The 288,358-nt window shown below is 36.0% G+C and overlaps 6 protein-coding genes across 7 annotated transcripts in view; 2 read left to right on the forward strand and 4 right to left on the reverse strand.

Moving 5' to 3' along the window:
• Positions 1-7,710: 7,710 nt before the first annotated feature.
• On the forward strand, positions 7,711-223,948 carry LOC123557416 (leucine-rich repeat-containing G-protein coupled receptor 5A-like). Of its 2 annotated transcripts, none has more exons than XM_045348862.2 (2): positions 7,711-7,848; positions 214,770-223,948. In XM_045348862.2, the coding sequence occupies exon 2, from the start codon at positions 214,795-214,797 to the stop codon at positions 216,397-216,399; it is 1,605 nt and encodes a 534-aa protein (XP_045204797.2). In that variant the 5' UTR covers positions 7,711-7,848; positions 214,770-214,794; the 3' UTR covers positions 216,400-223,948. The 2 variants fall into 2 exon arrangements, with proteins under 2 accessions (XP_045204797.2, XP_045204796.2); XM_045348861.2 differs by lacking the exon at positions 7,711-7,848 and adding an exon at positions 146,879-147,035.
• LOC128557347 (histidine-rich glycoprotein-like) lies at positions 55,469-56,446 on the forward strand. The gene has a single exon (XM_053544646.1). The coding sequence runs from the start codon at positions 55,469-55,471 to the stop codon at positions 56,444-56,446; it is 978 nt and encodes a 325-aa protein (XP_053400621.1).
• On the reverse strand, positions 144,942-182,668 carry LOC128557348 (nuclear pore complex protein DDB_G0274915-like). The gene is made up of 3 exons (XM_053544647.1): positions 182,623-182,668; positions 169,242-169,397; positions 144,942-146,698 (listed from the first exon to the last, which is right to left on the reverse strand). Exons 1-3 carry the CDS (start codon positions 182,666-182,668, stop codon positions 144,942-144,944), a joined length of 1,959 nt encoding a protein of 652 aa, XP_053400622.1.
• A 22,093-nt stretch (positions 223,949-246,041) lies between the features above and the next one.
• On the reverse strand, positions 246,042-263,630 carry LOC123557417 (N-terminal Xaa-Pro-Lys N-methyltransferase 1-like). Its single transcript, XM_045348863.2, has 2 exons — positions 263,258-263,630; positions 246,042-249,304 (listed from the first exon to the last, which is right to left on the reverse strand). The coding sequence occupies exons 1-2, from the start codon at positions 263,435-263,437 to the stop codon at positions 248,792-248,794; spliced, it is 693 nt and encodes a 230-aa protein (XP_045204798.1). The 5' UTR covers positions 263,438-263,630; the 3' UTR covers positions 246,042-248,791.
• Positions 263,631-281,742: 18,112 nt separating this feature from the next.
• LOC123559082 (variant-silencing SET domain-containing protein-like) overlaps positions 281,743-288,358 on the reverse strand; it is a 7,296-nt gene continuing 680 nt past the window's right edge. The window contains exon 2 of the mRNA XM_053544886.1: positions 281,743-283,046. Coding sequence (XP_053400861.1) covers positions 282,140-283,045 — 906 coding nt within the window. The 5' untranslated portion in view covers position 283,046 and the 3' untranslated portion in view covers positions 281,743-282,139. The remainder of the gene's footprint in view (positions 283,047-288,358) is intronic.
• LOC128557349 (uncharacterized) lies at positions 283,124-283,780 on the reverse strand. Its single transcript, XM_053544648.1, has one exon. The coding sequence runs from the start codon at positions 283,778-283,780 to the stop codon at positions 283,124-283,126; it is 657 nt and encodes a 218-aa protein (XP_053400623.1).

Genomic DNA, 288,358 nt, shown 5'->3' on the forward strand with positions numbered 1-288,358 from the left:
GCCATTTTATAATATCAAGGAACATTCCTAATAATTGCTTCAAATGTCCACGAATTTAAAGACCCACCACGACCTAGTGACCTATTTTTTTGACCCACAAAAACTTCATGAAATCATTCTTATAATACAGGTAATATACAGCTATACTACAAGTTTTCAGGTGGACAATTTAGGCCCTTCCTGAATAAATGTGTTTTCACAACTTCATCGGCAAACGTATTCAGTCAATTTCTGTTTAACATAGTTTTAAGAACATAGATGAATAACTATCTTACACTGTAGAAACAAAATGTGATTGAAATTTAACTGAATACACTGATTTCTGTACATATTGCTACATTAATTCAATAAAATGTTAAGACATAAAACACATTGTCTTGGCCTAATATATGTCACTGTCAATTTGTAACTAAATACTCAATTTTTTCGTGCAAATCGTGTCTAATTACCATCATGGAAATACAAAAGTATACAGTTATTTTGTGGCGCGTCTTTTAACCGTCTTAGAAAATACATGTATTACTTACCAGTCAGCACAAGTTTCACGTGCACCGCGCCTCATTTAAAAACGATTTCTCGGAAAAATAAAGCAATGCTTACATGAGCAATTAAACAGTTATTTATCGGTTTTTGGAAGCATGCATATGAACTCATATTAAAATATAGTAATGACAGCGATTATAAATAAAAATCCGAAATTCAATTTATTACAAATTTGCAAGAATATTTCCAATGAAAACCGTTAACTTTCGCGTTAGTTACTACTGTACATGGAAATATTGCTTAATTTCAATAAAAATGGCTAAATATCGAAGAATAGCTAGAGTTATTGCACTCACCCACACGTCTGCTTCGGTGCCTGCGTCGGCGTCGGCGTCCTGGTTTGGTTATGTTTTTGTACTTATTAAGGTATCCGATCCTTATTAAGGTATCTATAGTTTTATATAACAGTGCTATTAAAATATATCAAATATTGATGCCTGGTAAGCTCATACAATTTTGGTATGTTTTGAAAGTGTATTGTCTACTGAAAAAGAAAATATAAATTACATGACAAAAATATGTTACAGAATGTTTATTTTTTTACTTTATAATCTTCAATGATACCTCAACAGAAATCCGGTTATTACAGTGTAAGAATTATAATTTCGCAGTCAAAAAACATGATTTTAATGATTCTTGCATATTATTTATGGTCATCTTATTTACTAATTCTTGTTCAGCAGACACAACTCTTTCAATTGATACCAAACAAGCATGGGGTCACCAGGCATCGAAATGGTTCCTATTTGTGGATCCGATACCTTAAGCTGGTTTCTCAGTAACCACTAACGGGTATTGATTGAAACTTCACACACGTATTTACTACGATGATCTTTCTCGGCATGGCATTTTTTGTATGTGATTTGTTGTACCTTTTGTACTCGCGTATGTCTATGTTTTAGTTATTTTAAGTTTTTGAATAGTATCTAGCGTTGCTGTCCTCCGACAGCTTTTGATATTCATAAACGTTTGTAGCGTTTAAACAAGTCGTGACCCTGTCAGTAAGGGTGTAAATAAATTAAAATACCCAAGATTAGTCTTGCGTGACTTAGGATGAGGTCATGATACAAAATCCTCCCGTGGTTTATGTAAAACTATCTGATATGATCAAAGCTGTACATTACGAAATATACACGAGCTGTATTATACAAAGTCATAAATGTGAAATGACACATCAAGTAACAGTTTTCGCCTATTTTATATTTTGTTCAGTTAAGGATCTGATGTGTATGGATGGCTTGAAGTGTCACCGAGTTATGAATGCTACTCTATCATATAGATGCTACTCTAACATATATAGATGCTACTCTATCATGTATAGATGCTACTCTATCATACAGATGCTACTCTATCATATAGATACTACTCTATCATATATAGATGCTACTCTATCATATACAGATGCTACTCTATCATATATAGTTGCTACTCTATCATATAGATACTACTCTATCATATATAGATGCTACTCTATCATATATAGTTGCTACTCTATCATATAGATACTACTCTATCATATATAGATGCTACTCTATCATATATAGATGCTACTCTATCATACAGATGCTACTCTATCATATAGATACTACTCTATCATATATAGATGCTACTCTATCATATACAGATGCTACTCTATCATACAGATGCTACTCTATCATATAGTTGCTACTCTATCATATAGATGCTACTCTATCATATATAGATGCTACTCTATCATATATAGATGCTACTCTATCATATATAGATGCTACTCTATCATACAGATGCTACTCTATCATACAGATGCTACTCTATCATATATAGATACTACTCTATCATATACAGATGCTACTCTATCATATAGATACTACTCTATCATATAGATGCCACTCTACTCTATCATATAGATGCTACTCTATCATATATAGATGCTACTCTATCATACAGATGCTACTCTATCATACAGATGCTACTCTATCATATATAGATACTACTCTATCATATATAGATACTACTCTATCATATATAGATGCTACTCTATCATATATAGATGCTACTCTATCATACAGATGCTACTCTATCATACAGATACTACTCTATCATATATAGATACTACTCTATCATATATAGATGCTACTCTATCATATATAGATGCTACTCTATCATATATAGATGCTACTCTATCATACAGATGCTACTCTATCATACAGATGCTACTCTATCATATAGATACTACTCTATCATATATAGATGCTACTCTATCATATACAGATGCTACTCTATCATATAGATACTACTCTATCATATAGATGCCACTCTACTCTATCATATAGATGCTACTCTATCATATAAATGTTACTCTGTAATATATAAATGCTACTCTATCATATAGATGCTACTCTATCAAATAGATGCTACTCTATCATATAGATGCTACTCAACTCTATCAAATAGATGCTACTCTATCATATAGATGCTACTCAACTCTATCATATAGATGCTACTCTACTCTATCATATAGTTGCTACTCTATCATATAGATGCTACTCTATCATATATAGGTACTACTCTATCATATATAGATGCTACTCTATCATATATAGATGCTACTCTATCATACAGATGCTACTCTATCATACAGATGCTACTCTATCATATAGATACTACTCTATCATATATAGATACTACTCTATCATATATAGATGCTACTCAATCATATATAGATGCTACTCTATCATACAGATGCTACTCTATCATATAGATACTACTCTATCATATATAGATGCTACTCTATCATATACAGATGCTACTCTATCATATAGATACTACTCTATCATATAGATGCCACTCTACTCTATCATATAGATGCTACTCTATCATATAAATGTTACTCTGTAATATATAAATGCTACTCTATCATATAGATGCTACTCTATCAAATAGATGCTACTCTATCATATAGATGCTACTCAACTCTATCATATAGATGCTACTCTACTCTATCATATAGTTGCTACTCTATCATATAGATGCTACTCTACTCTATCATATAAATGCTACTCTACTCTATCAAATAGATGCTACTCTATCATATAGATGCTACTCAACTCTATCATATAGATGCTACTCTACTCTATCATATAGTTGCTACTCTGTCATATAGATGCTACTCTACTCTATCATATAAATGCTACTCTACTCTATCAAATAGATGCTACTCTATCATATAGATGCTACTCAACTCTATCATATAGATGCTACTCTACTCTATCATATAGTTGCTACTCTATCATATAGATGCTACTCTACTCTATCATTTAGATGCTACTCTACTCTATCAAATAGATGCTACTCTATCATATAGATGCTACTCTACTCTATCATATAGATGCTACTCTACTCTATCATATAGTTGCTACTCTATCATATAGATGCTACTCTACTCTATCATATAGATGCTACTCTACTCTATCATATAGTTGCTACTCTATCATATAGATGCTACTCTACTCAATCATATAGATGCTACTCTACTCTATCATATAGATGCTTCTCTATCATATATAGATACTACTCTACTCTATCTTATAGATGTTACTCTATCATATAGATGCTACTCTACTCATTAATATAGATGTTACTCTATCATATAGTTGCTACTCTATCATATAGATGCTACTCTATCGTATATAGGTGCTACTTTACTCTATCATATAGATGCTACTCTACTCTATCAAATAGATGCTACTCTATCATATAGATGCTACTCTACTCTATCATATAGTTGCAACTCTATCATATATAGATGCTACTCTACTCTATCAAATAGATGCTACTCTATCATATAGATGCTACTCTACTCTATCATATAGTTGCAACTCTATCATATATAGATGCTACTCTACTCTATCAAATAGATGCTACTCTATCATATAGATGCTACTCTATCGTATATAGGTGCTACTTTACTCTATCATATAGATGCTACTCTACTCTATCAAATAGATGCTACTCTATCATATAGATGCTACTCTACTCTATCATATAGTTGCAACTCTATCATATATAGATGCTACTCTACTCTATCAAATAGATGCTACTCTATCATATAGTTGCTACTCTATCATATAGATGCTACTCTATCGTATATAGGTGCTACTTTACTCTATCATATAGATGCTACTCTATCATATAGTTGCTATAGATGCTACTCTACTCATTAATATAGATGTTACTCTATCATATAGTTGCTACTCTACCATATAGATGCTACTCTATCAATAGATGCTACTCTATCATATATAATGTTCTCTACCTTATTGATGCTATCTATCATATAGATGCTACTCTATCATATAGTGCTACTCAGTCATATATTTGCTACTCTATCATATAGATGCTACTCTACTATCAAGATGCTACTCTATCATATAGATGCAACTCTGCTCATATATAGATGCTACTCTATCATAATGATGCTATCTATCATATAGATGCTACTCTATCACATAGTTGCTACTCTATCATATAGATGCAACTCTATCATATATAGATGCTACTCTACTCTATCAAATAGATGCTACTCTATCATATAGATGCTACTCAACTCTATCATATAGATGCTACTCTACTCTATCATATAGTTGCTACTCTATCATATAGATGCTACTCTACTCTATCATATAGATGCTACTCTACTCTATCATATAGATGCTTCTCTATCATATATAGATACTACTCTACTCAATCTTATAGATGTTACTCTATCATATAGATGCTACTCTACTCTATCAAATAGATGCTACTCTATCATATAGTTGCTACTCTATCATATAGATGCTACTCTATCGTATATAGGTGCTACTTTACTCTATCATATAGATGCTACTCTATCATATAGTTGCTATAGATGCTACTCTACTCTGTCATATAGATGCTACTCTATCATATAGTTGCTACTCTACCATATAGATGCTACTCTATCATATAGATGCTACTCTATCATATATAAATGCTTCTCTACTCTTTCATGTTGATGCTACTCTATCATATAGATGCTACTCTATCATATAGATGCTACTCTGTCATATAGTTGCTACTCTATCATATAGATGCTACTCTACTCTATCATATAGATGCTACTGTATCATATAGATGATACTCTATCATATAGATGCTACTCTACTCTATCATATAGATGCCACTCTATCATATAGATGCTACTCTACTCTGTCATATAGATGCTACTCTATCATATATAAATGCTACTCTGCTCTTTCATATAGATGCTACTCTATCATATAGATGCTACTCTGTCATATAGTTGCTACTCTATCATATAGATGCTACTCTATCATATAGATGCTACTCTACTCTGTCATATGGATGCTACTCTATCATATAGATGCTACTCTACTCTATCATATAGATGCTACTCTATCATGTAGATGCTACTCTACTCTATCATATAGATGCTACTCTATCATATAGATGCTACTCTATCATATAGATGCTACTCTACTCTATCATATAGATGCTTCTCTATCATATAGATGCTACTCTGCTCTTTCATATAGATGCTACTCTATCATATAGATGCTACTCTGTCATATAGTTGCTACTCTATCAAATAGATGCTACTCTATCATATAGATGCTACTCTACACTATCATATAGATGCTACTCTATCATGTAGATGCTACTCTACTCTATCATATAGATGCTACTCTATCAGGTAGATGCTACTCTACTCTATCAAATAGATGCTACTCTATCAGATAGATGCTACTCTACTCTATCATATAGATGCTTCTCTACTCTATCATATAGATTCTACTCTACTCTATCATATAGATGCTACTCTACTCTATCATATAGTGTTACTCTACTCTATCATATATCATATAGATGCTACTCTACTCTATCATATAGATGCTACTCTATCATATAGATGCTACTCTATCATATACATACTACTTTACTCTCTCATATAGATGCTACTCTACTCTATCATATATCATATAGATGCTACTCTACTCTATCATATATCATATAGATGCTACTCTACTCTATCATATAGATGCTACTCTATCATATAGATTCTACTCTACTCTATCATATAGATGCTACTCTACTCTATCATATAGTGTTACTCTACTCTATCATATATCATATAGATGCTACTCTACTCTATCATATAGATGCTACTCTATCATATAGATGCTACTCTATCATATACATACTACTTTACTCTCTCATATAGATGCTACTCTACTCTATCATATATCATATAGATGCTACTCTACTCTATCATATATCATATAGATGCTACTCTACTCTATCATATAGATGCTACTCTATCATATAGATTCTACTCTACTCTATCATATAGATGCTACTCTACTCTATCATATAGTGTTACTCTACTCTATCATATATCATATAGATGCTACTCTACTCTATCATATAGATGCTACTCTATCATATAGATGCTACTCTATCATATACATACTACTTTACTCTCTCATATAGATGCTACTCTACTCTATCATATATCATATAGATCATGTGCTATTCTATCATATAGACTTAGAGGCTACTCTATCATATCGATGCTAATCTATCATATAGATGCTACTCTACTCTATCATATAGATGCTACTCTATCATATAGAGACTACTCTATCATATAGATGTTACTCTATCATATAGATGGTACTTTACTCTATCATATAGATGCTACTCTACTCTATCATATAGATGCTACTCTATCATATAGATGCTACTCTATCTTGATATTACGTCTTATTTTCGTATTACATGCATTGTAAGGTATTTTGACTATATGAAATTAATACAAACAGTAAGATCTTCAAGTGCTTGGTTACATACTGGACAATATATTGCACGCAAGCAACTGTCTTGTTAGAGCAATTATATATGTGCTTGTTAACTATCAGGCCATCTCTCTAAGTACACAGGCTACATATTAAATGACAAAATTGATAATCGCTTTGCACATCTAAATACGTTTCGTAGTCTCAATTTTCGAAGATCCCGACTCCGATAAGTCGTCGTACAAATAAAGCGGGTAATGAATACAGCGCCTTTTAGCGCCTTCGATGAATGTATTGGAATAACAGATTGGTATGTTATTGTGACTTCACCAAAACAAGGTAGTTTTGTTTTGACTGGAGTTATGCAATTAGTCATATCCAAAGCGAAATTTGATGGATGAAAAAACGATGATTTATCTGTTACAACCGTAGCAAATTATTCAGTTTGTTGTGTATGTATGTTAAACTGAAAATGGAATAATACCGCACTGTGAGTAGAATAACATTTTTCATGTTGCCAGAAGTATAAGTATTATTTAAATTGTGACCTCCGCTAAAACATATAAAAGTAAAAATGTATGGAAACACCACTTATCGCATAGTGCGGCAATTTTCCTTTGATCTTTGCAGCATGTTATACATAGTAACACACATTATTACTACAAAACTGTGCTGATATCTTACAAAACTGTTGCGATATATATCAACACGGAAATCTCTATGGAGTTTCATAAGAAAAAAAGTGTTCCGATATATATCAGCACAGTAAAACTGTTCCGATATATATCGGAACACTTTTTCTCTATTGAGGTCCTATCAAGGGAGTATAATTTTTTCCTTTCAAAGAAAAGATGATTTTAGCTCCAATTTACAGTTCACAGAGAAAGAATTGTCACAAACACCTACATTTATAAAGTAAAAGAATAAATAAACTAGAATCTAAAAACTTGATAGTTATTGCCAAATCAGAAATACATGAAATAGTAATGAAATTCTGAGATTTCTCAAATGTTTATTTTTCTTTGTTTTTTTACAACAAAACAACAAGCTTTACATAGTTCTGGCCAATGAATATGCAAAGATTTAAACCAATGCGAAATTTGTTGGGGACTTAATGGGAAACAATTTTCTAAAACAGAAGTTTTAGTGTTTCAGTCAGTCGAGGCGCAGAAAGGGAATCAAAATAGTAAAAATAATATAAACAAATTTAAATGAAAATGTATAATAAATTTTAATGATAAACTATGCGATAAAACAGTTATAATATGTAGTGCTCGGTATTACAGGATATATCAGAGCTAGGGGTACATTCGTTATTTTTCTCTTACATATCTGTCTCGGCCTACGGCCTCGACGATATGTGCAGAGAAAATACCTCGATGTACCCCTAGCTCTGATATATCCTGGTAACACACTCTCACACATACTATAACTATTACATGTTGCATAATTGTAAGTTGTCAGCTTTATACATGCAAGACTATAGTCTTCAACTTCGGTTATACATTGTGGCCATAATATATAGATATAAGTTATTTTTTTGATATGGCAATTTGCGTAATTGTAATTTACACAATCAACACAATGTCTAATTTGTCATTTTTACATTTTTAATATTCATTTTAGATAATGCATGTTTTTTTTGGCTTGAGAGTGCATTTGTTATCATTTTAAAGTAATACTCATATTTCTTAGAATGGCTGATGTGTAATAATACAGGTTTTCTCTATAATATGACGACACACAGTTATCAACGAAAGACATAACGTTTTACTATATCTTTACTGAAACATTTAACTTGCGTTTTATTTTAATGCTAAGTGTTTAAATTATCTCCCTTTATGTATAAGTAAGTTAGAAGTTTCAGCTGATTTAAAATGAACATTTTATGTGTCCAATGTACTTAGTTTATTTATTAGTTGGAACATCATTAGGTTATGTTTTCGATTTTAACGAATGCCAGAAATGTAGGATTCCTCTCAAATCATTGTAATATTTTGCTGGATTTCGTTGTTTTTCATGGTTACTTATTTCTCAAGTATGTAACTATGTTAATATCATATATACTTATTGCCGTTCAATAGTATAGATTTATGTATTTTACCACCTGCAGTGATGATACTAGTGTCCCCATCCAATAAAAAGCGTGTCCTGGTACAACCTTTCAACTTAGTTTTATTTCTTATGTCAACAAAAGGTTATAGTGGCTATGGTTTTGAGCAATATGTTTATTATGCGAATACGTTAAATATGATATGAATGATGTTGTCTTCTTCAGCTAAGATTGACACTATATTAACTTAACTGTAGTAAAATCTTGAAGTGTATTCAGTACAGGAAAGCAATTAAATCAAACGAGGACTATATATCATAGTAATATACCCGGCTTGCATGCACCTAGTGCTACCTAGTGCTACCTAGTGCTATTCGTTTTGCACTTTAATTTGTTTGAAAATCCACGAATTCTTAAACTTCTTATTATAATAAGAAGAAAAGATACCACTGTAAGGTTTGTAGCCGAACAACTACTTTGTCTTTTTAAACAGACAGACATTAAGTGCTCTCGCTGTAGATGAAGTATAAAATTGTCATACGGACAAGCTTTGAAACCTTATAATAGCATGTCCACCTTGACCTATGTAACCAAGGCTGAGCGATGAACCTTGTCTCACACCATGTGTGTTTGTTTTATTGCGCTGTAACATGTGATTTTGACAGGCAGTTAGTGACCGTTTGACACTGGATTAAAATTGTAATGAAACACACGAATGCAATTGTAGCTAAATGTTGTCTGAAACAATCCCTAGCCGATGCGTATATACCGAAGGAATTAAGAGAGGACACTATATCTGAAGACATTTGTCCTTCACCTTAGATTAATGAAAAACGTTGCGGAGTACAATTCAATACTGATACAGAATCAAGGAGAACTAATTACGACATATAGAAAACAGTGTTAAAACGAGCAAAATTGCTGATGAACTAATGCTACCATTTTGTGTTAATAACCAATTTATGTTATATCCTGATCTGTTCAGATCGTTCAGCACATTTTGTGTTAGTTGTACTGTTTATATTTTTTTTTCAGCTTAAACATTTCGGCTTGGATGCTTCCAGCACTCCCACTTTATAGCGTTGGGTACTGTTTAATCACCTCTTGGATATGGTGCCTGCTTTTTAGTTTTGTCTTTTGGCAATTTCTGTGATATGAAGGCGCCATAACCCCAGATTCCCTCTCTAAACTCTATTTTGTTTAGCTTGACCCTTGTTTTCTCGTTTAGTATTCCCCTCCGAAGACGGGGTGATATTGTTTTGGCGTTGTCCGTCTGGCTGTTCGTCCGTCCGTTCGTCCGTCCATCCGAAATTAAAAATGCTTATAATTCAAGAAGTATTTTAGCTGGAATCACCAAACCTCACATAAGTGTTAATTAGCATATGGCCTTTGCTCGCATATAGTTTTATTCCATTTGACCCAGAAAACAGATTTTCCACTTGATTTGGTAAAAAAAAAGAAATGTAAATGCTTATACTGGTAATTGAAAAAGAAATTTAGCTAGGATCACCAAACCGCTCATACCATTAATAAGCACATGACCTTTGCTCACATATAGTATTATCAGCTGTGACTCAGCAAAAGCAGAATTATCCCTCTTGATTTTGTAAAATATAAGGATTTGTTTTATTGTTTTAAAGTAACCTTTTGATGGATGTTCATGACACTTTACGCATATGTAGATGCAACACACACTTTTGCTAGGATCACTTCTGTAACCAGTGTTATTGCCCTTTAATTGTTTTACAATCCATAACTTCAAACATAACAAACGGTAATCCAGTGATAGATCTTCATAAAATTTAACACAAATGTAGATCACTATAAAGCTGTGATGCGTGCACATATTTCATCAGGATTTCTCACTGAATTCACTGGATTTGCATGTTTTAATTGGGGAGTATACAACATACATCAAGACCCCTGGCTTAAAGGTCAAGGTCATATTTAAGTTAGAGATCACAGATTTAAGGTCATATCTGTAAATGAAAAAAAAGCCATTAAAGTCAGCAAAACCGTCTAAAACTCACAAGCGACTTTAACTAATGCATACTATAAGCAAGACAAGTAATTTAAACCTAAGATTTTAGAGATAAAATGTAATCTGTAAATATAATTATGTAAATATACAACTTTCTTAGACATTTTATGCCATACAGCGGTATTGTCTGGAAACGTGTCATTAAAATAGTTTAAGTATAAAAATATGAAAACACACCGCTCCCTTCATGAAAATGTACCCGCCTTTCAAAAAGTCAAAATTGAGAGAAAACATTTCCGCAATTTTCCCAAGAACTAGAAAGTTTAAAGTGGCCTAAAAGCCAGGATTTAGTTAAGGTCCAAAAGCTTTAATACCGTGCAAATGTTGTGGCAAATGTACAATGGACAACGCAACATGACATATCCCGACATAAGACATCTACGGCTTTGCATAGGAAACGATGGACCTGCCTGATAAACATTATCTACAGTAGCAGTAGATGTAATTCTGAGTGCACATCGTGGAAATATCTTGAAAACAATCAATGTGTATTTTGTTAAATTGGTTATGTAGTGGAAAATTTGTACCGGTGCATGCATAAGTCGTAATTACAAAACCATATGCTAAACATTAGAACAAACGTGTAATTTAAGTTCAATGTCTGCTAACAAAAACATAATTGATAATTGTATTCAGTTTTGCAGCTTAGAACCGCTGACACTAAATGATACTGCAGATACTTAACAATGAGGATACTTGAATACGTGTGAAAAGCGCAAACACATTTCAAGAGGACATCTGCGTTTCATCCTGCCCTACGGTTAAACCGGTTGGGGATGGGGAGTGGGGCTATACGTTTGCATCCCATACCTGCTCCATCAGTGCGTCCATCCGTCCGGTGGCACTCAGCAAAATCTGAATCTGGGGATGGTGATCGCCTTCTATTTGGTGAATCCGGGATGGGATGCTCCTTGCCCTGTCCTATCAGCCCAATCAGAATATCCTCGGCTTTGTCTTCCTTTGGCTCCACCGTTTCCACTACTTCCCTACTTGCACCCCTCCCCACCCCCAACACACACACACAACCCTCAATTAAATCGGCTCATCTTCCTTGCCATCTGTTGTACTGAGCTCTAAGACCTCAGGACTATAGAAATCGGCAGCCTTTGCATACCCAGTAATTTCAGTCTATTCTGGCAGACCCTTAGCAACTTCACCCCCTACCGCCTCGGAGCTACCCAAGTCACTTGCGCTCATAGTCATCGGTAACATGTCCCCTCGGTCCTGCCTTCCCTCTCCGGGACTGCTCTCTCCCTGTCTACTCCTGTTTATACAGTGTGGTACAGACAGCTCCTTACTAAGCACCCACATATCCTCTTCGTCCGCCACGTACGGGTTCGCACTTCTACTTAAACATTTCACCCCGTCCCTCAGTGAGCCTCCTCGCTGTCTGTACCAGCTGTATAACGTGAGGTGTTTTTCATACTGCGTCCTAGTTGTGTACATGAACAAACATACCGTGTATCCAAACGGAACCCGGTCTGACGATACATGGTGCTTATAAACGTGGCTTTCTACCCTGAATATCTCGGCGATGAACTCCGTCTTTTCCTGGTTCTTACAGTGAACATATCTATAAGCCCCACTACGTCTGGTTGCGACATTCCTCACTTCATCGGAAGACAATTACAAAGAAGCGATTAAAGTAATAAGGTGATGCAACTGTAACTTTGATAATGTGGTCACAGAGAGCCATCAACCAACCCCTTGACGCGTGAGAGATGATAACAAAGTACCGAACTCTTACGAAATACACGGATATGTAAAGTGCACATACAGGCTGTTGTGGTGTTCCATAGTCAAAGACTAAAATGTTATAATTCTTTCGGAGAAACGGTTAACATTGAATCTAATTCATTCCTCTGCTTTTGTATGCTGTGCGCCAGAAATACAACAAATATAAAACATGTACAAGTAAACATTGTTACAATTAACATCATTTATTCAACAAATATCATAATATAACAAGAAATATCTTTAAAAATGATGGTCGGCGAATTGTAACAAGGAAAGAAGTTTATGAATTTTTCATCTAAAATTCATCTTTCATCTAACATTTTTCAAATTGCAAAACTAAACACCGCACTTTAACAATTTAAATGGTTCTCTTTTAATTTTTCGCAAAGGTTTCGTAGGGTTGCAATTTTGTTTCGTTTATCCTTAGACGAATCATTACAGCAGTAGTTTGATGAAGATTCATGAAGCGGTTCATGAGAAGAGGTCCTTAAACGTGTTTATATTTTTAGCTAAATTGGTCCCTATCCCCATTTGTAACAAAATAGCAGGAGACCTTACGATATTGATACACATCGAGTTTGATAAAAATTACATTTTAGTGGTTAATGCGAAGAAAGGCATATCTACTTTTAGCTATAGTGGTCCCTAATAGGGCCTATATAAATAAATTTGGAAGAGGACCTTATAATGATGCTCCAGACCAAGTATGACAAAGATCCACCAAGCTGTTCATGAGACGCTGTATAAAGGCATTTCTAGTTTTAGCTCTAGCAGCCACTAAAAGGGGTCAAATGTCCCAGCTGAACAAAGTTGGCTGCGGGCCTAATAAAGATGCTACAAATCAAGTTTGATTAGAATACATGAGAAAATTATTTATTTCTAAAATAGGCCAACTGATCCCGCTTTAACAAATGCATATTCGCTATTCATGAATCTTTGGACAATGACGTCACACCTATAAAAAAGTGAAGGTCAAGCAAAACATACAATTGTAATTATTTCAATATTTCTGTTTCATAAGCAAAGTTTAACCGTAGTCATGTCACATAGATAAACTGTATGCAGCGTACCTTCATTTCAGTGTAATGAGATTCAGTCATTATATAGCATATACATAATAAAACAGATTTCAACTGAGTTCAATATTTGCATACCATACTAAAGAAAAATATTCTTATATAATAATAAATCAGTTAAATAATTTATAACAAATATATCAAAGCAAACAAGTACTCATTTTAATATGCAATCTGAATAAGTCACAAAGCAAGAAACCTTTCCATATACAGACGACAATTGTAACAAGGAAAGTCTTTTAAAAAGCACTTCTCTACATAAAAGACTCTTATCACACCCTTATTCATGTGATACGCAGACCGTATTCAGCTCTTTCTTTAATTTGATATATGTTGGTATTTGAACAGGTTTTTATCATATTTATTAAACTTACTTATCATTTTGAGATATATCAATATTCTTGCTAAATATACTGAGCCAAAGTTAGCTTTAAAACTGTGAACAGCGTCGTTTAGGATAAACGCTTTGTCTACATTTCACTCAGCGTAGCACAATCAACAGAGTGAAAGAAATTGACACTCTCGTCCAATCAGGCAGAGTGTTGCATAAATCTTCCATTTTGATAAATTATCTATAATGCGTTATGAAGTAGTTTGATTTGCAAACTGAAGTCACGTGGCATAGGTAACGAATTCGTTCTTAGACGGCGTTCGCCGAAAAAAACCTTAATTTGGCAAAACATTAATTTTAAGGCATGACTTACACATGCTGTCTTTTCGCACTTTTGTCCACACCGGAGAGTTGCTTCCCTCATAAGGTTTAAGCTTGTCATGAATCACGACTTTGTCCACACCGGAGAGTTGCTTCCCTCATAAGGTTTAAGCTTGTCATGAATCACGACTTTGTCCACACCGGAGAGTTGCTTCCCTCATAAGGTTTAAGCTTGTCACGAATCACGACTTTTGTCCACATCGGAGAGTTGCTTCCCTCATAAGGTTTAAGCTTGTCATGAATCACGACTTTGTCCACACCGGAGAGTTGCTTCCCTCATAAGGTTTAAGTTTGTCATGAATCACGACTTTTGTCCACACCGGAGAGTTGCTTCCCTCATAAGGTTTAAGCTTGTCATGAATCACGACTTTTGTCCACACCGGAGAGTTGCTTCCCTCATAAGGTTTAAGCTTGTCATGAATCACGACTTTTGTCCACACCGGAGAGTTGCTTCCCTCATAAGGTTTAAGCTTGTCATGAATCACGACTTTGTCCACGACTTGTCTAAGTGGATCACCAGAAATGGTCCTTTGTAGTTTCTTTGGAGCTTTGGTGCTATTGTTTCCGCACTGCAGACAAGCACCAGACAAAGTAACCGACTTGGTACTTGTTAAATGCCAACTTTATATCTTCCTCTTTTCTTACATAACTGCTGAATGCCAGTTTCGACGGTAGTCTTATCTCACATCCTAGCGTCAAAAATTTGGGCAACATCTTTCTTGTTTCCTTAGGTATAGCGTGATATGCACCGGCGATGTACCCAAGGTATAAATCCCATTCTCTGATCGAAGATGTATGCCATAACCATTTTGATTAATACGCGCTTGAATCTCTCTATCTTGATGTTGGATTTCGGGTTTCTTGCGCTAGTTCTAGTCTTACGCACTTCAAGCGTTCGCCATATTTCCTTGAAAACATTACGTTCATAGTTGCGACCTTGATCGCTATATATTGACAAAAGCCTTTTCCAGCTTGGTACACATTTCGTCACAATGTATCTTGCACATCTATATCTGCTGTCTGGTATCGCAATGACTTCCATGTATCTGGAGAACAAAATCTGTCAAAACTAGTATGTAGCGATTTCCTATAGGCAAAACCCGCAAATTGTCTACCTGGAAAGATGATCAGAACGTTTGTATTTAGAATAAACTTGAAACCGAGTCATCTAGGTTAAGAATTTTGTAATTAGGTCAAACCATAAAAAAACCTGTTTAACATTCCAAACGCAAAAATTCTACGTGATCTTCATGAAACTCATAACTGGGTTATTTGAGGTAAAAAAGTAGGCCGCTTGTGTCAAATAAACCTTGTTAGGTAATACTCCAGAGCACAGCAGAGGCCACTTTTTCTATCCGGTCTTTTAAGAAACTGTCAGAATGGTTGTCTCTGAAAGCTAAGTTTGAAGAAGTAAAAAGTAAGGCAGGTGAGCGATACAGTACCTTCATTGCTATCTTGTTTATAAAACCATGAACTTACTGTTTATTGTATGATTATACGTTTTGTATATATTATCTGTACCAGAACTGGTGGCCGTATAGAAATAAAATGTTTGAGCTTCAGTTTTATGTAGACGGCTTTAAGTACCTTATTTCATATTATCCATTTGCCAGCCCATTTGCCCGGTTATCTTCCCGTCCGTCTGAACCACAAGATCGTTCACACTAGAAATTTTGAAGTATAAAACATTTTTTCTCTTCATTTTTTCATGAGGCCTGGTTTACAGGCGACAGACAATTTGGAAAACGTGCAGACATATTGATTTTGATGCAGTGTTTTCAAAAGAGTCCTCTTGTAAATTTTAGCACATTCTAAAACGATACTGTGGGTGATATAGCAACAGATTGTGCGGCAATAGCCTTGTTTTTTTCCGGCGCAGTGAGAATGCTATCTCTGTGTAATTTATCTACTTTATTGCTTTATATTGAATAATCTAAAACATTTTCCCATTTGTGTTAAGTTTGTTTGTTGATTGTTCTTATTATATCTACTGTTTGTTTGTTAAATATTATACAGTCAATAAACATGTATTTTCACAGTGACCACGTAATCTATCCTCGATCAGTCGTATGGACTCTCAGACTGCCATAGTATAAAATTGAAAATCTAAAAGGAATAACGGCGTTCATGAGAGCATTCAGTGGAACTCGAAATTACTGATTTGATAATTTATTACTCTCTCAGTGACAGTGCAGTTGTGTTAGAGTAGACTAATACATTCTTACATTATTTCCACACAGAGTCTATGTAACTTCACACAATGTCAAACAGCAACAGCTGCACTTGGTGCTACTAGGAAAATTTCTTATTCCGACTGAACGCCTCCACAGACGTGGAACTTTAGGCGCACGGCACTAAATATCTCGCAGATGTTGAAACGATACAACACTGTTATACAGACGTTATATCATCTGTAATAGAGTGCAAATGAATTGCTTCTGCTGCGAATACAAACATTCTCTTTTCCAGTGTAGATTTATTATACCAATGTAAAAAATAACTTTAGTTGAAAACTTCAATTTGAAATCACCAGGCTGTTTTGTATAATAATGACTTCATTTTGAATTGGTTATTGTGTTTATTACAATTTCAACATGAGCAAATAATATAAAATATAAATAAATTTAGCTAAATACTGTTCTACAATCTTGAATCTTCTCTTTTGCTATCTTTTTAGAGTAATTATTTTATTATGACAAAGTTTTATCAATGTAAGTTTGAAAAACCCTTTTCAGAAATTAACTGATTAAAACCTGGTAATGATCAAATCTGTATCTCTGTTGTTGTCGAATTTCATTCCAAGTCTGTCAATTAGGATGAAAGGGCAGGTTCTAATCTCTGACCTGACCTGGTCCGCTGAACACAATTTTCGGCCGGGCCATGTCAGGCCAAGAGAGGCGACAGTTTTTATTGTTTAAATGTTTTGAAGAAATTTACATCAGCGACTACATGAGTGTGACATTTGGACCCGCTTTATTTTCACATTCAGTAAAATCAAAAATGTCTGTCAGAGACTAAATTTTCACTTCTGGGAGTAAGTCTGATCCTAAATATATATACCAATGTTGATCCCAGCAGCAGAGGGGTGTGGGAACGCTAAATGATACAACTTCGCTAAATGATACAATTGGCGTTAAATGATACAAAACTGACGCTAAATGATACAATCTACGCTAAATGATACAACATCGAGGCTCGCTAAAAGTTACAAAACTAACGCTAAATGATACAACACATTTAGGCTCCCTAAAGTTACAAAAGTAACGTTAAATGATACAACACATTTAGGCTCCCTAAAAGTTACAAAAGTAACGTGAAATGATACAACACATTTAGGCTCCCTAAAAGTTACAAAACTAACGTTAAATGATACAACACAATTAGGCTCCCTAAAAGTTACAAAACTAACGCTAAATGATACAACACATTTAGGCTCCCTAAAAGTTACAAAACGTAGACGCTAAAATATACAAATTTCATATAGGGGTATATAGAAAGTTTTACATTTGTTGACTATTTCGCGACAATAATTTTTCATTTTATGCACGACCTCGTCACACGAACATTTAAATATAGTTTTGTATGTTTCCTGTTAAATAAACATATATACATGATCACAAATGTATTTTCCTGGAGTGTACGCCAGTTACAACTGTACACTCACAGTATTCATAAAAGGAGTTAAATAAACTAATAGAAATTGAAAGGAAGTTAATAATATATGAATATAATCTAGTTATTCAGGTCAGATACAGTAAAGACTGTCAACAGTGACCAGCCTTTAAGGTCATTGTAGACAGGAAGTCTCTATACACAATCTGACTAGTTTAAGGCAAATAAGACATGTTCTAGTTAGCATTTTATTAAGGAGCTTTAAACACTCTGATAAAACATGGAATATTTTAAATGACCTTTCAGTCTGCTCTCGATAAGATCAAGACTCCATGATTTGTATTGGAGAAGTTTTCTGCCTTTGAGAGGAGGGGTCAAAAAGTCGTTATAAAGGTTCGAAGTCCTGGTTTGGGGCTCAGAAATCATGGTCGCTGTATGCATCAGACAGGGAGTCGCTAGAAACAAGCCAATTTTAATGTGAAATGGATTGGGAGGAAATAAAAAGGTCGTTGTAGACAGAAGGTCGCTGAAAGCACCCCTAAGGCAGTCTTTACTGTATATCATATTTCGTCTTTCATCTCCGTTAGTTGTCTGTCTTGCACTGGCAGTACATAACGAAGCATTGTTGAAAACGGGAATTAAATATTTTCAACTGACTGCCTATCATAACTTAGTACTGTTGAAAACGTGGATATAATACAGTCCCTGAGGGGGTGTCTGTGTGTACGAGAGGTCCAGAGAAAATTTCTCCAGAAATGATTAGAGAAACATCTGAGGTACAAGAAAATGGAGGGTGATGGTGTCGCATCATGGTGCGGTTCGAGAAAATCCAAGATGGCCGCCAAAATAATAAAATTACCCTTCTTTAATTAATGGGCCTGTTCTTAGTGCATTTTATAACTAACTTTAGCTTTTATTAGTGCTATTTATTGAAAACACAGGTTCCCATATAAATTTGCCTTTTTCGTTTAAGAAAAATGTAATAATTAAAAACAAAATGATAATTTTGGGCTGAAAAAATGGCTAAAAATGCGTTTTTTTTACCAAAATGCTTTTTTTCGTTTGTTGTAGATTTTCAGTTTATTGATAAAACTTCCATAAATGTCTTTCACTCTATTTAAAAACTCATATAGAAACAAAAATAAGCACATTTACAATTTCTGGACGGATATTTATATCAAAAACTGCTCTGAAAGTGGGTGGGGTAAATCAACCCCTGAAAAATCGGCATATTTGGAATTCACACTAATCGAATGATTTTCATTCAGTTTTCATTTTTATGTGCCTAATATCAATATTTTGATAATGATCAAATAAATATATTCAGAAGTTGTCTTTTTTTATGTTACAAATACTAAACTATGGAGTGGGTGGGGTAAATTCGGATAATGTGACGCTGTCCCGTTAGAGGGATGGCAACATCAGATCATAAAATTAGCCATACCGATAAGACGAACGAATAAAGCTTGATAAAGTATTCAAACAGTGGGCTAGCGTCATTTTAGATTTACAAAATCCAAGTCTGTTTTCAAGCCAGCTGTTCTTATCAGAGGTGTGTATCTAGTGTGTATCATACACGTTTTACCTGTATGCAGCAGCAGCGGCAGCGAGTCTGATAAATGATACTGCGCATTCTTCGGGTTGATAGTTAATTAGAAGTTAGATATTTAGTTACTGTCAGAAATATATCTGGAAGTTCCAAAACTAGCATGCAGAGTATTTTGCAGCGTATATGTAATATTAATAATAAATAAGTCAGAAAAGGTAGTGGCTCCGTGAATTTGATCACAGTATAGGATCTCTGTAAAATCATACAATTGTTTAGTTCTCAGGTAATCGCAAACCTCTGGAAATTACAAACCTCTGGAAATTACAAACCTTCAGAAATCACACACCTGTTGAAGTCACATACACCTTGAAATCACACACATCTCAAAATTACATACCCTTTGAAATCACACACCTCTTGAAATCACATGCCTCTGGAAATCACACACCTCTGGAAATCACATATCTGTCAAAATCACAAAGCCCTTGAAATCAAACACCTCTGGAAATCACATACCGCTGGAATTCACATACCTCTTGAAATCACATACCTCTGGAAATTAGATACCTTAGGAAATAACACACCTCTGGAAATCGCAAACCTCTTGAAATCACATACCTCTTCAAATCACACACCTCTGGAAATTACATACCTCGGGAAATCACACACCTCTAGAAATGAAACACCTCTTGAAATCACACACCTCTGGAAATAACACACCCTCTTGAAATCACAAACCTAAGAAATAATACACCTCTAAAAATTAAATACATCTGGAAATCACACACCTCTGAAAACCACAATCCTCTGACACTCATATTCCTCTAGAAATCACATATCTCAGGAAATGAGATACCTTTTGAAATCACACACTCTGAAAATCACATTACCCCTGGATATAACACATCTCTTGAAACTTTATACATCTGGAAATAATACACCTCTTCAAATCACACACATCTGGAAATTACATGCCTTTGGAAATCACACGCCTCTGGAAATTACATATCTCTGGAAATCACATACGTCTTAAAATCACACACCTCTGGAAATCACATACCTTTGGAAATCATACACATCTGGAAATCACACACCTCTTTACATCACAGACATATGAAAATCACATACCTCTGGAAATCACAAACCTCTGGAATTCACACACCTGTATAAATCACATACCTCTAGAAATTTTATACATCTGGAAACCAAACATCTCTAGAAATCACATACCTCTGGATATTACTCACATCTGGAAATCACACCTCTTGAAATCACACACCTCTGGAAATAACACCTCAAGAAATTACACACTTCTGGAAATCAAAATTTACTTCTTGAAATCACATATCACTGGAAATCGCACACCTCTGGAAATCGCATACCTCAAATTACATACCCCTTGAAATCACACACCTCTGGAAATCACACACCTCTGGAAATCACATACCTCTGGAAATCACACACTCCCGGAAATCACACACCTCTTGAAATCACATACTTCTTGAAATCACATACATCTGGAAATCACATACCTCAGAAATATTACACCTCTAAAAATTAAATACATCTGGAAATCACACACCTCTGGAAATCACATATCTCAGGAAATCAGATACCTTTTGAAATCACACACTCTTGAAATCACATTCTTATTGAAATCACACACCTCTGGAAATTTTATACATCTGGAAATCACACACCTCTGGATATAACACACCTCTTGAAACTGTATACACCTGGAAATCACACACCTCTGAAAATCACATACCTCTGGAAATCATACACCTCTGGAAATTACATACCTCTTCAAATCACACACATCTGGAAATCACATAACATTGAAAATTATACGCCTCTGGAAATTACATACATCTGGAAATCATATACGTCTTGAAATCACATAGCTCTGGAAATCATACACCTCTGGAAATTACATACCTCTTCAAATCACACACATCTGGAAATCACTTAACATTGGAAATTACACGCCTCTGAAAATTACATACATCTGGAAATCACATACGTCTTGAAATCACACACCTCTGGAAATCACATACCTTTGGAAATCGAATACCTCTGGAAATCACAAACCTCTGGAATTCATACACCTATTTAAATCACACACGTCTGGCAATCACATACCTCTGGATATAACACATCTCTTGAAGCTCTACACATCTGGAAATTACACACCTCTGGAAATCACATACCTCTTGAAATCATACACCTCTGGAAATCAAAATTAACTTCTTGAAATCACATACCACTGGAAATCATACACCTCTGAAAATCACAAACCTCTTGAAATGATAGAACTCTTGAAATCACATACATATTTAAATCACACACCTTTGGAAATCTCACACCTCTGGAAATTTGACACCTTTGGAAATCACACATTTCTGGAAATTGAATATGTCTGACGCACCAGTTTTTCTTCCTTCAAAGTAAATGGCATAAAACGTTGATATTGAAGTTTTTCCGATAATACTTCTTCAGTTTCTAAGAAAATGCAAAATTTGATATCTTGTTTGAAAGATATGTAACATGGATATATACATGTACGTCATTATATTTTCCCCATTAAATTTATAAAGATGTGAACATAGATTGGTGAATGTTTGTAAATTAATGAGTCGTCAAGACAGCTTTCTTTGTAAAGATGATGGAATCTTTATATTGAAACAAATATATAAATGTTCATGACAAATTGTAACATCCACATCACATTTGACATGTATCTGTGTGCACCTACTGCAAAATAATACAAAGTTTTCTGAGACATAGTTATCATACTGTAGATGATGTCATTATGCTTTACTTAGATATTGGCTAAATCAAATTCCGATTTTTTCCGTCCTTTTACATATTGGCTATGATTGTGGCCGAGTGGAGAGAGCTATTGCATAACACTGCATCACAGTTCCAAGGGCCATTGGCTACACCATGACCTCTTTTGTCCTCCGCTTTAAGTCGAACAGTTTCAAGGGCTATTGGGTACCCTATGACTTATTTTGACCTCCGTTTTTAGTCATACTGTTCCAAGGGCTATTGGGGCTATTGGTTTCACATGACCTATTTTGTCTTCCGCTTTAAGTCATACACTTCCAAGGACTACTGACTACCCTACGACCTCTTTTGTTCTCCACTTTAAGTCATAGGGTGTCAAGAATTATTTGTTACCCATGACCTCTTTTGTTATCCGCTTTCAGTCATACAGTTCCAAGGGCTATTTGCTTCACATGTGACCTCTTTTGTCTTCCGCTTTTAGTCATACAGTTCCATGGGCTATTGACTTCCCTATGATCTCTTTTGTCCCACGCTTTTAGTCACACATTTCCAAGGGTTATTTGTTACCCCATGATCTTTTTTGTCATCCGCCTTCATTCATACAGTTCCAAGGGATTTATGCTTCCAAAAGACCTGTCTTTTGTCATCCTCTTTCACTCATAAAGTTCATAGTGCTATTGGCTACCCTATGGCCTTTTTTGTCCCCCGCTTTTTGTCATACAGTTCAAAGGATTATTGGCTACCCCGTGAATTATGTTGTCCTCCGCTTTTAGTCATACAATTCCAAGGGTTGTTGACTACCCCATGACCTCTTTTGTCTTCCGCTTCCCAAGGGCTGTTGACTACTCCATGACCTCTTTTGTCTTCCGTTTCCCAAGGGCTGTTGACTACCCAATGACCTCTTTTGTCTTCCGCTTCCCAAGGGCTGTTGACTACCCCATGACCTCTTTTGTCTTCCGCTTCCCAAGAGCTGTTGACTACCCCATGACCTCTTTTGTCTTCCGTTTCCCAAGGGTTGTTGACTACCCCATGACCTCTTTTGTCTTCCGCTTCCCAAGGGTTGTTGACTACCCAATGACCTCTTTTGTCTTCCGCTTCCCAAGGGCTGTTGACTACCCCATGACCTCTTTTGTCTTCCGCTTCCCATGGGCTGTTGACTACCCCATGACCTTTTTTGTCTTCCGCTTCCCAAGGGCTGTTGACTACTCCATGACCACTTTTGTCTTCCGTTTCCCAAGGGCTGTTGACTACCCAATGACCTCTTTTGTCTTCCGCTTCCCAAGGGCTGTTGACTACCCCATGACCTCTTTTGTCTTCCGCTTCCCAAGGGCTGTTGACTACCCCATGACCTCTTTTGTCTTCCGTTTCCCAAGGGCTGTTGACTACCACATGGCCTCTTTTGTCTTCCGCTTCCCAAGGGCTGTTGACTACCCCATGACCTCTTTTGTCTTCCGTTTCCCAAGTGTTATTGACTACCCAATGACCTCTTTTGTCTTCCGCTTCCCAAAGGCTGTTGACTACCCCATGACCTCTTTTGTCTTCCGTTTTCCAAGGCCTGTTGACTACCCCATGACCTCTTTTGTCTTCCGCTTCCCAAGGACTGTTGACTACCCCATGACCTCTTTTGTCTTCGATTTTATTCATACAGTTCGTCCCTTGTCCATTAGTTATATTAAACCAAATATTGTACGAGTTTAATACATTTATACAATATATCTATGAAATAGATGCATTTGAAGAATAAGGGTACTATAAGAAAGGGCACCACCTTTACGCAAATCTACATGTGAAGGTTATCAAAAGCTAACTTAAAATAAATCCCTGCCTAATTTAGCTGAATTTCTTAATACAATTCTTAGCAACATTCTGAAATAAATAGTTTATTTTGAAAAAAACATACTTATGACATTATCTCGTGATGGTAATGATTTGTTTGTTAGTTTATCTTAATGGATAAAGTTTTAAGAGCATGAGGCACTTATCAGATAATAAATGTCTGCTGGAGAAGAAGCAGTGAATAGTGGTAACCAGTTTGTGAGAGATTTCTTTTGAACACATGCTATTGGTTCTTGTCCAATATCATGAGCTTAGGCGTCAAGTTGGTCTGCAGTTTGCAAAGTTTGTAGTTCACAATTTAAATTGCAAAGTGCAAAATATTTATCATTGACTGAAATGTTCTGTTTTGAAAGCTTAAGATACCCAAATCAGTACCATGTTTTTTGAGAATCTGCATCGCGGATCAATACCATATATCTTGAACAGCAAAATAAAAATTCATTTTGCAGTTCGAACATTACGGTGGGATGTTTAGGATATATTAATTTCATTTTTTTAAGATTAAATTATCTCGTCTCGTGAGCAAACATCTTACTTCGAGCGCACGATATATTATCTCGTGCGAACGTCATCTCATCCTGTGTGCTTGACATCTTATCTCGAGCTCACGACATCTTATCTCGAGCGCACGACATCTTATCTCTTTTTATTAGAGTTATGAGATTATGTGTCGTGCACACGAGATAAGATGTCGTGTGCACGTGATAAGATGTCGTGCGCTTGAGATACTATGTCGTGTGCTCGAGATGATATGTCGAGACCATGAGATAAGATGTCATGCGCACGAGATGATTTAATCTTATAAGAAATAAATGTATTTCCTAAACATACCACTATAGAACAGTAGAACGGTGCGAAAAACAAAAGACAGAATATTTTGCAGTTTGAAATTCAAATTACAATGGGCAAGTGAGATTGAAATGCTTTTCTTTTTGAGAAGCTGCATCTCGGTTCAGTACATATCTTGAACCACAAAATAATGTCGTTATTCTTATTGTATGTTCTATATTCTTATGGTAAAAGTCATCATTGTTGTTCAATATCTGACGATTCTATTTACAAAACGTGTCATTCTTATTCTATGTTATGTGATTGTATTTGTAAAGCGTCGCTGTGCTATTTATATCGCGGGAAATCGCACATACAATAAGAATATCAAGCTTACAAAAACAATAATGAATATACAACAACAATAACGTTTTTACAATAAGAATATCGAACATACAATAAGAATAACGACATATACAATAACAATGGAAACACTTAGAATACGAATGACAAGACATTGAATAACAATATCAAAGATACAATAACAATAACGAAATATAGAATAACAATAATGACTTTTACCATAAGAATATCGAACATACAATAAGAATAACGACATATACAATAACAATGGTAAGACTTAGAATATGAATGACACGACGTTGAATAACAATATCAAAGATACAATAACAATAACGAAACATAGAATAACAATAATGACTTTTACCATAAGAATATCGAACATACCATAAGAATAACGACATATACAATAACAATAGCAAATTTTAGAATATGAATGACACGACATTGAATGACAATAACAAACATGCAATAATAATAACATACATATATAATTTAGCAACGTTTGACATGCCATACGAACCCACTAATACTATTAGGATTTCTACGGGACTAATACACATTCAGTAAAAATTGTTATATAAGTAATATTTTTATGAGTCAATGTTTTAAAAACACCCTAACTCTGGCTGAAAACTATTACACGTACCATTTGGGTATATGGAGAGTCATACAGGAAAATAAAAATGTATTTGTCAATTCGCAGAACTTTGAAGAAAAAAAACCATTAATATACAACTGATGTGAAGATGTGTTTGACATTCCAGATAATGAAATAGACTACTGTTAAATTGATGTAAAGGGTAACTGGAAGCATTAATAGCAACAATACAAGTTACTTTTATTGATTGAAAATTAAGAATATATTTATCGATTATCGATCTGCAGTTACAGAAGTATCACTCATGGAAGCATCGATACAAAAAGAACGCGATGTAGTACAACACGTGCTGAGGAGCAAATACTGACATTGAAACGTGCAAGAAGCCTCATTTTCTAGGGTGCTTTCCAGGCCCGTATCCAGAAATGTTTGATTGGCAGCGCCAGCTAATCATCGGAAAGGTGCATAGAGTGGGGTATGTATGGGAAGGGATACCTCCAACTCCCTCCTGATTTTTTTTTTGAAATAAGGAATGAAGTGGTGGCTTCTTGTGCATACTTGGATCTAAATTTTGAGTGCAACTTTGATGAGTATACTTCACCTCTCAGCCCACGGGGGAGGGGGTGGACACGAGCCCTCTGGACCCGGCCCTGGATCCGAGTCTGTTTTCAATAATTGCCTTTTTGTCTTTAGAATGTTATTTTATGGTAGTAACTGACTTTATCACTTGCCTCTCCATATGCATCTGTCACGTTCATTAACCTTATGAAAGTGTTATCCTAGTGTTATTAGAAGGGATTAATTCTTCCACATTGAACGTACACATGCATTGAATGCACACTACAAACCTAGGTTAAACCGATTCCTAACAACAAACTCAATGCGTGTGTATCTACCGTGGTATGTTTAGGACGTGCATTTATTTTGTTTAAGATTAAATTATCTCGTGCGCACGACATCTTATCTCGTGCTCTCGACATCTTATCTTGTCCGCACGACATCTTCTCTCGAGCGCATATCTATCTCGTGCGCACAACATCTTTTCTCGTGCTCTCGACATCTTATCTCGTGCTGACGACATCTTATCTCGAAAGCACGACATCTTATCTCGAGCGCACCACATCTTATATCGTGCACACCACATGTTTTTCGAGCGCACGACATCTTATCTCGAACATACGGCATCTTATCTCCTGCGCACGACATTTTAGCATTTGGAAATTGGCTTGGCACACCGGCCTCTCAAGCCTAGTTGTGTATATATTGTTGAAATGTTATGAGTCAGTATAGAACACACTAAATGCGTGCGTACTTAACGTGGTATGTTTAGGACATGCATTTATTTTGTTTAAGATTAAATTATCTCGTGCGCACGATATCTTTTCTCGTGCATTCGACATCTTATCTTGATCGCACGACATCTTATCTTGAGCGCACGACATCTACCTCGTGCGCACAACATTTTTTCTCGTGCTCTCGACATCTTATTTCGTGCACGGGTGTTACTGGCGAGCACTCCGGAAAAATACAATTGGGATCATGTATATCTTTATTTAATGGGAAACATACAAAACCATATTTAAATTTTCGTGTTGCAAGTCGTGCATAAAATGAGGTAATAATTTCTTGAAATCGTCATCAAATGTAGAAATTCTCCATATACTTCTATAGAAAATTTGTATCTTTTAGCGTCAACGATTTGTGTCTTTTAGCGAGCCCAGAAATGTTGTATCATATAGCGTTAGTTTTGTATCTTTTAGCGAGCCTCAATTTTGTATCATTTTGCGTTGGTTGTATCATTTAGTGTCAGTTGTGTGTGTGTGTGTGTATGTGTGTGTGTGTGTGTGTGTGTGCGTGCGTGCGTGCGTGCGTACGTGTGTGTGTTCGTGCTCGAGTTTAACGTCTTTTTCAACAATTTTCCAGTCATATAAACGACGGTGTCTACTTGTAGCAGTGAACACAATGCCCAACTTTATAGTGCTGCCTCACTGGAATATCAAGCCGTAGACACGTGACATGATACCCCACCCAGTCATATTATACTGACACCGGGCTGACCAGTCCTAGCACTATCCTCTTAATGCTGAGCGCCAAGCGAGGAAGCTACTAGTATCATTTTTTAACGTCTTTGGTATGACGCGGCCAGGGATCGAACCCACGATCTCCCGCACTCGAAGCGGGCGCTCTACCACTAGGCTACCGAGGTGGTTCACAGAAATATGACTCACACAGTCGTGAAGAATTTATTTATATGTATATGTATTAAGTGTGGAAACAAGTTAGAGTAGTTATATTACTAGGGCAATAGTGCAAACAGTTTCTCTAGATGGCGTTGATCTGCAACGAATTGAGATTTTAGAATAAAGACTTAAATTATATGGTTACATGCATGCTGGCATATATTACTCGTACATACTTGGTGATGATAGAATCCTTATTATCGGCGTGATTGGAACTGCCTTTCAAATCAGCTTAGACATAACAAAGTGCCAAACTCTTCAAACAAATCATTTTTCTGCAGACAATATATTGTTTATACGAGGAAAAATTTGGATGATACAAAAGTGTTACGGAAGGAATTGGGCTTTCGGTCTACAATTGACGACCGAGTGATAATGATACTCGTAAGATTGTGGTTGAGTAAAAGTCTTAACTGTATGCAACGCCATGACTATCTTAAGATGTCTGTTGTATTCATTATATACTGTTGTGCCATATTATATCAAGTTCTTATATTACGTATATTTGGTACATTTTATTGTATTATATGGAAGGCGTATTATATTAAAGTACAGGACCTGGTACATTTTTTAAAAAAAAATATGCGGTAACATTATATTATCATTTATTACATTGTGTGGTAACCTTATTCTTCCCTTGCCATTAAAATGGGGTTGGTGGGGTCGCTAATAGATACAGCTTTGCTAAGTGATATAAAACTGACTAAATGATACAATCTACGCTAAATGATATAAAATCGAGGCTCCCTAAAAATTACAAAACTAACGCTAAATGATATAAAATCGAGGCTCCCTAAAAGTTACAAAACTAACGCTAAATGATACAACATTTTTAGGCCCGCGAAAAGTTAAAAAACGTTGACGCTAAAAGATACAAGTTTTATATTGGGGTATATGGAGAATTATTACATTTGTTGCCTATTTCGCAAAATTATTATGTCATTTTATGCACGACTTGTCACACGAAAATTTAAATATAGCTTTGTATGTTTCCAGTTAAATTTACAATCTTATTTTCCTGGAGTGTAAGCCAGCATATATAAATAAAAAGTGGCATTTATTCAGTCTTTGTACAATCTTTACGCCGTAATAGATACTATTTAGTGGTAAAAGCTGGAATTAATGGTTTATTGGTGTTGTTTCAAACACATCTCTACCGAAGAAACATATGCAAAATAAAAACACTTAAAAATAAAATAATATGAAATTCATATTTTTTATTATATTTTATGTCGTTGATCTAAAATGTGAATTTGACAATTCAAACTTATTTTTAATTTTGCAAAATTTACATTTTTGTTTTACATGGTTTTAATAATTCAGCTGCGAAATTATAGTTGCACGAAGTGTCCGCATGGTTTTATCTACTGTACTTACAAAGTTTATGGAGAATACCGTTATTAGGTTTGCCTTGTCATATATTGTATAGATGGATTTACACATCGCGAGATCCTTAGCAACGGAAGTAAATTTTCGCGCATGCTCACTCTACGTAGGGCAAAAAGACATGACCTCACAATATAAACTTTGTTAATGTTATATCACATTTCAATCTATTCGATTAATAACGAGTCTGTATCATAGTAAATTACCACCGCAGGACAGAGGAAAATATATGTAGATCTTTGTAAACCCACAAAGTTCTGCCTTGCTCAAAATGAGACACTTCAACTTATGCGCATTATAAGTAGTCAAGTCAAAACTGATGATTAGGGATTCATAATGAACAGGCAATAAACTATTTGCAGCAATTTTTATCTTTCATCTCGGCAAATTTAGGTTAAAGAAATAAAAAATTGATACTCCATGAATTTTCCATGAATTTAAAAAGCTTATTTTTGATTTTCTAACATGATCTGACAGAACTTACCACCTGTCTCAATTAGCTATCATTAAAAGTCAAAATTATGAATTAAAAGTTTAATTAAGATAAGTTGAAGTATGGATTTTTAAAAATTTAAAAACTGAAGATTTTCGATGGATTTATTCCAACTGATGTACCCTTTCCCGTCCCCCGTCCCCCACACGCACATCTATAAAGTCCCCCACAGTCTTAATTTAACAATATCAAAGTGGCGGGGATGGTGATCGCAGCGGTTAAATTTTTAACAGAGAGGGGGCGGGTAGCAGGGAGGGGAGTTCTACATTTACATTCTTTATCTGTTGTTAGACGATGATCCTTTTTTTTTGCGGAATTCAAGTTCATTATAAGTATTCTATTAATTGAAGGTAAATGACTTCTGCGCACTGTACATTTTCGATTATATTAAGAATATGAAAATGATCCAGCACATAAACATTAGAGATACACATAAGTTATATATATTATAGATTTTCCTTCAGTTTATAAATTCCAATTGTAATTTAAGTCCTTGATTTGATCATTTAGATTTTTATATCTAAATGAACATCGTTTCAGGAGGAAATGTCCATCAAAGTTCCAAAGTATATTTTAATAGATTTTAAAATTTTAGATATCGTGTGATATGTTTTATTATGTCCCCACTTTGGGGGGGGGGGGGGGGGGGGGGGGGGGGGGGGGGCATATAAATTTGCTCTTGTCCGTCCGTCCGTCCGTCCTTCCGTCCGTCCGTCCGTCTGTCCGTGCCCGCGAAATGATGGTTAAGTGACTTCATAACGGTACATTCTCTTTGATGTCATTCATTCCGTTCTGTTTATGTGAAAAAAAAATTGGTCATTTTAATGTTGTGTTGCGCATAGCTCCAAAAATATTTGATCTAGAGTCGCCAAAGTTTACAGGAATGTTGGTCAGCATGTGCAGTTGTGCACCTGGGGTTTCGCGTCCGGATTCATTCAGTCTTGTAGGAGTTATAGCCCCTGACTTAGTTAAAAGGTCATTTTAGTGTTGTGTCGTGCGTAGCTCCAAAAGTATTTGACCTAGAGTCACCAAAGTTTACAGGAATGTTGGTCAGCATGTGCAGTTGTGCACCTGGGGTTTCGCGTCCGGATTCATTCTGTCGTGTAGGAGTTATGGCCCCAGACTTAGTTAAAAATTGGTCATTTTAATGTTGTGTTGCGCGTAGCTCCAAAAGTATTTGACCTAGAGTCACCAAAGTTTACAGCAATGTTGGTCAGCACGTGCAGTTGTGCACCTGGGGTTTCGTGTCCGGATTCATTCAGTAATGTAGGAGTTATGGCCCCTGACCTGGGAAAATATTGTCATTTAAATGTCATGTAGTCGGGGCATCTGTGTCCCATGGACACATTTCTAGTTATTAACAAAACAGCTCCGCCACGTGATATATTAATCCGAGCGCGTACTTATTATGGCATTGATGACCGAAGGGTATTAAAGTATGTCACATCAAAGACATCTTATATGCTTCAGTAGCTTTTATAACCCGCCTAATTAGGTGACATCCTCAAAATAATGTTATGGTCTTGATCCAAGGTGACCTATGTTTTATCATGTTAGTTGCATAATAGTTACGTAATAATTTCCGGTTTATTACTTAAAACAGCAACTTCAGTGACAAAGAACCGCGTCCCCTAAGAATTCATAATAGATGTTATTCAAGTCGGAGAAAAATATATACAATAGCTATTTGAAGTTTGAAGAAAAAACTCCTTTTACAGATAAAGTATCATATTTATAAATGTAAGGAACAAGTTTTATATTTGTATTGTGTGTGGAAATAGACTGGGGAATGCTTGTTCTTTTCTGACGAAAATAAGAATAAAGCCGGTTTATGACCTTTTATATTTGACCCTGCTCAATTCAGAGAGCACCCAAACCATGGTTCAATGAAAATTTGCAACGTCTAAAAACAAAAGTTAGAAAGTCTGAGCGTACATGGAGGCGTTACGGTAAAACAGAACAGTTTGAATCGTATGAAGCAGTAAGAAACGAATACAATTTTGAAATCAAACGTCAAAAGAGAAACACACTCAGTGAAAAAATAGAGAACGCTAAAGGTGATTCCAATACTCTGTATGGATTAGTATCTGAACTAACTGGTACAAAATCTGAAAACCCACTGCCTCAAGGAGGGTCTAATAACTCATTGGCCGAAAAATTGACTTTTTCATGGCAAAAATCTCAAAAATACGTCAATTCCTAAGTGAATACCAAAACTTTGAACCTCAAGTAAGACTGAGATGTACAAAACTTAGACAGATTTACTGAATTGACTCAAGATGAAGTGAAAAAACTCATCAGTGAATTGAATACTACGTATTCAGAGCTAGATATTTTGACACCACGTATGAACTTCTCCCTAGTATATCTAAACTGGTAAATCTCTCATTACAACAATGTGTTTTTCTGTTAAATACAAACAAGCAGTTGTTAGACCTTTTCTAAATCAAAGCCTTGAAATGTCTGATGGTTGCGGGTTTTTGGTAGATTTATTTCTGTTTAATGCCAGTCTATGAATAAACATGAATTAGAAACAAATACATATTTAATGTGCCTCATATCTAAGTTGAACTTTGCCTGACCCAGCTTGTGATGTAACCATGGGCTGGAATACCTTATCATTGATAGATCTTATATAATCTAAATGGTCAGTGGAGTGGATACAGGTTGAATAAGAACTGCTTGTTCATTGATAATTCATCCGCATTGTTCATGAATGGGACTATTTTGTGTAGCATATGAACATCCTTTGGATGTGATTTGGAATCAAATAAAGATGCTATGATTGTCAGAAATACTCTTTAACTTTGGTAGCGGGATAAACCCGCAACAAAAAACAGGTCTTGAACTAGAGCTTTCCAACTATCGTCCTGTGAGTAATTTATCATTTCTGTCAAAGCTTATTGAGAAAGCTGTTCTTTACAGATTAAACAAACATGTAAATCAAAACAGTATTTTACCTAAGAGCCAGTCTACATAAAGGAAATATCACTCCTGTGACGCTGCTTCGGTTGGTTAATGTTTCAAGTGGTATGGAGAAATAGGAAGTCACGGCTCTTATTGCAATTGAATTAAGTGTGGCATTTGAAACTGTCGACCACGACATTCTGCTAGATGTCCTGAAAGCACAGTATGGTGTCTGTGAAACAGATCTTCAATGGGTAGACTCCTACTTAAGGCCTCGTACCTGTAAGGTTAATATCAACAATGCATATTCATCAGACCACCATCTTGAATGCAGTGTGCCTGAAGGCAGTTGCCCATACTGAGAAATTTTCCTCACTTATCAGGGGAAGGAAGTGTGCAAATACTACGATTAAGTCAATTTCGCTGTTAGCGTTTTCTCCCCTTGTGAGCAAAAAGCGATAGCGCTTGATAACTCTTATCTCAAACAGTGATCAAGTAACAAGACATCATCTCTTACATGCTTGATTGTCTATATACATTCAATTAATATAAATGAGTAGCATTCTTTATTCGGAATGTGAATGTTGTGACTGATGTTTTTCTTTAAACAAAATATTTTAGCAATTTTCTGTGCTTTGCACGAAACCATGAATACTTTTTCGAACCTAATACGAAAGTGTTTCATTAGAAATTTATTCGTTTTATAGATTAATAGATTTCTGATCTGAAATTTTAATCCAACAAAGTATTTAAACTGTACGAGAGGAAAACATTTCAATACAAGATAGTGGTATGTTTTGTGATAGTATTAATTATCAGATCAGAAATCAGATTTACTTGAATAATTGATGTATTCTTCAGACTGAATGACAAGCGGATAGTTTTATCAAGTTTACCAAATTTATTCAATAATTTCATTGCACATCTTTTAATAATATCATGTATTGGTATTCAAACAAATCAAAGTATACATGTATATGATGTATGGAAGAATGGCTATACGCTGTTTTAAATGTACGCAGCTATGATAAAACATAGAGTTCTCATGAAATTTGATAATACTGATTTAGGCACATTATATACAATATCTTCACATCTGTTTATAATATATCATCTCCAATACCATTCCCCTTATTTTTAGAGTCCTTATCTTTGCATCATCTTAACACACACTTATCAATAAGCATCAGTAGCTTTGCGGGGTAACTTCTGTAGTGATTCCTAGTGATTTCAGTAAAATCTGGGTTATCGTGTGATTCTGCCAAATATATATAGAGAGTATATTGAATTTGAGAGACTTTTTTCAAACGAATTTAGAAGCAACCAAATATCGGCTTAATTTGAAGAAAAATATACCATCGTAAAGGTATTGAATTGTTTTTTAAGGAAATATCAGGGATGGTATAATAGAATAAATAGAAATGTGTAATTTATGACATTTTCTATGGTAAATGTACCATTTTCCTATATCCTTAGGACGGCCAGCACATATTTATGCAATCTCGCCAGGCATATGAATGTTTTTGACAACACAGAAAATGACGTCACTCGACCTTCAGCTATTTCCGGAAGTAAATAAAATGAAAGTAGAGATGCTAAACTTGAAAACGAAAGCCGCATTTTGATTCGTAGATAGTCAGGGGTCACCCCGTCTAAATGTATGCGCGTGGACTTCTTTTTTTTTGCTATTGGGGAGCCAATTTTCAGCACTTTATTACGAATTGAAATTACCTGGGCTTTAGTACAGAATGTCAGCTTTTAATCTATGAAAAAATATTTGAGCTCTGGATAAACAGAAATCCCACAGGGGTCCGTAACGGACCAAGGGTACATTGATAATTTTGGAACTTCATCAAATCGCTCAAAATGTCAAATTTGATGTTGTCTGAGAGTGTCAGTATATGCCTCAGATGTAAGATATAACCGTATTTGAGAGCTGCAGACCTAGACATTTCAGAAATATTTTCAAAATAAGTTTCGTGTAATAAATGTTGTTGTTTCTACGGAAGCGTGAAAGGGCCATCAGACGCTAATACGTTTTAGTACGTTAAGGCTGCGGAAAGGATATAAATCAATGTAAGTTTAGGAATGGGATTTATCAGTTGCGCTGTCTGGTGGCTTATCAGAATATGTGCCGTAGATGTACTGATAAGATCGCCAAAGAGGAGAATTGTTCAACATGTTGGTCCGTGGCTATATCTCACCTACGCTGGAACCCTTTTTGATGTCATTCCCAAATCAATATCAGTCTACGGTTTTGCCGATGATCATATATAGCAAATAAAAGCTTTCGTCCCACATCTGCTTCCGTAGAATATCACAAGCGGTCAGAGACCTCGAACGATGCGCAGTTATAATTAATGACTGGATGAATAGAAACAAACTGAAAATGAACACTTCAAAAACTGAATTTATTATGTTTGGTAGCAGACCTCAATTGAACAAATGTTCTACAAATTCGATTAACATTGCTGGTGATGATATCAAACGTGAAAGTAAAATTAGATATCTGGGTGAATTTCTTAACGAAACCTTGAACTTCAGATGTCGAACAGCCATGTTGAATAAACTCTAATCAATAAGACGTTAATAGGAAGTCGCAGTTCTCGCCGTACTGGATTGTTCTTTAGTGTGTGTATAACTTCATCATTATAAATAGCTACTCCAAACCTTGCACAAATAATTAAGAACTAAACTTTTATCACTTCGACAGAATAGTGTCCCTTTTTCAGCGTTGAATTTCGATGATAATATATTTTTAAAGTGTTATGTTTTGCTTAAATCCAGGTTAACTTTATATGCAGTTTCCCTGTATCTCCATCGTAAGGCAAAGGAATTGGTTCAAACTTCTTATAAGTGTCCCCAAACCAAATCTGCATCATATCCGCTAGTACCTGTAACTTTTTATCCTTTTTCACAGATCTATGTCCCTTTTCAATTTAAAAATGTTGGTGTAGTGACCTTTGCTGCAAGTGGATGTTGTCAAACGTCACACAAGTGTTTCCCAGTCCGAACATTTGCCACACCATAAGTCCCGTCTTTACTTTGACAGACTTATGCCCCTTAAAAATGATTTAAAAAAGGTTAAAAGGCTGATACAAATGGCAGTTTCATCAAACTTTCGAGATTTATCTTCGACACTTGCAACAGTTTTCAAAACTCTTTTTATGTCATTCTGATAAAGTTATGCTCCTTTGAGCTTGGAATATTCAAACTGAAACACTATTTCAGATACTATTATCGCAAATTGATTAGAATTGTATATACATACTACTACAGTTTGTTTGAATTGAACACTACCAAGAGCTCTTTCGGCTGAATAAAAATTCACTGGCAACATCTTAAAATGAAAATTGTGCGACGCAGACATCATTGTCATGCAATGGAAAAGTAGCACGATGAAATTAGAGATATTTTCATTATGTTGTTAACACGTGATATCAATCAAAGTTTTCTTCAACTAGTGTTAATAGCTCTCTGTATAGCATCATGTACATTTTTAGAAAGTTGAACACTAGGTTTGAGCAGTCTTACTAGACATTCAAAGTCTCCACTTTATATCTTCCTATGGGAGCAAAATCATGTCCATCAAATACTTAGGGAACGAAGTACAGTTTATCATGCCATTACTATAACAACTGCCTGATAAAGCCTGTCTGAGAAAAGCAGGCTTTCTCAGGTCAGTGATTTGAGAACACTTTGCACTATTTAAACCTATGATTAAATCCAAGGACATCAGATTGTGTCCATTTACATTACTTTTACTTTACTTTCTTTTTGCATTTAAAAATTATTACGCCCTAATACGACACTGAATAGGTCTTTAAAATCCCAAAATACAAAAAAGCGGAAAAAACAAATGCTGACCTTGTGTTTTGTAACCGACATCTCTGTTCTGCTGAACACAAAAGAATAATTTCAATTTGTTGCCAAGTGAAATTTTATCCGAAGTTCAGTTGCTAGACGGATACCCATTCTCACCAAGCAAACGTTTGAAGTGAATTAAATACACCCGCTATAACGCCGCTTGGCAGAAAAATAGGCAGTACCGTTTCATCTACCGTTGATTTTATTCCATAACAGTCCACTCCAGATGCAATATTTCATATGTATGTGCAGTGAGCTAAAATCCTGAACAATACTTTCACGGTGAGGATGCGTACACCGGATATTGCCATTTAGTGATAAGGTATTTTCCGAAAACGTGATTATTTTTCGTCAACAAGGTAAGTAAAACTCTGATTTACTATTGTATTATACTACTACAGAAGAAAAGAGCATTACTTTTCATAACTAGATACTGTGTATATGCTCTTACAAGCGTAAAATGAATCAATCTTAAGTAGAAATGCTAAAATTTGTGATAAAATGACAAGTTTATCATTTGATAAATGCATGCCGTAAACACATTTGTCCCGATACCATAACCTATTTGCATTATGGGGAAAATCTGAATCGTACGATTTATTTAGTTACATACAAAGAAATAATGTGCAAAATTTCAGCTTTGTACATGTTCAAATTACGGAGAAATCGGTGATAAATGATCGTCGATGATGTACTGTGTATTGAGTTTTCAAAGTAATATTTGTACTGTGTACTGCGGTTTGGTGTACTGAGTATTGATATTGAAAAACGTGCATATTTTCAGCATTTATGGTCATGAGATAGACAAAGCATGTAATTCCATTGGCTCAAAAGATGATATTTCTTTTTCTGTTTGCAGATGGCATTAGACTTCACAGCGAAAATAACAAGCACCAGTTTGAACACTGATATTACAACTTACAATTACAGCGGCATGCCAATAGTCACTCCGAGAAACTGTCTAAAGACTAGCTATTGCCGATAAAAGGCCCAGCCACAAGTTCAGCCGTGAAGTTTTATAATAATGTAACACAGGATATGATGACGATAAGAGTTGAAAAGGTCTCGCCTTATAAGAAGAGCAAACATGAAAATATGTTATCCTTTTGCCGTCATACTACAAAGAGACATAAGCCTTGGTCAATAGACGACCTTTTCCGATTATGGTGTCAATAGTTCAAAGGTCAAGGTCGTAGGGGCTTTGAACTTTTAAAGTGGTTTCTTCTCAATAACCTTAGACTCATTTGACGTAGAACCCTCGAACTAGTTTCACTTGAAATTTTCTTAAAATAATATAGTCAGAGCTATTTTTTTTGCTTTAAATGCATTGTTCTGAAAGGTAATTAGCTCACCACTTGCTTCATACGAAACAAAATGGATGCCATATGCAATGAGCAATTTGTTTTAGAAGTAGGAGGAAACAGTGCCATGTGTTATTCTTGCACACTTCATTTGCGAGATATATGTCATTTCTATGCAAACAGTTCGTTACCATTGTTATGTGATCAACTTCCCTGTTAACCAAAATAGTATATTTGTTGTCAAGGTCAAATTTGAACTATAACAAACGATCGGGAACTGACTTGAAGATCTTTTTTTTTTCATGTATTCATACTGTTGAATGTAAAATGTGTATGATCTTTGGTTTAAACATATTTATTCCCAACAATATACATAACTATATTTATATACTAACATTACAAGTACATTTGGTGGAAAGGATTAGAAAGTGTGTTTAGGTTTCAAGTTTGTTTAATAAATATTTCAATGTACTTGACTATTTGTTCTTTATCAAAGTAAATCATGGCTTTTACAATATTGCTGGTCAAATTATGTTTGGTAAAATAAATCTGTCATAACAGAACATATTTCAGTATCAATGCCCAGTCTTATGTGGAAGTAATGTACACTCATCACATTTATGCAGTTACCAGCTACTTCTTTTAATGTCAATAAGTATTTGTCTGTTTGCTTTTCTCTTTCCTCTTAATTTAGCGTCAGAAATGCGGTCTCCGTTATGCAAGCAGTTGTATAATTGTAAAATCATTGGAAGAGTTATAAGCCTGCTCTTCAAAACAACTTGCAGTCTTCACTATACCTCATATTAACCAATTTGTTGATGAAAACATTTTGCGACGTCAAAAAATATAGGAAACTATAAAATCAGTTAAAGAAAACGTTTCTTGGCAAACAAACTGATTAAAGGCTATTTATTCATTCATCTATTTTGTCACATTCTTTCATAGACTGTGTAACAATACTGTCCGAAAACCTTTTCTGTCCATGGAATTGCACTCTGTGTAACATTGAAAGTTCCATGTACACCGCCGTGTGTGTGTCTCTAGTTTATAGTTTTGTACTGGTAGCATTGTGTAAATATTGAGCTAGATGGCGTGGTAGGTAGCATACATTTCCACTACAGTCAGTGAACAGGCTCCTCACTATTTGCCCAAACCAAAGGTTTCTTTCTGTTGCACATTGGTCCCTTTTGTAATCGGGTTCCTTTTTAAAACATGTATGTTAATATTTTCTGACTCAACAGTATTTTTCTGCTTGTTTTCTCTGCATATGTCTGGTGCTATCTTGTAATTTACTTTTTTGCTGTTTTGGTCGTTAGCATACGAAAATATTCTCGTCATTTGGGTGGTGTTCAACAAAATGACATACAATGTCCTTAAATTCGTTCGTCGAGCCAGTCATAAACACACATACACAAGTTGAATCTGCAACGAAAAAAAAATCACAATATAGTATTTATTAGTAGGACCGGGCTTTCTGCAATATATTGAAAGTAAGACTAAGTGGCATACCAATGCAAAATTTTAAAAGATACCTTTAGCTGTTTTTGAGATGATTCGTTTAATATCAACTTAAACAATGCTCAATGGAAGAATAGAATATATATATACATTTACAACTGGTAAGCATAACAAAAAACATTGCCCACTGTTGCACTATGGTGTAGACTGTGAGTTACGTTTAGAGCTTATTACATGAATTACAACAGAGTAAACGCTATAAATATCAATGTAAAACATCACGTATCTTCAGGGCTAAAGAAATTACTGTTTTGTACTTTGAAAAGGAAATGATAATGTACATTTTGTAAGATTCATTCTATAAAACTCAGCGATATTGTAAACAATACACAGTACAGTAAAATGTGATACAGGTCAATACACGGTACATATATTTGCAATACACAGTACACCAACGACGCTCATTTATCATCGATTTCTCTGTCATTTGAACATTTACAAAGCTGAAATTTTGCACATGTTTTCTTTGTATGTAACTAAATAAATCGTACGATTCAGAATTTTTATCACAAGACAATAAGTGACGATATCGGGAGAAAAATGTCCCCGACCTGCATTTATCAGATGATAATGTTGCCATTTTATCACGAATTTTAGCGTTCCTTCATAAGATTGGCTCATTTTACGCTTGTGAGAGCATATACACAGTATCTAATTATTAAAAGTAATGCTCTTTTCTTCCATAACAGTATAATACAATAGTAAATAGGTGTTTTACTTACCTTGTTGACGAAAAATAAACACGTTTTCGAAAAATACCTTATCACTATATGGCAATATTCGGTGTACGCATCCTCACCGTGACTTTGCATGAGTCATTTTCCGTTTCTATGAGCGTTTCCATTATAAAAACTTTCTTGTGGTAATTGCAAATATGGTAGCTATACACTATGGAGGCAGTAAACAGTTTTCTGAGCTTCTCGGCCTAGAGTCGCCTACCTAACTTTCAAAACCTCACACAAAAGTCTGTAACCACACACCTGAAATAAAGATATTGCAACATTAACATCACTGTATGTCTGTCGTTACAAACCATCTGCAATACATCTCTAATATCTAGTTTTCTGTTTACAAGACCTGAATTTTGTGCTCTCCCGGTCGCGGAAACTGATGACGAAAAAGGCTAAATTTGCCAATTTTTCAATCGCTGCAGAAAATTCCCTGCAAGGGATAAAGTTGTTAATAAATTTATGGCATGATAAATAGAATAACAGGTTACTGTCTTTTGAGAAAGGGATTTCTCAGACTCGGCTAGATATGGTCCGGAAGGAGCTCGGCAAGCTGTTTCAGAATTATTTTGTGTGCGCAAGGGACGTAGATTCCAGTTAACAGCTATTCTGTCGGGCGTTGTGAAACAAAACTTTAAACATTCCACATGTGAAGGATTCGTCATTCATCACATTCGTTACCGCCTTCAGATCTTAAAAATACAAATCCAGTATTGTATTCCTTGACGTCTTAAACTTCCCCACCAAGCCTTTGTTCTCTGATAAGAAGCAATTCTTCCATAAATATAAGTTTTGAGACCAGACATACTATCGGTATTGTAGTGTCTGAAGAAGGACTGGAGAACTGGTAAGGTTGAATTATTGGTTCCCTTGTCACAGCGGAAGATTCTAGGGACAATTCAAAGCATCTTCCATGCTTCGAAATAATACATAGCAAGGGAAGGGCCGTTGTTACTCTGCGAAATTTCTAACCTAATTATTTTCCACCACACCAAGAATACAAAATCCGTAAGGTTTAAGTTTATCATATCCATTATCATCCGCAATAAGGCATACAGACACTAAATAGAAAAATGGCGCGAAAAAAATGGTAGTTACATAATGGCGGATACAAATAGTTCTCAGTTTTTTTGCTCTGTATAGCTATTTTCCTTATTTTCTTTGCATTTTTTTTGCTAAAATCACATGGCAGATCTATGCTTGACATGTAGGTAGCATTTTCATAATGAAATAACAACATGACAAAACTTTTCATGGAAACTTAGATCATACACCACCAGTATAATTTGGGGTCTCATTTTTTAGCTGATTTTGCAGTTTGTGTGTTTGACTGAAATTATTTTTCTTGCATCAAACATGACCCCCACTTTTCTTTTGATTTTTAGTTAGCACTGACAATATTCTTCAAGAAAATGTAGGTTACAGACATTTAAAATGGGTCCTGATGTGTGCTGCGGTCATTGGAAATAGGTCAATTTTATATAGAATAAAGAACAACAACTATTTAGTGTGTTATAACCTAAAAGTATTATTCTATCAATTATATTCTGATGCAACTGTTTCTGGTATACAATGTTCTGGATGGCACAACTGCTGCCACCTGAGACACACATAAAATCATTACCATTGCTTCCATGTTGATTAGCAGGCACTGGAAATGAAACATAGTAATGAATAAAATTGAAAATGGAGTTTTAGCTCACCTGAACAAATCTAACGTGCAGCTTTTAGTATGGTCTTTTGTCTGTCGTCCGTCCGTTCGTCCACAATCGATGTCATCACTCTACTTTAAAACAAATGACTAAACGTATAATTGTAGACCACTATTATTCTGTAACAAAGATTCAGATGAACACATTCTTTCGTTGTATTATCCAATTTGCAATCCAGTCTTTACACCATACTCGTATAATTATTTATACCTGCAATAATGAAATGAATTTATATAAGCTTTCTTCGAAAGACTGTTTTCAAATCCTTTGTAATAATTGTCTATTATAATGATTGTGTTTAATGTAATTACATGAATACAAAATAAATACTGTTTAAACCAGTCTGCTGCCCTAATGCGGGAGGGCAAGAGCATGTGAAAGGCTTTTTAACATCATGAAGATGTTTAAACTAATATACTCAAATCATACGTAATTTCCTCTTGAAAGTTTCGCAGATCATTTGTGTTCCACCCGCCATTTTTGTTAGCTACTCACGTTGCCCACTTCACCTCTACCCTACGTGTAACAGCTAAGATGTAATAGGTAATTAATAATGCATCATACATAATACATCATACATAAGAGGTAAAGCATAAAAATTAAGACAAAATATCCCTAATAGACTTCCGTAGAAAACTACTGGTAAAACAGGTGTTGTTTCTGAACGTAATAAATGTATACCAATGCAAGTTGTACTCGATGATGGCAGTATATCTGGCAGTATATCTAGTGAGGATAAAACTGTTCTAAACAGATGAAAAGAAGATTCATCATGGCGTTCCATACAATTAATAGAAGTTTTTATATCTTGAACTCGTCAGTTGTAGTCTAATAGCCAAAATTCATACTTTAACACTTTTGTATCATCCAAAATTCCTCGCAGACCTCGTATAAAGAATATGTTTAATTATCTGCGGAAAGATGATTTGTTTGAAGAATTTGGCACTTTGTTATGTCTAATCTGATAGGAAAGGCAGTTTCAATCACGTCGATAATAAGGATTCTATCATCACCAAGTCTGTACGAGTAATGTACGCTTGTAACTATATAATTTAAGTCTTTATTCTGAATTCTCAATTCGTTGCAGATCAACGCCATCTAGAGAAACTGCTCTAGTAATACTACTACTCTAACTTGTTCCACACTTAATATATAAAACATATAAATAACTTCCCCACGATCACATTTCTGGGAAAGCTTATTTCCCCCGAAGTATTCAAGTATTTCCCCGAAGTATTCAGGTATTTCATTCGTCTTTAAATACACAGTTATTCGAGTGGAAGAAAATCATATACGTAAAGTATTTGCTTAAACAAACTTCTTAATTCCAGTAAATGTACTTTGAAACTATCTTGCACATTCTAACACAGCCCGATTTATTTCCCTATTAAACAAACAAGATTGGAACTGTGTGTTATTATGCAACACACAAGCACGCACACACGCACGCACGCACGCACGCACGCACGCACGCACGCACACACACACACACACACACACACACACACACACAGAGAGAGTTTGTACGTCACAATTATGATATCATAGCCGGTGCGCTGGAAAAGCAAACCACTCAAAACTATGGAACAATATTAAGGTAAAAATTGTATGTTGCTTTCGTACTCATGTAAGCCACTATTTTACACAATGGCATCAACATTTTGACATTCGAAAATGCATCTTGCATTCTTATATGCTCATATCTCTATATCATACTAGTCATGATAGTTACATATATGACCCTCTGCATAAGTCTGCAATATTTATCTTGTTTTTGGACATGCTGCAGTGTGACATGCTACATTAGATGCATTGGTAGGTGGTAAACTTACATCGTGCATTATGCATGCATTTGTGTTGTATATTTGCAGACGATAAGAAATAAATTGGTTCCTGGAATGTGTGGATGAAACATTTTAACTTTGGCGAATGCGCTAACGTATTGCGATTTTTTCTATCTTTAATGAAATTAGACATTTATAAGTTGTGTTATTGCTTCTCGTTTCTGTTATACACATTTCTCGTGAAAAGATGCTCATTCGAACAAATGAACAGTTGACCACTATATACCCCTAAGTTTGCACTTCACATGTCGCTAAGCCGAATACAACATAGCATAACGCAGCATGCAATGTAGCATGTCATGTTATTGCACCAGAGGGCGCTTCGTGCTCGGGAGCTTCCGCTAAACCACGGAAAAATACGACACTGCGTATCGTGGCTACGTGTCCGGTAATCGGACCTTAAACCTGTTTGATTTGTCGAGGCGTCCATTAATCAAGTTTGAAAAGTCCGGTGTATCATGAAGCCTGTACACATGTTATTTTATTGCATAAAATAAAGATTCTTGTATTTTATAAGTCTTATACCGTTCTCTAAAAGTAGCATTAAAAGCTATAAGATCCATCAACTTTTTTTTCATCCTTGAAAGCCGCCCTTTAAATTGTTAATCATGTTATATATCTGTATTTCGCGCTCCATAAATAGCTTTACATCATGATCATGGTGTAGTGGATGCAGCGTCCGCCTTGTAAACTATATATCGCGAGTTCGAACCGAGCTGCCGACACAATATTTGTTTTTGTTTTTTTTTGTTCCCGGTTTCTTTTTAGTTCTAAAACATGATAAACATGATGGAAATTGAACATAAAGATTAAACATCTGGTAATGAACTATTGAAGGTTTGTCGGCGTTTATCACATCTAAAAAGAGCAAAGATTTAGTTATTGGTTCACATTACAGGTATACGTAAACATTAACTTAGTTTTGTAAATCATTAATATATATTAAATAGGAAACCGTCATTAAAATATACATGTATAGTCTATTGTCTCGAAAATTGAAAGATCTTGATGATAAATGGGTTATATATGGAATGGAAATGCTTGTGTATACATACATTTCTCTCTATACATAAATCAATGGTCTCATACCATTGTAAGTTCGAGACCCGCTCGGATCGTCATATGAGGTAGCCGTCCAGATAACTTACGACTGGTAAGCGACCGCCCGTGCTCGAGATATTGCCTGGCGGGGCACGCAGTGCGGTATTCCCCACCACTAGAAAGAAGTTGTCATATGCCATTAAAATAAAAGTTTAGTGATTTTACGGGGAGTAATAATTTTTAAACTATTCAAGCTAGGGTCTTGAACTCTGTAAATTTCTCTTTTTCGTGGTCAGACTTTCCCTTATTACATGTACTTCTTTAAATTCCCTATATTTGTTGCAAATTAATCGTTCGGACAAAACAGCTAACTATGAAGTTTCTAAAACTATTTAAGACGAATTTATGGTTTCTGAGGTAACATTATCTGACGGACTGGATTTCGATATCTTCCCGCTTTTCATTGAAGCAGTCTGAAAGACAGTTATATCTCCCGCCGGTGCTATGGGTAGTGAAAAGGTTGATAGTATTGAATATCAAGTATATTTTATAGTGACCTTGACCTTGAACATGAATGGCTGACCCATGGGTTTTGCGAACCATCTCAATAAGGTGAACACTTGGCCTAAATTGCAAAATAAAATCCTTCAAGTGGCTTAGCAGAAAAGGAAGGGACAGGAAATTGAAGGCTAAAACATTTTAGTTGTGACCTTGACCTTGAGCTGGCATTGGTGAATTTTGAATTCTGCATATCGTATTGATAAGGTGAATATTACAGCCAAGTCATATTAAAATCCTTCAAGGGGTTAAGGCTCAAAACTTGACCTTGGGTTGTGATCTTGATCTTGAGCTGACATTGCTGACTCTGAGTTCTGCACATCGTCTTGATAAGGTGATCAATTGATCTAAGTTTCATAAAAACCCTTCAAGGGGTTTAAGTAATAATTGACGGACACGATTGTTACGGACGGACTGATGAACGGAGACCATTCCTATAACCCGAGGCCCCCAAACCCCACACATATTTGTGATAAATCAACTAGTATCAGAGAGCAACAGCATGGTATATAATAGAACAGCATATACCCACATCTACTGTAAGAAACCGTTCATAATCAATGTATGTGTGGTTTTAGCTAAAATGACAACCCTTAATTGACAGAGGCCTAACACTTATGACAAGCCTTAATTGATAAGTCCTAACACTTAACTGACAAGCCTTAATTGATAAATCTTAACACTTCACTGACAAGCCTTAATTGATAAGTCCTAATACTTAACCAACAAGCCTTATTGATAAGTCTAAACACTTAACTGACAAGCCTTAATTGATAAGTCCTAACACTTAACCGACAAGCCTTAATTGATAAATCTTACCCCTTACTGAAAGCCCTTTTAATATGATAAGTTAGATCTTCATTTATTTTTTTCAGTTTACACAGTTAAACATGAGCTTATTTTTGATGCATTATCAACCCTTACCATGCTAAATTTCTGTTATGAACTTGTCCATCTTTCAGTTTGGACAGTACCATTAACTGTTTAAAAGGGGTGCTTACCAAAATGATATTGGCTGAATAGCGAACAGTGTAGATCATGATCAGACTTCACGGATGTGCAGGCTGATCATGATATACACTGGTCGCAAATGCACAATCAACCGTGTCCAGCATGGTAAGGGTTAATAATCTATTGATGTATGTATGCAAGTAGTATATAAAAGACTCAAGTACAATGTATTCCGTGTTCTATGCAATTATTTTCATGATTTTGTCAGGGCATGTCCAAATGTTCTGAATAAAAGGTGTATACATGTATGTTTCGTTGTTATGCTTGCATATTTACGTTGTCCAATAAATATCCATCATTTCTTTCTCACTGAGCAATGAGTGTTCATATCAAAGTATTCTAATCAAACGTTAGTATAATAAAGTAAGAGAAAAGCTTTATTTCACGTCGCATATGGTCAGGAGTGCATGGTATTTGCAATATAGTTTTTGCTTCACATGCTATTCATTGTCGTTGACCAGGCAACGCCACATTGCTGGATACATCCAAGACACCGGCCACGTGTTTGCATTTCACTGTTCGCAAAGCCAATAACCTCGTCAACCGGTGTATACATACAGCGTCGTCGATATAAACCGTTCTTCCTCAGTATTCTTTTCAGTTGTATTACACAGAGACAAATTTCATGTCGCACAAGCAGCATGCAAACAATTTCTTTCCTTCCCCGAAATACACCAGCATTAGTTGTAGTCTCTCAAGTCTTGTTTCAGATACAGACAGATCTGTAGGAACCACCGCATTTGTAATAGAGACATGCACATTCGCTATAGTAAAAAAAGGTCCGCATAGTAGACAACTGATATGTTGTCGTTGTCGTTTTCTCCCTGTGTCTGAAAATTACAAAATAAGAGTTCAAATTACGAATTTGTTTTAGTTTAATTCTGGCAAGATTCGATGCTTATTGATTCACTTTCCAGACCACTTCATGGTACAAAAATGTAACTGGTGTCCTAACGATGATGGCGTTGTTCGCAGCTACAGCGGGACTTGAAACATATAATGCTTATAGGCCTATTTCTATACGGGCATTTCTTAAGTTAACATCCAGGTGGTATCAAAGACGTTTAGAGTGTTTGAAATGGAAATGCCAAGGCACAAGTAGAAGAAAGGATGAGGGAGGAACAGACGGACGGACAGGCAAAATGAATAAATAAACTCTGTCTGATACAGGGTAAAATGATAAATGGTGTCTTACATTTTCTGTTGGCATCCATCTTGGTTGATATTTACTCCTGGCGCAAAATTTCGAAATAAGTACTGTAGTTCTGATAAGTTTTAAAAAGTGTTAAGAAATAAGTACTAAATAATAACTATACTAAATATTAACTCATAATGTCCCGCCAGCGCTTCCTTTTGACTGGTTTAAACCTATAGCAGTACATAAAAATTTCAACAAATGCCAAAATAATTTATCAATAATAAATATGTTAGTAATGATAGTTGCAGTGTATGGACGATTAAGGGACCATAATGGCTTGTTTATAAGGTAGCTGCGGCCGCACTTTTTGTTATGAACATAATATATATTTGTTTCTTGTTTAATTCCAATTTCGATACTTGTTTTCTCATACATTTGTCATAGGTTTGAATATTTGATAAAAAGAGTAGAAATTGAAGCTACTCGCCCACAGTTTGGATGAAAGTTTTCAACATATTCATTGCCATCAAGTTTGGCACAGAATGTATATATGACACTGAAAAATGATGAAGTGGGGGAACATTAAAGTTGGATATTGGTAAAAATGCAAGAAGAATGTACATTTTCTGCATTATTTCAAAAGCGTTGCAACGGTTTACTACCTTCTGCACATTTTTGTTATTTATAAGAATGCCTTGCAAAAGTCTTCTGTCACTAGTCACTTTCAGAGTGCTTTACTTTTAATGTATATTTAGTATTTAAGATTATGTATCTTGCTTTATTACTCAAATATAATAGTTAAACATGACTTTCTGTGTCATGCCGCCAATAACAGGGACCACAATGGAAATAAGAAGAATCATTTCATCTTTTTTGTGTTATCCCTGGTATTGGTGAGCATTACATGGCTTTGCTGAGTAATATGATATAACTGTCTAATGATTTGTTGGTTTGTCACTATTTAATATTTATTATGCATTGATTTGTCATTTGTTTTATCGCTATATTGCCATGTCATGTACACTTGTGCCAGATAAAACTTACTTACTTACTTACTAATGGAATTTTGAGAGAAATTATTTTTCGCCTAAAATGTGTGTCCCTTTAACCATTGGTTTATATTATATTTGATTCTTTTAATCACAACCAATAAGCGTTGTGATAGCTGCTTATTGTTGATTATACGAAAAATCAATTTGTCTTTTTGAAATCATTACACCGTGATATCCTTTCCGCGCCTGTAACGTAATAAAACGTGTTGGCGTCTGATGGCCCTTTCACGCTTCCGTAGAATCAACATTTATCACACGAAATTCATTTTGAAACTATATCTGAAATGTCTAGGTCTGCAGCTCTCAAATACGGAAATAGCTAACATTCGAGGCATATACTGACACTTTTAGAGAACATCAAATAGGACTTGTTGAACGATTTGCGGACCCCTGTGGGATTTGTGTTTATTCCGAGTTAAAATAGAAAAAAAAAAAGAAGTCCACGTGCATACATTTAGACGGGATGACCACTGCGCGTGACCCCTGACTATAGACCAATGCAAATGTGACTTTCGTTTTCAAGTTCAGCCTGTTTACTTTCATTTTCTTTACTTCCGGTTAAAGCTGATAGACGTCTGACATCACTTTCTGTGTTGTCAAAAACGTACGTATGCCTGGCGGGATTGTATAAAGATGTGCCCGTCGTCCTACGGATATAGCTCCCTTGAAAGCTAAATTCGGAGCACGTTTTCGTATATAGCTCCTTCATATAGAGGAGCTGTATAGGAACGCAAGATGTGCGAATCCGAATATGACTCCCTATACATTAAGATGCTATAACATTTATGTAAAAGTAATACAACACGTGAGTATGTGTCAGTGTATACTATTTGGAATATAATATTACCCAACGGGGGAAGCATCCGTGCGTACGAAAGAGCAAGAGAGGTACGCACGTCTCGAAAATGGGTACCCACAACACTTTACAGAAATGATAAATGACAAGTGAAGTTAGGCACCTGGGTATTGCTTTTTGTATCTGGACTAGCAGTCACGGTCATTTATTTAGTCCAAATACACACTTGTTCATACTGTGACACATCTTCTGACTTATGTGAAAGAGTCATCAAATCTGATACAAACGTTAATTTGGTGTAAGTGACGATTTTTGTACCGGACAGGTAACTGTAGAATTTTAGCCCTTGACGAAATAAAATAATTGTCACAAAGTCGTAAAACTGTACAGAAGTATGGAATGGCAAAGTGTGAATAAGCTATGACCCTTACATTAAATTTTAGATACCATTGGTGAAATATTGTGACACAAACTGGTCGTTAAAACTATACAGTCACCAGATTTATTTAACATAAATTGCATCTAGTCCCAAAGGAAAATGAATATCAATGTTTTTGTTCTGTGAAAATGTGACAGTCCGTATCATATCGACAGAAATTTGGTTTTGTATGTTCGGAAGCCCCTACAGAAACAACCAGACTGTGTGTTTGCACAGGAATAACGCGGTTACTTTCTTTGAAAGAACACGCGATATTGCATTCACGATGACGCGACATTTCAATGATAACTTAAATTGTCTAAATTGTCATTCTCTGTGAAAAATATGTCTTACAGACAATGTCGTGACACAATGAGCGTGACACCCAGGTTACACATTCAAATGCGTGTAGCCGAGCTCTGCTTTCTATCTCGGCATGCATTTGTTACTATGAAAGATTAAATGTCGAATTACAGCTCTGTATTCTTTTTGTTTTGCTAAATATATTTCGACTGCCGATGGCCGGGCGTAGCATTGCAGCTTATGGAACAGACTTTTAAAAAAACTTTTTGTTTTGTTTTCGGTTTCCTTTTAGTTTTAAAGCATGATTTCTGTTGGTTTGCTGAAAAAAATGTATTTATTTTATTCAGTTATAAAGAAAAAGATCTAAAAGATAAAACATCTGATAATGACCAAGTGAACTTTTGATTTTTACTTAAATGGGTTCTACGTAGCTTAAACATACTTCCTACTACAATTTGAACTTTTGATTTTTACTTAAATGGGTTCTACGTAGCTTAAACATACTTCCTACTACAATTTTATCAAAAGGATAATGGTATTCTTGACAGATGTTTTAGACGAAAAATGTTGTTAAAAAAAAGCACCAACAGATTTGTATGGTGACCAGTAGCGTCCATTTAAAAGCCGCGAGAAATTTTACCGTCAGTTTATAAAATGTCGCGTGCAACTTATGTCGAAATTGAGGTAGCCGATTGCGGCCATTTAAATCCGCGATATTTTTGTTTTGATGCGTACCTTATAAAAAGTCGAGTTTAAACATATAAGCCTAGAGTTTTTATGCCGAGAAACGTCTTTAAAAAAAAGTCGCGGATTTCTTACCCGCGACTTTTTATAGCGTGATTCCACCGGAAGTAAAATGGGCTTTAGTAGCAGTAGCAGTACCAAACTTAGAAAAAAAGAAACTTGCAGTAGCAGTAGCAGCAGTAACAGTAGCAAAAAAGTGAAATCGGCAGTAGCAGTAACAGCAGAAGCAGCAATAGCTGTAGCAGAGGTAGCAGTAGTAGAAGAAGGAGTAGCATCAACAACAGCAGCAGTAGCAGAATTAGCACAGTAGCGGTAGCAGAAGGAACAAAAGCAGCAGTAGCATCAGTAGCAGTAGCAGCTGTAGCAGTAGCAATTGCAAAAGTAGCAGCAGCAGTAAAAGCAGAAGCAGTAGCAACAATATCAGCAGCTGCAGAAGCAGTAACAGTAGCAGCGGCAGCAGCAGCAGTTGCAGCAGCAGAAGTAGCATTATCAGCAGTAGAGCATTAGCAGCAGCAGCAGTTATAGTAATAGCAGTAGTAGCAGAAGTAATAACACACGTTTTTGCTACTACTACTGTTGCTTTTGCTATTGCCTGTTTCACAAACAGCTGCTCCTGCTGCTACTGCTACTACAATGTTCACGATTTCTTTCTACTACTGCTAGTGTTACTGCCGATTCACGTTTTTGCTACTGCTGCTACATGTACTTCTACTGCTGCTACAGTTACTGCTACTGCTACTGTAGCTACTGCTATTGCTGTTTTTGCTACTCCTTGCTACTGCTGCTTCTGAAACTGCTGCTACTGCCGCTGCTGCTACTGCCTGCTACTGCTGTTGCTGTTACTCCTGCTACTGCTACTGGTGCTACTGCAGCTACAGTAAATGCTACAGCAGCTACAGCTACTGCTGCAACTGCCTTCTTCACGTTTTTGCTACTGCTGCTACAGCTTCTGCTACTGTTGCTACTGCTACTGGTACCGCTGCCACTGCTACTGATACAACAGCTTCTGCAACTGCTGCTATTACCTTTACTGCTTCTGCTGATACCGCTACTACTACTGCTGCTGCTACTGCTGGTACTGCTGTACTGCTTCTGCTACTACTACTACTGCTACTACAGCTCCTGCAACTTTTACTGCTAATGCAACAGCTGGTACTGCTGTTGCTTCTGCCAATTTCACGCTTTTGCTACTGCTGCTACTGTTACTTCTGCTACTGCTACTGCTGCTAATGCTGCTGCTGCTGATGCTACTTCTGCTACTGCTACTGCTACTACTGCTACTAGTGCTACTGCTACTGCTGCTACATCTACTGATACTACTGCTACTGCTACTTCTACTGCTGCTACTGCTTATGTCATGTTTTAGCTAGTGCTACTACTGCTACTGCTACTGCTGCAACTGCTACTACTGCTGCTGACAATTTCGCGTTTTTGCTACTGCTTCTGCTACTGCTGCTACTTCTTCTGCCGATTTCACAGTTGTGCTACTGCTACTGCTACTACTGCTGCTGCTAGTTTTACGTTTTTGCTGCTACTACTACTGCCAACTTCATATTAATTTTGAAAAGAACAGGTGTATTCAAATCACTCCGTCTGCATAAAGTATCGCGGCTAAAATACTCGCTATTTTTCGCCGCGACATTTTATGAGACCGTTATAGAAGAAACAAAAAGTCGCGGCTTAATTTTTACCCTCGACATTTTGTAGAATTTCTACTAAAATTGCAAAAGATGTCGCGGATTTATTTCTGTTCCTCGACTTTTTATAGAGTCAAACAATGGACGGTACCGGCTACCGGAGTCAAATTTTTCCTTGCTTTTTTCAACAACTATTATAAAATGTCGCGGTTTATTTGTTTCTCGCGGCATTTTGTACGATTTTGACAGAAAATCTCGCGGATTTGTACATGTAAGTTGCCCGCGATATTTTATACACAGACGATAAAATTTGTCGCGGGTTTAAAATAGCCGAAACCGGCCTACATAGGTTTGTGAGTTTAGCTCACATTATAAGGTATATATACGTAAACATGTAAATATATTGTATATTCTTCGATTTGATGATTTTCGAAACTGATGTATCTTGATGATTAATGGGCTATATAATATTGTATTATGTAATTTAGCGGACTGAAATTTACTCGTTTAATTCGAATGTTTGTGTCTACATACATTTCTCTCTATACATGAAAATCTTCGCCTGTCTGTGTAGATATGTCTCATTTTAAATGGTGGATGTTCATGCATACTTAAAAGAACTTACAACTCGTGCACATACTGAAAGAGATTGTAAGTAATTCTTACAATACGTAGGTTCCTGGCAAACTGGACAGAAAATGGGCCATATATGTGTCTGTGTGTCCGGGACATTTCTCAGCAACCACTGGCTGGAATTCAGCGAATCTTCATAGGATGCTTCACTTCCAAGAGGAAATGCGCATTTTTTCTTCGTGTTCTGGTCAGATGATTTTTTTTCAATGAGTTATTGCCCTTTGATTATTCAACATTAGTAAACTATAGCGCCTTCTATGTCCAGAGATTTCCTCACCAACCCCAGGCTGATAATTAGCGAAACTTCATGAGAAGTTTCACTCAACAAATGCTTACTGGAGTTCCAAGAAATTTCTTTGGAAGCTTCACTACTAAAACGAGGTATGTGCTTAGTCGGTGAATCCTCTTTTGTACTTTTAATATGCAATAATCAAACTTTGGGGAACATCCATCGGTTATACCGTTTTATCATGTTTTTCCTCTGCTAATGCAAAACAACGCTAAATATTCCAGGATCATCATGCAATTCCTAAATGAGATCGCGACATTCTCTCTTTGTTGATCACAATACCAGTTTCATTCTTCGCCGTCTACTTCGGCGTCCCTTTATAGATAATATCCAAGCAGTGAAAACTCTAGCCGATTCCGAAACGAAAACAAAAACTGGTTCGGTGTATTTGTGAAATGACCTTAAATAATGGTTGCATCAATCAATGAAATTAAATCTTAACAAACAATGATACCAGGGGGCGCTTTTATCTTCGTGTTCGGAAGCTTCCGCTAAACCACGGAAAAAATACGACACTGCGCATTTTGGCTATGTGTCCGGTGACCGGACCTAACCTGTAATTTTTGTAGGCGTCCGGTAATCAAATTCGAAAAGACATGTGTATCATGAAACATGTACGCATGCTATTTATCGCATTAAGTCAGTTGAGATACCATTCGTCTCTAAAAGTAGCATTAAAAAGCTATAGCATTCATCGACTTTTTGACAGGCAGCTACGTTTATTATCCATTGAAAATCCCTTTTAATTGTTAATTGTTATATAAGAGTATCGAATTTTAAAAGTTTCGGGGAGACAATTAATTCAATTCCTGAGTTCATTTTGACATAATTTTGTTGTGTAGGCTATTTAAAGGGCGCTATAAATATCTGCTGACTACACAGTATTAAAGTTAGTGTTTCGAAAAAAGAATGCTTATTTCACTTGAATTCAGATAAGATAAGAATATATGTTGTTTGTCCGGTTGCCGGACGTGTAGCCTTAACACTTTGAGAATGTATCTATATATGTTGTCACAACGCATCATAACCCACAGCTAAATCTATATGCAATTATCAAAAATACTTGCATTTAAACATTTAAGGGCGATGCAGGTTTTCCTTTAATATGTTTAGTGAAAACTGAGAATATTCCTGTCAGAAATTGCTTCTGTTGTTTTCAAAATATTTTCACAGAAATATTCTTTTGATGACCCTCTACCAATTTTTTTTTTAGATCATTCCACTATTTTTAAAATATGGGTGCTAGAAGGCGGTGCATATTTTCCGTATGTGAGTAAAGAGAAAACATTGAGATTATCAAAGAACATCATAAAAACATGACAGCCAGAAGGCGCTGTCACTTTTGTCTATATGTATACAATGGAATCTTTAAAAAACTTCTTGCTCTTATGCACGTTTTCACGTAAAGATAGAGAGCATACACATAGAGAGCATACACACAGAGAGCATACACATAGAGAGCACACACATAGAGAGCATACACACAGAGAGCATACACATAGAGAGCATACACACAGAGAGCATACATATAGAGAGCACACACATAGAGAGCATACACATAGAGAGCACACACATAGACAGCATACAGATAGAGAGCATACACACAGAGTCCACACACAGAGAGAGCATACACACAAAGAGCATACACATAGAGAGCATACACACAGAGAGCACACACATAGAGAGCATACACACAGAGAGCATACACATAGAGAGCATACAGATAGAGAGCATTTAAAAGAGAGCATATACACAGAGAGCATACACATAGAGAGCATACACACAGAGAGCACACACATAGAGAGCATACACACAGAGAGCATACACACAGAGAGCACACACACACAGAGCAATCACACAGAGAGCATACACATAGAGAGCACACACATTGAGAGCATACAGATAGACAGCATACACATAGAGAGCATACACACAGAGAGCACACACATAGAGAACATACACATAGAGAGCATACACATAGAGAGCACACACGTAGAGAACATACACACAGAGAGCATACACATAGAGAGCACACACGTAGAGAGCATACACACAGAGAGCATATACATAGAGAGCATACACATAGAGAGCACACACATAGAAAGCATACACACACAGAGCATACACACAGAGAGCACACACATAGAGAGCATACACATAGAGAGCATACACAAAGAGAGCACACACATAGAGAGCACACACATAGAGAGCATACACATAGAGAGCACACATATAGAAAGCATACACACAGAGAGCACACACATAGAGAGCATACACATAGAGAGCATACACATATCTCCCCTGACGTCAAACGTGATAAAATATTACTACCGATAACTATATTTTGACGACCTAGCATGCTTCATGAGCTTTTTACTTTTGATGTGTTTGCGTGTGGTAGGAAGATAATTTATTGGCATTTTATAACTACAAATCTATATCTTAATCGCACATGAATACACTTTAAGAGCATTTTAGATTGCAGTTTAATCACGCAAGTATAGATTTTGTTAGGGTTTAATATTGAGATTTTATTTCATTAAATGGTTAAAGATGAAATGGTTTGATTTCATTTCAAAAATAATATGTGTTTCATATAATTATAGCGTAATCAAAATGATTTGGTCGAAAATAAAACTTTATTCACACACCAAATTTTACATTCTTGCATAGAGGACTAGAGTTTCCGATGCTTTCAACAGTGCTGGGGAACCTCATCTTAGATTCAGGGGTGTTTTCTCGGGCAGTAAATGACGATTAATGAATTATATTGTTCTCTATCCCATTCGCGCAGTAATTGTTCGATTTACAAGATAATCATAAAAAATGGGTTTGCAACATAACGTTAAGAGAAAGAATCCGAACTTTTAAAACTGCACAATTATAGCGCCACTCAGATATATGTTTGTGGTCTTACATTGCAAACCATTGGCGTTGAAACACAGTCATCCTCTGTCAGCCCCTGGAAGCGTTAAAAGAAAAAACGCCCGCTGTAATCACCTAAAAGCGTTGAAACACAGCCGCCTTCTGCAAATCCCTGGAAGCGAGAACACACAACCCTCCTCTGCAAAATCCTGGAAGCGTTACTGCAAACACCTAGAAGTGTTGAACAACAGCCGCCTTCTGCTAACCCCTCGCTGAACACACAGCCGTCCTTTGCAAAACCCTGTAGGGGTTGAAACACAGACGCCCGCTACAAACCCCTGGAGCCGTTGAAACTCTGTCGTCCGCTGCATACCCTTAGAAACGTTGAAACACAGCCAGCCGTAGCAAATCCCAGGAAGCAGTTTTAACCGCCTCTGTGACCTAGTGGTAGGGGGCCTGCTTCGAGTGCGAGAGGTCGTTGGTTCGCTCCCTGACCGCGTCATACCAAAGACGTGAAAAATAGTACCAGTAGCTTCCTCACTTAGCGCTTTGTACTAGGACTGGACAGCCCAGTGTCACTATATTGTGTGTGGCGGGATGTTTCATGCCGTATGTCTACGGCGTGATATTTCAGTTGGGCAGCACTATAAAGTTGGACATTGCGCTCACTGCTACAAATAGACACCGTCGTTTATCTGAATGAAAAATTGTTGAAACAGACGCTTAACCTAAATACACACGCACTTATGCATCAACACTGGAAGCATTGAAATACAGCCGCCCACTGAGAACCCATTGAAGCATTGAGCACACAGCCGCTCTCAGCAATCCCCCTGGATAGCCACCCTCAGCGTACCCCTGGAAGCGTTGAAAACACAACCACGTTCTGTCGATTTTCTGCATTTTCATACGCCCGTTTTGAAAAAAAAAAACTGGACGTAATATGGAATGTTGTTGTCATTCGGTATATCGCATGTTACAATAGAGGGATCGATCCTGATTTTCGTCGCTTCGCGCAGGATCGATTCCCTATCAATTTAAAGGTAGATTTTGGAATCAAAGCGTTGAAAGCACAGAAAGGTTGAAACCTTTCGATATGCTGTTAACAAATTATAATCTGAAGAAATACATGTTGTTCTGGTAAGAAGCGTGTATGTAGCCTTCACTTTCACAGGAGCTGGTATTAAAGGCATGTAGGTAGTTATTCGCCCGATATGCCACCGTGGTCTACTCGAATGTAGTCCATATTAATTAATATATAGTGCACTTTTCCCGACTAGTAAAGGCTATTTTTATGTCAAATATCAGCTTTATTGATGCTTGATTGTAAAGAAGAATGTCTGCTGATGTTTTTAAGCTACGTTATATGCTTCAAAAAAGTTAGTCGAAGCTGTTTGGTAAAATGAAAGTAAAAGTATGTATTTCCTGATGTCTACCTATACAGTATTAGCGTGCATCAGTCACGTGACCATGGCTTCACTCCCATAAGTAGTCATGTGCATCTCCTCAGATCTTTTTCTACACAAAGAGCTAGGTTTAACATGTAATAAAGTAGTAAAATATATCTCCGATATCAATCTAGAACCTGAGCAGACGATTTAATGAGAAAAATAGAGGATAAGTCAAGGTCTGTGCACCCTGAACAATGAGAACAATGGAGGGTAGGTCAACGCAGCCTAAACAAAGGCACTGTTGACGGACTCGCTTGGGTATGACTTAATCAGTAGCAGACGATGTTTTCCAAACCATATTTATTCAACAGTAATTACGAAATAATTGTGTACATAAATGCGCTCCCGGTGTTCCCAAACTGCGCTTATCATTTAAGAAAAATAAAACAAACAAAAGGGTCATTGTGGTCCTACTGCTCACCAGGGTATCAGACGGTATTCTCCAAGTGATCAGATCTCCAACAGTTCAACTCCAAATTATCAAGGGTAAATTAGAAGGATATGAAAATAATATCGTAGAATCAGACGACTACAGGCAATGCACATCGTACAGTACCAAAATGCACTTACTGCAGCCACAACACCCAGAAAAGTTCAACTCCAAGAATTCAACACCTCAAAAGTTCAACTCCAAGATCATTCTCCAAGTAATCAGATCTCCAAGACTATAAATTTGCTCAACTCACAAGACTTCCAATGTTTGCCAGGTTTCAAGTTTTTTTTTTACAATTGCTAAATTGTGAGGCTTAATAGGTAAATTAAACGAGGATTATCAATTGTTCTAGCAGGGTTGGCATATAAGTGAGGACTGTTCTAAAAAGGTTCAGAATTCAAAAGCTATTATACATGTATACCATCTAGGATGTACCTCTGCTTGTCGGTCTTTGGATTACAGTATGTTATAGCGTTTCGAAAACTAACGAACAAATCTACAGTTGGCAGCGGGTTACATCAACAACAAATAATATATATTGTTGACGTAATCAATACAACTTTCTATGTTCAGCAATCTATTGTACATATGATATTTGAGTTAATGTTTTCTTGACAAATCTTGACAAATTAAATAAATAAGGCTACTTATTAAGAACAGCAATTGTGTCGACTTCCACAAAACAAAAACACAATTGTTAGATATATAGAATAATGTTTTGAGAAAAAAGGATCATAGGTCCCTTCTCTTATTCTTAACTATAGGCTAGAAGACATAATTTTAAAAGTATTTCCATGTAGCTAGGTTGAAAGTATCGCGTAGAGTAGAAAAATCTAATTATTTTTTTTTCAAAATTTAACACGATATCACATAATACACCATCTTTCGCAATTCTTGGAGCAAGGGTTGTATAATTCTACACATTTCTGTGAAATCAACTTCTTGTTTAGCCGACACTAGAAATACAATGTACTGATGTCACGACTTAGTGTTGCAGCCCCACTTCTTTAATTAATGGGCTGTTGTCTTTAAACTCCGCTACCTTGTTAAAAAAGTTTCTACAAACGACCGACGCTGCTAAAACAACAGTAGAAGTCAGTGGGGTCCACCAAACTAGAAACTAGACCTATCTACCCCCAAATCCTGCTGTTTCGACTTCCGCACATTTTTCAGATAAAAAAAAGAAAGAACTATACACATGAAAATTGTGTTATGAATGTTTTGACAATTAAGGAATACGGATCTTTTATCTGTTTTTTTTTTTCCAGAAAATATATATTGAACTTATATAGCTGCAAGTCACTAAGCAAAGCGCTGGCGCGGCACATGAATGGAATGTAGCGTTACATCGAGAGAAGACGAAACTGTCTCCCTTTGATGCTTTGATTCTATTTTTGCTTAAATGAAATCAAGCAGTTTCATTAATCGGGTACACATATGTAGGCTGAACACCACTAAATCCAGCTGTTCTTTATTTCATATAAAATCTACTTACTTCATAACGGTTTTTCGACATTTTCTAACATATCAGATTTTCAGAGACTTATATTCCCATAAAGAACTAGATCGCTACTTTAGAAAAACAAAAAGAAAAGGGAATGTTAACTTTTATATAAGAAAACTACAGTTCGTTAAATACAACCCGCTGAATTTACTACTTTTCGCTTCTTTCAATTTCTCTTTACTGGTCATTAAATTCTTACGCCGCCATTTTCACCTAGCATGCGATAGGAACATGCCGATTTCAATAGAATGTAAAGTGATACATACTGAAACGCGGTAGAGTAAAAGTAAGCACGTTGCTGCCGAGAAAATGCACTAGGAAAGGAAAAAAGATCAGTACTATTTATATTGGACTACTTGTGACTAGACCAGCGGAGGCTTACATTCTATTTGGTAGTGATCAGCCTGTAGGCCAACATCGAGAAACTTCACATCATGCAAACGTCAAATATCAAATGTGATATTCTACATAACTAATCACTCGTTATGTACTGCTTTGATTCTATTTTGCTTAACGATCTATTTTAAAGACTGTAGTTTTCACTCTGTTTTATTAACGTTTCGGCCTTATGACAGAAATGCCAAAATGACAGATTTCGAGTAAATTTCTACATCATGGCGTTCTTTCAATTCAACAACAATCATAATACAAATCCGGAACTGGCGTAACGTTGTTAAACGTCATCGTCAAGTCCCGCTAAAATCGAGACACATTTACGATTTACAGGGAATGCCAAAATTTATCTTGTAAGTAATAATATAAGTCTATGTAATATTATATATTGAAACAAATATGTAACTTAAAAACGTGCAGATGCAGCACGATTGCATGCATAACATCACATATGTAACGTATTGTTTATATTGCCACATTGAAGTAATGTATCAATATATACTACAACTATATTTACATAAAAATATGAAATCTTAAACAAATATTTTGACTCAATTTTACATCAATCGTGGAAAAAGTATAAAAAGATATAATTAGATACAGGAAATAAATAATATGAATCGGTCATTATAAAAGCTGTACAAAAATAGGAAAAATTTAAGAATAAAGGGAAGTAATTAAAAAAAATCTAATCTATTTTAAGACGAAATCAAACAGTTTCTTATATAGGTCACAATTAGCTAAATAGTCTTCCCTATATATTCTATATAAAACTGACCTTTTATAAAGAGCTACCAAACATTGCTAGACCCGTTTCAGGGAACAAATCCTTACCTCATTTTAAAGAGTTATGATAAAACTGATATAAGTAGGGGTCATGTATTTTCTAAGAGAGATTTCTCTGGTCACATTTGCTTACTGTAAACTGACATCAAAATCACACTGCTGTGACCTGGAAGTACTACTCATACTAAAATTGAGCTTCACTTCACCAAATACAACCTGCTCTCCCATTTTTCCTACCAAAATGTCAAAAATACATTCACAATGAAATTTAAACAGAAACTATAGCTTCAATTTAGACCTCTGTTGCCATGACAAGTCAACAGACCTAAAAACAATTTTTTCATGCGAAATGACGCATTCTTTAACCTTATTGTATTTACATATGTATGAAAATATCAACGGACTGTAGAACAATGTTCAGAGAACAGTTTATATCAATAAAAATATCTGTCGATTAGCCTGAAAAAACGGGTAAAAACCTTATGGCGGATTAATCTGCCTTTCAGTGAAAACTGTCAGTATGATATTCTTGCAAGCTCAGAATTACGGTAATTATAGGTCTCAACCGCTTCGCGGTTTCAACCTAATAAAAACAACACTGCCCATATTTGTACTGATGTGCAAGACGTTGCGGTTCGGACAAGTTATGTGGACGCATATTAGGCACAAGGAAAAAGCGTATTATTCCAAAAAATCCGAAGTCAGACGCTCTGTGCACGTGCCGGAAGTACACATTTTTTTAATTCGATAGTATATATCTCATTCAGTATATCGCATGTTACCGTAGAGGGATCGATTACTTAATATGAAATAAGGCACTGCCCCCAATCGGGAATTGATCCGACTTCAGCTCATCCCATAACATTTGAAAATAATTTTCTAATGACAACACGGAAGGACACATTTTTTAATTCGATAGTAAATATCTCATTCGGTCTATCGCATGTTACCGTAAAGGGATCGATCCCAATTTTCGTCGTTGCGCGTAGGATCGATTCCCTATCAATTTAAAGGTAGATTTTGGAATAAAAACAACATTGCCCATATTGTATTGTATTACAGGTTATTTCCGCCTCTTGGATAAGCGCACCTTCCGGAGAGGTAGATTTATTTATATGAATTTTGCTCACTAGGTGCTTTTATTTACAAGTGCACACTACGTGTATATATACCATATATCCATATTTGTACTGATGTGCTAGACGTTGCGGTTCGGACAAGTTATGTGGACGCTTATTAGGCACAAGTAAAAGGCGTATTCTTCTAAAAAATCCAAAGTCAGACGCTCTGTGCACGTACCGGAAGTACACAGTTTTTAATTCGATAGTATATATCTCATTCAGTATATTTGAAGTCATACATTGGTATACATCTGCTCTGTTTATTTAATTAATTCAGCACATTTATGCTGAATATACACATCTTAGCGTACACGTGTAGTTAAATGACGACTGACATACATTTTCACATCAGCCAATCAGAATAGTTTTGTAATTTAGACCGGAACTTCACCAGGGAAGTTCAAGCAAGTTTTTTTGTGTAACGGTGAAAAAACTGTAAACTAGCGTTGTTTTTCTAAGATCGAAGAAATGTGACCGGTAAACAATGGAAGATAAATTACCACTTGTTCAATATCCACAGTATATATTTACCGAACTGAGTGTTTTAGGTATGAAATGCGCGATTGAAATGGGTTAGTATATTTTCCCGTTCATGACCATGGTTCTTATAGAATACCTAGAGGTAGGGTATAACATGTACAGAGGCATTTTCTTTCTGGTCTGGTGCCAGTGTTGTGAATAGGCAGTCTGGTTCTCTAACGTGTCCGGTGTATAGCACCGATACACGCGAAGCAAGCCGTCGTTCCTGGGAAGAACCAGTACAGGCCTCTAAGTTAGGTGGGAGACACTCAAGAGCATCTCAGAACCCCGGACCTCTGGATTGACAGTCAAGCGTGTTACCACTAGACTACCGGCCCACCATAACAGTAATCAATAGGGCATTTATTGTATCCTAAATGACATTCCTCGACTTTTGTCAGTAGGTCTATAATATTATGATAAATAAAATCAATATGCGAACATCATTCATCATCATTGTCATCATCATCATCAAGTGACTTATGTATTCACTTCATTCATGTACAGCTGAAATTCAATATGTTGACATAAGTCATCATCATCATCATTATAATCAGCATCAATGGACTTATGTAATTACTTCATTCATGTACAGCGGTGTATATCATTTGCGCTTACATCATTAGCGCTGATTGTTATTGTGCACACATAATGCCTGCGGCCAGCAGCATGATCGACACGCGGTCGCTTTATATGAGCCAATTACTGGGAAATTAAATATAAATTTGCAAGAATTGGACAAGATGACGTTTCTCTGAAATAACTATAAAATAAGCAACAAAATAGTATAAAATTCTACCTTATAAAACTTGGAAGATTCAAAGATTTTTTCCCCGAAGATTTTCTGACCGGAGTTAATTACTGTACGTCTCCGAGAATCCGCAGTAAAAGAAATGTCCAACATGCGTTCGGTTTATATACCAGACTACGGAGCATGCGCAAATGACTATGAATGACATATAATTGGAGCCGAATCTGCGGAAAGTACAGTGACGTATTGTGTAAAATAAAAAGTTTAATCTCAAGCGCTTAAACTTAATATTGATAAGCTCCAGCATTTTGTCATTCATTTTGTCATTTTAACATTCAATTAAATAAAACTACTTCGAATAAAAGTATGTGAAAAACCACCAAAAGCCGTTTATAAAAAATAATCAATATCTTAATTGATATTCACATAATCTTTTTTGGAGCTACTATTAAAATTCCAATTAAATGTGTTATCATTTATTTGATTAAATATTTCACTTTATATTTTTGATGAAGTGGTACATAACTGAAACATTTAGCCTCGTACTATTTTATTATGTTTTCATTTGCATGTAAAATATTTTTGAAAATGATTTTTCACCTCTTTGACCAAAGCATTCCAGACAATTAAGGAAACGACTAATTCCAGGCCAAATCTGTAGTCCAGCAATGAGATCGGACATAACTTTTGACCCCCAAAGTTTGACATTGACCTTTAACATACAGACCCTTGTCTTGTTATATGACATATTGTCGCAAAATATTCTGCCATAGCTCCTTCATTCATGTCAGATTTCTGTCTGGACAAAATGGGACGGACGCACACACGTACACATAAACAAACTAATTCACACAGAAACATTTTGACGAGTGTTTCGAACTCACTGAAACGGGGCGCGGCAAAATCCTGTTATGTAGTTATACGTTCTTTGTGCACGGTGGAACGTTTCTAACATGTCGTGTTTTCTTATTAGTACCCCCGCCCGGACGAAAATGCTTTTTCTTTCGTGTAATTCTGTTGTCGCGATGTTACGACAAAGTAGCGTTTTGTCATGTTGTGCAGACGGTTGCGACTTGCGATAACACGAGGACACGACAAATTATTTTGTCGCTATTTCGCCTTCCGGTTGACATGCCAAAAATTTGTCGTGTCCTTTCGTGGGTGACAGCACAACAATAATAAATATTCGTGTAGTGGTGTTGTTGTTCCGGCGGGGACGCCAACCTGACAGCACGATCGTATCTTTGTGAAGTGACAGTAGCGAAAGTTTGGAAACAACTTGTAGCTTTCTAGGTATTTAGCAAATACCTAATCTTAGCAGTGGAAAATCTAGCTGTTACCACACGTCATCATCTGTAAATGCCAATATTTAGAAACATATGAACAGGAAAATTGAAATAATTGTACAATCACCTTATTATTGTTAACACCATATGCACATGTTGCAAATATCTGTGCCAGCAGTCTAAACTCATCTAAGTGTAGTTATAAGAATAAGCCACTCCTGTTTCCCGTCTGAACACCTGTCTTATAAACAACGTTTTAAAGTGGCAAAACCCACGTTTGATGCACCTGTGCATTCTTCACAATTTTGGAATTTTATCAACTGAAGCTGAAGAATACCATGTCCACATAAAAGAAAGGTTTCTTGTTCAGTTAACCGCGGCACAATGGGCATACCATCTATATAATAAAAAGTCTCGAACAACAGATTATTGAACTCGACTGAGTTTATATACTATAGGTTCATTAGATAGAGCCAACAATATTGAGAGGCAACATGAAATAAAAACATGTCCTGAAATATTAACAGAGTAATTTGGTTCTATTTAAAGGGCCGCCTTGGCTTTATATATCATCCCTTTGTTCAGTTTATTATACCCCCACAAACGAAGTTTAAGGGGGTATATAGGAGTGAGGTTGTTAGTCTGTCGGTCCGTTGGTTTTCACGGTTTCTGGACAATTACTCATGAAAAGCTTGACAGATTCAAATAATTCTAGCACACATGTGTAACATCATAAAATACAGGTCAAGTTCGACTTTGAGGTCAGTAGATCGGAGGTCAAGGTGACAATGACACGGAACAGTTAAACGGTTTCCAGATGATAACTTGACAATGCTTGGGCCTAGGGTCATACATTTTGGTACACAGGCTGTAACACTATGAAATACAGGTCATGTTCGACTTTGAGGTCAGTAGGTCAAAAGTCAAGGTCACAATGACCAGGAACAGTTAAACGGTTTCCAGATGATAACTTGGGAATGCTTAGGTGTATGATCATAAATTTTAGTACACAGGTGTAACATCATAAAATACAGGTAAAATTCAACTTTGTGGTCAGTAGGCCAAGGGTCAAGGTCACAATGACCCGGAACAGTCAAGCGGTTTCTGGGTGGTAACTTGAGAACGTTTGGGCCTAGGATCATGAAAGTTGATAGGAGGTTGGTCATGACCAGCAGACGACCCCTATTGATTTTGAGGTCAGTAGGTCAAAGGTCAAGGTCACAGTGACCCGAAACAGTTAAACCATTTCCGGACGACAACTTGAGAACGCTTGGGCCTAGGATCATGAAAGTTGATAGGAAGGTTGGTCATGAGCAGCAGATGACACCTAATGATTTTGATGTCAGTAGGTCAAAGGTCATGGTCACAGTGACCTGGAACAGTTAAACCGTTTCCGGACGATAACTGAGAACGCTTGGGCCTAGGACCACGAAGCTTAATAGGCAGCAGATGACCCCTATTGATTTTGACAATATTGAACTGGAAAGTTTTCAAATTATTTCATTTCTCAACCAAAAAAACATCGTATGAAAATATTAACATTAATATTTTTCATTGAACACACTGGGCTTATCAGTGCAAGTCATGGCATTATTCCTCTGCTGCATGCTTGGGTACTCCTTTTACACCGATCTAATTACCCTGTCTTCTGATCACGAACAATTTTTGAAAGAAAAGTGGCAACCACAAAGAAAATTTGCTGTTGCTGTGGAAAAAGGACCATTAGCAGGCTTAAGGTCAATTGTTTTGCCATTTCCCACATATTTCAGTTGTTACACCTGCAAATTGTTTCTTTTGCATCATGGTACGTTACAAGATCCTTTCGTTATGTACTCTTTTATACTTTGATACAATTGTCACAGAAAATTGAATAACATTATATTAATTAATTAATGTAATCACCATTATTTTCATCATCATTACCACCATCACCACTATCATCACAACCACCACAACAATCATCATCATCTACAGCTTTATCACCACCACCACTAGCATCATCATCACCACTATCATCATAACCATAACGACAATCATCATCATTTTCACACACAAATACTATCATCACCAGCAGCATCACCATCATCATCAACATTATTATCTCCACCACCACCATCATCATCACCACCAACATCAGCAACACCACATAATCATTGTTATCATTACCATCATAATTATCATTAGCATCATCATCAAAATCATCACTGTCATCATCATCATCATCATCTGTCATTACATCATCATTATCATCGTTAGTTTTACTTACGTTTTTGCTGATGAACAAGATGAAAGAAAAATTGGTCGAAAGATAACGGTTTGTTGTTGTTATTGTTGTTGATGATGACTATAGTGATGGAGGTGTTTGTATTTTTGTTAATGATAATGGTGACGTTTGAAATTTAGACAATTCTTTTCCTTAAGAGTGTTTGATGATTTTGTCTGTCAAGGGTGATAAACTGGTTTTCAGGATATCAATGATGACAATAATGATGACGGTAACATAATTGTAGATATACATTTTTCATCCTACAAGAGACAATCAACAATCCATAGGTTTTGTAGTTTTTGTTGTTAACATAATTATATAAAACAAATCATCATTCCCATAATCAGAATATATAACTACCAGCCTCACATTATATATTAAATTTTATTCTTGATACCAACAACCACCATTCTTATTATCGTTTGCAACATACATTAATCAATATTGTATTTCGTCTTATGAAATTTCACCAATGATACCACTGCTTTTAAGTTTAATAGCGTTTCAAACTTTGAATGAAAAACCTTATTATGCCCCTCCCCCGCCCCACCCTCCCCTTCGAAGAATGCAATGCAATGATATAACCTCTTTACACAATTTTACACAAGCTTATACTAGTCAAAATATTTTATTACCATTTAGATGCAACAGATATTTAGAGATATGAAGAGTAGTCATAACCATCAAATGTAATAGGATTATTATAATAGAAGGTTTATCAGGAATACAAAATCCCAGATCTAGCTACTGTTATAATGACCGTTTTATTATAAACTCCACCTTTTTGTTTGCTGTTTTGTTATTAATCGAAATTTCCATGTCGATCGATGTTATTTTTAATGAGTATGCGCTATTTATATATAGTAATTTAAAATGAAAATGTCTCATTTTCTTTTCCTTAGAATATTTCATTGCAGAGAATCTCTGCTACTTTGCAGAATGCTGGGGTCAGCTAGGGTCAGTGTGTATTTCAACATGCAGCTCGGTCTAGGCTACCTAGTTGACAGGGCTAATGCTGTAATTTATGAGATAGTATTCCATATTTGGGAGATAGCCTTCAATATTTTGTAGCTGGTATAAAAGGGGTTATTTTCATGTTTTCTGGGCGGATTGGAGAGTTATATATCTATAAAATAATGTTCTACTTGAGTCGTTCAATCTACCAGACCAGTTTTGTAAAAACTGACATTTTAGCCTTTGTTTAACATTAAGTAGAATAGTGTAGGATCTCCAACAGTCTGAAAGAACCATACTTCATTAAATCCAAGTGTACATAATAAATCTTTCAACAATGGGCACAATTTTTTTTTCTATTGGGATGGTCAACAATATCTTGTTTTAACATCATATATACTTTTTGATTGTATTTGTTTTCATCTGTTCTCAATAACTTAACCCAAAATTTAATAATATTATAATATCGCATGTTCTGTAGAGGCATTCTGTCTAATTCTCCGTAAATAAAATCGTATTGGGTAGTTTTCTTTACACCTAATATACGTTTACAAAACTGCATATGTAAAGGCTCTATAGATTTACCTTGACTGAAACCCCATACTTCACTCCCGTAATTCAGAATAGGTAATACTAGTTTATCAAACAATTCTAATCTATGTCTCACGATATATCTGAAACATATATAAATATTTGTCCATTTTAAGAATAGCTTTAAGAGCTTGTCCTGCCAAACTATTTTGAGCCTCTGAGAAAGACTCACCTGTTGTAAAAACTATACCAAGATATATAAACTTAACAATTTCAGCAATGGTATCATTATAATAAAAGTTTATGTTTTCTGGTAAACGACCACCTTTCCTAAATATCATATCCTTTGTTTTAGCAGTATTGACAACCATTTTCCATGTATTACAATAATCTAATAACAAATTTAAACTGGCTTGTGCAGTATTCACAACCATTTTCCATGTATTACAATAATCTAATAAATTTAAACTGGCTTGTAACTCAACTCTATTATTTGCAACTCTAACTATATCATCTGCATACAATATCAAAAATATTTGAAACAAATTAACATCGATACCCTCAATACCAATTTTACAATACATATCTTCAATATCATTGATAAACATTGAAAAGAGAAAAGGAGATAGATATTCACCCTGTCTGACCCCTAAAACACATTCGAAGCTGTCACTAAGCTCATTACAATACTTAACCCTTGACTTTACTGTTTTGTACATTGACCTAATAATATTCAAAATTTTACCTCGAATACCTATTTGAATTAGTTTCTGCCATAAATTTTCTCGATTTACGTAGTCAAAAGCCTGACTAAAGTCTACAGATACACAATATATTTGGTTACCACTATTAATCCCGCCTCGGTGGCCTAGTGGTAGAGCATCCGCTTCGAGTGCGGGAGGTCGTGGGTTCGATCCCCGGCCGCGTCATACCAAAGACGTAAAAAAATGGTAGCTTCCTCGCTTGGCGTTCAGCATTAAGAGGATAGTGCTAGGATTGGTCAGCCCGGTGTCAGTATAATGTGACTGGGTGGGGTATCATGCCACGTGTCTACGACGTGATATTCCAGTGGGGCAGCACTATAAAGTTGGGCATTGTGCTCACTGCTACAAGTAGACACCGTCGTTTAGGCCACACCAAATTGATAAGTTGTTCATCGGATTTTTTTCTGAAAAAATTGAGGCGGCGAGCGAAAAAATAATTTAAATATTTTTTTAGGTTTTTGAGAAAATCAGGAGCGAGCGAAGAGCGAAGAAATATATTTGTCTTCATTTGGTTCTCGACGGACTAATAAAAACCTTAAAATAGAATGTATAGCCCTTTTAAATTAAATAGTAAATCCCTAGGGATTGAGAAAATCTGACCTGCAGACGCACAACAAAGCGAACTCGTAAAAAAAAGGTAATAACATTGTCATACAGTACATTGTAATCAAATAAAGCATGCTTTTGAAAATGCTGTTAGAAAATATGTAATAAGCAACAATGCATAACCTTACGCCATACTTATCACATACATATGTGACTTGAATATTTACTGCTATGAAAATGTAGCATTCTTAGCTGACATTACAAAGTTTTTGATACATCAAATATCTATGTGAGTGTTACTAGATCTATTAATTCTGATTTGAAACTTAGAACAGTTATTTACTGTCAAAGTCTATACCTGGAGAAACAATACTCTTAAGTCTGAATCTAGACAGAGTTATGCCCCTTTTTAACATAGAATATTTTTAATTAAGTTTTATATAATGACCAATAGCTCTGTACTTCCAAAGCTTCTGACTATAATGCCCCTTTTACTGGCAAAGCTCTGATTCAGAAAAGTCGAGCATGATGTCTTATGTACAGCTCTTTTTCTAATTTTAAACTTTCATAACATATAAAATTTGTTGAAACAAAGTCTCAATTAAAGTCTGAAATGGAGATTAACTGCATTAACATTAGTCTACTAAATGATTGGAAAATTTGAAAATCGAAACTGTTCTGAAAACAACTCATAATGTAAATTCCTTACCCCACCAACTTTCGTATGCAAATGTTGATCATTTGGACAGGAAAAACAGAAAACAGATAAGTGAGATGTATCAATAAGTATTTACCCAGGCTTACCAAAATAATGTAGATTGATGTTATCAAATAAATTAGTAAGTTTTTCTTCATCCAGTTTTCAATGAAATAAATCGATTTTGTAGCATGTAATTTGGTAAACATTTGAAGAAAATGGCGTAACTGCATAAAGGGGAAACAACTTTAATGCAACTAGATCTAAATATAAGTGTTATGATTTATTATAGACGATGTGTGCGTAGTATGTATTTATTTTGATTAAAATCCATTTGAGAACATTCTAGGACTGGAATTATAAGCATTTATACACTTTTACGTCCGTAAAAAGTAGCGCACCAAAAAATTTTGGATTGATTTTTTTCAATGGGGCGAGCGCAAGCCAAAAACAAAAAAAAATATTTTTTTTGTGTTTCTGAAAATATACGAGCGGCAAATCCGATGAACAACTTTTTAGTTTGGTGAGGCCTTATATGAAAAATTGTTGAAAAAGACGTTATACCCGAACACACGCACGCACGCACGCACGCACACACACACACACGCACACACAGACACCACTATTAATCATATGGTTTATAAGACCATGTTAAACAAATATATTATCTACTGTGCCTAATTTAGAACGGAAACCTGCCTGTGCCTCAATATACACACTATAATTTTCGGCCCAATCTTTTAATCGGTTGTCTAACAATCTTGTAAAAAGTTTACCTAATGTGCTCAAAAGTGTAATGCCTCTATAATTATTGACGTCATTTATACTATCTTTTTTATGTAAAGGTATTACAAACCCTTCGGACCAGCTTTCGGGGAAATACCCAACTATAAAAATCTTATTAAACAATGATAACAAAATTGAGGTTAAAGTACACTTACCATGTATGATATAAATCAGGACCACCACTTTTATTTGTACTTAATTGCTTTATCGCTTTTGATAAATCGTATGTGATGAATGGCTAGTGATGGGCCGACAATCGGCGACAATCGAATAATCGTCGGCGTTGCATTCATGAGCGCGATCGCCGGCTTCACTTTTCTCTGACCGATTAATTACGTGTCACCCTAAACGGATAATTTAGTTGTTTCTGACCGTTTTCTTTCTGGTATTTACGGTTCTTTGGGACAATTTTAGATTTTGTGGGATTGAAATCATTCCAGTTGTTAACTAAGAATTAGATCTAATAAATCGTTAATACTTTTTTGCTCAATTTTTTTTTAAATTTGATAACACAATATCACTAGATAAATCCCAGTTGAAATTAAGACGAGTACCTGATTTGAAGTTTACTATCTTCACAAATATTTTACTTTTATGCCGTTTATGGATACAATAGAAATAGAATATTTGATGTCTGTGTGGAATGACATAAAACATACACTGTGAGGCGAACTTATAGATATGCAACTAAACTAACCGATTATCCGATTATATCCAATTAATCGAATCGGTTGGCTTGTCCGATTATGCCGATTAATCGATTGGCAAATCTAATCGATTTGCCCATCACTATGAATGGCACATTTAATTCTTCAAATATGATATTAAACTCCCCTTGTTCATATCTTTCAATAAAATATAAAACATCTTCGTCAGCATTGAAATAATAATCGTCTGGATTACTAACAGATTTAAAATATCGTCCAAAAAAATCGATTGATATAATTATTTGTTTCTTTGATACCAGCACAGCTTTTTAACATTTTCCAGTATAACTTTGTGTTTTTATATTTCGCCTCTACCAGCCTATTAGTTTCATTTTTAGCATATTCATATCTAGATTTTCGTAAACAAGATTTATACGGTGATCTTGCATTTACCATGTAATTTCTATTAAAATCTGATTTTTCAGCCCTGTACTGGTTTAATGCACAATAAAATAAACGTCTTTTATTTTCACATTCTACAGTGTACCACTTCTGACCGTTTTCAACATAATTATTTTTTTCAGAGGGCTTGTTAAAATTTCTTCAAATCACTTGCCCCTCATCGATGTGGGTTCGAGTCTCACTCGGGGCGTTGAATTCTTCATTTGGGGAAGCCATCCAGCTGGCTTACGGAAGGTCGGTGGTTCTACCCATGTGCCCGCTCGTGATGAAATAATACACGGAGGGGCCGCTGGGGTCTTCCTCCACCATTAAAGCTGGAAAGTCGCCATATGACCTATCATGTGACGGTGCGACGTTAAATCAAAAAAAAAAAAAAAAAAAAAAATGTTAAAATTTAAATTCCGCTTAAACAAAGGGGAAGCAACTCCATCAACAATATCGGCAAATTCATGTATAAAATAATCAATATCCTCATTACCTGTACATTTCTCAATATCTTCTTGCAAAGTCTGCAACGTAATTTGTGTATCATTCGCTGACAATCCATCTTTAAATTCACTCACCTTTTCATTATTCCAAGTGTATTTATAATTTACTTGCTCATAACAGTTATCTTCACATATTGTATTCATATGAGGCTTGTGGAGTTTCCACTTTTTCTATTTTATCAAAGACAGAAGTAAAATCAATCAAGCAATGGTCAGATAAAATATTAGGATCTGCTACTTTAAAATATTTTGCATATTAAAACAAATGTTTGAACTTATTACATAATCAACCATGCTACATCCTATTACCAACAAATGTATAACGACCTATATTTTTGTCTTCATCAAATCGGCCATTTAGAATACGCAAACCGGCCTGCTTACATAAATCTAGTAACAATAAACCATTATTGTTTATTGTTTTGACCTATTGTCCTACTTTGGAAAACCCATTGATTGATATCCGCTCACATTCGTGTTGACCTCGTGTTGGTGTGCTATTTATAGCACTGGGTAAATACTAGCACTTTCACGCCTGTATGGCCTAGCTGAGTTTGAACGTTTTTCCGACCTTTACACAGCACGTGAGTTTCGTGCCGTACCCCGTGTAGGGGAATGTGATGGATATTCAGTATTGTCTATATATGATTTTGTTTGCTGAGAGGCGCTGTTATCATCGACGGATTTAAGTTCCGTTCTGTGCCAGTAGATTTTTGTATATGCGATACCGTATTTTGGTGGCTACTGTTGGTTTCATTATGGATAGCAGACGGCTGAGAATCAATGACTGAATGGCATTCAGTTGACGAGCCGGCGGGGACGGCAGTCGGATGGGATTGCGGGATACTAGTATTGATCACAGGCACTTGGTTGCACTGAAAATTCGCTTTTTAAAGAATCTTAAAAATTTGGTCTCAGGATAGATATAAAGATAAGGTATTGCACTCCGCCATTATCGGCAACGGAACTACGGTCGACTGGTTTTGCAAACGGTAGTAAGCCACTAATTTATCGTGCCGTGGTAACTAGAACTACCTAACTTATTTCATGCGTTAATATTACATATTAACTCTGTATTACTAAAACAGATCAATGGAAAAGACTGTAAAACGAACTGGAGTACATGTCGATTTTTGCCTACAGAGCCAGAACCATAACACAGACACGTCGACAAAGATTGTACAAGAATTATCATTACAATTTTTCACAGAATTCATGATGGACCTCCAGAAATTTATAATTTTAACATGACATCACCGTACGTTAGGGATTCTAACTGACCAATCAGAGAGCTGCATTTTCGAGTACATGCCAGTTTCTACTTGGGTATAACGAAGTATATTTACAATGAAAATAAAGTGACTAGAAATAAATATCACACTATTTTAGATATCAAATTAAGATTTTTCAATGCACATGCTTCAGACGATGCTACAAACAACAAAACTTTGAAATTTTGTTCAAATATTATATGGATTTAATACCTTTATTTTAGTTTAAAGTTTGAGATTTTACAAAGGGGTCTACGATAAAGTCCGAGTGAAATGTAATAATCACCAAAGTGGAAATAATTATCATTGCGCAATGTTTTGGACATGATAAAATTATGAATGGTAATAACTGATTTGGTCTATTGCTGTACAGTTATTTTTTCCTGTCTCTTGACATGGTATTTTTCAAACATCTGATGTTGTTGGAGGAATACATAAGGTGTGCCTGCAGGTATAACTTCATTAGACACCTGGGTAGAACCACCAACCTTCCATGTACCAGGATAAATTTTTCAAGCGAAAGATTTCTACACCAAAGCAGGACTTATAATCCACACTGGTGAAGAGCATGTAAATGTAACTCCTCAGTTATGATGATAGTCTGTGTAAATATTTACTTACCAGCAATATGTAGGGTTATGGAATAACCTTTTTGACATTTCACTGGTTTAAGACCACAAACACTATAATAATCTATTTCATTTTCAAATTTAAAATTATAAATCCGTATTTAAACAAATCAGCACTTTATCTTAGACAAAACTGACTTCAAAAACTTAAAATTCTATAGCCTTCTGAACATTGCCTCCATAACATCTTAAATTTCCGTCGATAAAATGGATATTCTCAAATTGCTAGCTAACCTAAAACCAGACAAAGCTGCAGGACCAGACCATTTTTGTCCAGTTGCCTCCAGGAACTTAATGATGAAATTGTTGATGTTCTACTGGTAATCTTCCACATTTTTTCTTCTCAGGCACTGTTCCCACAAAATAGAGATAAGATTTTGTTTGTCCTCTATTCAAGAAGGGGGACCCACATGACTTGGCAAATTATCTGTTATATCATTCACTGTGTAAAACACTAGAACACATCTATGCATCCGATGTCTCTGTCCATCTTTCTAAACGTAACATTCTTTATGACCTCCAACATGGCGTTTCTGAAGGAGATATTGTAAAACTCAACCAACTGAGTTAATAGGTGAGCTGATTAACAGCACTTCCAGTCGTAAACAAACTGACTTAATTGTACTCGACTTCAGTAAGACTTTTGTTAAGATCATGGTGTCTGTCCACAAGTCTCAAATCCGACATTTTGCCGACGATAATGTAGTATACATATACCTTATTATGATATCAATTCTGTGGATGGAAACAAAATCCTCCAGGAAAATCTTAACAAGCTAGAACAATGGGAAAATAAGTGGGACATGGAGTTTAATCCTTCTAAATTAGGCACTACATGTCACAAAAATCAAAGCTGTCATCAAAACCAAATATTTACTCCATGGCTATATTTTATAGTTAATTGTCAGTGCAAAATAGTGTGACAGATGTAAAATACCACTTAAATATCTTTAAATGCTAATAAACGCTTAATTTCATAATCATCGCAACAACAAACGAAAACGTCAAAACATAAGCATACAAATACTTGTCCGTCCACAGCTAGAATATGCATATACCATCTTGTCCCTAAGTAATACTATGGAATAACCTTGACCTTGTAGAATAACCTGACCACAAAGTTTCAGATGTACTGTGGAATAATCTTGACCACCCTGACCTTGCAGCTTTCAAAGTGGTTGTAGCAACCATAAAGTATATGTACTAGACCAGAGTGCTATGGGTTTTTTATCTTTTAATGCTTATTCTTTTTTAATCACACTTACCCATGCTAACATTCCTTTAGCCTTTTCATTTTAGCTGATGTCGGACCCAACAGTCTTTAGAACTCTTTTTCAACATAACTAGCAAGTCGACGTGTATCCCATGTCTCTATCAGTCGAGAGTAACTTGACATTATGAGAGAGAGAGAGAGAGAGAGAGATTTTTAATACCTGCCTGCAGCCACTTATGAAGTATATACCTACCTTTCATACAGAAATACATTTTCAATTTTTATAAATTAAATATCTGACATGTGCATTGTGAATAAGTTCTTTTTCTATAATTTAATGTTGTGAGCTTGTTTTTGACCTTGTATAACATTTTTATTACATAGTTTAAAAAAAAGACAACAGTCTTGATCAACTCTCAAAAGCCGGAAATAATTTAGTGGTTCAAAACCTTTTCATTACCCGTCATACACCGGTCATACACTTCCGTTGCCTCGTCAGATATATACCTTATATGTAATAATATACCAAAACCTAAAATTTTAACTTTTTTAATAAAAGGGATTCACTTACAGTAAATAATGTTTTTGAATACAGGGAGCACTGGTGCACGTATTAAAACCAACAAACAGTAGGTACAGGCCAATATAAGAAAAATACTATCAGTGCAACCAAGTGCCTGTGGTATTGATAGGAAGGGGAGATATGTTGGCTTGATTACTGCATCTGCTTTCTATTTGCGACTACATTTCCAATGACTCAGACTGGGTGCCAAATCCGCCCGTCGGGGCCGGGATATTGAGAGTAGGAAGACAAGGAGTAGGCTGCGCTTGCAGCTGCTGTGGATTTATTTGCTGAAACAAACCAGGCACGGACGCAGGATGCACGTGCAGTGGGCTACTGATATAACTCGGATTTATTTGACTTTCAACAACTACTGATTGTTGGTGAATAGTTGTGAACGGACTTTGGAGTGGAAATCAAATTGTGGAGGGGAATGGATTACATTAGCTTGTTCAGGTAAATTGTTTTTACAGTTACTGTTGCCATTCTGTTCATTTACACTTGACGTTACACTAACGTGTTCATTTATCAATTTATTGAAACTGATTAATGCATGTACTGGTTCACTTTCTTCTGTTGTATGATCTCCTTTGTTGAACACTACAAGTTCTAGCTGTGACAGTCTGCTGACTTTTGTGTATTTGGACCAGACTGGCAATTCGTCTTTGACTAATTTTCCATCTCGGATTAGCTTGGCTGGGTATACAAGTTGTACTTTAGTCTGACCGGTCTAGTATATTACCGGATTGGTATGTTATTCGTTGTTGTCTATAGAAAAGAGGCATGACGTTGATAATTTATATTAAGTTTTATTTGATTTTAATGAGAACATTAAAAGGAACTGAAAACGGCAGTTATTCACGGTGAAGGCCCGACGGACGACGGATACCGTATACCTCACGGGTCTTTGACACCCGGGGAATAAAAACACTGCTGATGGTAGCTCTGTTCAGATTCAATAATTAGAGGACGGCTATTAGAAAATAAGAGGAGCTTGGGCCGGCAGATTTTGCTCAGACTCGTTTTCCCTTTATTTGCGTACATAGAAAACCTGGTGCGAAACATTCAATTGCATAAATTTTGCGAAACGCAATTTTGTGCAATTTGCCAACCATAATTTTATTACTTCTCTAAGCAGTATAATATACAAATAAACATGAATGAACATTTATAAATGGATAAAGGCCAGGTTGGAGAAGGTATCAAATTTAGCTAATTTAGCTATTTGTAGCTAATATAGCCACATATGGCTAAAAAGTGAACAAAAGAAATGTATATTTTTCTCACCCTTGCTCACATTTTTAACACGAGCATCCTGCCACTAAGTCCATCTATGTCACACAATTTTCTACACATAAATTGATCAATCAAGTACAACATTTACCGACGCAGTTTTTGTTAATTGCATTGTTCAGTTGGAGAATTAAGCTCAGTTGTGCCAGTAATCACAATAGCCTGTATTAAACACCTAGAGTGACTTTAAGGCCAATGTAAATTGAATCAGTGTTTAACATCCCCTGAATGATAGTTGTCTGCACATTACTAGACCTATTTCAAAGTGTTTTGATATTACATAAAATTTTGTTAGCTTAGCTCGTGCTACAAGTATGCACCGTTTTGTTTTATTGCAATGAATGTCCTTCATTTCTTTCATTTAGTTATATTTGACACAAACACTGAACACAAAAACAACTTGTCATAGCCTAACACACCAGTGTATTGAGTGAGTGACCATGCAGTGTTTATATAAGACATTAAGCTGGTAGGAGGACATCATGTGTAATTGTATTATTGCATGAAATTTCCATGAAAAATGTGCCAGTTTACATCTTCATTCAGTTCTTTTCACCTCCCTTGGATTGGTTTTACATTAGACATGCCAGCTATACAACATGTTGTTTGATTTCACAGATCTTTCATAAATGACACTTTTGTGTACGTATTTTCATAGGTTTGTTAGGGTGCTTGTGAAAGAAGACCTGAAAATTACCAAAATTGCGAAAAATAATATTTGTTTTGTGTACTTTATTGGATGATTAACTTGGTGTGATCCAAGGATGAATTAAAATTATTGCTGAAAAAACGCATCGGTAAATAATTTATTTTCTTTCTGTAAAATGTTACAATGCTAACTTCATTTAATATGTAAGTAACTAATATGCACCTATTTTCAGTTTAAGAGTTATTAATAGAAACATGCAATTCTTTTGTTCACTTTTTAGCCATATATAGCTAAGTTAGCTAAATTTAATACCTTCCCCAACCTGAAGGCGTATGTGAAACAACAGGAATGCACAATAAGAACTTATTACGGTGTAGCCGGTTAGCACAAAGGTAAATTTTGACATGCCATTTTTAAATTTAGTTTAAAGGGACAACTTAATTAATGCAAGAGAAGCGATTATTCTCGATATCGACATTATAGGATAAATCCCGTTTTCCGGTATTAACCACCAATAAACTTCCGTTCCCGGTTTTACGGTGAGGGTGTATCGGCCATTACGCTATATGGCGGTAGTGTTTAGACTTTATTTTTGAAATTTTATCTTTTATTCTACACTGCCGCTTCCGTGGCTCGATATCGAAGGTGTGAAATTATTCACATTTTTCAAGGTAAACAGATTATTTTTGCAAAATATTTGTTGCCGAGGTCGTAGAATAGTATTTCCATTGTGAGAAAGTAAGAACTTTCCAAAATATTTATCTTTTGGCAAAATTAATCGCTAATATTGCACACGGCCATTATATCGGTTTATCTCGCCAGCCCCCCTGACCCTATTTACGGAAATACCGGAAAACGGGATTTATCCGATAATGTCGATATGGTCAATATGTGTGGATATCCTTGCTGGAATAAAAGCCAAATTATAACAATACTGTCTTTCATACTTAGTGTAGGATATGGAACAAAACAGAATAATTGTAGTTATTACGAGCGAAGCGAACGAGTGTTTTGTTTAATATTCTAGGGTATTCTTTAATTACTTGTAGCCAGATAATACCATTTTTATTGCAAACTGACCTTGGCTAGGAGGCAGTATTATATCTTAAATACTGTAATATTCATTGAGAGAAAAGCGAGTAAAATGTCTTATGAGATTTTAGAATATTTCCTGAAATGTATTTTCTTTATAAGTGAGACAAGACTACTAATATAAAATTAAGTGAAATGTTGCAGCCGGAACACATAATCATTTATTTACCTTCTTTGACAGCCTCGCCCCTGATTTTCTAGTGGTCATCGCTTCAATATAGATGTGAATAGTTTGATGGCCCCAAGTTTCTTATGAAATATGGTTGTGATTCCATATTTATGTAAACATTTCGCACTCGGTGACAGAACTATGGAGCGAACATCTCCTCAAACTCAAGTAGAGACAAATTTCAAAGTGATAGCCACTATCCAAAACGTTTGCAGAGAACTCACTTTACCATTAATTTTAATAAAAGAAACATCAGACTATTGGTAAACAATTATAAAACACAAAATAAAAAAGTCAATATCATTTTTTCTATGGTGCCCCAAGTAAACGGATTTAATGAGACAGAATTCATACTTCAACATTGAAAAAATTAGGTCGAATGCTGTGTTTCTGTTTTGAATTTTGCTTACTCCATTTAAAAATAACATTAAGGCAGACGTAAAACCTACCTGAATTTCTTCCACAATATATAATCTAAGAGTGAAAGCAAAATAGAGAACTTTCACCGCGTGTAACTCAATATTTTTAAAGATGTGTAACTCTACCCCTTCTGTTTAAGTAGTAAATTCACTTTGAACACCAAGAAATCGCTTATAAGATTAATCTTTTTCCATTTTTATACAAGAAATCAATAATAAGTCTTGAAAGAAGTAAAAACTTACTAGAAAAAAGGAAAATAAGGGAAAAAAAAATTTGGTCCCAGTAGGGCTTGAACCTACGCCCCCTAAGAATTGCAGTAAAAGTAGGTTTATGGTAGGAATTGAATACTCTTCAAAAAGGAGGTTTTCTATTAGTGATCTAATACCTTAATATTAACCGATGGCAAGTTTTTAGTTCTTGAGACAACCCCCCACTTTTGTCCGAAGTACATAAAACGATATACTTGCAGACGAGCAGAACGGTTTTAGGGCCAACAGATCATGTGAAGAACTTACATAACGTTTAAAAAAGAATTCAGATGTGAGGAATACGTACTCTTAAATCTTCAAAAACGCGAGAGATCTCTATTGTGCCAGTTTCGTGTCGGGATATTACCGCTACGGATAGAGACTGGCAGATATGTCGGAGAACCCCCAGAGGAGAGAATATGTAGATTTTGTGATATGGACTGTACAGAGGATGAAACCCACTTTCTATTAGACTGTGCGTCTTACAATGATATAAGAAATAACGTGTTAAATGATATTTTAATTCAACCAGAACTTACCAATATCACCAAGAGTGAAAAACTTAATGTGTTAATGAATTCATACCCTAGAAAAGTTGCTAAGTGTGTAATGAGATGCTATTTGCATCGAAGAAACATTATGTATTCTTAAAATGCTCTAATATAATATACTGTTATAATTTGAATGGTATTTGTATAATCCACGGTAATCCCTAATCTAAAGGGGCTGTAATCTGTCAAAATACATCGGTAACAGTCTGTGACTTTAAATGGATTATTGATAATAGTAATCCGATATATCATAAAATACAACTATGTCATAAATGTTTAACCATGTCATTACATCAAATGTAAATGTTATCAATTTGTATAAATGTACGCTCTCATCTCTGTATATATCTATTTATCCTGAAGTTATAGATATTGTGAGACCGTAATTCCAAACGAAACCCCAAAAGCACAATATCACAAACTGAATAACAATCCTATGACGTTTGATGACTCAGACTATTTGCGTTTTTGAGATATCCGTAACAGGAATTCAGACAGATTGTCGGACAGACATAGGGTCAAAGGTAAATTTAAGTTCCCATCCCTCAAAATGTCCATGTATCGGATATATGTTACCACAAAAATTGGAGTACAGTATGGATTTAACCAATTTGTTTAAAACATTTGTAGGTTTGCAGTGCATAACTTTTTCTAAAAATTAGAACTAGTAAGCCTTAATTTCCGCTCATTCCTCCAAAGTGTAGATCAATTTTGATCAATTGTTTTATTCTGTATTTCTTTCAAATTTTTTCTGATAGTTGTGTTGAAAAATGTTTCACATCTTTCTTGCAGTTTTTAGCAGTTACATCTGGTGTGTCATCAAGATTACTTCCATAATGCATTTTTGCTTTTTTGTGCAGCTTTGTTTTAAGTCTTCTAATTTCCTTTTCCTTTTCACATCCTTGCTAGGTGGTTTACATTTTACATTTGTCCAAAAGTGTGCACCTGCCTCTTTATGTGTTACATTTTGAAAAGTAATTGGTGACCAAGACACTCCCAAGTTTTTTCCTCAAGGCATGCCATGACGCTTGACCACATCTATTGATGATTTTGCCACCATCAAATTTAGCTCTTATTGCCATTCAGCTTTCACATAAATTGGTTGTGAAATTGCCTATAAGTCTATGACACTTGTCAGCGAATTTATTCAAACGTACTTGTACATCGATAATGATCGATTTTAACTCTTCTTTTGTACATTGACTTTAACTGCATTTCTAGAATTTTCCATATCATTTTTTTGAAGGCATATTCCAGAAATTATATTGTGATTCAAATATTTCTTCTAAAGTGTCATTATTTTCAGGTCCTTCGTCATCATCTTCATTACAATCAACAGCTTGTCTTTTTGAGCTCATCTGAGCCAAAGGCTCATGGTGAGCTTTTGTGACCGCCCAATGTCCGTCGTGCGTCGTCAGTCGTCCATCGTGCGTCGTGCGTCCGTCAACATTTTATAAAAAAAAATCTTCTTGAAAACCACTGAGCAGAATTACACCAAACTTCACAGGAATGATCCTTGGGTACCCCCCCCTTTCAAAATTGTTGGCAACCGAAAAGAAAAACTTTAAAAATCTTCGTATCCAAAACCACAGGTCATAGGGCTTTTATATTTGGTATGTAGCATCATCTAGTGGTCCTCTACCAAGATTTTTTCAAATCATCCCCCTAGGGTCAAATATGGCCCCGCCCGGGGGTCATATGGTTTACATATACTTACATCCGAAAACCACAAGGCGTAGAGTCCCAATATTTGGCATGTGATATCATCTAATGATCCTCTATGAAAATTGTTCAAATTATGCCCCTGGGGTGAAAAGAGGCCCCGCCCCAGGGGTCCCAAGTTTCAAATAAATTTTTATAGGAAAAATCTTAAAAAATCTTCTTGTCCGAAACCATAACACCTAGGCCTTTGATATTTGGTATGTAGCATTGCCTTGAGGTCCTGTACCAAAAGTGTTCAAATTATGCCCCTGGGGTGAAAAGAGGCCACACGCCGGGGGTCCCAAGTTTTACATAGACTAATATAGGAAAAACTTTTAAAATCTTCTTGTCTGAAACCACAAGACCTAGACCTTTGATGTTTGGTATGTAGCATTGCCTTGTGGTCTTCTACCAAGATTGTTCAAATTATGCCCCAGGGATGAAAAGAGACACCACCCCGGGGGTCCCAAGTTTTACATAGACTTATATAGGAAAATGTTTTTAAAATCTTCTTGTCTGAAACTGCAAGGCCTAAGCTTTTGATATTTGGTATGTTACATTGCCTAGTGGCCTCTACCAAAATTGTTAAAATTATGCCCCTAAGGTAAAAAGAGGCCCTGCCCTGGGGGTCCCAAGTTTTACATAGACTAACATAGGAAAAACTTTTAATAATCTTCTTGACTGAAAGTTGAAGGCCTAGGCTTTTGATATTTGGTATGTAGCATTGCCTAGTGGCTCTCTAACAAGATAATTCAAATTATGCCCCTTAGGTGAAAAGAGGCCCCGCCCGAGGGCCACTTAGTTTTTATATGAATATATAGGAAAAATACTTCAAAAATTATCAGATCATATTTCCTAGACTGTTTAATTATAATTACATGATGAACCCAAGTAATTAGGAGTCATTTGACTGTGACCTTGACCTACTGACCTACTTTCTTGTTTCTTAAGATACAGCCTTGAAATTTGAATGACATATACAGTTTTGTACACGGATCTTAAAACTGACTTTCAGTGACCATGAATGTGACCTACTGACCTACTTTCTTAATATTTTAGCATCAGTTTTACATTTGAAACATGTAGCTCATATTACTCAGGTGAGAGATCCAGAGTCATCATGACCCTCTTGTTTTTGCAAAAATCACTGCAACGTTCATGAAACCCTAATACATGATAAATGGAGTTTATTATATCTTAACGTAATTAATTAACATTTCCGTCTTTTGTTCTCATTTTTATGGCACATCGAATTGCAGTGCTAAGGCGAATACGATTTACCTTGGTGAGCTTACCTTTCCATTTGTAAAGAGGCTTTTCCCGCCCGCTTAACTCAGTAGGTAAGAGCGTTGGTCTACGGATCGCGAGTTCGATCCTCGGGCGGGGCGTATGTTCTCCGCGACTATTTGATAAACGACATTGTGTCTGAAATCATTAGTCCTCCACCTCTGATTCATGTGGGAAAGTTGGCAGTTTCTTGCGGAGAACAGGTTTGTACTGGTACAGAATCCAGGAACACTGGTTAGGTTAACTGCCCGCCGTTACATGTCTGAAATACTGTCGAAAAACGGCGTTAAACCCAAAACAAACAAACAAACAAACAAAAGAGGCTTTTCACTTACCAATTTCTCTAGGACTGAACGGAGACATTTTACAGTATGGTTTGCACATTCCAACTTCTCCACCCTTTTTCCCCAACCAGCAATTTATTCTTGAAACTGTGCAATGATTTAGTACTACTGTCGCCATCTGCAATGACTTTAGTGTAGCGAAGGCCATGTTCCAGTTTGGCATTTGGCTTTTGAAATTTTCCAAATCATCTACGATACAATTTCCTAGCAGGCATTTTCTCCTTAGTAATAAAAGTATCTACTAAAACATGTTTTTTTAAGGATAATTCGTCATTATGTAACTTTAAGTTAGAGTAACTGACGACCAATTTTTAATCCCCGCCACGAGTGGGTGGGGGTGGGGGTGGGGGTGTTGGGCGGTGATATAAGAATGGTCTCCGTCCGTCCGTCCTTCCATCCGTCCGTTACACTTTTGTGTCCGTTCCATATCTCCTAAACCCCTTGAAGGATTTTCATGAAACTTTGGTCAAATGATTACCTCACCAACTCATGAGTCAGCTATGTCGGCTCAAGGTCAAGGTCACAACTCAAGACCAAAGGTTTTAGCCTTCCATTCGTGTCCGCTCTGTATCTCCTAAACCCCTCGAAGGAATTTTAGAAAACTTGAGTCAAATGGTCACCTCATCAAGACAATGTGCAGAACTCATGAGTCAGCCATGCTGGCTCAAGGTCAAGGTCACAACTTAGGGTCAAAGGATTGAGCCTTCCATTTCGTGTCCGCTCTGTATCTCCTAAACACATTGAAGGATAATCATGAAACTTGGGTCAAATGATCACCTCATCAAGATGATGTGCTGAACTTATAAGTCAGCCACGTTGGCCCAAGGTCAAGGTCACCATTCAGGGTCAAAGGTTTGAGCCTTCCATTTTGTGTCCGCTCTGTATCTCCTAATCCCTTTGAAGGATTCATATGAAACCTGGATGAAATGATCACCTTACCAAGACGATGTGCAGAACTTATGAGTCAACCATGCCGGCTCAAGGTCAAGGTCACAACTCAGGATCAAAGGTTTGAGCCTTCCTTTTTGTGTCCACTCTATCTCCTAAACCCCTTAAAGGGTTTTCATCGAACTTGGGTCAAATGATCACCTCATCAAGAACTCATGAGTCAGCCATGTCAACTCAAGGTCAAGGTCACAACTCAAGGTCAAAGGTTTGAGCTCTGTATCTCTTAAACCCCTTGAAGGATTTTCATGAAACTTGGGTCAAATGATCACCTCATCAAGTCAATGTGCAGAATTAATGAGTCAGCCATGTCAGTTCAAGGTCAAAGTCACAGCTCAAGGTCCAAGGTTTGCCCTTTCACTATCCATAACAGTGGCGGGGGATTTAGCTGTCTTTCAGACTACCTTGTTCAGTATTAAAATCCTCTGAATTGATGAATTAACGTTCGCAAATTTGAAGTGATAAAATTTTGCTGGTAACAGCCCCCAACACACACGCACGCACGCACACACGCACACACACACACACGTGTCAGAGGTCTCTGTATTCAAATTATAAAGGACACCAGATAGTCATATTTAAAGTATCAAAGCGGTTAGTATTTTAGTATTTCCTTGAAGAATAACTCAATCGTTCTACTCAGTGGAACTGAAGAAAAAACTCATACAGAGTCTGTTGCTGACTTTTTCATGTTCATTGATGATACTGAATAACGCATGACTGCATGAACTCACATGCCTCGTGTTGAACAAATTTCATAAAGTACAAAGAAATCACATGCTTTGTAGCAATGAAATTGGGATGTCTGCCTCTAATTTATATTTAATTCATCAGCCTTCTCATACCTATTTATCCTGCGAGAATTCCGCAAACATTGCCAAACTCAGCTTATCAGATTCGAATGTCTGTTTTATATAAGATGAACACTTGAGTTGAAAAACTGCCTCATTTATAAAATGAGCATAACTTGATAACGGTTTTGCTGTTTTTAGCTCACATGTCGGCTGTCACGTAGTGACAAGGTGAGCTTTGGTGACCGCCCTCCGTCCGTCGTCCGTCCGTCCGTCGTCCGTCCACAATTTCTTGTGAACACGATACCACAGTTTGCAATCATCTTTAATCAACCTTGCACACAAGTTGTATTGGCATAATATCTCGGTTCCTTTCTAAAACTGGCCAGATCCCGTCATGGGTTCCAGAGTTATGGCCCCTTAAAGGGCCAAAATTTGCTATTTTTAGCTTGTGAACACGATAGAGACCACATTTTGCAATCAGCTTTAATCAAACTTACAGACAACTTGTATTGGCATAATATCTCAGTTCCTTTCGAAAACTGGCCAGATCACATCATGGGTTTCAGAGATATGGCCCATTAAAGCTACAAAATTTGCCATTTTGGCTTTTGCAGCCATATAGAGACTTCATTTATGGTTTGATTTGATACAAACTTGCAAAATATCTTCAACAACAATAAATACTGGATTCCATGATGAATCTGTCAGAACCAATCAAAGGTTCCGGAGTTATTTTATATTTGATTACCTCCCCTGATTTTAATCAAAATGGATTTATATCAGTAAGTACATATAGGACTCATTTGAAATTTCATTATTGTCATTAGTTGAACTGAGACAATCAGGGTTGATTACTATGGACTGATTTTATGTCAAATTACCTCCCTTTATTTCAACTTAAAATGGGTATATCTCTGTAACTAATGAAGATACTGATCTGTAATTTCATTTACGCCATCAGATTGACTTTGGCAATCAGTGAAGATACATATTGACTGAATTTATGACAAATTACCTCCCTTTGTTTTTCATGTAAATGAATATACCTAGCAGCTTCTAATGAGATTGGTTTGAAACATTATTTATGTCTTCCGTGGTAAGAAATAGTCATGTTAGATAACTCTGATTGAACGTTTATCGATATGAATACTTTTCTAATATATTGTTGTAAAGGCTTGTACTTTGTATCTTCTACATGCATATACCAATGCATGATTACCTCCCCTGATTTTATTAAAAATGGATTTATCTCAGTAAGTATTTATAGGACTCATTTGAAATTTCATTATTGTCATTAGTTAGACTGAGACAATCAGTTTAGATAACTGTGAAGTGATTTTATGTCAAATTACCTCCCTTTGTTTCAAATTAAAATGGGTGTATCTCAGTAACCAATGAAGATACTGATTTGAAATGTCATTTATGCCATCAGATGGACTCGGACAATCAGTGTAGATAACTTTCGACTGAATTTATGACAAAATACCTCCCTTTATTTTATGTAAATGAATATACCTCAGCAGCATCTAATGAGATTGGTTTTAAATGATATTTAAGTCTTCCAGGGTAAGGAATAGTCATGCTAGTACAAAAATGCAGCAGTTGAGTCTAGGACCCTCAAACTTGGTATTGAGATTGGCCCTGACTAGTATGTGACCCATAGGTCAAAAGGGACTGTTACAAGAAAATATTTATCCTGATGATATTTAATGTGCATGCCTATGTGATCTATGTCAAAACTTGATCTTATCATTAAGAGCAATGGTACTCAGGTGAGCGATATAGGGCCATCATGGCCCACTTGTTTTCATGACGTAATGAACATCTCCCAGCACGAACAGATAGAAAATTGAATGTATTCAATGATGCCAAAGAACCAAGAATAATAATAACTGAGTCCAAAATAAGTTTTTGCCTCGTCTGACCTCGTCTAATCTAAGCGAGATAAAACTGGACAGGAAGATACAATGTGGATACAAAGTAAAGCATGCCATATCTTAGGAGGCGCGTTAGGGGCCCAGTGAATCAGATATTGTATATGTATATATTATGGCAGTATTATATGGGTGTAGGAGCGTTTTCAAGGTCGGGACTCTGTTGTGGGGTGAGTATAAGAGGAGGAAACCCCATCCAGCAGATTGGGTCATTGGTGTCTCCACTGGGAAAAAATGTTTTAGAGTTTTTAGAGGGAGAAAATCTCTGTCGTGAACTTATGTTTCACAACTGTATAGAGCCGTATTACTTAAAGAGAAGATTATATTCTAAGGGTATACTTTAAACTCATCATTTTTTATTATAGAGAGCTTAACGTTAAAAGATCGTTAGCTTTTGTCTATGTGTTTAGAGAGCCTCGTTATACCGCCTAAACAATTATCCTCGAGCCAGATATTTCCATCTACACCAGTGAAAGAATCTTTTAAACAAACTTAGTTTTCCGTGATTTGCAAATATTTCCACCCGCAAAATGTCTGCAGTTGGCAATTCGCGAAATGTTTGACCCGCCAGTATATTCACTTATACAGATTAGTTGTTTTACATAATAGATATAAAAGTTTATGTAAATCATTTTCCACATTGTTTAAAGGTAAAGAACCGTGGTCAGGTAACGTTAACACTGTTATAGGATAAAGACTTGTCTTAGTCTGATCTTAGCATGTAACTGGTAACTTCACACATGCATAACAGGTAGAGGACATATCATCTCAGAAATATTGTCTTCAGCCAAATCGTCCAATAGAACAATACTCGCCTTGAGATCGGTTTTATTGTGTATAACTTACAAATTGCATTGTAATGTTATATCTTAATAACTGAAAATGTTCATACATACTTGATAAAAATATCAAATATAATGATTTAGAGCATAAAACATGTAAAGACGATTAAAATAAGCATTGGAATAATCTTTATTTCAAGTCTATAAAGCTGTTAATACTAGCGTGCATCATATTACAGTTTCATAAAAACTCTGTGAAACAATTAGTCATTGATATAAATTATGTATATTATGCTCACATTTGGCTTTAGGTCGAAGAGTAGGATATTCATTACATTAGCATGTAAATTACAATGAACATAAGCATAGCAAAGGAGGCCATTTTGAACTAGCATGTACCATAATTGTTTGCAATGTTTTTTTGCAAATTGTACCAAAGGAAATGAGTAGATACCTTTTATTGATCGACCTGTTAAATATTAATCAGTGTCATTTTAACTTTTGAAAAACATACTGACGGACGATCAATGCCTCCAAAGAGTTTCAATAATAACAGTAATGATCTTCAATAGTATATAAATACACTATCTTAATACTTTAAATGCTACGGTGCCCCTAAAGTGACATGTTACGCACTTTTTTCCACTTGGGTAATGTGAGACTTTTTTTTATTTCGTTTAAACGAAATAAAAATAAGTCTCACATTACCTAAGTGGAAAAAAAATGCGTAACATGTCACGAAAATGATTTCGTTTAAACGAATTAGTTATTTCGTTTAAACGAATTAGTTATTTCATTTAAACGAAATAGTTATTTCGTTAAAACGAAATGATTTCGTTTAAACGAAATAAAAAAAGTCTCACATTACCTAAGTGGAAAAAAAGTGCGTAACATGTCACTTTAGGGGCACCGTAAAATTCCGTATGAAACGAATTTGTATTGCCATAAATTGTTCATTAAATAGTTTAGTTTATGGAGACAATTGAAATTTCTTGTTTTATGTAACCGATACTTTAATTTTTTTTTTTTTACTTTTCATCGATATTTTTAATCGAACATTTACATGTGTACATGTCTATCTCATAGTCGTTTCCATATTCATTGCCTGCTCCGCATAAGTCTTTCATAAATACGCAAGCATCTCATATCCCTGATTGCGTTAATAATAAAATATTTCTAAAAAGTGTTAATAGATGTAATTGTATAAATATAGTTAGTGTATTCTACTTTATGTAACAGTTGTAGCATTATTAAAACAAGATGCGCATATTGCAAGACGTATTTAAGATACATTTCACAATAACTCTTAAAGAGCCGCTCCTATTACAAAGCTTTACACCTGTCTTACAAACTTTATAACAGAATAAAGTACGCCTGTTGCATCTATACAATTCTCGCGTTGCAATTTCATCGAACAAGATGAAAGAATCCCCCTACACAAAAAACAGAACAACAACAACAAACAAGCGCCATAAAAGTTGTTTTCATATGAATTTGAAAATAAAAAATGAAGAAATTGTAAAAGGATTGTTGTTGAAGTGTTTATATCCATGCTGAAGGTATAACGCTAACAAGCAAAGACAACTGTATAAATTGAAATAAGTTGTAAAACAGTCTGTATCAATGTCGTTGGAATATTGGCAATGCGTATCATCATCATAAACAACGAAATTAATTTTTGAAATCCAAACGATATTACTGATATATTTAAACCACAAAATGTGCATTCCATGGTAGGCATCATACATTTTTGCATACCGGACGGGAATTTAGCGGGTGCTGGAAAACTCTATCATATGTCACATAGTAATTAAGAATTATTACATATAAACAATTCAATCTTGAGACCTCCTTTTTAGTACTTTAGAGCATTTCAGTGATACGAATACCTTATAGCCATTCTAACAAAAAATCTAAGAAGTACCAAGATGCTACACCACGTATCAGAAAAACATCGTAAAATATCAACATTGGTATGAAAGCGGGGACCATTTAAACAAACAATTATCATGCAGTGTATATGATTTTCTAACAGACTGGGGCCTGTATTCATTGATCTGTGCATTTGAAAAGAACATTTATTCAAAATGGTTTAGTGACTTGTCAGTTATAAAGTTCCGTTCAATATGGATACAGCAAAGACTGGTATTAATTTTTGCCGAAACTAGTTCCGCCAGGTATTGTATTTCTATAAAGTCAGTACTTGTCGGTCTCTGAATTTGAATTCACAAAAGACTATTTTCATTCATAGTAGTACATATTTTGCTGAGTGAGTTTTTAGAGCAAAGACGAAGCTTAAAAGTAAATAGTACAAAGAGGTCAATTTAAAAATAAACTTCTTAAGATATGTGACGTTATCCCCATGCATCCCCATGCATGCGCAGTCATGATTCAAAAGCGGTCACTTTACTAGCCTGGAGTTACCAGTATTGGTGGGGATAACGATCTGATCTAGGTTACATAATCATATAAATATATACTTATTTTGATGCTTCATTTACTTTTGCATCCTTAAGAGATCCAAATGATTAAAAACAAGTTTTCATTTTCAGATCAGAGCCTTTTTAATACCATGACCCTCATAAACAGTATGTCTAAATGTCATCACCAGAATCAGCTAGTCGTAGTCCATGTGGTTGGGTGGTATAAAATGGAAAAGTCCAAAATTTAAGGTTACCATAAAAGCAATTCTTTCTGATCATGAAATTGAATATATACTTACAGGTACTTGTAATATTTGTGCCAAGTAAGGTTTATCATAGCACAGACAGTAGAAACCACCATACAGTCCCCGAAATCTGCATGCAGCAGATATATATATATATAGATATAGATATATGTATATATTTATTTTTTAGGGGGTGGGGTGGGGCTGCGGGGGGAACAGGTGGGGAAACAAAATTTCACATGCTGATTATAAATATTGATGGAAAAATAAAATTGAAAAAAAATTGGGTGAATTGGGGTGGGGGCAGAGGATGCATGATCATGATAAATGTTCGTAGAAAAGAATGAAAGAAATTTAATGAAATTCTGCCAAATGGTAAGTTTGTTATGTACAAAAATGTGGATTTTTAGACAATTAAAGGGCAATAACTCTGAAGTTACAAAAGAAATCCGTATGAAATTGTGTGTGCACAACCACATTATAGTGCTCTAAATTCTGTTCAAGTTTCAAAGTTCAAGGTCAAATATATCAAAAGTTATGATGCAGAAATTGCCATATGTATAAATCTATAGTACCCTATATAGTTAACACTAGAAACTTCTAAGGGCCACAACTCTGGTGTTACTTGGGCAATCTGACTGAAACTTGATGGGCCTCATATAGTCCGAGAGCTCACGGACTTTTATTGCAACAATTGAGGCCAAAAGAAGTTTATATATTTTTGGAAACAATATTTCATTTCCTCCATGAAAACCTATTTCTTAAAGGCAAAGAAAATCTCCTATATAAGTGACCCCCCCCCCCCCCCAAATACCAGACTTTTTAATCCCCAATATACAAGATCCTGTCTGGTCCAGTCTGATAAGGTCCATAAAACCCCTGTAGACTTGACATGTAGCCTAATTATTGTCAGGAATCATAAATTTTATTGCCTACAGGTAAATTGGTTATTTCCTGTGTTTGCATTTTATAATTGAAATGCTGTTGTTTTTTAGTCTTTTTTCAGCATGTACACAAAATTATTTTAATGATAAGATACTATTTTGATTGCTCAGTCATGTTGAGTGATGTCTGGCCAGTTAAATTATAACTCTTATAGCAAAGCATTTCTCACTATAAAATAATTATTCAAACTTAAGAAGAGAAATAACAAGTTTGTTTCTTCAATGATTATGATTTTTATCAAAAGTAACAAATAAAAACGAAAAAAAAGATAATTGCTGGATTTTATTAGAAATTAAAGAAGCGTTCAGTTGCATTTTTAACAGATAAAGAAGGTATATAGACAGAAGGATGTTATATATTAAAAATGCTTAATTCCTCTTGTGTTGTCTAAATAATGTTAACTTTCTTTTATGTATAATAAAATCCAGCATAAAGATATATCATTGTTCAAAATACACAATAATTATTACTTCTAAAATCTATGTGCTGAATGCATTTTTTATATTTTTGATAATAAAAAACAGCAATAATGAGATGTAATTGTTAAAAAACTTACTTTATTAAAATATGATAAACACTGTTGTATCTTATCACTTTGTTTATTAGCCCTATTCAGTCAAGCTTTCTAAACTCGTTTATAAAGGTGAGAACTGATTTGCTATAAAGGTGAGAAATATCACCTGCAAATATTTACTGCACAGTAGCTATACAGTAGCTTATTATGATATACAGAAGCAAGTCTACCAATGGTCCTGGCTTGTGTATTGGCCCTTATCGCCAATACGCAGACCTTATCATCTCCATAGGCCACATACCAGGCATACCAGAATCAGTGTCTTTAAGTGTCAAAGCCGTGCCTATCTATATTTTGTTCACTTATGTTTGTGATAGGGGAGGTAAAACTCACTTGTAAAAATATTATGGGGTAGGGTAAAGTTTACGTCTACAAGGGTTTTCACTGATTAATTACAGTAATTATCTGATTGTCAGTAAATGTATATATGTCCAACAATGACAGCAATAAGAAATTCATCAAAAGGACTGAAGGGCAAACTGGATATTCAAGGTCAAAAGTCAGATTTATGTTAAAATCACAAAATTGGGCACATTTGAAATTTATTTTTATTCTTAAAAAATAGTTTGTTATCATAAGTCACTCATCTTTATTTATGTAATGCGTATATATCAGTCAAAATCAGAAATGCAAATTTTATTGCAAAAAGTCAAGGTCAACCCTGATAATTAAAGATCAAAGTTCATTTCCATGCCAAAATGTGAAAATTATTGCCTTAACTTTTTCTAATCAGTTTAATATGTTTTCACATTATTAGTCAATGAAGTTAATTCGTTTTAATGTTTGTATGTCAGGCAAAGTCACCAGTGCAGATGTAACCCCCAAAATGCCAAGAGTAAAGCTTATATCAAGGTCAAAGGTCAAATTTGTGTGAAAAATGCATGAATAGCTTCCTGTTTGAAATTAACAGATATGTTTTAATCATTATAAGTAATGCTCGTGATTTACTTTGATGTATATATGTCTCACAATGCCAGTAATAAAGATATCGTCTAAAATCAGACAGTTCAAATGTAATATTAAGGTCAAAGGTCATTTTCAAGTAAAAGAATGAAAAAAAGCTCTTTAACTTTTCTCTTTGTTAACAATATCTTGTCGATATTAATCCATAATATCAGTTCATTTTAATATGTAAATGTTAGGCGATGTCTGGTATGCACAAATAATTTCAAAACATTCAAGTTCAACCATAATATGAAAGGTCAAAGGTCAAAAAGTGAGTAAAATGTTGCAATAACCTTGAGCCATTAGAGATCAGACGAGAGTACAAAGCCCTTGTGCAGGCAGAGAAGGCAGAGAGACTACCATCACACCCACTCCACTCAAAATTAGAGAGAAGAACCAAGAACAGACTGAAACGACAGAGTCTCAACCATATCGTCAGAGGACTGCAGAAAGGAAAAGAAGCAGCAGTAGATGCAGAGGCAGAGCCGCTTGTGCCCGATGAATGGGTTCCTAGACAATCTGCTCCAAGATCAAATTGGTGGTGTCAGGAGTAGAAGAAAAGAGAAAACAACACCAGGCTCACCAACAATCTCTTACGCTAGAAATGATCAATGACCGCTATCCAGCACACTCTTGGATCCAAGCATATACAGATGGATCAGTGGAAAAAGCAGTTCAGAATGCTGGGAGTGGTGCCTACATCAAATTTCCAGAACAAAATATAGATAGGCATAGCTTTGACGCTAGATGCGGCAGTGAACTGCACCGGTTCTGCAGGTCGCTGGCATTTCCCCACAGCTTGGTCTCATATGGGATGTCTGTGGGCCAAACTTTCTGGCGTACTTCTTCCAGATAGAAACCGCTCTGCAGGATGTGGAATGGTATTTGTTCCTCTGATACGCACTGGCGTTTTGGTGTCTTTGCAACACCCCGCTTCTTCATATGTTTTCTCAGGCCACAGTGTCCAGTGCCCTTACGGAGGATAGTTGTTTGGCTTTCTCTGATTAGCTTGTGCAGACCGTTATTATTGGGCAGGTAGCCTCCATCACTTATGTTCTTCTAGTCTGACGCAAATCTATTCTTTAGCAGAATCTGAGATTCTCTGTATGAAGCTTCCTTTGCAAAGTTCGCCCGCAGCTTCATTTTCGGCTATGCCCACATTTCCAGCAGCTGTCTCGTTAAGATGTCTGATGGACCTGCTGAGAGAGCCTGAAGAGCTCACTTGGAGTCTGTTAGGAAAACAATATGTTGTCCCTTTTCTCCTCGCTCATACAGTTGGGGTGTGGCCGAAATGGGGGCTTGCGTCTCGGCTCTAAAGTTGGAGAATCTCTTGCCGACTGGATGACAGAGTGTGAGAGAATTTGATGTAGGCACCACTCCCAGCATTCTGAACTGCTTTTTCCACTGATCTATCGGTATATGCTTGGATCCAAGAGTATGCTGGATAGGGTCATTGATCATGTCTAGCGTAAAAGATTGTTGATGAACCTGATGTTGTTTTCCCTTTTCTTCTACTCCTGGCACCTCCAATCTGATCTTTGGAGCACATTGTCTAGGAACCCATTTACCGGGCACAAGCGGCTCTGACTCTATGTCCAGTGCTTCTGCTTTTCCTTTCTGCAGTTCTTTGACGATATGGTTGAGACTCTGTCGTTTCAGTCTGTTCTCTGCTCTGCTCTCGAGTTTTGAACAGAGTGGGTGTGATGGTAGTCGCTTTGCCTTCTCTGCCTGCCCAAGGGCTTTGTACTCTCGTCTTGTCTCTAATGGCTCAAGGTTGGATGTCTTTTTCATTTCCTTTATTGGAGTTGTTTACATTGCTCAAAGACTTATCCTCAGGCCTGAATTTTGAACGTTGTCCAGTTTATCTTTACTGGTTATGGAAGAAGTTACCCATAAGGTGGATGCTTACTCTGCTATGGGCCGTTCGGTGCCTGTGTAGACTTGCCGTAGGATCTTTTCATTTGCTCCCCAACTTTTTCAAGCCATTTTTCATAATGGCAAGTTTCTTGAAGACGCTCTCCTTTGACCTTTAATGTCAGGTATGACATTGACTATTTTTTTTTTATAATTAAGGAAGATTGTTATCACCTGTTATATATACTTTAAAATGAATAATGATCAGGTACTAGTGTTGACAAAATACCCTAAAACAATAAAGAAAAATCCTTGCAAAAGTGCTGTTTTTCTGAATTTTCACACAAATTTGACCTTTGACCTTTGATAAAAAGGACTGGCTTCGACTTATTAGGACAAAACCTACATTGCTGACCTTGCTTGACATGTATACATTAAAATAAATTTCTAACAGTGAATTATAACAAAAAGCTATTTTTGAACAAAGTAATGAGTAAGTATGCTACATTTTGATCTTTTACACAAAAATGACACCTGACCTTTAATACCAGGTTTGACCTTGACTTATTTTCTCTTTCATGACATCGTCTAACATATATAAAGTAAAATGAACAACGATCATTTACTGAAATGACAAAACAAATACATTTAAACAATAAAAATTATTACAAATAGCTGATATTATTGCAACATTTTACTCACTTTTTGACCATTGACCTTTCATATTATGGTTGAACTGGAATGTTTTGAAATTATATGTGCATACCAGAGATCGCCTAACATTTATACATTAAAATGAACAGATATCATTGACTAGATCGGCAGGATATTGTCAACAAAGAGAAAAGTTAAAGAGCTATTTTTTCATTCTCTTACTTGAAAATGACCTTTGACCTTTAATATTACATTTGAACTTGTCTGACATTGTGAGACATATATACATTAAAATAAACCACGAGCAATTACTTATAATGATGAAAACATATCTGTTATATTTCAAACAGGAAGCTATTCGTGCAATTTTTCACAAAAATTTGACCTTTGGCCTTTGATATTAGCTTTACTCTTGGCAGTTTTGGGGTTACATCTGCACTGGTGACTTTGCCTGACATACAAACATTAAAACGAATTAACTTCATTGACTAATAATGTGAAGACATATTAAACAGATTAAAAAAATTTAAGATAATAATTTTCACATTTTTGCATGAAAATGAACTTTGACCTTCAATTATCAGGGTTGACCTTGACATTTTGCAATAAAATTTGCATTTCTGATTTTGACTGATACATACACGTTACATAAATAAAGATGAGTGACTTATGATAACAAACTATTTTTTAAGAATAAAAATAAATTTCAAATGTGCCAATTTTTGTGATTTTAACATAAATCTGACCTTTGACCTTGAATATCCAGTTTGCCCTTCAGTCCTTTTTGTTATTGCTGTCATTGTTTGACAATTATACATTTACTGACAATAAGATAGTTACTGTTATTAAACAGTGAAGCAACTTGTAGACGTAAACTTTACCCTACCCCATAATATTTTTACAAGTGAGTTTTACCTCCCCTATCACAAACATAAGTGAACAAAATATAGATAGGCACGACTTTGACACTTAAGAAACGGGTTTTCATGGAGGATGTGAAATACTGTTTCCAAAGAAGTATAAACTTCTTTTGGCCTCAGTTGTTGCAATAAAAGTCCGTGAGCTCTCGGACCAATAACCTCATAGTGGTGAACATGTATATGAAGTTTGTTTGAAAAAAAAATCTAAAATAAGGAATGATTTTTTTTTTGGGGGGGGGGGGGGGGGGGGGGGGGAGGGGGAGGGAGGGGGAAGGGTGTGATCAAGGAAAGGGGGTGACCAGGTGTGGGTACACAAGTTCACATGTTTACAATAAATGTTCATGGAAAAGAATGAAAGAAATTTAAAGAAATTCTACCAAATGGTAAGTTTGTTATGTACAAATATGTGGATTTTTATACAAATAAAGGGCAATAACTCTTAATTTACATATAAATCCGAACGAAATTGTGTGTACACAACCACATTATGGTGATCTAAATTCTGTTTCAGTTTCATAGTTCTAGGTCAAATATATCAAAAGTTATGATGCAGGAATTGCCATATTCATAGTACCCTATATAGTTAACACTAGAAACTTCTAAGGGCCATAACTCTGGTGTTAATAGGGCAATCTGACTGAAACTTGATGCGCCGCAAGAACTCATAGTGGTGAACGTGTATATGAAGTTTTATCTAAATATTCTCAACCATTTCCTAGATATGGCTCAGGGCGGATGGACGGAAAGACGGACGGAATGACGGACGGACGGACGGACGGACAACGCCAAAACTGTATCCCTCCGACTTTCGTCGGGGGATAATAAAAGATGATCAGCAATATACTGCACGATTTAAGAAATGGATCTAAAAAATGGATTATTACACCAGATCAAATCAGGCGTAAACTGATAAGCACCACCATCTCAAACTATATGTACCTGTATATTTAATCTTTATTTGAGTCACTAAAAATCATTAGTCATATACAGGTATCATTAAGCTCTGCAAATGTTGCTAAACTATTACTACAATTAAGACCATAAAGTGTCTTTAAACAGTTTACATGAAGAAATCAACACCCGCTTTGATAATGTCAGAGTGTACCCAAGTCTTCGCAACATTTGCAGAACAAAAATAATTTCACAAAGAATTTCATGTACATTAAGAACACTATTTACAAAGATAAAAATTGCCTTGTTGTAATATTTTAAAACAGATTTTGGCACATAAACGTATCAATGCCGGATTAGTGAACAGTGTTATAAGCTGGTTTGTCTTAGATAGCAATTTAAAATTATCACACACAACAGACGCTTTTTCTAATAGGGGAAATCTAATATCATCATACAAGGCACAGTCTAGAATTCCATGGCTTTCATCCTCAACCACCTGTACATCACAAAATGGACAAGTGCGATTTTCAACACCTAGATTCATATATTTTCCAGTTTCTATCATAAGCGGCGCAACACCACGTCGAAATTTACTGAAAGCTGACCTGTGATTAACAGGCAATATCAATTTACAGTAAATTTTAGTGTCAAAATCTAGTTTAAAAAATTGGTATGTTCGAAGCTTGTTGCGACCTCTGCCAGATCTACTATTAAGGACGCTCGCTACTTTTTCGTATTTTTTTTTCTCAATAATAGATTTTGATTAAATGTTTTGTATTAAAAGATCATGTTATGATGTATTGAAAAATGAAATAAAAATACTAGGACACCAGCTTTGTTTCAATTTAATTTGCCCCTAGATATGGTGCTATTTTTAACATTTTTTTTAAATTTCTATAATCCTAAAATATATTTCAGTAAAGTACAATAATCAGCATAAATTTGATATCTAAGCATTTTTATAACGGAAAACAATATATCTATTTGAAACATGCTCAGAGAAATCAAAAGAAAATGATTTTGTAAAGAAAGGAATACTTATTCAGCAGACCCAAGGGCTATTTTTATGTCAATTTTAAGTTGGTACTTCTGCTATTTTATCGAGTTTCACATAATAGAATTTAATCAAACTCTGCACATACCTTTGGTTATGTCTACCTAATCTAAAACAAAAAGAAAATTGATAGGTCACCATATTAGATTTCGCTTAAATCAAATTACAACGATGTGGGGTGTGGCGGGCATTTATACAACGCAGGTTGGTACGAACTTCAGTATCATTGTTTGAGCAAATGAATTAGAGATATATCATATTATCAAACGGCAGATTTCTTAATAAGCGGATTTTAAAGTGTTTTTGAAGCATTTTGATGGCATAGAACGATGAAAGTTTCCGCCTTTCTCCGAACAAAACCTATAGTTTACGAATACGGATGTACGGTATGGGTACGGTACGGGATTAGAAACAGCTGTGACTCAATGTAGAGTTATAGGCATACAGACACTAAATAGAAAAATGGCGCGAAATAAATAGTCCTCAGTTCTTTTGCTCTGTAGAACTATTTTCCTTATTTTCTTTGCAATTTTTTTGCTAAAATCACATGACAGATCTATGCTTGACATGTAGGTAGCAGCTTCATAATGAAATAACAACATGACAAAAATTTGAAACTTAGATCATACACCACCAGTATAATTTGGGGTCTCATTTTTTAGCTGATTTTGCAGTTTGACTGAAATTATTTTTCTTGCATCAAACATGGCCCCCACTTTTCTTTTGATTTTTAGTTAGCGCTGACAATATTTTTCAAGAAAATGTAAGATACAGAAATTTAAAATGGGTCCTGAAGTGTGCTGCGGTCATTGGAAAAGGTCAATTTTATATAGAATAGAGAACAACAACTATTTAGTGTGTTATAACCTATAAGATGGCATTGGTAAACAATGAAATCTGGCCAGATGATGGTGGGAATGGGCTACTTTGATTAGAATTTGATAGAAAATAACAAATTAATTGCAATTTTGTTGAAAATGAGAATAAAACCCAAAAATATCACATTTGCACTGTTTTGAGTGTATTTTTTTCAAAAACTGCATATTTATAGGCTACTGATTGCTATTTTCTGGCCATCAGAGGTAAAAGTGAACATATTTAACAGTTTAAATGTGTAATTTGCATGCAGATCAGAGTAGAAAATGTCAAAACAGGGCAAAACAAGGCTGCATTTAGGGTAACTGCTTCAAAATTATGTCGCGACAGCTATTTTTGACAAAATCTGATGCTTTGTCTTATGATACTGAAAATGCCGTAAAAACTTGGAAACTGTTGATATCAAGCTAAAACCTTGTATTTTTTCATGCATTTGGGTTTCTTGTACATTTCAAATGAAACTGGCGCAGTGTCAGAGAAAAATGTTTTCTTATAGGCATACAGACACTAGATAGAAAAATGGCGCGAAAAAAATGGTAGTCGCATAATAGCGGATACAAGTAGTCCTGCTGATTTTGCAGTTTGTGTGTTTGACTGAAATCATTTTTCTTGCATCAAACATGACTCCCACTTTTCTTTTGATTTTTAGTTAGCACTGACAATATTCTTCAAGAAAATGTAGGTTACAGAAATTTAAAATGGGTCCTGATGTGTGCTGCGGTCATTGGAAATAGGTCAATTTTATATAGAATAGAGAACAACAACTATTTAGTGTGTTATAACCTTGGAGCGCCGGTATAGATTACAGACTCCAGTATATGTCGGATTGAAGCAATTTGAACTAAAGTACATATTTTGTAACCATGGTGATACTTACCCTAACCTTTAGTCAGTATATTATACATATTATACATTAAATGCATGCGAACATACAATAATTTGCGACTTTTTGCCTTACGCGACATTTGATAATCACTTCCGGGCATGCGCAGAAGACCGCTCCAACTCTGCAGTGAACTACATCGATTAGAAACACAACTAAATTGGCACGGTGTTGGGGTAAATATCGACCCGTCCGGAAAAACTGTAGCGAACGCCTTTAAGACTATGAACTGACTCGAGCAAATCAACAACAAATAAATCCATACATTTTTCTTCCACCAGTTTTACAAAATAGTTCTTACTTATATTTTCATTTAGGTTACAAGAATTGTTAATTTTCAGATGCTGGTATTGTTTCTTAACGATAAAGTACCAATTTCTACAAGATGTACCAGATTTGTTTTGAGCCCAAAGAGCTACACGTTTACTCAGCCTGGTATGATTCATGCAAGAAAGGCGGCACCAGTAGACTGAAATACTTTTCCATTGACGGACAATACAAGGTTGCCAAGCCATTTCTCCCACTACTGCAGAATTTGGAGTATATTTCCCTACACCAAGAAAAAATCTCATGGCACGATTTTGCACAGCGTTGATGCAAGAAAATGATTTAGTTCCCCAAATAGCTGTTCCATAATTAATAACTGGCCAAACAATCGAGTCATACAATTTAGTAAACACATCATATGGAACCCCACCAATTAACTTACATCTTACAATAAGAAGACCCAGTGCACGGTTAGCACTCTGAGCAACTTGTTTAGCTGTAATATTATAATCAAGGTGTTCCTGTAACAATATTCCTAGATAAGTATATCTATCAGCAAACTGTAAACTTTTAAAACCACATTTAAATTCATATTCAGATCTAGGAGTTTAGGCAGGGCGAAAATGTACATTATTACTCTTAGCTTATGCATGTCATTAAGCGAACACCAATTTTTAGAGATCCTTTTCATTCTCAGCTTATGAGACTAAATCATCAGCTTACAAAAGAATGCAAATACACTCGTCGTTAACTTGAATGCCAATGCCTAATGATTTAAGGGGACGCATACTTTGAAATTAGAAAAAAGTGGGTGGGGTATGATAAAATTTACCTGCAAAAAAGTACAAGGTTTTGGTACATGAAATGGATACTGTTTCAACTGTTATAAGTACACAAAGGATTGCTCACTAAAATAAAAATGAGAAAACTGAAACAAGAAAGTTATTGTTGAATTACATAAGACTTCTTGTGTACATTCAAAGTCAACAATTAAGACTTTTTGGTGCGAAAATAATAGTGCTTCACCTTGTCCAAACATATATCAATGTCCTACAGATTCTAATTTAAAGAAAGAATGTGAAATATGGTCACTGTCTTGCTTTTCATTTCGCATATGTAAGCTAAAACACATTATTTAGTTTGTTTACAAAGTAGTGCATAAGAAAAGATACGGTGGTCAAGGAATGCCACATTCCAAAACTTAAAAGAGTATATTCCCCTTAATACATTAAACATTTATCGTTCCAGAAGTCTAGTGGCTTACAATAAGGGCCTAGAAATGTTGCCATTATTATTTTTTAACTTGGTATTCATGAACTACAATGCACTTAAATATCAAAACACATTCAACAAACTTTTGAAAATGTATTGTCTTAAACATCCCTAAAATAAGGTATGAAATTTGGTTGAGAGGTCCAATCAATGTGTATATGTGCAAAAGTAACATTCTAATCTTGTTCACAAAAGTTACTAATACACAGCAGGCATGTCAATGATCAAAACTGGACGAATATACAGTTATCCTCACTTTAATGTCATTTATAATTTTTCCTTGAATTCTCCACCATACTTTTCATAATTCTGTTTGCACGAGTTGCACGAGAATGCTGTCATTCACGTAAAAAAATGGGGTCAAATAAATTGTAAATGCAGTATCATCTAAACGTAATTAATGGATTATGCAGTTCAAGATAAACTTTATCTCATAACGTGACGAACATGTATTGATTCATTTTATGTTTTGTTATTGTTGTCAAAAAGTATAACGGAAGTGCCTCACAACTGAAGCGGAAACCAGTTTGATGCGCAAAGTAGTCCAATGTAAGTAACATTTTTTGACAAATGTCCACAGAAATTAATAATTTTCTAATATTAAAGACGAATATCTGAATAGGATTCATTATTTGATAAGAAATTATAATCATCGACATGTTTTTTTAAAAATCGTACACGTGCTGACACCTAAGTTGTCTCCCGTTGTTTATTAGAGTTACCTTTCGTCCGGCGCAGTAATACATTTGCAGTGAATCGCCGAGAAGTCGTGGGAAAATTAAAAACCATGTAAATAAACTAAAATTAACCACCTTTTCAAGATGAATTTCAAGTGATCGCCATTATGCATTTAACCCGCCTGACCTGTGTAGCATCTTAGATATCTGTTCTAAGGTATTCATTGTGTAGAATGTCATGTTATGCCCTTGCAATGCTAATCCCACTCTGATTTTTTTTGTTTACATTTTTATCAATGAGAAATATGGCGTCCATCCCGAGCTGAAATGACATGGCGTTAAATTTTTACATGTTTAAGCAAACCTGGTGTGTTACAAAGAAAATCTCATCCCTTCAACATTATTTGGAACACTGTTATTGTAAAAAACCTGTTTTTTCCTTATACAAAAGCTTAATATTTTGTGTTGAATGTACTTTCACAAAGACCTCTGTTTTCCTATTACATTCATGGTACCACATCCTTACCCACAAAATACTGAATATGACAGGTGTCCATCAGTATCATATCAGTTTAGGAATATGTTTTTTATTTTCCCATCATCGATTTCTTGAATATGCACCCCTTCCGCATTTCTGTATGAACTGCGAATGTAGCAATATGCGTCCCCTTAAGATATAAAGCCAGATCATTGATATACAAATTAGATAAAATAGGAGACAAATTACAACACTGTCTTAATCCACAGTTAACATTAAACCATTCTGTTTTAAAAGAATTAACCCTTACACATGATGACATAGATGAATAGAGTGATTTGATAGACAAAAACATTTTTCCTGTTATTCCAGTTTCAGCAATTTTTTTCCAGAGTTTGTCTCTATTAATAGAATCGTGTGCTTTACGGAAGTCTATAAACGTTGTAAATGTAGACTTCTTTTGTTTCTTTCGTGTTTCTATTATACTTGTTAAAGCCGAAATATGATCTAATGTACTTCTTTTTAGCTCACCTGAACACGAAGTGCTCAAGGTGAGCTTTTGTGATCGCCCTGTGTCCGTCGTCCGTCCGTCGTCAACAATTTGACTATTAACACTCTAAAGGTCACAATTTTGGCCTAATCTTAATGAAACTTGGTCAGAATGTTACCCTCAATACAATCTTGGACGAGTTCGATATTGGGTCATCTGGGGTCAAAAACTAGTTCACCAGGTCAAATCAAAGGAAAAGCTTGTTAACACTTTAGAGGTCACAATTTTAGCCCAATCTTAATGAAACTTGCTCAGAATGTTACCCTTAATAAAATCTTAGAGGTTTTTGATATTGGGTCATCTGGGGTCAAAAACTAGGTCACCAGGTCAAATCAAAGGAAAAGCTTCTTAACACTCTAGAGGTCACAATTTTGGTTCATATGAGGTTTCATTTATGCTTTGATTTGAAACAAACTTACATAGAATGTTTATCATTATGATCTCTAAGTCAAGTTCGAAACTGGGCCATGTAGGGTTAAAAACTAGGTCACCAGGTTAAATCAAAGGAAAAGCTAGTTAACACTCTAGAGGCTACATTTATGACCATATCTTAATGAAACTTGGTCAGAATGTTAGTCTTTATGATCTATAGGTCAAGTTTAAATCTGGGTCAGGTGGGGTCAAAAACTAGTTCACTAGGTCAAATCAAAGGAAAAGCTTGTTAACACTCTGGAGGCCACATTTATGACTATATCTTCATAAAACTTAGTCAGAATGTTAATCTTGATGATCTTTAGGTCAAGTTCGAATCTGGGTCATGTAGGGTCAAAAACTAGGTCCCCGGGGCAAATCAAAGGAAAAGCTAGTTAACACTTTAGAGGCCACATTAATGACCATATCTTAATGAAACTTGGTCAGAATGTTAATCTTGATGATCATTAAGTCAAAAGGTCAGGTGAGCGATACAGGGCCTTCATGGCCCTCTTGTTTTCCTAAAACCGTTCTGTTCATCTGTGATTATATTGTTACTTTCTGCCCATGTGTTAAGGCGATTATTTAAAACACTACAATATAGCTTGTACATGACTGGTGCAAGAGATATTCCTCTGTAAGATAAGGAATCTCGAGGATCTGCTGACAATGACTTTGGTATTGGGTTAATAATACATTTACCCCATATAGTTGGAACCGTATCTGAACAAAACACACATTAAATAGGGAATGCAAAAATAATACTGACACATCATTTTGTAAAAAACTTCACTGGGGATATCATCAATACCACTTGCTTTACCCTTTTTGCACTCATCTACCACTTTCTTAATTTCAAAAATACTGATATTTTCATTAAACGGCGGATTAGCCACAAAATCATTATTCATATTAGCAGAAAATCCAGTATTTGGGTTACTGTTACCATTACCAAACAAGTTAGTGAAATCATTTTCCCGCTTATAGAGAACGTCAACTAAACAAGTTGAGGTAGAACCATCTTCTAACATTACTTACTTCGGAAATTCCTTTTTCTTAGTGTGACCAACTCCAATCTTCCCAAAGAATTTCCAGAAATGTGTATGGTCTACATTACACTCTGTTAACAATTGCTTTTGTAAAAAAAACTAATGTAGTCGATTTGCCCTCTGCACTTCACGGTCGAAGTGTTTACGTTTCTGTACAAATTCTATTTTTGAGTCGGCTAAAGGCTGAAAGCCTTTTGACGAGTCCTTGCTATCCAACGATTCTCTAAATGGACCAAATAACACAGTGAAGCGATGTAGTTCCATTAGATTTCTCAAACTTCAAACAGTTCACTGCATGAATGAAGTTAAGTTGTGTCAATTCCCTTCGCTATGACCAATATACGATGTAATCTGTCATATTTATGACTTGTAATTGTGCAATTCTCGAATGTAACTCATTAAGCATAAATGTGCATTTTAAGAATTGCGCAGGCTTACAAAGCTTGGGTAACATCCAGCGAAAGACAAAAAATAGTTCAAGCAGGGCTCCAGATAAGATGCGTATTAGCATAAATTACGTATAGAAATAATGCAAATACGCATATCTAATAATTTCTAAGCGTATAAAAACGTATATAAAATTACAGAAACGCACACAATGCTTTTTTAAAAACAAAATCTGAATCGTCTGGATGCGTTAGGTAACATAGCCGATCAGCCTTAATTCTCCCACATTGAACGTAAACACGCATCATATGATTTCTATAAACTTTGCGTGGGTTGAATTTTGCAGTCAGTAAACGGATAAATTATCGGAAGAAGAAGCTCTTACTGGTTTGTTTAGTTACTATTGATATTAAAAATGATTTTAATTCTTATTTTTCGAGAAATAAACAAATCGGCGAAACATTAAATTGTATTTTCTTGTAGTTTTTGAAATCGAAAGTAGATCGTCTATGTTTGGCGAACCGAAACAACTTTTTTATGAAAAGATTTAAATAAGAGGTAATTTAACCGTAAACCTCAATGTCAGATACTGCCAATTGCTGCTAAATGTCTTCGTATCATCACAATTTGTAAAATATATTGTTCAAACTGGAGAAAAGTGTAATCGTATCCGGATATAATATTTTGGGTAAATATCGAGCTGTGTTATGAAATTTTAAGAAAAAAAACTAAAAACAAACTGAAACTGGTAGACTATACTGTCAGTACATCAATCATTAGCCGACTCAGGCCATTCAGGCCTTTGATTAACTTTTTACAATTACTTTTATCTCTACAATTAAGCCAATTTCTTTCAGCATTACAAACATTCAACCATATTTCAGACAAGGCATCAGACCACCATGCTTTACCTGGTCTGTTTCTTTTATTCTTACTACCTGATTTAATAGATTTATAATTCAAAGATGAGTACATAGTTTTCTTCAACAATTTACACCAATCATCATAAGCTGTATCAACATCGTTTTGTAATCTCATATTTCGTTCTAACTTATTAATATGTGGCCGCAAATAATTATGTATGACAGTGTATTTTGAAAGTATATACATGTTGTTCAAGACATTTCGAAATTTCAATAAATTCAAATTATGCGATCATAAGAATTTATTTGCATTTTACAAAATTTATAAGCGTTAAATTCATAAACACGTACGGATGACACACATTACAAAATATAATTATGATATATAACGGTTACTAAGAAGAACAAATTTTTTTTTCTGTTCTGTGAATATGTTTGTGTTTTAATTAACGCTTTCGATCAGTATTGATAAATTTTTCTCAGTGAGTATATCTTTTTTTGAAACGTTTTAGAAAGTGGGATGCGTCACAAAATAAACAGAATGATAGAAAAAAACACCATCCATTCATATATTCATGAAAAATCGGTATGTTACAGCTAACATGGATATACAATTTCAAAACTGTACTGTCTACATTTTTAGCTCACCTGAGCAATGCTCAGGTGAGTTTTTCTGATCGCTCGATGTCCGGCGTCCGTCGTCCGTCGTCTGTCGTCTGTCGTCCGTCGTCTGTCAACATTTAGCTTGTGTATGCGATAGAGGCTGTAATTTTCAATTAATCTTCATGAATATTGGTCAGAATGATAACCTTGATGAAATCTAGGCCGAGTTTGAAAATGGGTCATCTCGGGTCAAAAACTAGGTCACTAGGTCAAATCAAAGAAAAACCTTGTGTATGCGATAGAGGCTGTATTTTTCATTTAATCTTCATGAATATTGGTCAGAATGATAACTTTGATGAAATCTAGGCCGAGTTCGAAAATGGGTCATCTCGGGTCAAAAACTAGGTCACTAGGTCAAATCAAAGAAAAACCTTGTGTATGCGATAGAGGTGGTATTTTTCAATTAATCTTCATGAATATTGGTCAGAATGATAACCTTGATGAAATCTAGGCCGAGTTTGAAAATGGGTCATCTCGGATCAAAAACTAGGTCACTAGGTCAAATCAAAGAAAAACCTTGTGTATGCGATAGAAGCTGTATTTTTCAAATCTTCTTCATGAATATTGGTCAGAATGATAACCTTGATGAAATCTAGGCCGAGTTCGAAAATGGGTCATCTCGGGTCAAAAACTAGGTCACTAGGTCAAATCAAAGAAAAACCTTGTGTATGCGATAGAGGCTGTATTTTTCAATTGATCTTCATGAATTTTGGTCAGAATGATTGCCTTGATGAAATCTAGGCCGAGTTTGAAAATGGGTCATCTCGGGTCAAAAACTAGGTCACTAGGTCAAATCAAAGAAAAACCTTGTGTATGCGATAGAGGCGGTATTTTTCAATTGATCTTCATGAATTTTGGTCAGAATGATTACCTTGATGAAATCTAGGCCGAGTTTGAAAATGGGTCATCTGGGGTCAAAAACTAGGTCACTAGGTCATTACTAAAACCTTGTGTATGCGATAGAGGCTGTATTTTTCAATTGATCTTCATGAATTTTGGTCAGAATGATTGCCTTGATGAATTTAGACCAAGTTCGAAAATGGGTCATCTGGGGTCAAAAACTAGGTCACTAGGTCAAATCAAAGAAAAACCTTGTGTATGCAATAGAGGCTGTATTTTTCAACTGATCTTCATGAAATTTAGCCAGAATGATTACCTTGATAAAATCTAGGCTATTTTCGAAAATGGGTCATCTGGGGTCAAAAACTAGGTCACTAGGTCAAATCGAAGAAAAACATTGTGTATGCAATAGAGGATGTATTTTTCAATTGATCTTCATGAAATTTGGGCAGAGTGATTGCCTTGATGAAAACTAGGTCGGTTTTGAATATGGGTTATCTGAGGTCAAAAACTAGGTCACAAGGTCAAATTAAAGAAAAATCTTGTGTATGCGATAGAGACTGTTTTTTTCAGTTGATATTTATGAAATTTGGTCAGGTTGATTGCCTTAATGAAATCTAGGTCGAATTTGAATATGGGTCATCTGAGGTCAAAAACTAGGTCACTTGGTCAAATCAAAGAAAAAACTTCTGTATGTGATAGAGGCTGTATTTTTCAGTTGATCTTCATGAATTTTGGTCAGAATGATTGCCTTGATAAAATCTAGGTCGAGTTTGAACATGGGTCATCTAGGGTCAAAAACTAGGTCATATCTAAGAAAATGCTTGTTTTATCGCAAGAGACCAATTTTTTGGTCCAATCTTAATGAAAATTGGTCAGAATATTTGTTTCCATGAAATCACTAGGTCAAACATGTTTTACACAGTTATGGAGTGTTTCTTAGGTGAGCGACCTAGGGCCATCTTGGCCCTCTTGTTAAAGAATTTGGCAAAGTGCATAGTTCAGTATAGATAAAGGTTTTCTCGGTCCAGTTAATAGAAATTAAAGAACATTTTGTTTGCGACGTGAAGGCCAGAAACTAACTATAAGGAATATTTGTAATTGAAAAAAAGACATGCAAAGTCGCTAGTGTTCAAGTCAGTTTACACAGAATTCACGAATTCTGAAAGCTTTGATTTTTATCAAGGTTTTGATGCTAGCATGCTTTGTTTTGGATCATTTTACAAGCTGTAAATTCTATTTCATTGACAGCATCAATCTTTCATATCAACTGATTCAGCACGAGTCTCAGTATTAATATTATACAACAACATTTCATTAAATATATATGCCATATAAAACAGGTACAATTTTAATTTTCGATCTCATTGAAATATTCTGACTGATCAGAGTTTCCTTTTGATGTATTTATATAACATTTGTTAACAACATTTATATGTTGTATTCCGATATTACATATACACGTGTATACCTTTTTTCCGCATATCCTAACTTAATGTAGACGGTTAGGTTTTACCCTCTGCGGCTGAAAGGAGGAAAATTATTTTTAAATAAGAAAATTAAATTGCATGATAGCTTCGGGCCGTGTGAGGTTGTTTGTTAATGGAACAAATTATGATCATTTACATTCACGTTGAGAGATTACATGATATGCGGCCTGTTTGTTTATTTAGAGTCAGTTTCCAAATTATCTCAATTGAAATGCAACCAACTGGAATGTAAAAGTAGAAAAAAAACTACAAAACATTATCTAAATACATATAAAAATATTCTACAGCGGCTTTATTAATAACGATATCTCACCAACGTTACATTGTTGGCCAACACAATCAAGTTATTCTTTTTAAGAAAATATACAAGACTTTCTACAACTCATTATAGATACACCGTCTGTAAGGTTTGTAGCGGCATATCATCATGCTAGCTGCGAGAGAGCATAAAGTTTTCTCCTTAACTTCAATTATGATCCCCTTAGATGAAGCAGAATGCATGAAAATAGGTAAAATTAAACATAGATTACACCTTAATAAATATAGTTATCTTAATTAATATTCACAATCTGTTGAGTAGAGGTATTAAAACTTCACGATACAGTTTGTGTGTAAGTTTAGGCATTAATACTCCATTAATACATTATTTACAAACGAAACAGGTAATGATCTGACAGGAACATAATGTTTTATGTCAAAAGTGCTTCACTTTTATTGGTAATTTCAAATAATATCCTTTAGACTGCAGCTTAAAAATTAAATGAAATTTTCAACGAGTCGGATGCTTCAGAATAATATTTACATAATGTAATTGACTCCCTTGATTTCATTTATCTTATTATCTTTTACCATTAAACGTGTTAATTTTTTAAAAGTGAACGTATTTTAAGCCTCCCCTGTTACTACGTACAACAAAATTTGAAAACGATCTTAAGCCCTCTACAGACGGTAGGTTTTTGTTGTACAACACTAATTATCTCAAAGATGTACAATTTTCAAATTGTACATCTTTCACATACAGACAGTATTCCATTCCCATATAAATCACAGAGATTTACCTAGTAAATGTAGTGCATCAGGTACTGAAAAGAATGTAACTAGTGATAATAAAAAAAAAATTCATCTTTTTATGTCCCATGAATTTAATTACGTATGACATAAATGAGCCATGCCATTAGAAAACCAACATAGTGGCTTTGCGACTAGCATGGATGCAGACCAGCCTGTGCATCCGCGCAGTCTGGTCAGGATCAATGATGTTTGCTTTCAAAGTCAACTGCAATTAGAGAAACCGTAAGCGAACAGCATGGACCAGACTGCGCGGATGCTGGTCGGAAACGCACTATGTTGGTTTTCTCATGGCGCGGCTCAAATCATTTAACTTTTCAGTGTCATCCTTTTTCCATTATGCATTAGAAGCCATTTTATATTCAGATTTATGTTTATTTTTTGGGCAATTGTTTCTGGAATTTCATTCACTTGCCTCTTATCAACTAATTATTTACCAATTTGTTGCTTGTCAACGTGGGTGGTACGTAAGGCAAAACTTACGAAATAGAACATGTCCTAATCTGTAAGTCAAGACTTAAGATTTACGAAATCAAGGAATAGCATCGTACACACGATAATATTTGGCTGTACATCTTAAATTTAATTGGTGTTGTACAACAAAAACCTACCGTCTGTAGAGGGCTTTACAGGGTCTCGAGGTTCGCTCGTGCATATTTTGGTGTCTCTCGAGTAATCCTGGTTGTTTGGCTGTTTTTGGGGGCCCTGTAGCCGGTTGGTGCATACAAGTGTAGCACGTTAGTGCGTGGTGTAACACGTCAGTGTGTGGTGTAGCACGTCAGTGCATGTGTAGCACACGCTAGTGCATGATGTAGCATGTTAGTACGTGGTGTAGCACATCAGTGCATGTGTTGCATGGTGTAGCACGTCAGTGCATATGTAGCGCGTTATTGCATGGTATAGCACGTTAGTACGTGGTGTAGCACGTCAGTGCATCTGGAGCACGTCAGTGCATGGTGTAGCACGTTAGTGCGTGGTGTAACAAATCTTGTGTGTTGTTTAACACTTTAATTAGTTACCATATTATTCCACTGGGAGCGGTAAATCAATCAAATCAGGGGATGGCTTAAGATAGTTTTTAGCTCGACTTTTCAAAGAAAATGTAGAGCTGTTGCACTCGCCCCGGCGTCGGCGTCGGCGTCGGCGTCGCCGTTGGTTAAAGTTTTTGATAAAGTCAAATATCTCTGTTACTATCAAAGCTATTGACTTGAAACTTAAAATACTTATTTACTATCAAACTCTACACCAGGAGAAACAATCCCCATAACTCTGATTTGAATTTTGACAGAATTATGCCCCTTTTTAACTTAGAATTTTTAGTTAAAGTTTTTGATAAAGTCAAATACCTCTGTTACTATCAAAGCTATTGACTTGAAACTTAAAATACTTATTTACTATCAAAGTCTACACCAGGAGAAACAATCCTCATAACACTGAATTGAATTTTGACAAAATTATGCCCCTTTTTAACTAAAAAATTTTGTTAAATTTTTTTGATAAAGTCAAATATCTCTGTTACTATTAAAGCTTTTGACTTGAAACTTAAAATACTTATTTACCATCAAAGTCTACACCAGGAGAAACAATCCCCATAACTCTGATTGAATTTTGACAGAATTATGCCCCTTTTTAACTTGGATTTTATTTTTTACTGGCAAAGCTCAAATTCAGAGTCAAGCACTGAGAAAAGTCGAGCGCGCTGTCTTACGGACAGCTCTTGTTATTCTTCATTTCCCACATACATTTTTGTAACTCCTTAAGCTGGAGTTTCCACTGCGTGCCAGTCAGTTGTGCTTTGTTGTTACTATCGCAACTTCAGAATTACTTAGCGGCCACATATCTCCACAACCACAGCAGGACAAATTATAGGAAGTTTTACGCAATGCAGGGACAGACGTTTAATTTGAAAACAGTGTTCTAAGGACTTGATCTATCTGCCGCCTATATGGTACCGCGGAAGATGTATTGAAATAAGCGCCTATTTGGTACCGCAGAAGATCTATTGGAATACTGACACTGGCTGAAGAAATAAAAAACAATTCATAGTGCTAGTTGTAATAAATTTATCACTTTATGGGCACATACATTTTAAGTTGCCCGATATGAATGAATAATAATAATAAAAATATGATTGCTCTAATTGAAGTATGGTAGTTGCGTTTTTAATTATTGTTGGGAGACCTAGTCTTCCGTTTTAGTATGAGATTCCCACCAAATGTACATGACTGGCCACCATAAACACCTGTTAAGCAAAGCAGACGATGCTGTTCGGGAATCGAACCCAGGTGTGTTGGATTATGGTGATCGGTGTGACACTGTCTTAAAACAATTAGGGTTATTACTCAGAAATAGCCATGTTTATTTTAGTGACGGATGTTCATCTTGATTAGATATTAATCGTACATAAGTTAAATAACTAAATAAGTGCATAAATAAATGAAAACTATTTTACTATAAGAATAACATTCCAGCTTTAGCGAATACGACGGAAACTGCCGATGATTACCGAATGTGTCGTCATTATCAACAATGACGTCATAATCACCATCTTTCCACGAGGAAGCCAATGCCTGACAAAAAAATTAATGTATCGAGAGAAATGAACGTTGACACAAGCATTCCTATTAAATGAGAAATTTTCAGTCCGCTATTCCACATATAGCCCATAAATCATCAAGACCCATCAATTTCGAAAATCAGCAAATCGAGGCAATACACTTACTATACATGTACATGTTTAATGACGGTTTCCATTTTGATATTACTCAGTTACTGTTTACGTCTACCTTATAATGTGATCTAATAACGACAATCTTTGCTCTTTTTAGATGCGATTAAAACTCATAAACCTTCACTTCAGTTGGTCATGCATATGTTCAGTTTCCGTACAATGGAATAAAATCCATAAAAATCATGTTTTAAAACTAAAAAGAAACCGAAAGCAAAACTAACAAACAAAAATACAAAAAATATTTACAGTTGACAGCTAGATTACAGGCTTACGAGGCAAACGCTTCATCCGCTACATCACGGTAACCAATTATTGATAGATGTGGCAATACAGATATAAAACATAAAATTTAACAATTTAAAGGGAGGTTTTCAATGGACAAGTAAAAAAGGTCGGTGGATCTAATAGTTATGTCTCCCACCACACAGTGGTGTGGGAGACATATTGATTTACTCCAGTCTGCGTGTGTGTGTGTGTGTGTGTGTGTGTGTGTGTGTCACAAAGCTTGTCCGCACTCTAAGTCGAACATTTCTCATCCGATCTTCACCAAACTTGAACAAAATGTGTTTGACTATAAGACCTCAGCCAAGTTCGATAACTAGCTAAATCGGCCAAGACACTTCGGAAGTATGGCCCTTGACAATAATTTATGAATCACCTAGATGCATAAAAATGGTGAAGTCTTCATTCTCAAACATGCACCAAAAACCATTTATCTTGTCCGCACTCTAAGTCGAATATTTCTCATCCGATCTTCACCAAACTTGAACAAAATGTGTTTGACCATAAGACCTCAGCCAAGTTCGATAACTAGCTAAATCGGCCAAGACACTTCGGAAGTATGGCCCTTGACAATAATTTATGAATCACCTAGATGCATAAAAATGGTGAAGTCTTCATTCTCAAACATGCACCAAAAACCATTCATCTTGTCCGCACTCGAAGTCGAATATTTCTCATCTGATCTTCACCAAACTTGAACAAAATGTGTTTGACCAAAAGACCTCAGCCAAGTTCGATAACTAGCTAAATCGGCTAAGACATATTATTTAATATGTTATCGTAATATCTTAATAATAAATTTTATGTATACACATTTGGGTAACTACTTCACATACAGGGTAGAGTCATACATCGTCATTGACATTTTGTCGTCTGAGAATTTTCAAATTGGGGTAATACATGCAAAAATGTTTAAGAAGAAGGGTGTATAAAATGTTAAAAATATAGGCAGGAAAAAAGTAGCACATATGTATGAAGAGGTACCTACAACAGTTTTCTTTAAACTTTGATTTATACACATAATACTTTAGGAGTAAAGCAAGATAATTTCCAGTTCGATTACTACAGGTATCATACCTGAAAACAATGAATATCTTTTTCTGCAAATTAATTTCAATATTAAATTTTTATTTTGCCCAATTACTTAAGTCAAAGAAAAACTTATTAACATGTAAACTTTCAGATGTTAAATGCTCTACTGTCTCCTGTTTTTGACAACAATATGAACATAAAGTGCTGTCGGCTTTATTTATTTTATACAAAAATGATTTATCTTTAATTGATTTTTTTTAAAATTTAACTTCCTTGATTGTTTCTAGATTTTTGCAGTGCAATTTAAATTCTAATTCTGAGATCTGCCCTAATGTTTGGTTCCATTTATTTGGTACGGATATTTCGTTAACCCTTGTAATGGTATCATAAAAAGAGCTACTGTCCTTTTTATCTTTAACAAGTAATTTTAAATATCTACGTTGTATTTGTGGACTTCTGTACTATTATTTCTTATCTTTTCTTTCCACTCAAAAATATCTTCAAGAACTTACATGATGTTCCATTTTTTGTTTGTTTAGTTTTGAGCCGTCACATTTAGACGGAAGAAACCGCATTACCACCTGTGTAGTCACCATGGCATATATGTGGTATTACAGAAAGTCATTTGCAGTCGTTAGAAAGAGTACATCGTCAGTGCATCATGTTTATGCCATAAGTGCCGCGATAATTCTCATCCATCAGAGGTCCGTCAAAATCCCGAGACGACCCTCAGATTTACTTATTACGTTTGTCTGCTGAGCATGCGCAGTCGTAATTACTACCGAGAAATGATTCAGCCAATCAATGTTACAGGCCTAGAGCTGGAAGGTGTAAACCCCACCCCCCGCCATCTCTAGGGATTTTTGTTGACCCCATTATTTTTGAAGTCTTGTCTGTAGATCATATTTCTGAATTCTGCCATCAGGCAAACGAGTTCTCTATTAATTACAGCATGTTATTTACGTTACCTTAACAATTTTCTAATAAATGATAAAACTGGAATGTGGTGATTTATGTGGTAGAAACAACCAAAATCATTAGCAAGTGTATTCAGCGATATACAAAATATGTTATTGGCAATGTTCCCCGCAAAGTTTTGTTCTTTCAATCGATCATTTCATTTTGTAATTTACTTTACAATTTGTTTTATAGAATTACTCTATCATATTTTCATACTCATATCAATTATTAATCCCCCACCATGGCGGAGGGATTATAGGAATGGTCTGCGTCCGTCCTTCCGTCCTTCTCCGTCCGTCCTTCCGTCCGTAACAAAATCGTGTCCGGTCCATATCTCCTAAACCCCTTGAAGGATTTTCATGAAACTTGGGTCAAATGATCACCTCATCAAGACGAAGTTAAGAACCCATTAGTCAGCCTTGTCGGTTCAAGGTCAAGGTCACAACTCAAGGTCAAAGGTTTGAGCCTGCCATTTTGTGTCCACTCTATATCTCCTAAACCCCTTGAAGGAATTTTATAGAACTTGGGTCAAATGATCACCTCATCAATACGATGTGCAGAACCCATGAGTCAGCCATGCCGGCTCAAGGTCAAGGTCACAACTTAGGGTCAAAGGTTTGAGCCTTCCATTTTGTGTCCGCTCTATATCTCCTAAACCCCTTGAAGGATTTTCATCAAACTTGGGTCAAACGATCACCTCATCAAGGCGATGTGCAGAACTTATGAGTCAGCCATGTCGGCTCAAGGTCAAGGTCACAACTGAAGGTCAAAGGTTTGAGCCTTCCATTTCGTGCCCGCTCTATATCTCCTAAACCCCTTGAAGGAATTTTGTAAAACTTGGGTCAAATGATTACCTCATCAGAATGATATGCAGAAATTATGAGTCAACCATGCCAACTCAAGGTCAAGGTCACAACTAAGGGTCGAAGGTTTGAGCCTTCCATTTGGTGTCCACTCTGTATCTCCTTAACCCCTTGAAGGATTTTCATGAAACTTTGGTCAAATGATCACCTCATCAAGATGTTGTGCAGAATTCATGAGTCAGCCATGTCAGTTCAAGGTCAAGGTCACAGCTAAAATCAAAGGTTTACCCTTTCACTATCTATAGCAGTGGCGGGGGATTTAGCTGTCTTTCAGACTGCCTTGTTTCAATAGGTTTAATTGTCAGAAAATATCTGACATGTCTTAAATATACTGTTTTCATATACATATTATTTTAGAAATTATCGTTCAACAATTTTAAGAACAAATACGTTACCATTATTATATATGTTACTAAAATTCACGAAATAACTTTTCATTTCTCAGTCAATAGATTGTTTATGTAATCCTTATAATGATATATAGACTTAGATTATGTATCTTATCAAGTTTGCACTAGTTTCATATAAAAATGCATGTAGCACAGCACTGACATTGTAACCTACGTTACGATACGTTACTGAATTTGTATTTTAGTAACTGAAAAATACATGCTTACAACTGCTTAGCTGCTTAACCAAATCAATTCACATGAATCAGAAATGAGAAACAATTAAGCTGTGGTATTAATCATTCTTCGCTACCTTATAATAAGCAATTTAGTATTTACTGCTATTAACAGTTCTTTTCTTTTTGATAGGTCGTCATAATCACTGTCTGCTTCATATATTATGGTGTCAATCATATTGGTCATCACTACTTCTTCATACTCATCATCAAAGTCTTCCTCGTCACATGTTGTTGGTGTGTCACAAATAATTTCAGCTAGTTTTTGAGGTACTATCGAAACACCAGTCATATTGCATCAAATTTTCTGATCCATATTTCCATCCACTTTCATCTCCTGTTGGTAGAATTGGGTAGTTCTCATAAGTATGAATCCAAATGAACAATTGATAGATCACACGTTTCATATGCATTTTAAGTGGCAAATGGCATAGTGGCAATTAATAGATTCATGTCCAAATCATTATATGTACTCAGGACATTGCCAGCACGTACTTGTTATTTTTCAAGAAACATGTCATATATAAGTTTGTTGATGTTATTGAAGTCTTTGTATCCATAGATTGCACAGACAATATTTTCAATGCTGTTAAATACTTCGTATTTGTTAAGATATCACCAACAACACAAACACGTCTGTATCTAGGGATCTAACTTTGATTGTCATCTTTCGTGTAGTGCTAGTGGTACTGATGTCTAAGCAGTGAACATTATTCTTGTGTCCGCTTCTTCCTGTGTAGAATACAGTGGTACATAAAGTCGAGCTTGAACGTTGTTCCCATCTTCATTTGTGAGTAAATAACACTTTTCACCATTGACAAAATTAAACAGTCGGTGCATAGGAATCACATTTTCAACGTTCAAAAATTAGATTGATCAACTGTATTTTGTTTTCACTATTTGACATGAATGCTTTCCAATCACGTAGTGTTTTGGTTTTGGCTCCTGACAGTGAGACTTTTGGAGCAGATCCACGTCATCGACGCTCATATGATTTGATCAACTGAGGACTTAAGTGTCAGTTACAAAATCGACACGTCGAGTTGGCTTTGGTAGTTGACTGAACACAGTTTCTGCTACGCCTTGGAATGTTGCAGGGATAGTTACTACGTTTTGCAGCAGGGTGTTACCGTCAAACACCAAAACAACATCATCTATTTGGACGGCTGGTTAGCCTCTACATAGTGAAGTAGTTTTGACTTGTCTGTTTTTACTGGCATTCCATATGCATCTGCAGTAGTTATAACAGCCAGGGGACAGGTCCTAGAGGAAAATAAAGTGTCAATTCTAGATCTATGTCATGCTGAACAGCCAAAAGTACCCATTGTTCATACACGTTACGTTCTGTTCTTATCTGTGGTATTTTGTTTTGAAAATTGATAACTTTCCTTGTATTTCAGCCGTGACAAATGGTTTAAGTTTGCTTCTCTTTATTAGGTCATGGAAAGGAACTGATTTTCGATCAGTCTTCTTTTGATAAATTCATCCGTTTTCTTTTCACATATTCAATTGCGTTAAGGTCATGATCGACTTCTACTTTCACAGGAATACCAGACGACACACAGTAAAGTTCATCTTTGTTTTTTTTAGCCTGGAATGGATTCGTGAAGGATTTTATGCCACCATAACGTTGTTAACTTCTTCTTCATTCCTATGTGTCTGAGCAGGTTATACTTCTTTGTTTTCGGACAGGTCTTCTCTATTCATGTCTGCATTCTGAAGTGTTGCTTCAGCATACCTGGCTCTGTAATGACGGGTCATGCACCAACGGAAGTATGCAGTACAGTTTCTACAGAAACCAATTATGCCACCCTCAGACTTTGCATGTCTCTTGTCTACTCTATAGTAATATCTACAGCATTTCTTGATTCCGGCACTGAGGACCTAAATACACTACAATCATTAATTCGGAGTAGCTCTTCTGCAGCTGGATCAATATTCATCAATGCCATTATTGTTTACTTGTTAATACTTTATCAAGTGAACCACTAGCATAAATTGCTGATTCTATTACAAGTTCTGCAAGGCCATTGACCTTCATTAATTTTCCTACAGTCCCAGATATAGAGTAGATTGTGTGAAACACGCCCATTCTAACAATTATGTTACCAAGTTCATCTCAAGTCTGCAGAACCAATTAATATACATTATCGCTTATTTTTCATAATACAGTCAAACCTGTGTTAAAGACCACCTCTGAACAGAGACCACCTGGCTCTAAAGACCACATGTTTTGTTTCCCATTTTAACATTTACAGTGTATTTTAATATGTGAGTAAAGATTACCTCCCAATAAAGACCACATTTTGGCTCTCCCAAGGGTGGTCTTTATAGACAGGTTTGACTGTAATTAGAAATGTTTTACAACTGATGTGTGTTAAGTTCTTATCTGTTATAACCACAACTTCTTTTTTGCAACACTTTTGACATAGACACTTCAAATGAAATATAAAATCGCATGGTTGTATTTTCTATTTTAGCTATAATGTTTGGTAACGTAAATTTGATAACGTAAAGCACATACCTATAAGTGTCACTTTTACCTACAAAATATAAATCTGTATATTCTTTCTTTATATATTGACATATTTTGTAGGTAGTAAACCATTTATTTTATCAGTAGGACATGAATATAAGAAGCGACAGACTCGCCCGCACTCTGAGAGACATGTTGTTTTAAGCATGACGAGAACTGACCTAGATTTTAACCATATATCAGTAAGAGCAGCCTGTCACTTCTGACTATTGACAATAAATAACAAATGCTGATTGAATGGGATAAGGCCGTGACTTTTATTATGCCCCCCTTCGAAGAAGGAGGGGTATATTGTTTTGCAGATGTCGGTCGGTCGGTCTGTCGGTCGGTCGGTCGGAATGTAGACCAATCCGTTTCCGGATGATAACTCAAGAACGCTTGGGCCTAGGATCATGAAAGTTGATAAGGAGGTTGGTCATCACCAGCAGATGACCCCTATTGATTTTGAGGTCTGTATGTCAAAGGTCAAGATCACAGTGACCCTGAATAGTAAAACGGTTTCCGGATGATAACTCAAGAATGCTTGGGCCTAGGATCATGAAAGTTGATAGGGAGGTTGGTCATCACCAGCAGATGACCCCTATCGATTTTGAGGTCAGTATGTTAAAGGTCAAGGTCACAGTGACCCGGAACAATTAAACGGTTTCCGGATGATAACTCAAGAACGCTTGGGCCTAGGATCATGAAAGTTGATAGGGAGGTTGGTCATCACCAGCAGATGACCCCTATTTATTTTGAGGTCAGTATGTTAAAGGTCAAGGTCACAGTGACCCTGAACAATTAAACGGTTTCCGGATGATAACTCAAGAACGCTTCAGCCTAGGCTCACGAAAGTTGATAGGCAGGTTGGTCATGACCAGCAGATGACCCCTATTGATTTTGAGGTCAGTATGTCAAAGGTCAAGGTCACAGTGAACAGTAACAGTTAAATGGTTTCCGAGCAATAACTCAAGAACGCTTGGGCCTAGTTTCAGGAAAATTGATAGTTAGGTTGGCCATGACCAGCAGATGACTCCTATTGATTTTGAGGTCATTAGGTCAAAGGTCAAGGTCGCATTGGCCAGGAACAGTTAAACAGTTTCTGATCTTCTTGTCCAAAACAATAGGGCCTAGGCTTTGATATTTTGTATATGACATCATCTAGTGGTCCTCTACTAAGATTGTTCAAATTTTTCCCCAAGGGTCAAATATGGCCCCGCCCTGGGGGTCACATGGTTTACATAGACTTATATAGGGAAAAACTTTGAAAATCTTCTTGTCCAAACCACAAAGACTATGGCTTTGATATTTTGTAATGTAGCATCATCTAGTGGTTCTCTACCAAGGTTGTTCAAATTATCCCTCTAGGGTCAAATAAGCCCCGCCTCAGGGGTCACATGGTTCATATAGACTTATATAGGGAAAAACTTTGAATATTCATGTCCATAACTTACATCATTCAAATTTGGACCACATGTATAGTTTTGAGTGGCAAGATGAACCTTGACGTGAGTTGACCTTGATCTTGACCTAGTGACCTACTTTCACATTTCTTTAGCTACAGCCTTCAAATTTGGATCACATGCATAGGTTTGTGTACTGAAACAAACTTTGACCTTGTTATTGACCTAGTGACCTACTTTCACATTTTTAAAGGTACAGACTTCAGATTTGGACCACATGCATAGTTTTTTGTTCCAAAATAAAATTTGACCTTGATTTTGACCTCGTGACATACTTTCACATTTCTCAAGCTACAGCCTTCAAATTTGAACCACAAGCATAGTTTTGTGTACTGAAATTAACTTTGATCTTGAGATTGACCTAGTGACCTACTTTCACATTTTTCAAGCTGCAGCCTTCAAATTTGAACCACATGCATAAGTGAGCATATAATTTGTTCCTTATGCAATTACTAAATGCATCAAGGGGGGCATTTCGTGTTCGACGAGCTCTTGTTATTATAATATCATTACAGAAAATTAATGAAATATCATGGCATATTGTATGAGATAGAAGTATCATGAAATGAAGCATGAAATGATAGATTTCTAGCCAAATTGCATAGAAACAAAATAGGCAATGCTATGATGCTGAAGCTCTAAATTTATGATAAGTACACATGTACTAGACAATGGAAGGAGAATGCAAAATTGCAAATTGTGCTAGCAAATCCAGCTGCCGAAAGTCCGAAGCCAAGATGCTCAACGAATTCTCAACATCATGATAATGGATTTAAAGGAAACAAAAATATGAATCCAGTGCAAGTGCTAGAGAATATATAATTAGAATAAAACTGCCAAATAGATACCATATTTTTGCCATGTTTATGCAGCAATGTATCAGCCACGATGGGAACAAAAATTACGACTAACAATTAACACTTAAGTCTTCAAAATGATATTTTTTTGCTCTTAAGAAGATATATTTTGCAGCAAAATAAACAAATCCGCGCTGCCCGCGTGTTTTACTTGATACAACTTAATTCATATTCTAACAAAATAAAATATTTTCTTTACTGAATAAAACAACAGTTTTTTGTTTGTTACACAAAACCTAAATGTTTCGCTGAATCTATTCATTTTGTTAACAGACTATTAAAGGAAGTCGGAAACTGCGAGCCGGCTGCCTTACCCATAAACATATTTTAATCTTTTTAACCTCACTTAGTTATTTTTTTTAATTTGGAGGGGGAAGGGAGGTATGATATCCAAATGCTGCAAACAGAAAGTGTCTCCACCCCACGACTTCCTTGATCTATAAATTCGTTTTTCTGTATAAGAAAATTGGACATGATACAGACGTAACATTTAGACAATTAAATATCGATAAATACTTAAATTAAACTGAAAAAACCGCTGAATTTGTAATGAAACACTTCCATATGCATGAGCAATATCTAAACAATCATATAAGCCTTCATATACATGGTGGCGAACTTTTGACTTCTTGAAGGAATAATTGTCCTTTATCAAAAGGCACTGTATACCGAATGGCAGTATGTGCATGACCTGGTTTTACTGGCGCTGAAAAATATATAACAACGGCAGCAGAATTTTTCAAAAAATGTTAGGTGGAGGGGAATTTTTATACACGAAGTGTCGACATTGCCTGCTTAGTTATTTGTGAAGGAATGAACCGGTTTTGAAATATAATAATTGATCAAAATGACCCACCCGTGAACTGCTCGTGCGTGAAAGTGATTAATCGAGGCACTTACTAATTTATATGGACTGGATTAGAGTAACAGAAGCAAAATTATAGCTCTTGCGTACCTACGAAAAATAACATAGATTATTCTCAGAGAACATAATTCCTTTATGTTAACTGTAGGCTAGTGAGTATTTTCTAAAAAATATTATGGTAACGTATTAAGTAGCTGTAATGTAAAAAGAACCCGACTGCCAGATGGCAGAATTTCTGGAATGATAGCTCATACCATATGCTTTAAGAAAATCATAGAGTAGAAATATCCCTAGAGGGGAGAGGGTGGGGGTTATTGTCAGCTCAAGGTCTATTAACCAATATTTGACACGCCGGATTGAAAATTTAAACAATTACCTGGCAAATAAACTTGCTCACAGTAAATTAAAACGATACTGCATGGCTGCGATTATAAGAGTAATTCCTCTAATCGGATGTTCAGAAATGTACCTCAAGAAATAAGGATATCCTTCGTAATTCTGTGCCGATATTGAATATGACGCTTTTCACGACCGATCGCTATGAGTTGTCGCGAAATGTCGCTGATTGGCTGAAACGTTTTACATGTAATGTTACCAAACTAAATATCAGCGAAATGTGTCAGATGTTCATTTAGGGAACCATGGTAAACCTATGGTATGCGAGAGTGTGCCGCGATATACATGGATGGACATAGCTCTGGGTTGTGACCCTTTATTAAACAAGAGATTGAAAAACGAAGGCTTTTGTTTCTTGGGCAGCCTTGTGATTAACGGGTTCAGACACTATACTCTTTTAACCAGTCTAGTGCAAGTCCTAAACAAATCTAGTAAACTCCTAGATTATATGCCTGGTATTTACCACATACTGAGCAAATTTGACTTAAGACTCTACATACATGCTTTTGTTGAAACCGTGTTTTGACATGAAAACAGTATTAGAAGTTAAAATAAACGATTGCGCAAACTTCAGGTCAAATTTAAAAAGATCAATTTTTGCAGCCCTGTCTACACGTGTACTATACGGCATCAGCTTTATCGTGATTACTTGCCTTACTGAAACTGTAATTATGTTCATAAACATTTTGGTAATAAGGGAGATTCTTTCCATACCATTTTGACACGAAATCCTTTCGCTTTCGTTATACATTATATATTTTCTGTATAACAAGGGGATGGGGAGGAGGGCGCATTTGTGAGTTGTGTTTTTAGGCGAGAAAAATGTTAGTTGCACTTCAAAATGGCGATATTTGTTTACTTTTTTGACATAACAGAGGACACATTTTCAGTGGTAAGTGACTTAATTATCTACGAATATTCAAACGATAACACCCAGTTGATGGCCATATAAATTATCTTTATTCAGTTTTCAGTATGACATGTTATCTTTGTTTGTAAAAAAGTTATTAAAGGTACAGTGTCGGTTCATTCTGACGAAAACATCGTAACCGTGAATGAAAATGATATTTCTGTACAAAATAAACATTTTGCAGGCTGTTTAATCGTTTAATGTTATGAAGAATACATGTGTGACCTAAACCTTCTTTGCAAAACATTCTGGTACAAGCAATATTTGTTGTTTGTGTATTACACGCAGTTATATTGTTATTGATTCTTAGAAGTCTACAAACTAATACACCTTGGAGTTAGAACTTTTGAAAGTGTTGTTCATAAAATACTAAGTCTAGTATGGTATTTAACGATACTAGTGAAGGCAGCAATATTGATATTATGCTTCTCTTTATCCTATCCTTTTCCTTATAATTTAATTCCCATAATTGAAAATCAAGATAATACTTTGTCTACGAGTAGAATGCATACAGAAAGGGTCATGACGTCACGCTGCCCTTGTAAAGTCGTATTTTCTTGCCACACCTTATCATGTTTTATGTATGAAAAGCAATAGAATTTCTTCTTTCCGTTCAAGAATTGTTTTAATGGGACCAATAAATTTTTTTTTTATCTTTTGATCCTTATACTATTTTGCAGAATGAGATGTTAAAACGTTCAAAATAAAAGAAAAATGCGAATATGAACAATGTTAGTTACATCTGCTTAGTTCATTGCCAGTTTACACAAAACCGAAAACCGGTAGTTCATGTATAGACAGGCTTAGTTCATGTATAGACAGGCATAACGTTAGTAGGACTGTTTTTTTATTTGCAGATGAGACATATTAAAACTAATGGAAATTACAGATTTTAGTTGGTCAGTATCATATACCAATTGCCACCGTTAACCGTTCCGACAAACGTTTTGGCGGACAAACTTCACCGATAATTTGCTGGTATCTGATTGGGTAATATTCTATTCAAGAATCGGTTGTGCAAAATAGTTAAAGATTTTATTCTGTAAAAATGGCATATACGAAGAAATGTCATGTGCTTCCGTTTAAAACTAACCTATTTAGTAAATTATCACAAGTTAAAAGTGTGATTTTGTTGCAAAAATGTGAAACGAAGTTTACCGCGGTATATTTAATCGCTTCAACTCGGTCTATGATATTAACGTCAACCTTTAAATAGTGTTTGCAGTGAATATGTCCAATTATTTAAGCGACAAACGCAATATCAACAGTTAGACATTCAAACATGACATGGTCGAAAAAAAGTGTGGCGCATTGCAAGCTTGATTATTGTTGGACAAGACATCCTGTGTATTTTTTTTTTATTTTAACTTTAATAAATGGTCTAAATAGTGATATCCAGCTCGTAATCTTGAAAATAACGTGTGTACAGACAACACATTACACTAATTTTATTAACAAACAGATGTAACTCAAACTATTTAGTCATACAACCATAACAATGTAATTATCATCAACACTTCTTCAACATTTAATTATGTTTACAGTGTACGGTAGTTTGATTTGATGCTTCCATTTAGAACGTTCCACTTATTATTATATCATTTGTGATATTTCTTTCAGGATCACAATGCATATGTACCTGTGCTACTACTGCAATACAACAGCTGACGTTTATAGGCACTTAATTCAGCACCTCTGTAATAGCCATAGGTTTGACACGTTCAAGTACAAACAACTTGAGCTTGACTGTCGTACAGGAAAAACTAGATATCGAACAAAAATTTTTGAATGTATTAAACCTGTGTCACATATATTATCCGTTGATGGAAAATATCAGTTACACATATCTCTTCTTGAAGAAAACAACACTGAAAATTCTTTTTTATCTGAAGTAGCAGAAGACAATCTTTCACTAAACGTTAACGAAAACAAGGAATTAGGAAACACTTCAACATTCAAGTTAGAATCCTCTCCCTGTCTTTTAGAAACAGACCCACCTGAAGTAAATTTAACTGATATTAATGACAATGACAAGGTAATAGAAACATTACATGAACATGGTCAGTTAGAATTATATATAAAAAAATGGCTATCACTAGTCGCTAGTAAACAGTTCCCAATGGAAAACATATGTTATTTGTTGTTCCTCGATTTTGTAGAATGGTCTTCGAAATCCTCTTCATACCGGATGAGATATATGCACGAATTTTTAAAAAAAGTTTTGGAAAGTTGGTTACAAACCAAACTGTTCCATGGGAATTGTTGCATTTCATGGCTGGTCCCCGAAATACAGGTCAAGTTGTAAGTTGGCAGCAAGTTCTTGGTGATTGTTCTACACAAAACTCAAGTATAAACTTTGCAGTGCCTTCTAAACCAATCATAGCCCAGGACGCATTGGAACCAATACTACTAGGTATTTTTGTAGACACTATGAAGATGTTTGAAAACTATATAGGGGAAACCCCTATCAAAACTGGCATAGACGGAAAGAAAATTGCAAGGGGTAAAGGCAAAACAATGGGAAATATAGATTTCTGGTGGTTGGAGCCTGATCCAACACTGACTGACAGAAAAGCCTGATTAAAGTGCAAAAATGTGTTCTTTTTACAAAATACATGTGCTGGTTTAATAGTGCCAACTATGGACTGGGGTATTTTACATCACTATATGCATACGAATTGCATCATGTCATCCCCGCTGTATTTTCTGAATATTGCTGTGCTAGTACCACTTGTTTTTGTCAGATTACAACGAGTAACACGCTTTATATCACTATTTAGACCATTTATTAAAGTAAAATAAATAAAAGGACACACGACTGCTCTTGCTCGCCACACAAATAATTTTTAGCTGTGCAATGCCGCCACACTTTTTTTCGGCCATGTCATGTTTGAATGTCTATAACTTGATGAATATCGCGTTTTGTCGCTTAAAAATTGGACAATATTCAGGGCAAACAATATTATAAAGGTTGGCGTAAATACAACAGACCAAAGTTAAAAAAAAATTAAATATACCGCGATAAACTTTCGTTTTCACATTTTTTCAACAAAATCACACTTTTAACTCGTCATAACTTATTAAATATCGGTTAGTTTTAAACGGGAAGCACATGGCATGTTCTTCGTTCATGCTACTTTTTACAGAAATAAAAATCTTTAACATATTTTGCACTAGCCAATTCTTGAATGAAGAATACTTACCCCAATGCAGATACCGGCAAAAATATCGGTGAACTGTTTTGTCCGCCACGGACTGTTTTGCTCGGAACCGGTTAACGGGTGTGAATAGGTCATAGGCTAAATTGGCTGTTTCCATTAACAAATTAATTCTATTTGCAAGTCAGCTATCGCATATACTATCTTGCTGTCTGCAAAACTTTAACGCTTGGCCAATAGTGTTGTTACTATCAGTAGTAATTTGTCTTTATCAGATATTCGTAGTTCTGATTAAAATTTTACAAAATTTATATTCTTTTCTCTTTAAATGAGAAAAAAAAACATGCGATATAGGATCATAGATCATACAGCAGTAAACATCAAAGGAACTGTTTCTCTCTATTTAACTTGCGGAATATATTAAGAGGGGCTAGGGGAGATCTTTTGGTTTAGAGCCGGACACCTCAGTGATTAGGTTCACTGAAACTGAAACTGATTAATTTGATTAAACGCCTATTTCTATACAATGACATATTCAATGGCATTGTACATAATAATAATAATAATAATAATAATAATAATAATAATAATAACTTTATTTAAACAAACAGTCATGAACGCACCCTGCCCCCAGAGGCCTTTTACCCCTATTGCCGAATACCAGTGCTTAAAGCCTTACATGGTACGCCCAGAGGGGCTGCATATAGAGATTCAAACCCTCTGGTTAATGGTGAGATCAGATACTATAATATTGTTTCAGATTAAAGTGTTACAGTAATCAACGCTGTTTCTGGTTAAAGTTTTACAGAAATCATCGTTTTAACGAGATGCTATGGAAACATTAAATGGAACCAAGCAAAAATATAGAAATATCAAACTTCAGATGTCCTTGGTAATTGAGAGAAAGTTTTCCCAGGATCATTAAAGTCATTGTCACAGGCATTAGATATGAAAAAAGTATCGATAACTGTTTCAGTGCAAGCAAATCCAGTTTATTTGATTGTATTTTCATGATTATTGCCTTTCTACAATTGTCAGCTTACAACCTTGAAGGAAACACATTTTCTATAAGGCACAGCACCTAAATGGCAAAGTTTCTGGGGAGATACATTAATGGAATTGAGCTGGGTTTGTTTAAAGGTAAATATTAGATGTCATACAATTTTAATGCGATATTGGACTAAGCCAATTACAAAACCATAATTATGACACCGTCAGTCTTGTATTTTGTCATTTCTCAGCAAGGACTTATCCTATTTACACCGCCTTGTATAAGTTGCTAAAGAAAGGGTAAGTACGAGTTTGGCTTGCCTCAAACGTGTTTATAACTCCAGTTTCCTTTACATATATGTTTCAGACCGTTCCAGGGCGGTACCCCTATTTTCAACTTTCTTTTTGCCCATTTCGTTTTTATATGTTATGTTTATTGTCTTGAATGATGGTGGCGTTACTTTCCTTCAGTCCTCCGGCTCCCACTTTTACGCCCCCTCCCTTTTTTTACCACGGATGAGGTTAGGTGCTCACCAGGTACATGTGTGAGCTCCCAACTGGTATTTTGCCACCAGTCGTTCTTTGGCGATGACCTGTTTCCATTGCTTGTCCTTTTATCCTCCTTGTTTGGTTGTTTTGTTTTGTCTCTGTACATACGTGTGCGTGCGTACGTGTGCGTTCGTACGTGCGTGCATGTGTTTTGGTCTTGTGCACGTCCATGCTTGCACTGCTGTGGTTTGTTGTCCAGAGTTTATTTAAACGTTGCGTTCCCTAATTAATATTCATCCTAGTTTTTCCTTTCTCCCAACACTCCTCTTCTTCTACCCAATTCCCATTTGTAAATGAACTTGTTGGTGGATTTTGAAGTAACCCGTCTGCTATATATTTCCACTACAGATTCTCGTTTTGGCTGACATAATTTGCAATGTGTGGAACTGGCTGGGTTTTATGCTGTGCTCTGTGTGTCCGGAAATTCAACTGTGTCCAGAAAATCTACTTTACCTTTTAATTAGCGGGTATCCATGGCCGAGTGATTAAGGTCGCTGACTTCAGGTCGGTGGTTCTACCCAGATGCCCGCCCGTGATCAAATAATGCACGGAGGGATACCTTGGGGTCCTCCTTCACCATCAAAGCTCGAAAGACGCCATAACATTATGAACTATAATTGTGTCGGTGAAACGTTAAACCCAACAAAAACAAACACAAAAATACAAATTTACCTTTTAATTAAGACTTTTGACTGCTTAAGTGTGCTCTTGACATTCCTTTTTATTGAGGCGAAATTTAAACTATGACAAAAGGTTTGACACGGACGTTTTGAATGACCTTTCATCCGTAAGTGTGACCTTAACCTTTGGGACAAAGGTTTGGTGTTGTGAGCGACTCTTCGTATCATTTAGGGAGACATTTCTGCCAAACAAAAATGTTTGCTCCATTCATGTCAAGGTTACGACACGGACAAGCTTTAGAATGACATTTGACCCATAACTCTGACATTGATTTTTAAAGAGAGGAGTATGGGGTTCGTGTGCGACAGCCAATCTCATTGAGGCAATAATTATCTTGATCTTCAATGAAAGGAAAAAAAATTATAAGAAATTAATAAAAAAAAAACGTAATTATTATTTATATTGCTGCCTTCACTAGTATCGTTAAATACTATAATAGACTTAGTATTTTATATATAATACTTCAAAAGATGTATCAGTTTGTAGACTTCTAAAAGACATTTCGGTAGAACAATCAAACAACAAGAATACCGTGTATATAACATGAAACAACAAAATATTGCTTGTACCAGAATATTTTTGCAAGGGGAGTTTTTAGAAGCAGCACATATGTATCTTCAAGGACAATATATTGTTATGTATTCGTCCAAAACTATCAGCCTGTAAAGTTTTTGTTTTGTACAGAAATCACATTTTCATTCACGGTTACGATGTTTTCGTAGATAATAAAGTCACTTACCACTGCAAATGTGTCCACTGGTATGTCAAAAAGTAAACAAATGTCGCCATTTTGAACTGGAACTAACATTTTTCTCGCCAGGAAACAGCAAATCACCCCCAACCCCTGATAAAGTTTCTATAGTATTATTTAAATGATATTGTTTCATTTTAGTTAATAAACCACTTTGATATATGCCACGCTTCTTCTTTTGCTGTGTTTGAAATGACATTGTATTTCATATCGATTAAGTTAGCAGCCTAGTGGCCTTGCAGCGTGAAGTTGGCAGCTAAGCAGTTGAACATAGTAGCTTCCTGAAGTTAGCAGTTATTATGCCCCCCCCCCCCCCCACCCCACACACACACACTTCGAAGAAGGAAAGGTATATTGTTTTGCAGATGTCGGTCTGTAGACCTATCGGTTTCAATATTTTAAATAGGGAGGATACTAGTAACTAGGACCATGAAAGTTGATAGGGAGGTTGGTCAGGGTCATAAGATGACCCCCAATTGATTTTGAGATTAGTAGGTCAAAGGTCAAGGTCACAGTGACTCGGAACAGTGAAACGGTTTCCGGATGATAACTCAAAAACGTTTGTACCTAGGATCATGATAGTGAGGTTGGTCATGAGAATCAGATGACCGCTACTGATTTTAAGATCAGTTGGTCAAAAGGTCAAGGTCATAGTGACCCGGAACAGTTAAACCGTTTCCGGACGATAACTTGAGAACACTTGGGCCTAGGATCACGAAACTTAATAGGGAGGTTGATCATCAGCAGCAGATGGCCACTATTGATTTTGAGGTCAGTAGGTCAAGGTCACATTGACCCAGAACAGTAGAACTTTTTTTGCCAAATAACTAGAGAATGCTTTGGTCTAAGATCACATTTGATACAGAGGTCTCTTATGACTGATAAATGACCCATAATTATTGATCTGAGGTAAGTACGTCAAACGTCCAGTGCACAGTGACCAAATAATTTCTGTTCTTTGTGCAATTACTAAATGCGTCATATCGTGTTCTACGAGCTCTTGTTTAGATAAATGATGCATCAGCGGTGTATAAAAAGACATATGGATTCAGATCAGACTGAACGGCTGTTGGGCCGGAAACTTCCACTACAATGAAATATGTTAAATTTTAAAGATCCGCCACAGAGTAATTGTATTTTGTTGTGTTTCCATGATGGTAAATATACACGAGCTGTATCGAAAAATTGAGAAATACAGATGTCTACTCTGCTTTCACAGCGGCCTCCGTGGCCGAGTGGTTGAGGCCGCGGACTTCAAATCACTTGCACCTCATCAATGTGGGTTCAAGCCTCAATCGGGGCGTTGAATTCATCATGTGAGGAAGCCATCCAGCTGGTTTACGGAAGATCGTTGGTTCTACCCAGGTGCCCGCTCGTGATGAAATAATGCACGGAGGGGCACAAGGGATCTTCCTCCATCATCAAAGCCCGCCCGCTTAGCTCAGTAGGTAAGAGCGTTGGTCTACGGATTTCGGGGTCGCGAGTTCGATCCTCGGGCGGGGCGTATGTTCTCATTGTGTCTGAAATCATTAGTCCTCCACCTCTGATTCATGTGGGGAAGTTGGCAGTTACTTGCGGAGAACAGGTTTGTACTGGTACAGGAATACTGGTTAGGTTAACTGCCCGCCGTTACATGACTGAAATACTGTTGAAAAACGGCGTTAAACCCAAAACAAACAAACAAACAAACAAAGCTGGAAAGCCGCCACATGACCTATAATTGTGCCGGTGCGACGTTAAACCCAACAAAAAATAATAAATGAATAGATAGATTGTTTTCACAGTTGCAAACTGACAGTGGCATGTCACACTCACAAATATATGTTTGTAACTAAAAGCACTTGGAAATCAATTTCCACGAATTTTGTTTTCTGACTTTTAAACGTTTTGGTACAATTGTTCCTCCTCTAACCATTTAGGTCGAAAGTCTAAACATACACATGTGCTCACTAACAAAGTTTTTGAAAAACTCAAAAGCGAAATCTTTAGTCACATTATCATTCCAAGTTCTTCTTACCAACTCTTACGTACAAGTATCTTTCTTAAATAGTTTTCATTTTGTGCAATTTTCTGTTCAAAAAATTAAAAACCGGAAATGCGCTTTCATTCTAAACACAGTAGTTTCCACAAAAACTTTATTTTTTCAAAAACAATGAATATTCTGAGCCAATAAAGCAATTAGATATAAAAGTACATACATTATACTTAGGTGATGTAAGAATTATGCACTTAGAAACTATTAGCTAGAGTATTAGATACTTGTTCTGTATTTCTGTGATCGAGAGACCTCCCATACACACATTTGCAGGAATTTGCTTTTTACTTGGAAATAACCAAATTAACCGCAATATACATAGCGTCAATACGTAACCGCAATGTGTCACAATGCATTGTTATAGATCAATTCCATCTGTTAAAACTGATTCGACATAAATGTATTGAGAAGTATACGGAACCATTTGCTCGTCTAGAAAATTAAATTACAAAAAAGAATTTCCAACTAAATCGTGCATGTTTAAAAAAACAACAACCACGACATATCCAATGTCCAAAATGAGACTGTTTTTTTCTAAAACGTCATCCCGTAACAAATTAATTTAAATTTTCATATCAGTTTAGCGTGTTCTTTTTTAATATTCACATTCACGGTATACTTCATATAGAAAGGAGGCAAAACGTTTATTTTTCGTATAAACCTCTTTAGGGACGACCCTTTCCGCGAGATCTCTGAAATCAATTTACTCATTTTTTTCAGACGGTAAAGGTCAAAACTGAATTGAGACGACTTTACAATTTTTATTGGATTTGAGGATATTTTAAATTTAAATATTTTGTTTTATCATATTTTATTGCATGTATTTTCATTTCGACATAATTATATACATAACATTCAAAATAATTAAATCATATATTGAAATGAAAAAAACAGCAGACTTAGAGTTATGCCAACATTATAAACAGTCCTCCCCACTTCGTCAACATTATGTAGATTAAACCGATGACGGAATATAACTTCAAGTGAAAGATAGATAAAAACAAAAAGGAAAAAAAAGATTAAATAATGGATGAAAGGGGAAAATATTGTTATGTGCTTTGTTAGACCTCAAATGCGTTTTCTCTTTAATCGGAGGACTTTACAGGGAACATATGAAAAAGATAAATATTAGGTTGGTTTAAATCGACCTGTATTCTTTATGTATGTTTGTACTTCATTGGATATGGTTTGATTTTCTGTGTCGTTCAAGTTAGCTGCACCAAAAAGAATTTTTTCAGAACTTAGTCGATGGAAAGTGCGAGTGTTACGAAACATCCGAAGCCTTTCATTTCTAAACCTGTTGCATTTGAAAATGAAGTGATCTGCGTCTTCTATTCCGTTGTCAAACTGGCTGTAGGGATCTTCTCTTGAATGATTTAGAGTGTTCATTATTCAAATTGCTACACATATTTCTAATTCAGGCATGGTGGATTGTGAAAAGTCTATCGCCGTGTAAGAAAAATATTTGGTACCTCGGGTGGTTTAAACAGTTTTTTTTTAAGATTCGATTTAAATGACGACAAAGTTGGTGAACCGCGAATATTATTCTTAAATTCATTCCATAGCGCAAGTGATCTGGAGTACATTTCTGTGCGTCTAGACAGAGTTGCAAAATTGGTACCGATACGGGGTAGTCTCTCCAACTGAACTAGGGAAGAGATCGTTTAAAAATTCAGACAATAAGCCGTGCTTATACTTATAAATTAATGTCATTTTTAATCCCCCGCCGTGGCGGAGGGATTATAGGAATGGTCTGCGTCCGTCCTTCCGTCCTTCCGTCCGTCCTTCCGTCCGTAACAAAATCGTGTCCGGTCCATATCTCCTAAACCCCTTGAAGGATTTTCATGAAACTTGGGTCAAATGATCACCTCATCAAGATGATGTGCAGAACCCATGAGTCAGCCTTGTCGGTTCAAGGTCAAGGTCACAACTCAAGGTCAAAGGTTTGTCCGTAACAAAATCGTGTCCGGTCCATATCTCCTAAACCCCTTGAAGGATTTTCATGAAACTTGGGTCAAATGATCACCTCATCAAGACGATGTGCAGAACCCATGAGTCAGCCTTGTCGGTTCAAGGTCAAGGTCACAACTCAAGGTCAAAGGTTTGAGCCTGCCATTTTGTGTCCGCTCTATATCTCCTAAACCCCTTGAAGGAATTTTATAGAACTTTGGTCAAATGATCACCTCATCAAGACGATGTGCAGAACCCATGAGTCAGCCATGCCGGCTCAAGGTCAAGGTCACAACTTAGGGTCAAAGGTTTGAGCCTTTCATTTTGTGTCCGCTCTATATCTCCTAAATCCCTTGAAGGATTTTCATCAAACTTGGGTCAAACGATCACCTCATTAAGGTGATGTGCAGAACTTATGAGTCAGCCATGTCGGCTCAAGGTCAAGGTCACAACTGAAGGTCAAAGGTTTCAGCCTTCCATTTCGTGTCCGCTCTATATCTCCTAAACCCCTTGAAGGAATTTTATAAAACTTGGGTCAAATGATTACCTCATCAGAACGATGTGCAGAAATTATGACTCAACCATGCCAGCTCAAGGTCAAGGTCACAACTAAGGGTCGAAGGTTTGAGCCTTCCATTTGGTGTCCACTCTGTATCTCCTTAACCCCTTGAAGGATTTTCATCAAACTTGGGTCAAATGATCACCTCATCAAGAACTCATGAGTCAGCCATGTCAACTCAAGGTCAAGGTCACAACTAAGGGTCGAAGGTTTCAGCTCTGTATCTCCTAAACCCCTTGAAGGATTTTCATGAAACTTTGGTCAAATGATCACCTCATCAAGATCTTGTGCAGAATTCATGAGTCAGCCATGTCAGTTCAAGGTCAAGGTCACAGCTAAAATCAAAGGTTTACCCTTTCACTATCTATAGCAGTGGCGGGGGATTTAGCTGTCTTTCAGACTGCCTTGTTTTTTTTTTTTTTTTGCTTTCTGAAAGTGACACCCAGCCGATTTTATTTAATAACGGAATGCAGGAGACCTGTAACTAGTCCAGCTGCTTCATATTGAATTTTATCCAGCGAGTCTTTTTCGTATTGTGAACAGCTGCCCCAGGCAATTGACACATATTCTATTAGGGCTCTTAAATAAGGTAAATAAATCTGATTAAGTGTAGTACGTTTAAGTTTGTATTTTAACTAGACTTTAGACGCAGACGTCACAATGTTATTGATATGTACATGCCATTTACCATCTTGGCTGAGAGTTATTCCTAGATGTTTATGGAGATCAACGTAATTAAGGGTATTATTTTCAAAGGTAAGAGAGGGTAGTCTTGTATTAGATAATGAAAACAAAACAACATCACTTCGATTTTTTGACGGATTGAACTTAACTAGCCATTGTTTGGTCCATGAGGAATTTTTTTCAAGGTTAGAGTTTAACGTTGTTTCCATGAGAGTTATGTCGGTAGTAGATACTGCAAGGGAACTATCATCCGCAAATAATCGTGTTGTACTTATCAAAGACTCGGCGATATGTTTCACTTAAATTAAAAATAATTAAGGACCGAGCACTGACCCTTGAGGAACACTTACATTTACACTTTTTTGTATTAGAATTTGATTTTCCAAAAAAGCTCTTATGCCATACCCTGTCAAATGCTTTAGAGATGTCACAAAATTCCATGCATGTCGGCTGTTTTTCGTCAAATGAGGTTTATCAGTTACTTCCCTTTCATATGATAAAATATTTGATTACATTTTTTTCTTTACATATCAGTTTTAAAATAAAATCGTATTAAGATTTTAAGATACACATTTGAACATTCAGCCTACATACCTCTACGAATCAGATGAAATATAATTATGATTGACAGACATTTTAGTATAATACCCTTGTTACTTTGAAGAAGATGTTATTTTGGCTGTGAAAAATGTCGCTAGGCAAGGGACGTTGGTAACTCTGTTACAATTTCGTAATTTTAAAATACTCGTTTAGAGATACCGCTTATTTTGTTGTTAACAGAAGTGAATGGAATACAATTTAAGTATAAGAAATAGTTTTTTTGGAGTTCATTTGACGAAAAAAATAGATAAAAGACAATTCAAGGGAATTGGCGTGTATGTCGTAAGTGTAAAACATAAGTTGAAAATTTAAATGCATGTATTTTGTTTGTATCTAGTGTATCAAGGTATTGGAGGTGAGTGTGAGGCCGATTGTGCCTATGTTAACTTTAAGTTGTACTTACGTTATCTTAAGTGCTGAGGAGAAATTGAAAGTGAGACCGAATGTACCGATGTTCACTGCAGTGTTGGTGTGAAGTTGAACCTATATAAGTTTTAGTAATGAGGAGAAGTTGAAAGTGACATTGATCGTACTTACGTTATGGGTCGAAGAGAGTGAGACTGATTGCACATACGCTAATTTAAGTGTTTGGGAGGATTGAGAGTTGGATTGGTGAACCTATGTTAGATTTAGTGCTGAGGAAAAGTTGAGCGCGAGTCTGATTGTACCTATGTTAACTTAAGTCTTGGGATGAAATTGAGTGTGAGACTGATAATACATATGTTAGCTTTAGTGTTGAGGAGAAGTTGAGAGTAAAATTGATTTTACCTGTGTTGGCTGAAGTCATGGGGAGAAATTGAGAGTGAGATAAAATTTACCTGTGTAAACTTAAGTGTTGAGGAGAAGTTGAGAGTGAGTCTGAATCAGATATTACCAGTGTTAGCTTGGGGAGAAACTGAGAGTGAGATTGATTTCACCCTGTGTTAATTTTAGTCTTGGTGAGAAATTGAAAGTGAGATTGATTGCACCGTGTGTTAGCTTTAGTGTCGGTGAGAAATTGAAAGTGAGATTGATTGCACCCTGTGTTAGCTTTAGTCTTGGTGAGAAATTGAAATTGAGATTGATTGCACCCTGTGTTAGCTTTAGTCTTGATGAGAAATTGAAAGTGAGATTGATTGCACCCTGTGTTAGCTTTAGTCTTGATGAGAAATGAAAGTGAGATTGATTGCACCCTGTGTTAGCTTTAGTGTCGGTGAGAAATTGAAAGTGAGATTGATTACACCCTGTGTTAGCTTTAGTCTTGGTGAGAAATTGAAAGTGAGATTGATTGCACCCTGTGTAAGCTTTAGTCTTGATGAGAAATTGAAAGTGAGATTGATTGCACCCTGTGTTAGCTTTAGTGTTGGTGAGAAATTGAAAGTGAGATTGATTGCACCCTGTGTTAGCTTTAGTGTTGGTGAGAAATTGAAAGTGAGATTGATTGCACCCTGTGTTAGCTTTAGTGTTGGTGAGAAATTGAAAGTGAGATTGATTGCACCCTGTGTTAGCTTTAGTCTTGGTGAAAAATTGAAAGTGAGATTGATTGCACCCTGTGTTAGCTTTAGTCTTGGTGAGAAATTGAAAGTGAGATTGATTGTACCTGTGTTAGCATTAGTGTTGAGGTGAAGTTAAGAGTGAGTCTGAATCAGATACTTTCATGTTAGCTTAAGTCTTGGGGAAAAATTGAGAGTGAGATTGATTGCGCCTATGTGAACTTAAGTGTTGAGGAGAAGTTGAGAGTGAATCTGAATCCGATGTTACCTATGTTAGTTTAGTCTTAGCTAGAAATTGAGAGCGAGACTGATTTCACCTGTGAAGTGAAGATGATTGTACCTGCGTTAGCTTTAGTGTTTGGGGAAATTGAGAGTGAGATGGATTCCACCTGTGTTAGCTTAAGTGTTGAGGAGAACATGAGGGTGAGATCGATTGTACCTGTGTTAGATTTAGTGTTGAAGAGAACTTGAGGGTGAGACTGATTCCACCTGTGTTAGCTTTAGTGTTGAGGAGAGTTTGAGGGTGACATTGGTTGCACTTATGTTAGCTTTAGTGTTGAGGAGAAATTTAGGGTGAGATTGATTGCACCTATGTTAGCCTTAGTGTTGAGGAGAAATTGAGGGTAAGATTGATCGCACCTGTGTTAACTTCAGTGTTGAGGAGAAATTGAAGGGGAGATTGATTGTACCTTCGTTAGCTTTAGTACTGAGGAGAAATTGAGGGTGAGATTGATTGCACCTGTGTTAGCTTTAGTGTTGATGATAACTTGAGGGTGAGATTGATTGTACCTGCGATAGCTTTAGTGTTGAGGAGAAATTGAGGGTGTGATTTATTGTACCTGTGATAGCTTTAGTGTTGAGGAGAACTTGAGGGTGAGATTGATTGTACCTGCGATAGCTTTAGTGTTCAGGAAAACTTGATGGTGAGATTGATTGCACCTGTGTTAAGTTTAGTCTTTGGGAGAAAAAATAGAGTGTGATTTGTTGTACCCGTGATAACTTTAGTGTTGATGAGAAAATGAGGATGAGATTGATTGTACCTGCGTTAGTTTGAGTGTTGGGGAAAATTGAGGGTGAGATTAATGGCACCTGTGTTGGCTTTAGAGTTGGGGGAAATTAAGAGTGTGGTTGATTGTACCTGTGTAAACTTTAGTGTTTGGGAAAATTGGGAGTGTGGTTGATTGTACCTGTGTTAGCTTTAGTCTTTTGGGAAATTGAGAGTGTTGTTGATCGTACCTGAGTGTGTTAGCTTTTGTGTTGAGGAGAAATTGAGGGTGTGATTAATTGTACCTGTGACAGCTTTAGTGTTCAGGAAAACTGGAGAGTGAGATTAATTGCACCTGTGTTAGCTTTAGTGTTGAGGAGAAATTGAGGGCGAGATTGATTGTTCCTGTGTTAGCCTTAGTGTTGAGAAGAAGTTGAGGGTGAGATTGATTGTACCTGTGATAGCTTTAGTGGTGAGGAGAAATTGAAGGTGTGATTGATTGTACCTGTGATAGGTTTAGTGTTGAGGAAAACTTGATGGTGAGATTGATGGCACCTGTGTTAGCTTTAGTGTTGGGGAGAACTTGAGGGTGAGATTAATTGCACCTGTGTTAGCTTTACTGTTGAGGAGGAACTGAGTGTTTATTTTATTGTACCTGTCATAGCTTTAGTGTTGAAAAGAAATTGATGGTGAAATTGATTGTACCTGTGATAGCTTTAGTGTTAAGGAGAAATTGTGGGTGAGATTGATTGTACCTGTTATAGCTTTAGTTTTGAGGAAAACTTGAGGTTGAGATTGATTGCACCTGTGTTAGTTTTAGTGTTGAGGTGAAATTTGAGGACTTAATTCATTCTACCTGTGTTATCTTTAGTGTTGAGGAGAAATTGAGGATGTAATTCATTCTACCTGTGTTATCTTTAGTGTTGAGGAGAACTTGAGGTTGAGATTCATTGCACCTGTGTTAGCTTTACTGTTGAGGAGATATTGAGGATTTAATTCATCCTACCTGTGTTAGCTTTAGTGTTGAGGAAATCTTGAGGGTGAGATTGATTGTACCTGTTAGCTTTAGTGCTGAGGTGAAACTGAGGTCGAGATCGATTGTACCGGTGTTAACTTTAGTGTTGAGGAGAACTTGAGGGTGAGATTGATTGCACTTATGTTAACTTTAGTGTTGGGGATGTTGAGGAGAAAATGAGGGTGAGATTGATTGCGCCTATGTTAACTTTAGTGTTGAGGAGAAATTGAGGGTGAGATTTATTGTACTTGTGATAGCTTTAGTTTTGAGGAGAAATTGAAGCTGAGATTAATTGTACCTGTGATAGCTTTAGTGTTGAGGAGAAATTGAGGGTGAGATTGATTGCATCTGTTAACTTTAATGTTGAGGAGAAAGTGAAGGTGAGACTGATTGTACCTGTTATAGCTTTAGTTTTGAGGAAAACTTGAGGTTGAGATTGATTGCACCTGTGTTAGTTTTAGTGTTGAGGTGAAATTTGAGGACTTAATTCATTCTACCTGTGTTATCTTTAGTGTTGAGGAGAAATTGAGGATGTAATTCATTCTACCTGTGTTATCTTTAGTGTTGAGGAGAACTTGAGGTTGAGATTCATTGCACCTGTGTTAGCTTTACTGTTGAGGAGATATTGAGGATTTAATTCATCCTACCTGTGTTAGCTTTAGTGTTGAGGAAATCTTGAGGGTGAGATTGATTGTACCTGTGTTAGCTTTAGTGCTGAGGTGAAACTGAGGTCGAGATCGATTGTACCGGTGTTAGCTTTAGTGTTGAGGAGAACTTGAGGGTGAGATTGATTGCACTTATGTTAACTTTAGTGTTGGGGATGTTGAGGAGAAAATGAGGGTGAGATTGATTGCGCCTATGTTAACTTTAGTGTTGAGGAGAAATTGAGGGTGAGATTTATTGTACTTGTGATAGCTTTAGTTTTGAGGAGAAATTGAAGCTGAGATTAATTGTACCTGTGATAGCTTTAGTGTTGAGGAGAAATTGAGGGTGAGATTGATTGCATCTGTTAACTTTAATGTTGAGGAGAAAGTGAAGGTGAGATTGATTGTACCAGTGATAGCTTTAGTGTTAAGATATTTAGGGTGAGATTTATTGCATTTGTGTTAGACTTAGTGTTGAAGAGAAATTAAGGGTGTGATTTATTGTACCTGTGATAGCTCTAGTGTTGAGGTGAAATTGAAGGTGAGGTTGATTGTAACTGTGATAGCTTTAGTGCTGCGGTGAAACTGAAGGTGAGATTGATTGTACCTGTGATAGCTTTAGTGCTTAGGTGAAATTGAAGGTGAGATTGATTGTACCTGTGATAGCTTTAGTGTTGAGGGAAATTGAAGGTGAGATTGATTGTATCTGTGATAGCTTTAGTGTTGAGGGAAATTGAAGGTGAGATTGATTGTACCTGTGATAGATTTAGTGTTGAGGGAAATTGAAGGTGAGATTGATTGTACCTGTGATAGCTTTAGTGTTGAGGAGACTTTGAGGGTGAGATTGATATCACCTATGTTAACTTTAGTGTTGAGGAGAAATTGAAGGTGAGATTGATTGTACCTGTGGTGGCTTAAGTGTTGATGGGAACTTGAGGGTGAGATTGATTGCACCTGTTTGATCTTTAGTCTTGGGGAGAAGTTGAAATAAACGTGTGTTCAAAATAATGACCAGAACCTGATTTATGATTTTAAAATTAAATTATAAAATCTAGAACTAACTTGCTGTACATGTAAAAACGTGCCTTGTATTGACAAGTGTTTGGACTTGAACAAGTAGCGTGAATGAACTGCATGTGTATGTTACTTTGAATGACTTCTGTTATCCTACGAAACCTCTATATTTTGGCATGCAATATCGATCTTCCGTATTCCTAGAATCGCATTCTGAAATTACAAATTCTGTTTCTCCAGATGCTTCTTTTTGACAATAGTTTGTTACTTAGCTTCTGTGGCATGATAATCATTTGCTATGTAATTGTCAGTTAGTTAGGCAATTAGTTTGTCATAAATGTTTCATCATATGTTTTAATATAATACACTTCGTTTCATTGCTTTTCTTGTGTAATTAAGTGTAAGTCGACATTAATTCGTAAATAAATTTATGACTGTCGTCTTCATTCTCAGAAGAACTGTAACTTCATTCGAAACTTTACAATATTCTCGTGAGACAATACTAAAAATTCCATTCATCTAATAATTATATTTCAACCTTGTTTACAGAAGTGATTTGATTTTATCGGTATTTAAACATAGTAAACATGCAGATGCAAACGTTTTGAGACGATATAAAATTTTGTTTTAGACAGAACTGAAAGTTGATAAAAACTGAATATTCGACAGAGTTGTCTCTAAGAAGACTAAAGCTGTTGTTGAACATCAACATTGCTTTTGTAAAAATCTACAATAAAAGTATATGGTTATGAACAGTACTGATTTGGGTAAAGCCTGGTCAGCGTCGTTTACCTACCAGTAGTATCTTTGATGAGTCACGGTCACCTACTAGTAGTATCTTTGATGAGTCGAGAACACCTACTAGTAGTATCTTTGATGAGTCACGGTCACCTACTAGTAGTATCTTTGATGAGTCACGGTCACCTACTAGTAGTATCTTTGATGAGTCACGGTCACCTACTAGTAGTATCTTTAATGAATCACGGTCACCTACTAGTAGTATCTTTGATGAGTCGAGGTCACCTACTAGTAGTATCTTTGATGAGTCGATGTCACCTACTAGTAGTATCTTTGATGAGTCGAGGTCACCTACTAGTAGTATCTTTGATAAGTCGATGTCACCTACTAGTAGTATCTTTGATGAGTCACGGTCACCTACTAGTAGTATCTTTGATGAGTCGAAGTCACCTACTAGTAGTATCTTTGATGAGTCGAAGTCACCTACTAGTAGTAGTAGTAGGTGACCGTGACTGATCAAAGATACTACTAGTAGGTGACTTCGACTCATCAAAGATACTACTAGTAGGTGACCGTGACTCATCAAAGATACTACTACACTGACGAGATAAAGAAACGCCTCATTCAAACTCGGTATACAATTTTTCGTTAACCGTGATTCAAAATTAGAAAAGAACAATTCCATTCGCAAATTAGGTGCTTTACAAGAATTTATGGTCAATAAGAAATCATTTCATTGTCGCATTAAGCTTAAATCTTGAATTTTAATAGCCCGGTCGGAGAAATTGCATTAGAAAAATCACTAGCGCGTGTGGCCACCTCTGCTAGCAACCACAGCAGCAAGGCGACGCCTCATAGAGCCGCACCAGTTGCGTAACAGATACCGTGGGATTCTGGCCCACTCCTGGTGCAGCGCTGCTACCAGTTCCCGGACGTTTGCTGGCTGGGGTTGACGTTGGCGTAACCGCCGTCCGAGATAATCCCACGCGTGTTCAATCGGATTGCAGTCCGGTGAACACGCCGGCCAAGGTAAAACATTAATGTTTCTAGCATGTAGAAAGTCCCTGGTGACGCGTGCAACGTGAGGTCGCGCGTTGTCGTGCTGATAGACTAATCCTTGACGTTGACGGAATAAAGGGACAACTACATGACGTAATATCTGGTCGATGTAACGCCTGGCTGTGAGATTACCTTGGCAAATGACGAGTTGGGACTTAAACCTATGGTTGATTGCTGCCCACACCATTACTCCACCTCCACCGTAACGATTGTGCTCCAAAACGCAATTGTTTGCGTAGCGTTCATGGCGTCGTCTATAGACACGGATACGTCCGTCGGCGTTCCACAAGTTAAAACGCGACTCGTCACTGAACACTACGTTCTGCCAACGCTGGCCGCGATGGTTGCGGGCCCAAATAAGACGTTGGTGACGGTGGCGTAACGTTAGAATTAGACCGCGGTAAGGCCTACGACAGGTAATTCCGCGTTCTCTGAGTCGATTTCTCACTGTATGTCGACTAATTGGACGTCCACGGTTATCTACAACTATACGTGACGTAGATTGCGCCGTCACAAATCTGTCACGTAAATGACATTGACGTATATAATTATCCTGTCGTATTGACGTTACACGCGGTCTACCTGAACGTGGTCTATCGATAGACGTTCCCGTGTCTCTTACACGTCGAATAAGACGCACAATTGTCGAACGAGAGACGTTAAAACGTCTAGCAACTTGTTCCTGCGTTCGCCCACATTCAAGCATAGCCAAAACCTGAGCCCTCTCTTCAGAATTCAGCCTCGGCATTACGAAAACTAATGTTTTTTTTCAGAGAATAGCTGAAAATATGGTTGTGTGTCGTATTACACATGTAAATGTGCAAAAATCGTTCAATCAAACCACATGGTTTACATGCACGGACTGCACGAGGAAATCATGACCAGGTACATGAAGTGAACAAATAGCTGAATGAAATCGCGCGAGTTTTTGTTCACTGTGTTTGTCGGTCAGAGTACATGTAGATTTACTACATTTCACAACAATTAAAAGCGTTAGGAAAAAAATAACGCCAAATTTCAATGAGGCGTTTCTTTATCTCGTCAGTATAGTAGGTGACCTCGACTCATCAAAGATACTACTAGTAGGTGACATCGACTCATCAAAGATACTACTAGTAGGTGACCGTGACTCATCAAAGATACTACTAGTAGGTGACCTCGACTCATCAAAGATACTGCTAGTGGGTGACATCGACTCATCAAAGATACTACTAGTAGGTGACCGTGACTGATCAAAGATACTACTAGTAGGTGACATCGACTCATCAAAGATACTACTAGTAGGTGACATCGACTCATCAAAGATACTACTAGAAGGTGACCCCGACTCATCAAAGATACTACTAGTAGGTGACCGTGACTCATCAAAGATACTACTAGTAGGTGACCTCGACTCATCAAAGATACTACTAGTAGGTGACATTGACTCATCAAAGATACTACTAGTAGGTGACCTCGACTCATCAAAGATACTACTAGTAGGTGACCTCGACTCATCAAAGATACTACTAGTAGGTGACCTCGACTCATCAAAGATACTACTAGTAGGTGACTTCGACTCATCAAAGATACTACTAGTAGGTGACCGTGACTCATCAAAGATACTACTAGAAGGTGACTTCGACTCATCAAAGATACTACTAGTAGGTGACCTCGACTCATCAAAGATACTACTAGTAGGTGACCGTGACTCATCAAAGATACTACTAGTAGGTGACGGTGACTCATCAAAGATACTACTAGTAGGTGACCGTGACTCATCAAAGATACTACTAGTAGGTGACCTCGACTCATCAAAGATACTACTAGTAGGTGACCGTGACTCATCAAAGATACTACTAGTAGGTGACTTCGACTCATCAAAGATACTACTAGTAGGTGACATCGACTTATCAAAGATACTACTAGTAGGTGACCTCGACTCATCAAAGATACTACTAGTAGGTGACCGTGACTCATCAAAGATACTACTAGTAGGTGACTTCGACTCATCAAAGATACTGCTAGTAGGTGACTTCGACTCATCAAAGATACTACTAGTAGGTGACTTCGACTCATCAAAGATACTACTAGTAGGTGACTTCGACTCATCAAAGATACTACTAGTAGGTGACCGTGACTCATCAAAGATACTACTAGTAGGTGACATCGACTCATCAAAGATACTACTAGTAGGTGACCTCGACTCATCAAAGATACTACTAGTAGGTGAGATCGACTCATCAAAGATACTACTAGTAGGTGACCTCGACTCATCAAAGATACTACTAGTAGGTGACCGTGACTCATCAAAGATACTACTAGTAGGTGACCTCGACTCATCAAAGATACTACTAGTAGGTGACATTGACTCATCAAAGATACTACTAGTAGGTGACCTCGACTCATCAAAGATACTACTAGTAGGTGACCGTGACTCATCAAAGATACTACTAGTAGGTGACTTCGACTCATCAAAGATACTACTAGTAGGTGACTTCGACTCATCAAAGATACTACTAGTAGGTGACCGTGACTCATCAAAGATACTACTAGAAGGTGACTTCGACTCATCAAAGATACTACTAGTAGGTGACCTCGACTCATCAAAGATACTACTAGTAGGTGACCGTGACTCATCAAAGATACTACTAACTAGTATCTTTGATGAGTCACCGTCACCTACTAGTAGTATCTTTGATGAGTCACGGTCACCTACTAGTAGTATCTTTGATGAGTCACGGTCACCTACTAGTAGTATCTTTGATGAGTCACGGTCACCTACTAGTATGGTTCGTACTGCAATCTCATCTAATGCTCATTTACTGAATGTATATCATTACTCCCAAAGAAGTCGAGATATGAAAACTAGAAAGTCTTGTTTTAAGCACAAAAATGTTAGCCCGTACAAATCAGACCAATCAGCTAAACAACATGAAATGCTTGAGTAAAGCCTTGCATCACAGCATGCAAGTTTTGAGCTTTTCTCAAGTATTATAGCATATAACAGTGCTTCATGTTCTCTCACGTTTCATTATTGGCATTCTGCTGGGAGAATTTCTCTGCTGAAACATTCCTTGTATTTTGTATGATTTTATTTTCAAAATAAAATGGATAAGTTATTTATGCGCGGATAATAAGTACAAAGGTATAGTATGTTACTATGTTTTTGATTTAATGTAGGCCTAATATAAAATAACTTTTACGAAACTGTTAATTTTGTCTGTAATTGTTTTGAATATGAAATCTGTTTGGTACACATTTCCTGTGATTAAATTGGATATATTTTTGTGATATTAATGCAACATTGACGGCTGGCATTGTTTGTTTATTTCGCATTAGATGGCATGTAGGCCCTAAACTTTAATAATAAGACAATATTTGTTTACCTATTTTGAATACTTGATGTTTCTTTATTAGATCTATATACCAACCAATTTTCCACTGAAATAAAGCCTGTATTTCATTAACGAATTCTAAACCCTGTATACAACTCCTGTCAGATACAGTGAAATATCCAATTATGGTGGGACTACATGTATGCATTAGTTGTGACGTCAAACATGAAGTCAGAAATGACGTAATGATGACGTTTCGACGTTACATGCGTCCAAACGTTCACTGTTTTGAAAGAATTTTCGGTCTAATTTATCTAAAATTATGGTAAATAATGCGACATAAAAAGAACATTTTCGGTTGTAGTAAAAAATTACTTTTAATAGCCGTTGCTTAATATGTCATTCAGGTTGTCAATATTTGAAACATCGATGACCATTGATAAACCTGTGCAATGGCCTGTCTTAACCAGTGTACTCTACGATATGTGTGTGCTTTTTTCTTCTTCTTTAAAATCGCAATTTTCGACATTTTAAATTAACACATACCTCACACCGCCGTGGAATCAAAACTTCTGTTGGGATGTTGAATAACACGTGATGGTTTATAAAAGCTTGTAAATTTCATAAAAAATATCATATGACTGTTTTTTTTAAACCACAAAACAAGTCTCGTAGGAAAACAGCATTGCGACCTCCTGATCCATATTCGCTACAGGTTTCCCAGGACAAAGGATGGCGAATGATCATAAATTTAGTGTATATTATCATTCATTATAATAGTATTTCGTATAAAGCGCAGTAGGGCCTAAGTAGTCATTTCGAAGAGAATATGGATCATGGCTTGTGATGATAGCCACTCATCTGTTATGGCTTTGTGGAAATATCTTCTCAAATAACTTGCTAATCACTTGCCTTCACATATTCAAACTGCTCTAGAAAACTTTCTGTTACAGACCATCATTGCCACGACCTGGAAATATATCAATTTTTGGGCGTGTGTGCACCAAATCGTCAAACATATTCCGCACTTTTTAAAAAATGCGAGTCTTTTAATAAAAGTAAAACCTGTTTTACATGCAAACTATTTCCATATGTCTATGGCAATGTACATAGGAATTCGCTCGCCGGAAAAAAAGGCTATTAAGAATGACATTATAAGTATGCAAATATTAAACATTAGGAAACTTTACCGAAAGAGAGAGAGAGAGAGAGAGAGAGAGAGAGAGAGAGAGAGAGAGACGGGGGGGGGGGGGTGCGCTCGCACCCGTTGCACCCCCACTGGCTACGCCCTTGTATATGTATGTAATAAGAGGGTCTTTAAAACTGCAGTTCTGCATTCGGTTTGACTGGATTTTAGACCGAAGCGCTTCGTGGAATCCAGACATGGCAAAATCCACTCGGGCCGAAAACAGCATTTCGGATCAAGGCAGTGTTACAGTTACCGTTTTCTATTATATTGTAGCTTATCTTACAATGCGGTGCCGTAATCGGTCTTGATATCGTAAAATATTTGATGTAATCTAGATTTATACATAATATTTGATCTAAAATATGTAAAAGAAACAAGACCTTTTGATAAACACTGCAGTCTGAAAGGGTATGCAAAGAAATGAAAAAAACAAAACAAAAAAAAACAAACAAAAAAACAGGTGAAATATATCAAATTGAATCAATATTCCAAATGGGAAGCTAAAATATGGATAGTAAGACAGATCATTTTAAAAGCTGATATGTTAACATGTTTCTGATGATACCAGATGTTTTCTCTGGAGAAATTAAAGTTTATTAAGATACTTCAGAATAACTTGTAAAAATAAACAAGATTTTATGTCAGATCCTTAATAAATGTATATAAAGGCTAATAACAACTCAACCAGAATGCTGTAGAACATCACAACTTATTTCTAAATTTACTGCTACATATTTGCACGTGGCTTCTCTCGAAGAAATTTAGTGTATATTATCATTCATTATAATAGTATTGGGTAAACAGTTTTTAATTCATGTAATATAATTTCATCAATATTGCTTTTATTACATTATTCTGTATATTAACATATTTCACTTTTTTTGTTATTTTTAAAGCTTTGTGTAGTATTCATTTAATGTTTTCTATTTTCCGTTTACTAACGCAAGTTGCTTGAATCGTCCTTTGAATAAGTCTTAGATTTTCCTGAATATTCTTGGAAATGCTGGTGATAAGTATATACGTTATCATTAGATTTATTATGTTTTAAAGATTTTAGGTCAACATTTCCAGCAACGGACATGTTCATAGAAGAAAGACAAAAACTAATGTATTTTAGTATTCAACATTCTTCTACGTACATGTCAGTCAACTGTTCTACTAAATTTCGACTTGTTTACATTGCTTAACGCCTTCATCATTCGACGGATAATTCAAGGAACTGGCGTCAGTACGCGAGAAAAATGATACGTTTCATAAAATTATGTAAGAATAAAAGTAACAACGATACAATTACGTTACACTGAATTTTAAAAGAAAGGGTCTAACTGAGCTCGAACCCATGGTAACTTGATTAGAAGTCGGAGAACTTACCATTAGACTACCATAACACTTGTTAGCTATAACGTTTAGTTTAAAAGAACGAAAAAGCCAGAAAATATTGGCGAGGATTAATGCGTGCCAGGTCAATACTTCCGGACAATAGTTCGGCGATATATGACCTTTTTGTGTCGGTTCATCGTAAAACCCAGCTCATTCATCCATTCGTTCCGGACAGTAGTTTAAAAACAAAATATGTGTATAGGTCGACCACGTTTTTTGAGCCGTGACTAATTTATGCAGGACAGTTGCTTCGCCCAAAAAGGGCAGGAGCATATATGTAATACATAGTAAAGCGGTATTTTAAACGAATGCATGGCCCAAAGGATATGGCGTTGGCTTAACAAACTTGCTTTAAGAGGTTCGAGCCTTTGTAAGTTCACATTTTTTAATCGTTTGTTTCAATAAACATTGCACGAGAAAATTGTGCAGTTCATTGAATCGATTAGCTAATGATGTGTTAGCTAGTCAGAAATACTCACAGATTGACACAGCTGAAGTTGAAATTGTGACATGAACTAAATTGAAATAAAAGTAGCAAAATATATTAAAAATATAGAAACAATGAAAAAAGTCAAACATTATTATTAAAATATATAAAATGGTTTTTAAAAAGTCTTCAGACATTCTTGACTAAAATAAAATAAAAATAATGTATACTAGAAAAAAATACTACCGTAACCTGGGCTTGAACTCGCACCTCACAATTTGTAATCATTACGTTCTTCCAGTTGCGCCAGCGATATAATCAAGTTCATGGTTAACCTGGGAATCCAGTCTGCCAATTTCTAACTTTTTTTCTACCTGCAAATTGACAATATCAGAAACTCGATGAATGCCAATTAACACTAATTAGCGCAAATTCAGTGATATCTTTAATGCATAAATCTTAGGTATGATTTCTTCTGACAAAGCGCAAATATTATCAACGGCTTCCCAGGCTAGTTCATGGTAAACAAAACATACATATCAAGGCATGGACCGAATATTGATTAACCCAACTGATAAAGTGTATCACTCCGTCACGGCTCAAAACACGCGGTCGAACTATACACTGTTAGTGCTGGTCCAGGTGTTAAATGAAAGGAACTGTGATCATTTCGGCACCGTGTAAAATATGGAGTGGAGTCATGGAGTGGAGTGGTGGAGTGGAGTCTGGAGTCGATTTTGGAGTCAAATTTGGAGTCGCTTTTGGAGTCAGTTTTGGAGTCAAAAAAACTGACCTCAACAAGATTAATTGAACTATTTCAATAGTTAATAAAACCTAAAAATTCATTAAATGATCCTACGTTTATATGTCACCTCCAAATAATTATCCACATAAGTATTTCACACTTACATGTACTAGTAAACTGTTGAATCATGAATGGGCTCAATATCATACTCCTCTAGAAATAACAATAACAGTTACTGATGTTTTCTCAAATGACCCTTATCAGATTGGTAAGAATAACTTGCCATTACATTGGATAGTTAGTAACAACAAGTCACTCTCTACTTTATGACAGATTTCTACAAAATTCTGCTGGAGAAGGTACTGGTACAGCACCTCAGCATGATATCTCATTCTTATCAGGATTGACCCCTAGTTCCTTCATGGTTTGTTATTTATGATGTTGGGTCAGATGTTGCCTGAAGATTACTCAGAGAGAATTGATAAACATTTCTAACTTGAAATGTGAAATAATGAGAAAGTATTGTTTTAAGTTTTTAAAATGAATCCGGAAAATGAAAACAAGAAAAAAACACTAGGTAATTAAATATTTACTATCTACTACAAACGGCATAATATAATGAGACACATTATAATAAGACACGATATTACTTGATGAAATTAATGAAGGATAGAATACTGTGTGTTATGCATATGTTTATAATAGACAATAGTACAATTCACAAAAAAAATACATTTGCACTAGTCTGGTTCTTGATTCGTCTGCTCATTCCATACAAAATTTGCTTTCAAACCATATTCGAGTAAGACAAATTGTTAAAGAACTATATGAATTCTGATCAACTTCATGCCTGTGCAGGCCATTCTCGCATACAAGAGATCTACCACCGTTCTCGGGTACCATGTCGAACATCAGATGAATGAGAATAGTGCAGGCTGATCTAGTTCGATGCAAATGCAGTAAACTATGTAGGTTTTCTCATGATGTGGCTCAACTATGAATAAAGACAAAACATCATTCTGCATTTAAAAGATTCGCATTTTGTAAATTCTAAGTTCAGACTGTTAAATAGTAAACATGTAAAAAGGTCTGCCTTCTGCAAACAATGCAGACCATGATCAGCCATGGTCTTCGCTGGTCAAAATTCAAAATTTATAAACGATACCTATATCAAATAACGAATGATTTATTGAGAAAATAACAAGGTCAGAATTTATAAATATCCATGTTACTCGAGTCAGCTATAAAGATTGCAGGCGAGTAGCCGGAACCTTGTTCATAGTATGCAGGGGTGGTGTTGGGGGTACGGGGGTATCCTCCCCCAAGAATTTTTATGCCCCCGAAGGGAGGCATATTAGTTTTCAACTGTCCGTCCGTTTGTTAGTTCGTTAGTAGCAACGTTAACTTTTTGCATGAAGGCACTTTACTCGCAAACCACTGCACCCAGGACCTTCAAACTTCACGTGCTGATAGTACTTATTGAGTACACCACCCTACTGACTTTGGGGTCACCAGTCAAAGGTCAAGGTCACAGGAGCCAACGTTAACTTTTTGCATGAAGGCACTTTACTCGCGAACCACTGCACCCAGGACCTTCAAACTTCACATGCTGATAGCACTTGTTGAGTACACTACCCCAACTGACTTTGGAGTCACCAGGTCAAAGGTCACGGCCACATGGGCCAACGTTAACTTTTTGCATGAAGGCACTTTACTCGCGAACCACTGCACCCAGGACCTTCAAACTTCACTTGCTGATAGTACTTATTGAGTACACTACCTCTACTGACTTTGGGGTCGCCAGGTCAAAGGTCAAGGTCACAGGGGCCAACGTTAACTTTTTGCATGAAGGCACTTTACTCGCGAACCACTGCACCCTGGACCTTCAAACTTCACATGCTGATAGTACTTATTGAGTACACCATCTCTACTGACTTTGGGGTCACCAGGTCAAAGGTCAAGGTCACAGGGGCCAACATTAACTTTTTGCATGAAGGCACTTTACTAGCGAACCACTGCAACCAGGACCTTCAAACTTCACATGCAGATAGTACTTTATGAGTACACCAACCCTACTGACTTTGGGGTCACCAGGTGGTCAAGGTCACAGGGGCCAACGTTAACTTTTGCATGAAGTCACTTTTCATGTGAACCACTTCACCCAGGACCTTCAAACTTCACATGCTGATGGTACTTATTGAGTACACCACCCCAACTGACTTTGGGGTCACCAGGTCAAAGGTCAAGATGCTGTGGGGGCATTTGTCACCATTAGTGACAGCTCTTGTTTAAAATGAGAACAGCAAATGGTGCATTTTGGGTATATTTGAAGTAAATACAGTGAACGTAAACCTTGTTCTTTTTTTTTTTGTTTTGTTTTGTTTTTAATAAATTTCATACAAAATGTATAATTTTAGTAGACCTACACACAATTGTGAAAGTGACATTTTTATTACAGATATTTTTCAGTACATACAGTAAGATGGAGCCAATATGCACCCTAAAACAGAGCAAATCACCTATCCCTTTTCTGTACAAACTGACCGATCATTTGGTCCAATCTCTAAAAACATTGGTTTAAAAAACGCAGGCTTTTGTTGTAACTTTAAAATAAATCAACAAAGGCATATTGATGGGCGATATCGAAAGAATGTTCTAAGTGTTTATTTAGAATTATTGCTATTACGTTCCCTTTCACGTTATGCCTGCAATAACCCTCGTTATTTTCAGTAGTTTGGAAATTTCTGTGCTTAATTTAATGGTTTGATCAGATTTCTACAGAAAACAATGCTAAAGACCGAACAAGATTTGTAGAGAGGCTGATATCTTTGACTTCTTTCTTCGTGACATAAATGCTACTTGAAATTATAATTTCCAAAGTGTTTCTGGGACTTTAATACCCTTGGTAAACCATAATATTACCAATAATGACATGACCATTGTCTTAAAACACAGACTCTAACAGAAATTTTATAACCAGGAAAACTGTGATGACCAGTGTTGCTTTTTTTTTCGACCATAAAATCAAGGAATTCCATCCGTAAATTCACCACAAAAATGATAATAATAATTAATATAGACCAAACACTTCAGTAACATTAAGCATCAATGAGACTCCACTCACAAAATCCCTTAACATTTAAAAAAAAATCCTGCTTGAGAGGCCGCATAAAATTAGAGACCATTTGTCTTAAGACCCATTGATACAATCAAGACTGTTTCAATAAGAGACAATTACATATATTTAGTGACTACAGGCCTGAGAGAAATCACCCCCATGCCTCCACTCCAAATTTGACTCCAAAATCGACTCCAAAACTGACTCCAAAATCGACTCCAAATTTGACTCCGAAAAAGACTCCACTCCAAAATCGACTCCAAATTTGACTCCAAAAAAGACTCCACTCCAAATTTGACTCCAAAATTGACTCCAATATTGACTCCAGACTCCACTCCACCACTCCACTCCAAGACTCCACTCCATATTTTACACGGTGCCGATCATTTCGTAGCGATTTTTGTGCCGGTCGTCAAAAAAATATTTTGTATATTTTTGCATTACATACATTTCTTGGGTTTGTTTTTCTACGATTTTAAATTCATTATTCTGGACTTATTTTCGTATAAAGCGCAGTAAATACTGAAATTCACGACTGGACAATGCTACTCACTGGCATGAAGTTTATTAAACTAACCTCTAGTGCTTTAAAATATGAGAGGATAGCTCGAAAACATTACAATATACATCTCGATAAAAGCTAAGGGTATTTAAACATAATCACGTCCGTTTATTTTCTGTTAAAATTGACATATTTTAATTTCTGAAGAAGTTGAAACTTCCTAGCAGCTGAAAAACAAGATCTGAAAATAAAAAACATGGGTCTGGAAGTCGAACTGCTGACGAAAAAATAATTCAAGTCCGAAACGGAGCGCGTGACTGCTCAGCTACGGAGGAAGTTGTGCATATGTAACTGTTTTGTTTGTTTACATTACTTAACGCCTTTATTCTGTGCGATACCTATATAGTAAGTATTTAAACTTCTTTTTGATATATTCACGAAACCAAAACAATCAAATCACTTCTCTTATTCACTGAAATAAAATACACGACAACTTTTATCATACTCCTGATCTCTTCGTTCAGTAAAATACATTACATGCACAAAGACAGTGACATTATCTGCAACAAGATAAAACTGCATAACCAAGTTAACTTCTGTTGAAAACAATGTTAATTATAAAAGCAGTTATCGTCTTGGGGAAAATAATTAATGGTTTGAATAGTTGATATTTAACAGATCAGCAGTAAAACAAGAAGAAATGTAATGATGAACAGAGAGTATGTCTCTGTGTTTCGGTTTATACTGGGAAACCATTAAGCTTCTATTTTGACATCAAGTGGTGGCAGACAGTTGCTTACAAAAACAAGAGCAGTTTATTTTCTCTTGTCAATTATCTCATTCAATATCAACAGCGTCAGTCCGTTGAGAAATTTAATTTGTTTACATTTCTTGTATACTACACCATCAGTATGCGATTGCCTCTCAAATATACAAGATCGTTAATGACTTAACAATTTTAGTTCTTCTGAATTGTATTTTAACCGACTGCACTTTGGAATTACGCATAAAGCTTTCTAGATTGCAAAGTTTTCTGAAACATCCTAGCGTCTGAAGTCTTACAATAAGCCGATCATTTCCCATTAATGAATAACTAATATGAATCCTGGGCTGATTCTTATTCTATCATATTGTCTGCAGCCGGGACAATACCTTGTAGCTATATTGAATATTTGATTTCTGTCTCGTATCAGCTGTAGCAACTGGCACTATATCATATTTCCTTTGAGGTCAGACGTCTGAATATACAATTTATTCTGTATTCAATAAATGGGAAAGTATCAGTATATCAGTATCTCCATTACGTCTAGGCATACAGATCTTGCGTATATTTTTTTTACTAAAAATAATATATAATAAGTGTCTTGGTATAGTTTTACGCTGGGAATGACTTTAAATTTAAGTCTTCATAAATTTACAGAGTTGTCGCCAGGAGCCTCCGTGGCCAAGTGGCGACCTCCGCCTGCCCCTCACCGATTTCCTCGCTCGTTACCATGGACAGTTCAAACCATTTTTATTAATTCAGTGTAGGCATTGCTTTTATTCTTACATTATTTTATGAAACATATTTCATCTTATTTTTTGTATTTATTTGATGATTTCAGCTTTATCGTGAATTGACGCCAGTTCTTTAATTGTCCATTGACGAACACTTGTCCAATCGTCATTGATATCCCGCAAATTGACAATGTGGCCAATGCTTTACCAGTACGCACAAATTGTGATAATCATGTTAATCCTTTTGGATCAAAGTTGTTGACTCTTTGTAAAGAGAATAACTTATGTATAGTGAACGGTAGAATAGAAGAAGGACACTGTACATTTCATACTACTAATAGGAGGGATAGACCAATATCTAGTATGGTTGACTATGTAATAACATGCCACGAATGTTTTAGAACAATCACAGAAATGCAAGTTTTTGACTTGACGGATTTTTCTGACCCCTGCCCTGTAATGTTCTCTTTAAAGTGTAATATTAATATACTGGTAGTTTCACCGGCTGAGTATGATAAAATATTATGGAATACATCTAATACTAGAAATGTCCATGATCTATTATATAGTAAAAGTACTTTGTTTAATGAAATCAACGGAAAACTGATATCTGGCGATTATGATATAAATCAATGTATGAATAGTTTTTATGAACGTGTACATGATATATCTTTACAATGTTACGGTAAAACGTTTCACAAATGTACGTATGCTACAAAACGGAAATCAACCTGGTTTGATGAAAAGTGTAAAAAGGCAAAAGCTGAATTCTTCGCCTCAAAGCGTCTATTTATGTAAAATAGATCTGATGCAAATAAAATGACTTTTCTATTTAGCAGAAAAAAATTACGTTACAACTAAACGTAAGGCGAAATTTGTCTTTTATAGTAAAGAGAAACGGAAACTGTCAGAAATGAGTAAAAAGTCTCCAAGAAAATTTTGGAAGTACATTAAGAAGTTTAAAAATTCCAACAATATGTATAGTGATGTTAGTTTAAATGATTTTGCAAAATATTTTTCAAATATGTCAAATAAATCATACAGTCAGTTTGATCAGAGTGATTTTGATGATGAAAATGAAGTATTACATAATGTTGAAGAATTAGATCGTCCGATAACTACTGAGGAAATACAGAAAACTATATCTATGTTAAACCGTTATAAGAGCGGTGCCATTATTATAATAATGTAGCCGAATCCTTTATTAATGCCAATAGCTTTATATCGCCATTTCTCTGTACAATGTTCAATCATATATTTGACAATAACGTGTATCCTGAGGCATGGTCCAAAGGAGTTATAGTTCCTATTTATAAAAAGAGCGATGAGGCTAATCCTGCCAATTACCGGGGGATTACACTAGTGAATGTTGTAGGAAAAATATTTTCACTTATATTGAGAAATCGTATAAATACGTGGTGTGAATCCGAAAATGTTTTTAATGACTCTCAATTTGGTTTTCGCGATGGCCGCTCTACAGCTGATGCTATTTTTCTTTTACATACTATCATACAAAAAGTGTTAGCAAAGAAATCAAAGTTATGGTGCATTTTTATCGATTACCAAAGAGCTTTTGATACTGTTAACAGAGATGCGCTCTGGATAAAGTTAATTCAAGCCGGTATCAGCTGTAAAATGACCAACATGATCAAAAGTATATATCATAAAGTACAGTCCTGTGTCAAAATGTCAAGCACTATGGAGTTTTCTAACTTTTTCGATGTCACAATTGGATTAAAACAAGGGGAACCATTATCTCCCCTTATATTCATTTTATTCATCAATGATATTACTGAAAACCCGAACTTCAACTCTATGACAGAAAAAGATTTTGAGCTTTTTTCGATGTATTTGATATTATTTGCAGATGGTTTTATTTACAACAGACCCAAAGAGCTTACAATCTCAAATAGACAGATTATACCAGTATTCAGAAAAGTGGGGCCTAAAAATTAATGTTGATAAAACAAAAATATGTGTCTTTGAAAAACGTAAACAAAACAGGTCTGAAGTGTTCTTTATTGATGGTGAAAAGATTGAAACTGTAGATAATTTTATTTGGGTGTCAAGTTTATGTATACAGGAAATATGTCGGGTGCTGTTAAATCATTGTATGGTCAAGCTTTAAGAGCTTACAACAACTTGCTGTCTTTGTTTGATAAAATACAATTAGATGTGAAGACAAAATTATCGCTATTTGACACCATGGTTGTCCCAATTCTTCTACATGGATCAAAGGTGTGGGTTATTTATAACTACAAAGATGTTGATAAACTGCACATTAGATTTTGTAAATATGTATTAGGTGTAAAACAGCAAACCCCAAGCTGTGCAATTTATGATGAACTCGGACGACTCCCACTATCAATTATTTGTAAAGAAAGATCTATAAAATTTTGGTTAAAAATTATGAAAAATTCTGTCTCTCCAATGTATAGGATGTATCAAGATCTTTGCAATCATGTAAATACCAATTGTTGGGCATCTAGAATTCATTCAATTATTGATCATCTTGGCTTTACAAACGTACATCTTATTTATGATAGAAATGTAAATTACATACATATGTTTAAAGGAGGCTACGGGACCAATACATTCAAGAATGGAATCATGCTATTACTACTATGCTTAAATTATATTATTACTGTAAATTTAAAAAGGTGTTCGAATTTGAAGAATATCTCAACACTATTGTCAATGATAATCTGAGAAAAAGTTACACTTGTTTTAGATTAAGCTCTCACCATTTGGAAATAGAACGTGGAAGATTTAACGGAACTGATAGAGAAAACAGATTATGTAAACTATGTAACCAAAATGTTATTGAAACTGAATACCATTTTATGTTGTGCTGTAATAGATATGAACAATTAAGAAAGAAATATTTGGGAACCATTACCTGGCCTAGTATACAGAAATTTAATAATTTAATGTCAACGAAAAGTAAAAGGAAAATACTGAATATAGCAAAATTTGTCAAAGAGTCTATGTCTTTAAGGAAAAACTACATTGAAAGTTTATTTGTTTCTTAATATTATGCACTTGTGTTATTTGTCTTATATAATCTTGTAATTGTATTATATACTGTGTCTGTTTTATAGTCTATTGTATGACTATATTACAGTGTGTCTTTGCCATACTTTTTATTAATGTAAATGGCCAAAGGCAATTTTATTGTCGATATGCCAATGAATTTGAAACCTTGAAACCTGTCAACACTTTGTAGAAGTATTTACTGACATGTACATAGAAGAATGTTAAATACCAGTGTATTTCTTTCAGTAAATGAATAATAAATAATGGTAAGTGTGACAAATTTCCTGTTAAGTTTACAGATGAAATAAAGCAATGATTTGGTCAGACAGAGGTCTCGAACCCTAAACCGCGAGACTGGTAACTGAAAGTTTCGTCCGCACAGCTATATCCGCAAGTGCGACTTGGTGAAAAAGAAATGTATATCTTGTATTTGCTTTTCAATAATAATATCGCTGATTAGGTTCAGGCACCGAAGATGTATTTGCGGAATAACCGAATATTCATGAGTGCCTGGTCAATACGTGTAGGTTACAAACCGAGTAGACGTGACACCGAGAGCGCGTAGCGCTCGAGGTGTTACCGCACGACCGCGGGTATTATGACCACCGATCTAAGAGGTAGGTAACTGACTTACACAACGTCATATTAATTTTTTAGTTTTTATTAATTTATTTATTAATAAGTCATTTCTTTCCCCAGTCAGAAAAAAAATGATTGTGGGAATTACTTTAACTTCAGCAGGTAAATTGAAATACGTAAAATGATATTAAAAAAGCGTAAAAATTTATGAAAGTTCTGCTTAATACGCAAATGTAAATGCTTTTTTGTTAGTCAAACTCTTATTTTACAGAAAAACAAGCAACGCACCAGTATGGTCTCTGTAACCGCTCTCCCTAACTTCAGTATTTCACATTCTGAAGTTCACATTCACATGAAGTGATTTAACAAATATGTATCCGAAAATGGAATCATCTGTTTATCTGTTTAACTGAATGAAAAGTCCGCAAATTTGTTTCATTGTTGTTATCCCCCGCCGAAGGCGGAATGATATAGTTTTGGCGTTGTACGTCCGTCTGTCCGTCCGGAGCCATATCTAGAAAGTGGTTGGGAATATTTAAATTAAACTTCATGTACATGTTCAACACTATGGGGAAATGCGGCCCGTTAAGTTTCAGTCAGATTGCCCAAGTAACACCAGAGTTATGACCCTTAGAAGTTTCTAGTGTTAACTATATATGGTAAATATGGCAATTTCTGCTTCATAACTTGTGACATATTTGTGATCTCTTAAGTAACTTCAGAGTATTGCCCTTTAATTGTTTAAAAATCCACATATGTGTACATAACAAACTAACAAATTGGTAGAATTTCATTAAACTTCTTTCATTTTTTCCATGAACATTTATTATCAACATGTGAAGTTGTGTACCCACACCCGGTCACCCCCACTGCCCTGGTCACACCCCCTCCCGATCCCATCTCCCCCCACCGGAAAAAAAATAAACAAAAAAGTTTTTTGATGGAAAATAAAAAAATGAAAATGGGGGAGTGGATGCATGATCGTTGGTGGTGGGGGTGACTGGGTGGAGGATCGAGTTGGGGGGGGGGAGGGTACAACTTTGCATGTTGATAAATATTTATGGACGGTTTGATTTGAATTTTTCAAACCGTCCATGAATATTTATCAACATGCAAAGTTGTACCCTTCCCCCCCCCCCTCCCACTCGCTCCTCCACCCAGTCATCCCCAGTACCAGCGATCATTGTCCCCTCCCCCATTTTTATTTTTATTTTTTCATTTTCCTTCAATATTTACAACATGTGAAGTTTTGTACCCTCACCCAGTCACCTCCTCCCACCCCAATTTTTTTTCCATTCTTTTTTTTTTTCATTTTTTTTTTCAAACCTTCCATGAATGAAATTGTACCCCCGCCCCACCCACTTTCCAGATTTCTAACTTGATTGAGCTCTCTAAAGGACATCTGTTCTTTTAAGTTCAAATGTACATGTTAAACAGCGGCACTTGGTGCCAAACTTCTCGAATAAAATATTTTGTTTTAGTTACACTTCAAGCTCACATTTCAAGTAACTCCATATAATTCTAAAAGCTAAGCTTATTACAGTAAACATATTCCATTCCAAGTAATTTCATTAGTCAGGATCAGCGTAACATACATTTATTATGTACACTTAAAACATTGGTTTTCTGTTAAATTGATCATGACTAATGAAATTATTTGCTTCTTAGTAACATCCTTAACTTTTTGCTGGATATGTTTCTTTGCCATTCCTCACCACAAACCCATTCGGCGGGGGAATGTGCTTGTTTTTTTTTTTTTTGTTTGATGTTTTTAATGTACAACTTCACACTTTGGTTGCGCGTTTATAAAACATTTTTCATGATAAACTTGTGGGCTTTGCATTTACGGTTTCGTCGTCGTCGTCTTCATCATCATCATCATCTAACATAATAATTATAATGATTATCTTCTTCTTCTACTCCTCCCTATTTAGTCTAATTTCGAGTACTGAGACGTGAATGTATCTCAAGCTTATTATAGATGAAAACATATACAATATATATATAAAAATAAGTATACATTTGTAAATGTTACTTGACACATATATTGTCTATGGTGGGGGCGATTGGGGGTGGGGGGGGGGGGGGGGGGGGGGGGGGGGGGTGGGGGGGGCTGTTTGACTGCCACGCACGTTACCACGAGTTCAAAATCACATCAGACCGTTTTTATTATGCCCCCACTTTGGGGAGGAGGGGGGGGGGGTATAGATTTGCCCTTATCCGTCCGTTCTTCTGTCCGTCCGTCCTTCCGAGAATGTTGTATCGCGCCTAGCTCCAAAAGTATTTGACATAGAGTCACAAAACTTTACAGGAATGTTGGTCAGCATGTGTAGTTGTGCACCTGGGGTTTCGCGTCCGGATTCATTCAGTCGTATAGGAGTTATGGCCCCTGACTTTTTAAAAATTGGTCATTTTAGTGTTGTGTCGCGCCTAGCGCCAAAAGTATTTGACGTAGAGTCACAAAACTTTACAGGAATGTTGGTCAGCATGTGTAGTTGTGCACCTGGGGTTTTGCGTCCGGATTCATTCAGTCATGTAGGAGTTATGGCCCCTGACTTAGTAAAAAATTGGTCATTTTAATGTTGTTTCGCGCGTAGCTCCAAAAGTATTTGACCTAGAGTCACCAAAGTTTACAGGAATGTTGGTCAGCATGTGCAGTTGTGCACCTAGGGTTTCGCGTCCGGATTCATTCAGTCATGTAGGAGTTATGGCCCCTGACTTAGTTAAAAATTGGTCATTTTAATGTTGTGTCGCGCGTAGCTCCAAAAGTATTTGACCTAGAGTCACCAAAGTTTACAGGAATGTTGGTCAGCATGTGCAGTTGTGCACCTGGGGTTTCGCGTCCGGATTCATTCAATATTGTAGGAGTTATGGCCCCTGACCTACTTCTCAGACGACAGCATAGTCATCGTTGAGTTCAAGCAACATTAAAATGCGGTGATGACCAGGTATCTAAAAATCTCAAGAAAGCATATATGTTTATATGTACATTATATATGGTTATTTTTGGCATTTTTTTAGCTCACCTATCACAAAGTGACAAGGTGAGCTTTTGTGATCGCGCGGTGTCCGTCGTCCGTCGTCCGTGCGTCCGTCCGTCCGTCCGTCCGTAAACTTTTGCTTGTGACCACTCTAGAGGTCACATTTTTCATGGGATCTTTATGAAAGTTGGTCAGAATGTTCATCTTGATGATATCTAGGTCAAGTTCGAAACTGGGTCACGTGCCATCAAAAACTAGGTCAGTAGGTCTAAAAATAGAAAAACCTTGTGACCTCTCTAGAGGCCATATATTTCATAAGATCTTCATGAAAATTGGTCAGAATGTTCAGCTTGATGATATCTAGGTCAAGTTCGAAACTGGGTCACGTGCCGTCAAAAACTAGGTCAGTAGGTCTAAAAATAGAAAAACCTTGTGACCTCTCTAGAGGCCATATATTTCTAAAGATCTTCATGAAAATTGGTCGGAATGTTCACCTTGATGATATCTAGGTCAGGTTCGAAACTAGATCATGTGCCTTCAAAAACTAGGTCAGTAGGTCAAATAATAGAAAAACCTTGTGACCTCTCTAAAGGCCATATTTTTCATGGGATCTGTATGAAAGTTGGTCTGAATGTTCATCTTGATGATATCTAGGTCAAGTTCGAAACTGGGTCACGTGCGGTCAAAAACTAGGTCAGTAGGTCTAAAAATAGAAAAACCTTGTGACCTCTCTAGAGGCCATATATTTCATGAGATCTTCATGAAAATTGTTCAGAATGTTCACCTTGATGATATCTAGGTCAAGTTCGAAAGTGGGTCACGTGCCTTCAAAAACTAGGTCAGTAGGTCAAATAATAGAAAAACCTTGTGACCTCTCTAGAGGCCATATTTTTCATGGGATCTGTATGAAAGTTGGTCTGAATGTTCATCTTGATGATATCTAGGTCAAGTTCGAAAGTTGGTCACGTGCCGTCAAAAACTAGGTCAGTAGGTCAAATAATAGAAAAACCTTGTGACCTCTCTAAAGGCCATATTTTTCATGGGATCTGTATGAAAATTGGTCTGAATGTTCATCTTGATGATATCTAGGTCAAGTTCGAAAGTGGGTCATGTGCCTTCAAAAACTAGGTCAGTAGGTCTAAAAATAGAAAAACCTTGTGACCTCTCTAGAGGCCATACTTGTGAATGGATCTCTATAAAAATTGGTCAGAATGTTCACCTTGATGATATCTAGGTCAAGTTTGAAACTGGGTCACGTGCCTTAAAAAACTAGGTCAGTAGGTCAAATAATAAAAAAACCTTTTGACCTCTCTAGAGGCCATACTTTTCATGGGATCTGTATGAAAGTTGGTCTGAATGTTCATCTTGATGATATCTAGCTTAAGTTTGAAACTGGGTCAACTGCGGTCAAAAACTAGGTCAGTAGGTCTAAAATTATTAAAATCTTTTGACCTCTCTTGAGGCCATATTTTTCATGGATCTTCATGAAAATTGATCTGAATGTTCACCTTGATGATATCTAGGTCAAGTTTCGAAACTGGGTCACGTGCGGTCAAAAACTAGGCCAGTAGGTATAAAAATAGAAAAACCTTGTGACCTTTCTAGAGGCCATATTTTTCATGAGATCTTCATGAAAATTAGTGAGAATGTTCACCTTGATGATATCTAGGTAAAGTTCAAAACAGGGTCATGTACCTTCGAAAACCAGGTCAATAGGTCAAATAATAGAAAAACCTTGTGACCTCTCTAGAGACCATATTTTTCAATGGATCTTCATGAAAATTGGTCAGAATTTTTATCTTGATAATATCTAGGTCAAGTTCAAAACTGGGTCACATGAGCTCAAAAACTAGGTCACTATGTCAAATAATAGAAAAAAACAACGTCATACTCAAAACTGGGTCATGTGGGAAGAGGTGAGCGATTCAGGACCATCATGGTCCTCTTGTTTTAAATAGCAACATATTGTTTTCCCAAAGTTGATCTGTGTCCTTTGTCATGTAGTGGGGGTATCTGTGTCCCATGGACACATTTCTAGTTTTATTTTTTTTTATTTCAATGTTATTTCTTTGTCGATGTTACTTTTTATCTTATCTGAGCCAAAGGCCCAGGGTGAGCTATTGTGATTGCTCACCGTCCGGCGTCCGTCCGTCCGGGGTCCGTCCACACTTTCCTTTAAACAACATCTCCTCCTAAACAACCAAGCCAATTTTGATGAAACTTCACAGGGATGTTGCTTGGATGGTCTTCTTTAAAAAGTGTTAAAAAAATTGAATTCCGTACAGAACTTTGGTTGCCATAGCAACCGAAAGAAAAAACTTAAACATCTTCTTGTCCAAAACCACAGGGCCTAGGGCTTTGATATTTGGTAGGTAGCATCATGTAGTGGTCCTCTACCAAGATTGTTCAAATTATCCCCCTAGGGTTAAATAAGGCCCCGCCCCGGGGGTCACATGGTTTATAAAGACTTATATAGGAAAGAACTTTAAAAATCTTCTTGTCTTAAACCACAGGACTTAGGCCTTTGATATTTGGTATGTAGCATTGCCTTATAGTCCTCTACTGAGATTGTTCAAATTATGCCCCTAGGGTGAAAAGAGACCCGCCCCGGGGGTACCAAGTTTTACAAAGACTTATATAGGGAAAACTTTAAAAATCTTCTTGTCTGCAACTGCAAGGCCTAGGCTTTTGATATTTGGTATGTAGCATTGCCTAGTGGTCCTTTACCAAGATTATTCAAATTATGCCCCTGAGATGAAAAGAGGCCTCACCCAGGTGGTCCCAAATTTTACATAGACTTATATAGGAAAAACTTTAAAAATCTTCTTGTCTGAAACTGCAAGGCCTAGGCTTTTGATATTTGGTATGTTGCATTGCCTAGTGGTCCTCTACCATAATTATTCAAATTATGCCCCTGGGGTTAAAAGAGGCCCTGCCCCGGGGGCCCCAAGTTTAACATAGACTTATATAGGAATTTTTTTAAAAATCTTCTTGTCTGAAAGTTCAAGGCTTATGCCTTTGATATTTGGTATGTAGCATTGGCTAGTGGTTCTCTAACAAGAGTGTGCAAATTATGCCCCTGGGATGAAAAGAGGGCCCGCCCTGGGGGTCACTTGTATATGAGTTATATAGGAAAACAATGCTTCAAAATTATCTGATCATATTTCCTATACTGTTTAATTATAATTACCTGATGACCTCAAGTAATTAGGGGTCACTTGCCTGTGACCTTGACCTACTGACCTACTTTTTTGTTTTTTAAGGTACAGCCTTGAAATTTGGATGACATATTCAGTTTTGCACACCGATCTTAACAGCATAGAAATTTGGACCATGTCAATAACTTCCGATAAAGATTTCAGTACTCATCTTTAATGTTCTTAGCCCTGACCTACTGACCTACTTTCTTGTTTTTATGCCCCCAAAGGGAGGCATATTAGTTTTCAACTGTCCATGTGTTTGTTAGTTCGTCACAACGTTAACTTTTTGCATGAAGGCACTTTACTCGCGAACTACTGCACCCAGGACCTTCAAACTTCACATGCTAATAGTACTTATTGAGTACATGACCCCTACTGACATTGGGATCACCAGGTCAAAGGTCAAGGTCACAGTGCCAATGTTAACTTTTTGCATGAAGGCACTTTACTCGCGAACCACTGCAACCAGGACCTTCAAACTTCACCTGATGATAGTACTTATTGAGTACACGACCCCTACTGATTTTGGGGTCACCAGGTCAAAGGTCAAGGTCACAGGGGCCAATGTTAACTTTTTGCATGAAGGCACTTTACTCGCGAACCACTGCACCCAGGACCTTCAAACTTCACATGCTGATAGTACTTATTTAGTACACGACCCCTATTGACTTTGAGGTCACCAGGTCAAAGGTCAAGGTCACCAGGTCAAAGGTCAAGGCGCTGCGGGGGCATTTGTCATCATTAGTGACAGCTCTTGTTGAAGCTACAGTAAAAAGATTTGGACCACATGTATAATGTTTGATACAGATTTCAATACTCATCTTGAATAGTCTTAATCATGACCTTCTGACCCACGTTTTCATTTTTGAAGTTACAGTATAGAAATTTGGACCACCTGTATAATTTATATATACAGATTTCAATACTCATCTAGAATAGTCTTAATCGTGACCTTCTGACCTACTTTCTTGTTTTTGAAGATACAGCATGGAAATTTGGACCACATGTAGAACTTTTGATACAGATTTCAATACTCATCTTAAATATTATAAACCCTGACCTACTGACCTACTTTCTTGTTTTTGAGGCTACAGCAAAGAGATTTGGACCGCCTGTTTAATTTTTATGCCCCCACTTTTTTTTGGGGGGGGGGGGGGCATATAGATTTGCCCTTGTCCGTCCATCCTTCCGAGAATGTTGTGTCGCGCCTAGCTCCAAAAGTATTTGACGTAGAGTCGGTACCCACGACTGGTACTTCTTGGGCAAAAGAAAACGCCAATTGACTAAGGACTGTTTGACACCTTGTACTGTTCGAGTTTTTATGATCTTGTCAATTTGCCACTTTGTCTCCTTAGATTTATTCACTTTTTGCAGTTCCTATTCATAAAAAGTCCCTAGCACTGGTATGTTGTCATACTGTATAATTTTATACTCAGGAATCCCTTGCCTTTTATACCTTTTAGAAATTTTAAATATTTCAGTTGTCCAACGGTCAATGTATTCCCTTTGAAAAGGATGTTTATAAAAAAAGTCATCTACTTTTAACTTGTAGCGACTGATACGTTTTGATTTTTAAGCGTTTTTCTGTTTCTTTTGACGACTTCGTTAGAATTTGTGACTTAGCAGGTGTTAATCCCCCTAGGCCTGAATGACGTCTGTGGTTAAAATTATAAACAGTTCCTTGCAATATGTCTGTAAACGTAAAGGTGTGTTTACTTGCAAAGTACCGGTACGTTTACTTGCTCTATTAGGAACTGATACATACTTCGCTATAGTAAGCATGAGTTTCACTTTCAGTTGCGTAATAAGTGATCTTTTGTTTCTTAAGGTCGGCCTGGAAAAGACGACCCTTCCATTCCTGGCCCTTATCACTCCTGAGTCACTGGACGTCTATTTGTAAAATTCAAAATGTTGTCAAATCCTCTGACAGTTTCTTTATTTGTTTTATCATATAAGAGCACAACCCACATGTATCGAGAGAACACATCTATAGTTACCATCACAAAACGTACACCGGAATTTTATTTTGATATAGATTCATAAGAGGCAAGATCTATGTCCAAGAGAGCATCGAAACCATTTATTACAATGCGGCCTCTTTTAAATTTTCTCAAGACCCGCTTTCTGACATTATAACTATCTTGGTCTTTAACCATTGTCAATTTTTTTTCAAACTAATCTGGTATTTTCCTTCTTTTCTAACATACCGATATAATGTTAATGGTCCAGAATAAGAAACTGGATTTTTAATATCATACCATATTATTTTCTAGACACTGATTGTTATCACTCATACTGATAAATGAACAAAATGCAGGAAAACATTTCATTTTCATACAATAAAACAAACTCTTTCTGATACATTTTATTGGAAAAGAAATTGCTCACTAAAAAATCTTTACAGCAATAGGAAGCAATTATGTAGTAACAGACACATAGAAATCACCAATATATCTTGCTGATCTTTATACCCTGTGGGGTTACAAACATAACAAGATAAAGCTCCTAATACATTTGCATGGTCAGTTTGCATGTAACAAGGTTGAAACTCATCAAAGTTTGGTATGCATTTGTTGATATCAGTAAAGGAGTCTTTTATTTTGTTATACATTTCAAAAGATAAGATCTGTCCCTGTTCGAAGGATGAATATTTACAGTTCCTGGCGGTGTCCAGTATATACTTATATTCACAAATGGGTCGCAAGTATACCAGTTTTTGCCCAGATGGCATTTATAGTCTACTTTCCTAGAGCCCTGCAGTAACTGGTTAATATTCTGATTTAATTCAGAGGCATATCTCTGTATTTTCCACCACATCTGTTCGGTCAAGGATATTCCAACTTTTGTTGGTTTTCCGTCCTCCCAAGTACGAATATGACCATAGTTATTATCGTTTAATTTAGACACTTCTTTTCTAACATACCGATATAATGTTAATGGTCCGGAATAAGAAACTGGATTTTTTATCATCCATATTATTTTCAGCACTGATTGTTATCACTCATACTGATAAATGAACAATATGCAGAAAGCATTTCATTTTCATACAATAAAACAATCTTTCTGATACATTTTTTGAAAGAATTGCTCACTAAATCTTTAGCAGCAATAGGAACCATAGAATAATTAGCACATATATTACATTATTTCTATCTTATTTACATGAAAAAGAACATAGTTCTTTGTGTTATTTTCGATATTTATAAATGAATTGTTACAGATTCACTTGTATTTTTCGTTGATTTGTATAATCTGTAATTAATTGCATCTTTTTTGTGAATTAAAGAATTTTGTAATTTTCAGAAATTGCTCTTTTTTCAATAAATTAACATGACAATGGTTATCAGATTATAAAGTTTCACCTTCCTGTGTAGTTGGCCACTTAAATCCACCAGGTGATGTTACGACGTTTGTTCTAGCGTTTTTAGGACGTGCTAGGAAGCAATCGCTTGGTATTGGTTTTCCAAATATGTTCCCAGGCTGGGAAGTTGGAAATAAAGATTTCTGATGTCCTGATTCTGAAGAAAAGGGAATTATCAGCTGAGACTGGTTATCGTACTCCTGTCAGTTGAGACTGGTTATCATACTCCTGTCAGTTGGACCAGTTTTATATACTCCTGTCAGTTGAGATGTTATCGTACTCTATCACATCACAGCCATCAGTTTTAGATACAACTCAGAAGAAACTTAATGCTGATTTGAAGAAAAGGGATTATCACTAGATGTTATCGTATCCTGTCAGTTGAGACTGGTTTCGTAGTCCTCATTACATCCACAGCCAATCATTTTTAGATACACACACTCAGAAAAAAACTTGAAATGCTCGTCAAATGCATTAGACGGATTCCTGTCCCGTAGTTTTATTGGCAGGAGAAACACACTGTTATATCTCCAGAGCCAGTGTAAAACATACCAGCTTTTGCCAAATTATACTTTGTTGGTAGTATCTGATTGGACCAGTTTTTAAAACTGGTAAAACATCATATTTTCTGGATCACATTGAGCACAATCCATTAGTTTCATTTTTGTCTTAAAATTAAAAAAAAAAATGTAAAGGTAATTATTTAAGTATTATAAGTTAACTTTTGGGCTGTATTTAAAAAAAAAACTCTTTGGTAACTTAAAAGTTCAGGTTAGAAAATAGGAAAATGTAATTATTCGCAAAGTCAGACTTAAGGTCTTAAGACTAAAAACAGATACATACCTGACAATTAACTTGTTGTAAATCTTTTCTACAAACAAGTCGGAAGACGCTTTTGTGAGTTGATCCGATTATGTTATCACCAGACAGTCAACGCTTGTAATGCCGCTACCTCATTAAATCGTGATTGTTCACCACAATCTGTCTATGGTTGTCTATTGATAAATTAAACATGTTACTGTTCCAGTAAAACAAATATGTTAGCTTTTCTTTTGTTCTGGTAAAACAGTTGTACATCTTTTACTCAAGTAAAGCAATATTTAAACCTTTTTTCTATTGTTTAAACTATAATCGCACTGGCCATAGCTTTCGCAGAAGCGGTGGTTCCAGCGCCACGGCGGTGGAGGATTCGTCGCAGAAGCGGTGGAGAAATGTGGCCGGCTGACTACATTTACCCTGTCATTTGAATTTTTTCTAATGTGTTTTTTCACGTTTGACTGAAAACAACCAGTGAGACAGGAGCCCACGTGTGTACTCTTCCAGCCACAAACGCTTGTTCAGTGCTATTCCTTGCCATTAATGTAAACACTTCTGTACAGTTTGACTAGAGACTGTCGTTTCTGTAGAATTTCAATCAAAAATGGTAAAATCTTGTACAAAACGACCCCGGAGCACATTTGCATGAAATCGTAAGTATGACACTTTCAAGCAGCAACTATTTCTCCGTAATCGGTGAATTTTTATTGCAGGCATACAAAATAATAGACCAAAAATGATTCCAACGCAGTGTGCGATGGGTACAATTGCACGGCATTACGGTGTATCTTGTTTCTTCTATGTTCATAGTGGAATTTATACTTAAGTAAACAGCATTTTTCCCGGGATTTTTTGCCAGGAAATTACTTTGACATTGGACAGCAATAGAAACTGAACGTTTAGAATAAATATAATATTGATTTGCAGATCCGTATGTACAAAATATCAACTGACAATATTGATTGTTTGATTAAATTCTGACCACATGCGGCTTTTGCATCGTATAATATACTAACTTAACTAATGTACAATACATTTACCAATACGTAGCATACCTTAACAAAATGCCACTGAGCAGCTGCGATTTAGGAGTTAAGACTTTTTACAAGTAGGCTGATTTACCTCTACTTCTACAATATCTTTTTATTTTCAAAGTTTACCACAGGACTACAAAATGACTAGGAAAAGGTTTAGATTTTTAACGTAGTAACAAGATGAGATTTTGTGATCGCCCTTCGTCCGTCCACAATTTCTTGTGAACACGATAGAGATCACATTTTGCAATAGATTTTAATCCCTGAACAGGCCCGGATCCAGAAATTTTTGACGTGGGGGGCACCAGTCTAGAACGAAGACGTCACCGCCGAAGCGCATAGCGAGGTTTTGGAGGGAGTGCCTTTGCCCATGTTAGGGACGGGGTTAGGTGGACTCCCCCTGGATGTTTTTGAAATACGGGTTTAAAATGGTGGCGTCTGGTGCATTTTTTTTCGTGGCTGTACTTCCTTCATTTTAGTAAGGGTCAGGGGGCTCTCCCCCTAGAATGTTTTGAAATACAGGCATGAAATGGTGGCCTCTGGTGCATTTTAGGTTTAAATTTTGAGTTAATGGAGGGTTTATTTCCCTCTTGATGGGGGTTCAGGGGGCTCTTCCCCTGGGCAATTTTGAAATACAGGTGTGAAATGGTGGCCCATTGTGCATTTCTGTGTCTAAATTTTGAGAGAAAAACCTATTCCTTTGCCAAGATAGTAGGGTGCATCTTTGATGAGTATAGGTCACTTCTCAGCAAACTACAACTAGGGGGTGGGGTTACGAGCCCCCTTGGCTCGGCCCTGTATCCGTGCCTGTCTGAAAGAGCCAAAATGTGTTAATTTTTACCTTGTGAACACGATAGAAGTGACATTTTAGATTCGACTTTATCCATACATGCACACAACTTAATTTACAATAAGATATCGGTTCCTTTCGAAAACCAGCTACATTCAATCACTGGTTCTAGAGATACTACCCCTGAAAGGGGCAAATTTTCTATTCTGGCCTTTTCAGCCATATGAGGTTTCATTTATGCTTTGATTTGAAACAAACTTACATAGAATGTTTATCATTATGATCTCTAAGTCATGTTCGAAACTAGGCCATGTGGGGTCAAAAACTAGGTCACCAGGTCAAATCAAAGGAAAAGCTTGTTAACATCTTAGAGGCCATATTCATGGTCTTATCTTCAGTAATGTTTATCTTGATGATTCCAAGGCCAAGTGTAACAGGTGAGCGATATAGGGTCATCATGACCCTCTTGTTTGTTTCAACATGTAAAAATAAACGGAGAAACAGAGTGCAACCAAACTAGCAACAGATAAGCAGAAAGTAATGATACAACAAATAAAAGACAAAAACTTCATTCTCTAAAAACTGTCACAACGCCAATCAAACCTAAGATACCTTTAACTCCTCGTTCTAGTGCCAAGAAGACGACAAAGAAACAACTGATTTCAGTTATTTTTATTATAACAACTGAAGGGAAACTTGAAAATGCTTTTGTAAAAAGCGCATGTCTCCCCCAATGCAAAGTCCTATAGGCAAGAAGTCAATAGGGGTCAGGAGCGAAAGTCAAAGAGACACTGATGGTTGGCTGCAATAGGGATCATCAACACTCTTGGCCTAGTGGTTCTCAAGTCACTGTTCAGGCCCCTGTGACCTTGACCTTTGATCAAGTGACCTCAAAATAAATAGGGGTCATCTACTCTGCATGTCCAATCATCCTATTAAGTTTCAACATTGTAGGTCAAGTGGTTCTCAAGTTATTTCCAAAAAATGATTTTACATGAACAGGCCACTGTGACCTTGACCTTTAATAGACTGACCCCAAAATCAATAGGGATCATCTACTCTGCATGTTCAATCATCCTATGAAGTTTCAACATTCTGGGTCAAGTGGTTCTCAAGTTATTGATCGGAACTGGTTATCAATGTTCAGGCCCCTGTGACCTTGACCTTTAACGGAGTGACCCCAAAAACAATAGGGGTCATTTAGTCTGCATGAACAATCATCCTATGAAGTTTCAACATTCTGGGTCGAGAGGTTCTCAAGTTATTGATTGGAAATGGTTTTCCATGTTCAGGCCCCTGTGGCCTTGACCTTTAATAGAGTGACCCTAAAATCGTTAGGGGTCATCTACTCTGCATGACCAATCATCCTATTAAGTTTCATCATTCTGGATCAAGTGGTTCTCAAGTTACTGACCGGAAATGGTTTTCCATGTTCAGGCCCCTGTGACCTTGACCTTTCACAGAGTGACCCCAAAATCGTTAGGGGTCATCTGCTCTGCATGACCAATCATCCTATTAAGTTTCAACATTCTGGGTCAAGTGGTTCTCAAGTTACTGACCGGAAATGGTTTTCAATGTTCAGGCCCCTGTGACCTTGACCTTTAATGGAGTGACCCCAAAATCAATAGGGGTCATCTACTCTTTATGACCAATCTTTCTATGAAGTTTCAACATTCTGGGTCAAGTGATTCTCTAGTTATTGATCGGAAATGGTTTTCCATGTTCAGGCCCCTGTGACCTTGACCTTTGACGGAGTGACCCCAAAATCAATAGGGGTCATCTACTGTTCATGACCAATCATCCTATGAAGTTTCAACATTCTGGGTCAAATGGTTCTCTAGTTATTGATCGGAAATGGTTTTCAATGTTCAGGCCCCTGTGACCTTGACCTTTGACGGAGTGACCCCAAAATCAATAGGGGTCATCTATTCCAGCAGCCCTACAACCCTATAAAGTTTGAAGGTTCTAGGTCAAATGGTTCTCCAGTTATTGCTCGGAAATGAAGTGTGACGTACGGACGGACGGACGGACGGACAGGGCAAAAACAATATGTCTCCTGGGGGAGACATAATTACAGCTGGGAACATCCATAAATATGTTAAAAAATGATGAAAATGAACAACTATAAAAATGACAAATGGTTGCAGTGTTGGAGAATACACCCCCGTGTGTCACCGACGTCGATATTTTGTGGCCAAAAACAAAATAGGGCCAGCGGAAACTCTGTCAATTTGTACATTAGATAAGTTAGTATGCTATATGATGTAAAAGTCGCATGTGATCAGCATTTAATCAAACAATCAATATTGTTGTCAGTTAATATTTTATATAAAATTATGGAAATGAAGTTAAGGTAAACCTTCATGCGTTCATATGAATAATCATAATTGAATTGATTTGGTACGAAACAACACTGTGTTATTTCTTGGAAGTAGATTTAGTGACATAATTATGGTTCAATATAAAGTTAACTTTTCGTGTATGGTTTCAACGGAAAGTGCAATCAACACTATATTATTACTCAACATTCAGTTTCTATATGTCAAAGTGATTTCTTGGACCTAACCCAATCAAAATCCCGGGAAAAGTGCTGTTTACTTAAGTTAAATGTCCATAACGAACATCAAAGAAACAAGATACACCGTAATGCGCTGCATTTGTACCCACCGCACACTGCGTTGGAATCATTTTTTTGTCGATTATTTCATATGCCTACGATGGAAATTCACCGATTACGAAGAAATAATTGTTGCTTGACAGTGTCATACATACGATTTGATGCAAACGTGCTCGGAGTAGCTTTGTACAAGATTTTTCCATTCTTGATGGGAATTCTACAAAAACGGCAGTCCATCGTCAAACTGTACAGAAGTGTTTACATTAATGACAAAGAATTGCACTGAACAAGTGTTTGTGACTGGAAGAGTACACATGTGAGCTCCTGTCTCACTGGTTGTTTTCAGTCAAAAGTGAAAAATTCATTAGAAAACTTACCGATGACAGCGTAAATGAAGTCAGTCGGCCATATTTCTCCACCGCTTCTGCGATGAATCCTCCACCGCTTCTGCGAAAGCTATGGCCAGTGTGATAATGTGTATGTAGAACACAAGGTGCGCCCCCACTGATACATTTGTCACAAATTCATATGGGGTATAGCCTCAACAAACATTTTATATAAAGGATTCATTATTCTAGGCCATATACTTTTTGAGCTATGAGCATCACAAACAAAAAAAAATCCATTATGTTGGCTATTTCAAGGGCCGTAAATCTGTAACTAGCACTAAAATCTCAAAAAAGAATGTCATGTGTGCAGGGTCACATCATGACAAAGACTCATGCAATGTTTCATGAATTTATATCAAATACTTCTTGAGTTAGGTGCGTCATAAGGTGAAAACGTGCATTTTTGACTATTTCAGGTGCCTTAACTTTGAAAATAGGGGGCAGAGCTAGACGAAAAATAGGAGGTGCACAAATTTATATCATGATAAAGACTCATGCAAGTTTTTGAACTAGGTGCGTCACAAGGTGAAAATGTGCATTTTTGACTATTTCAAGGGCCATAACTCTGGCAATAGGGAGCGGAGCCAGAAAAAAAATAGGAGGTGCGCAAGTTCATATCATGATAAAATAACATGCAAGTTTTCATCAATTTATATGAAATACTTTTTGAGTTAGGCGCATCACAAGGTGAAAATTTGCATTTTTGACTATTTCAGGGGCCATAACTCTGGTAATGGGGCGGAGCCAGACAAAAAAAATAGAAAGTGAGCAAGTTCATGCAAGGTTTCATCAATATATATCAAATACTTTTTGAGCTAGGCGCGTCACAGACTTTTCGGACGGACGGACGGATAAGACCAAAATTATATGCCCCCACCACTCATAGTGGGGCACAATTAAACATTTGTACACATGAAGCGATTCTTCTCAAGACACAGGTTTGTCACCCTTTCTATTGTTCATGTAAAACATTTGTGCAAGAAAAGCTGTTGTTCTGGAGACATATGTGTGCCGCACTTTCTATTGTTCTATTAAATCACTTGAGGCTGGGGCTCCCTACATTTATCATCAGGTGGGTGGAGGAGGGGCACAAGGTGTGTTTCACATTTCATTACCTTTCGTGAACACGTGAACAGACTCGGTCAAAACAAGTCTGCTACGGTTTTGTTTGGTTGCATTCTATGCTTCCAAAGGATAATCAAATAGATTCTTGCATAAAAACTTTTTTCACTGGATCCGCCCATGTATTAACGGGAGAAAATCGCGTGCAAACAAGGCAATTCACGTGCTGTTAATACATGATTTTTATTTTTGAAATGCTTTACCAGGGACGTATACGTATTTCTGCGCAGATAGACATCTGGTATCTGCGTCTACAATCTAAACCATAGAATGTTTTGCTGTATCAATTACCAACGCCAAATGCACTGCCCCCAAAAATTTCTGTAGGCCTACTCGCTTCTCCGCCTCTTTACCCCCCTTTCAGAAGTCGGCGTCGATTCAGTTTTTGTAGATAACCGTGAATGTTTAAGAGTCGCGTGTAACTTGAGCGATTGTTTGTTTTTAGGAATCATATACAGTTCGATTACTAGGTCATACGTGTTTACACGTTTTCAATTCAAAATTTCTCAACTTACAAAATGACCTTTCTACTTTTTGTTTATGTTTTGTTTTAGCTTAAGTTCACTATTTTTCTTATACAAGACACACTAAAATATGGAACCCTGAGTTAAGGTTACAAACATGATGTTTACAAAAACGAACTGTAAATGATTTTGGTGAGTATCTGTCGGTATGTTTATATAAAATGTTTGAAAGTTTGTCAAGTGCTATGTTCGTACTCATCCGTACTCTAAATGTGTTCGTACTCATTATTCTTGAAATTGTGCGCCTGTTTACAAAATTTTTAAGTAATATGAAAAATTATTGGTAGTGTCATGTTTGTAACAACGAGAGATAAAAGCGCTTAAAAACCTTCAGTATGTACTTTTAGTAGTGTTGTTGGTTTCCGGGCCCTGGTTATGGATGTTTAAAACATGTTTACCGTTTCCAAGAACAACAGAATGGTAATTAAAAATGTGCCGGAATCGTAAAGTCATCACATATGAAAACAATACATTTAGTCGTCGTGTAATGTTTTTTATGCAAGAATAGCATATCCCTTGGGATATGTTTTGACCTCGACCTTCCCGCGGGCTTCTGCAGACGTTAATACACAAAACACGTGTATTATCCCTACATTCTTATTTGATATAATGATACAATTGAGTTTTGACTGCACTGAAGGGAATTTAAAGTGACTTCACAGTGAAAGATGACAACGACTGGAGAGGAGCAGAAGAATCTATCATTATAATATTAACTTGTTAAAAGACATTTTTTGCGTTTCTTTAATTGGCCTTGATTGTATGAAGAGTACAAACATAAATAAGATGCGATTATGTGTGAACTTAAGGTCAGATGTGAGTTTACTATGTGCGGACTTAAGTTCAGATGTGAGTTTACTATGTGTGGACTTAAGTTCAGATGTGAGTTTATCATGTGTGGACTTAAGTTCAGATTTGAGTTGAATAATAATATCTGTCATGCGTTTACGAATCGGATAGAAATACCCGTCCCGATGGGCACCTGCGCATAAGGCGGTAACGAGGCTTGCCTATTTTTTCTTGCATATCGTATACATATAAAAAATTTATTCTGAAAGATTATTTTTCTCACATACCGTATTTTTAAAACAAGAGGGTCACGATGACCCTGGATCGCTCACCTAAGTAATAAGGCCTACAGCCTCTAGAGCGGTAACAGGCTTTTCCTTTGATTTGACCGGGTGACCTACTTTTTGACCCCAAATGATCGAATATGGTTTAGAGATCATCAAGATAAACATTCTGACTATGTTCTATGTTTCAAAAAGATATGATCATAAACGTGGCTTTTAGAGTATTAACATGCTTTTCATGTGATTTGAGCCCGTGACCCAGATTCAAACTTGACCTAAAAATCATCAAGATAAACATTCTGATCAACTTTCTTGAAGATAGGGTAATAAATGTGGCCTCTAGAATGTTAAACAAGTGTTCCTTTGATTTGAGTGGGTGACCTAGTTTCTGACTTCACATGACCCAGTTTCAAACTAGGCCTAGGGTTACTCAATATAAACATTCTGACTGAGTTTTATGAAGATAGGATCATAAATGTGTCCTCTAGAGTGTGAACAAACTCTTCCTTTGGTTTGAGCGAGTGACCTTGTTTTTAAATTCACATGACCCAGATTTGAACTAGATCTTAGAAACATCCAGATTAACATTCTGACCATGTTTCGTGAAGATATGGTCAGAAATGTGGCCTCTACAATGTTAACAAAGTTTCCTTCGATTTGAGCGGGTGACCTAGTTTTTGATCCTACATGACCCAGTTTCAAAACCGGCCTAGAAATCATCAAGATAATAATTCTGACCAAGTTTCACGAAGATAGGGTCAGAAATGTGGCCTAAACAGTGTTACAGTGTTAACAAATTTTCCTTTGATTTGAATGGATGACCTAACTTTTGACCCCACATGATCCAGTTTTGAAACTGGCCTAGATATCATCAAGATAAACATTCTGACCAAGTTTCATGAAGATATGATCAGAAAAGTGGCCTCCACAGTGGTAACAAGCCTTTTCTTTGAACTGGCACAGTAACCTAGTTTTTGACCCCACATGACCCAGTTTTGAACTTGACCTAGAGATAATTAAAGTAAACATTCTGACTAAGTTTCACGAAGATAAATCATAAATGTGGCCTCTGGAGTGTTAACAAGCTTTTGACTTGATTTGATTGAATGACCATGTTTTTGACCCCATCTGATCCTGATTCTAAGTTGACCTAGAGGTCATCAATACAAACATTCTGATCAATTCTCATGAGTTTCAAACTTAAAATATGGTCTCTAAAGTGTTAAAAAGATTTTCCTTTGATCTGACCCCACATAACCCAGTTTCAAACTTGGCCTAGAGATCATCAAGATAAACATTCTGGCCAAGTTACATTAAGATATGGTCATAATTGTGGCCTCTACATTGTTAACAAGCGTTTCCTTTTATTCGACCGGGTGGCCTTATTTTTGTCCCCACATGACCCAGATTCAAACCTGACGTAGAGGTTACCAAGATACACATTCTGACTAAATCTCACGAGTTTCAAACGTAAACTGTGGACTCCAGAGAGTTATCAAACTTTTCCTTCGATCTGGCCTACTGACCTAGTTTTTGACCCCACATGACCCAGTTTCAAACTTGACCTAGACATCATCAAGACAAAGATTTTGACAAAGTTTCATAAAGATTATGGCCTCTAGAGTGTTAACAAGGCAAATGTTGACGGACGATGGACGACGCACGACGACCGACGACCGACAATGACCGGTCACAATAGCTACCTTGAGTTCGTGCTCAGGTGAGCTAAAAGTAGAATAAATAAAACAATTAGAAATATTTTCTTGTAGCACTCTTTCATATACTAGAGTATTTAAACAATCGCAGCAATTTAACATCCGTAAGCAGAAGTGACGTTTCAGTGACGCACAATAACAAAGTTGCACTTTAGTTTTATCGTTTTTAGCGTAACGTTATGTTTTACCGTAAAATAACGTATTTTGAATCGAAAAAATTACTATAAAGAACGGAGAGAAACTATCAAGGTACTTGACTTTTATCGTATTTTTACATAAACAATATATAATCAATGAATGAATCGCTAGTTATTATTAACAGCTCGAGAGGCATCTGGCATGGGAGGTGCCTGATGGGTTTTGTCGGCATGGGTAAAATCACCGGAAACGCCAGTCCGATGTGCAAGAATATTATTTTTTAGACTTAAATTCAGATATGAATTAATCATGTTTGGACTCTAGTTCAGAGGTGAATTTATCACGATATGTTGTAGGTATCTTAAAGATTTACGTTACACATAGGTCACACAAGAAATTGTGTGGATGCTTGTAATATCAAAAGGTACACCATCAGCAGCCTGATACCAAAATATCGTGTGACAGACATCAAAATCTACCTCTAATACCATTCTTTGTACTGATGCATGACGTACAGGACGTGATACTCATGCTCTGAAATGAAGCTGTTCTGCCACTTTTTTGCTCTGCACGATGTTTTCCGTTATGAATGTTATTGCTCTAGGTGCCAAAATAAAAGTCATTTCTAGTTCATTTACGCTCATGATCTTGCATATTTAACAGCACATTATCGACGTGAATATCTCAAAAAGAGTGAGTATATGAGAGCTGCTAAAGAACCTTGATGGCTGCAAGCATAATAAAACTGCATGAGTTCAGCTTAATATTTCATCAGAGAATCACCTTTGAAAGTTACAAGATACTTGTTTGTAATAAACCAAGTTTCCAAACATCTTAATGGTTACCGGTAAATTGCCTAAAACTATAAATTGTTTTAGCCGTTACATGGACAGGTAGAAAACACAAGATAAAGGGCGCTTCCCGCAGCGATCATCTGCCGTAGCGATACATTAATCACTGGCGTCGTTAATAAAACGTGGCCAAGAAATTCATATTTCGATTTTATATCCTAACACACCTTAAATCTCTGAAGAAAACTCATCAAATTGTTTCTCTTTAAGGGAAAACATGCTACCACACGGCCTCTTCGTCTAATGTTGTAGTGCGATGTAATGAATATACAGGCGTGGTTTGTTTATTTCGCCCTTGAAATCTTGAAAACTAGTGGGGTAGGCGTATTTTGTAAGTTACTGCTATTAGGCGAGAAAAATGCTGGCGCATTTCAAATTTGTTTACTTTTTGACATAACAGAGGACACATATTGCAATTGTAAGTGTGTTTATTATATACAAATTTTCAAACGATAACACCCAGTTGGTGGCCATATAATTTATAGTCACTCGGCTTTTGGTCTTACATGTTTATCTTTGTTTGTTAAAAAGTTATTGAATGTACAGTGCCAATTTATAGTGACGAAAAAATCGTAGCCGTGCATGAAAATGTAATTCCTGTACAAACTAACACTTTACGGGATGTTTATTGATTTGGACATATATACTGTAATTGAAGATTTTTATGTGCTACTTCCAAAACTTCCCATTGCAAAAATATTTTGGTACAAGCAACATTTTGTTGTTTGATGTTGTATACACGACATTTTTGTTGTGTGATTGTTCTACCAGGAATATATATATAATTACATGTAGCATCATAATTGAAACACAGTTTTCCTAAATATATATACAATTATCAACATAAAAAATATCAGTTTATGAAGGTTTTCAAATGGTACAGCTCTTTAATTTCATTCTAATTATGTCGCAAATAGTATTCATTGTTTGTGCATTAATAAAAATTAATCTTCATACTGGTATAATCAAACATATACTTTCTTCGGGTTTAACTCGCGTTTTTCTGTGCGGGACCCACATAAGTCTTGTGGTCCTACCTAGGAACAACTAGAGCTATCACTAAAGGTGATGAATGTACCCCCGCATGCACTGACACAGTACATTGCAATTTGACACACACAAGATTGCATAATTATGTGGACTGTATGTATATAGACTGTATGTATACAGTATAGTATATAGTATAGTAACAAAAAACAAAGTCCCATAACTATGCAGAATATTTATCTAAAAGAATGTAACATGCAGCATGCACAACTAGGGTTGGTACTGATCACTTGTGTGAAGTTTCATTAAATTGTGTGTAAGGGTTTGGTAGATTAGGCACGCACAAGACTGCATATGCAGACTGTAGGTTCATAGTATGTTAACAAGAAACAAAGTCCCATAACTCTGCAACTTTTGTCGCTGAAAGAACCTAACATGCCCCATGCACAACTACTGTTGTTACTGATCACTTGTGTGAAGTTTCATTAAATTGTGTCAAGGGGATGAGGAGATATGCTGCACACAAGATTGTGTCTATGTATATAGTATAGTAACAAAAAAAACAAAGTCCCATAACTCTGCAAATTGTTTTTCTGAAAGAACCTAACATGCCCCATGCACAACTACTCTTGTTACTGATCACTTGTGTGAAGTTTCATTAAATTGTGTCAAGGGGATGAGGAGAGATGGTGCGCACAAGATTGTGTCTATGTATATAGTATAGTAACCAAAAAACAAAGTCCCATAACTCTGCAATTTTTTTTTCTAAAAGAACCTAACATGGCCTATGCACAACTGCTGTTGGTACTGGTCACTTGTGTGAAGTTTCATTAAATTGTGTCAAGGGGATGAGGAGAGATTGTGCGCACAAGATTGTGTCTATGTATATAGTAACCAAAAAAACAAAGTCCCATAACTCTGCAAATTTTTTTTTCTAAAAGAACCTAACATGCCCCATGCACAACTACTGTTGGTACTGATCACTTGTGTGAAGTTTCATTAAATTCTGTCAAGGGGATAAGGAGAGATAGTGCGCACAAGATTGCGTCTACGGACAGACGACCAGACGGACAGACAGACAGACAGACAGACAGACAGACAGACAGACAGACAACCTGAAACCAGTATACCCCCCCCCCTTACAACTTTGTTGTCGGGGGGTACAATTATTTGCCTGTAAATGACACTAATGCGTTCAATCATTTTAGATCTAACTATGCAGCCAACACGCAACATTGCATTCTTCTTCTTCCTTCTTCTTCTTCTTATGACTATTATTGCTATTACATTTGTATATTATTTTTATTATTAGATTAGTAAATTTACTCAGCACCCTTTCATTATGAGCACGTTTACATACAAAGGCAGCCATTCCGGGTTAGAATTTCATCCTTTTTCAGTACAGACACAGAGCGAACTGACTAGAGCGACAGAGCGGGAGAAAGTCCCAGTAATAGAAAGAGAGAAATCCTTTAGAAACAGGCATTTTTGGCTTACTGAACTTAGCTCTTTTTGAATCATTTATGTGCTTAATGTATAGCATCGATAACACGTAGCACTATTTCCTTGGAAGAACCAATACAGACTTTATACTTAGGTGGTCTACTCTAAAGATAAGAGCATCTCATAAATTTCAAGTGCTTAACTGGTATTTGAACCCTGGACCTCTGGATTGAAAGTCAAGCGTGTCACAAACATACCAACGTTTCTTTGCATTTATTTCACCAACATTTTCATTACTAGACCGGATAATAACATAATTAACGGACCTTTGCGGTAGATTATCAAAACGTAAGTTTCAAAATTACAAATCAGTTTCATTGATCTTTTTTTTAAATTCTCAATCCCATAAATATGTTGGTTTTTTTTCAATGAAATATATTTCCTTCCTTATTTAGAAGTATTTTGTTTGAGTAACTAAAAGAAATTGAATGAGAGTCCATTGTAGAATGTACGATTTTGAAATTTCAAAAGAGATGCTGCATTGTACCTTAGACCTCAAAGTAATCTGCAATTTTATTTAGGTGCTTTCTATCATTTGTACTAAACTGACTCGTGCATATCATGAATATGACTTTTGGCCCTTAATTGTGACCTTGACGTTGAAGCCAGCCATCCAAAACCTGCACCATACACAGTGGCTCGATGTCGTGAAAATTTGTGTCAAGTTTCTTCGAAATCCTTCAAGGGGTTCAAAAGTTACACAGAGGATACGAAATTGCTAATTGACGGACGGACAGTCGGACACCGGAGTCATAACATAATACGTTTCTTCGGACGTATTAAACTGTGACCTTGGTGAGCCATCGAATCCACGTATACTTAGTCATTGTGTTACGTTTGAAAAGCGTAGCTTTTACATTCTTTTATTAAAGATCACGGAAAAGAAAAAAAAATATCAGGAATTTATTCAGGTCCCTTTTACCTTGACCTTTGAGCCACTGGCCCCAAAATCAACAGGGATCTTACACTAATAGTACTCAGTCATTAAATAAAGATGGAATGCCGTAGCTGTCATACTTCAATAAGTAGAGTCCGAAAACCATTTTAGTCTCCAGGTCAGTATGTCCTTGACCATTAATCGACTGAACACACAAACATACATTGTCCTTTCAAAGTGGTGCTTAGACGAAATGTAAAATTTAAAAGCTACATCAATTACACTTTGTTACTTATAGTCCGGAAACAGAAAATGTTGAAGAACGGACAGATGGACGGATAATACCATTCCATAATACGTCTCGTTTTTTTAAAACTGGCGTATAAAAATCAAACCAATTATTTTAAGGTATTTATAACTTATATATAGTCTGTATATTTAGAGACTTACGCCCTATACAAAATAACTTAATATAGGGAGATAACCTTAAATATAAGTGTGGTAAAAGTTATGGCCCTTGCACGCTGCACTTCCTCTTAATGTCCTCTATCATTGTATACTATCTGCGTAAATTCCCTACAGCAGTTGTAGTGTAATGTTCTGGACAGTAAAACTTAATAAAGGGGCATAACTAAAAAAGTAGGTAGAGTAATGGTTCGTGCGCGTCGCACATTTTCACTTGAAACTGACCATAAGGGCCAGTATTACGTGAAACTTATCATTAGTGCCAGTTTGGTTTCATATTCATTCATGAACTCGATCCGACACGAATATGGACAGATATCAAATAAAGGAAGATAATTAAACAAATAAGGAGGATAGAATTATGTCAAGTTGCTGAACTGCCCTTAAAGACAGCATGCTCGACTTTTCGCAGTGCTTGACTCTGAATTAGAGCTTTGCCAGTAAAAACTTTATAAAACATTAACCGAAAAAAATCTAAATTAAAAAAGGGCACAACTATGTCAAAATTCAAATCAGAGTAATGGGGATTGTTTCTCCTTGGATAGACTTTGATAGTAAGTAACTATTTTAAGTTTCATGTCAAAAGCTTTGATTGTGACAGAGATATTTCACTTTAAATACTGCAAGGCATTAAGAAAGGAAATATAAATAGCATCAATAGTACTGACATGCGTGTTTTATACGCCTTGGAGAATGAAAAGTGTAATTATCTTTCACTGAATGCAATTTTGTAATTACTTAAATTGCAGTTAACACTTATGAAGGTAACAAAGTTAACCCTTTGAAGCATTAGACTCTACCCAGCTGAGTGACATGACGTGACATGGTGTAAAACGACACGGCTAAATTGGCTCGGACAAAATTTGATTATTTTTCCAGTTCCGGAGATTATTTGGATATTTTAAATAACTTAAATCATGAGATATTAGTTATACGTTGGTAGTGGACTACAGAAATAGAAAAACAATCAGAAAATGTGGAGTTCAATAGGCGTTTTGTGCATGCCAATTCGCGACCACAAGGAAACCATCATGGCGGCGGTGACGTGGACACTGGATTCAGCCCATATGATTGGAAAACTAAACAAAGTTCTAAAAGGCAGAGGCGTTCTACCGATGGGTCATATAATTATCAGGAAACATGTAAGTTCAATTCATTCTCAACCGAAGACTTCAAATCTCTGTCCACGGATGATAAACTTGTCACATTGTTCGAGATGTTAGCATGTACAAATAACCTAAGTGCGCGTGTTGCCAGCATGGAAGGGAATGTTCAAACCCTAGCTTCAGCCCATGACCAGTTAAATGCGCGTGTGAAAACACTAGAATATAAGAGCATCGATGCTGAAGCTCGAAGCCGAAGGAACAATTTAGTTTTCCGTGGTATCGATGAAATTTACTTGTCGGAAGATTGTATTTCTGTTGTAAAAACATTCCTCCAAGATGAACTAGATATTGACCCTGACAGTATTTGTATACAGCGCGCCCACCGACTTGGAACAGTTAAAACGGACAAAATACGACCAATTATAGTCTGTTTCAGAGACCACCAAGATGTTGAGAAGATTTTGTCATGCGCTTTTAAACTGAAAGGTAAATCGAACTTTGGCATAAATCGAGATTATCCCAACAAGATTATGGAGGCAAGGTCGCGCATCTGGCCTAAATACAAAGCGGAAAGATCGAAAAACCCTCCAAAAACTGTCCATATCGGCTATCCAGCGAAACTTATTGTGCAGAAAAAGGTAGTTCAAGATGAATTTCCACAATGGCGCACCGTTATGCAAGGATCGAGACAAGTTTATCGAACGACAGTAAGCTCTTCATATTCAGAAGCGGCGCATAATCACCAGACCCAATCGCACGTGCAGCGTCCGTTGACTCGCAACCACGTGACCACGAGTAATGCGTTCAGTGTTTTGGCGGAAACGCAAGCAAACGACAGTTCTGAAAGTGACACGGAGAGCGATATGTTGGCCGAATCTCCGGCTGATCACGTTGATGCCTACAGCCAGTCGATGCGTGAACTCGAATCCCGGAAGGGAGCAAATCAATTTGTATCAACGGCTTCACTGCGTGTCACACCGACACGCGGTTCCGCTCCTACTACCACAGACAGTATAGGAGTTGACCTTTCTACAACCAACAACACTTAGAGTGCTGGGGGAGATGCCCTGAACATTTCATTCGAAAATAACACTCAAAAAACTGTTAAACCCAATACAAATGCCCAGAACAGTGCTTATGTGAATAAAAACCAGAAAAACTTCAAAACTGACAAACTTAAAGTAGGATCTCTGAACGTTTGTGGCCTGAAAAGGCGATCGAACTACACTGAATTTAACGATTTAGTTAACCAATATGATATTTTCTTAGTTATTGAAACTAAACTTGATATATATGACCATATTTGTATAGATGGTTACTCATTTGTGAACATTCCAAGAAAACAAAAGGTTCCGAGGAAGTCAGGTGGACTTGGTGCATTCATTAAGAATGATATATATCCGTTTATAGAAATTTTGAATACTCAATGCGACTATTTATTTTGGTTAAAACTTAGCTCTAAATACACAGGTTTGAAAGATGATTTGGTAATTGGTACAGTTTATGTACCACCTATACAGTCACGTTTTTTATAAAAACGACGAATTTGAATTTTTTGAAAATGAAATATCTGATATGTGTAACAAGTTTGAATATCACGGTATATATTTTTGGCGACTATAACGCCCAAATCGCAGAATTGCCAGAGTTTACTGTAAGCGATGATTTTTTGAATGATCTTTTTGGTCTCGATAGTGACGCAGTTCAATTTTTAGACCAAAAAGCTCGGATGGAATTTTATGGTATACCTCTTCATAGAAAATCTCAGGATAAGAAAAAGGATAATCACGGAAATAAATTGATCGATATTTGCAAAAAAAATAACCTTGTTGCACTTAATGGTAGATGTGGCCGGGACAGTATTGGAAAAATGACCTTTAGAAATGTATCGGTCATTGATTATGTTTTATCTACGCTGATAGGTTATACATTATTATATGATTTCAGTATTGTTGATTTAGATCCTCTGTACTCGGATGGACATGCATTACTAGATTGCGTATTGAATATAAAAAGTAATACTGAAAACAAAAATGACCAACGTATATATAATACGCCCAAATGGGACAGTAGGCTAGATAATGATTTTGTTGTTAATATATCAGATACATGTATTAATGAAATATTGTCTCAAATCACAAATACCGAACAGGATACGTCACAAAATAAACTAGATAATATAACTGAACAGTTAAATAAAACACTTATAAATAGTGCAAATAAAACATTTAAATCAAATACTCAAGGTCATAAACCGATAAAAGAAAATGGTAAACCATGGTACGGCGTAGAGTGCAAAAAAGGCTAGAAAAATTATAATAAATGTCGTAAAAAATATAATAAATATTCTTCTGGAGAAAATAGGTTAATATTAAACAATGCAAGTAGAAAATATAAAAAAACTAATGAATAAATATATGAATATCTTTAATAAAAGTAAAGAAACAAAACTTAGAGAAATGCAAAGTAAAAGTCCTAAAGACTACTGGAAATATTTAAATAAAATTAAAGTTAAGAAAACTATGGAAATGCCAACATTAGATTCTATGCATGATTATTTTAAAGAAGCGAGTAATAATCACACTCACGATAATAATGAAGATGATATTATTAATAATATAGATTTAACGCAAGATAATATTTTAAATTCATGTATAACCAGTGAAGAAATTAAAAAATGCATTAAAACATTAAAAAATGGTAAAGCTGCAGGCATTGATGGTATTTTAAACGAATACATTAAATCATCGGAACTTACAATCTCAATCTACCAATTGACCTAGTGTTTAAGCTGTTTGATCATACCGTCCTGCCAATTCTAATGTACTCAGCTGAAATATGGGGATATGAAAGCACAGCAATAATTGAAAAAGTTCACTGTGAATTTTTAAGGAAAATTTTTAATTTAAAAAAGAGTACCCCATTATACATGTTATATGGTGAAACTGGAAGGTATCCTCTTGATATAATAGTAAAAAGTAGGATGATTGGATTTTGGAATAGACTTGTAACTGGAAGCCAAAATAAACTTTGCATTTAAATTGTATCAATATATGAGAAGCAAACAAAATTTTGAATCTTAATGGATAGTTAAAATTAAAGAAATATTAAATGAAGTAGGCAGATATGATATATGGCTTCAACAGGAAAATATACAAAGCAAAACTATTAAAAACGCAGTAAAGCAAATTTTAATTGATCAAAATTCACAAAACTGGCATTCCTCTCTTGATAATTCAAGTAAGGGAAGAAATTACTCATTATTCAAAGATTCCATTAAACTTGAAAACTATCTCCTTCAACTTAATAAACAAGAATACTTAAGTCTCTTAAAGTTCAGGACTGGTAATCACTATTTCCCGGTAGAAACTGGTAGATGGATTGGTCAAGAAATACATGAACGTAAATGTTTAGTATGTGGTTCAAACGACATAGGAGATGAACTCCATTACTTGTTGAAATGCTCTTTTTTTGATAATGAACGAAAAAAGTATATCAAACGATACTATAATTACAATCGACCAAATATTCTGAAATACAAAGAACTATTGACAAGTACATCTCTTATGCAACTAAAGAAAACTTGCAAATTTATAACACTTCTGTTACAAATAATTAAGTAATTCAAAGATTTAAATTATCACATAGGTAGCTGAATTAACAGAGTCAGTTATACCTATATCTCTTAAATGAATTAGGTGAGCAATCCAGGGTCATTATGACCTTCTTGTAAAATGTTGCTACTATATAACACTATTTGTATTATTTAATTCCCTGTGTATATACATGTCAGCTTAGTAGAATGCAGTCTGTGCATTTATTCACTTTTTGAGAAGATATAGAGCTTACTTAGATATTGATATATAACATCATGTACAACATGTATTAGTGTAAACTCTAATTCCCGCCACCCGATTATTATTCTAATTTATAATACTCATACCTTATTTTGATTAGTATTCCATATTACTTTATAGCTTAAATGTATCCATCCAATAGTGTCACTGTATAACGAACGTTATTCCAGATTCGTTTTTTGTTTACAAATATAATATTTCATTCATAATATAGCACGTGTTTCATAATTCACACGCTTTCAAGTCCTGTTACTACACAGACGGTCACGTGACCCAAGATGTTGTGCTTATCCTAGCGTAAAAGGATATGTTTACAAACATTCGATCCGCCCACGCAATTATAAGTTGTCCATACCTATAATCCGTTTCAAAAATGTTTGTTAGTACCAGTTAAACCTTAGGGCATTTACCCCCTCTCCCTCCTCCAAAAATAAATGAAGTAAAATCTCGTTTATTTATTTAAATAATAATTCAAAAAAAATAAATAAAAATTTAAAAAAAATTTCTTCTTTATACTATGTCACGTGTAAAAGCATGCTTTGTTTAATTGTATTATGCAGTGTACACTCTTGTGTTACTGTAATATGTAACTAGAGTTAATAAAGTGATGTTCTGTTCTGTTCTGTTCTGTAATTTTTATTTTTTTTTACTTGTAACATTCAAATTAGTCACACGGAAGTTAAACGTTGTCATGTTGGTACATGGAATTTGTAATAACCTATCTGAAATATGCAATTTAGCAATTTTCATACACTAGGGTAAGAAAATAGGATTTGCGTATATGAACACTCAAATGGTTTAGTTGAAAAATTCAATTTAGCCACATGTAAGTTAGAAGTTGTCATCTAGGTGCATTGAATTTGCGTGGTTTGCACACTGGCCTTCCAATCCTGAGGTCGGGGGTTCGATCACCGGCAGCTACTCGGGAATTTCCAGAAACGCTTTTCAGTGTTTCCCACCCAACTAGAGGTGTACTGGTCATGAACCCAGGCAATCCTTGCGTGTATCAGTGCTATACACTGGGCACGTTAAAGAACCAGGCTGTCTATTCGCAACGAGCTAGGCTTAGTTAGCCGGACAAGCCTGTATCTGATTTCTGATCTCTCTGTCGTGGGGGCTTTGTCTTACTCTACCCCTCTGGTCAGATCGCTCTGTGTCTGTACTAGTAGAGGATGAATTATGCGTCCTGTGTGGCTGCATTTGAACTATGTAAAGCGCCTTTGAACGTGAAATTGATCATGAAAAGAGCGCTATATAAATCTGGTATAATAATAATTTACTAATTTGAAATATATAATGTAGAAGTTTGTATTGTAGCGGATAATACCCTCCATACAACCAGCCATAAGAACATTGGACCGAAACTGTTTACGCTTAAAATGTTTAGAAAAAAAGTTTTTGATAGGGACAAAGTTATGTAATAAAGGATGCGTTCATACACTTATATATTCAGCTGTTTTAATAAGTACTTAGAAATAAACACTTGGCATTTGTTGTTTCGCATTTCTAAATTAACAATTAGCATTTATCGTTTGACAATAACCGTTTGGCTGTCAATATTAGACATTCAGCATTCGGCAAATAGCATTTTACATTAACTTTTTGTCATTTAGCATTTGGCAATTAGCATGGTGCACCAGCCTTCCATAAAATACTTAATATTAAATGCTACATTCCGAATACTATACGTCATATACTTAATGCTAGATGTCAAATAGCTAATGCTTATTAGCTAATGTTAAATGCTAATCATCAAATTCTTTAATTTTATGAGTAAGTGATCTGAAAGTCCTAAACTAATATTTGTGACTTTGAATTATTTGAAAACATAGAATGTTTTATCGGTTTGACTTGAAGCAGTAACATTTTCTACCGGTCATGGGAACATGGAACCAAAATTGTTTACCCTAAAATGCTTAGAAAATATTTTTAAAAGAGACAAAGTTATGTTTTCGAGGCCAACGACTATTTAAAGATGCCCTTATCTACTGATATATTCGACAGTTTATTTGAATAAGCACTTACCTATTTCGCATTTACTAATTTAGTATTTATCATTTGACAATTACCGTTTGACAGTCAGTATTTGACATTAAGCATCTGGCAAGTAGCATTTTATATTAACTATTTGGCATCCAGCATTTGGCAATTATCTTGGCGCACCGGCCTTCCGTATTTATGAATCAACAACCAAATATGTAGTGCGCTTTAAGATATCGACACTGGAGTCTGTTGAAATTATTTAATAATTTCAAGTTTAAGAAGTGTTTTAGAAAAGTTTCGTACTCTGTGGGTAGTCCGATTTTTAAGAAACAAATCAAGGAAGCATTATTGCCACTTGGTGTTGGTTAAGGTTTTTGTTTAGATCAATGTTTCTTAGATAAAAAATAAAATGATTATAGTATGTTAACTTTACGGTGGTATGTTTAGGACATGCATTTTTTTTAAGATTAAGTTATCTCGTGCGCACTACATTTTATCTCGAGCGCACGACATCTTATCTTGAGCGATCAACATCTTATCTCGTGCGCACGACATCTTATCTCGAGCGATCCACATCTTATCTCGTGCGCACGCCATCTTATCTCGAGCGATCAACGTCTTACCTCGTGCGCACGACATCCTATCTCGAGCGCACAACTTCTTATCAATATATCTTTAGGCCCTTTTTGTGAATTCAGATCATCAGTAAAAACATACGACTGCCACCGTTTTTGCTTTTGTTTCGATTATACTTATAACCGTTTCACGTATTTGCAGGGTTATAAGTTAAATACGCAAACTGATAAAAAAAGGCAGCAAAAATTCAGTGATGACGCAAAGAAATAAATTTAAGTCCTTGACAAAAAAAAAAGAGAAAAGATTTAGTATGTAGCTCATATATTAAAGAATTTCCTTGTTTTCCATTAATTCATGCATGCAATTTTATAACTTTTCTGTCCCAATTTTTGGACGAACTGCAATTTGTTGCTATTTTAACATGCAGAAAGCATCATTGATTATGTTCATTTAATTTTGAAGATAGGATGGCCAATTATGTGCACTGCTCTCCAAAATGATGTGATAAACTTGTACAGTAATTTGTGGGAAGTTTAAATAACGTCGGAAAAGGCGGGACCATAATTATCAATTTGTCCGTATGTTTTACTGATGACATAAATACACACAAAGGGCCTTAATATATATATAGATAAGATGTCGTGCGCTCGAGATAAGATGTCGATCGCTCGAGATAAGATGTCGTGCGCACGAGATAAGATGTTGATCGCTCGAGATGAGATGTCGTGCGCAAGAGATAAGATGTTGATCGCTCGAGATAAGAATTCATGCGCACAAGGTAAGATGTTGATCGCTCAAGATAAGTTGCCGTGCGCACAATAATTGCATGTCCTAAACATAAACATACCACCGTATATGGCAAGCCAATTGTCCAATAATTACGTGAACCCCAGTTCACGGTCGAAAATCTAGGACTAACGATCGATAAACTAGGTTTTACGAACGTAAAACTAGGTTTTTCAAATACTAACCTATATTTTCGAATGAAAACATCAGATACCGGGCGTAAACCATAGTTTACGCTCGTGAACCCAGGTTTACGTTCGATAAACTAGGTTTCTCGATTGAACTATGAATTTCGGTCGTTATCTTATGTTTACGACCGTAAACTTGGGTTTACGAACGTGAACCTACGTTTACGAGCGTGAACTATGGTTTACGACGTTATCCTATGTTTTCGCTCGAAAAAATTGGTTAGCATTTGAAAAACCTGGTTTTACGTTTGAAAAACCTGGTTTACCGAACGTAAACGTAAGTTCAAGCTCGTAAACCCAAGTTCACGTTCGTAAACATAGGTTCACGTTCGAAAATATAGGTTCAGATCCGTAAACTATGGTTCACGGTCGTAAACATAGGTTCACGTCAGTAAACATAGGTTCATGGCCCTAAACCCACGTTCACGCCCGAAATTCATTGTTGATTCTATAATCCTAATATATCGACCGTAAACCATGGTTTACGTTTGATAAACTAGGTTTCTCGATTGAACTATGAGTTTCGGTCGTTATCCTATGTTTACGATCGTTATCCTATGTTTACGCTCGTAAACCCCAGTTCACGCTCGTAAACCATAGTTTACGAACGTGAACCTATGTTTACGACCGTGAACTGGGGTTTACAATCGTGAACCTACATTAACGAGCGTGAACAATGGTTCACGGCGTTATCCTATGTTTTCGCTCGAAAATGTAGGTTAGTATTCGAAAAACCTAGTTTTACGTTCGAAAAACCTAGTTGTTCGATCGTTAATCCTAGTTTTTCGATCGTGAACTAGGGTTCACGTAATTATTGGACAATTGGTTTGCCATATAGTTACAAATCGATAAGCACGGTTTTACGAAGGTAAACTGTAGTTCACGGCCGTAAACCTAGGTTCACGCTCGTAAATATATGTTCACGACCGTAAACATAGGTTTACGGCCGAAATTGATAGTTGATTTCATAATCCTAGTATATCAATCGTAAACCATGGTTTACGTTCGATAAACTATGTTTCTCGATTGAACTATGAATTTCGGTCGTTATCCTAACTTGGGTTTATGAACGTGAACCTACGTTTACGAGCGTGAACTATGGTTTACGACGTTATCCTATGTTTTCGCTTGAAAAAATAGGTTAGTATTTGAAAAACCTAGTTTTACGTTTGAGAAACCTGGTTTTTCGAACGTAAACCTAACTTCGTGCTCGTAAACCCAAGTTCACGTTCGTAAACATAGGTACGCGATCGAAAATACAGGTTCAGGTCTGTAAACTATGATTCACGGTCGTAAACATAGGTTCATGGCCGTAAACCCATGTTTATGCCCGAAATTCATTGTTGATTCTATAATCCTGATATATCGACCATAAACCATGGTTTACATTTAATAAACTAGGTTTCTCGATTGAACTAGAGTTTCGGTCGTTATCCTATGTTTACGATCGTTATCCTATGTTTACGCTCGTAAACCCCGGTTCACGCTCGTAAACCATAGTTTACGAACGTGAACCTATGTTTACGACCGTGAACTAGGGTTTACAATCGTGAACCTACATTTACGAGCGTGAACTATGGTTCACGGCGTTATCCTATGTTTTCGCTCGAAAATATAGGTTAGTATTCGAAAAACCTAGTTTTACGTTCAAAAAATCTAGTTTATCGATCGTTAATCCTAGTTTTTCGACCGTGAACTAGAGTTCACGTACTTATTGGACAATTGGCTTGCCATAACCGTATAACTTTGTACACTTGTTCATCATTATTACAGTAGGAGAGTATACAAAAGTGAGTGTTGCTATTCAAAATAACCTGTTGTAATATATGCACTGGATATATAAAGTGGATATATGTGATGGCATATGAATATTTCATTTTAATAGCCTTTTGGTCATAATTCAGAAACACCGTAAATCAAAGGCTGTAAATGCATAACATTAGTTAAAAGAGAGTCGAGAACAATGACAATAAAAATGATGCTATTGCATGCGATGGATTTGTTATTCTTTTTTATTTTTTAAATGTCAGTCGAGAGGAAAGTCATATTTCAAAATATCTTACACAGGTAATACATACCACTTTCACTGCGTTCGAACATGTCAGTTTGCAGTAAATGAATAAATATTTATTGCCCCTTGTTTTTATTAATTGTAATAAGTCATGCTAATATAACATACTATCCTGTGACATTACAGTGCTTATTAAAAGAATTATGCTAAAGTAAAACTTTGTATTAAAGAGATGGGGTAATAGCAAGTTATCACCTATTTAAATTTTATGACAGGAGATAAGAAAGTAAGAAATAAAGTACCACAAATTATATTTTAAGACGTTGTACCTCGTTATTAACTGGTGTAGGTAAAACGAAATTTGGTATCAAATAACGGCAATGTTAAGGTATAGACATAGTCTTTTATAAGAACAAAAGATTAACATATATTCGCATGCAATATTGGCACTTAATTTCAACAAACAGAACTGTGTATATATTGTGTGTAAAATAATGTTTTCCGCTTAAAAAGATTGAGAACGTGTATAAGTTAGTTTATCATTTAAAGTATAATATAGCAAACCCTACAATATTTTCCTTACTGAAAAGTTATTGCCACTGATTTTCACAATTGTTCGATCGTTAATCCTAGTTTTTCGATCGTGAACTAGGGTTCACGTAATTATTGGACAATTGGTTTGCCATATAGTTACAAATCGATAAGCACGGTTTTACGAAGGTAAACTGTAGTTCACGGCCGTAAACCTAGGTTCACGCTCGTAAATATATGTTCACGACCGTAAACATAGGTTTACGGCCGAAATTGATAGTTGATTTCATAATCCTAGTATATCAATCGTAAACCATGGTTTACGTTCGATAAACTATGTTTCTCGATTGAACTATGAATTTCGGTCGTTATCCTAACTTGGGTTTACGAACGTGAACCTACGTTTACGAGCGTGAACTATGGTTTACGACGTTATCCTATGTTTTCGCTTGAAAAAATAGGTAAGCATTTGAAAAACCAAGTTTTACGTTTGAGAAACCTGGTTTATCGAACGTAAACCTAACTTCGTGCTCGTAAACCCAAGTTCACGTTCGTAAACATAGGTACACGATCGAAAATACAGGTTCAGGTCCGTAAACTATGATTCACGGTCGTAAACATAGGTTCATGGCCGTAAACCCATGTTTATGCCCGAAATTCATTGTTGATTCTATAATCCTGATATATCGACCATAAACCATGGTTTACATTTAATAAACTAGGTTTCTCGATTGAACTAGAGTTTCGATCGTTATCCTATGTTTACGATCGTTATCCTATGTTTACGCTCGTAAACCCCGGTTCACGCTCGTAAACCATAGTTTACGAACGTGAACCTATGTTTACGACCGTGAACTAGGGTTTACAATCGTGAACCTACATTTACGAGCGTGAACTATGGTTCACGGCGTTATCCTATGTTTTCGCTCGAAAATATAGGTTAGTATTCGAAAAACCTAGTTTTACGTTCAAAAAACCTAGTTTATCGATCGTTAATCCTAGTTTTTCGACCGTGAACTAGAGTTCACGTACTTATTGGACAATTGGCTTGCCATAACCGTATAACTTTGTACACTTGTTCATCATTATTACAGTAGGAGAGTATACAAAAGTGAGTGTTGCTATTCAAAATAACCTGTTGTAATATATGCACTGGATATATAAAGTGGATATATGTGATGGCATATGAATATTTCCTTTTAATAGCCTTTTGGTCATAATTCACAAACACCGTAAATCAAAGGCTGTAAATGCATAACATTAGTTAAAAGAGAGTCGAGAACAATGACAATAAAAATGATGCTATTGCATGCGATGGATTTGTTATTCTTTTTTATTTTTTAAATGTCAGTCGAGAGGAAAGTCATATTTCAAAATATCTTACACAGGTAATACATACCACTTTCACTGCGTTCGAACATGTCAGTTTGCAGTAAATGAATAAATATTTATTGCCCCTTGTTTTTATTAATTGTAATAAATCATGCTAATATAACACACGATCCTGTGACATTACAGTGCTTATTAAAAGAATTATGCTAAAGTAAAACTTTGTATTAAAGAGATGGGGTAATAGCAAGTTATCACCTATTTAAATTTTATGACAGGAGATAAGAAAGTAAGAAATAAAGTACCACAAATTATATTTTAAGACGTTGTACCTCGTTATTAACTGGTGTAGGTAAAACGAAATTTGGTATCAAATAACGGCAATGTTAAGGTATAGACATAGTCTTTTATAAGAACAAAAGATTAACATATATTTGTATGCAATATTGGCACTTAATTTCAACAAACAGAACTGTGTATATATTGTGTGTAAAATAATGTTTTCCGCTTAAAAAGATTGAGAACGTGTATAAGTTAGTTTATCATTTAAAGTATAATATAGCAAACCCTACAATATTTTTCCTTACTGAAAAGTTATTGCCACTGATTTTCACAATTTACTGATGTTATGTCATAGCCAGTTGAGACTTTCTTCTTTATGTATTTGAACCATAACCGTAACACTGTCTGCTGGTTTACAACTTCAGAATTTATCGAAATGCGGTAATATGAGAATCATTATGTGAACTAAACAAATTTTCGGCCTGTTGGTTATATGTAAACAAACATAATATATATTCTGCTTAATAAACATGACATATCTAGCAAGAAACTATACACTATATTCGCGTACATAGAAATAAACGTTACCACAACATTATTCCATGTACGCTTTTGAAATGACAATTATTGACAGGTTGTCTGATTGTGAAAAATCGTACAAAATGCACTATTTTTGTCCATTTTTAGGCAATATTTTTACAATAAACACATACAATAGGAATGAAAGGGCAAAGATATTTAGAAAATATTGTTTTCTATTCAATAATATCAATAATACCATTCTCATGACAAATTTTATTAATTTTAATAAATAAATGCGTCCTTTTATAAATAAACGGAAATTAAAAAATTATGACGACCATATTGGCGGCCATCTTGAAAATTTGGTGATTCCACTCACTTCGACAAGTAAGAAATGGATTTCCTGAAACTTCATATTATTGGCTATCAAATGAAATGCAAATTTTGATTGGGCTCAAAAAGTAAATAAAAGAGTCCTATCTCTGGGATTAAAACTGCCTTGTTTATAATAGTTTAAGATAGTATTTTTGGCTTGGAGCTACGGCTCCAAGCCTATGTATTGTTTTTTTTTTTTTTGGTACCCAAGTGTGTGTTTATATGATACGAAAAGCCGGGAAGCTGCCGCAGACCGAGATCAATATGTTACGAATTCAGTGATTGGTTGCAGAAACAAGTGATCTGTGACGTAAGCTGCGCAATGCGGAAATATTGGAAGTTTTTTGTTTGTCTATTATTAAAATGGGGGTGTACAGCAATATAAATATTACTATAAAACGTAAGTCTACGATAAACTGACAATTTCTCAATTTTGACGTTTACATGATTCATAATTGATTTTACATTTATCCATTGTAGTAATTGCTAAAAAGATTTAACGTGCAGTTGTGAAATTTGTTAGAGAACACCCCCCTGAAAGGATGTAACCTGCCAAAAGGTGTCTCAAAAGACATTTTGCCGCCAATTTTTGACAGGACTATTATGGTTGGTTCGAATATTGTTGTAGGGGTGTTATTGAAACAAGTTAAGAAATTGCTCTGCAAGGTATATTAAGGACGTATGCTAGAATTTGGTGCGAAAATTTTCCCAATAACAGAATTTCTTCAAACTTTGAATATTGAAGGACAGTCATCTAAGAAACAAAAAAATGCAATAAAAATCATAGGTCACCGGTATCGAAAAAGAGTTATCTGCCCTTGAAAACGGCATTTCCCCCGAAAATGACGTTTTCAAGGGCAGATAACTCTTTTTCGAATCCGGTGACCTATGATTTTATTGCATTTTTTTTTTGTTTCTAAGATGATTGTCCTTCAATATCCAAAGTTTAAAGAAATTCTGTTATTGGGAAAATTTTCGCCCATCTCATATACAGGGAATTCTAGCGTACGCCTTTAAACAAATTTTTTTCACAATACAACCGTATTTTGTATATCAGTGTTTATATTCCTGTGTTCGTATTGTAATTACTGGTGAATGCCACGGCAAATCTGGGTTGTTTTTCGTACGTGCAACCTTTTGTAAGGAATAGACCATTATGGTAGCTCTGCAAGTTAAGACTGGCGTTCCCATGGGAACAGTACTACAATCGCAATCATGTTTTGCATAGAATCTTATGTAATGATCTCTACCCCTACTTGTCCAGTTATGTAGACTATGCCGAAACCAGCTAAGCCTATCCTTTTTAAAAGGAAACTTTACTTTATCTTTCGACAGTTAGCATGTGATAAAAAGAATATTACATTTGTGATTTTCCACACTCGTTGAATAAAGTTGATAAAATGCTCGACAGTGCCTTGCAATTTATTATTATATTCAACTCGTTTAATAGATTTAATATGGAAAGACACTCATGTGATATCCTCTATACCTTACACACTACAATTTCTTACCAAGATACTATCAATAATAACGCATATGAAGAGAGGCAAAAAATATTTTGAAAACTTACGACAAAATTTGACATGCAGGAGGAAAATGATTCATGACCTAATTAAAAGTTCTGTTATTTTTATTAGCTCACCTGTTCGTCGTCCGTCCGTTCACAATTTCACAATTTCCTAGTGAACATAATAGAGACCACATTTTGTATTTGATTTTAATCAAACTTGCACACAACTTGTGTGGGCATAATATCTCGGTTCCTTTCGAAAACTGGCCAGATCCCATCATGCGTTCCAGAGTTAAGGGGCCAAAATTTGAGACCACATTTTGCAATCAACTTTAATAAAACTTGCACATAACTTGTATTGGCATAATCTCTCAGTTCCTTTCGAAAACTGGCCAGATCCCTTCATGAGTTCCAGAGTTATGGCCCCTTAAAGGGCCAAAATTTGCTATTTTTGGCTTGTGAACACAATAGATACCACATTTTGCAATCAACTTTAATCAAACTTGTACGCAACTTGTATTGGCATAATGTCTCGGTTCCTTTCAGAAACTTGCCAGATCCCATCATTGGTTCCAGAGTTATGGCCCCTTAAAGGGCCAAAATTTGTTATTTTTGGCTTGAACACGATAGAGACCACATTTTGCAATCAACTTTAATTAGACTTGCACACAACTTGTATTTGCAATATCTCTCGGTTCCTTCCGAAAACTGGCCAGATCCCGTCATGGGTTCCAGAGTTATGGCCCCTTAAAGGTCCAAAACTTGCTATTTTGGCTTTTGCAGCCGAATAGAGACTTCATTTATGATTTAATGTGATACAAACTTGTAAAATATCTTCAACAACAATAAATCTTGGATTCCATGATGAATCTTTCAGATCCAATTATAGGTTCCGGAGTTACAGCCCCTGATTTACCCCTAAAAGAGTCAGAATTTGGTAATTTTTACCTTGTGAACATGATAGTAGTTCTATTTTATATTTGATTTTAATCATACTTACACACAACTTAAGTCAAAAAAAGATCTTGGTTCCTTTCGAAATCTGGCTAGATTACATCATTGGTTCTAGAGTTACTACCCCTGAAAGGGGAAAAATTTTCTATTTTGGCCTTTTCAGCCATATAGGGGTTTTATTTATGCTTTGATACAAACTTGCACAGAATGATTATCTTGATGATCTCTAGGCCTGGATCGAAACTAGGTCATGTAGGGTCAAAAACTAGGTCATCAGGTCAAATAATAGGAAAACCAAGAGGACCTATTTATGACCCTATCTTCATGAAGCTTGGTCAGAATGTTTATCTTGATGGTTCCTAGGCCAAGTTTGAAACTGGGTCATATGGGGTCAGAAACTAGGTCACCCAGTCAAATCAAAGGAAAAGTGTGTTAACTCTCTTGTTCATTTGATGTGCATGAAACGTGGTCAGAATGTTTGTCTGCATGAAATATCGTACGAATTTTTATCTGGGTCATGTAGGGTCAAAAACTAGGTCACCAGGTCAGATCAAAGAATAAGCTTGTTTACACCCTAGGTGACACATTTTTTATTCTATCTTCATAAATTTTGGTCAGAATGTCTGTTATCATGAAGTCTTGAACAAGTTCGTATCTGGGTCATTCCATGTAATCACTAAGTAAAACATGTTTACACTGTTATGGCGTGTTACACAGGTGAGTGACCTAGGGCCATCTTGGCCCTCTTGTTTCTTAATAAGGCTCTTCTATACTGTAGCTTCCAACGCATCAATTAAAACAATAAACGAACCGACTGTTAACTTACTTCCGTTTTTTCTGTCGATGTCCAGTAAGAATTCCTACAGTTTCAATCACTTGGCACTAATTAGGACACAACGTTGGAATTAGACAAAACAGATTCTTTATTTTCATATGTATATTGGGGATTTATCTATTGAGCACATGTACTAGCAATAAAATTTGAATACCTATTATGTACTACAGTAATGCTGCACTATCATAACCATCACGTGTCCTTTACTTGTTCCCTGGTAAATTTCTAAAATGGACAGGTCCATCAATCAATTCGGGCAGTACCACTTATTATTCAAAGGGGTGTTCGCTGAAAATTTACTGGCTGATTAGCGAACAGACTGTGATCAGCCTGCACATCCATGCAGGCTAACCTGGGTCTGCACTGGTCGCATAGGCAAAATCACTTGCAAAGGTAAAGTACTTAGCCTAAATGTTATAAGTAGGAAAACTCTCTAAAGCATTAATCACGCAATAACAGTATTCAGTAAAACAGAAATATATTTCATATTAATGAAATATCAACTTGGGTGATATCAATGTAAGGTACTAGTAGTCCTCGAAACATCTGTTTATGAAATCTAAAGTTGGTCATCCGCCTAAAACAAATGTATTTTTCCAGAAAAAAATAAAAATTACATTTACGTGCGAGGTACCAGTATAGACGTGTGTGAGGTACCAGTATAGACGTGTGTGGTACCAGTATAGACGTGTGAGGTACCAGTATAGACGTGTGTGAGGTACCAGTGTAGACGTGTGAGGTTCCAGTATAGACGTATGTGAGGTACCAGTATAGACGTATGTGAGGTACCAGTATAGTATATCAAATTTTATTGAGCCCTTACGTACCAGAAGTTTTCTTGCGGATGTTGGTCACAATGGTGGGATTTTTTTTACAATCATGTATACGAATTTACTTATATATGAAAGAAAAATAACGTAGAATCGCTTTCAGTAGAAATATATTAAATATTTGTTATGGATACACGTTTCATGTTTCAGTCAGTATTTCTTTGTTCAGTTGTGTTCAACTAGCTGGCGGCTCACAAACCGGTCTTTATCAGTGACACGACCTGCCTTTAACAGTACTCGAACCTTCGGCCTGCGGGATAGGTGCCTTATCCATTAGACAAACGCAACTCAGTATTTATTTAAAAAGTATAGCTAATCATATTAATATATAAGCTAATTTTTAACACAGCTGCATTAGTAGTTTCTTGCAAAATACATTTTGCATTTTGTTGATGTTTTAATTGCATATACGAAGTCCGTGCGACAGCTCTTTCAATTTCGCGAATGTTGTTTTTAAAGTGTCGTGAAACAGGCCCCAGACGATTTCCTTGAGTATCTGTTCATTGAATAGTACACAATTTAGAAGGTCAGTACCGAAATATGCTAGATATTAAGATACGACATTGTTAGACGTTATAAGTTTTTAACTTTCGCGGAAGTCTTTACTCAAACACAAAAGTTAAAACAAAGACACAGGACGTAATGATGATGATAGTGAAAATAAAAATGGCGATGATAATAAACATGATAATGAATAGTAAAGGACGATAATGATGGTAAGTATTATGTTCATTATGATGGTTACAATTACGACGACGACGACAACGACAACAACGACGACGGCGATAACGACGATGATGATATATTAGCTTTTGGGAAATAACGCTACAAGCTCCATTGTTATCTGATTTTGCTGGTAAACGCTTTCAGTGTTTATTCTCATCCTCAGCATTGAATTTAATGTTTACATTAATATTTATCTTTTATTTGTGTGTGTGTGTGTGTGTGTGTTTTCGTCAAATCGAGCTTAAATCAGGTCACAAATTAAACCAAGTGATTATAGTGTTTAATCGTTTATCTAGTAAAGGTGAGCCTGGGTCAAGAACCCATTCTTATATTTGACAGGTGCTTCAAACTGTCATAAGGCGATAAAATACTTACTTTAACAATGGGCGTTCAAAAACCGCTGCAATTGGAAAACTTTCTAATCGCTTAATTTACAGAGCTAAGCTGCTTCGTGGTAATATTTCACCCAGACAACGTTCATCTGTTTAAAGTAGATACTTTAAAAAAGATTAGACGGTGTCAGAAAATGTGATTTCATAAAATTTTAGCACAAACATTTTAGCCATAAAACAAAGTGTCACTATTCGAGGAAACTTAGTATATTTCTCAGGTATTTATTTTCCTAATGTCATATGCATTTTGATGTTGTTTCTGTAATATATAATCATTATTTTAATAAATTACATACTTGTGTTCTCTTCAGTCGATTTGTTACTGATTAATTGAAACATCAGAGAAAAAAGAGATGAAACTATTCATCAAAATTAAATTAAAAATATATAATTCTATGTTTAGCACAAATAAACTTTGTTCATGGTGAGCTATTAGTGTAGCACGGCTACTAAACCCAAGCTCAGCCACCAAAAAGTGGTGATAAGAAAGGAGCTGTCAGCATTTCCGAGTGTGCAGCTGTCACCGGTTCCAAATTGTATGGATTTACATTCAATCTTATATTCTTATTGATATATTGGAGAATGTACTGCCGTGTAAAAACACTTTTACTACATGTTGATAAAATTGTGTTAACATATTATGTAAATCGTGGTATTAAGAGCGGACGTTTACGCATTTTGATATATGTCTGTATTCAAATTACAGTGCAACCTCTGTAGAGCAACACAAATATGGACTGTTAAGTAGAGGTTGTTGTTCTGGAGAGGTAAATTCGATAGTATATTTCAGTTTAGGGAAATTTTGATGATGTTGTTATAGAGAATTTGTTGCTTAAGAGAGGGCCGCTACTGTATATTTCGATGCATGGACATTATCGCGTTTGCAAACGGTCTAATTGAACATGATACTTACACAAGCAAGTACAAAAATGTATTAAGATTAATAAATTCTCCCTTAAAAGAAATACATAAGTATTTTAAAAAGCGACGGAGCTTCCGCTTTAGTGCTGGCACTATGCAGCTGTGGTGGCACTGTGGTGTAATGGTTTGCGATTCTGTTTTATTGGGTCTACTCATTAATACTTCCTAAGTGTTTTTCCTTCTCATATAAGTCAACAATTTCCTATCAAAGAAAGTAAAACAAGAAAGATTTAACAGCAAATCATCTCCAGAGGAACAATGTCCACCAACTTTCGTTACCTATAGCCATTTGTTTCCTCAACAACTGTATCATTATACACATCTAACCTGCCAGACATCATCTGCATTGAATCATTCTACTACATCAAGAAACAGCATACCTGCAACATTATTAAGTGTAATTTCCCGATCGCGACTTTTCTCAGGTATGAGAGAAATCCGATTTTTTTTCTTTTTCAAATATGTGTGTGTGTGTGTCTGTGTGTGTTCGAGTTGCCATTTACAACATCAAATATTTCTTTTAATACTTCTGAATAGTTTCCTCAGGGCCTCAAAATGCTTTAGAGTTTATCACTTGTTATACATATACATATAAATTACGTATGGAAAATCACTTTAAAGTTAAATACAAACATAGAATGATCCGCGCTGTCTCGACCCAGAACCTTCAATCGTGATAGCATGATTGGAGTTATAAAGGACATGACACCTGTTGTTTGGGGGTCAGTAAGTCAAAGGTCACAGGCCTGAACCTTCAAAACGGTTTCCGCTCGAGAACCACTTCCACTTCAATTTTGTTAGCATGATTGGGCTTACAAAGTAGATGTCTCCAATTGTATTTGGGGTCAATAGGTCAAAGTCACTGGTACCAGAGTATTGAAAACGGTTTCTCCTCAGTAAATTGAGAACCAATGGACGCAGAATCTTTAAACTTGATAGCATGATTAGGATTATTAAGTAGGTTTCTCTTATTGTTTTCGGGGTCAGTAGGTCAAAGTTCAAGGTCACTGGGACCTGAAGATTGAAAACTGTTTCTGACCAAGAACCTTCAAACTCGATAACATGATTGGACTTATGAAGTAAATGAATTTGTGTTTTTGTCAGTAACAGTAGGAGCTACAAAGGGAGGTAATCAAAGACAACAGATTCAATAAACCCTACTGGTATATTCATCAATATTCAAACCTTTGTCAAAATAATAGAAAAGTGGGAATGGCACTTTGTAATTTTATAAACCATATATAATTTTGATATCCTGTTAAAGTTGAGGTTATTTCCTGTAGGAATGTGTAAGTTTTTCTTGGTTATAAATTATACTTTTTACTTGTGACGTTGCAAACATGGCCATGTACGTCATTTTAGTGTCATGTTGAAATACACTAAAAATTCTGCAAATTTTCTCTAACATTTTTAGCTCGACTATTCGAAGAATAAGTAGAGCTATCCTACTCACCACGGCGTCGGCGTCGGCTTCGGCGTCACACCCTGGTTAAGTTTTTCGTACCAGTCCACATTTCGACAAAGTCTTTTGAGATAAAGCTTTGAAACTTTCAACACTTGTTTACCATCACCATGTCCAGTTATAGGCAAGAGTACATAACTCTGTCAAGCATTTTGACTGAATTATGGCCCCTTTTGACTTAGAAATCTTGGTTAAGTTTTTCGTACCAGTTCATATTTTGACAAAGTCTTTTGAGAAAAAGCTTTGAAACTTTCAACACTTGTTTACCATCACCATGTCCAGTTGTAGGCAAGAGTACATAACTCCATCAAGCATTTTGGTTGAATTATGGCCCCTTTTTGACTTAGAAATCTTGGTTAAGTTTTTCGTACCAGTCCACATTTTGACAAAGTCTTTTGAGATAAAGCTTTGAAACTTTCAACACTTGTTTACCATTACAATGTCCAGTTGTAGGCAAGAGTACATAACTCCATCAAGCATTTTGACTGAATTATGGCCCCTTTTGACTTAGAAATCTTGGTTAAGTTTTTCGTACCAGTTTATATTTTGTGTAAAGTGTTTGACATATGGCTTTGAAACTTTTATATCTTGTTCAGTATAATAGTCTCTATCAATAGGCAAGAGTACGTAACTCTCTCGTCTTTTTTGGCTGAATTATGGCCCTTTTTGAACTTGGAAATTGGTTTTGTTTTATATATGTCCATGTTTTGTCAAGACTATTTGACATTTTGGCTTTTAAACTTTAAACACTTGTTTATCATTATGATTTCCATCTGTAGGCAAGAGTACATAACTCTGACAACTATTTTGACTGAATTATGGCCCTTTTTGGACTTTGAAATTTGTTCAGTTTTTTTTAACAAGTCAGCGTTTTGTCAAAACTATTTGAACTGTGGCTTTGAAACTTTTAACACTAGTTTATCAACATGATTTCCATCTGTAGGCAAGAGTACATAACTCTGTCAACTATTTTGACTGAATTATGGCCCTTTTTGGACTTGGAAATTAGTTAAATTTTTCATATAAGTCCATGTTTTGCCAGACATATAACTTAACATATTTGCCATCATGGTCACACATTGCCAGTTAGTGCAAGACTAATCAAATTCAAAAATACAGGAACATTTTTTGTTTATCCATTTTTTAGTTTAGTCTGAAAAACTATGGAAATATTTTGACCCCATTCTTCAATCAATTCTTCGAATAGTCGAGCGCGCTGTCATCCGACAGCTCTTGTTATTTCTTAAGCTACAGTAATGAAACTTACATGTATACTTGCGTAAAAGAAATTTCTGCGATGCTAAAAATATTTTGTTTCTTTTAATAATGAATTGCAGGAGAGGGGGAAGAAAAACGAAGTTTTAAATTTTTTAGATTTGTTGAAAAAATGAAACATTTCTCAAATTTACGGAAAAACGGCTCGAAATAATTTCGCCATTTTTATATATTCAAGAAAGGATCATTCTGGACAAAATATCAAAAAACTTTCACCGTTCAATACCGATTGTTATTTTTGATAAGTTAACCATACCCGACAAAAAAGTGACGTTGAAATATAGAGGATAGCGCGCACACACTCGCAATACAGCTATGTCCTGTTGTTTTTTTTTTTCGCCGTTTGAAGATCAACGGATATAAATACTTATAAAATCCACCCATTAAATTTAATTTTCGATAAAATCCATGTTTAAAAAAATCAGTATAATTATATTGTACCAATAATCAAATAAAGGTAAAGTAGTGTTCTGTACGAGGATCATGTGCATATTTACACTTCTATATGAATGAATTCTAAATCTATTGTAAAATGATAAGAATTGAAATGTTCATTCGTTTCAGTAATTTGCTATGTCATGTAATCTTGCTGTGATTCAATAACTGGACATGCACACACGTACATAAAGTAACTCTAGAAAGCGGCTAAAGTGAAAAAACAGCTCAAAGGAGACTGCTTAATACTTTCAAGGGCAATTGTATATGATTATAATACCACAATCATCTGATTTTACTGGTACATTTTGAATGCATGTGACTAAAATTTTGTGAAAAATGTTTGTAATGTATATATTACTATAAAATGGACATGTTTTCCAAACAAAACGATACTATAATTGCAATAACGATTTGAATGTTAATGCGTCAGACGCTGTTTGAAATTGTACGCTTACCAAGTACCCGTACAGACACTCTCTTATGATGGTATTCGGCTTGAGAGAAATTTCGAAGTGTATACATTAGCATTTTATTTTACATAATTTTTTTCCTGTTTCTTCTCCAAGCGATATTTCCGACCTTCTCAGTCATTTATAGACGAATGCACTGTCCATGATTATTTTAGTACTTCATAAATCAGTCCACGTTTGCCTATCATCTGGACATAGTATGGTTAAGAATTTTTGTTCATTCGCTATCAACTGAAAATTCTAAATTTGCAATAAGGGACGAAGTTCTCGTATCAAATCCCTCTCAGTCTAACACCCATTAAAGCTTAAAATCGATATACAAGTATTAGTTTTATTTTGATATATCTCATTTGCGTCAATTTCTTTCTATAAATCGCCAGTCTACAGTTTGTGTAACTGGCATTTCTATAATTCAACATATATATTCTGGGCTAAAGTCACAAATAAATTAGAACAACTTTGAAATTAATTTCTAATGCCATGTAATAGAAAACTTATTGAACGGCCTGCCGGGCAATAATAAAAACTATTAGCCCTCAGTAATTTGAATCTCAGGCAATAGTATACACTTACCGAATGGCTTTTCGGTCAATAGGAAAAAAAGTATTGCCAGAGGTCCGAAAATATGTATTTATGACATGAAATAAGAAATTAATTTTTACAGTTTTAGTCCGAGTTATTTTACTTCATTATAAGCCCAATAAACATGAGATGAGTATAGGCCAGTTATACAGCACAAACTACGGATCGGCAATTTATATGAAAAGTCATGCAATCATTTTGACTATTGACCGGCAAGTCATTAAAAAAATGTATACTATTGCATCTGTCAGTGCTTTTGTGATATGATCGGTCTATAGTCCTGAAATTTCGGCTTTTTTGTAGGCTTCTTTCGGGTCTTTACGCAGACGACAAAGAAAATCCATTATTAGGGCTGAAAGATTTGCTAAAGTTTTCGAAAAAGATACTTATAAAACGAAAAAATAATGAATGTGAAGACGTCGACTCAGAATCTCCGAACACACAATTTCAGCAGGATAAATATTCTATGAACTTTTTGTGACAAATGGAATATTTGGCATCGTTAACAAAGTCTAAATTTCAGACATAAAAAGGCTGATTAATATATGTTATGAATAATCAGTTTTTCGTATTTTTGCATGAATGGTGTCTAAATTTATTAGAGTTAATCATAACAAAACTGTACTCGAACATACATGATTTGAAGCTCTCGCCGCAGGATATGCATCCAGTATTCAACGTCTTTTTTTAAAAACAAAATGAAATCTATAATTCTCCGTCTTCACTGACGTAGTAGCGATTCAAAATCGAGACATGTGTATGTTGGGGTGGGGGAGGGGTGCAATCGGGGAACCAGCGTGACATACCTATCCATACTTTCCTATAATTATTTAGGAAAAGACAGAACAACCGCATTTAACATTCTTCCCTATTACCTTTTTTCCTAGTATCTTCTTGAATTCTACCAATTTACTTTCAAATATAAAAATAAAGTTACCATTGCACCTTTATGCTCTTTAAAATTTGCATATACATATATATCTGTATTTACTGATATTTGTTATCCACAGAAACAACGATGTTTGGGCAAACAGTCTGTGAAGGGAAGTGGGCATCCCAGCTTTTGATGTTGTGATGACCCACTTACCCACCCCGACCCTCCTGCTCAATTGTCTTCGCACTGTTTCTTTCAAGTTATAATTTTTGTTTTTCATTTCATTTAATTCTTTTATTTTTGAACATTTCGAGTGTTGATATCCTTTTACTGCGATTTAAGTTATTTGAGCTATAAGATCTTGAGGACAGTTTTTATTGTAGCAAAAAAATAAGAAATGGGCTCTTTATTGTCTACCTTTTCTACCTGTATTTTTGCCTGAACAGCACTATTATTATAAATTTATTTACCAAACATTTTTACGATTTAACATTTAACAATTGAGAGAAGAGAACAACAGTTTATATGCATATACAGTTCTGTTTTTATACGTGCTTGTAAAACCAATCATGCGTTATAAAAAGTACGTACATTATTTCCTTTTAACGTCAAATTTTATCGTCGGGTATGGTAAGCATGTCAAAAGTAACAAAAATACTGAATGGAGAAAATTTTCAGTATTTTAATAAATTATTAAGAATTATCCGTTCTTGAATATATAAAAATATAACAAAACTATTTCGAGCCGTTTTTCCGAAAATTAGATAAGTGTGCATTTTTTTTCTACAAACCTAGAAATTTGAAAAGTAATACATTTTCACTACACAAATATAGATGTATAATTCATTATTCTAGCTTATTAAATGAAAATATGAGAGAGAATAAACTTATTGTATACCTTTTCAATTTGGCGTAAAATACAGAAGTATAGGACCATGTTTGCGGCGTCACAAAGTAACTACAAATTCTATCGAACATAACATCAGCTTTATCAAGATATCAAAATTATATGTGGGTTGTTAGAAAATTACAAAGATGAAAGCCTGAATTCATTCTGTTTTATGTTCTGTTGCAGTCGAATCACTGATATCGTTATTTACGTTTTAACCAGTGCACATTTTACCAGTGCGCGTCATAATGACAGACTGATAGGTAAACTTATTGTATCTGTGGCATTATTTTAGCAAAAGATATAATATTCAACTCTTGAGATATAAACTTTGTAAACCATTTGTACAAACTTCAGAAATGAAAAATATAACTCCAAAATTTCTAATTGAGCGGCCAACCACTAACAGCATACTGTTCAGTCAGGTTTTTAAACACTATTTTTACTTAAGGAGGTAGGTTACCTTGTTACAAGGGTAAATTCAAATTAGTTGAACCGCAGCATCTTTTTGTATTTCGTGTAATATGAAGTTTTAACTGCTAAAATCTCAGTTTCGTTTGTCTCTGTCCCTTCAAGTTCAATTTTTATCCAGGTTTGAAGAACATGACCATCCAAAGGTATTTCATATTGAAAGAAGGAGGAAAATACGGATATTTAACACTTTTCGGTGTATTTTAGTTTCATTGATATCCGTAGAAGTCAACATAATCTATAATTTTACTAGTATGCACGTTAGCTTTCTAAGATAAGCTTAAAATGTATATGTCGCGGGGCTCGTGTTTCCATGGTAACGCATTTTCTCTCAGTTTTAAACAACTATGTATAAAAATAGGGGTTTTCGACGGCTTCAGTGCCATTCTGTTAATGACCAACATGGAATATTTGGGTAATATTATTAGCAAAATACCAAGCACTATACATGGTACCCTATTTTTCTTAAAGTTTAAAGTAACCATGGCAACAGAGATGTTTAATATGGCTTATATCTTGCTTTTTGTCGTAATTTCTTATAAAATGATATTGAATAAGATTATCTTTCTAGTTGATGTAGCTTTAAAACATATTATTTCTAACGTAAGTTATATTTTCGTGTTATCTGCATTTATTCAAACAAATTTCTAAGCTTAGAATACTTACAGAAGTACCCCTCGTCTGGCATTTTTCATGTAAAAATCGTTCAGCATGCTACTATTATTCTCATGGATATTGTTGAAATGAAAATAAAAAGCCGAAGCTGTGTTTCTTAAATAGACTAGTGTCAACGCTTTTGAATTTTACATATAGATACATAGGTCACGGGCTTCGTTTCCATGGTAACATCAATTCAATTCAAGAAACCACAATTTTTCTACTGAAATTTGAACAATTTTAGATCTTAGTTTTAGTATATAAGTAACAAATTATCAACGGAACCTGTAAAATAGGTATTACAAATCAAACTGCTAGATTTTTTATTTGAAAATGGCCGTAACAAGTAACCTCTCACCCAACTATATTCCAAATAATATTGGTTATCATCATCCATTTTCTTACATTCCGCATAACATTTCAATATAACTACATAAAAGAAGCAAAATATTGATTATTATTCAGTTAATGACGTCATTTTAAGGCAACATTGTTTTGAAGCGTTTCTGCGGCAATTTATTCATTATTTCTGCATTATTAAATCATAAAGCGTCAGATCGAAGACAGGTAAATGATTTGTTTTCAGAAGAATGAATATACAAAGACATTTAGTTTTGTCGTAAACGTCGTCGTAATGTCACGCTACTTCGGTTGACATCGCACATACAAATATAAAGAACCTCCTCCTTAAAACTGGTTCGATCTATTAATCAATTTGGCATAGCATATTATATTCTATACCAGGAAAATCCCTTTTTATTAACAAACTGTAAAAATGTAAATATAAGGCTTGCTAGCTTGATTTGCCAAAAGTACCTTGGCGGTTCATACCCATCTTCACGCGCAAAAAACAACACTCCTTGGTTAAAGGGATAGCTCTAGTTTTAAATAAAATATATCCTACAATACACATTCTTTTGAGAGCTCTACATGATCGCCTGATATTCTACCTTCCCATTTAAACATACTCCATAATACATTAAATTGTTTGACGCTATCTATCATAAAATGTCAAATATTCAAAAGCTTCCATAATGCATTTAGTTTTATAAATGGTTGAATGATGTAAACACAAAAGTTTGATTCCACATGCAAGTATTTAAAGCTTCCACAGCTGAACATTCTGTAATACTTTTGCTTTAAAAATCAAGAAGATTTTCGATCACTATGTGAATATCATTTTCGGCAAGAAAAACCAATTAAGAAGGCGTTATATTTTCCACGGAAACTGCTTCTAGTGAATTTCTCAGTAAGTGCTTAATATATCAAGCGTATACATTATCGTAAAGGTACTTTTAAAAATATTGAGCCAGCTTACAATCTTTAAAGCTGAAAATATGGAAGTGGTTGGGCATGCCAATTGCAAATCCAGTTGCTGCTTGAATTTCGCATGATCATTCACAGACAATTTTTTTGAAACAAAGGAATATCATCGTACATTTTCATTAGTCCGTTAAGATACTTCTTTTCCGATCGCGTGTGGTCTGTAACTTTGACATACATATAGATCAATCTTTTTGTATGGCCGGATTTTTTGTCTCTGTAAGACTCTGGTCCCTATCTTAAAGGCCATGGTCATACTAAGGGTAACAGGTCATTCATATTGCCAGGCCGTAACCGATAATTTCCGCCGCAGGAGCGTGTTTAATTGGTATGCTAAAAAACTCGGCGTGGGACATGAGCATAGTCACTAAGTTTCGATCCTTAGGACTTTTTGTTCTAATGTGTGATAACATGTCACAGGGTAAATGTGCAGCCAGCCGGGACTCGAACGTCTCGGCAATACGTTCGTTAATATCAAGTTCTATACCATGACATATTTCCCCACCATTTTGAAATTCGTCCTCGAATTTCAGCGGGTACTTTATATATAAGCAATTACAGGCGTCGGAGACTGACAAGTGTAATGCCGTCACGGTCCCACGTTAGGCGCCAAAATGTCACAGGGTGAGAAAAAAGTGCAGCCAGGCCGGGACTCGAACCCGGGGCCTCGGAATACCGTTCCAATGCTCTACCGACTGAGCTACCCGGTCGCCTACACATTTTCTTTCCGTTTTAATATTCAAGTGACACACTAATACTTTATTTAAATGATAAAATATTCTATTTATATATATATATTTTATTTATTTTTTTGCCCCCGAAGGGAGGCATATTAGTTTTCAACTGTCCGTCCATTCGTTCGTTCGTTAGTTCGTTCGTCACAACGTTAACTTTTTGCATGAAGGCATTTTACTCGCGAACCACTGCACCCAGGACCTTCAAACTTTACATGCTGATAGTACTTATTGAGTACACCACCTCTATTGACTTTGGGATCACCAGTTCAAAGGTCAATGTCACAGGGGCCGACGTAACTTTTTGCATGAAGGCACTTTACTCGCGAACCACTTCACCCAGGACCTTCAAACTTTACATGCCGATAGTATTTTATGAGTGCACCAACCCTACTGACCTTTGGGTCATCAGGTCAAAGGTCAAGGTCACAGGGGTCAACGTTAACTTTTTGCATGAAGGCACTTTACATGCGAACCACTTCACCCAGGACCTTCAAACTTCACATGCTGATAGTATCTATTGAGTACAGCACTCCTACTGACTTTGGGGTCACCAGGTCAAAGGTCAAGGTCACAGGGGCCAACATTTTTTTTTTGCATGAAGGCACTTTACTCTCGAACCACTTCACCCAGGACCTTCGAACTTTACATGCCGATAGTATTTTATGAGTACACCAACCCTACTGACCTTTGGGTCACCAGGTCAAAGGTCAAGGTCACAGGGGCCAACGTTAACTTTTTTCATGAAGGCACTTTACCTGCGAACCACTTCACCCAGGACCTTCAAACTTCACATGCTGATAGTACTTATTGAGTACACCACCTCTACTGACTTTGGGGTCATCAGATCAAATGTCAAGGTGCTGCGGGGGCATTTGTCACCATTAGTGACAGCTCTTGTTTAAAAAATAAGAAAAACTTGGGTCCCGTGACACGTTTCGACCATCTTCGTAACACCCCCGGAAGTTACAACCATCTCGTATGACCGTGACATAATTCACACGATCCTTTTGTTTACATTTTTATTTCTACAATTTTCGCCTTTCATGTGGTACATTTGACTTAGATACAAGAATTTTATAATTTGGTGGTGATGTAGGATAACCATGATTATCGGAGATTTTTGGAATCATGCTTTTTCTTAATATTAAATTGTAAAAGCAGGTTGTGTATGACGTCACCAATATCCGCGTACATAACATGTAAACAAATAATCAGCCGTTCAGTGAGCTGATAACCTTTGATAGAGATGAGTAAGTGGAAATGTGTTTACATTACTTCTTTTAGGATTCTGGTTAAGAAGTAGACTAGCCACTAGACTGATAATAACTGTTTTTCTATATTTTTCCTTTTTTGACGAATTCAATTTCATAGAGTCAAAAGCCAGTCTATTTTAGAGATTTTCACACAGGACTGATGTTGAAATATATGATATTGGACATAGGATATAGACTGGCTCAGTTCACTACATTTAATCATAAAAATGTAAAAAGATATATCATAGTTTAGGAGCTAGTCTAATTAAGAAGGTGTGTTTAGTTTGCATAAACTATAGATATTAGATATTTTAGGATATCTAATTTAATATATTTAGATTGCCATGACCTGCAGATGACCCCAATTATTTTTTGAGTTCATTATTAAAAGGACATTCATTATGACTGATCTGAATATACATTTCTGGTGGTGGAAAACCTTTTGACTTGTTTGCTCTTACGCTGTACTTTATCTATTTTCAGATACACCGCGATAGAGACGAGAATTATGTTGACCGTGAAGCTGATACTCTGGATGAGTTCAGCCATTACTGTCGCCTCGTTATTCACGTGTCCGGAGATGACGAATTGCGCATGCGGAGAAGTAAATGACTGGTGGCTAAATGAATGGACGAATATTAAAGTCGTCAATTGTTCTTATCGCTCCTTAACAAAAATTCCCGATTTTAATCTTCTGAAAGATAAAACATTCCACAGATTATTACTAAACAATAACAATATAACAGGAATAAATCGTGATGACTTTAAAAACATATCAATAAGAGAAGTTGTGCTACGCAAAAATCCAATGAAAAAAATTGCACGTGATGCGTTCCAAGAAATACGACATGTTTTAGAAATTCTCGACCTAGATAGTGATAGAATAACAATTGACGAAGGTTTACGTTTTCTTCATGGACTTTATAAATTAAAAGTCTTGGATCTAGGCTACAATCGATTGAAAAATGAATACGAAGAATTTCCATCTGAGGTTTTCGCCAATTCAAATTTGTCGTCTTTAACCACATTGACGCTTCAAGCTCTACAAATGACAAAAATAGATGATGGTGCATTTTCTGGAATAGAAAATTTGGAACAATTAGATCTCTCCTACAATTTTATTTCCGACTTCCCTTCGGAATTACGTAAACTAAAGAATCTGAAAGGTCTGAAACTGTATTCAAATGAATTAACAAGCATCAAAAATAATACGTTTGCCGGTCTAACCAAGTTAAAGAAACTTCTTCTTGGCGTTAACGAGATAACTGCTGAAAGTATTGAATTAGGCGCCTTCAACGACCTAACTGATTCCATAGAAGAAATAAATTTATACCAGAATCCATTAATGAAAGTGCCATCAGAAGTTCTACAAAATTTAAAGAACTTGAAAAAGCTTAGTCTGGTGAAAACAAACTTAGAATCTATTGAAAATGGTTCTTTTGTAGCTGATTACAAGCTAGAAGAGTTGCACCTGGATGATAATCCTAAACTTAGTTTTGAAGATGAAGGAATGCTCAATGGAGCTGAAGATTCACTGCAGGTGTTATTTATACGAAGATTGAATTTAGAAAAATTGCCACTCAAAGTATTAAGACGATTAGAAAACCTTTATTACTTGGATGCAGCCGATAATGTTATCAAAAAGATAGATAAACATTTCTTCAATGGTCTAAAATTGTCTCATATAAAATTAATGTGGAATCAGGTAAGACACGTAGATCACAGAGCCTTCAAGAATATGGGAAAAGGTATAATTCTAGATCTTCACGGTAACGATATTCGCGATATTTCATTTATTCTGCATGTTGAAGAATGCACGTTTCAAGAAATATACATGACTAAAAATAAAATTCCATGTGATTGCACTGTAGAAAAGGTTCTAAATAGTGGTTTAGTAAGCTGGCAGGTGATCGGTGAATGTTTTATTGAAACTGAAGGAAAGAAACAGTGGTATAGTTTTGACGACAGCAACGTGAAGGACCATTTCGGAAAAGTTTGCAACAAGACCCGCCGTTACGCATCCTGTTTCCAGAGTACCTCCGACTCCGGCCCGCAATATTTAATCAGCATAATTTATTATTGTATATATGTATCGTTTTTAGTGCTTTTGTAGACAATGTGTTGTAGTATCAAGAAATCCATGTGTAAAAGGGAGATGATGTAGCAATTTGAAATGTAAAAAATGCCAAATGTAACAATATAAGGAACGCCATTCAAATTTTGCGCTAAATTTTCACTAAAAGCTCCAGTTGTGTCTACTCTACCGCTGCGGCCCGGTATTGCTTCAGCTCGGTGTTTGTATGTGTGTGTATGTTCGAGTTTTACATCTTTTTCAAAAACATTTCCGTCATATAAACGAGCCCACTGCCCGACATTATAGTGTCGCATCACTGGAATAACACGTTGTAGACTCGTGACATAATACCACACAAATTTAAATTATATTGACCTATTCTAGGTCATCCTGTTCATGCCGAAAAGCAAACGAGGAAGCTACTAATACATTGTTCTTTGGTATGATGCGCCCAGGGAGCGAACTCACGACTTCCAGCGCTCGAAGCGGACGCTCTACCTCTAGTCTACCGAGGCGGTCAATTTATAATAGAGTACAAACAGTAAGTTTAGGAGTATATCATCAAAACACAGAAATATTTGATAAATTAACAACATCTTAACCAGCAATCTACCTGACCATTTTATGTTCTGCCATACTGTCCCGTACGATGGATACTTAAAATCTTCTGAAAAAGCAACCCCCACAAAATCTAAATGAAACATCCGGAATGGAAATACAGACTGCTGGACAAATGCTTCCAAATAGCATAATATGTAATTATGTTAAAAAAAACAACTTTGGATAAAACTATTAATACGTTGCATTTACTGTTCAAAAATGGCGTGTTGTTACATTTAGCGCTTTGTTACATTTGCTGTTGCAACAGATGATAGTGATATTTGTTTAACATTGATGACGAGAATAATGCTGATATTATCGTATAATGTAATTTTTAACTCACCTTAGCACGAAGTGCTCAAGGTGAGCTTTTGTGATCGCCCTGTGTCCGTCGTCCGTCGTCGTCAATTTGACTGTTAACACTCTAGAGGTCACAATTTTGGCCTAGTCTTTATGAAACTTGGTCAGAATGTTACCCTCAATAAAATCTTGGATGAGTTTGATATTGGGTCATCTCGGGTCAAAAACTAGGTCAAATAAAAGGAAAAGCTTGTTAACACTCTAGAGGTCACGAGTTAGATATTGGGTCATCTGGGGTCGAAAACTAGGTCATCAGGTCAAATCAAAGGAAAAACTAGTTAACACTGTAGAGGCCACATTTATGACTATATCTTCATGAATCTTGGTCAGAATGTTAATCTTGATGATCTCCAGGTCCGATGTGAATCTTGGTCAAGTAGGATCAAAAACTAGGTCACCAGGTTAAATCAAAGGAAAAGCTAGTTAACACCGTAAAGGCCACATTTATGAACATATCTTAATGAAACTTTGTCAGAATGTTAATCTTGATGACCTATAGGTCATTTTTAAATCTGGGTCAGGTGGGGTCAAAAACTAGGTCACTAGGTCAAATCAAAGGAAAAGCTTACTAACTCTCTAGAGGCCACATTTATGGCTGTATCTTCATGAATCTTAGTCAGAATGTTAATCTTGATAATCTTTAAATCCAGTTTGAATCTGGGTCATGTGGGGTCAAAAACTAGGTCACCGGGTCGAATCAAACGAAAAGCTAGTTAACACTTCAGAGGCCACATTGACCATCTCTTAATGAAACTTGGTCAGAATGTTAATCTTGATGATCTTTAGGTCAGTAGGTCAGGTGAGCGATACAGGGCCTTCATAGCCCTCTTGTTTATTTAGTCATCACCACTTATGTAATAACATTGTCATTACAAATGACGAAATTTGTCCAACGCATCAAATGTTGGATTTTCATGTAATGCAGTCATTTACTGATTTAGCTCTAGTTCTAATAAATATTTCATTAAGTGAACTTTTTTATGTGTCAGAACACAATTTGGTATGCCATTGCTTATCCTTATTTTATGTAAGTGAAGTGTAGCTAGGTGTATGATAAGTAAACAGTGGTACAAACAAGGAAAGTGTTATATAGAAAAATGTATGATAAATGATTTTGCAAGTAGCAACCTCATGAATTTTTTGTCTGAATATTTCCGAATTAGGTACAAGCATTTCTGAACATAGACTATACCCTGTCTGAACAATTTAGTAGTCTGAATCTTTCTGAACATAGAGTTTATGTTCTGAACATTTCTGAATTTGTACTGACATGTATCTGAAATATTCAGAAATGAATTTCAGAAGATGATTCTTCTGAACTTTTACTGAATGTTTCTGAAAGATTAAGAAGTGTGTTCAGATTGTTTCAGAACATGTTTCTGCTCTGAACTTTAACTTAAAAACATTCTTGAAAGATTCAGAAGTAAAATGCTTATTTTTTCTAAATTTCTACTGAAATGTATGTCAGAAATAAGTTAGAATGTTTCAGGTTTAACATATTTTTTTCTGAATTTACAATTTCAAAAATATTTTTACAAAAAGAAAATAGAACATGTATAAGTATTCACACTAATTCATTACATTGTTAAGCAAGTGAAATAAATCTGTTGCAGATTTAAATGATACATATAAATGATATGTTTTAAGGTAAAGAAGGCGTACTGAGTGGGAATTTCAAAACAAGTTGCATCCTTGATAACATGATTAAATAATAGCAAAAGCTGATCTTCACACGATGTACAATTATTTAAAAGGTCAAATGCACACTTTTTACGCAAATGGCGTCGAAAAATCACGTTTTAGCCCATCCCTATTTGACGTAACCGTTTTTACGGCGATTAATTGAGTTTCGGGGCGTCCATTTAATTAGAAAAGTTTTGTTTTCGTTTAATATAACATGCCCGTTGAGACCTAGATGCTGATGTAATATTCAAATATGCACTACGACTATTCGCCGAACGAATGCTTACTTTATGCAAAAATCATACCAAAATCTTTCTACGAAATTATTGTTTTCGAGCGGAATGACAAAGTAGTGTGTAAAAACTGGTCCATAGATTTTAAAAAAAAAAAACAAAAAAACTAAAGTTATCATATAAAATGAGCGAAAAAATATCGGGGGTCTCCGACTTCGTTTTCGCTGTATTTTCTTAATTTTTCCCCTACCCCCATTTTCACGCGCAGATTTTATGCATCAACATTTCACAAAGAACTGTTTGTATTTTAGGGAAAAATAAGTTAATCACAAAAAAGTTTACTACAACATAAATTTCACTTTAAGCGTATTCTAATTTTGTAAGCCATTTTCCGATTTCTTTCCGATTTTTATTGTCACACTTGTATACATGAATGCATGTTACACACAAAAAAGCGTAATGAAAAAAATATACTTCTTATTAAACATTTTACTGCTCGTTCTCTCCTCCATAGATTTTTTATCAATTTTCTGAAAATGTTCCTGAAATGTTTTTGAATAGAATAAGATTATAAAATTCCTTGACTACCGAGTTCATTTTCATGCTACATTATGCTATGAATGTTGGGAAGTTTAAGCACAGTTAAAACGTTACGTCTTTTTTCCCGCGTTTTTCAACAATTTCACATTGTCTGTTTGTAGGATTTATAAACAGCCTTTATTGAACGGCTTGTTGCATCATTAATTAGTTTCGGTCCGTTTCAACTGTTTCATAAATAGTTAAATACAATTTTCCCCGGAATCCGGAGATGTTAGTTCGAGCCCGATTACCTTTAGCATTCCCATACCCAACTTTTTTCTTCTTAGGCGTCTTATCAAGCCGCGAGAACAGCCGCCGCAGAGACTTTCCGATATCAGACAGACCTGAGATTTACATTTATTAATGTAACACTAGTTCTTCTTGCTTCCAATTTCATTTGAAACCAATCATAGTATTTCCCTATATAACCTATATAAAATGCAAGCAAAATACGTTTTTCGCTTACTTTAAAGTACATTTAATACTGTTTCTCCTCTGAAACAATTTTTATCACTGTTATGACGTGAAAGTATAACAAACAAAGAAAATGATGGTATAAAAATATTTAATGTAATTCAATAGCATCTTGCTTCCAGTTGCATTCAAAAACGGCTAAAATTGCACTTTAGCCACTCTGCCCAAAATGTCCGAGTTATGTTCGGTGCTTGAAGTATTCCGTAGTAGAGGCAAAGATATTATTAGAACTATTATAGCTGGAATACCATTGTAAAGCTTAAGTTTTTTGGCTGATTGTTTTAAAAATAAAAGATAAAATAGTGCCTTTATCCCGTTTTTCGTTACATATCGTTTATTTTATGTAAACAAAAAAAAAAAAAAATGGTGTCAAAAATTACTATGTATTTCGGTAAAAGTCAGTCATGTGTCATTGTTACAGTCAAAAAATGTAAATTGTGTCAACCACGTATCATTGAAATATTCGATCTTAGAATATAACAGATTCAGAATGTCAAAAATTACAGTTTATAGTTTTGTAAATTGTACATCCACGCTTCACTGTGACTGACAGAATATATCAGTTGCATTTTTGTAAAAGTGAAATTAGTGCGTGCGAAATAAAAAAGTATAACGTGCAGATTCAATATAGAAATTTAACAAAATCAGAATTCCAAACTGTTTTACAGGGTTTTCGCTTCCATTACTATTTATCAGAATCGGATCAGTGCATAACAGAATAAATCACAGCTATATCAACATACGACTGTATTAATTTTACGTACATAATTTTATGTATTACCAGATTACTATATGATATAATGGACTAACACATAAATTTAGCACTACTGGAAGTATATAAAATATTCTACTGATCCGAGTGTTTAATTAACAAATAATCAAGGACTTCGAGTGGTTTATCGTCTGATTTATCACGGTCAGAGTTTAGATGCGTAGGAATTGAACCACGAGGGCGTTAGCCCGAGTGGTTAAATACTGAAGCATCTGAACGATGAACCGTGGTAAATTAGACGATAAATCACAAGAAGGCCTTGCTTGTTTTCATTCTGACATGCTCATTGATTGTTTAAATAAATATTATGCTGGACTTCATTTACGCGAGGAGTAATGTATCAGACGTCATGCGGCAATTTGACGTCATAATTGACGTCATAATGCTCCCGCGCGTCAACCGTTGTTTATCGCAGATTCTAACATGGCTCAATTTGACTGCCAGTTAAACAAAGAAGGAAGTCAAGCTCTGTATATTCTGCGATAAACAACGGTTGACGCGCGGACCGGTAAGAGAGCATTATGACGTCAATTATGACGTCAGATTGCCGCATGACGTCCGATACTTTACTCCTCGGGTAAATGAAGTCCTGCATAATATCCATTAAAACATGTCAATGAGCATGTCAGAATGAAAACAAATCAAGGCCTTCTTGTGATTTATCGTCTAATTTATCACGGTTCATCGTTCAGGTGCTTCAGTATTTAACCACTCGCGGGCTAACGCCCTCGTGGTTCAATTCCTACGCATCTGAACTCTGAACCGTGGTAAATTAGACGATAAACCACTCGAAGGCCTTGATTATTTGTTAAATATATAGAGCTTGATTTTCTTCTTTATTTAACTGGAAATCAAATCGAGCCATGTTAGAATTGTAATTATCATACAGCCGAACAAATAGTTGTCAAAACTATTCCAAGTTTAAATATGAACAATGGCTTGACATGATATATCTTTTAACTTGATATCTTTTTATTTAAAATAGATTTTAATATTACAGTAATTTTGATTTTAAAGTAAAATATCATATATATAGCATGTTGGCTGCTTTGCTAATTATATACAAGGGTGTAATGTGTTTCTGATTGATAGCAAAGTGTTAAGTATTGTAGCTGTCAGCATGACAATATGATAAAACTTCTGTTAACACAGCAGGTATCCGCGCCTGTATAAGGGTCAGCTATTAAAAGAAAAACTTCATGATGAAAAGAAATGAAAGAAAATAAACTCGATGTTTAATTAAATCATCATATTTCTATCCTAAAAATATATCCTAAAACGTTGACTTTCTCGGAAATTATTGAATACTTTTGATCACAGAATTGCGAGTTTACACAACTGCATGCAGTGTGTGCTATCCATACGGATATATACAACCAGATGTTCTGTTGCGCAACATTATCATACTTGATTAAAGGTCCATTACTAAAACCCGAACGAGTATTATATGAAAACCAGAGTTTGTAGCTGAGACTTCCTATTTACTGAAAATATGGCCCACTGCATCGGTTCTGACCAAATAGTCATGAAATTGTTCAAGAATAACTAACAAATAAACAAAAAATGTTGCCTATGTCAAACCATAAGTATGCTTTTCGACTGCTTACGAACCCGTCGAGCATCTTCGGACTTTTTCGGAAGAATCCTCCGAAACGAGGCTGTAATTTATAATTAGACCACGATAATCCGTAAATAGCCAATCGGAAAGCAGGCTTGTACCCATATACAACAGTAGCGTTGTATATATATCGGGGGAAACTTGGGCAAAAAAACTCGTGAATTTCGTGTTAATTTACTATCTAACAATACAGGCTAACGCCGGAGTTAAATCGCCTTGCAATATTCTTTTTTGTGTGTATTAACGTCTCGCTTTGCTCGTTGTATATATCCCGTAGACAACGGCACTCGTTGTCTATCCTATACATAGATGCCCAAACGATAACGTGATTTTTACAAACTTAGCGCATGGAATTCAACAATTTTGTAACTCACAAAAACTTCATGAAAATCATTCTTATAATACAGGTAGTATACAGCTATACTACAAGTTATCATAAGGACAATTCAGGCCCTTCCCGAATAAAAGTGTTTTTACAACTTCGTCTGTAAACTTTTTCAGTTAATTCTCTTTTCAGTATAATTTTAAGAATATAAATGAGTAACTGTCTTACACTGCAGAAACAAAGTATGATTGAAATTTACCTAAATACACTTATTTATGTACACATGGCTACATTAATTTAATAAGATTTTAGACATTAAACACATTGTCTTGGCCTAATATATGTCACTGTCAATTTTAAATTTAAATTTTGTACATCTCATATTTTTCGTGCAAGTCGTGCATAATTACCATCATGGAAATACAATTATTTTGTTGCGCGTCTTAAATGGATATTCGTTTGAAACAATTTTAAAATCACGTGATCCCGAAGAATTTCCGACCGATTACGGAATTTTTAAGCGATAAACACGAAAGTAGGATAAAATGACCCCCCATGTCAGTCTAAGAAAATACAGAAACGATTATTTGTTTCTCTGTACATGTGTTGATTTCAAGGGAATATTGCACGGCTATCGTAATGTTTAGTACTATATTTCAAAATGTGTAGTCTTTGTTTAAGATTTATGTCTATTCATTTGTCTTTATTTTGCACCTTTAACTAAGCAAATGCAAATGCGATAGTGGTCTGATAAACCTAAAATTTTAGTACTTAAAATTATGTGACCGGTGTCTTAAATTTTTATTCTTTCTGTACTGTTACATATTGTAAATACATGTGTTTTAATTGCTGCAAGTTAAAGTTTCCACAATGCCAGACTGCTTTAGTCCATTTCATAGCCTGTACTCAAAAATGAACTTTCGTTTAATAAAATCGAAAGAAAGCCTTGAAGCAAAATGTTATTTTTAACACTAAATGTTACAAATCGAGTTTTAAAAGATTTGATGAATCAAAATTTTCTTATCCGGATACCTTTACAATTTAAATATTTTTAATTAAAATTTCAATCACATATCACTGATGAAATGATATTTTTATCATTACAATTCATATGATCATAATTACATCATAGCTATCTTTTCATAAGGTTGGTTATTATTTGAGGTGATCATGAAAATATTTTATCCTGTAAAATCCTGCATTAATTATACGGACTCCCATTTCGTCTTTCCTTTTCTTTTATAGATGATAATAACACTGTTTATTTGTGAAAAGTAGCCTGGGTTCCAGTCTGTTGATTTTTCATGTGTTTCTGTTCTACTGTTAGAAACTAAACGGGCCAGTAACAGCAACTTTCCCATACACATAATATAGCGCGTATGTTATGACAAAGCAAAAAATATCACCGACTGAATCTCAGGCTAGGTGATAAGATACGTTATGTTACCAAACGGGTAGATAAGGGGAGAAACTCGCATATCTAATTCTTCTTATCAACGATAAATACAGGGTACTGTCCCTTGATGAAAGAAGACTTTAGTTTGACATAAGTTAATCGCTGTCATTTTCAATTTTAGCTTAAAACAAAACCGGGTAATATGAACGAACTGAAGTATAAAATTTGAAAGATCGGCGCCGTTTCCAATCTTTTACACAAAAATTTAGAACCCGGGTCCCTCGAAACATGATCGCTTTTAAAACGGCACTATCAAACAAATTATTTTAGATTTCTATATAAAAGTAAAGAATTAATATGGATAAACGGGAGGGGGTAGTGATAACAATGAGCTTTCGCGTTTTGATAATTAACTGCTAAATTCATTTTTTTTTTATTTTAATCATATTTGATTTCTCTTTGTTTCATACATGAAATAAATAAAATAATACAAGCATATCTTTTTAACACGGAAAAAAACCAGTTAGGTCGGACTACAAGTACGGTGGCACAGAGGTGACTTCCGCAACACTTTTTTTATGTTGTGGCCACAACTTAGTAAATTGTGGCCTCAACTTAGTAAATCGTGGCTTAAATTTAGTAAATATTGGCCACAACTTATTAAATTAGGCCACAACTTAGTAATTTGTGGCCTCAACTTAGTAAATCGTGGCCTCAACATAGTTAATCGTAGCCACAAATTAGTACATTGTGGCCACAACTTACTACACTGTGGCCACAATTATTAAGTTGTGGCCACAATATAACTCGTGACCACGACTTATATTAATCAATCGAAACGATAAATAGATGGATAGACGGACGGACGGATGAATAGATTGGATGGTTCTTAACGTACCTACCTACATTTTTTATTTGTATGTACTTCCTTCCGTCTATCTATCTTCCATTCCTTTCTTACACTTTGCATTGACGTAGACTTTTTTGCGTCCATTTCGTATGGTTGCTGATTTCTGCCGTTTTGCGTTATCTCCCCACGTCCCTGTCGAGCGAAAATACGAAATTTTACAAGTTAAAATGCTGGGACGCAGGCTGGCACTCTCTTTTTTAGCGGGGAAGCGGAGCGAAAACACGATAATTACCGGGGTCGCGGGGCGAGAATAAGTAACTGGTATGTCACGGGCGGGGAGCGAAAACACGATAATTAGCGCAGCTTAAACGTAGTGTTCTCGAACCGCGCCCGACATTCCAGTTACTAAATCTCACCCCGCGATCTTGCTAATTATCATGTTTTCGCGCCTCGTCCCTGCTAAATAGCGAGTTATCGCCCCGAACCCCCGCCATTATAAATTGTAAATTTCACGTGTTTTCGCTCGGCGGGGCCACCAGGTGAAAACTCGCTATTAAACGTTTAAGCAGCGCTAATCACCGTGTTTTCGCGCCGCGCCCCAGACATACCATTTACTAAATCTCCCTCGACCTGCGTTCTCGACATTTGAACTTGTTAATTCACGTGTTTTCGCTCGAGGGCCGCGGGACGAAAATATATTAAATTGAAACGCGAAATGGCAGAATTAACCAATCGAAACGACTGTTTTATCTTTGCTGCTGTATAGGAGTACAAAATAGGAGCGCACAAAAGTGTCCACGTATAAGCAAATGTTGAACAGGAATGGAAGAAAGATGGATGGATCGACTGACTGACTGACGGACGGACGGATGGATGGACAGACAGATGGATTTGATGGTACCTGTTTATCTACCTATTCATTTGTGTGTCTGTCTATCTATCTTCCATTCATGTCTAACCCTTCGCAGGGACGTAGACACTTTTATGCAAGTCCATTTTGTAAGGATGCTAAATTCTGCAATTTCGCGTTTTAGCCCAACCAAAATAGATTTTCACCCCGCGGCCCCGTCGAGCGAAAACACGAGAATTTACAAGTTAAATGTCGAGAACGCAGGTCGAAACCCCGCGAGGAAGAGTTAGTAACATAAGTCTGGGGCTCGGGGCGAAAACACGATAATAACGACAGGTATTCATCTGTCCGTCCGTCTATCCATCTTTTCTATTGGCTAATATAAGTTGTGGTCATGAGTTATTATATAATTATGGCCACATCTTAATAAATTGTGGCCACTATTTACTAAGCTGTGGCCACAAGTTAAGTTGTGGCCACAATTTACTAAATTGAGGCCACGATTTACTAAGTTGAGGCCACAATTTACTAAGTTGTGGCCACAATATAAATAAAGTGTTGCGGATGTCACCTCTGTGCCACCGTATACAAGTTATCTCAACATCGGCATATGCAGCATTAAATAACATTTTAAACAAAGGTTAACAAATATGTGCAATTCAGATTTTAGAATAATTCCCGTTTTGAAAACTTCAAATACAACTGATCCTTAGAAAATAGTCCTGTCTAATTCATCCAATCAAAAATTACCCCAGCCCCTCATATCGGACCGAATGGCACACTGGTTTGAGCGTTCGCCCGTCAATCGAGCGGTCTAGGTTTGGTGTACGGTACAGTCACTCTATCCGTGACTAATATTTTTCAATGGGACAGTTGTAAGTTACTGTGGGAAAAGAGTTGAGTGCTCGAAAACGGGCGTAAAACCCAAAAACAAACAATAATTATTCCCGGCTAATTCTGGCTTTTAAGTTGGTCGAAATTTGCACAGTCAAAACGAAATGAAGTTAACGTCAGACGTTAAAAGTGTACGGGCATGAAATAAATAAGTTATTGCACTTATGCATTTGATAACCCTTAATTGTGTTGGGTTTACGCCGTTTCTCAAAAACCCTATATATATATATATATATATATATATATATATATATATATATATATATATATATATATATATATATATATATATATATATATATATATATATTGGCTTCAAGGCGTTCATTCTAGTTTTGATAAATATATTCAGAGTAGGCAGTAGTTATATCTACTCCTTTTCTGAACTACAAGTAGATATCTAATTGTCTAAATATGACGAAAAGCTGGATGCGAAATGAAATCTTCAGCATACGAGCTGTTTACCGTCAACGTTTAGAACGCGAAGACGTGACGTCGTCAAGCATAATGTTTGACGTTTCGCTAGATGGCGCTGAATTACGCCTTCTTCACATTAACTTGGCAGTGGTCATTTTTATACGGTACAGCCTTTCAAAACCCAGATCTGTTATGACCTTTTCAAGCACAATATTCACTGCCTTTTTCTCATACATATACTTCAGCAGTGTTACAATTAATCAACAAAAACCTTCAAAAGAGTAATATTTTTCGCATACCAAGCACGTTAGGAATCTTCAATCAGGATCACCTTCAAAGTTATATAGTCCGGACAAACAAATCCGGACGAACTGATGCACGCACATACACCGAATAGCCATTTGGACGTCTCTCTTCGCTTCCGCAAGCGCGCTCGGCAAAAATTGGGAGAGGACCTTATAATAATGCCACAAACCAACTTTGATGAAGAGCCTTCTAACGGTTCATGAGAAGCCTTTTCAAAGTAATTTTGGCTAAAAGAGGCCAAGTGCCCCCATTTCAATAAAATTGGTAGAGGACCTTATAATGATGCTACAGATCAAATTTAATGAAGATCCATTAAGTGGTTCATGACAAGTCTTTTCAAGGCATTTATATCTTTAGTTCTAGTGGCCCCTAGAAGGGGCCAAGTGCCCCCATTTGAACAAATTTTTGAGAGGACCTTAATTATGATGATATAGATCATATCTGATGAAGATCGAGTAAGTGGTATATGGCTTGAAGGAATCTGGTAAAGGGTCCCACAAGAAACGTAAATGTCAAATTTTGTTTGAAATCGGGTTAGTGACCTAGTTTTGAATTTGACCTAGGAATCATCAGGATAAACATTCTGACCAAGTTTCACAAAGATAGGGTCAAAAATGTGACCTCTAGGGTGTTAACAAACTTTTCCTTTTATTTGACCTTGTGACCTAGTTTTTGACCTCACATGACCCAGTTTCGAACTTGGTCTAGAGATCATCAAGGTAAACATTCTTTGCAAGTTTGTATCAAATCAAAGCATAAATAAAACCTCTATATGGCTGAAACAGAAAATTTTGCCCCTTTTAGGGGCAGTACCTCTAGAACCCATGATGGAATCTAACCGGTTTTCGAAAGGAACTGAGATCTTATTGTGACTTAAGTTGTGTGTAAGTGTGGTTAAAATCGAATGAAAAATGTCACTTCTATCATGTTCACAAGGTAAAAATTAACAAATTTTGCCCTTTTCAGGGGTCAATCAGGGGCTGTAACTCCGGAACCTATGATTGGATCTACGAGATTCATCATGGAATCTAAGAGCTATTGTTGTTACAGATATTTTACAAGTTTGTATCAAATCAAACCATAAATGAGCCGTGCCATGAGAAAACCAACATAGTGGCTTTGCGACCAGCATGGATCCAGACCAGCCTGCGCATCCGCGCAGTCTGGTCAGGATCCATGCTGTTCGCTTTTAAAGCCTATTGGTATTAGAGATACTGTTAGCGAACAGCATGGATCCTGACCAGACTGCGCGGAGGCGCAGGCTGGTCTGGATCCATGCTGGTCGCAAACCCACTATGTTGGTTTTCTCATGGCACGGCTCAAATGAAGTCTCTATATGGCTGCAAAAGCCAAAATAGCAAATTTTGGCGCTTTAAGGGTCAATAACTCTAGATTCCATGATGGGATCTGACCAAATTTCGAAAGGAACCGAGATATTATACCAATACAAGTTGTATGCAAGTTTTATTAAAATTGATAGCAAAATGTGGCCTCTATCTTGTTAAAAAGAAATTGTGGACAGATGACGACGGATGAACGACGGACGGACGACAGACGAAAGGCGATAAAAAACAGTAAAAACAACAAATTATGTGTTTCCATAACATAATAATCTATCAGTAACTAAGTTTTAATGTCTTCTTTAGAAATATAGCTATTATTTTCTGATATCTCAAAAAAATCTTTTTTTCCTTTTTTTTTATTGGTTGCCATACGATCTGGAGGGTAGTGCCTTTAACAGAATGATTTGAAGGAATTTAATAATCCCCTAAGGTTCGTTGCTGTGGAACTATTTTGAAATCAAGCTGGCAGTGTCAGATGAAAAGATTTTTAAAGTTTTCCAAACAGCCATACAAGGAAACCTGGTGTCCATATTTTTAATGAACTAGAATGATTTGTAAAGTTTGTATTTTTAGCTCACCTTAACACAATGTGCTCATAGTGAGGCATTGTGATCACGCGGTGTCCGTCGTCCGTGTGTCCGTGCGTCAAGTCGTCCGTCGTCAACAATTAGATTTATTTATGTTTAAAAGACATCTCCTCCATACTTGGCCTAGATGTTGCTTGGGTGGTCCTCTACTGAAGTTGTTTAAATGGTTCCGCTTGGTTGCACGTAGGGGCTGCCAAGCGCTAAAAATAGAAAAAAACTTCAAACGACATCTCCTAAACCGATGGTCCAATTTTGAAATAATTTCTCTCAAATGGTCCTTATGTCTCCCTCTACCAAGATTGTTCAAATTATACCGATTCATCAAAAAGCATGGCCGCTGGAGGGCGTGGTCACTTTTCCCTACATGTATATAGTGGAAACTTTAAAAATATTCTTGTATGAAACTGCTTGCCCGATTTTAGAATAAGTTTACACAAATGGTCCTTGTGTGATCCTCTACCAAGATTGTTCAAATTATTTTGATTTGTCAAAAAACATGGCCACCAGAGGGCGTGGTCACTTTTCCCTACTTGTATATAGTGGAAACTTTAAAAATCTTCTTGCGTGAAACTGCTTGCCCGATTTTAGAATAAGTTTAAACAAATGGTCCTTGTGTGACCCTCTACCAAGATTGTTCAAAATTATTTTAATTCGTCAAAAAACATGGCCGCCAGAGGGCGTGATCACTTTTCCCTACATGTATATAAATCTTCTTGTGTGATTGCCCGATTTTAGAAAAAATTTGCACAAATGGTCCTTGTGTGACACTCTACCAAGATACCAGAGGGCGTGGTCACTTCCCTATTTGTATATAGTGGAAACTTTAAAAAGATTGTTCAAAATTATTTTAATTCGTCAAAAAACATGGCCACCAGAGGGCGTGGTCACTTTTCCCTATATGTATATAGTGGAAACTTCAAAAATCTTCTTGTGTGATTGCCCGATTTTAGAATAATTTTACACAAATGGTCCTTGTGTGACCCTCTACAAAGAGTGTTCAAATTATTTTGATTTGTCAAAAAAACATGGCCACCAGACGGCGTGGTCACTTTTCCCTATATGTATATAGTGGAAACTTTAAAAATCTTCGTGTGAAACTGCATGCCCGATTTTAAAATAATTTCACACAAATGGTTCTTGTGTGACCCTCTAGCAAAATTGTTCAAATTATTCCGATTCGTCAAAAAACATGGCTGCCAGGGGGCGTGGTCACTTTTCTTCTCTGAATCAATAATAGCTAGAGCCTTGATATTTGGCGTGTGATATAAGATTTGTAATGCTTACCATAATTGTTCAAATTATTGCCCTAGGTTCAAAAGTGTGTGTGACATGTATATAATATAGCTAACATAAAAGAAACCTAACTCTGTATTTATACAAACACACTTGAAGCCTTGTATTCAGGTGAGCGCTTAAAGGTCAATGGCCCTCTTGTTGTTGCAAAGGTAACCAGAATTCTACATGAATTACCTAGATTTGAAGGAATCTGAAAGGGGAGCACCCAAGGAACATGTTGAAACTTGCATTATGATAGTGGTTTAGGAGGAGATACTGTAAGTTGACAACTACAGATGGAATGATTGACGATACCGACAATCCAAAAAGCTCACTTTGTGCTCAAGCTAATTTATTCAGCATCTAATTGGTGTTAGTGTTGTTATTTTTATCATGAACAAGCAGCAAACGCCTGACGGTGTTTTGGCCGGGTTTTCCGGATTAGGTGATAATGAGTTAAAGTTCTAATATTAAAGGCATACAATAAATAACCCCCAAATTAATAATTAATTGAAGGAACAAGTGAATGAAGTATTACCATGCAATACAAAGTCCCCTACTGGAAGGCACCTAATTTTCTCTACTGCAGTATAACATAATGAACTGATATCTGGCAATAATGTATAAACAATATTGTAATATGTTATAACAAAACACTTGGATTACAATTTGTATATATAAAAGCCTACAGTCGTTTTCATATGGTATTTTTGGCCGATTATCAAAAAAGGTATCATATCCTTTCGACTACCGCTATCGTACACCGACGCACTACCTGAGACGCCAAATGCAGACTATATTTTTGGGGTTCTCCATTACCGCTACTGTTTTGCAGACGGGCTACCGCAGACGACTAATACGTACCAGAAAAATGGGGGTGCTCATTTCCATAGCGTATAATGCAGTATTTGGGTAAAAATTGCATATTTTCGCAATTGAAAATAGAAGGAATTAACAAAAATATACTACATTTTATGCTGCGGTAATTTTTATGTAAAACGGTTGCTACACTATGGTAGTTATGTCCATTGTGTGGTTATTGGTATAACTACACTGTGGCACAACTTATAGTTTCTTGTTTCCTGCAATAGTCTACAATGGTATTTATATGCAGATAAAACAAACAGTTAATGTTATTTATTAAAAGTCACATATTTAAACGGCCACTGCATCACTGCGGCAGTACATGCTATTTTGTGTGAATATGTATTAATACGCTGCGGCACTCTCTTTGGTTTCGCATTCCCTGCATTAAACTACTGTGGTAATCGGGGAATAAATAATGCCTACAGGGTAAGTTTTGATTACTAGTATAATCCTTTCGCAGGGTAACTTTCTCAACACTGTGGAAGTGCATTTAATTTCATTTAATATGTATAACTACACTATAGTACGGCCTTAAAATTCAAGTTTCTCACAAAAGTCTACTATAGTTCTTAGTAACAGGACGAGTAAAACTACACTGCGGTACTACACTGAAATTCGTTCTTCCTGTAAACGTCTACTGTGGTAATTATTTGCAGAGTGGTTTGGTTGCTGTACCACTTCTCCCTATGTCAGCCCCTACCCCTACCCAATCCCGTCTAACAAGACATATGCATCCCCACACCTATACCTAGTTCCTCACTCCCTGTAATTACTATAAGTACTCTTTTTTCCAGGCACCATAGTGCTTTGGAATTCCCTTCCAGTACAAATTGAGCAAGCCCCAACACTGAAACAGTTTAGGCAGGGTGTAACCAAACTTGCACACAATGCTTAACATGATAGACCTGTTTCTTTAAACTGCTTTTATCTGTAAGTCCTTTTGTTTTTAACACTATCAACTGTATTCATGCTTGCAATACACATCGTGTATTACTTTTATTCTCCTGTCCATTCTACGTTTGAAATTCTTGTACAGGCGCGCAGCTGCACTTAATACGCGTAAAGAGGAGTGATGCAGTATAAAAAGATAAATAGATTTACGTTTAATTAATAATATGTATTAAAGAGAGGCTTTAAAATATTCGTTTTAGCAGATGCAGTTTCTGCATATCTTTGGAAGTTTAAAGTTTATATTAGAGGAAAAAAAGAAGTAGAGCTAACGAGGAAGGTTGTTGAACATCTGTTTGAACCGTATAGTGCTTCTAGACACATCCCTTTGGCACAGGCGTTCCTTGCCAGCTAAACCCATCTTTGTAGTTCTTTTAATAAGGGCGAAAATTCTTGCCATATGATTTGAAACCACAGAAATTAGTCCGACAGAAGGATGTTTCGGCAGGAATAATGTAATACATGTAATACATTATAATTCCTGGTTTCGGTTAGTACAATGAACAAAGGACAGCATATGACGCGTCAAATCAAAGATGGAAACATGGTAGCTAGAGTATGGAAGGTTACCGTTCACGAATTAGGAAACCCAAACAAACGTAGGTAGTTAATACCATTGACCGAGAGTTTCAAGACTCACATGAAATTATCTCAATGTCAGGGCGAACAAATGCTTGTCAGTTTTACAGTATGAAACTAAAGACCGCCGGTGGTCTTCGAACACCAACGTCATCATTTTGTTCTAAGCAGTGTAAAGACAATTTACACAGGTATAACAATACTCTTCTTATTAAAAAAGTATATTGATCTAATGAGTAGTTTTAAAGATTTCATGGTATTATTGAGTCATTGCTATGTTACGTGAAGGTACTTTTTTTACTCCATGTATATAAATTGGGTCTGAGTCAACAAGTCGCTCAAATCCAAAAATGTACTCAAATTATCGCTCTTGGTCAAATTTCTCGAAATATTTAAGCATGTCAGATGAGGAAAAGTCTGTAACTGCATTATATATTCGACTGCTTTTAACAGGTTAATCTTCTTAGTACAGGATAAAATGTTTCGAGAAATCTAGCCCTTAAGTACAAAAGCCAGTTCCAGAGAAGCTGGGTAATAATTGCAGCTGAAAATCAAAATGTCTTGCTTACATAAAAATATTTGTCATCTATTTTCAGGGTTAATCCCCGTGATCTTTTAAATAATACTTTCAGGGAATGCTTTATTTCGTATCATGCGTCCAGAACTGGGATTGGCTAACTTAAGAACAAGTCCATACAGACCTCCAATCCGAAAACATCCGTAAAACTTATGGCAACAAGAGCAAAACTGGAAACTCCAGAAAATCGATTTCAGTATATATAACCATTGCAAATCACTAAATGTTATAATTTGATACGTTTTATTATTGCTCATTATTACTACATTTTAATAAGAAATCCCTTACTTCAATTTAGCTACATAACGGTTGCAAAAAAAACTCACCCAGGAAGGTACATATTGAAATAGAAACACCCCGTAAAATGCCAACAAAATTATCTTGGAAATCGACGAAGAAGAAATGACTGTCTGGCTAGCGGACACTAAGCACAAACTGGAGAAAGAAACAGACAGTGTCTAAGATTAGTGACAACATTACATGGTGTTCACATTTTTACTATGTGTCGTGTGTATATGTACGTTATGTTTTTTGTACGAATGAGAAAGTTTGATTGATTCATCTTTTGATAATTAATTTTCACATGCAATATACTTTTCTAATATGAGCTGTCTAAAGGGAAAATGTGTTTAAAGTTAAAGTTTTGAACTTCAAGAAAAACATGTTTCATAAAGTTTGGCTTCTTGTGAATTTTGATACATTGTAATATGGTATAGAAATAATAATCATACAACCGGGCATATTAAATATAGACATAACTAACTTATTAAACAGTTCTACCGATGACATGTTTATCACAGTGAATTTTGGACATTTTATCTTTCTATGCGTCATTAACAATGCTAATTACCCTACCCCCCCCCCCCCCCCCCCCCACCCCCTTGCATTTAGACGGCTATTAAAAAGTACCTGAATATAGATGAACGGTAATTGTCGTAAGTTGTTGTTACATTCTTACTCAGTTTAAACGGACTACAGTACAAATTCAACAAAAAAAAACAGGAATTATTTCATGACTTTCAGTGAACATTTTGTGTAACATTACATATACTCTATGTTACCTTTTGCGATGATTTGTAAGTAATGAATGATCTTCATTTGTTACAGCTTTCACAACTTGCTTTCGTTTAAATATATATATATATTTTATTTTTTTCTGTCAAATGTTTTTGTTTGCTTTTAATGTTTTACTTTTAGTCTCCTACCTGTTTCTCCGGATCGGTCTATAAGTAGACTGTCTATCATGACATTTAGTCCAAAAGACGTTGTTCAGGTTGTGTAGCATTTGATATATGATTCTTCTTACTCATACCTGTTCATAGGAGATTGTCTGTACTGTAGTGTTTTCATTCAGTTGTTAATTTTATTGTTTTATCTTATTATTATCTGTTATAAAAATGTTCTTTTTTGCATTTTACTTTTAGTCACCTACCAGTTATGTCAGCGGACCATGTAAACGCTTCAAATATACGTTATTAAGGTTAATTTAAATTTATTCATATTCATAATCTGTTTTTATGGTGTACACGATGCAAGTGCCAAAACAAAACTCAAAATGTCGAATGACACTTCGTGGTAAAGCTTATAATAGTAGCTAAAAGTGTCTTTTCCTTAGTTTGTTATGCCTTACTGACTTTCAAACAGATTTTAAAATAACTGAATTTATTAATAGGATTATACCTAAATTAAAGCGTATCCCAGTTGCGAGCTGTATTCCGTTGATACTTTTCATTAAAGTCCCAATTAAGGTATCAATTGTTTAATCATATAATGAAGAATTGCAAGATCTCATTTAACCGAAAGCACATTCATGTACGGTTTTGGAAACAGATCATTTTAGAGTCTGTTTTTGTTTGAATTTACGGTCATTTTCAACATTATTTTGTTATATCAAGCAACCAGTTCAACTAACCATCGTTCCTGGGAAAGACCAGTACTAGACGCCAAAGTCCGTAAGCAACTACCTACTTTCTCACATAAAAAATCTTAGTCGGTAGCACAGCTCGAACCTGCGACCCTCCGTCAGTGAGAGGATTCAGAGATTACAAGTGCACGAATGTATCTCCTACATTACGGACCCGGACTATAAATTGATATAATGAGTATACAAAGGCACATGTGAAATACTGAATACTGTACCATATATAAAGCATTCCAGAGTATCCATGCATTATAATGCATAATGCATGGAGCTCAAAGTCAAAATTACCATTGTGTACTTTGGGATAATTTAAATGCATTTTTACCTAAAGTTTGAGTTTTAAATTTGAAAAGTAAATACTTCCACAGTGGATAAATTTACACACTACTAGTATGCAATTGGAAGAAGCGATGTGTGCATATGTATTACCGTTGCGGCGTAAAAACGATGAAGCGTTCTGTAGAGAATTACCACAGTGTAAATATGTATGTTTCAAGTGCAATAACAATTTAAAATATTACTACCGAAGTGTATAAATGTACACTATTTCTGATTACCACAGTGAAATTTTGTATTTCATGGAAAAAAGTTCAGAACTACCGTAGTGCCATAGTGAAAGTAACTGGTGAAAAGTCTACAAAACGCATCAGTGGCAGACCCGTGGTTTTCAGACTTCTAGAATGCCGGAGCCGCATAATGCAGACATAGTAAAATAGCTTTAAATACCGTAGCGTAGAAATGAGTAATTAATTAAGTTTTAAAAACTGAGTTCGGTAATTACCGCGACGAGCAACCATCAAAACTAATGGGTATTTTTGGAGAGTAATGATCCCTTAATTGTCTAAAAAGGATTTTCTTATCAACAAATTGCGATAAAAATGATTTTAGAACATTATTGCGCACGAGACGTTTGGTTTTGTTTTTAAATTTTATGGAGACCTGTAATTTGTTGCGTAATATTATTTAGTATGTCATATGAATGATTTAACTTATTAGTTTAACTGATTATATACCGATTTGTTAATAGCATAAATGAAAGTTTACACTTCAGATCAAATTCTGCAATAAATAAAAAGCATTCAAATTCCCCTCAGATACAAAGAAAAATTAAAAAATTCCGGTAGTCCTACGCTGTACGATGTCGGTAATCTGGACCCTCGTTTTGATGGTACGTTTTAGGCGTCTGCGGTAGTCAGTCGGTGTATGATAGCGGTAATAGCGACCCCCGTTTTTATGGTACGTATTAGTCTGCTATGGTAGCCGAAAGGATATAAGCTATTTAAAGTAACAAGAGGACCATGATGGTCCTGAATCGTTCACCTATCTCCACATGACCCAGTGTTCAACTAAGTATGACATCGTTATTTCTATTATTTGACATACTGACCTAGTTTTTGAGCACATGTGACCTAGATATCATCAAGATAAAAAATTCTGACCAATTTTCATGAAGATCCATTGAAAAATATGGCCTCTAGAGAGGTCACAAGGTTTTTCTATCATTTGACCTAATGACCTAGTTTTTGAAGGCACGTGACCCACTTTTAAACTTGACCTAGATATCATCAAGGTGAACATTCTCACCAATTTTCATGAAGATCTCGTGAAAAATATGGCCTCTAGAGAGGTCACAAGGTTTTTCTATTTTTCGACCTACTGACCTAGTTTTTGACCGCACATGACCCAGTTACGAACCTGACCTAGATATCAAGCTGAACATTCTCACCAATTTTCATGAAGATCCATTGAGAAATATGGCCTCTACAGAGGTCACAAGGTTTTTTCTATTTTTAGATCTACTGACCTAGTTTTTGACCCCACGTGGCCCAGTTTCGAATCTGACTTAGATATCATCAAGATGAACATTCTGACCAATATTCATGAAGATCTCATGAAAAATATGGCCTCTAGAGAGGTCACAAGGTTTTTCTATTTTTAGATCTACTGACCTAGTTTTTAACCCCACGTGACCCAGTTTCGAACTTGACCTAGATACTATCAAGGTAAACATTCTGACCAATTTTCATGAAGATCCATTGAAAAATATCGCCTATAGAGAGGTCACAAGGTTTCCTATTTTTAGACCTACTGACCTAGTTTTTGACCCTACGTGACCCAGTTTCGAACTTGACCTAGATATCATCAAGGTGAACATTCTGACCAATTTTCATGAAGATCCATTGAGAAATATGGCCACTAGAGAGGTCACAAGGTTTTTCTATTTTTAGATCTACTGACATAGTTTTTGATCCAACATGACCCAGTTTCGAACTTGACCTAGATATCATCAAGGTGAACATTCTGACCATTATTCATGAAGATCTCATGAAAAATATGGCCTCTAGAGAGGTCACAAGGTTTTTCTATTTTTAGATCTACTGACCTAGTTTTTAACCCCACGTGACCCAGTTTCGAACTTGACCTAGATATCATCAAGATGAACATTCTGACCAATTTTCATGAAGATCCATTGAGAAAAATGGCCTCTAGAGAGGTCACAAGGTTTTTCTATTTTTAGACCTAATGACCTAGCTTTTGACCCTACGTGACCCAGTTTCGAACTTGACCTAGATATCATCAAGATAAACATTCTGACCAATATTCATGAAGATCTCATGAAAAATATGGCCTCTAGAGAGGTCACAAGGTTTTTCTATTTTTAGATCTACTGACCTAGTTTTTAACCCCACGTGACCCAGTTTCGAACCTGACCTAGATATCATCAAGATGAACATTCTGACCAATTTTCACGAAGATGCATTGAGAAATATGGCCTCTAGAGAGGTCACAAGGTTTTTCTATTTTTAGACCTAATGACCTAGTTTTTGACCCTACGTGACCCAGTTTCGAACTTGACTTAGACATCATCAAGATAAACATTCTGACCAATATTCATGAAGATCTCATGAAAAATATGGCCTCTAGAGAGGTCACAAGGTTTTTCTATTTTTAGAACTACTGACCTAGTTTTTGACCCCACGTGACCCAGTTTCGAACTTGACCTAGATATCATCAAGGTGAACATTCTGACCAATTTTCATGAAGATCTTGTGAAATATATGGCCTCTAGAGAGGTCACAAGGTTTTTCTATTTTTAGACCTACTGACCTAGTTTTTGATGGCACGTGACCCAGTTTCGAACTTGACCTAGATATCATCAAGATGAACATTCTGACCAACTTTCATAAAGATCCCATGAAAAATGTGACCTCTAGAGTGGTCACAAGCAAAAGTTAACGGACGCACGGACGGACGACGGACACCGCGCGATCACAAAAGCTCACCTTGTCACTTTGTGACAGGTGAGCTAAAAACAAAGGGAAATTAATCTTAAAAAATCTGTATAATATAAGTCCAGGCAAAACTCTTTATAGGTAAAGATAGGTCAAAATACACCTAAATATTGGATGTAACATGCATGTTGTACCACAGAAAACTGGTCTCGATTTTTCCCTACGGCCTGTAATAAATCAGTTACAATATAAGCTATTTATAGTAATAACAAAGGGACATAATTCTAAAAACAAGAGGGCCAAGATGGCCCTAGGCCGCTCACCTGAGAAACACACTATAACAGTGTAAACATGTTTAACCTAGTGATTTCATGAAAACAAATATTTTGGTCAGTTTTCATTAAGATTGGACTAAAAATGTGGTCTCTTGAGTTTAAACAAGTATTTTCTTAGATATGACCTAGTGACCTAGTTTTTGACCCCAGATGACCCATTTTCAAACTCGGCCTAGATTTCATTAAAGCAATCATTCTGACCAATATTCATGAAGATCAATTGAAAAAATACAGCCTCTATCGCATACACAGGTTTTTCCTTGATTTGACCCCAGATGACCCATTTATGAAATCGGCCTAGATTTCTTCAAGGTAATCATTGTGACAAAATTTCATGAAGATCAGTCGAAAAATACAGCCTTTATCACATACACAAGCTAAATGTTGACGGACGACAGACGACAGACAGACGCCGGACATCGAGCGATCAGAAAAACTCACCTGAGCATTGCTCAGGTGAGCTAACAAGGGTGCTTCATGGTGGTGAACATTTGTGCCAAGTTACATCAAAATCCCTCCATGCATTAAGAAGAAATGCTCCGGACAGTCATTCTTGAGTTTGACATTTGACCTCTAAGTGTGACCTTGACCTTAGACCTGGTTCTTGTGCACAACAATCCGTCTCATGTTAGTGAACATTTATGCCAAGTTACATCAGAATCCCTCCATGCATGAAGAAGAAAAGTTCCAGCCAAAGTCATTCTTGTGTCTGACTTTTGACCTCTATATGTGACCTTGACCTTAGACCTAGGGGCCAGGTTCTTGCGCACGACACTCCGTCTCATGTTGGTGTACATTTCTGCCAAGTAATATTAAAATCCCTTTATTGATTGTTGAGTTACAGACTGGACAGAAAAAAAAACCTTTTGGCCTTTGACTCCAAAGTGTAACCTTGACCTTGCAGCCAAGGGCCCGGGTTTTGCGCATGACACATTGTCTCATCCAGGGGAATACTTGTGCCAAGTAATATTAAAATCCTGTTTTGTATGACAAAGTTATACACCGGACAGGATAAAAGTCCCATTGACCTTTGATCTCCAAGTGTGACTATACCTTTATGCTAGGGTTCTAGGTGTTGCGCATGACACAGCGTTTCATCATGGGGAACATTTATGCCAAGTAATATTAAAATCCCTTGATGGATGACAGAGTTCTAGACCGGACAAGAAAAAAAGCCTACTGACATTTGACCTCCAATTGTGACCTTGGCCTTTGAGCTAGGGGTCCGGGTTTTGCGCATGACACGTCGTCTCATCAAGGGGAACATTTGTGCCAAGTAATACTAAAATACCTTCATGGATGGCAGAATTATGGACCGCACAGGAAAAAAGCCCTGTTGACCTTTGACCTCCAATTGTGACCTTGAACTTTGAGTCAGGGGTCCAGGATTTCCGCAGACATGTCGTTTCATCATGGGAAACATTTGTGCCAAATGATATTAAAATCCCTTAACAAATGACAGAGTTATGGACCGGACACGAAACAGACCCTGTTCATGCCATGTTAACAGTCCACTGCCAAGTGTGACATTGACCTTTGAGCTAGGGCTTTAAAAGTTGTGCAAGACGCATCGTCTTATTATGAGGTACATTTGTGCCAAGTAATATTAAAATCCCTTCATGGATGGCAGTTATGGACCGGACAGGAAAAAAGCCCTGTTGACCTTTGACCTCCAATTTTGACTTTGACCTTTAAAGCTAGGGATCCGGGTTTTGCGCATGACACGTCGTCTCATCATGAGGAACATTTGTGCCAAGTAATATTAAAATCCCTTCATGGATGACAGAGTTATGGACCGGACCTGATATTGCGGATGGACGAAATGACGGACGGAAAAGCGCATTCCTATAGTCCCCGAAACAGGTTTTCAACCAGTAGGGGACTAAAAAGGGAAAAAAAGAAATGGACAGGTAGAAAATAAAATTAAATAATAAATTGGTGTAAAAAATCAAAGTACGAAAAACACCATTTTCAATGTTTATATCCCTGTGACCTTGACCTTTGGCCCCAAAATCAATAGAGGTCATGTACGCTTATGAAGTTTTAAGGTCCTAGGTGAAATACTTGTCAAGATACTGAGTAGAAACACTTTTCAATGTTTAAATCCCTGTGACCTTGATCTTTGACCCAGTTACTCCGAAATCAATAGGGATCATGTACACATCAAGACCAACATACCTATTGGGTATCAAGGTCCTAGGTGAAATACCTGTCCAGATATTGAGCATAAACCATTTTCAATGTTCAGGTCCCTGTGACTTTGACCTTTGACTCAGTAACACCATTCTCACTTTGAACCAACTAGGGTAATAGGGGATCATTCTGACCAAGATTCTTGAAGTTTGGATGAGTAGTTGTTGAGAAAATGAATGCACAAAAAGGTAAACATGAGACTCATTATCCCATCCATCCGCCCGGATAGCCCTAATCTACAAGCCGGATGTTGGACTCACCCGTGCGTCGGCGTCCCGATTTGGTTAAGTTTTTGTATGTAAGCTGGTATCTCAGTAACCACTAATGGGAATGGATTGAAACTTCACACACTTGTTCACTGTGATAAACTGACTTACTTTGCACAGGTTCCATAACTCTATTTTGCTTTTTTACAAAATTATGCCCCTTTTTCGAAATTTTTGATTAAGGTTTTGTATGTAAGCTGGTATCTCAGTACCCACTTATGGGACACACACTTGTTCACTTACTCACTGTCATGATCAAACATGCACTGTGCAGGTCGTCGCCTGAGTGGAACAATGCTCTATCTACCATTTTTTAAACGTGGTGAAAATCGCTTCCAATGTTTAACTCTCGTCTAGTTTCTTTATTTCTGAGCGAAAACGATAATAAATATATCTACTTGTTCCTTGCGCTTAGTTCTTTCAGACTGTAAATGCTTTTAAATACATTTCGTTTTTACTTTTCTGCATTTATACATTTTTCACTTTGGAGAAATTTGACAAAAAAAGAAAAAAATGTTAAAGGTGTATTGCTCTATCGGGAGATAGAGCACTGTGAATTTTCAAAATTGGACATAGAGCAAGATAATATTTATTACAATTGTATATTGAAAAAAGTGCGAGAGCTCTTAAACAGTAATGACAGTCACTGTACTCATTTTGAAATTAAAGGAGGATTGGATTTGGTTTTAGTATCATCAAACTGACACAATATTATAGGCCATATTGCAACTTTCAAGATTTTCTTTGAGGAGGAGGACTCTAGGTGCATTATTTTTGGCATGCGCGGATACCTTGGTATATGACTTTCTTCGTGTCAACTGGATGGCTTCCTCACATGAAAAAGCGAGGTTTCAAACAGTGGTGAGAGGCAGGGTTTCAAAGTCAGAAGATCTGGACTGATTTGCCAATTTTTTACCATGCTGTCCGTATTGTACAGTACACCCAAAGTGCCCCTGCTGACAGCACCACTGACTAGTGATGCTACTCAAACACAACGACCCTTTTCAGGGCCACTCCATTTTCTTTATGCAAGAAAGTACCTTTTCTTGTCTAGTGGTAAAAATATATGCCATCGTACTGGATGGTGATATGGCACCTGTGCCATAAATTTCCCCTGGATGGCGATATGGCACACTACTGGATTAAAATCCCAAAGTGTGCCATAAATTTCCCTGGATGGCGATATGGCACCACGCGTACCATATCACCCTCCTTGCTACTTACAATATATCTTAAATCAGTTATAGAGTATTTTATCTACTTCAGTAAGGACGTCGACTTAAGGAGGTAGGTTACATTGTTACAAGGGTAAATTCAAGTGTTTAACCACAGCATTTGTTTGTATTTCGTGTAATATGCGATTTTACCTGATACAATCTCAATTTCGTTTGTCTCTGTCCCTTCAAATTCAATTTTTATCTAGGTTTAAAGAACGTGACCCTCTAAAGGTATTTCATATTAAAAGAAGAAGGAAAATATGGATATTCAACACCTTTCAGTGTAATTTAGTTTCACTGATATCTGTAGAAGTCTGCATAATTGATTATTTTACTAGTATGCACGTTAGCTTTCTAATATAAGTTTTAAATGCATATGTCGCGGGCTCGTGTTTTCATGGTAACGCATTTTCTCTCATTTTTAAACAACTATGTATAAAAATAGGGGTTTTCGACGGCTTAAGTGGCATTCTGTTAATGACTAACATGGAATATTTGGGAAATATTATAAGCAAAATACCATGCACTTTACATGGTACCCTATTTGTCTTTAAGTTTACAGTAACCATGGCAACATAGATGTTTAAAATAGCTTATATCTTGCTTTTTGTCATAATTTCTTATAAAAAGATATTGAATAAGATTATCTTTCTAGTTAATGTAGCTTTAAAACATATTATTTCTAACGTAAGTTGTATTTTCTTGTTATTTGCATTGATTAAAACAAATTTCACAGCTTAAAATACATACGGCAGTACCCCTCGCCTGGCATTTTTCATGGAAAAGTCGTTCAGCATGCTGATATTATTCTAATGGATATTATTGAAATGAAAATAAAAAGCCGAAGTTGTGTTTCTTAAATAGACCAGTGTGAACGCTTTTGAATTTTACATTTAGATACATAGGTCACGGGCTTCGTTTCCATGGTAACATCAATTAAATTTAAGGAACCACATTTTTCTTCCGAAATTTGAAAGTTTTAGATCTTATTTTTAGTATATAAGTATTAAAGTAACAAATTATCAACGGAACCTGCAAAATAGGTATTACAAATCAAACTGCTAGATTTTTTATTTGAAAATGGCCGTTGCAAGTAACCTTTCATCCAACTATATTCCAAATAACATTGGTTACCGTCATCCATTTTCTTACGATCCGCATAACATTTCAATATAACTACATAAAAGAAGCAAAACATTGATGATTATTCAGAGCAAAAGATTCATAATAAATATTTCAGCAAATATTTGTTATTTGAAGAAAGTTAAAATAAAGAAAATGCACAGAACAACGTACTTTCAAGATAAAAGCTATTAATTTTGCGCGGTAACCGACACGTAAAGTCATGACGTCATTTTAAGGCAACATTGTTTTGAAGCGCTTCTGCGGCAATTGAATCATTATTTCTGCATTATAAAACGATAAAGTATCAGATCGGAGGCAAGTTCATGATTTGTTTTCAGGAGAATGAATATACAAACACATATAATTTGTCGTAAACGATGTCGTAAATCATCATGTTAGCTTCCGGTTGGACATGCGCACATACAAATACATAGGTAACCTACCTCCTCAACAACAAATTATGGGATGCTGTTATAATGGATCCCAAAAATAGGCAAGGATTGTTTGTCTTCCTTCACAAAGATATATCCTTTCATATTTTAACACGTGTGCAAGTATCTGCAAGATCAGCTGACGAACCAGATGATCCGCATTTGACCGACATGTAATTCTAAATGAGATGTATATGAGAAGTGGCCAATGTGCTCTCATTTCTTCACAAATCATCATTAATCAATTAAACTGCTAAATAATGAAGAGAACGGAATGTTTAATCAACACCCCAAACTATTCTGACACATAATAAGTTAGTGCCAGTCTCCACAACAACTTCGTTTATAACCACTTAAATATAATATATCTAATTAGTTTCCAATCTATGTTTTCCTAAGGTGTGTTTAATATTTACGAAAAATGTGAGCGCTATATCAGATTTCAGTAACGATTACGTTTAATTGAAATGTTTGGCAGACATACTGCATAGGTCATCGTCTGAAAAACAGCGTTGAAAGGAGATCAGCGAGATCATTTTGAGTTTAAAATTTTAATGAAACGAAAATCATGGAAGAGACAATGAAGCTAAAAAACAATCTGCAGAACAAAACAACATTTTATCAGTAATAATGAGAGTTTTAAAAGAGGACAGGAGATTCTTGCACACCGTACTGGCGTTTCCGCGGTGAATTTACCCATGCCGGCAAAACCCATCTGGCACCCCCATGCCAGATGACTCTCGTGCTGTTAATGACAACTAGTGATTCATGCACTGATTATATTGTTTATGTAAAATACGAAAAAAAATCAAGTCACCTTGTTTCTCTCCGTTCCTTATAGTATATTTCTTAATTCAAAATACGTTATTTTACGGTAAGAACATACCGTTATGCTACAAACGATAAAACTGAAGTGGAACTTTGTTATTGTGCGTCACTGAAACGCCATGACGTCTCTTCTGCTTATGTACGTTAATTTCCCGCGCTTTGTGTACATACTGTACTCGGCAAGCCTCGCTACCGCCCAATGCGCAGGTGCCCTCAGGACGGATAGTTCTATCCGATTCGCAAACACATGACAGATATTATAAGCACCATAGCCGCGACTAGATATCAGCAGTCAGAAGCTGATAACGCCAAACTTATTTGTTCATAGGTACGCGTAGAAAATACATTTAAGGACCAACAGTAATTGCGAGTTGTACGGGTTGATTTAATTATGTTATGATGACATCAAAATGACGTATGGACGCTTTAGTATTTAAAATTAAGTATACTCCAGCCTATCATATTTTCAGATTTCAACAAAACATGTCTATAAGTAAAGATTTAAGATTTTAAAGCATTTTCCCCGATATTTTTGAGCACCATTCGTACATAATGAAATGAACAAATTTAAAAAGTATTCAAAAATCTCTAACGAAACATAAAATTATTATAAATTATTATTAAACAAACAATAAAACCTTAACCTGATCAACACGATGTGTGATATTTGGAGAAAAGAAAATGTTGTCTGTAACAAGAAGTGATACATTTAAAAAATAGAATGCACATAACTGAATGACACCATTACTTTCCTTAACATTACAAAGTCATTGGTTGTTATGTGGTTCAATTTAAATCCTTGCAAGGTATAGTATTACTATGATATTACAATGATAAGCAAAACGACTCATTTCCTTCAATGGAAACAAATGCCCTGGCTTTTTAATTCACTTTCTTTAATAAATAACATTGTTGTAAAAGAATTTCAGAGGTACTAGTATTCATTCCTCAGTTTCTGCCAGTATGTATGCAGTACCTATTCTGTAATTAATACACAACGACTGTAAAAACTCGTCCTGAATGTATATTACTTTAATATGGCTATAGTTTCATTCTTTTTATTGAACGTGATTACATCTTTGCTTCAGTCATCACTAAACGTGCAAATGTTCCTACTGTTAGCTCACCAGAGCACGAAGAGCTCAAGGTTTGCTATTGGGACCGGTCAATGTGCGGCGTCCGTCGTCATGCGTCAACATTTGCCTTGTTAACACTCTAGAGGCCACAGTTGTAACCAAATCTTAATGAAACTTGGTCAGAATGTTTGTCTTGATGATCTCTAGGTCAAATTTGAAACTGGGTGGTTTTGTGGGTTCAAAAACTAGGTCACTATGCCCGATCAAAGGAAAAACTTGTTAACACTCTAGAGTCCACATTTTAAGTTGAAACTCATGAGAATTGGTCAGAATGTTTGACTTGATGATCTTAAAGATCAAACTTCGAATCTAGGTCATGTGGGGTCAAAAACTAGGTCACTCGGTCAAATCAAAGGAAAAGCTTGTTAACACTCTAGCGGCTCATTTATGACCCTATCTTCATGAAACTTTGTCAGAATGTTTGTCTGGATGATCTTTAGGGCAAATTTGAATCTGGGTGATATGATGTCAAAAACTAGGTCAGTAGGCCAGACCAAATGAAAATCTTGTTAACACTCTAGAGACCACATTTTAAATTTGAAACTCATGAGAATTAGTCAGAATGTTTGTCTTGATGACTTCTACGTCAGGTTCGAATCTGGGTTATATGGGGTCAAAAACTTGGTCACCCAGTCAAATCAAAGGAAAAGCTTGTTAACAATGCAGAGGTCAGATTTATGACCCTATCTTCATGAAACTTGGTCCGAATGTTTATCTTGATCTTTAGGCCAAGTTCGAATCGGGTTATGTGGGGCTAAAAACTAGGTCAGTAGGCCAGATCAAAGGAAAATCTTGTTAACACTCTAGAGACCACATTTACGTTCGAAACTCATGGGAATCGGTCAGTGTTTGTTTTGGTGAAATCTAGGTCAAGTTCAAATATGGGTCACGTGGGGACAAAAACTAGGTCACCAGGTCAAATCAAAGAAAAAGCTTGTTTACACTCTAGGGGCCAAATTTTTATTCAATCTTCATAAAACATGGTCAGAATGTTTGGTATCATTTGGTTTCATATATTATAATTATTAAACAATTAAATCTTGGGACCTCATTTTCAGTACTTAAAGAGCATTTCAGTGATATGAAAACCATATATAGCCATTTAGTATAACACGTCTTCTTACCAAAAATAATAAATAAATTAGATAATATTATGATTGAAACAAGAATGATAAATTCTGGGCTAAACAAGTTTCTGGTAGCAATACCAAGTCGTCTAAATTATTGTTTAAATACTGCTGCACATGAATAACAGTGTATTAACAAGATTAGTTACTGCACAGAATTAGTTCATACTAAATTGTTTTAGCTCGATTGTGATGAAAGCTTTAAGCTTATTGTAACCATTCTCGAGTCCGCTTCCTGAAAAAACCAGTACTGGTGTCATATGAGAAGTCATGGTCATGACCCCAGTGGGGCTCGAACCCACAACCCCTGGATTGAGTGGCCGACACCTTATCCACTAGACCACCGCTCCCCATGTAGTTAACTAATCGGTAAAATTTGTTTAAAAAGTATTGGTACAAAGTGTGAAGCAAATTGTAACGGATTAGTCAGTGGACAGCGCGCTCGACTATTCTCAGTGCTTGATAGTATAATATAAGCAATGAGTAAAACTTTAACATTACAATAAGCATATTCTAAGTCAAAAAGGGCCATAATAATAATTCAGTCAAAATGCTTGACAGAGTTGCCTCCTCCTTTTTACAGACTGGGGTCATGATGGTAAACAAGTATGCAAAATATGAAAGCAATATCTCAATGGACTTTGAAAACATTTGGGGTGGTATGCAAACTTTAACATTTATTCTAAGTCGAAAAGGGGCATAATTCAGTCAAAATGCTTGATAGAGTTGCCTCCTTCTTTTTACAGACTGGGGTCATGATGGTAAACAAGTATGCAAAATATCAAAGCAATATTTCAATGGACTTTGAAAATATTTGGGGTGGTACGCAAACTTAAAACATTTGTGTGACCCTCATGCTAACGACGCCGGGGCGAGTAGGATAGCTCCCCTATTCTTCAAATAGTCGAGCTAAAAATGTCAATCTGCTGGAGTTACTTCCACTGTTAATGATGAAAATTCATATATGCGTTATATGACAGAACTAACATTTGGGCTGGAGCTAGTCTTATTTTCTATAATAATTACATTGCAAAGCATTTAATTTAAAACACTGAATAACCTTAAGCAACTAAGGCACAATCTATATTATTTAAGTGCAAACATAAAAACAGAGTACAATCCTTTTGGAAAACCTTTTTGTCTTTCTTCTTTCAGTATAGTCAAGCCTGCTTTCCTCATTGCAGTAGTATAACTCTCTTTACACCTTGTAAAACTACTGTCTAACTCATCAAACTCTGTTTTTTCCGACCCACTTACATTTTCTTTAACAACAATAAGTCCATCTGTTGCTAAACCTGCTTTACATCTCTTGAAGAATGCAACTAAATGGTCTTCAGTAAGGTGTCCCAATACCCACTGGGTCCATATCAAGTCATATCGACCAGCTTCTGGAGTGAAGTCTTGCAATCCAGAACAAATGAACCTATCAACTCTTGAGACATCCTGTCCGATAAATGATTTTGCAGAATCCAGAAATTTTTGATTCAGTTCAACCATGTCTACAGTATCAAACATGGGCAAAAGAAGTCTTTTTGTGATGCGCCCAATTCCTGCTCCACAGTCTAACGCTCTATGGGTATTTGTCTTTCCTTTACCAATCTGAAGAAAAGGAAACAATGTTTACTGAATTGCTTCTGGACGGAGTCTGTTTCAAGGACTTGGTTTCACCTTACGCCGATGCACAGGTGGGTCCAATTTTTATAACAGGCGGGTCCAATTTTTATTTCTTTGAATAGTAGAGCTAAAAACTGCATATCAAATGCAATCCTACATATTGATATAATTATGTAATTGATGGAGAATGCTTTATGATGGGTCATAAAATAAATCCCTGATGAAACAGATTTATAACTGTAATGGTCAGTAGATCATAAACTAATCTGGGTCAAGTTCCATAGATACAAGAAACAACTTTTGAGGGGTTGCAGAATTATCTTTGTTATGTTGACTTTAAGTGTTAAATATTCTGTCCTATTAAAGTACATAGCATTACTATAATTGTCCCCTGCCATTTTCGAAGAAACAAGCAAATTCGATGAATTGGTATCCCCCTCCAAAAGGGTTTGTGGTGAGGAATGGCAAAAAGATATATCCAGCAAAAAGTTAAGGATGTTAATAAGAAGCAAATAATTTCATTAGTCAAAATCAATTTAACAGAAAACAAATGTTTAATTAAAGAGTACACAATAAATGTATGATACTTTGATCCTGACTAAAGAATTTATTTTGAATGGGATATGCTTACTGTAATAAGCTTAGCTTTTAAAATTAAATGCAGTTAATTGAAATGTGAGCTTGAAGTTTAACTGGAATGAAATATTGTCTTTGCGTGGTTTGGCACCAGGTGTTGCTGTTTTACATGTACATTTGAACTTAAAAGATCAGATGTCCTTAAGAGAACACAGATAAGATATCTTGAACATGGCTGAGGGCAAGGTTTGTGCAGTCACAACTTAACAGGTTTGAACATTTAAAAAAAAAAAAAAAAAGGATGGAAATATATATATCTATATATAGATACATGTATATATTTATTTTTTTAGGGGGTGGGGGTGCAGGGGAACGGGAGAGGAAACAAAATTTCACATGCTGATTATAAATATTGATTGAAAATTAAAAATGAAAAAAAAAAAAAAGGTAGAAGGGTGAAGTTGGAGTGGGAGGGGAGGGGGGGGGGGGGCAGAGGATGCATGATCAGTGGTGGGCATGACTGGGTGGAGAAGTGAGGCGGGGGAATAGTACAACTTGGAAGGTTTGAAAAAAATCTAAAATAAATGAAAAAAAAAAAATTTGGCAGGGGGTGGGGGGGGGGGGGGGGGTGGGGTTGAGAGGTAAGTTTGTTATGTACAAATATGTGGATTTTTAGACAATTAAAGGGCAATAACTCTGAAGTTACAAAAAGAAATCCATACGAAATTGTCTGTGCACAACCACATTATAGTGCTCTAAATTCTGTTAAAGTTTCATAGTTCTAGGTCAAATATATCAAAAGTTATGATGCAGAAATTGGCATATCTATAGATCTATAGTACCCTATATAGTTAACACTAGAAACTTCTAAGGGCCATAACCCTGGTGTTACTTGGGCAATCTGTCTGAAACTTGATGGGCCCCATAACCTCATAGTGGTGAACATGTATATGAAGTTTGTTTGAAAAAAATCTAAAATAAGGAATGAATTTTTTTTTTTTTTGTGTGGGGGGGGGGGGGGGTGGGGGGGGTGGGGGAGGTGTCGGGGGATGATGGGGGAGGTAATATGTTCATGGCAAGGGAGATTAGACCAGGTAGTTGGTACAACCTCACATGTTTACAATAAATGTTCATGAAAAGAATGAAAGAAATTTAATGAAATTCTACAAAATGGTAAGTTTGTTATGTACAAATATGTGGATTTTTATACAATTAAAGGGCAAAACTTCTAAGGGCCATAACTCTGGTGTTACTTGGGCAATCTGACTGAAACTCTACGGGCCGCAAGAACTCATTGTGGTGAACATGTATATGAAGTTTTAAATAAATATTCCCAACCATTTCCTAGATATGGCTCCGGAAGGACGGACGGACGGACGGAAAGACGGAAGGACGGAAAGACAGACGGACGGACGGACAACGCCAAAACTATATCCCTCCGACTTTCGTCGGGGGATAAAAAAGGGGGACATAGAAAAAAGGCTGTCCTTCCGTCCGTCACACTTTGTGTCCAGTCCATAATTCTTACCATCCATGAAGGGATTTTGAAATAACTTGGCATATATGTTCATCATAATGACCCATACCCCTAGTTCCAAGGTCAAGGTCACACTTAGAAGTCAAAGGTTAACATGGTCTGTTTCATGTCCGGTTCATAAATTTACTCTGCCAGTCAACAAGGGATTTTGAAATTACTTGGTGCAAATGTTCCCCATAATGAGACGACATGTCATGCGCAAGATGCAAACCCCTAGCTCTAAGGTCAAGGTCACACTTATAGGCCAAAGGTCAGATACAAGAATGACTTTGTCCGGAGCATTTCTTCTAAATACACAGAGGGATTTTGATGTAACTTGGCACATCATGAGACAGAGCATCATGCACAAGAACCAGGTTCCTAATTTAGAATTACTTCCATTTGTTGTTACTATAAGTAGCTTATATTGTAACTTTTTAATAACAGGCTGTAGGGAAAAATCGAGACCACTTCTCAGTAGTACAACATGCATGTCACATCCAATTTTAGGTGTATCTTGACCTGTCGCTACCTGATAAGGATTTTTGTGTGGACTTAAAATTTTTAAAAAAATTTTTAAGATCAACTTTCCTATTAATTGACCGTAGGGAAAAATCAAGACCACTTTTCTGTGGCACAACATGGATGATACTTTCAAACTTTAGGTGTATTTTAATGTATCTCTACCTGGTAAGGAGTTTTTTTTGTGGACTTAGAAAAACAAAACTTACTTGATCCCTCTGTTGCTACTATAAACATGATAAATAGCTTATTCTTGAAACTTTTTAACCTGTTGTTAGAATTGGATATGTCATTGTTTTAGCTTACTGTCTTACTAATCTAATTTAACTTATACAGACTATGCTTTTCTGTAACATCTACATGACGGGCATATATTGTGACATTCTGGCACTCTTATTTTTTGTTCATGCCAAGATGCTGACTATTGGCATGCTGTATGTTTTGTGAAAAACTTCCTTAGGCGTGGGACGCTGGTAACTCTTGTTTTATTACACAGTTTCAAGCATACAGCATTAAATCTTAGTACAATATATAAACAGATAGTAGAGATAGTACCTAAAATTTCAAACTAGAAGGTGTTTTTGTCACAAAAACATATGTCTCCCCCTTATCTATACCTTTAGCTCTGGCGGCCAATTTGTGCAGTGAAGCAGAACAAGTCGGCGATATGCACAACTAGGCTTGGTACTGATCACTCCTGTGAAGTTTCATCGAAGTCTGTCCAGCAGTTTGACCTGTGAAAGCCGGACAAGATTTTTCTATTTTTTTTAGCTCTGGTGGCCATTTTGTGCAGCAAAGCAGAATGTGCAGCAATATGCACAACTAGGCTTGGTACTGATCATTCCTGTTAAGTTTCATCGAAATCCAGCCAGCAGTTTAACCTGTGAAAGCCGGACAAGATTTTTCTTTTTTTAGCTCTGGCGGCCATTTTGTTCAGTGAAGCGAAACATGCCGGTGATATGCGCATAACTAGGGTTGGTACTGATCACTCCTATGATTTTCCCTTGAAATCCAGCCAGCAGTTTGACCTGTGAAAGCCAGACAAGATTTTTCTATTTTTAGCTCTGGCGGCCATTTTGTGCAGCGAAGCGAATCGTGCCAGCGATATGCACAATTAGGGTTGGTACTGATCACTCCTGTGAAGTTTCGTCGAAATCTAGCCAGCAGTTTGACCTGTGAAAGCCAGACAAGACTTTTCTATTTTTAGCCCTGACAGCCATTTTGTTCAGGGAAGCGAAATGTGCCGGCGAAATGCACAACTACTGGGTTGGTACTCAAATCACTCCTGAGAAGTTTCGTCGAAATTCGGCCAGCAGTTTGACCTGTGAAAGCCGAACAAGCTTAATGCAGACGGACGGACGGACAGCAAAGGCAAAACCAATATGTCTTATGGGGGAGACATAATTATGACAAGAGGGCCATGATAGCCCTATATCGCTCACCTGAGTTTAGTTGCTTGCTTGAACAAATTTCTTTGCTAATGCTTCAGAAACAAAAAACTAGGTGAGTAGGTCATGGCAAAGATTATTCAATATAACTACTGAAATCTGTTAAAAAATTATACAGGTGATCCAAATCTTTTTGCTGTAGTTTAAAAAATCAGAAAGTAGGTCGGAAGGTCAGGGTTAACCTAGGAATCATCAAGATAGGGTCATAAATATGGCCTAAAGAGTATTAACAAGCTTTTCCTTTGATTTGACCTGATGACCTAGTTTTTGACCCGACATGACCCAATTTCGATCCAGGCCTAGAGATCATCAAGATAATCATTTGGTGCAAGTGTGTATCAAATCAAAGCATAAATGAATCCTCTATATGGCTAGAAGGGCCAAAATAGAAAATTTTGCCCCTTTTAGGTGCAGTTACTCTAGAACCCATGATGTAATCTAACCAGTTTTCGAAAGGAACCAAGATCTTATTGTGACTTAAGTTGTGTGTAAGTGTGGTTAAAATCAAAAATAAAATGTTCACTAGGTAAATTGAACAAATTTTGGCTCTTTCAGTGGTCAATAAGGGGTCGTAACTCCGGAACCTATGACTGGATCTGACAGATTCATCATGGAATCCAAAACTTATTGTTGTTAAAGCTATTTTGCAAGTTTGTATCAAATCAAACCATAAATGAAGTCTCTAGTCTATATGGCTGCAAAAGCCAAAATAGCAAACTGGAACCCATGATGGGATCTGGCAAGTTTTGGAAAGGAACGGAGATATTATGCCAGCAGAAGTTGTGTGCAAGTTTGATTAAGGTTGATTGCAAAATGTGGTCTCTATCGTGTTCATAAGCCAAAAATAGCAAATTTTGGCCATTTAAAGGTGTTTTTCACAATTATTTCTAGCGGACAGAATTTTTTGTAACTGTTTTGCAATTTAAAGATTGATGTATGACAAGTTTTAATTAAAAATGATAAAACTAATAGGTACCGTCTTTTGTTTCAAATCAAATTTATTAAGAACACCGAATCGGTATTTTTGTTGAACGAACATAATACATTAAATCAAACAATGCAAACAATATTTATTCGAGTTTCTTCGTAGTACTTTTTATGCTCCGAATTAACAGAACAACCATATACATATGTTAAAATAGTTCAACAATAGAATATTATCTGCAGAAAATACTCTGACAGATGCGAAATGTTCTGAATTGAGAAAAACAGAAGTATTTCTTATATGATATGATACTATTCGACGGACTAGATTTTTCCAAATTTTTATTATAGTAAGTAGGACTAGACAAAAAACTATACAAAAATTAATCTAGTGTTCAAACACCTGCTTTGTTTTCTCTGAAAAAGGAAAAAATATTCATCCACACAAAATTATTTTTGGATGTACCCCACCCACCTAAAATTTGTGAACATTTTTTTTTTACAAAACGCTAAATTTGGCACAATGAGTTAAGTTCTAAAAACAATCATCCTTACGTTACATTGCGTATTAATACTCTTAGGATAAGGTTGCTAACTGCCCTGGATTCAAATACTTTATGAGGTTACGTGTCCAAGTTTCACAATCCCTTCAGATATATTGACCACTGTCAAGGACATAAATCATTTTTATTGACTGAGAACCTCAAGGACATATAACAAGAACTGGTTGCACAATTTCGCATTTGAATTTATTCTTGTGTGGTTCATGACTCTTGTGGCCATATAAATTTTTGAGGGTAAATGCACACAATTGTTTAGGACCACTATATGTACCAATTTGACAATCCAGGGGCCATACACTTGGTTTTACAGTGAAATTGGTAGTTCTGCGCATAAAAAGTATAACAACATTTGTAGGAAGTCATCATTTGACTTGAATGGAGATATTTTATCTACTAAGGATTTTTGGATTTTAATATTGACTTGAGAGTGGCTGCCATCGATTTTGGACGAAATAGTATACTTTCAAATTGGCTGTCGACATGTATGATTGAGCACTTCATAACAACAATCTCCTCCATGAATTACACATATTGTTGTAAAGGCTATATTGCATGGATAAGACAACTTGAACTATATATGCTCAAGCCAAATACAAACTGAACCTGTTTGGCGAGTTGCAAGTTTTCGACAGATATTATGTCAGTACAGCGGTGCAATTTGACTTAATTGTGGATAATGCTGTCTACATGATGTTAAGCGCACAACAAATTATATGAAGCCCTTTAAGGGACCAAAACTCTGGAACCCATGATGGGATCTGGCCAGTTTTCGAAATGAACTGGAATATTATGCCAATACAAGTTGTGTTCAAGTTTTATTAAAATTGATTAGAAAATGTGGTCTCTATTGTGTTCACAAGAAATTGTGAAGGGACGGACGACGGACAGATGGACAAAATGCAATCACAAAAGCTCTAAAGCAATCAAACAAGAGTTTTCCGTAAGGTAGCCAATGCTCTACTATCTGAATTGTACCAGAAGCAAGAATATTACCATAAATGTTAAAACAGAGTTTCAATCACAGGGCGCTAGAGAACTTTTGGGGACATATACCCATACCCTCAGGAAGGGGAATTTTTTGTCGTTTTAAGACAAAAAGGGGAAGTTTTTGGTCATATATATATATGCTACTACTTTTCACACTTATTAAATACTGTTTTCAATCATTTCTAATTAATGTATATTCCATAGAGGCACTACAATATAACTTGAAAGAGAGTTTATATCTAGTTGTGTCAAACTACCTATTATCAGGGGAATTTTCTTCTGAAAAAGGGAAAAAAAACAACATAATATTATTTTATGAGGGGAATGGGGCCCATATTCGGCCCAAAAAACAGCCAATGTGTGCCCTGAATCCAGTATCTGCATTAGTTTTGGAGACAGTAACTTGCATGTAAAAGTTTAAACAGGAAGTCCAAAAGAGGGCATAATTTGCTAAAATACAAGTCAACCAGTAATAAACAAGTTACAATATAAGCTATTTATAGTAACAACAAAGGGAAGTAATTCTAAACTAGGGACCTGGTTCTTGCGCATGATACTCTGTCTCATGATGGTGTACAATTGTGCCAAGTTACATCAAAATCCCTCCATGCATGAAGAAGAAATGCTCAGGACAAAAGACATTCTTGTATGTGACCTTTGGCCTCTAAGTGTGACCAAGTTGACCTTAGACCAAGGAACCTGGTTCTTGCGCAAGACATTTCATCTCATGGTGGTGACCATTTGTGCCAAGTTACATGAAAATCCCTCTAAATTTGACCCTAGGAGAATAATTTGAACAAACTTGGTAGAGGACCACTAGATGATGCTATATACCAAATACCCAAATCCTAGGCCCTGTCACAGTGTGGTTTTGGACAAGAAGATTTTCAAAGTTCTTCCCTATATAAGTCTATCTAAACCATGTGACCCCCAAGGAAGGGCCATATTTGATTCTAGTGGGATAATTTGTACAATCTTACTAGAGGACGTTTTAGATGATGCTACATACCTAATATAAAAGCCCTAAGACCTGTGGTTTTGGACAAGAAGAATAGGGGGATAATTTGAACAAACTTGGTAGAGGACCATATAAGATGATGCTACATACCAAACATCAAAGTCCTAGGCCTGTGGTTTTGGACAAGAAGATTTTCAAAGTTGTGACCCCCGGGGCGGGGCCATATTCGAGCATAGGGGGATAATTTGAACAAACTTGGTAGAGGACCACAAGATGATCCTACATACCAAATACCAAAATCCTAGCCTTGTGGTTTTGGACAAGAAGATTTTCAAAGTTTTCCCAGTGTAAGTCTATGTAAACCATGTGACCCCCATGGCGGGGTCATATTTGACCCTAGGGGGATAATTCGAACAATCTTACTAGAGGACCGTTAGATGATGCTACACACCAAATATAAAAGCCCTACGACCTGTGGTTTTGGACAAGAAGATTTTTAAAGTTTTTCCTTTCGGTTGCCATGGCAACCAGAGTTCTGTATGAAATTCAATTCTTTGAATAAGTTTTAAATAAGACCAACTGAGGAACATCCCTGTGAAGTTTCATCAAAATTGACCTGGTGGTTTAGGAGGCAATGTTGTTTAAAAGGAAGTGTGGACGAACAGAGGCCGGACAGACAGATGGATGGTAAGCGATCACAATAGCTCTACCTGTGCTCAGGTGAGCTAATAAAAGCTTCAGGTTTAATACAGCATACACACTGCAATTTATTATTTATCAAATTTGCAATCGTATTTCCCCAGGACTAAAGAATTATAAATACTTCATGCAGTTTCCTGTCACTTACGATGTATTCAATCGAAGAGAAAAATAATACAAGGGCAAACTTTTGAAATCATTGCCCATTTTTGGAGTAAATAATTTATAGTCTCCTCTTTCCAAGCCTTTGTAAATACCTTTCTCCAGGGCTCTCGCGAGTGGGCGACTTGAGCCAAATAGGCGCTTTGGAACTTAAATTTTACTTCGCTCAAATCTAACCTCAAAGCGAAATGCATGTTGCCCGATTTTCTTTGATATCTGCACTTGCTGACTAATGCTACCCATTTGCTCGGTGTCAAAATGAATGTTGAATACACGAACACATGCCTATAGCATAATTTAAGCTCCGCCAACTTCAGGACCTTGCAAGATTATCCCGAGAAGTGTGAAAGCGAATCAAATTATCCGATACACTACAGTTAATTGTGTTCAGCCAATTAGCACTGCAGTTACGTCTCTGACACTTTGTATTTAATTGCCAGTATGTTCGAGTGCATAAAACAAATGTTTTATAAAGAAATTGCTGATTAACCATGCGATTAATTGGAATATTGCACACATTTTTTTGTTATCTATGGTAAAAGAATGACATGTAATGTATTAACTATGTTAAATTGGCTTCCATCTATGAATTGATTTGAATATGTATTTCTAGTTCATGGGCGTAGGAGCGAGTTTAACTTGGGGGGGGGGGGGGGGGGCCAAACCTTTTCGACCGGCGGTTTGCTGGGGGGGGGGAAGGTTAGCGGCAAGGTATCCTCAGTGCATTATTTTCATGACAACGCCTTGTACAGGGATTAACTGGGCCATAGGCCCCTCAAACCTTGATGTTTTAGCAATCATTGAGTTATTCTGATGATACACAAACGACTAGGCACTGAACTGTCTTAATCCGTCAGATTATGTATTGTTCTAATTAAGTGTGTCATTTTTTACCTTCTTCTGTTGAAGCCCTGGACATACAATCAATTAGCACTGCATTTGTCTAACTGTGGTATAAAGTTGTGGAAATATTATTTCCCTTGAATGGACAATGAAAAACAAAAAAATACATAACGTTTACAACTTTACATGCGTAAACAGGTTTAATAGTTAGGCCTACATTGATTTTGCAGACGCTCAAACCGGAACTGTAGTGATTGCGCTCAATGATATATTATTTTTATAAAATGTAAACGATCCTTGGCGTGGCGCGTACAGATTTCAGTACTCGCACTACAGAAAGAGACATTTTTAGTCAGAATACAAGGGAAGGCCAAATGCAAATCAGAAATCAGGTTGAAAAGAATTATATGATGCTAAGTAAATGTTATATTAGACTGCAATTTATATCTCTTTTCCAAAATATTCGGGGGGCCAAACTATACTTTGGCCCCCTCCCCCTGCTCCTACGCCTATGTAGTTTACACAGTTTACATTCAGTTTTATTCGAATGAGATACTGTTCACCGATGTGGTGACTCTGTGTTATTAATAAACACTTTCATCCTGCATTCATACAAAATAGTTATAACCTAAAATCGGCGGGTTATATTTTCAGCATCGGCTTGAATTTTTAAAAACGACTTTTTTTCAGAATTTTGTAATGAAACAATAACCACTGTATGGGAAATGATGTAACTATGAAAATGAATGCTAACATCAATGCTTTTTATGTAGAAACAAGAAAATTATAGCCACCTTTCGAATCATTCAACAGCGTTGAGGTAGAAAAAATCTTCCCACTTCTCCCTATGAAGTCTCCCCACTTCTCCCTAAATCAGCTTGAGGGAGAAGTGACTTCTCCCAAACAACTGGACCTAGCTAGACCCCATTTCTCTGTATTCATATTGATTACTGGACCTCTAGACAGACCCCTAGCCACTGCTAACAAGATATCAGTACCCAAGAAATTGTAATTTCTTCCAGATAGCAATGCTATACTCGCTAGGTGATGCTGCGCATTGATAATTGGAATTTCCTTTCCAGGCTGTGAAAAATATTTTTTAGGCAAGTTTGAAAAATATACTTGATAAACTTCAGCCTTTTATGATGATGAAACCTAAATAAATCAATTCAGTGAACTGTGATTTTATAAAACTTTTTTGGGCTACAGCCCATGCCTTTTAAATTGGGAATTTTTAGTGCGATAAACTTCAGAATTGGGAAATATTAACAAAACTTAATAAAGAAATCATTTTGAAAAGTTTTATTTTAAGGTAAATTTATTTCATTCAAATATGCACTGAGGTTGAACAGACAGGACAGACAGGTTATTTTCTGATGTCACGGGATCTGATGGCTCAGATAGCTTAGGGTCACCATGAGCTTCTGTTGATTTCTGAGGGTCATTTTGTGGGGACTCAGATTTCTTGGACAGATCACTTTGCTTTTCTGACATTTGATTTGAATTTGATTTCTCTTTAACTTTACCAAAAGATGTTCAAATGTCCGGAGTACCTATGGCGTGTTTAAGTTTTATTTTCTTATTATAATATTTGGAAATTATGCGACATTTTTCGATAATTTAGGTAATTTTCTAACAATTTTTTTCCGACTCATTTTGATGCATGAAAAAGCGTTTAGCAACCGTGATGAAAGTCATACTAAATGCCGTACTATGCCATGACCCGTTTTATATAAACAACGCACTTCAAATTGGCAACAAAATTCTGCGAATAAACCATAATTAGAGTCGGAATTTTTATGATTATTTGCATCGTTTTAGTTCAACTTTCACAAGAAATCAATCTAACTGGGAAAAATCATCTTGTTTTTGGGAATTTTGAAGCATTTTTGGGAATTTTGACCATTTTTGTCAATTGGGAAGACGCCAAATTTCGGAGTCAAATCGGAGCAAAAGTAATCACTGGTGACAGACATCCCAACTCTCCCGATCCGATCGGGTTTCCCCCGATTCTGGTTGGAAAACCCGATCACCCCGATCAGAAGTCTCAAACTCCCGATTAAAAAAGACAACAACAAAACAACATAAACAACAATGAAAAAACAAAAATTATGAAATAATCCACTTCTTTGCGCCTATCTGATACTGTACGTATCACTACTGAGTCTGTAAACAACACCTTTCAGATATTTTCGCACCTTATTCTACCCGTGCTGATTATTGTTTATTACACAATTCAACAAAGCCAGGTGTTGATTAATGTGTCACAGTTGAAATTAAAATCCAGACATTAGATATCTAATTAAATTCAATCAAATTTAGATTAGAAATTATACTGGCTTTACCTTTTTCTGTAACTTTTTGAAATCGAAAGTAGATGGTCGCCGAGTCAACCAGCTAGGTTTAAAAAACATTTCTCTTAATATCATTTTGAGAAGAGGGAATGTCATGGTAAATTTTAATATCACTTACTATCAAATGCTGTTAAACTGTCTTTGCATCAAAACAATTTGTCAAACACATCCTTTTAACTGGAGATTTAGGCAAATCTACCAAAGTGTAACAATACTCGGACATTCAATTTTGGATAACAGGATTTTGATCAAAAAGAGTATTTGAGCGAGGGGTTTTAAATACTGGTTGACAGGGATGAGAATCAAACAGTAATTCTATTGCTTGAACTTTTATTCTTTTAGCTATATACATTTTGTTTTTACAGTTCTAACAGCTGCACTGTTTGTCATGTAAAATTCACCTGGGGAGTCTTCTTTCCAACAAAAGAAATAAAAGTGCAGGTTTAATTCTCAGTGGTGTTTTGAATTTAGACATAGTGCTTAAAGTGCCATAACTATTTAATTTTGCACAGAAGGCTTCATGTATTATTGTTCCAAAACATTAAAAATGCATGAATAATAAGATATAGACAAGTGAATTTTTTAAGACTAGTGATTTTATAAGGGCAAATAAGTTTATATTATCATTAGATTTGTTAAAAGCTTCGTTATCATGAACATAATTACCGCGGTATAAAATCTCCCAGTTGGACACCTCAATCTCCCACTTTGGAAAGCAAAAACTCCCACTTGGCATTCAGAAAAAGTTGGGATGTCTGTGGTGGTATGTAAACTTTTTATATGAACGAAAAATAAAATAGGGCGACAGCATATTTAATTACGCAAAAAGTTGAACCATGTTCTTTGTCAGAGGTATTTTGCTGTAATAAATATCTCAGACCAATCATGTATTCCTTACCATAATGGCAGAATTCATCAGAATGAGAAAAAGTAAACACGGCTGTGTTCATAAGTTCCTTATTATAGTTATTTTATTTTAAATAATCAGTCCCGAGAAAAACAATAAAACCTCAGATTACTGCATACAAATTGCTATTAATTATTTGTTGAATTTGCGATTGTGTTTTTCCCAGAATTAAAGAATTATACATACTTATGTTTCCTGTGACTTCCCATGTATTTAAAACAAGAAAAATAAGAAAAACAAAGATAAAATAATTAAAAATATAGTCTCCTAGCTCTTTGTAAACTAGAGGTGCTTTTGAGAAAAGCGCATGTTTCCCACAACTGCCTAATCATCCGTATAGTAAGCCTGTCTTAATACTGTTTAAGTGTTTAGAGTAAGCGGCCTATTGGTAATTCACATGTTGGACTTGGAGTCAGGGCTCTCGTTTGCTTTTTGGGACTTGGGCCAGGGTCCATGCAAGGGGGGAATTTCACATGATTTTTCAAAAAAATTCTTTTGAGGGGAATTTCAAACACGAAAATGCAAACAAATATAAACATTCTTTTCAACTTTACTGACCCTAAGTTTGCCAAACCTGAATTCTGTTAATTATAAACTCTGCTGTATGAATTCTGCCAGATATAAACAACCTTATTCAGACATCACACTTTGTATTTTTTCTCTGAGCCACTGAATTTTTGGAAACAATAAAATTTTAAGGTCAACAAATCAACTGCAAAGCGCATAGCACTGATGTTCTTGGACTTGAGAGGGGAATTTTTTTGAAATAGGGGGAAAAAACGTACTATTTTGAGGGGGGAATGGGGCCAATATTCTGCCCCAAATTTTGCCAAACAAGAGCCCTGGGAGTAACTGGCCTATATATCGGTAATTGTGTTCAAGTGCCATAATTCCGAAGTGCCTTGGCGGATTTGGCTAGTTATCGAACTTGGCCGAGGACTTATTGGCAAACACATTTTGTTCAAGTTTGACGAAGATCGTATGAGAAATGTTCAACTTAAAACAGTGTGGACAAGAGTCAAGATTTGTGACAGATTGACAGACAGGAATAAATCAGTATGTGGTGGGAGACATAATACCGTTCTCAGTATTCATATTGATGACCAGATTTCTAGCTAGATCTATACATAGAGCTCTTAATTTGGCTACCCCTATCGGGGCTCAGTCAAACGGCAGCATGTCAGTACATGCGATCAGCTGTTTCAATGGAATAGAGGCTATGTCTAACTTCTAGCCTGCTCTGTATGGGTTGACCCAGGGTCTAGAGGTCTGGTTACCGGACCCCTAGCCACTTCCAACATCAAGGTCCGGTTACGAAATGACATCTGTAACCACACAGATCAGTTTCTACACAGTGTCTGAGTTCTTGGTCGGCATTCTGTCCTGTGCGTTCGTTGCCATATGAAAATTAAGGATTTGGGGAAAAAGAAACTGATTCTGTCTAAATAATGCACAATTCCCTCGTTTTTAATTTTATACCTTCAAGAATGGCCTAAGAAATGCCTTTGATCCGTTAATATCTGTTGGTGAAATCTTTTCAAAGCCTCCCAGCATGCCGTCAACTGTTGTTGGAACTTGCGACCAATACTCCTTAGCATCATAGTAAAACTTTTCCTCATTCTTTGGCCATTCAACTTCTGTATCTGATTCGTCCGTCATGCTGACGCTCGTCGTTATTTCGTTGTTGGCGTAGTTAAACTCATGTACGAATGCGATTTTTATGCCAGTATTATTGTCATCCTGCGTGTCATTATTACTTTGATGGTTTTTCTAGTAGGGCTGCCCGGACGATTTCAAAATTTTGAAACCGGTTAATCATTTGTATGAAATCGAATCGAACCGGTTAATCGGCCGCCATACTTGAGATGCTGTTTTCTTTCCTGACGACCGTATAAAGGTAGGCCTACTTCCAGCAGCTGACTTCATTCTAAGGAACTTACGGTATCAAGTCAACTCGTCCCCCAGTCAACTCGTCCCCAATTTGGTCATTTCGTCCCCCTCATGATAAAATTTGGTCAACTCGTCCCCATTTTGGTCAACTCGTCCCCCTTTAGGTCAATTCGTCCCCCTTTTGGTAATTTTGTCCCTCTTAATATTTTAGGCATTTTTGCTTTTTTATAATATCTTTGACTTTGAAAACTTGTATTTAAAATCATCGTGAGTTTTGAAGGAGTTATACTGGAAATGGTTAACTTTAAATAATTAGGTTTGATAAAATGATAAAAGAAATATACTGAAAATATAAGACAATTAACTGAAATAAAATTAAAAAATAAATACAATGCCCTTAGTAATAAAAAATATAATATAATAGAAAATCTAATTAACTTTTTAAAAATCATAGTAAGAAGAGAGAGAGAGAGAGAGAGAGCAATAAATCCTTATCCCTGGTCATAATAAAAGAAAGTTATAATTAGAAATACCATAAAGAATAAATGAACAACTAATATCTGTCACATATGTTTTACTAAAAATAACCAACATGCATTATATTCATTTTTGTCATTAAAATAAAAAAAAAATACTTCAAAAGTAGGGAGACAGTGGTTTCTAAAAAAAGTAGAATGAGCCTATACCTGCATATGAAAGGTGTTAAAGATTATTAATCACATTAAAAGGCGTTGATTGGGCTGACTGGAAGGTGTTAATGGTATTTAATTGCATGAGAAGTTCCCAAACAAAAAAAGGCCCAATATACACTGTCAATAAACACCACTAAAACCATGATCCGCAAGCGAGTTGTTAATCCAATAAACACCATCAAAACCGTGTTCCAATTTCATATGCAAATGAGCTAATGGATCGTATAATGGAACGCATAATAGATCGTATAATGGATCACTTAATGGATCGCTTAATGGAACGCATATATAATAGATCGCTTAATAGATCACTCAATCAAACTGATAAATTCCTAATTACAGGCTGTATTTAATTGAAACCTGATGTATTCAGTTTTGGCAAATTTATATGACTGGATATAGCCTGGATTTTTTTGCAGAGATATGCAGTAACTGTTGAAAAGGTTTTTCTGTTAAACTTATTCAAATATTAATTTGTTAAATAATGTATATAGCAATCATTCAACATTTTCATGATCATTTGGATGCAGTTTTGTACAAATCATTTGATAAATCATGCAGCTAACAGAAATTCCATCTTAAATTTTGTGAAATGTAGATAGACAAAGAGAAACATATAATTATTTATTAACCAGTTTCAATATAAGAAAGTAATATACAGGTCATTTGAGTCAGCATTTCAAAAACTATTGTGTTATGCATTTGCTAAATCTTTGAATTCTAACATACAATGAAATCTATAAAGAATCACAATGTAAACATGCATTTATTTATACTGAATTGTAAGTACATGTATTAAGAAAATACCTTTAATTGTAAATCATAGAAATTAAATGAAATAACAACCACCATTTTCTCTTCAGTTAAATCCATATGTCCAACTCCTACACTTACAAAATGCACTAATTTCTGTCCCTATATATATATTATACCTTAGATTAGATTACATAACATAACCATAGCAACTAGAAGATCTGCTCTTACGGTACATTTGATGAATTAAAACCATATGTTTCCTGATAAAAGAGGAGAAAGCCTTCTGAATGGCTCTGTAAAGTTAATAACTCGCTTCAAAATCGCGATCCATTTAATGGAACACGCTCTGTTAGCGATCCATTGCAACCATTTCTTGATTGTTTCAATGGATCACTAGTGGAACACACTAACAGACACCAAAAAAAGCGGTTTTGATATAGTGTTTATAAGGTGTTTTATAGTGTTTATTAGAAAATTTGTTTGGGTTGTTGATTGACCGAATAAAATCTGTCAGAACGGAACAGAACAGAACAGAACATGACTTTATTAACTCAAGTTACATATGCAACATGTGAGTATACAGACAAAAGTAAATTATTACAAATTTTCATATGACATGGTGTTTCTATAAAAGTAAGTATGCTAACATTATTTCTATTTCATTATAACATTATAAACAGTGACTATAAGAAAAGAGAGAAGAGTTGATGATCGTACTTCAATAGATAGTGGGGCAGGAGGTGCGCATGGTGGGGAGGGGGGGGGGGGGGGGGGTGAATGCCCAGATAACCTATTTACCTTCGTTATTATACTTTAACCCGGGACGATTTATAACTGACTAATTCACTAATGACGTGAATGCCCAGTTGACCTTATTAATTTTCCCTATCAAATTTTAACTGGACAAGTAAATTGGGGCAGAAGTACTAAGTTATTGAAATAGACTATAGACTGTGCGTGGGAGAAAAGCATGATTAAAGCTGGCGTGTGAGTAAACATAAGTCACGTGGTTTATTCAGGTCAAGGTGTGTAATTTACATGTGAGAGTTATGGAGTGTTTTTTCAGAAATGTAGAATGTGACACATGTGATTATATATTCTACGATTGTGGATTTACATATAAGACTTGGGAAAAAAACAATAGAGATAATGTCATTTGTGTCAAGCTTAGATTCCGATACAAAAAATATGTCGTAGTCGTTTATAAGAGTAATAAATTCAGGAAAGTTTGAGCGCCTTTTAAGGCCACATACATTTAGCGAACCTAACTTAAGAGTTTTTTTACTAGCGTTATACTTATTACAAATGTTCGGGACATCTCCCCCTACATCCTAGGTAACACTTACATCCGGTGATTTATCACTTGGTATCACAGGTGTGACTCTAATTGAGGAAACGAAGTGAGTGTCTCTCCTATTTTCATATTCACTCATTGTTTGGCTGTATTGATCGATTTGTTCTTCAGACTGGTCGTCAGACGAATGAGACTCTGAGTCACTACTAGAAGAGCCCCCAGTTTCCATCAAGGTTTCGAACCGGTTATGAGTTTGAATCTCGGACCCTACCGTCGTGTTGCTCCTTTTTTGTAAGTTCGTAGTATTTTGGGGCTTTCCATGCCTGGATTTTTCCAACACTTGCCTCCAGTCAGGAAATTCGTCACACACTACTTGCTTTTTTACTATCACACGGGTATGAAACGTTGCCTGCGGCACAAAATGTGCCGCACTGAAAATAAGGCATTGCGCTTCCGACGGCGCAGGCATTGCGCAGGATGTTTACAAAAATAACGAGCAAGGTGAGTAAAATTGAATGTTTTTGGTTATTGTCTTTTTACAGTAAAAACTTTTTAGAAATCGGGGAATGCAGCGGGATGTAGTTGTGTCTTGCCGACAAATCCATGCCCAGTTTGTGAAGAAATATGTAATATTGTTATTTTGCGCGTGTTTTTCATTGGATACAGTAACGTGAAAATTACAAAAGCAGTGAATATTCCGAGTCATTTCATATCCTGCTGTAAAAGGAATGATGTATTTCTGTAGTATACTATATAAGGACATGATATCTGATCGACTGAGATAAAATACATGTCAAGGAAAAGGCATATCCCCACGTTCTGCCGACTTTTCAGTCCAGTGCCGCAGGCATCTCGATGGTGCCGCAGACATCGTGAGAGGCGCAGTCATCTTGAATACTATTTTAGTCGGTAGTACGTGTAATTTCGACCTTCTAAGATGTATTTAAGTACAAAAATATCAATAACACTGTTGTTCTTCCAGTTATTGTGTAAGACAAATCTTCTCAATCCGAACTTTGTAATATAAATAGCTATTTTAAGAAGTTTGCAATATTTTTCTTGCTCTTTTGGGGGATGGGACCAGGTGCCTCCCAGTTGAGAAAATCACGTCATTTTGTATCGAATCAGGATTATTTTCTCCTGAAAAACAATATTCAATTACAAAACATTCCCATTTGTAACAATTATTGATGCTTAGTTCAAAGCAAGGTATGAAAACCAGCATTTGAGCACAAAAACTGTCATAACTTTTGTCAGTTTTCAACCAATTTTGATGTTTTTGTTTCAGCATCAAGTTTTGTTTCTTTTTTTTTTTTTTTTTTTTTTTTTTTTTTACAGTTGGGGCGTACTATTTTGATAAGCGATGAGCTGAATTTCGCCCTCCCCCAAACCCCCGAAAAAAATGGCGAAATATCACTGTTTTGGGACTTTCCGAAGAAAAGGAACGCAAAAAAGACACAAAAAATGTAAAAACATGAAACTTCCCTTAAAACGATACCGTTCCCAAGTTTTGTGTGGAAAAGAAGCAATGAAGTTATCCATAGTTAAATATCTTGTTTATATTATATTTTCAGATGGATGTACATGCATTTAGTGTATATAAAAAGGAAAAAGAAACCTTATGTGTACAGTCAGTGCACAGACCTAAATCATAGTTCAACGACAAAGAGTGAGTAAAATACGTTAATATTTTTGTAGAATTTCAGAAATGATTAGAACAAGTTAAGCCCCGTTTTGGACATTTTTTCATTGGTTCTTTTCTACACAAAACTTGGGAACAGTATCGTTTTAAATATTCTTCGTTCGTATGTAATCCCAACTTGATACAAAATGACGTGATTTTCCCTGGCCCCATTCCCAAACACAGGAAGAAAAAATACTGCAAACTTCTTAAAATAGCTATTTATATTACAAAGTTCGGACTGAGAAGATTTGTCTTACTACTATAATAACTGGAGGAACAACATTGTTATTGATATTTTTGTACTTCAATACATGTTAGAAGGTCGAAATTACACGTACTACTGACTACAATAGGTGAAATTATTCTCGTTTCGAAATTATCAGGCTGTACGGTAATTTATTGATCTTGTTTGGCGGGAATTTAGAACGGGGTTTTCATGGTAATTCGGGGGGTATTTAAGCGTTACACAAGTGTACTAAAAAAAAAAATAGCTAGAATTTTGACAGCAAACTATTTAATGGACCATGGGTATATTAGAGTTATAGCTTTATCGCTTTATAAAATAAGAATTAGTGTGATCCGACTTTAGAATAATTAATTACACTATTCATTTGGATTCAAAAACATGAATAATATACATTTAGAATCATAATTTTAAATAATAGTTTCGGAAAGCTGAGTATTTTAGTTTTGAATAACACGTTTGTACGATTATTAAATGTATGTGTTAGTTTCGTTCCATGCCAAAGCCTGATGGGTACAACAAGAGGAAATCCACGCTATAGAAATGTTGCATTTACTCCGCGAAAAATGTAAAGATATTTGCTGTCAAAATACATAGTCTACACCTATAATGAATCTGTTTTTTTGTTCTGATAATTGAGATTAGAGAATAATTGATTTACTCACAGCTTTAGTGTGAGTAATATTCAAGATGACTGCGCCTCTCACGATGTCTGCGGCACCATCGAGATGCCTGCGGCACTGGACTGAAAAGTCGGCAGAACGAGGGGATATGCCTTTTCCTAGGCATGTATTTTATCTCGATCGATCAGATATCATGTCTTTATATGACATACTGCAGAAATACATCATTTCTTTTCCAGCAGGAGGTGAAAGACTCTGAATATTCACTGCTTTTGTAATTTTCACGTTACTGTATCCGATGAAAAACACGCGCAAAATAACAATATTACATATTTCTTCACAAATTGGGCATGGATTTGTCGGCAAGACACAACTACATCCCGCTGCATTCCCCGATTTCTAAAAAGTTTTTACTGTAAAAAGACAATAACCTAAAACATTCAATTTTACTCACCTTGCTCGTTATTTCTGTAAACATCCTGCGCAATGCCTGCGCCGCCGGAGGCGCGATGCCTTCATTTCAGTGCGGCACATTTTGTGCCGCAGGCAACGTTTCATACCCGTGTATCAGTTTGGCCGGATAACCAATATGTACTGTGCGCGGCGGGTTTTTGGATTTCATTTCTTTATATTTTGGCCATATACGAGATCTGGCTTCAACTATCTCATTCGGGTAGTCTCTGTTTATTCCTAGGTCAGTTTTACCCTTTAATTTGTATGCGGACGACAGTATGTTTTCAACGTCCTGGTAGTCTCTGAAACAGACTATAATTGGTCTTGATTTGTCACGCCCCGGAGCTCCTAATCGATGCGCACGTTGAATATAAATACCACTGGGGTCAATATCTAGATTATCACGCAAAAACGACTTGACAATTGCTATGCAGTTTTCTGATAAATAAATTTCTGGTATTCCGCGAAAAATTAAATTGTTCCTTCTACTTCTGGCTTCGGCATCAATACTTCGATACTCTAACGTTTTCACTCGCTGACTGGTTCTTGTATTTTCATGTAGAACAGACTGCATCTGCTGCTCAACATTTTGTACACGTGTAGTCAAACTGTTTGTGTGTGTCAGCATTTCAAATAGCGTTACTAGTTTATCATCCGTGGAAAGTTGTTTAAAATCATTTTTTGACAAATTACAAGATTTATTACTTCTATCATGGTCAAAAGTATCGAAGGTCCCACCTGTTGAGCGTCTCTGCCTTTTTTTCCCTTGTTTATCCGTTAAAAACCAATCATCTTCACGACTGATACACACGTCCACGTCACCACCTCCGCCATTATTACTTTGCGGTCTCGATAGGTCTGCATGTAAATTCCCGTTTTCTGCCATATTATCCGATTTTTTTCCCATTCCAACGAAAGCACTACCAATAGTCACTTATAACAACAGATTTTCTGTGTTAAAAAGCTGTCCAAAAGTCTCTTGAATTGGAAAAATAACCAAAAAATTGCAGAGCGAGAGAACACCGTGCACCTCTACACCATGTCACGTGACGTTTGTCAAAATTTTCCCCTAGTAGAATTAAATGTGTTGATAGTTGATTGGAGTTAGGAAATTATTTGTAATAAAAAAGTTTAATAAAATGTTAAATCTTATTCAAGAGTTTGAAAATAAGCAGCATCAAATACGGACATTTAAACAGCAATCATGTTGTCCAACATAGCAGACTTACGAAAACAAAGAGAAAAAAAAACAACAGAAAATCCTCCTTGTTAAATCGATCATTTTTAAAGCAAAAAGTTCTTAAATCAAACGAAAACTTATGTATATTTTTAGCATAAAATATACGTATTTGAAAGAAAAAAACGACTTAATTTATCATACTTTGTTTTTTTTTTCAAAAATACGTTTTAAAAAGAGGGGCTGAAAAAGGGGGGACAAAATGACCAATTTGAAATCGCCGAGGGGGACGAAATGACCAAATCGGGGACGAGTTGACTAGGAACTTGACTTATCGGAACTAGGTAATTAATATATATCTTTGGGTACTCAACAAAGCCATTTGAGTAATGGTAACTAAGAATTATGTTTAGAAGCAGTGTGGTAATTAATATCTATTTTGGTATTTATTTTAGATTTATCACGACATGCAAATCCGAGACTACCGATTATGTTGAAGTTTAGGCTATTTGTTTTTGCGGAAATTTACTGTGAACTACGTGCTGATCAAAGAAATGTATAAAGATAAAGTAGAATTCGTGATGTTTACTGTTTGAGAGCGATTAGCGGTTTTGCAAAATTGAAACCGGTTTCCCCTAGAAATCGAATCGGATCCGATTAACCGAGTCCCAGTCCTAATATCTAGTACTATTTGTAACTGTCTGGTAGGCACTGTTGTGTTTACACCGATCACTGTCTTTATACACTGTTTCATTATGTTTATCAGTGTTGCCATCCCCCCAAGCATGTAGCTATAAGGTAAAAATGTTTTAAAGAGTGATGCCGAACATAAATAGACCCAAATAATGTCCTAAAACTACTCCAAAACCTCAAACCGGCCCAGATAAGATAAAGCCCATTGTCCATAAGGAACTTCGCATTGAGATCCTTGATATAGTATAACTGCTTTTCCAAAAGTCCCTAAACACTAGTCAACTTCCCTCTGAGTGGACGAAGGCAAACGTCGCCCCTCTCTATAAGAAAGGTGATACTATAGTGATCCAGCAAACTATAGGCCCATAACATTAACATGTGTTCTATGTAAACTCCTGGAGCACGTCATAGCGTCTAGCCTATCCACACACTTCTCAAAGCATAACATACTCTATGAACTGCAGCACGGATTCCGTGAAAGACGGTCCTGTGAGACACAGCTCATTGAGACAATCTAGCAAAAAATCTCTCAATAGGTAAACATACCGCTCTTATGCTTTTGTTTGTTTGTTTGGGTTTAACGCCGTTTTTCAACAGTATTTCAGTCATGTAACGGCGGGCAGTTAACCTAACCAGTGCTCCTGGATTCTGTACCAGTACAAACCTGTTCTCTGCAGGTAAATGCCAACTTCCCCACATGAATCAGTGGTGGAGGACGAATGAATTCAGACACAATGTCTTTTATCAAATCATCACGGAGAACATATGCCCCGCCCAAGGAAGTCGAACTCACGACCCCGCGATCCGTAGACCGACGCTCTACCTATTGAGCTAAGCGGGCGGCTGCTCGATTTTAGTGAAGCCTTTGACAAGGTCAATCACTTAAAACTACTATACAAGCTCCAAGAACACGGTGTTTGCGACAAAATCGTGTCTCCTTATAGGCGGATCCCAGTTAATAGTAGTAGTCTAGTCCCCGTCACGTCCGGTGTCCCCCAGGGATCTGTTCTGGGGCCCCCTTCCTCTTCCTACTCTATATCATTCACATCCCAGGTGCGCCTGTTCGCAGATGACACAGCCATCTACCTCGCCGTAACTTACACTCTGATTGTCAAATGCTACAAATTGGTCTCCTCAAGTTAGAGAAATGTGAATCTTTATGAAGACAAGTAAATGTCAGGTCCTCCATATTACACGCAACAGGAAACCCATTGAATTCCCTTATAATCTTCATGGCCAAACATTGTCCCCAGTTAAAGATGCCAAATACTTTGGTGTCGACATCAGGCACGATCTTAGATGGAACACACATATCTCAAGAATCACAACTAATGCAAACAGAAAACTAGGTTTCATCAAACGTAACATCAAAACAAAATGAAAGCATCAAAACTCTAGCATACAAGAAATTGGTCAGGCCGCAGCTTGAATATGCCTCATGTGTATGGTCATCGCATACACAGGTCAATATTCACAAGCTGGAAATGGTCCAGCGACGCACGACCAGATGTGTCAAGAATGATTACTCCCGTTACTACAGCGTAACACAAATTAATGCAAACGCACACTTGTGAATAGACGTCTAGACTCCAAGCTCGTCACGTTCTATAAGATATACCATGGCCTTGTAGCTATCTCCCTCCCCCAATTAGTTAGAAGCCCCTACCAGGTTAACTAGACACATGCACCCCTCAAGTCTTCGTCAAGTCCATGTCAGTTCAGATTCTTCTTGTTTTTTTTAACACTATCAACTGTGTTTCATGCTTGCAATACACATACATGTACAGGCGCGCAGCTGCACGTAATACTCGAAAAGAAATACTGATGCAATATATATAAATAGATAGATTACCTGAAATATTCCTTTTTCCCCCATACCACAGTCCTGTGGAATAGGTTACCTCCAAATATTGCAACCCTGCCTGACCTTGAGTCCTTTAAGCAGGCAGTGGCCCAGCTCAGTTACTAAGTAAACTGTAATTGTTTTTATCTTTTTACTCAATCCTTTTTAACATTTTAACAACATTCGTCACCTTCACCACCTTACTATTGCTGAAAGAACTGTCTTTTCATTTTTTATTCTTTTATTTGTGTACTAATAACCGACGCGCATCCATCCCATAATACTCGCGAGAGGCGTGAGGCAGTATAAAGAGATAGATAGATAGATAGATAGATAGATTGATAGCTTTTAAAGTGGCATTTTCATGTTTCATGTAAGCCAGTTCGAATTCCTGCTTTTATTTCATTGTGGACCTATAGATCTACTTGACATTTTGGTGGCATTTTGAAGGAGATTTTATTTTGCATTTTTAGAAATTTAAACAAACCTTATTACTCATGTGTTCATACTCACATACTCACATGCTCCACATTAGCTGTCAGATTGGAAAATATTCCATAGTGTTGATCTGTCAGACAAAAAATCTCTCTAAGAAAATAAATGTACCCTACTTTTCTTGGTGTTTTTTTTTTTTTTTTTTTTTTTGGTGGTGGTTTATATGTCATTTAAGAACATATAAACATATAAGGCTAGTAATTTTTTTTAACGTGTCTGGCTATGTGTTACAGCTCTCAGAAGATTGTTACTTTCATATAGAACGTATAGCAAAGTTATTTACCACTGTATAGCCTATAACACACCATCTATCACAACTCCCTGCCCCAAGACACCCAAAGATCAGAAGGTCAAAGATCAGGGTCACATTTTTCAACTATTTCCGGACGATAACTTGAGAACGCTTGGGCCTAGGATCACGAAACTTGATAATGAGGATGATCATGACCAGAAGATGACCGCTTATGATTTTGAGATCACTAGGTCAAAGGTTATAAGGTCACATTGACCAAGAACAGTAGAACTTTGTTTGCCAAATAACTAGAGCATGCTTTGATCGAAAATCACATTTGACAGGGAGGTCACTTATGACTGGTAAATGACCCATATTTATTGATATGAGGTCAGTATGTCAAACTTTCAGTGCGAAGTAAACAAATAATTTCTGTCCTTGTGCAGTTACGTAATGCATCAAGGGGCGGGGCATTTCCACACTGACCGTAGCTTTCGCAGAAGCGGTGGTTCCAACGCCGCGGCAGTGGAGGATTCATCGCAGAAACGGTGGATAAATATGGCCGCGTGAATGTATTTCCGTTGTCATCGGCAAGTTTCCTAATGAGTTTATCTTATTTTTTTCACATTTGGCTGGAAACAACAAGTGAGACAGGAGCTCACACATGTACTCTTCCAGCAACAAACACTTGTTCATAACAATTCTTTGCCATTAATGTAAACACCTCTGTACAGATTGAGGGAGTGCTAATTTTGTATAACTTCGTTTAAATTGGTTTAAAACACAAGAAAAATCTCATAAGATTATCATAACAAATAATGAAAACAGCGAACAACAGTCTTGCCACAGAGAACCGACAGTTGATGTTTCCAACAAACCACCGAAACAAAGATCCACTGTTGAAAATAAACACTTGAAAAATAAAGCAAAACATAGAAACATTGCAAAACAAGATAGTGGTAAAACTACTACGAGAAAGAAGGGTAAGAAGACTCATTCACAAACTAAACACAAAGAAAAAGTGAATCATGACAATCAAAACAAAAATAATTCAATAAAGAAAAGTGTCCGAATCCAGTCTAGCAAAACCCCAAAATCGTTCAAAAAACTTGACAGCCCTGGGCACCAGCAAAGCATATGCGGAGGCCGTTCAAACGGGGAAGAACAATTTAAATTCAGCAACCAATATATCTACAAAAGACGCTGGACACCCTAGTGACAGCGGTAAACAATCTACTGTTGGAAACGAAAAAAGAAACGGATCAGGCCGCGATTCATCCGCGCCCAAGGCAGGAAAACATGGCGGAAGCAGATACAGACGGGTAAGGCAACCATTCTAAATATATCATCTAGAAATTTGACATATGACGAATATATTTTGCTTGGTAAGGACTTGGTTCGTGTTCTAGAACTAAATCGCACGACAAAATTAAGTTGGCGGAAGAAACTTTTAAATACATACGTCGTTTACATTTGAAAGAAATATTAACGATGATGAAAGTTCAGACAGAAATTCTTTTCAGGATAAACAATTCTTTAACAAAAAAAAAAAACATTCCTCATTTACACCCGCCAGTGGACGTGATGTATATTTAGACTTTTATATTCAGGCGGTGACCCAGGAATTATTACGTAGTGAGAAAAATATACGTTTATTTAGTAATATTTCTAAGTCGGAAATGTCTGCTTTACAAAGTTGAGCCAATGATAAAAACAATGTGATAAAAAAGGCAGATATAAATCTAGTACAATTGTATGATTATAAAAATGAAGTAGGGAGGCAACTGAATGATGAAAAGTACTACAAAAAACTTAATTTTAATCCATGTGGAAAAATAAAAAGTGGAATTCAAAATTGTATTGCGGAAATTGAGGAACACTGCCACAGAATCAGTGATGGATTTGACAATTTCCCAAACGAGTTACACATACCCCAGTTTTATGTTTTGCTCAAAACACATAAATCTTACGATGAATCGCTACCGTTGGGATATCCTGGGGTATCCTGGGAGACCCATTGTATCTGGATACAACTCATGCACAGAAAATATTTCAAAACAGGTAGACTTTTTGTTGAAACCCAGAATGCAGAAACTACCATCATACGTTGAAAATACAACGGACTTCATTAATAAATTGAAGAAAATACGTCTTCAACCTAATATTCCTAGCGTGTCGTCTCCCTCACGATGACGGTATACGTGCATGTAAATACTTTTTATCGGAAGAAGATAGTGGTATAAATACATTGGCTGTGTAAAATTAAATATTGACCTCCATGGGTCCTTTTTCAACGTAGAGAACCGACCCCGCAAACATTTTAACATTAAATGAAAACTGATCAGTCGTCAAATTTTTATCTGTCATGGGGTCATTTTTAACGGTTAGTTAAATTTAAGTTAAACGTCGGAGATCGTCTGTTTGTAGAAGAGAAACACACTGGAAAGAACCAGATACTGTCACAGGCTTGCTGGATAGCTTCTTTAAAAAAGTCACATAGCCGAGCCAAGGCTTAAACTGACAACTTCCCCGAGGAAGACGAGATTGTCTATAAATTAAATCATGTTGGACTGGGAAGTGTTAGCGAAAGTTTACCACAGTGATTTTCGACAGGTGCGTGGGGTGTGGTCGAACTTCGACAGGCACATCGAGACTTCCACACTGGAAGTGTCAAGATATTTATAAGGGATATCTCTATAAATTATAGTGATATCTCTTTAACACAAAGAGATGTATTTTTACGTTATAAAGATAATTAACCGTTCTTAATGTTAAAGCAGCATGCCTCCAGATTTGGCTAAAAATAATCTTTCTTTCAAATTGAAGGTTTGGTCATATTATGAACATTAGAATATGAATTTTTGTTTCTAAAATATTTCAAAAATTCCAAATCAAGAAAAAAGATGACCGCGTCGGGAATCGAACCCCGGACCCCCGTGGCAATAACTTTAGACATTCTCCCGTCGTCGTAACCAATAGCGCTATAGCTGAAGTAGTGAATAATGACTTCGAAATACATGTATAGATATTTATAATCGAGACAGTTTATACCTGGAGTAAATAGTAAAAAACAGCAAATTCTCATGTGTTTCCGTAACATAAAGTTTGTCAGTAATTAAGTTTTAGGACCTTCTTAAGAAATATAGCATTTATTTCAAGATATCTAAAAAAAATATATTTTTTGTTGTTGTCGAACGATCTGGAGGCATGCAGCTTTAAAGTTTGGACGCGTCCTAGTGCCAAGTTTGAAATATTTTTATCCCATAATTAGGAGTTACTATAAGTCCTAATTACGAAATAGTAGAATTAGGACTTATCAACTTCTAATTATGAGATAAAAATATTAAAATATCATCATTTTTAGCTCACCTGTCACGTAGTGACAGGGTGAGCTTTTGTGATCACCCTTCGTCCGTCGTCCGTCTGTCCACAATTTCCTTGTGAACACGATAGAGACCACATTTTGTATTTGATTTATATCAGACTTACAAACAACTTGTATGGGCATGATATCTCGGATCCTTTCAAAAACTGGCCAGATCCAATCATGGGTCCCACAGTTATGGCCCTTAAAGTGCCAAAATTTGCCATTTTTTGCCTTGTGAACACGATAGAGACCATATTTTGCTATCAACTTTAATAAAACTTGCACACAACTTTTACTGGCATAATATCTCGGTTCCTTTTGAAAACTGGCCAGATCCCATCATGGGTTCCAGAGTTATGGCCCCTTAAAGGGCCAAAATATGCTATTTTTGGCTTGTGAACACGATAGAGACAACATTTTGCAATCAACTATAATCAAACTTGCGCACAACTTTTATTGGCATAATATCTCGGTTCCTTTCGAAAACTGGCCAGATCCCATCATGGGTTTCAGAGTTATGGCCCCTTAAAGGACCAAAATTTGCTATTTTGGCTTCTGCAGCCTTATAGAGACTTCATTTACGGTTTGATTTGATACAAACTTGCAAAATATCTTCTACAACAATAAACCTTGGATTCTATGATGAATCTGTCAGATCCAGTCATAGGTTCTGGAGTTACGGCCCCTGATTGACCCTTGAAAGAGCCAAAACTTGTTAATTGGGGGCAGTGCCCCCAGATTCAACAAACCGTCTGTCAATGTCCTTGTCGAGCTTATGACCAACCTGACAACACAAAGAAAACAAGTTCCAAAGTATTTACCAAACATAACTTCAATTTTGACGTTTTGCAATTATATTTTTTATCCAAATGGGATTAAACAACATTTTATATTAACAACAGTATCTGAAGAAAACCAAAATGTATTGTAAATATAAATAATAGATCTACTTAAACGTAAGAATAATAAAGACGCTCGATTTGATCACGTGATCGATTCTGAAACCGACACTTGTTTTGATCATGTGACCTATCCTTAAACCTAATTGATACGCTTTAAGATTTTGCCACTGGTATAGAGAAGTTATTAAATGTGACAATGAAAAAATGATATTGTAAATAAAAGAAATATAAGACAGTTATTGAAATGCTTACATAAAGGAATTAGGAGCTTGAAACTGCATAAAATTTTTATTATTTCAAAAGATAGCATTTTTAGGAAAATAAGAAAAATGTGTAAAGAACTTATCCCTAACTGCTAGAGATTTCCAGCGAGCAATAAGATCGGCTGAGTCTTGACCTGTGTCTACGTCACGCTGCGTGTATTTAGAGTGTACTACTGCAGACGAAAAACAAAACGCTTCAAACTTTCACTATCGATAAATAATAGATATAGCTCGAATGCTAGTGCATTTTTGATAAGATATCAACGCATTTGTATGCAAAATTATATAAAAAAACCCCGATTTTCAACAAAATTACCATTAAAATTCATACAGCGCGATCGTAAATAGCTATTTTGTTTTATAAGTAAATATATTTAAACCGCCGTGACCATTAAATTCAAACTTTTTGGCTGGTAATGCAAAAAAAAACAGGATGGAAAAATACTGACAAATGAAATAATGGCATCAATTTAAAAGCATGGAGTAAAACGCTCTAGACAGTCAACATACTTGCACATAAATTTTATCTATACATATGCGATAAGCGTGTAGTCAATAAATAAACTAGCTGTGTACGGACATATATCGGGCATAAATAAATTGTTTTTATAAAGTTTTATAGTGCGTTTTATTTGACCTGGCGGGGAGGAGTTAATCTCTGGCTTATGCAAATATTAATCTAAAACAATGAGGAAAATAGGTAGAGCTACGATTGTTTCAGTGTAAGGTAGATGGCCGGTAAATAAGAAATAAGGTTGCCGAATATTCATAGGCGTAGGAGCGAGTTTACCTTTGGGAGAGGGGTGGGGTGGGGGGCAAACCTTTTCGACGGTGGTTGGGGGCGGCAAGGGATCCCCGGTGCATTCATGACAAAGCCATGTCCAGGGGCCAATAGGGCCCCGTCAAGCCTTTGTGTTTTAGCAATCATTGAGTTATTCTTATGATACTCATATGACTAGGCGCTGAACTGTCTGCAGTTGCAGGGGATAACTTAATCGGTCAAAATATGTATTGTTCTAATCAAGTGTGCCATTTTTTTTACATTCTTCTGTTGAAGCCATGGACATACAATCAAATTGCGCTGCATTTGTCTAATTGTGGAAATATTGTTTCTCTTCAATGGACAATGAAAAACGTAAATACATAACGTTTATATGCTTTAACAGGCTAAATATATATACATCACTCATTGCAGACGCTCAAACCGGAGATTGCGCTAAATATTATATTCTTTTTATAAAATGTAATCAAATCAGGGGCGTAGCTGGCTTTTTATAAGTTGCAGGCCCGGCAGATCTAGAGCCGAAGGCGCAAGTTTGGTAGGGGAGTATCATGGGGTATCCTCCCCTAAGAGACCACATTTTGCAATCAACTTTAATCAAACTAGCACACAACTTGCAAAATATCTTCAACAAGAATAAACCTTGGACTCCATGATGAATCTGTCAGATCCAATCATAGGTTCCGGAGTTACGGCCCCAGATTGAACACGAGAGAAGTGACATTTTATATTTTATTTTTCACCACACTTACACACAACTTAAGTCACAATAAGATCTTGGTTCCTTTCGAAAACCGGCTAGATTCTAGAGTTACTGCCCTTTCAATTTTCTATTTTGGCCCTTTCAGCCATATAGAGGCTTCATTTATGCTTTGATTTGATACAAACTCGCACAGAATGATTATCTTGATGATCTCTAGGCCTGGATTGAAACATGTAGGGTCAAAAATTAGGTCTACTGGTCAAATCAAAGAATAAGCTTGTTTACACTTTAGAGGCCACGCTTTTTGGTCCAATCTTAATGAAAATTGGTCAGAATATTTGTCTCCATGAAATCACTAGGTAAAATATGTTTACACTGTTATTGTATGTTACTCAGGTGAGCGACTTAGGGCCATCTCAGCCCTCTTGTTCTAACCTTTGATCAGTTTTATTTTTTGTACTATATCAAAGTAAATGCACCTACTATTCTTGTAAATGCTTATTAAATGTAATAATGTGTATAATCTACATTTTTAAAAGCGTTTATAAAATGTACAGATACGGCTTTTAGATACAGTCAGGTATAATTCTGTTAAGAATGACTACACATGTTTAATGGTTTTATATGGTGTGTATAAATTATAAATGTGGATGAGACTTTAATAAATTATAAATCCGCTTCCATATTAAAGCGATAGCTCTCTTGTGTAAAAGGTATATAATTTAGACGGTTTGCCATAGAAAAATGTGTAACTAGCAGAAGTGGTAACTTATACTCGAGGAGCTTATTGGGGATGGGGACACGTGACTATTAAATGGAAAGACGATTGGCGACTTTGACGCCGTGTTTCATTGGCTGAGCTAAGTCAAGTTTGAACTACATAAAATATGCCGCAAACAAAGATCAGATACCTTCTCCGAGCTCCCCGGTACGTGCACGTCGTGGAGAGGGCACATATGGCGCGAACTAGGTCGTGTATATTGTCTTTATATTGTCAACCTAGTAAGCGTCACATGACTAAAACCGGGGAGTGTGGCCGTAAAAGGGGAACAACTATAACGTGTTCCGAGCGGTATATTATTTGAAAGGTTGCTTTATACAGCTTTACATATAAATGTATATATGAATTTTTCTTATGGCTTCCTGCCTATTGATTCTGTACAAATGATTCGTAAATGATTAGGTGTTTCAAAATAATCAGCTTAAATTATCTGTTATGTCATATAAAAAAAACACAAAACTATATCAACGGTAGCTTGAGTTTTTATAACATAAGCTTTCAGCTTATTTTAACACTATGATCATAAAGAAAAATCTGATGTATCTACCTTTAACTGCAACCCGATACTTTCCTATAGTCCAACAACTATCCCAATAGCTATGACGCGAGGCGTCAGTTAGACTAACGAGATATGTAACTGGTAGGGATATATAACAAAGTTCCAGCTATTTGTAGATACAATGTCTTCAGCCTTATAATACTTATATCTATTTCAACACAACTGCTACCTGGTTTTTAACACTAATATGTTACCATATCTCTGAAAGCTAGATTTCTAGAGATGATTGAGGTTTATTAATGCTCAGTCAACTTCAAAGTCCCAGTATCATCCAGTGGTCTGACTGTCGAAATTCTGCAACGATCTGATCAAAATATGGCGAATCTCTGTATTTATGGCAGCTGAGCGGATCATTCATGCATGACTTAAATTTCATTGGCTGATCAATTATTTCTGATTCTATTGAACGCTCAGAACATACCTAAAACATCAATCAGGCGCCCAGTGACTAAACGTACATGAAACGTTTTTCATAGCGATACTTTCAAAAATGGTTTACATGGATCAAAATTACATCTCCATTTTGATTGATTTAGATAAATGGCATACATACTTTAGGTGTAAGAAGACGATTATCAGCTATCAAAGATAACGTTAATTTGTTTACTACTGACGTATAAATGGCGTTTGTAAAACAAAGGGGAGTAACTCACACTATTCTGATTCTACCGTTACACTACCCACGCCTCTGTTTACATGCGTCTCGCATGTTCTATCATAAAATAATCAATAAAAAAAGAAAAACAACTACTTTACTTCTCTGTAAGTATATCACAATACGTTATATATGCAAAATTTTGTTCAAGATACTTTTCTTGATGTATTACCTATACACAACTTGGATATATCAAATATTGTTTTATTTATATAATGTTTTATAGTGTTATGCTGGAGCATTTCATATCATCATATGTTCTCTACATTTATTTTTATGAAATGTTTAACTTCAGCTCTTTTCCTTCTATTACGTACTCAATATCCTCTGCTCTATTCATAGTATCTGGTGTCATAAATTCTTTCAACTGAATTGTCATATTACCAATGCTTAAACCTTCTTTCACAACAGATTTTGATGAGATAACGGTATTTCCATCGTTAACTATTTCCAGAGATCTATTAAAAGTCTCATTGTCAAAATGAATGCCTATCTGAAATGTCTTTGTTTCTGTATCATCCTGACTTGTCTCATCGTCTACCTGCTCTTCTTTAGCTTCGTCCTGATCTATCTTGTTCGTAATTTTACTATCAAGATGCGTTTTCTTTACAGGGTCTTTTCCTTTTGGCGCACATAACATTGGATTTGTAGGTTTCCTGAACATACGCCCTGTTCTCATGTCATTTACATTCCTCTTATCAGTGTTATTTGTGTTATCACTATTGTCAAGGTCGTCTGATTCAGATTCCTTGTTTTCTCTGTCATCATTAGTTTTGTCATGATTTTCATCGTTTTGTGGATTACTACATTTATCATCCAATGTATTATTGTTCTCATCTGAATCTTCATTATTTCCACTATGATGCAACTCTTCATCATCTGTCTGTTCTTCAATATGTATATCTGAATCTATATCCCACTCACTCTCTTCTCCACTATCAGTCTCTTTGGATGTTTCTAAGACAACAACGGTTTCTAGGGGTGTCTTATCCCCAGTTTCACTTACTGTTTCTTTAACACTCTTCTGTTTCCTATTTACTTCGACAGATTTCTGAAGGGCATGCATTCTTCTACAGTGCAGTCGAACGTAAGCTGCCTTTTTGTTCCCACAAACACGACATAGCACACTTTTATCATTCTCGGACTCTTCTTTCCGCTTCATGGTCTTTGTTTTTGCCATACTGTAAATAGAAGAAACATAGTCTTGTAAGTATCTATGTTTTCTTATTTCTCTTCCAAATCTGTTTGTAACTATTTCTTACTCTGGCGCAGCTTCAGTTTCTGAATCATCCGAATGATCTGAAATGAAAGCATTATCATCATTCAAAATTAATGTGTTACCTTCTACATCTGTGTCTTCGAACATAAGTGTCTGTGATTTAGTCTTTCGCAATCTATTTACATGAATCATTTGAGGCGATTCAGGCCTACCACAGTTAACTTTGTACAAAACATCAGAAAATTTTTCAATTATTTCATAAAGACCTTTCCAAAATGACGTGAATTTCGAAGAATATCCTACCTTTTTGACTGGAAAATAAACATAAATATTGTCATCAGGTTTAAAGTTTTCAGAAGAAACTTTTCTATCATGATATCTTTTCTGTCTACGTATCGAGTTTCCAGTATATTCTCTAACAACTGAGTGAGCTTCTTCTAATTTTTCTTGTAGTTCCCGTACCCATTGTGATTGCAGAGTTTTCTTTATACTATTGGACATTTCAAAAGCAATGTCTAATGGTGCAGAAGTTTCTCTACCAAGCATAAGTAAGTTGGGAGTCATTCCTGTAGTTTCATGTTCGGCTGATCTATATGCCATCATAACATATTGAAGATATTCATCCCAGTCGCGATGGTGTTCTTTTACAAACATGCTAAGCATTGTTGTAACTGTTTTATTAAATCTTTCAACCATTCCGTTTGACTGCGGGTGGTAAGGTGTTGTCCTTGTTTTATGAATTTGTAATAAGTCACACATTTCCATAAAAAGTTTACTTTCAAACTGTTTGCCTTGATCTGAATGAATAATGTCCGGTATGCCAAATCTACTTATAACTTATTCGACTACTATTTTAGCAACTGTTCCTGCCTCCATATTAGGCATTGCAAAACTTTCTGTCCACTTCGTAAAGTAATCTGCAATGACAACTATGTACTTATTTCTTTTTTCTGTTTGAGGTAATTCTCCTAAAATGTCAATAGCTATCCTTTCCATTGGGTATCCTGATCTTACAATTTGCATAGGTGCCTTCTTTGTTTGTAATGGCCCTTTCCTTTTCATACAAGGTTCACAACCGGATACATAATTTCTCACATCATTTTGCAAACCTGGCCAATAATATCTTTGTCTTATTTTGCCTAGTGTTTTCTTTATTCCCAGATGTCCTGAGGCTTTTATGTCATGAGAATATTTGAGGACTTGACGCCTAAATTTAATTGGTACTATTGCTTGCCAATTACCTATATCTGTATCAAGTATAACCCACTTTCTTACCAGCAATCCGTCATGGATTTCAAGTCTTTTCCATTGACTCCACAGTGATTTAGGTAATACTTTCACTACCTAACTCTTTAAAATCTAGTCCTGTATCATTTTCAAAAGTTTTACTTTTTGCACATCACTGTCATTTTCCCGAGCTTCTGCCAATGACTTTGATTCCTCTGATTCATTTTCTGTTACTGGATGTAACTGTGAAATGTAAGGTCTGTTTCTTTCTTTTTCGGGATGACCTCTTTTCCCGCATTGTCTGCACGGAATTCTACTGACAGCATCTGCATTTTTTGAAGCCTTCCAGGTCTGTGTTTAATAGTCATATTGTATGATGATAGAATTTCTAACCATCTAGCTATTTGTCCTTCTGGATTTTAAAATTTCATAAGCCATTTCAAAGAGGAATGGTCTGTTCTTACTGTAAAAGTTTAACCATATAAATAATGTCTAAAGTATTTGACAAAATGAACTAAGGCCAACAGTTCTTTGCGTGTAACAGATAAATAATAGATAAAGTTCGGCTGGCATACGCAACCACTCGTTTATGACCATTGATTTCTTGTGAAAGTATTCCTGAGATGGCAAAGTCACTTGCATCACAATCAAGAATAAACGGTTTTGAAAAGTCAGGGTGTGCTAAAATTGGAGCATTAGTAAGCTTTTCTTTTAATGTTGAAAATGCTTTTGAACATGCATCTGTCCATTGAAATTGTTTATTCTTTTCTGTAAGTACATGTAAAGGCTTGGCTATCTCAGAAAATCTAAATATGAATTTTCTATAATAACTACAAAGACCTAAAAAGGATCGTATTTCTCGGACATTTTTAGGTTCAGGCCAATTTTTGATACATTCAGTTTTCTTCGGGTCGGTCGTTACGCCTTCTCCGGAAAACTGTGTCAAGATTTTTTATCATATCTTCGAAAGATTTGCCTGTGACAATTATGTCATCTAAGTAAATTAAGCAAATTTGCCAATGTAGCCCTGCTAGTACAGTTTCTATTAAACGTTCGAAAGTTGCAGGAGCATTACATAGACCGAAAGGCATGACCTGAAACTCGAATAAACCGTTCCTAGTTCCGAAAGCAGTTTTTGGTCTATCTTCTGGTTCAACTTCAACTTGCCAGTAACCTGCGTTAAGATCAAGACAAGAAAACCATGTAAAACCTGCTAACTGATCAAGGGACTCGTCAATTCTTGATAACGGATAATGCGTCTTTCATCGTTGCCTCGTTGACCTTTCCGTAATCTATACAAAATCTGTGTTTACCGTCCTTCTTTTTAACCATAACAACGCCGCTTGACCATGGGCTAGAAGATGGTTGTATTATACCTTTGTCTAACATATATTTTACTTGTATTGAAACTTCGTCTGACATGTGCTGTGGTAACCTTCGTAATGGCTGTTTAATAGGTTTGGCATCACCTGTCGGAATTTGATGGCGTATGATGCCTGTCCTACCTATATCATTATCTGATTCTGAAAATATGTGAGCATATTTCTTCAGATGCTTTGCTACCTCATGCATTTGTGTTTTATCCATATCCTCAGTAGTACGTTCGTAAAGGTCTTGTATGTGAGAAGAAATATGAAAAGATTCTTTACTTTTGTTTTTACCTGACTTAACGTTCTCAACAGGACTTAATGTGGATATATTTGTGTCAGGATATATGACTTGTTTCTCAACTAAGGGGTTCAAAACTCTTATAGGTACTCTTTTTTTTGCATTGACTGAAGCCTTTGCTATAAAACCTTTATTATTAGACACAAAATTTTCATTTGGTCTCGTAACATATAGGTCTTTATCAGTTATAGGATCTATGATTTTCCCTGAATGATAACTTCAGACCTTGCCGGAATTTCAACCTTTTCAGCAACAACTACTCCATAGCAACCGATAGTTCCTGAACAATTTAACTTTATAATTGTTCCATTTACTGATATCTCGTTGTTGACTATGTCTGCAACAATATTTCGGGCTTTCATAAAATCTAACCCTAGAATAGCATCTCCTTCTTTTTTAGGTACTACTACAGGCATTGATGAAGTTTCCCCATGAATTTCAATATTTACCTTTGTTTTTCCCTTGATTTCTAACGGTGACCCAGAGGCAGTTACTATGTCTTTTTTCAAAATTTTCTAAATCAACCGTACAAAAAATATTGTCTAGAAAACTGGACGATATTACAGAAAGGGTAGCTCCCGTATCAATTAAACAGTTGGCTTTGAAGCCATTATTTTTGCTTCAACATATAACCCAGAGCCTACGTTACTTGAAGATTTAACATTGTGCTTTTTCAAAAACTTTAAATTTGTTTTAGATTTATTACCAGGATTTGGGCAGTTATATTTCCAATGTCCACTTTGCCCACATTCATGATAAATTACACCTTGTCTTGTAGTATCTTTCTTAGATCTGTCATTCATGCGATTTTTGAATGTTCTTGAATAAGTTTTATCACTCTGATATGAGCGTGTATCATCTCGTTTTCCGTGCAAAGTTATTTTGTGAAGTATTTGAACGTTGTAGCATCGATAGAGTTTTCTTAATTTTTTCAAAGGATTTCTTTTAAGACTGTAACTCGTAATCGTGCTTCTTTGAACTGCTATGTTCATCAGCATTTACTGTCCTCATGTAGCCTTGTGATTCGCTTGTTTTCCGCTCAGCTCGGTTAAATGCCTCAAGCTAAACAGCGTGCCTTACTGCATCATCTAAGCTAGTTGGGCGAGCCTGTTTAATTCTGAGTCTCATATCTGAGCTTACTAGAGAATCTATGAATTGTTCTTTGGCTAAAGTTTCCCTTACATCCGACGGCGCTGACGGATATGCTAAATTTGTCAATCTCCTTATGTCCTGTCCCATTTCTGATAAAGACTCTGTAGCTTTTTGCCTACGTTCCCGTAATTGAGCTCTATATAACTCTGTTTGATTGGGTGGCGAAAATCTCTCCTGTAGGGCGGATACCAGCTCCTCATAATTTGATGTTTTGTTTGTCAAGTTGCCACAAATGCCTTGTGCTTGGCCTCTAAGCGAAACTGATAAATAAAGTCCCTTTTCTTTTTCTGTCCATTTATTTATCTCTGAACATGCCTGAAAATGTGCTTTATAATATATCCAAGAGTTAGCCCCATCATATGTAGCTGGCTTCATCATCACAGTTCTTTTCGATGTTGAGCCATATTCACCATTTATTTTTTCTGTCTGGCATTGATTTTCTGTAGTTACATTTCCCGTTGTAGTCGTTCTTTGCGCAGATGGCTGCTTAGGCTTTCGATCTCGAAATGTAACGAATTTGTCTCGGGGACTCATATTTGTATTGAAGATTGATGGTGATGCATATTTAATATTTCTATCTTCTGGTGTTTTGAATATCTCTGTCTTAACATCTTTCAAAGCTGTATTTAATACAGGTGTTGGAGGGAGAATCCTACGTCGTCTCTCATCAAGTAGTGTTGCCAATTTTCTCTTCATAATTTTAGGTGTTGAGGATAGAGGTGCTTGATTTTCCTCACAGACTTTCAAGTCTGGAGGTTGGTGTTGCAATGACATCTGCATAGAATCAATCTGTCTTTCTAACAATGATATTTCGTTCTGCAACTTAAGAGCTTCATTCTGTCGCTGCAATTCTCTAAATTGCTCATGCAACAATGATAGCTCATCCTTTCAGCCATTGCATATCTCAATATAGAGTCGTGAGTCGAAGATAATGGTGATTTTATCTATCTTATCCCACCGCTGCCACCAATTTTGTAACGTTCCCGAGCGGTATATTATTTGAAAGGTTGCTTTATACAGCTTTACATATAAATGTATATATGAATTTTTCTTATGGCTTCCTGCCTATTGATTCTGTACAAATGATTCGTAAATGATTAGGTGTTTCAAAAATAATCAGCTTAAACTATCTGTTATATCATATAAAACAAACACAAAACTATATCAACGGTAGCTTGAGTTTTCTTATAACTTAAGCTTTCAGCTTATTTTAACACTTTGATCATA

The sequence above is a fragment of the Mercenaria mercenaria genome, chromosome 5 (genome assembly GCF_021730395.1).
Source record: "Mercenaria mercenaria strain notata chromosome 5, MADL_Memer_1, whole genome shotgun sequence".
Lineage (NCBI taxonomy): Eukaryota > Metazoa > Mollusca > Bivalvia > Venerida > Veneridae > Mercenaria > Mercenaria mercenaria.

Coding starts and splice junctions, on each gene's coding strand:
- LOC123557417 (XM_045348863.2), bottom strand. CDS start 263,437: ATGACGGACGAATCAGATACAGAAGTTGAATGGCCAAAGAATGAGGAA. Junction 249,305..263,257: donor TTCTTAGGCCATTCTTGAAG/GTATAAAATTAA, acceptor CCTTTTCTTCAG/ATTGGTAAAGGAAAGACAAA.
- LOC128557349 (XM_053544648.1), bottom strand. CDS start 283,780: ATGGTTGAAAGATTTAATAAAACAGTTACAACAATGCTTAGCATGTTT.
- LOC128557347 (XM_053544646.1), top strand. CDS start 55,469: ATGGAATCTTTAAAAAACTTCTTGCTCTTATGCACGTTTTCACGTAAA.
- LOC123557416 (XM_045348862.2), top strand. CDS start 214,795: ATGTTGACCGTGAAGCTGATACTCTGGATGAGTTCAGCCATTACTGTC.
- LOC128557348 (XM_053544647.1), bottom strand. CDS start 182,668: ATGGCTGCCTTTGTATGTAAACGTGCTCATAATGAAAGGGTGCTGA. Junction 169,398..182,622: donor TCATAATGAAAGGGTGCTGA/GTAAATTTACTA, acceptor CCTTTTCTTCAG/AATCAGGACATCAGAAATCT. Junction 146,699..169,241: donor GTGGCCAACTACACAGGAAG/GTGAAACTTTAT, acceptor AATGAGCATTAG/ATGAGATTGCAGTACGAACC.